This window comes from Cydia pomonella, chromosome 13 (assembly GCF_033807575.1).
Source record: "Cydia pomonella isolate Wapato2018A chromosome 13, ilCydPomo1, whole genome shotgun sequence".
Classification (NCBI taxonomy): domain Eukaryota; kingdom Metazoa; phylum Arthropoda; class Insecta; order Lepidoptera; family Tortricidae; genus Cydia; species Cydia pomonella.
The window spans coordinates 119748-328239 of NC_084715.1; the positions used below are offsets into that span (position 1 = coordinate 119748).

Sequence of the window (208492 nt, forward strand, 5' to 3'; positions counted from 1 at the left end):
CACACAGCCTTGGGGGACACCAGCATTCACAGACATGGAGTCTGAGCATTCACCGACAACTACGACCTTGATGCTTCTGTCTGCTAGAAAGCTACTGACCCATACACATAATCTCTCGAGAAGTCCATAGGATGGTAGCTTAGAAAGAAGTGCTTTATGCCAAACGCGATCGAAGGCCTCGCCAACTGTGCGTTAACCTTTCGTATGAGCCTGGCAAACATTTGGTTGAATATATATGGAGCAGATCTACTCCTAAGCATACGCACGGTTAAAACTGTTAAGAGCCCATTTATGATCAGAACCAGGTGCAGTCTCCATCAGATATATCAGAGGGGCTAAGGAGCTCATAACATCTGAACACACTTTATTATTAGTGTCTCGATAATAGAGCCTTTGTTCAGATATTTTTGTGGAATACTTATCCAAATAGAGATAAATCTCTTACAGTTCGCTGTCCAAAATATCTGTTACAGTCTAATTGTTCTACATAATAGACATATTATTGTTAGATACTTTTGACGCATAGTTTGATTACTACCCTCGTATTCACAGAATTCGTAACATACTTGGATGTAATTTGTTTTTAAAGCTGACTGACGAAGGTGAACTAGGCAAAAACTTAGGTATAATGTATTTTTTCATCAGAAAAGAAACCATACAATGAAACTTAACGCATTTAATCATCATCAAACAAATATTTAGTTCGGAAAAATACAGAACGGCGTCCCGTACTGCGGCAGACTTATTTTTACAAGTATTCTTACATGTTACAATATAGTAAATATAGATGTTACGTGTCGCCGGGGGCAGGCGTTTTCGTTATGTTCTTGACGGCGAAGCTGCGGAGGGGGTTACTTTGGCGTGCCTGGAAACAACAATTTAGGTTAATAAATGTAAGTGAATAGTTTTATAGATCCGTTTTTGAATTTTGTTCCGTACGGAAAAAAAACGTGCCGTGCTCTATCTACTATTATTCATGGTGAATAACGCTAAAAAGATGATACTGATAATTATTGTAATATTGGAAAATAACATTCATAGAATGCAAACATGTTTTAAGTCGAACGCCACAAGCGGGAAACGTTTCTGATTAGTCTGTCATCGTCAGAGTGAAAACAAATGTATTGTTTTGTGTTTTGCGAAATAAAATGTTTTCTTTTATTCAATCCCGGTAGACTTCCACCCAAAACCATAAGGCCCACTTGGACCATTCCACTAACCCGGAGGTTGACCGGTTAAACCTGAAGTCACCATGGTTACCAGTACAATTGACACCGGGTTAACTCCGGGTTAGTGTTAGTGGGATGGTGCAAGTGGGCGCTTCACTCACTTGGTGCTTGAGCCTCTTGGCGCTCCCAAAGTTGGTCCTCTTCTTCTTGGCGGGGGTGGGGGCGGGTGCGGCGGCCGGGTCGGCCGCGCCGGGCTCGGCGTCGGGCGCGGCGCGCAGCGCGGCGGGCAGCAGGTAGTCGGGCACGTGCGCCAGCTGCGGCTGCGCGCGCACCGTGTGCAGCGCGCGGTCGCGCCGCAGCGCCGCCAGCTCGCCCGGGTTGTCCGCGAAGTAGCCCTGCGGCAGCCACACGTCACTACCCGCCTCGCGCTTGCTCGCGGACGGGGAAGAGGATGGAGACTCAGAGAGAAGATTAGTCATTCATCAACTTGATTATGATGCTTTAAATGTCATCCTGTGAATTGTAGCGAAAATTATTCACTATAATTGTAAAAATCTAAACCGACGCCACGCGTCGCGCGAGCGGTAGCAGAACCTCTCCACCTCCTCCGGCGGGAACTGAACCGGCACCTCACCTGCAGCTTCTTGCAGTTGAGCAGTTCCTGCTTGATCTCCTTGAGGCGCGCCTCGCGCACGGCGATGCGCGTGACGGCGCGCCACGCGTCGCGCGAGCGGTAGCGGAACCCCTCCACCTCCTCCGGCGGGAACTGAACCGGCACCTCACCTGCAGCTTCTTGCAGTTGAGCAGTTCCTGCTTGATCTCCTTGAGGCGCGCCTCGCGCACGGCGATGCGCGTGACGGCGCGCCACGCGTCGCGCGAGCGGTAGCGGAACCCCTCCACCTCCTCCGGCGGGAACTGAACCGGCACCTCACCTGCAGCTTCTTGCAGTTGAGCAGTTCCTGCTTGATCTCCTTGAGGCGCGCCTCGCGCACGGCGATGCGCGTGACGGCGCGCCACGCGTCGCGCGAGCGGTAGCGGAACCCCTCCACCTCCTCCGGCGGGAACTGAACCGGCACCTCACCTGCAGCTTCTTGCAGTTGAGCAGTTCCTGCTTGATCTCCTTGAGGCGCGCCTCGCGCACGGCGATGCGCGTGACGGCGCGCCACGCGTCGCGCGAGCGGTAGCGGAACCCCTCCACCTCCTCCAGCGCGAACTCGTACTTCCTGCAACGTGTCTCCGGTTAGCTTACTGTCCATTCAGATAAGACCGAAAATGTATATGGACATTCTAAACGCCCTTGGAAACTGGTGTCCCTATGAACGCAACGTCTATAGTGCGCAGCGCGTTATCCTCAACCTTGTCGGAATGCACGAAGTTTCATATAAGGCTGTAGCCGCGCGCGTCAGTTGACGTCTTTAGCGATCAAAGCAAATGGTTAATATAGAATGTATTTATAATTTTGTTCGTGTAAATTGAATTTGAATTATATAAGACAGAATTATGAAATAATATGAGCGAGTTGACTCACTGTAGAACTTTCTTTCCTTTAACACCGGCAGCGAGGTGTTCCTCCACCGCCTCCATGAGCGGCTTCTCGCGGATCGACACGAAGGACAGCACTGAGCCCTGCCAATAGATTGTTTAAATGTTTCAATACCAATAGGAATCATGCTAAACTGGCTAGAGGATTTCCTCCCTCGTACGATGGCGCGAGCACTCACCTGGTGGGCGCCGCGCGCCGTGCGGCCCGCGCGGTGCACGTAGGAGGCGGCGTCCGGCGGGCAGTCGAAGTTGATGACGTTGGCCACGTGCTGGAAGTCGATGCCGCGGGACACGCCCGACTCCTTGTCGCGGCGGCGCTTGGATGCTTGCTGCAAACAAACCTTTACCTTAAATCTAGTTTCATTTAAACACCATCATTATATGGGTTTTTCATATTAAACGTATTTTACTCTGAAGCTCTGAACCGGATTTGTGTTTGCGAGCAGTGGGCCTCGCCGAGCAGCAGTCTAGGCCATGCCGTTATCGCAAACCCTCACTACCTCAGGAAGTCAGGACATGGTAACGGTACCAAAGAATCAGTCGTATGATATGACCGAGCAAACGAGAAGCGTCTCTGTTTTAGCTTGGGCAAAAATGTGTTCGTATACTTATCTGCCCGGCTGTTCTATGTTGGGATTTTTATATTGAATCATTTTTTTTTCTGTATTCAAAATGACGAAGCCTTGAGGATTTGCAACGTCTACAGCTCATAATGCCAACAGTAAGCAGAAGTGTACCTTCTTGGTTTCCTCTCTTCAAGTAGCAGTATGCCCCCATCAGGTTTCTCTAAGGCTTTTTTCGTCTGAAGCCACGATGACCTGGTTTCGGCCACGATCAAACTGGGCGACAGAGCGGCAGCGTATGGAGGTTGGCAGCTCGGAGTCCAGCACGCAGCAGCCGATCTTGAACTGCTCTAGAGCAGTATAGTTTGAGCCTAGAGAAGTGAGTAACAAAAGATCAAAGTACATGTGTACTTCTTGGTGTTCGTCTCCTCAAGTGGTAGTACCTATGCTTCGATTCGGTTTCTCTAAGCCTTCTCATCAGAGGCGACTATGTTCGGGTACCGGCCGCCGCTGAACTGGCCCACACGTGACCTACCTTCTTAGTCTTCCTCTCTTCTAGTATTGAGGATGCCATCATCGGCCTTCTTTAGCTCTTAACGTCTTTAAGGCGGGATCAACCTAACCTACCTTTTTCTTGGTCTTTCTTTCTTCAAGTGGCAGTATGCCTCCATCAGGTTTCTCCAAGGCCTTTTCGTCCGAGGCCACGATGATCTGGTACCGGCCGCGGTTGAACTGGTCCACGGACAGACAGCGCACGGCGGCCGGCAGCTCGGAGTTCAGCACGCAGGAGCCGATCTTGAACTGCTCTAGGTATAGTTTGAGCCTATAATGGTAATGTATTGTTAGACGACGTATTTTTGATGAATACCTACTATAACAAATATACAATAAAACCGGCCACGAGCGTATCAGGCCATGCTCAGTGTAGTCTGCCTGAAACGTGGGCTATTAGTAAAGTATCATGTCCAGTCAGCAAAAGGGAGTACCTTCGCGGCGCTTTGTACCTCTTTGTTTGTACTAAGAAGGAAAGACTGCGACAACTCAAAAACCTAAAATAAAATAAATAAACCTAATTTAATTCTACCATTTTGTCGGCGTGATTGATTTGTATATCCATGTCAAATAGCAGCTTTCCAGCACTAACCGACCACCGAGCAAAGTCGCGGATGGACAAATGGACGGACAGACCAAACATGGCGAAATTATATGGGTTCCTAGTTGACTACGGAACCCTAAAAACTATTTGTTCTTTAATCACGTAAAAACGGCTGAACATATTTAACCAATAGGTACTTTTGAATTAAAATAGTTTTTATCCCAGAAACGTAAAGTGGTTCAATGGCGGCATAGTTAGCACGTCACCACTTATAGAACCGAGGAGAAAGGTCTAATAAAACAATCCATTAGTTTAGCAAGTAGGCACATTAAAGCAACAAATTGTAAAAAAAAAAATACAAAATATACTTACTTATAACACCTATCCACAGTCCTCACAAAGATTATACTCTTCCCCCTAATCAAATTAAGCTTAAGCAGCGCATACAATATGGCCGCCTTGTCATCCTCCTCGGCGTGCACGTGGTAGTGCTGCAGCTTAGCCCCGGCGGCCAGCTCCGGCTCCTCCAGCTTGAGGGTCACGGGGTTGTGGAGCACGATCTTCTTGAGGCTCAGCACGTCGTCGGAGAGCGTGGCCGAGGCCAGCACGGCTTGGTAGATCTTTGGCAGGTGTCTGTGGATGATTAAGCTGCTGCTTGAATATGTAGATATTAGCGAAACAATAACAAACTGTTGCCCACCGTTTAAAAGTTAATTTCGATGTTTGAATTAAAGTTAGTATCACATTTTGTGTCCGAATGTGACGTTTTTGAGACAAATGCATTGGAATTGTCCTCTAGCGGCGGGCAATAGCGGATTACATTTATATTAATGATACCTTGTAAATAAAATAAAACAGTTAGTATGTGTTATATATGCTGTAAATCATATAAAATTCTGTTAACATGTCACATGAAATATAAACACAATGAAAAGATGATATTTACAAATAAAAATACACATAATTTCAAATAAGTAATACAAAAAAGTACATTAAAAAATGTAAAGGATTAAAACAAAGTAGGCAACACAAATTCAAATAAATATACCGTTAAAATGTACAGCAAACACAGAACATGGTGGTTAATACAATATATAAAACAAACAAAGGACACACATTTGACATTAAACAATCAAAAATTTGGATACACCCAAAATGATAATACGAAACACAAAATAGGTTAAAACATATAAACGAAAATATAATCAAGTAAAAAAATACCATGAATAAGTCATAATGATCAAGTCATACAGTACAAACTTTGTCAAAGGAATAAAGGGATATACTACAACACTAGTAGGTACACCAATACACCACACAAGGAACAGGATGTAGTACAAATTTGATGTATTATAAGGACCCATTTGCGTGCTGACAAAAACGGCTAAAAAGGCTAGGACATGTAACTTTAGTAACACCTTTTATGTAAACCCTTTTTATGTGCAAATAAATGATTATGAAGTATGAAAAATATGCAAATTTACAGGTATTCATGTAAAGAAATACTCTAATATTGTATGCACCAAAAAAGGGTCACAAGTGAAAAACGAGAATTTTAGTAAAGAATATCACGAGCCTGAAAATAAACAACAATCGGTAATAAGGTAAGAATAACAACATACACGAAACAGTGACAGTCGACAAGGATTTTGTACAAGAATTAGGACACTACTTTCGGCGTCAAAGCTCGCAAAGTGGACGACATGTATTGAAGCTCATGCGCTACTGGCGATCGTAGGAGCCATGCTTCACCCAAGTGCATTTATGGTTGTCACAATTCTTGCCCTTATAGACCCATTACGGAACGCTTTGGCACCGGAAAGTACTCATCGACTCATCGTTCTAGTATAAGAACATCAAGCAACACGAAACTGGTTCCTCCTGTAAGCTTTTGCTTGGCCGTTCCCCCAGAACTGCTCCTTAAGCCCTTATCTTTCTTCTTTCGAGCCTCCGCACCGGGGGAGAAACCATACTCCTGCGTGGATATAGACAACCGCAGGACCATGGTGCCTCCCAGTGCAGGACTCATATCGACGGCTTTACCAGCTTCATAACTACAATTCAGCGAATGTAAAAATCATGCAGTCTTACAGTGGCGCCCAGTGGTTTGTTTTGATTTCAAACGTTCCAGAATTTGTTACTCGTTCATTTTAATTCCTAAAAAGATTATAAATAACATATTGGTTACATTTCGCAGGGAGAAACCAGTCTTTCGTATACTACATTGACTAGAGGCGACATCTTAACAGCATATTAAATCAAACTAAAAAAAAAAAACATTTTGATAACATATTTACAGTTCTTATGTAAATATTGCCCGGTAAAAGGCGTTATAAGTTCGAAGGCCTGGCTTCTACCGCAGTTACAGGACTCACTCTGTGGCGAGAAACCTTTCAAATGGGAGAGAAGGATTTCGCAGCTGAAAGGTATCCCCGAGTACGAGTCCATCGCTCCCGGTGCCCCGAGCAGCTGTTCTTCAACTTGGGGATATTACGATGCACTTAGCTGCGGCGTTCGGGATATCGCAGTGGTGAGAAGCCTTTTAAGTGGGATATATATATTCTCAGTTAAAAGGTTCCCCCAATGAAATATCCATTCCATCTTTACCTGCACTCAATGATGACGGAAACCAAAATGGGGAAATAGAAGTTTATTTGAAGGACTCCCAGCAGCTTTAGTCTCCAATTTAGGCATATCACACACTTAGCACAGGGTGTTCGGGATATCGCAGGGAAGGCTTTTCACCATAGCCTTTTAAGTGGGATTTATATTATTCTCAATTAAAAGGTTCCCCGAGTGAAATATCCATTCTCCCATTTCCATCTCTACCTGCGCTGCTAGGATAACACAAACAAAAATTTGGAATTAAGTTTATTTAAAAGGTATCCCAGCAGCTTTAGTCTCCAATTTAGGCATATTAAACACTTAGCAGCGATGTTCGGGATATCGCAGTGGTGAGAAGCCTTTTAAGTGGGATATATATAAATTCCCAGTTAAAAGGTTCCCCCAATGAAATATCCACTCTTTTATCTCTACCTGCGAACTAGGATGAAGCAAACATAAATGGACAATTAGAAGTTTATTTGAAAGGGTAAAATAATCTGCTTTACCAATGTCTTTGACCAATGCAGTGCTAAAGGATATCCGCAATGGTGACAAGCCTTTTAAATGGGAAAAATCAAGTCTCAGTTAAAAAGATTGCCGCATTGAAAAATCCCTTTCCCGATGAAGAACACCAACGTAGCATTTTGGATATCGCATTGGTGAGAAGCCTTATAAATGGGAAAATAGAAATCTCAGTTATAAGGATTCCCGCAACGAAAAATCCATGTTTTTCCGATGAAGGCGACGGCAACCAACGTGGCAAAACGGAAAATCGCAGTGGCGAGAAGTCTTTTACATGGGAAAAATAGAACTCTCAGTTAAAAGATTTCCCGCGATGAAAAATCCATGTTTTTTCGATGAAGGCGACAGCAACCGACGTGGCAGAACAGGAAATCGCATTGGCGAGAAGCCTTTTAAATGGGAAAAATAGAATTCTCAGTTAAAAGATTTCCCGCAATGAAAAATCCACATTTCCAAAATGGGCCAGTCGCTTCTTCTGAACCGATGATAAACAGAATACGCTCTACGAAGAATGGATCCGTTGCTTCAAAGACACCAGCGAACACCATAGACCTGGTAGCTGCCAATAAACTATTTATAGCTGGGGTTGCCATACGTCAGGATTTCTCCTGACATGTCAGGATTTTTGGTCCTTGGTCAGGATTGTGGGGGGACTCAACTAACGCTGGAAGCTAGCTAAGAGCTTGGAGTTCGACAGAGGAAAGGGACGGTTATGTTGTAGCTCCAGCATACGGTGGCGAATTAAGGGGCTCGTAGCCCACTGGTCATTTTATTATTATTATTTAATAAGCAGGCAGGCAGTTTGACAACTGATATGACCTGTATCTAATATTCATAAAGATAGTTATCATGAACGAGTAGTAGATATAATTAACATTTATGTTGAAATGTCCAGAATTGAAAAAAAGACTTTAAAAAACTAAAAGATCGCCTCGTTAAAAAGCTTATTATTCAAAAGCTTATTATTCATTAAATGCTTTTATTAAACGACCAATCACTCACTTGCTTTTGGTAACTGTAGTTACCAGCTGTCACTCTTATTTTATTTTTTTATTTTTTAGAAGTCACTGAAAAATATGAAGCATGTGAGTGGATAATTGCAATTAACAAAGTACCTATACAATAAATAATAATTATATAATATCTTGTACAAAAAACTCGATCTCCTCTTGAATAAACTGTTTGCTGTGCCCTACAGGGAGTACAGGGTGTCATGTTGTATACAGTTCTATGTAATAGGTTAAGATACAATGTGATATGCAACAAAGATTATGAGTATGAGTTTTGTCAAGATATACCATCATATGACAACCCTGTTTATAGCTGAAATGTAAAAGATACATGTTGTTGTTGCGATTGAAGGACTAAGAATATATAAGTCACAGCAGCGTAGCATTTTGGGATGTCGCAATGGCGAGAAACCTTTTCAATGGGACTAAAGAAGTCGCATTTAAAAGGTGTCCCGCAGTGAAAAATCCAGACTTCATGACCAGTTGTTCTCTACCAGCGTGAGGGAATCCAGATGTGTCAATGGGAATGATGGCCATTGTCAAACATTTTTAGAGACGTCACCCGCATAGGTTGTCCCTGTATCTATGGAACTCGGTTTAAAAGGCTAGCATCTAGACTCTAGATGCTAGATCACACTATTAAAAAAAATACAAGAATTTGATACTATTTGAAGGATTGATAAGAGGAACCTGTGCTGGCGCCATCTGTAAAGACCTTCAGCCAACCTCAGTTGCATCTAAAATGTCTTCTAGCGAAAAATCTAATGTAGACTGCTTACCGCCATCATAGAGTTATGGGATTGCACTGTAGCGAGAAGCCTTTTAAGTGGGAAAACTGCACTCTCATTTAAAAGGTGTCCCGCGCAGAATAATCCACTTATCGAACTTTTCATGAACAGTAAGTACATGAAGTAGATGTCCTTCTAGGAAAATTTAAGTTTGCATTTTTTCGTCATCATTATAAAATATTGTTGCGTGAAATAAGTTGCAGATACAGTACCATTCAATGAGAGAATGACAAATGAAGGAAAAGTAAGCGCATGAAAGCATTTTGGGCTGATGATGAACTTTTTGCAAAAAATCCCATATCCTGGCTATTTCTTCTGGCGAATGCTTAAAGGTATCGCACTGGGGGAAAAACCATATTCATGGGAAAATAACAATCGCATGTATATGGTGTCTCCCAGTGAAATACCATAGGGCACTTCTGGCCTCTCAAGCAATCATTTAACATTCTGTTGCAGCTCATACTTAAGTAGCCATAGCCAGCACTGAAAATGAATCCCATCCAGGTTAACAGTACAGTGTGGTCATGGGCGAATAAAACAAAACCTGACAGTGTTCCTTCAATATTCAGGTTATTGTCGGATGGCATAAGGTGGCAAGTCTTAGTTTCCATTTATTTTGTTAGGCGCTTATACCTCTGGCCAACATAACTCGGCTTTCTTTTAATAGATGGCGCTAAATATTGAGAAATGCGATATTATATAATGTTGCCCTTCTTGTTTTATTCGTGCATGCACTGATTTCTAAAGTAAAATTGACAAGTTAATGATAAAAATTATAAGTAAAAAAGTCAGTACTTTAGCAGCATACCTTTGCAGAGCAGGGTGGAGACCCCGCATGTTAGGAGATACCTTATAGTTGCGAGCTGCAACCGCAAGTATAAGGTGGCCCCACATGAAAGGCTGTTCTTCTTCCTTGTGATTCATGTGGTGCCTACCCTATGTCCAAGAGAGGCCCCACACTAGCAGTATCTAGTCAACTCTACGGCTGATGTTCGACGGCACGTCGGCGCAACTGCGCAGGGACAACATTTCCCGTAGCACTGACTAGACGCATATTAGACGCTAGTGTGGAGTGTCTCTAAATAGAACACTAAATTGTTAATTTGCCTAAGGGTTTTCGAATATTCCTGCTGTATTAGTAAACATAACCATTATAAATATAAGCCAGCTGAAATTTAATGAAATAACACAAGAGCATATATTCCACGACACATAAAAATCTGAAATAACTAAACACAGATCAAACACACTAAAAATAACATGTTAGGAACACATGAGCTCAGATAAAATATGTTTTAAGTGTAAAAAAAGCTGTGTACCATATTTACCCCAACAACTCCTTAATCTCGTCTTCATAACCGAAGGAAAACACCAGGTCTGCCTCGTCCACCACCAACATCGCCAGGTCCTCCTTCAGCCGCATGTTGCCGGCCTTCAGGTGTGCCAAGGCTTTTGATGGGGTTGCTACAACTATGTCGGGCTTGTCAGAGAGCAGTGCCTTCTGTGTCTGCATGTCTCCGTTGGCTGAGATGTCTATACAGCGCACTTCTCGCGCACATTTGAGGGTCAAGTCTGCTATCACTGATGCAATCTGAAATAAAATTGTTGTTGCTGTTAAAAATTGGGAAAATTTCTGAATGACACACTGGTCTGAGGCACGTATACACTGGCCGTTTTGTGCGTGAGAAAATTGCCTCGCGCGTATGCTCGCTATGTGAGGACCTAGCTAATTATTAAAGAATGCAGCCGTTAAATATTTAAAATGAGAAATACTAGTAATTACTATTACTTTACTTTTTGTTACTTAGTGATTTGATACAACTAACATTGAACTGTATAATACTGGACACTGTGTGACTTAGGCTCATCATCTAAATAGCTGCTCGCCTATAATTACATAATAATAATCGTCGTTTGGCGTCACATCACTTTTTAGAGTTAATAATTGTCTTTTTTACAAGAGACCTCTGCATTGGCTTTGGCCCCACGCACGCCTTCCAAATGCCCGTCCCAAGATTATGTAAAGGATGAACCAAATAATAATTTACCCGTTTAACAGTAATTGAAACTTTAATATCTAAATAACTTTAAGGATATTTAAGCTCTGTTGTGTGGTTGTTTTAATCTAAAGTTAATGTTAACATTCTTAACAATGAACGCAAATAAAAGATAGAAACCTAATTAATAAAATAAATATCAAAGTTCAGACACTCACCCATGCTTATAAAATCCCCTCTGTTCATGATGTTAAGCAAGCTGAAATTAAAAATCAGCTTAATTAAATACTTTAATAATCACCATGGAGTTAAGATTGATGTTGTTAGATCACTAACAGTTGTTTTACAAATGAGAAGTGCATGTAAAATGCACCAGTATGCCAACCTACTGCACCTCCTGCCTTACCTTTATTAAGCCAATAACCAATTAATGAAATTAACAAATGCTAAATACAGATGCCCAGACGTTTTCTACATTTTATTTGCGTCCATTGAAGTAATGTAATGTTAAACCTAAACTCGATTTGGTTTAAGTCGGTGTTGCTAATTATAAAAATTGATATAAACATTGATCAAATTAGTAGTTACCCAAACAGGTTATCTTCCAATGCTGTTACATGAAGTTGAACCACATAAGTAGAATGCTGAAATTGCCTTTTAATCTTGCTTGATCCTTCTCAATTAATGAGAAATTAGGTAGCCACTGCAGTGTACAAAAGACACAATGCATTTTGTTTAACAGCTTAGGATGTAAGGCCAAAAAAACATCTGAGATAATTCATACTATATTTTACGAGGCTCTTACCTGGCTTCCTACCTGTTGGTTAAATACCTGAGTTGGTTACCGAACAATAGATTACAAAGCAATGCCACTTTAACCAATCTATTGTGTTCAAAACGAAAGTTTTAGCTAGTTCCTTAGAGATAATAACTTTACAAGTGACCAATTGTAGAAATGACCAAGCATCACACTTAAATAAATAAATAAACATTATAGGACATTATTACACAAATTGACTAAGTGCCACAGTAAGCTCAATAAGGCTTGTATTGAGGGTACTTAGACAACGATATATATAATATATAAATATTTATAAATACTTAAATACATAGAAAACACCCATGACTGAGGAACAAATATCCATGCTCATAACACGAATAAATGCCCTTACCAGGATTTGAACCCGGGACCATCGGCTTCATAGGCAGGCTCACTACCCACTAGGCCAGACCAGTCGTCAAAACACACACACGCACTTTATAAGTAACAATACCTACCAATATTATAAATGCGAAAGTAACTCTGTGTCTGTCTGTTATCCCTTCATACTTAAACCGTTGAACAAATTTAGATGAAATTTGGTATGGAGATAGTTTTAAGGCCCATAGGCTAGTTTTTTTACATGTTTTTTTTAAGTGTCTTGTAACTAAAAATCTATGGATCTGAGGAATTTGAAATTAAATAATTTTTATTTTTTATTTATTTTCATCATCATTATCGCACGCAGACGAAGTCGCGGGCAGAAACTAGTTGTTCTTATCTCCTATATCAAAATTAGTGGTTATGTAATTAAATCACCGATAATAGTGCACGAGCGCACAAAATATGTATAGGTACCATATTTTAATCAAATATAGAATAACTCACCTGCCCGCAAAGCTCCTTGCTAGGTGACAAAATCAAAGCCCGGATGCACTGATGTTTACTGGTATTATTAAGATGCAAGATCTTCTGTATAACAGGAATGGTGAAGGCTGCCGTCTTTCCAGAGCCCGTCCGAGCACGCATTAGGACGTCTTTTCCTTCCAACAACAGGGGTATCGCGGTTTCTTGAATCAAGGTCGGTTCTGACCACGCTAACTGCGCTATAGCCTAAAAGATAAGTTTGCATATTTTCAATAATCCATCTCACAAATGACTAAAATATTCAACTTCTTGTTTCTTTGTAACTTAAACAAAATAATATCGTGGTTTTACCTTAATTATTCTGTCGTCCAGCTCCATTTCATGAAACATAACCTTCTTTTCTTCACCCATGTTAATTCTTGAAAAAATGCGTTAAAATGCACGATATAATAGCTAAATTTGTAAAAATATGGCAAACTACAACTCAAAAACAACAATAATCAACCGATTGATTGAGGAATAGTAAATTTGAATCTACCGACACTGTAAAATCACGCTCCGCCATTAAAATGAGAGAGCCACGCGAACGTCGCGAACATAAAGAACGTGGAAACGTAATTGATTGAATAAAAGCACATGCGCGTGTAAGGGTAAGGAATAAGAATGACAGCACATGGCAACCTAATGGCAAGTATGGCAACATGGCAACGCGTTCCCGTGGCTAGCGCCCTCCCTCTCCAAATTGATTTACCCATAGATATACAATTTAACATTTGCCCTATGGAGTGTGGATTAAAGGAGTGAAATCTCTTATAGTAGAACTGGAGGCCTACCGCGAAAATCGAAGTTCGTCAATTGCGGGCATTTTTCTCTGTCACTCTAATGACGTCGTAGTGAGAGTAAAAGAGAAAGATCCCCGCAATTTGCGAATTTCGATTTTCTCGGTAGGCCCCCTGGGCTATTACCGCGAAAATCGAAGGCATTTTTCTCTGTCACTCTAATTAAGTACCTCGGTTCGCTCGTGCAGTGCGATGGCGATATTGACCGTGACGTGAAAAACCGGATTAGCACAGGATGGATGAAATGGCGACAGGTCACGGGAACAATTTGTGACGCCCGGATGCCCCTCCGACTGAAGGGTAAAATTTATAAAACCATTATAAGACCTGTCGTCATGTATGGATCAGAGTGTTGGGCCCTAAAAGTGACGGATGAAAAGCGATTGCATGTAGCGGAAATGAGAATGTTAAGATGGATGTGTGGTGTTACAAGAATGGATAGGATAAGGAATGAGTATATAAGAGGAAGTCTGAAAGTTGCACCCATAATAGAAAAAGTAAGAGCGAATCGCCTAGCGTGATGCGGAGGGATGAAAGTCATGTGACGAGAAAGGTATTACGAATGAATGTGGAGGGATGGAACGGCAGAGGAAAACCTAGGAAACGGTGGATGGATTGTGTGAGAGATGACATGAAACGAACGCGAGTGAACGATGAGATGACGGGTGACAGAAAGATATGGAAGGAAAAGACATGCTGCGCCGACCCCAAATGAATGGGATAAGGGCAAGCGAATGATGATAAGAGGAAAAGAGAAAGATCCCCGCAATTTGAGTAATTTCGATTTTTGCGGTAGGCCCCCTGTTGCAAAAGTGTCCACTTGTCAGCTATAAATAATAGTTCCAAATCTTTCCAGAGTAGCGCTAGAGTAGCTAAGAACCTAGGCGTTATTGACGGAGTGAATTGCGCTGTCTATGATTTGAATTTTTTGGTCGAGTACTCTATTTAAGGTTTTTTGTTGACACTTTTTGGTACATGGAGATTTCGTAGAGGTCCAGTTGTCAGCTATAAATAATAGTTCCAAATTTCTCCAGAGTTGAGCTAGAGTAGCTAAGAACCTAGACCTTACAAGGACGGAGTGAAGTGAGCTGCCTATGATTTGATTTTTTTTTCAAGTATTCTAGGTATTGTAGCGCCACCTATTTAAGGTTTTTTGATGACACTTTTTGGTATATGGAGATTCCATTCCTTACCTCCACCTTCCATAGATTTGTCACTGCTATGCTGTCAAAGTGACAGATTGAAATTCATATGTCATATGGTATTCTATTAATAAATTATTTATGAAAAAAATATACAATGGTATTATTTTTAAGAGGAAAATGAAAACAATCTCTAATTCAGTTAAGCTTTACAGATCATTTAATCATTTCACTTCAATAAGATTTATTATAAAACAATGGATTATTTATGATTATGGTAGCACAGAATCAAAATGTCAAGTATTGGTTCATTCATTATCCAGCTTACAGATTTCTTATGATATGGTATGAAAGTCAAAGTGTACAGGCCAAAGAATATAATACTCACTAGGAGGTATGGGCGCTTTTCGAGGAATGTTCTGCATGGGGGCTTCAACGGGATACCCTTCAGGCAATACTGGAAGCAGACGTTGCAAGCGATGGCCTCCTTCAGAAGAGGGAGAATGACCCTGACGCGCATCAACTCCACCGGCGACGGGTTGGAGGCAGAGCCAGGGGGCCTACCGCGAAAACCGAAATTCGCAAATTGCGGGGATCTTTCTATTTTACTGTCACTAAGACGTATGTGGGGACATATATACATACATAGACATATACATCGACCGACGTTGTGTCCGTTATAGAAACAGTGAAATTGTTCTGATAAGAACAGTTTATAGATCGATCGATTGACACTCTGCGGTTAAGCAGAGAAACGGTGACGTTTGCTCTAGCGAGAGCAGTTTTGAGTTTGCCCTGAGAAGGGCAGTTTTATGTTGCCCTGACAAGGGCAGTTTATGCATATGCGGAGCCTGCAGCATCCTCTTCGTGTCTTCTACCAGCGAGCATCAAGCAGCGGAGCGGGACACGGCGCACCGACGACACGATGTGCACCCTACGGAGGCCGGCCGAGAAAAGGACGGGAACGTTGGGTGCACATCGTCCGGACACAACGTCGGTCGATGTATATGTCTATGTATGTATATATGTACCCCCACAGGTAATTGGAGTGACAGAGAAAAATGTCCGCAATAGGGTTGTTTCCATGTACAAATCTTAGGGCAGAATTGTATCCCAATAAATTCTTTTGGATTATAAGAACATATTAAACTACTTTTAGGGGACCTGTAATGACCATATTTTTGTAAATATTGAATTTAAAATATCTTTTGGCACACGTCACGTGACCAAACTCGAAACTTATTTGAAGATTCTAATGACGTCACAACTCTCGGATCATAGACATACAATCTCGGATTGACACTGTTGACAGTTAGGCGATAAACAACAAATGACAAATGTCAGTTGACAGTTCGTATCTTCCACGTGTGTATGTAGTTATGTGTCAAACCGTAAACTGTGACGTCACATAATTTTCAAAGAGCGTTTTTGGCGCGAAAGCATTTGTCAAAATATATTTTGTTAATTTAACATATTTAAAGCCGTTTTTAGTATAAAAGTTGAATTTAGGGCAACTTTTAGTTAATATAGAACGTAATACAAGCGTTTCAAAAATTTGGAAACAACCCTATTGACGAACTTCGATTTTCGCGGTTATAGCCCAGGTGCTATGCCCACTTGCTACTTCCACCGTAGTGTGCGTGTACCTGCACCTGTGCTGAGCAGGACTCTGGCGGGAGTCTCCGCGGTTAAAGGCTCACAGGACTGGCGCCCACAATGTCTGCGGCCCATGGGCCGGCTGCTGGGGCGCACGCAGTCGAATGCTGATAGTGATCCTGCAGCGTTCCTTTACAAGGCGCGGTCAGTATTCGTTGGTGGTTGTAGGGTTATGTTATGGGGTTGTATGGAGTTGTTTTTATAGTATCGTCAACCGATACAGTCTACGATAGTATTCAATAAAAGTGACTGTATTGCATACAATGGACAATCTTATGCATTTTTGTACCCTGCTGTGTCGTGATAATAAATCGTGTCGTTACCGTAGCCCGATGCCCACGACAAAGAATAAAGAAGCGATTTTGATAGCCCAGCCTGTGCGAGTGTTAAGTAAACGTCATCATTTCATAGAAATTTGACGTTTAAAATATGCGCACTGGCTGGGCTGCCAAAATCGTTCTCAACTTATTTTGGTCTGACTAGACCAACAACTTTTATCTCAAGCTCTCATTTTCTCGTTTATTAAGAAGTTGGAGAATGAGCATAAAAAAAGCATTGCTTCCGTTTAAAGTCCGTTTAAATTCGTCTTATCGTTTACCACATTATGATAGATAGTGAATGGGACACCTTAGTTCAGTGTTATTTTTTACTACAGTCACACAATGAGAATTATTGCCATCCTTCAACAATTAAAAAAAAAAACACGAAGGATCCAGTTGTTTCTGTAATGCTTAATTTCTCTGCGAAATAAAAGTTATTTTTATCGGGATCTTATAAATTTAATTAATCATTGGATAATCGCATTCGCGAGTTTCGACGGATAGTGTTCTCCCGACGTGCGCACACGATGTTTGACCGCGGGAGCGTTACGGGCCACAGTTCATTGCCTTATGTAAAACTTGAAATGGTGTTTCTTCCGTGAGTGACCGAAATAATACGGTGGCTTATGTGTACATTGTGTGTGAGTGTATTTAAAGTGTTAAAATGTCGATTTCAACGGCACAAGTGTTGATGAAGAAGGGGAAGAGAGGTGCCGCCGCGTACATCAGCGCGGATTGCGCGAGCGGGTCCCCTCAGCACCTCGGGCCGCTGCTGGACGTGCTGCTCAACCCCAGCAAGGCCATCGACGAGTGGGAGACGATCGACTGGTGCCGCTGGCTGCTGGCTGGCGGCCGCACGCCCGACGAGTTCGCGGCCGTCGGTGAGTTCATCTAGCTAACTGTACTCCACTACTATTCATTTCTTTCTAGGTTATAGCTGCTTTATTGCGTAGATTTGTGCAATATTTGTTATATTTGTGACCCGCGAGGCTGTATGCGTGATGACTAGGTCGTTTTAGGTCCTTGGAGCATTTTGTTCAATTGGAATTAGTGTGACAGTTGGACAGGTTAACTGTTAATTGCCATGTACTCATTGTCTCATTTCTATGGAAAATCTTGCTTTTTGCTGAGTGCATGCATAATATATGCATATGCAATAATTAATTGTATAGTTAATATTTAAATCATGCTTAATATGAAGGTAAACAAATACAGTTTGACTGATATGACTAGGAAATATTAACCTATATAATCTATCAATATAACCAATTGGCATACAATAAATAACATAAAAAATAAAAAAGCCTTTTATTCTAAGCATAAATCAGTTACAAATTCTTGATATTGTGAATAATTTAAAATTTGGTTGTGGTGTATAGGTTTACATTGTTCTTTTGTGCATTAGACCCCTTCTAGGTGAAGGCCTCCTCCATCGACTTCCACTTATCTCTATCCTTAGCTATATGGAGCCAGTTTGGCATAAAACATTGAAAATATATTATCCTACAAGTATTTGGTGGATCAAAGTCTGATGAAATTTAACCAATTTGGTTGGTAATTCAGGCAGCAATTAGGCCAAGTCATAGTGGTTGTAACATATTGAGAAAACATTGCCAATCAGATCATAGTGACTGATGCTTTCTAAGACGTGATATTACTGACACTGGTGTTCATTTTAATAATTTGCAATTTAGAAATCTTTCTATTCAAATTCATCATAATAATAATATTTTTATTACAAGAAAAATTATTAGACTTGTATTAATTATTAAATTGTAAATTTTGTTGTGTGGCAATAAAGATTTATTTATTTTATTTATTGTATTGTATACGGGTGATTTTCCGCAACTCTACGACTGGCGCCTATTTTGCATGACATGTGGGGGTGGGCTACTCCTGCCAGCCCAGCTCCTTGAGGAATCCTATCAAACCTTTAATGTTGAGTAGGACCCTGAGGAGGTCTCTCGGGGATCCGAGATGGTTAGCCCTGTCCCGCCAACAACTGTACTGTACTGTGTGGTGCTGTCACTACACTGCATTCCAGCACCACGTGAGAGGCTGTTTCTTCTGTCTTCATGCATCCTCGGCATAGGGGACTATCTGTGACACCTGTTGTGAAAAGATGTTTGTTAAAAAGTCCATGACCTGTTATGACACTGGTTACCATACTCAGTCGGACCTTCCCTAGTTGCAGGAGCGCCCTTGGGAGCTTTCCGTTGATGCCAGGCATGGCTTCTTTTGCCTGTCTGCATCCAGTCTGGTTCAGCCAGTGATCTGTGTGTAGTTTCCCTGTACGTGCCAGCAGCATTGAGCGTACCTTGCTAAACGGTATTGGAAGAATCGGTTCCAGACCAATCGCCCCCGCAGTCGATCCTTGCATGGCAAGCTCGTCCGCAGCATCGTTACCCCGGGATCCACTGTGTCCCTTGATCCATCGTAGGGTGATCTTGTTATTATGACATACCTCCATTAGTCATTCCTGGCATTCATGTATAAGTTTGGATGTAACTATATGGCTATTTAGAGCCATTAAGACTGCTCTGAGACTGTCGGAGAGTATGCAGATGGAGGATCCTATTACCTTCCTTGCAGTGATGGCAGCCGCCGCGTTTATGATGCCCATGCACTCAGCTTGGAATACCGAGTTATGGGCTCCTGAGTGGTGATTGACATGTTCAGGTCTTCTGAGAAGGGTCCAGAGCCCGAACCGCTGTCTGTTTTGTACCCGTCAGTGGAGATTCTCAGCTCCCGGAGATTAGAGTCCTTCGTGATTGTCATCCTCATATAACTGTATTTTGTACCTTTTGTCGAAGATAGCTTGTTTGTGAATCTGATCCGTGCCTGACCTAAGCACTGGAAATTCGTCATACACCTTTTCCAGGCATTTTGTATGAGGAGCTCCTGTGATGTTAGACCATATCTTAAGGGTTCGCAACCTTACCGCTGAGAGACTGGCCTCTTGCTGTATGTGTAGGTCCAGCAGTGGAAGGTTTAGCATGAGCTCCATGGTTGCAGCAGAGTAGACCTCGTGCAGCCAGTGGTGGCCGTGCATGCGAGCCTTTGAAGTCTTTGTTGCCTAGGTTTGTTCTTGGCCACCAAACCAGAGCACCGACCATGATTACCTTTTGTTTTGTTTTCGAGTTCCCAGTAATCTTGGTCAATATAAGTCTAGTGAAACTAACCGTGAATCATTTAAAACTGGTCACTTTTTTTATTATCTAGGTACCATCTTATCTCATTTTATCAATGAATGTTTACAATACTGATAAGAAAGTTGACATGTTTCTTTATTATTGTTTGATGGTTGCATAACCATTAGTAACAACAAAGATTGGGTCATTTGAACAATGATTAACTAATGGTTTTATTATGTGTGCAACACCTGCTATGTAAAGTATTAGGCACTAATGAGCATCCTTTATGCAGTCTTCTGTTCCTTTTTCAAACCTAAACCCTATTCTTGGTAAGTTGGCAACATATCTTTGGGGGCGTCCATAAATTACGTGAGGCGTTTTTGAGATTTTTTTGATAATTATAATAATAAAATACTAATAAATAATAATAATTATAAAAAAAATAATGAATTGATAATAATAATAAATAAAGGTGCATTTGGGTAGAAATCATCACTGGCCAAACAAAGTGATGATTTCTACCTAGTGCCGCTAATAATTAATTAATTTAATTTATTTTTGTAATCATTTATTATGTTTGTAGCTGCTAAATTTGTTATTTAATCTATTTTTAGTATTTTTTGTAATGTGTCTTATGGGTGCCTGATATACCTGAAATAAATTATTTTTATTTTTATTTTATTTATTTTATTTATTTATTAATACGTTTAATCTGTATTTTTAGCATATCTAAATTAAAAATTTCACTTTCAGGCCTACATTTCTTTTTTTTTTGTAAAAATTTCTGGAGATGAAATTTATAAAAAACTTACACATCTATTGAAAGTGCTTGAGTTTATTTTTCTGCACCGCGATCTTGAAATGTTTTGCACATAGAATCAAATTTATAATATAAATTTATGAAGATATTAAACCTACTTTAAAGAGGAACGCCAGAGTATTTCGGGCCTTTCTTTCCTCTGCTTCTCTAAGAAGCTGATTAACATCATGTTGAACAAGTTTAACCAAATCCTCTTCATCGGGAACTTTTGTTTTGCTGTATTCCATAATTTTACCATTTCTTCTTGACAGCATATTTTTGTCTTGTAGACGTGTCTTTTAACGTAAGCATTATAATATTCTCGGAAGTTCATTCTGAATCATTAAAAACGTCTCTAGAATGGTTATTAAGTGAAATATTTACTCGGGTAAACGAAGCAGGTCAAAACTTGTACGAGCATCGCTATTACTCGGCTCTTTACGCTGCGTCGTTTGTCAGACATGTCGATACGGCTGGTCGATAACTGTTAAACAATCGAAGGGCTACTGTGCTGCTCTGCGGGGTCCCGGCAGATACGGCAAACACTATTTTGTGAAATTTGCTATTTTTTTCTAAAAAATTTTTTTATTCCGATTCAACTTTACTTCCACGCAAATTTACACTTTTTTCCACTAAGAAAAAAATTACGTGATATTTGCTAAAAACGCCTCTCCCCCCCGAGTGAGATTTGGTAAGATTAAGCTTAACCCCCTCCCCCCCTTGAACGCCTCACGTAATTTATGGACGCCCCCTTTTAAGATAAAGTGTAAACTCCATATAACATCACTTTATATAACAATTCACTCCCTAAGAGGTAAAACCTTTTGCTCTCTGTTAGTTTACTTTAGTATTAATTTCTCTCAAGAAGACTTAAATGGAAGTGCACTGGCCATATCATCCGAGGCACAGAAATGGAGCAAGCGAGTCACCCAATGGTACCCAAGAGAGGGATAGAGAGGGGTGAGAGACCTCTAATGAGATGGGATGATAACATTGCGCAGGTAGCTGGCCGGAGCAGAGTGGCAATAGATCGGAGAGAGTGGAGGAAGCCTTTGCTGAAGGGCAAGCAGACAAAGAATACAAAAGATGGGACATAGCATAATAGAGAGATAATGTGTAAACTGTTCTTTATTCTGTAAATAGAGGCAATTTTATTTTATTTCTCTTTATGAAAACTCAATAACGTCACCAAGTGTGTCCCTTGATTGTTGTTATTTAGACTTTACACTGTACATAACTTTTGGAATCGAGACTTCAACTCACATTTGTTTACCTGCCAAGGAAAGTTTTTTTAGCTTCGTGACTCCTTATAGAATCAGGACAACAAACTTGCTGTTGATTGTCTTGTTTAAAACATGCCTGCCAATTCATGGGCATAGGCAGGTACAGGCAAAAGGCTCAATCCTCTGGCGATATCAACTTGCTCCCCCTTAGTTCACTGCCTGGCTATGCCCTTGTCCGCCATATGAAACTTTAGCATATTTGCGGCAGACGGGCAAGTCTTATTAAGTCAGTTTAGTGGTGCTGGTATCCAAGGGTTGCAAATAAGAGTTGTGGCCTAGGGGTAAGAGTGTGCAACTTTAAATCCAGAAGTTGTGGTTTCAAACACTGGCTCATACCAATGAGTTTTTCAGAACTTATGTATGAGATATCATTTGATATTTACCATTCACTTTTGGTTGAAGCAAAACAGCTTAATTCTTAAGGAAACTGGAGTAATCCCAATAAAGTCTAGTTTATCCTCTGGTTTGGAAAGTCAGATGGTAATAAAAACTAGTGCCTATGCCAATTCTTGGGATTCGTTGTCAAACAGACCCCAGGATCCCATGAGCCATAGCAAAATGCCGGGTCAACATAAGGAAGATGATGATGACGGACAAAGTCACTGACAGAAGCTAGTGTGGTACAAAAACACCTTTAACTGCAGTTCACAGATGTACCGTGTACTGTAGTGACTCATTCCATGCTGTCATATGATTATTGAATATTTAAAACATGAATAATTTGGTTCTGACTTTGAGTAAACTTCTTTGTACAGTTGCTAAAAAAAGGAATTCAACTTTGATGCCTTGGAAATAGAGTTGATATTTGATAGCAACACTAAGAATTACATTTACACTGTAAAGTAGGGTTACTACTTTGTATTAAATACCTTTTCATTAAAAGGTAATTCAAATTTAATTTATCAAGCCTATATTGAGCAAACTATTTCTAATCGGCTTTCGTGTTGTTGATTTTGTATTGATGCTATCAAAAATATTTAAAAAAAACGGAATTCCAGTTTAAAAACAAAATTGCTTATTATGTAACGTCTCACCAGGGGGTAGGGGGTTGCCAAATGTGACGTGTGACAAGGAATGATGCTAACTCTACATGGCATTTGCAATGTCAAAGTGTGTCAACGTGAAAGTTTTATGAAAACGTGAAGTTGATAATGATAATGACAAATAAATATTCTCTCTCACTTTGCTCTGTTCAAGTCGATTCAAAGTTAGCTAAGACGGATTCCAGAGACTAGCATGGATTGGACTGTTGAATACGCCAGTAACCAGTGTAAACGCGCCCTAACACCTTTAAGCCTTCGCTACACCACACAACGGCCTTTTCCTCAAATGGTCAACCGCGGATGCTGCGCCTATCCGTGTCAGCGCACGGCCATGTAAGCCATGTGGGTCAAGCGCAGGGGTCAATGAGCCCGTGCCAAAACCAAACCGCGTTCTACAACGTCCACATTGTTATTGGACACCTCTTAAACTTTATTGCGAAGACTTAAGGTTCACTGATGGTCAGTAAGTGCAGTGTCCGTCTTTAAATGACTTGCGTCTTTTTGCACATGGTGATTTAGGTGTGAGCATGCCAAATTATTATGCGTCACATAATCGATTTAGATGTGATTCGGTGACGTCATTCGAGGAAGGCGGAGGATGTTTTAGGTCGTTTAGGTATATTAAATGAAAGGACAGAATGTGCTTACGACCTTACGTGTTGTTTTAAAATGCCTACTTGATTTGCAAGTCTGGGTAATTCTAACATTCAATGATTTCATAATATCATTTCATTATTCTGTGGATTTATTTTGTGATATGGTATTAATAGTAAAAACAATGTACCAAAAGGATTAAAATATGCCTAAAATGTTATGTGGGCCCTAATCCACTCGAGAAGGATCCTTTGCCGTGGCCACAGAGTAAATAATATTACACCGTGGCTTAGTACTCGTTGTAAGCTTTATCGCGAAGAAATACGGTCTTTGTTCGTCTACCGGATAATACCAGTCTTTGTTCGTCTACCGGATAATACCAGTCTTTGTTCGTCTACCGGATAATACCAGTCTTTGTTCGCCTACCGGATAAGTTGTTAATTGGTACAATAAATTTGGGATGAAAGTACCCTTATAAGTAACACTTCACTGGTCCTCTACCATGTCTTTGTTAAGGTATACGAAGGTAAAGTGGCCGAGTTCACAAACATATGTATTAACCAGCCAACGTTCCAAAAATAAGTATATTTAAACGACTTTATTGTCCGTTTCTTACAGGCATGTAAATATATTTTTGGATCGTTGGCTTGTAAAGATGTTTGACGGCTATACCTAGATTGTGATTTCAAGGAATGTCTAATTCTATCTGTTGTTAAGTATTCTAGGAAATTGCTAAGAAAAGTGTGTAGTATTAAGCTGTAAGTTTATGGTAATGGCTTTTGGCTTAAACTTGTACATTTTATAGCAGCCTTTTATTTTATTCAAGCTGCCGTATTGCATATTAGCAGATTTAATAGCATTTTAATATTCTTTGAGAAAGCCTAGGATTAGATACGCAGCTATTATCGATAGGGGCGAGTTCTATTTACGCCCTATGGCAGTACATATTACCGGAAATACGTTAGAGGCCAAAATACAACATTTTTTATTTCATAATAATATACGTTCAAAACTTCGTTCTACAGACGTTGCAACTTGCAACAAATTCCATGCAATTTTTAGATAATTGCTGGCTAAGTTAACTAAGAGCAACGAATTCAATCGATCGATCGTATGCCGCAGTGTTTTGAAAATCGCATGCGACTATCGGTGACGTTTATCTGCGTCAACTTAGATATTATATATAATGTGGACTGTGAAAATGCAACCATTAATGTTAATTTGTTATGTTAATGTTAATGGCGAGAGATTGGAACGCCCGAACAACAAAGTTGCGACAAACGAGTTGGACGTTTATGGTCATCAAGGACGCGCGCAGGCGCCGCGATCCAATATGCAGCTCAAGGAAGAATATTCAGGATTCAACTTTTTTTTTTTTTAAGCCGGAGACTAATAAAGTTGGATTAACTCTGCGTGACATTTGCAATGACAAAGTTTGGAATGTCAACATTAATGTTAATTTCCTATATGAAAATCTGACGATGATCGGCGGTCGGAACGCCCCGACAAAGTTGCGACAAACGAGTTCGACGTTTATAGTCATCAAGGACGCGCGCACGCGATGCAATGTGCAGCACAAGGAAGTATTTATAATTTATAATATAGGTACACTGGTACATATATTGGCATTCTGGATTAAACCTTGTTTTTTGATCCCGGATACTAATATGGCAGATTGATTGGCCTAATTTGTCCAACGATGTGTCATTTCGGTTTAAATTAAGATGATTATATAAGGCTGCCTTTCCACTGAGGCGGAGATGAGAGAAGACGTGCGGGAATCAACCAATAGCATTAGTTGTCTTCTTCACTCCGCTGGATTACAACGAATCCTGTTGCTAGATTCCCACGCGTCGATCGACGGGATCTCCGCCTCTGTGGAAGGCAGCCTTAAGTGGTATATTGGTCATTTTTTTATCTGGCATATAAAAGTAATCTGACGCGGGCTTGTATATCTATTAATTTAATATTACCCCGTTTTCATTACCTTGATCTACCGTCTATTTCTGTGGTTAGTTGGTTACATAATAGAGTTCTATTTTTTTTACCTCTGATGCTAAAATGAGGGGTGTTATATGTTTGACGCCAATGTCTGTCGGTGGCATCGTAGCTCTTAAACGGATGGACCGATATCGATGCAGTTTTTTTACCGTAAAAGCGAGTTCCTTGCGGTGGGTCGTATAAGCTATGTTTAATAAAAATCGACCCAGCAGTTTTTTTATGGTATACGACTCAAACGAGCAGACGAATCGCCTGATGGTAAGCGATTACCTTCACCCACGGACACCCGCAGCACCAGAGGGGTTGTAAGTGCGCTGCCGGCCTTTAAGATGGGAGTATACGCACTTTTATTAAAGGTTTGAAGAGTATCAGCTCTTTTTCAAAATGATGTACAGTCGAGGAAACTGATTCTTTAGCAGTTAACGTGTCACGTTACAATGGACAGCTCTTACCATAAGTATGTACAGCCAAATTTACTTGAACCGCAAGTTGCTAAAGAATCAATTTCCGCGACCGTACTTAGGTATTTAAGAAACTTTGAAAATAATATTGTAATAGTTATTGTGAAAATACCTAGATCGTAAACTATTATTTCAATCTGCTGCATGCCATTTTACTCTTTATTATTCATATTCATATTTATTATTAATAAAGTAAATGTAAAATTACAATTAGTGAAATGATCATTAAGCGGATTTTAGTTAATACCAAAATCTAGATAATAATATAAAAAATATTCACATAATGTATTCAATAAAGTTACAAATTAAAAACTATAATATTTTACTATGTTCTACATTTGCAATATTTCATCATTGTCATAAATTCTGAAGAATCTGAATATGGTTTTATTAAAGCCCCTTCGGCTGAATAATTGGGTATGCATCGAGCATTGATCATCATGATCTTTACGTCAAGTCACACTGTTAATTGATAATGGGCACTATTTTTTTTTTTTATAAAACAAACAGCCTTTTACAAATATGTCTAAAGTAAATATCAAATCAAATATCAAACATTTATTCAGCAAATAGGCCACAGGGGCACTTTTACATGTCCATTTTTACAAACAATAAATAAAATAAAAAAAACAATTACAAATATCGAATCTATGAAATAATAATTACTTTATTAGAGATGTATACTGTCTCTAAATGTCAAATTACACAAAAAAAAACTATGATAAAAAAATAAAACCATAAAATACTAAAATTCTTTAGAGATGTATAAGTCTCTAAGTGTCAGAGATAAAATATAAAAAATATATTAAATTATCCTTAGAGATGTAGAGGGTCGCCAAGGCTTGAATTCTTATATAAATAATTAAAAGACAAAAAAAATAAAACAGACAAGAACCGAATGAAGTGTCTCACGTTAATGTCACTCAAAAGTAAAGTTATATACTTTAACATAACCTGTACCCCGTGTAAGCTTAAACAGACCGGTCTCCACAAACAGCACCCGTTCACGAGTATGACGTGTATCTCAGCCATCGCCTCCCTCAACCTTCATTCGGGAAAGTGGCGACCCGATCAACGACGCCACCGTAAGTAAAGACTTTTTAGCGAGCATGACATGTTCAAGCTGCCGGGTTGTATTAATAAAAATATAATAAAAAATTGTGAGATACTACATTTGTGCTTGTAAGTTACATTAAAGACGGCATAGCGCCACATAAACGCGACTACATATTATTCATAAGGAGTGCCTACCTATAAAACTAAATTATAAATTTAAATTGACTTAGAGATGTACAGGTCTCTAAGTGTCCAAATCATTAAAATAGGTATTAAAATAAAATTGAATTTAAAATAAAATAAAATCTTAGAGGTGTATAAGGTCTCTAAGTGTCCAAAACTAAAATAATACAATCAAACGAGAACATGATGTTCTCTTGTGTCAGTTCTACTGGACGCTAGTATGGTTATTTCACAGAAAGAAAACGAAAACACTATTACTTACATTTTTATCATATTATCAAGATCAAGCTACTGGCTTAAAGGCATCCTTATCATCTATGAAATCATTCACAGCATAATACGCCTTACTTAACAAAGAGCTCTTAACGTGTGACTTAAATTTGTTAAGAGGCAAATTCACTATATCAGTGGGAACTTTGTTATAAAAACGTGTACAGTTCCCGACGAAAGACGTACTAACCTTACGGAGGCGGTGGGCGGGCACAGCAAGTTTATGCTTGTTTCTAGTGTTATGTTAAATGAACTAAAAATAGGCCTAAAGTTTCCTACATTACTAAGAAAACTATTACATATAAATGTAAATTACGCAATTATTTACCGGTTTAGTTGTGTACTTCATGCAAGTAAGTTAAGAAAACATACAAAAGTATGAAAAATATGACTGGAACCAAATTGATCAATTTCTAGAAAACAAAATTTGCCGAACTTTGTTCTTGAACACGGACAAACTATGAACAAAAATATCTATATCGTTAAGAGATTCATTATACAAATAACAAGTGCGCCTAAAGAAAGAGTTTTTAGCATACTGTGTGCCACAGGAGGAAATAGAAAATGTGGGTTTAGTTAGAACGTGAGTGGAAACGAGAGATTTTGAAGGAAACGCTATCTAATAAAAGGTTAGAATCTATGTGATTTCTAATAATTTTAATAAAAATAAAACATCTAGATATGCTCTTCTTTTCTCCAATGGAGGGAGACTATGTCTAGCTGCTGACGAAAAATAATCACAGTTATAGCGGCCGGTTCTGTAATCAAGGGACTTACAGAAAACTATTTAAACGACATGCAAAAAATACTCACCTAAACCAACCTAAAAATTAATTTTACAGAAAAAACTATTTGCACAGCAAAACAACATTGTGCAAAATTTTTGAAGGACGTATTTTTTTTAAGGGACGTATTCTTTTTTGAGGGGTGATTAAAAATGTTTCCCATAAACCATCTTGCAGCACCCAAACCGTGGCTATTTTGGCCCACATCTGTGAGTGCATGCGGCAGACATGCATGCGGCAGGAGCTGGCCGGCCCAGGCGGAGATAGCGGGGTGACCTGGACGCATATCAAGCCGAGATTAACCAAGATGGAAGGAGATCGAGAGGGGAGGCCTTTGCCCGGCAGTGGGACACCAAACACCATATAGGCAATTAAAGAGGGCCACTGATTACCAGTTCGCCGGACGATATCGGCCTGTCAGTTATTTCGCAAAAACCGACAATAGCGAATAACTTACAGGCCGATATCGTCCGGTGAACTGGTAATCAATGGGCCCCTTAATAATAATACTAATCCATAAACCTCATTGCGGAGAAAGAACATAGTCCTTTGATGGTCAGTTAAGAGTGTTGCTGTTACTACATCAGATTGATCAGATATTTATGGTTACCTTGGACGCTCCGTTATGCCTGATGGCGTGATGGCTGGCCTTAAGTGGCAAGACGTGCTTCCATTGATCGGTGGGAAGTAGTGGGAACTCAGAACGGTCGGGAAATAGGATGACTTAGCTAGCTCATTTGCGGTATCTGCGTTTCTGGAGTCACACGATCCTCGGTTTTAGTTTAATATATATATCCTACCTCGCTAGTCTAGTTAACGGATAAGAGCTAATTCTAACAAATTGGCAATAAAGACGCGTTCAGATATTTGTAAGCGCCTTGGCAACTTGTACTGACGAAACTTGTAAGGGCCTGTTTCACAATGTCAATGTAAAGGCCTGAATAAGCTACTTGCCACTTATCTGACGAATAAAGTCAACGTTCGCGTTCCACAATCTTCAAATAAGCTTAACTGTTAATTTAAAGTAAGTAAAAGTTTAATTTAATTGATAATTTGCTATCCAATACTTTACTCAGACTTTGTGAAACAGGCCCTAAGTAGCAATACAGTGGTATGAGCACAGTTTATCATCAACAACTGCCTTGTGTTAACTTTACTGTGTAAACAGCAGCACGAAAACCAAAGCTGTCAGCAATAAAACAATAGCAGCACGCGCAAATTACAAAACTTTGCGCTCGCGGTGAGCGCGTCACGTGCTTGTTTTTTCGCGTACTATGTTTGATTAGTCCACCATAGTGCACGCTCGGTGCGTGCTGACGAAGGGCTGCTGAGGTTAGGTCATTCCCATTTGCCCTACAGAACTGTGACGTCATTAAGCAGCCCATTATATTCCATGGTTGATCTCCTTAGGCCCAATTATAAAACCCGCACATATTGCGCTCCGCGATTAGGTCCGTGCTAGTTTTTCGCGCATTATGCTTCACTAATCCGCCATAGTACACGCTCGGAGCGTGACGCGGCCTAACATAGGGCTACTGAGGTTGAATGTCCGAGGTCCAGAATCGTAAACATAAGTATTGATATCAATAGCACTAAAAATTTCCAACTAAGTAATCAATTCATCGTTCACAATGTTAACTGACAAAAATCGTTAACTTTATTACAACGACATGTAATGTAATATCCACCGAAGGTCAGTTAAGAGGACACTGTAACTTAAATAATGTGGGTATGGAAATCGCCACTTTTCGTTTAGCGTTTGTCGTTGTGTGATTGTCATCTTGGCTAGGCTCCCAGGTCAGTTTACACGTTGATTAGTGTTCAGTACGAATTCATACAACTGCTACTTGCGATTAGTAGCAAAAGTATAAACTCTCAGAAAATACTAACCAATGTAAATCGATCCTTATTAAAAACCAATAGAATATCTCGCGCCGAATGTAATGGTGTGATGTCAATGAGTTTCTCCGAGCGTTGCTCCCGCGGGCGTCGACCCGCCCAGCTGATCCGCACGTGCCGTGCAGGCGTGCACCCTCGCAACACGCAGGTTATCTACCCGCCATGACAACAGTAAGGGTCTGTCTAACGCCTAGAACCGGAGTGCTTACCGCGCTACTAAAAATCTAAATTTCGTTATGTACGTCACATTCGCCTAAATATTTCAAGTATACGATATAGAGGGGCAGACAACTTAAGTACGAATCAGGAGGATATACATATTTATTTTTAGGGTTCCGTAGCCAAATGGCTAAAAACGGAACCCTTATAGATTCGTCATGTCCGTCTGTCTGTCCGTTTATGTCACAGCCACCGAAACTATAAGAACTATACTGTTCAAACTTGATAAGTAGATGTATTCTATGAACCGCATTAAGATTTTCACACAAAAATAGAAAAAAAAAACAATAAATTTTGGGGGCAATACTTAGAACTGAAACTCAAAAATATTTTATCAAATCCATACGTGTGGGGTATCTATGGATAGGTCTTCAAAAATGATATTGAGGTTTCTATAATATCATTTTTTTTCTAAATTGAATAGTTTGCGCGAGAGACACTTCCAAAGTGGTAAAATGTGTCCCCCCCCCTGTAACTTCTAAAATAAGAGAATGATAAACCTAAAAAAAATATATGATGTATATTACCATGCAAACTTCCACCGAAAATTGGTTTGAACGAGATCTAGTAAGTAGTTTTTTTTAATACGTCATAAATGGTACAGAACCCTTCATGGGCGAGTCCGACTCGCACCTGGCCGCTTTTTTCTTTAGCACAACACATACTGGGCGACTAAGCGTTCAAGCTTTCTTTAAAACTTTCAAAGTGCCTATGATCTTTATTCAGTTAAGATTTATTCGTTTTTAAAATTAAGGATAACATATACACACATTTACGATCATTATACGGATAGTAATGTAAGCTGAATGAAATTGATATTTTAACTATGTGACATTTGTGTAAATGTGATGAATAAAACTAAACTATAAGACCACTTGACGTAGAACTTGGCATGAAAGCCGACGCGGTTTCTGACCTCATATAATCTTAATAAGATCATAATAAGATATACTAATGGTCAGTTACACAACGTGTCGATGTAATGAGATATAACGCACTTATTCAAGTCAATACATCGACACGTTTAAAAAATGTTTTAAGTTATTACTTATAGTATTGTATTGACTTTAATAAGGCTATAATTATGTTATTAACAAAGCTGAATGAATTATTTTCTTGCTTGGACCGCAAATAATAGACACTATATCACTTATGGACGGGCCATTTACCATATAATTATTTGCAATTATTTGTTCTTCACTAGAAAACGGTCTGTGGCATATACTTAGTAAATATCTAAATAAACCAAGACATGCGATACAAATAATTTATGAATACCTATTACTGAAACACCTGCCTAAGTCCTAACATATATATTTAACCTGTTTGCCACATACCAGAGATGACTCCATTCAAGCTTACGTAAGACTCCAGTGAGTCAATACATCTATTTTGGACATGAGTAGTTCCATCACCGCGTTGGCAAACATTTATATCACATACACCTACGGGTGCTGATTATTTATAGAAATATGAATGGCAGGTCCCGTACTCCTAGAAAATGAAATCATTGCGCCTGTTCAGAGAACACCCGGGCGAAAGACTTGTATACAGGTGTTACAAAAATAGTGGGGATCCGCTTAACCGTAAGGCAGGGATCGGAACCGGTTTTTTGGAAAAACTTTGTAATAAACATATATTTCGGTTTATTTTATACTCCAAATATAGGACTCGGTTGTGTTTTTAGATAACGACTTCGTATTATTAGATTGCCCAATTAGAAATGAAATAATTAACAAAGAACGAAAAAATACCGTTTTCGTTCCCATACAAAAAATACCGGTTTCCGATCCCCGCCTTAAGGGCATATCCGATATAGATTTTTGACGCGAAACATTTTTGGCTTTTGTATCGAGGGTTGGCCGACTTGGACGACCTGCCCCATAGAAAAAAATATATTTTCGCTTCAAAAATTATTTTTTTTCTATTATGTAATAGGACTTTTAGTGGTTCATATTAAGTATATTTCACTGAACGTTATTATGCCAGGTAGCTTTTTTCTGCTGTTACAGTTATGGCTTTATGGCTAAACTGTATAATCCTTACCTTAACCATCTTTTATGACATTCATGGAGCATGTCGCTACAACCGGCACCCATGCGGGCGAGACAGGCCTACTCTCTAGTAATACCGACCAGATTATTAACTTATAATTCGCAAAAACCTTATGGCCAAGACACAAGGTCCACCGAAGGTCAGAAGGTTGCTGTTACTTCCATAATATTTGGCTTAGGCCAGGTTTTACCCGACTGAAATAAAGATTTAATCTCTGAATAACGCTTAAAAATTGTTCGTCTAATCTAGGATTAAAATATGTAGTTGTTGTTTTACGTGATTGATGATTCGTAGTAATTTTAACTTCTCATAGTAGTTCTCGTAGTAGTTTGTTATCTTTTTGGCTCATGGATTATTACAGGTATTTAAAATTGCGAAAAAATGCGACAAATAGGTGATAATGATAGGTGACAGCATACTATCTCAAAATCTTGTGAAAACTGACAACCTAACATTATGTTTACCCAACTGGAGCGGCATCTTTAACTAAGTAAATCGGCAACCAGTTTTCGTCTCTTCCTTTTTACAGCTTGTCCTACGACAGGCCTCCTCTAAATCTTTCCAACTTTCAGGTACGAATAACAGTGTGGACGGTGGGACTATACCTCAAACAATACTTGTCCATCCAATTACAGTCAAATTACCCGTTCATCAAGTTTCCATTACTCAATTTATTCTCGTAACCAAATAAGAGATTTGATATGTTTAGAAGTTTAATGTGACTTCCCGTATACATAGTACATACCGTGGGATGGCTTTACGACCTCGTCAAGAGTCTAACGGGTGGCTGTCGCCGGATTTGAACCCGTTAAACCGTCCACCTAATTTATAGGTTCACTGATGGATAGATGGATAGATTCCTTTGGATGGAGTGCACAAGACATTATAAGGTCCAAAAAGGTCTACCGTACGGGTACCGTAAAGGTCTTTCACGCGCCGTACCGTAGCGTAGTTGTCTCTCTCTATCACTGTTCTATATTAGTGCGACAGAGACAGTTGCGTTTCGTTCGCTACGGAGCGTTAACGATTGGTATCTGGTCTACGCCCCCAGATCCTAAAAAGACAGAATATTTACTGAGTTTAAAAGTCATAATTATGGTAGTCGCTTTCGAAGAAATCCTGCACATATTTATGGGATTCAAGTGAACTGGACGTCAGGTTTCTTTAATGAGCCTGGGTAAATAACTGAAGCAATGCATGAAAGAATACATTAATTTCTTATATATTCCTGCTGTATAAAAAGATAATGCATGGGGTAATGATTACACTAGTTTTCCACGGAGGTCAACCAATTATCATTCCTTCCTCAACATCGACAGGAGAGGACAGCTATTATATCCCGGCCACCTAGCGTCCCAATTAACCTTTATTGTCAAGAGTCGCCTGTTCTGTACACAAGTAAGCTTATACCGAGCTGAAGAAGGTTCAAATTTAATCGCACGCTTCACCATTACCCTACTTTTCGTAACATCATATAACGTAGAATTATGCAATTCAAAATTAAAAGTTTCGGAATGGGAACAAGGTTTAGTTTACATAAAATTTAAACAGCTCAGTAGTAAGATCGGTGAGTTGTGTGGAAATGTCAACACGCTCGCTGCCGTGACGGCTGGGGCATTAACCACCGGTCGTTTACTATTGTCGACCACTCGTTCACACATTATCCACTTGTAAACCTTATTGGTACGACATAAGGACCATCAATGGTTAGTTGAGTGTTGGTGTTAGTACGATGAACGGCCACAATAGGCTCGTACGTCTGCCTGCACATGCGTTGTCAATGTCGTGATAATTAACCTCTTCCTAATAACATGGCGATATACTCGTACTGTCGATCTATAACCTTAGGACTTAATAGTTGTTTCCATATACTCGTTTGTCTATTAATTACACACTTTTAATTGACAAATCCTAAACCTCATTGTAAACATTTAAGAATTATAAGAGTCCATGGAGGATCGAAGTGTTCCTGTTAAAGTACTGTCACGTCTGAAAATATCAATACGGACAAAGTGCCAAAAATATGTATACATTACCATAATATATGGGCCATAAAGTCATATACATATCTTTGGACCCAGTGGCGAGGCAAGACCAAAAGTGTATGTGGGCCAGGATACATTTTGCGAGGCCCTCTGGTGGCGCAAGAAATAACGATAATTTTTATGTTGTGTCCGAGATATAGGTACTTATTTGAGGCGCGAGGCCCCTGAGGACCGCGAGGCCATAGGCGGTGGCCCACGTCGCCCACGCCTAACGCCGCCTCTGTTTGGCACTTCGATCGTGTCGATATTTTCAGACGTGACTGTACATAAATATAAGGACAGAGGACAGTTATGTGATAATAAGAAGAATTTCATGTTATGTATTACTGCGGACAGAAGTAGACCAAGGAGTAGCGGATATAATTATAAGAGCCCTTTCCCATGGTAACATCCCGTTTTTTAAAGGTACGGGTTTCTGAAGGATCCCGTTTAGTGGTTTACGTGTTGACACAGTGTAACACGAGAAACCCGAAAGATTTGAACAACGCACTTCGGAGGCCAAAAGTAGGAAAAAAATTTATATGACTAAGTAAATTTTCCCCAAGAATAATTTTTTTTTTTGCCCTGCCACTTCAAGGGTTAGATACTTATATAAGTAAGTTTATGGAGTTTAAGAATAAATAGTTGAAGTCCTATATAAGTATTTTTTTACACACAAAATAATACACCTCTTATTACACAGCAGATAGGTTGTGGTTGTGTCAGATATTATCAAACAATTATTGCAGGTGTCTTTATTTATACACAATGTGGTAATAATGTGAAGTGCGCGCGTGCGATGCGCCTCGCTAATTGTCGCTGTTGCAGTCGGTTAATGTTGCGTAATGCGTTCGTAATGGCGTGACTCTTATTGTGGTGGATTTATACTTTCGGTTTTTAAATCGTTGATCTTCGCGATTTAACTTGACGTCCATTTTAGAGTCAAAAGTTTCTATAGAAAACACTTACTGCTTTACAGGTCACGGGCTCTAGGATAGGAAAATTGTTATGAAATGCTTCGGTACAAAAGCTGGCATAGTCAGCGAAAAGCTCAGGACTTACGGATATTATTTCTAGACAAGACTTCAGTTCGTTTACCTACAAGAAGGGAGCAAAATGGCTTCTATCTTGTTGCAGCGTTGCAAGTCTTGCAATCGAAACATCCAAATTCGCGGAGAAAAAATAAAATAAAAAGCTTGTGAATATGACTCGCGAACGGAAACGTTGTGTAGAGACTGGAATAATATATGAACGATAATGTTTGTCACTGGAACGACCAGACCGCGCTCGTAATTCTTGCCAAAATTAATGGCCGAGCTCCGGATCCGATACGTCTTTTTAAATTAAACACCAACACGGCTGCCATCGTCCACACTTAACTGACATTACATAGACCTTGTTGCAAAAACATAAGGTCCACCGAAGTCAGTTACGTGACCTTATCTGTTAGTGAAATATGTATGTATTTGATACGACAGTACAGGCGATATGGCCAAGTCTGGATTTCGTGGCTTTGCATTCAATAACGGCAAATTCGTGAGAAATCAGCATTTGGTCTGATGTTTTCGTGATCGATTTCCGCAGTAACGATAACCGTCCTAACGATAAGAAATGCTACTACTAAAAATAAAAATAGAAATGTTACTAGTGGCTCTGTGAGCTGTAGACCTCGCGAAGTCGCGATAAACTTAAAAATTGTAAAAATACTTAATGAGTCATTATCACAGGATACTTAAAATGGTGTTAAGCACCATATTAGATCATACTGTTCCTTAAGCTTTACCTTTATGCCAATTCCCGCTATTTAGAACATTTTTCAAAAAGCGAAACGATAGAAATATTCTATCTAACTATTGAACCTACTCACCGAATTTCACGAGAACCAGTTGAGAAATGTGACCTGCAGCCTGCAGAGGAGAACATCCGGACATACGGAAGGACCTTTGCTAATGCGCGGTCAATAAATTTTATAAGACTGGACTGTGCTTCTGTATGACTTACCTACTCACATCTACACTCTTGACTGACCATCGGTAGATGTACGTTTTACGAATTATCAGTTAACTTAAAACTGTGTGGACAATTGCAAATTCAAATCTAGTCATCAAGCTAGGAAAATCCAGAATATATTGAATAGCGATCGATGAAAATTAAAGCTTGCCAGATAACGTAGATAAGACTAGATTCTACTATCTTCTTTATTTACGTTTTGATCCTATGCCAAATGCGTGCTCGCGGCTAATTTTAGAGTTATTTTGTTCTCTAAAACTCTGCTGATTGATTGTTTTGTTTGCTTGATCTGAAGTGAACTTGTAACGATTTTCGAAGAGTCATGGTCACTCTGTCTTATAACTTTCACCGATAATCGTATTAAAACAAACGGAACAATATTGCTGAACGTTTTGGTTTGTTGCAATCTACTTAAACTAAAATTCTCCTCATAGGCTAGAAAAGGACTACAGCCCAACGTTATGAGCGAGGTCTGTGTCCAGCAGTGGAATGCATAGGAAACAACACGCCTAAAGCAACTATCTCCCACCCTCAAATACTTTTTCTTTTAAATAAAGATAAATCTCGACAGTCGGCGTACAGTTTAATTGTTCTATATACATTCACATGTATGAGACATATCTCTTTTTGAGTTATTACTTTGTAAGAAAGATACTTTTGATGCTGACTGTATATGTAACTTTTCACACGACCATCTTTCAGACTCGATGCGCGTGGTCGGACAAGTGATCTCTCAATTAAGTCTCTGATTGACATTGACACCGAACGTATCCAGCGGCACTGGACGAATATATTAATTATATACGATGACGCGGCGGTTTTGTGGTCATCGCCTCCGCGAATCTGGCGCATTCGTGCAATACAAGTAATGTACGGCCGGGTTTTGAAATATGTATGCGGAAAACGCGATCAAAAACGTTTATCCACAGTTTTTTTCTCACTGTTTTTCTCTTTGGTAATGTACCGAGACTGATATATCTTCGATTCCATTTTTTATCACAGTGTTAAGGGGCCCACTGATTACCACTACCAGTTCGCCGGACGATATCGGCCTGTCAGTTATACGCGATTGTCAGCTTTTGTGAATAACTGACAGGCTGATATCGTCCGGCGAACTTGTAATCAGTGGCAGTGGGCCTCTTTACTCATGTAAAAAAATCATAACGGTATCAATAGTTTAGTAACGCACTATAGCACTAAACACGATTTCACGATTACTATAGTTCGCTCTGTAATTTATCAGAAAATTTAACATTTGGGCCTTGACCCTCCTCACCTTATTGACACGTAACTCAATCTAACTAGTAATCTGACTGACGAAAAATAAACTAACTTTGTATGCTAATCTAAGTGCTCAGGGGGCCTAGCCAAGATGACAATGGTTGATAGAAAACGCCAAACGAAATAATGTATGTAAATAGTCACGTGACTTTTCGTAGCATCTGTCATCCCGATAAGTTTTTCTTTTGGCTTGACGGTTATCTATGTACGATTGTCATCTTGGCTAGGTCCCCAGGCAATGTGTAGGAAATCAAATACATATTTTGATAGCTTTAGGAACTCAGTTTTCTTCGGAAAAAGGACGTAGGTGTGACACAATGAAGGGCCCAGCTGCAACTAATTGCAGCGGACACAATTAACTCGCAACGCATTTCTCGCTTTCTACCAGCCGTGCATTTCCGTGTTGCACAGTTGTTAACATGGCCGAATCATTTCCGCAAATTAGCGATCAAAGAATGCCACTGATGAGCACGTTTCATTGATTTATTGTTTATTAATGGATATATACCGACTCGCATCAAAACATAAATGCCCTATACAGTCGCCATCAGGTATGTCAGAGTGGCGGAGGTGCTCAAAAATATCTGAACACGCACTCTAGCACCTTGACAATAGAGGCGTGTTATTCAGATATTTGTGAGCGCCTTGGTCGCTCCGATATATCTAATGGCGACTGTACCCTGTAAACTGACAATTCGTAAACCTTATTAGAAAGATATAAGGTACACCGAAGGTTAGTTTGAACGCGTGAAATAATGCTGTTAAATTATGAAGGTTGCTTGGTGTCCAATGAGTCATCGTCAGTTTATGAGTTTAGTCAACTCTATAGTAACTGATGCAGATTCAGTCCGAGTGTACAATCATTTCGCTGTTAACACGGACAGTGTCGACGAGGATGTCGATGATGCTACATTCGTGATCTTGTGAAATCACTGATCTAACTAAAGAAAAATCGAAATTATGATCTTTCTTTGAAGTCACTTGACTGTATCAAATAAAAAGCTGCTGCTTTGGGTAGATATTGTAAAGGCCCGCCAGACGCCTATTATTAGGACGCTGGAACATTGTGCAGAATACAGAGCTTTGGTGCATAAAATAAGGACCACATGTGGTTGTGACCCTCAGTCGTGACTCATGAGGAAACGAGGAAGAAAAAGAAGAGACTTTGTATTAGGTGGTACATTTTTAACCCCAGTCCCAACTGGGGCTCAATCTAACTTAATAATGGTTCATCGTATAGCTGCAATTTTCGTGAAGATTATTATGTGTACTGCATCTCTAGATATCTTTCATCACGGCCATGTCACGTTTATAGTACAGTTGAATTTCGAATTGCGCTTAGACAGTTTGACCGCTCGGGCGTCGAACCGAAGTACCATCACACTGCCACTTGGTAAACCTTATTGCCAATACATAAGGGATATTATTGACCAGTTAAGCCGTTGTTAGTAATTACTATCAATCACCGCTCGTATTAGTTTTGATCAATTGTCTGTGGTACGTGATCGATCGGTACTTGTGAATCTAATGGAGCATGCCGCTAATAGAGTAGATTATCAAGATCTCACTAATGTACAGTCGGATCTATTGAACCTACACCTTATTTTATAATGGACTGCTGCTGAAAGACTGTTGGTACCATCTTTACAATGTTAACTGGCAATTCATGAAACTTGTTGAAATGAAATTAAGTCCACCGATAAAGTCCATTCAGTCATTGGTGCGAAGCATTGTTTTTATTTTTAGATTTAAGCCACTAGATGGCAAATCCCACCACGCGCAATGCGTGCGTGAACTGTGCTGGTTTTTCGATTTGGCTTACGAAGTGGCAGACCCTTCAACACGCACGGATCTATAGTCAGATCTGTCACTACCAAAATCATCTGATTTGATGATCCTGTAAAGATCCGAAAGAGAGTCCACCAGATGAGCGTGGAACTGATAAATATCCATCTTTGTGCAACGCCTGTGTCAGGCGTCCACGGCCGCGCATTTAAATAACAAATTGTGAACCTTTTAGGTACACCACTAGTAGAGTTGTTTCTGTCATGCTGTTTGCGCAGGATAGAGACTAATGGCTATAGGGAGCGTGCATGAACTGTAGAAGGCAGCACAGGAGCCGTCAGATTTTTGGCGCGAGGCGTAAATGTGATGTTTATTGTTCCGATGTTGCCCACAAGATGGCAGAACCTACTATGCATAAGAAAACACTTGACGTGTAAATGTACATGTTTTTGGTTCCGATTCAGGCCACAAGATGGCAGACCCTCCAACGCGCACGGTCCCTATAAACTTCTTTCAACTCTAACAAACTGTAGATGTTCGTTTGTTTCTATCTGTCATTTTGACATAGATCTTTTGGCTTAGATCAAATTGAATACGACTGTACAAAAACACCGCGTTCACTATTACACGTTGGTTCTCGCCCCGTCATTCAGGTTGAATGTATTACTTACTATTGTTTCGTTTCTTGTACATAAACATGACGAGGTTTAACTAAAGTCAGATTAACGAAGAGCGATAAAGAATATAAATAAACAGTTTGTAAATAAGAGCATTTACACACTATATTTTTTCACGTATCATTGTAAAAACTCAATGAAAAGTGAATAAAAACAATGTAAAATTGGTAGTTTAATATTATGTTTAATGAACTTTAGTGTCTAGTAAAATTTTAATTTTGTTTACTATTTTCACCAATATTGCCAACGTCCTTTGGCGCTTAGCACACTGATAGCGCACTTGGCATGTCATTTCGATGTGCGAGCGGGATGTCGCTATAATACGTGCATAGCATTGTCGCGCTCAAACATTGGAGCGACGTGCGAATCCAGTGTGCTAAGCGCCTTCGACGCACGATTATTGGTCACTACCTTCTCTCTGCTTAATTTGTTATTGTAACCTAATTTAACCAAATTTTTGTTTGTCTACAGTGCGAAGCTACGACAAGCACGACAAATGCGGCCTGGTGTGGATCCCCCGCGTTGTCGCGTACCGCTGCCGCACGTGCGGCATCTCTCCCTGCATGTCCATCTGCCGCGAGTGCTTCCACCGCGGCGACCACTCCACGCATGACTTCAACATGTTCCTGTCGCAGGCCGGCGGCGCGTGCGACTGCGGTGACAACTCCGTCATGAAGGAGGACGGGTGGGTAACAGTAGACAAGTGCATCTGCCCCTGCATGCTCATTTGCCGCGAGTGCTTCCACCGCGGCGACCACTCCACGCATGACTTCAACATGTTCCTGTCGCAGGCCGGCGGCGCGTGCGACTGCGGTGACAACTCCGTCATGAAGGAGGACGGGTGGGTAACAGTAGACAAGTGCATCTGCCCCTGCATGCTCATTTGCCGCGAGTGCTTCCACCGCGGCGACCACTCCACGCATGACTTCAACATGTTCCTGTCGCAGGCCGGCGGCGCGTGCGACTGCGGTGACAACTCCGTCATGAAGGAGGACGGGTGGGTAACAGTAGACAAGTGCATCTGCCCCTGCATGCTCATTTGCCGCGAGTGCTTCCACCGCGGCGACCACTCCACGCATGACTTCAACATGTTCCTGTCGCAGGCCGGCGGCGCGTGCGACTGCGGTGACAACTCCGTCATGAAGGAGGACGGGTGGGTAACAGTAGACAAGTGCATCTGCCCCTGCATGCTCATTTGCCGCGAGTGCTTCCACCGCGGCGACCACTCCACGCATGACTTCAACATGTTCCTGTCGCAGGCCGGCGGCGCGTGCGACTGCGGCGACAACTCCGTCATGAAGGAGGACGGGTGGGTAACAGTAGACAAGTGCATCTGCCCCTGCATGCTCATTTGCCGCGAGTGCTTCCACCGCGGCGACCACTCCACGCATGACTTCAACATGTTCCTGTCGCAGGCCGGCGGCGCGTGCGACTGCGGTGACAACTCCGTCATGAAGGAGGACGGGTGGGTAACAGTAGACAAGTGCATCTGCCCCTGCATGCTCATTTGCCGCGAGTGCTTCCACCGCGGCGACCACTCCACGCATGACTTCAACATGTTCCTGTCGCAGGCCGGCGGCGCGTGCGACTGCGGTGACAACTCCGTCATGAAGGAGGACGGGTGGGTAACAGTAGACAAGTGCATCTGCCCCTGCATGGTCATTTGCCGCGAGTGCTTCCACCGCGGCGACCACTCCACGCATGACTTCAACATGTTCCTGTCGCAGGCCGGCGGCGCGTGCGACTGCGGCGACAACTCCGTCATGAAGGAGGACGGGTGGGTAACAGTAGACACGTGCATCTCGCCCTGCATGTCCATCTGCCGCGAGTGGCTCATCTGACAAACTTAGAAATCGTCTATCTCCATCTCTATCAACTTTAGCAATGCTATATTGGAGTATCAATTTTCTTGGTTCCCAACAGGGCCCTTGCCACCCATAGAAGCGCACGACTACGAGTATGAAACGCTAACTGTTTTGCTCTAAGCTCCTCCATAATTATCATTAGGTACATAGAAGGCCTTACAACGACAATGGCATTTTATTCAATTATCGATAACTGGTGGGAGATGGCACAGGATCGAGACAACTGGCGTGTATTTGTGTCGGAGGCCAAGACTCATTTTGGGTCGCTGCGCCATTAAGTAAGTAAGTATTTAGCTAGTTATGTCAACTAGTTAATTAATAAAATAATGAGCGAGAATAACAAGGCGTCATGCGAATCGAATCATGAGGTCGAGATGAACAACGTGACTCCTGTCAAACATTCATGTTATTCAGTCAGTGAAAAATATTTATTATGAATTCTATTATATTACCGTAGAAAACTCTACCTTCTTCTTCCTCGCGTTGTCCCGGCATTTTGCCACGGCTCATGGGAGCCTGGGGTCCGCTTGACAACTAATCCCAAGATTTGGCGTAGGCACTAGTTTTTACGAAAGCGACTGCCATCTGACCTTCCAACCCAGAGGGTAAACTAGGCCTTGTTGGGATTAGTCCGGTTTCCTCACGATGTTTTCCTTCACCGAAAAGCAACTGGTAAATATCGAATGATATTTCGTACATAAGTTCCGAAAAACTCATTGGTACGAGCCGGGGTTTGAACCCGCGACCTCCGGATTGCAAGTCGCACGCTCTTACCGCTAGGCCACCAGCGCTTATCTAGGCCACCAGCGCACCGTAGAAAACTCTACCGCAGGCCTTAATATTTTTCACCAAACATTTGGTAGTAAACATTCTCCCGTGGTCGCAAAAATGGCTGCCTGCCAGTTGACCAGATAGTCTAATCCAATACTAGTTTATGCTCGGGTGACTTCATCACGGCAAATATCTGCGCAATGCGGTCTGTCGATGCCACAATGCGCAGTGAATATTTAATATGACTGGTCATTTACTAAAATTATTGTATGAATGTGTCTTCACAAGAATGTGTGTTCCTGATCTGACATTAACACTATTGACCAAAGTGGATCTTAATTATTGGCAATATTGGTTTACGAATGATTGGACGATATTACAGTCTCCTCACCTGATGCCCATATAATAAATAAACCTTCGAAAATCCAGTCACTTTCGCTGTTAGTCATAAGATGACAAAAAGCTGATTCATATATAGAAATTGCATCAAAACTATAATTTTCTTTGAAATATTGTAATTTATCAAACTGCAGATGAATTGAGAAATGTCATTTTATAATATCAATAAAATAAAATTATATTCAGTCATTTCAGTAATCCCGTGGGCAGATTGGCGTCACAAGGCTAAGAGTGGTCTACTTGTTCAATATGTTGGCCCAATGTGCATTGCGTCTCACTCTCTCATGAAGCAAAATGTGAGACGCAAATACACAGTGGACCAAGATATAGGACAGATGGAATACCACCCTAAGACAACCACCATTCAATCAAAAAAAGGATCTTAAATATGACGTTGAGTTGTCTCTTGCATACCTATTCGAGCGATGCCGAAAATTCGATTTATGTTCGCGGATATATTACTGATCGCGGTAGGCCTTGAAAGTATATGTGACTTATTTCTTGAATATCGCTTTATCATTGGTTCGCCGTGACCCACTCCACGGGCACAAACAGGATCGCCTACACGATATTAATATGGCGTTGACTCTATGGTCATCGGAATTGGTTATTGATGTGCTTCCATATTGGTCACAGTTCCTACCTTGCTGGTACGAGTAAGCACAAGACGAAGGTGCCTTGTATGACTCATAAGAGATATATGGGTATGTGTCTTTAGCATAGCTTCATTTATGATACAATAAAATTATTTAACCAGGTGGATTATTTCCCATTTGAAGTTTATTGCACAAGAAAATTCGTATGTGTATGTATCAATACAATCTTTGCCAGAAAACCATAAGATAAGGCAAAATTGATGCTAAAGTGAATACAGTGCGAAAAAATTCAGATAAGTAAATTATTTTTAGTTTATGAAAAGATTCCTTTCATCCATACTAATATTATAAATGCTACGAGTAAAGTAACTCTATCTGTCTGACACCTTTGCACCTTTGAACCGATTGAGACAACATTTCGTATAGAGATACTTTGAAGCCTGCGGAAGAACATAAGATAGTTTATATCAATCATCATCATCATCATCATTCCACACAGACGAAGTCGCAGGCAGAAGCTAGTTGTTTATGTTTAGGCGATGATAAAGCGTTGTTACTTGCTAGTGGAAAGACATAATCTCAGTCTAGTGTAAACACTGTAATAAGCAGTCGTTATTGTTATTACGTTGTGCCATTGCGCTGCTACGTAGCTACATTGTTAGCATTGTTACTAAGAGCAACTCAACTGACTTGATAGAATTTATGTCTTTGATATATAAGGTTTATAACTATACTGCCAGTTAATTAACTGTGTCGTTGAGGGTACCTATTTACCTCCTCGGTAACACAGGCGTTTATGTATTTATGGAGCTCAAATATACGTCAATAATAATTAGCGAACCATTGCTGTTGCTAGTCAACCTGATGAATGTAAGTTAAATCGCTACTCCGCCTCTTTGAATTAAAAGTCTAATGAGTTTCGGCACTGCAATCAGCATAAAATTAAACTAGTAATCTGTAATATATATGAGTAAAAAAGTGTTGGACTATCCTTCTGGAAACAGTGGAAACTGATAATGGTCCCTGGATGATCCCCCGGTGGTCAAGAGTTTTGCTTTTAGAAGATAAGTCATTTTAGAACTAGCGTGTTTAGATTAGGCTAACCTCTGCCTTGGTCCAGTGCGCCGGCCTTGCTTTGCACACGACTCATTCCAAATGCTTGGTAAAGAGGCTAGTCAAAGATCAAAATTTGCCTTCACACACAGTTGTTAGAGATCTTCAACGAAATTTGAAGCCCTTCGGCCGCGTACGCAACCAGAGCTTCGTAACCAGATGCGATCGAAAACTATTTCTGCTTTGTACGAAACCGGTTGCGATCAAAAACTAATTCCGTCTTACTAGTTATCAGTTACGATCGAAAACTTTTCTTTGTTGTACGAAACCTTTCGACCGTTGATAAAGTCAGCTAAGATTATATTTATACACCTTGTTATACAGTATAAGTACTGTACACGTTATATCATCAGTCAAAAATCAGAACACAAAAATGTACCAGTTGATAATATTCAAATACTTTGTTGGCAAATACAATGTAACATTGTTCCTTAAAAGACACTGGCTTAAGAGACATGGAGCACTGACATTCAGGATAAGAAATTATCATGAGTATCATGACAAAATATTTGAAAAAGAAACCTATAGCTAGATGGCCTAGACATTGGTTTCGTATAAGAACGAGAAGTGTTGGATCGTAACTGGTTACGGGTAAGACGAAATTAGTTTTTGACCGCAACCGGTTTCGTACAAGGCAGAAATAGTTTTCGATCGCATCTGGTTACGAAGCTCTGGTTGCGTACGCGGCCGAAGGGAACGAAATAGAATAAGTTTAGAAATTTGACTAGAGCTAAAAAAAACAAGTCAAGTGCGAGTTCGTTTTACTCGCGCACTGAGGGTTCCGTACAAACTTTGAATTATCTCGTGTAACTATAAAGGCGAAAGACTTTGGATCAGAAGTACCTATAATAAGTATAATTGTGTACAGCGCCATCTCTCGGCAAAAATGCACGTATGTTGGTTTTTCGAGGATAATTCTCCATCATGTGAACCGATTTCAAAAATTGTTCTTTGTTCTTCGCTGAACATCTTGTAGTCACGTTACATTGGCGGGCGTGAACAGCATAGCAGAGAGAATACAGCTAGGCATCAGACACACCTCTTAATCGGTTCACGAATACTCGGTCGTTACCACGAGCGACACGACACCTAAAACGAACTTTATCTACCTGATGCTGTAGTCTATATTGGGAGGCAGTCGCGTTTTGCACCTTCAATGAGTGAGCAGGCGTATGTTATCACGTGATCACCATTTGTTGGTGAAAGATAAAACATCCCTTTGAACACCGCTCGATAAGAAAGAAAGCGATGTTTTATCCATTATCATTACAGTTTTAACGAACCATTACCGCGACAATCACAAATCGCCCAAAATGAACTATACATTTTTCTACTCTTTGGGTGTCGAACTTATATTATATGTCATTGCATTGCACTTTCATTGACGATTAAAATTGACGGTTTAAAAGTATAGGTAAAAACTCAAACAAACTGAACCAAATAAACCATGATGCTGGTGTAAAATGCTTAGTTTAGCTCTCCGCTTCATGCAGTTCGAAATCCCTATAAATAACATGTGTGGGCGTTATGCATTAGTAAGTAAATAAAGCATTGTGTCGCCTACGTTTCGTTCATACCAGCCACGTCGACCGTTCTTATTTGCACCCTAAAATTAACACTATAAGGTAGATATTCGTATGGTAGTCATTGTTTACAATTCCCATCGCTTACCAACTAAAAGGGACACCTATACTGGTTCATCATAACATCGTCCATAGTTAAGTGACGATTGCAAACCTTAATGTATAGATATAAGGTCTAAGGTCAGTTGAGTGTTGTTGACTAGCTCGTGTTAATGGAAGTCGAACTTGAACTCGGGACCTTGACCTTGAGCGACGCTGCGATAAGGGCGGTAGATTTAACGCTTATATGGAGAACATTATACTATCTATGACGTCATGAGATACAGTCCTCAAGGGTTAGATTAGAAATAGTTTTCTCTTGTTGCTTAATAGGTCAATAAAATTGGAACTGAGAATAGACCGTATATTAAATAAATAAATAAATATTATAGGACATTATTACACAAATTGACTAAGTCCCACAGTAAGCTCAATAAGGCTTGTGTTCCAAGATAATTCAAAACATTTTGGAATTGTCGTGGGGTTTGGTCAAATTGGAATTTATATTAACCCTTTTAGACTTGTAAGTACAGTCGCCATCAGTTATATCGGTGCGTCCAAGGTGTTCATAAAGATCTGAACACGCACACTGACGGCCTGCCAATAGACGCGTGTTAACCACCTTGAGCACCTTGGCCGCTCACCTATATATATCTGATGGCGACAACGTACAAGAACTAAGTTCAGAGGTTTGGTTACTGATCGAGATCACCAAACACCTCATACCTATAATGATGTACCTACCTGCATATACAAGACCTTATATTTCAACGATTTTTTCAGGTTAGAAGTCATGCCAATGAAAGTCATGACGTCTACTGTTCGAAATGCATATACCTACCTACGTATATGTATTTCGTACAGTAGAGACGGATTTAAAAACTTTAACTTAAGTCTGCATTACAATAAATTATAATAATGTAATCTACTTATGTTAGAATCAATATTAAAATGTCCCAACTCAGAACATGAAAGGTCGAATACATTTGGTTAGTAATTAGTGTATGAAACTGATAGCGTATTGTTTATTATGGACTTATTAATAAGTCATATTCATAATCAATCTACTAATTAAAATTAATGACCGTGTCCACTTTAATAGAAAGTTACTTGACTTCAATTTATTAAGACTATGTAACTGACTATGTTAATTTATTTTATTAAGAATAACTGAGATTACTAATACGCTGTGTAGATATATTTCGTACGAAATAAATAAGTACTAGGTTGTTCTACAAAATTGTATTTGACTTGTACCAGTAAGCTACCAATAAAGATTATGAATTAATGAAAATCTTTATTTTCAGGAAACTATGGGCCCATAGATAAATACCTTAAAACGCATACATATCATGAAATATATCTTAAAAACTAAAACACACACTATGGCAGCGATGCATTTCGCAACCCGGCTGTGTCAGGGAGCCGGCAACGGAACCGCCGAAACTTGACACCCTTATTATCTTATCTTCTCTTAATTTAACAGGCTATATGCATTAATGCAATCGTATTTACAATTTTAATGTCAATGTTACTGATACGCTGATAAAGTAAAGCATGCAAAGCCTGTGTCAACTACATTAGTTATTCTTAGTTGTCAGAGATGTGCAAAATACTTTATAAAAAGTATTTAAATACAAAATACAAATACTTCCTTGATATACTATTTCAAATGCAAAATACAAAATAGTTTTCAAATTTGTATTTAAAATACTAAATACAAAATAGGTATTTTCAAAATGCTTTTTTAAAATACAAATACTTTGCGATAAAAGATACTCTTAAATCGTGAATACCTAGTCTGAATTAAAAAGTTAGTATTGCTCGGAATTTACAAGTTGGAAAGGCTTTCTTTATTCTTTAAAAATAGTGTGTAAGTATATCAGTCCTCTAGAGTACAAATTTTGTGTCTCCTCATGTTTACGGGTTGAATGGACTTTTACGTGATGGTTTTTAACGGTCAATTATTAAAAGCATTAATTTAGATTTGTAATGTTTTACAGCTAGTATATACCTCTCGTTGGTTGGTGAAAACGTCTCGTTTGTGTTTCACCAGGGCAGAAAAGTTTGTTTACCTCTCGTGCCTTGAAACCCTTGCAACGCTTAAGATTCAACATTTTTTAATCTCTCGCTACGCTTGTGGTCATTTGCGGCGTTACTAAACAGATTCACCAGTTCCATGTTAAAATAATAAATAAATATTATAGGACATTACTACACAAATTGACTAAGTCCCACAGTAATAAGCTCATTAAGGCTTGTGTTGTGGGTACTAGACAATGATAAATATTTATAAATACTTAAGTACATATACATAAGGTCGATATTTAAACGATAGATACAATAACAGCTTCGACAGGAAAACATAACTAAGTATGTAATAATAGTATTAAGTAAACGCGGATCGGTCCGCGCGATCTCGCCAACTATTACATAAACCCTAGAGGTTTTCAATAGTGGCTTATTGTGTTAAACCCTGTTTCAAAAAATTCATAGTGAATAAATACACAAAAAAAAAAACAGAAAACACCCATGACTCAGGAATAAATATCTGTGTTCATTACACAAATAAATGCCCTTACCAGGATTTGAATCCGGGACCATCGGCTTCATAGGCAGGGTCACTACCCACTAGGCCAGACCGGTCGCCATAAAAGAATGAGAGAGTTGCAAGGATTGTAACGTCAGAAGAGATTGTAACTCCTACTTACTTCACCTAAGCGCTGGTGGCCTAGCGGTAAGAGCGTGCGACTTGCAATCCGGAGGTTGCGGGTTCAAACCCCGGCTCGTATCAATGAGTTTTCGGAACTTATGTACGAAATATCATTTGATATTTACCAGTCGCTTTTCGGTGAAGGAAAACATCGTGAGGAAACCGGACTAATCCCAACAAGGCCTAGTTTACCCTCTGGGTTGGAGTTGGAAGGTCAGATGGCAGTCGCTTTCGTAAAAACTAGTGTCCGCCAAATCTTGGGATTAGTTGTCAAGCGGACCCCAGGCTCCCATGAGCCGTGGCAAAATGCCGGGACAACGCGAGGAAAAAGACTTACTTCACCTAATAAAAAGTATTTTGTATTTTGAAAATAGAAAATAGGTCCCAAAAACTATTTGAAATAAAATACAAAATAGTTTTCTTTAAAAGGTATTTAAATACAAAATACAAAATAGGTATTTTGCATTTTGTATTTGCATTTGAAATACAAGTATTTCAAATAAGTCACATCTCTGTTAGTTGTTGCGTTTTGCGTTGTGCAATATACATTCGCTTTTGCACACAGCTTTCTTAAAAAATAAAAGTTATGCAATTTCATTATGATTGAGAATTTAATAACGGATGGAAGGGGATTTATTCTATATCATTTAATAATACTTCTATAAAAAAATGTGCTTGGATTACCAAGTACATTTTTTTATAGAAGTATTCTTACGATTACGTAAGATATAGATATTTCCACATTATGAGATTTTGTGATCAACCAAGTTACGGGCTCAAAATGTCTATTGATGCATGTCCGTTAGAAGATAGCGGAGCCGAAATGTAGAAAATCGAAATTTCCTTATCCGTGTCTGTCGGAGACACACGATCAATAGAGAGGCAGATAACGAATTTTCTATTTTAGATGTCCGCGGTAGGCCCTCTGAATCGAACCCCCAAGGTTAATCGTTGCGACCTAGAATAACTGTAGGTCGCGACCTTTGCCTCGAACTCGATCTAATTTGGTGGAACTTGAAATTGCATTGTCTCTCGTCGAGGCTCGTCTAAAAGTTAAATAATTATTAGTATTGAGCGATTCCATTGGTACCTTGTATTGTACATTTAGGTACAGATATTGTGCAGGTGTGGATAGATATAAGTAGATACCGATTTGCGTAACTATCTGCGACAAGATCCGTCGCCCGAAATACGTCTCCATTGCTCCCAGGACTTCATTTGGCGGTTTGGCGCTACTCTAACTCTATACAAATGTAATCGTATCAAATATCAAGTACTCCATGCAGAAAACTTGTCATTTTACTTGCTATTCAGTATATGGGACTAAAAGTTAGAGAGCGAAGAGTATTGCAGCAGTGATTCGTATCTTTAAAAAGATCTGGGAACCTATGCTGCCAGCATTACCTGCAGCACCTTTACCACCAGACGTGGTAAAGGTGCTAAAACTATCGAATATCGGCCGGCCTAGCTATGGCTTCGACAACGAAACGCGTCGTCTCCCTGTCACTCTTCCATATTAGTGCAACAGTGACAGTTGACTGAAATAAAACTGAAATTAGTTCCGTGACAACAACATTTATTTACATAAATTAGCAAATAAGCCGACTACATATCTTTAGCAGACGGCGAGAAATGCTCAAGGCCGCCGCGAAGGTCTAATGTCAAGTCAAGTTCAACCGGCGGCTGTCTCTGTCTAGCGCCTTCGGTATCGTTTGCCCTCTCGCTCGGACACACGTGCCTTCGAGGTCCATATAGGACAGGACGGATATTCGTATATTGTCATAATAAAAAGAAGAGTTTCGTCTCATGTTTATATTTAGAACTGTATATGACCCGCGAATTTTAATTTTATTGGTAGGTCGTCAAAAGTAAAGTACTGTTTTGTAAATAAAAATGTTTCAGGGTTTCTTATAGGATAGGTATTGATTACAGGTTTCCGAAAATTGTATTAACCTCAATAGAAGATTACCTCAAAGTTGCCTACCAAAAGTCTTTTACAGAAAGAAAACAAGCGTTTTCATGTTATTAATCAGCTAGACAACTTCTCCTTATGTAGTGATTTTTAGTTAATGATTTAGTAATTTAATTTGATGGGACGTACACATGAACAGTACAGCTCCCCAAGTCCCGATTATTGTAGCCGAAGAAGCCTACCTCGCGTGCTAATCTGTTACAAACGGTCTTAGAGTTAAATCTGTTTTGGCTACGAAAAAACACTCCGAGCGAATTCTTAAAGTATACAATGTGATAAGCGACAGTAGTGTCAGCACCTAAGTTGATTTGCTTAAAATGTTATGCGTGTTCGTTACTAATGTCATTTTTTTGGTGTTACAGATTCTGCAGCAACCATGGAAACAAGTGTCCCAGGCCGGGCACAGCGCCCGCCGAACTCATGTGTGTTGCTGAAGCCATGATGCCGCGCCTCATACTGCGGCTACTGCAGCACTTTAGAGAGAACAGGTAATTTTCTGAGACTGCAGCAGCCATGGAAACAAATGCCCGCCATCCGGCACGGCGCCCGCCGAGCTCATGTGCGTGGCTGAAGCTCTGATGCCGCGGCTACTGCAGAACTTTAGAGAGAACAGGTAATTCGTATTAGTATACTAACAGCCACGTTCCACCGGACGGTAAAGTCAGTATCAATAGAAACTTTTTAGTGAGGGCCAGTGGCCAAATATGTATATTGCATCACATTTTCCTTAGATACCATAATTAGGAACATGCGTTGTGATATTATTAGCCCTTTTGCTATAACTACCTATTTATGCTGACTGTACAGTGTACGTGTAACGTGAAATACGCAGCCAGGCAAGGCCTCAAGGAAAATATACCAATAACCTAAGCAAGAAAATATTTCGATGAGGGCAGTTTCATATGACTTTCCTAATTGTCTCTGTTGGCAGTTTCGGCGGCGATCGTTTCCTTCAACAAGGATTCGTTTCTCATACTGTTTTTTATGTAAAATTTAATAGACTCATGAAGTCTACCGTGACAATAAAATGGCTGCTGCATTTAAAAACAACCATTAAAAGTTCGATGTGCTATTTTTATGTCACTTGGAATTTTTGTATCAAAATTGATACATTATTTGAATAAAAACGTCTCTGTTGCTCCCAGGACATCATGCATGCGACGGTTTTGCACCACTCTAACTACAAATGTAATCGTATCAAATATCAAGTACTCCATGCAGAAAACTTATCATTTTACTTGCTATTCAGTATATGGGACTACAAGTTAGAGAGCGAAGAGTATTGCAGCTATTACCATCAGAACCGTTAGGAAATCCTAAGTGATTCGTTCTGTGGGCATTACATTACGGTTTCTAAACGGAATCTATTGTAATCACGTGTTTTGCGCAACGCATCTGAACCATTTTTAACACACTGATACAGTCTCAGCTGGAAACTGATTCCATAGTGATAGCTATTCGTTCTCGAACCGAAACACGTGCGCTGTTAGATACATTATGTATAAGGTTAGCACGGGTCAGGTAAACAGCTTATCTCTGCTTTGCTCTTTCACACCACGTTTCTTTCATTTCAAGTCACGTTTGTCACACATCCGAACAAAAATATGACAAGTAAAACGTTTGAAAAACTATAACCTGGTACGGATTTTACTCGTATAGCACTTCTTTGATGAGAAGACTCAAACAACAGTAGAAATAATTAGTTTTAGGAATTTCAAAAAAGGCATAAAAGTTAATTTGTACTAATCTATGTCGCTGAAGTGTTCATCGTGTGGGTGCGGGTGCCGAGTGTCTCGGTCGCAATTAACATGTAACATAACGCCTTAAGGTGCAGTAGGTTCAGCCAGCAGAGTTTAAAAAAAATCGTACCTGTTTTTTAAATCACAAAATACGGTTGGCAACATTTTTGCCTTGAGAAAATCTTGAGACCTTTCTCTGATAACTTCCTCGATTCAAAACCAGTTTTTTTTTTACTTTCGGTCGATACAAAAAAAATCACAAACATACGGGCACGCACAAACATCTCGCTCACGCTTTCGCTCAGTAAAAGACCTTAAGTATGACATTACTTATACCCATATGACACATACTGTCGATCCTCATCGATCGTTGTCGGCGCAGCGTGACCACGATTTGTTCTCGTCATGCCGTAATGCATCTTGTAAAAGACAAATTGCAGTATTGTTCTCTTGTCAGCGACGACGTAAAATGTACGCGTTGTTTACATGAGACTTTATAGCGAGATGTAGTTTCAAGAATTTAATTAACACATGTTTTAAAAGTTTACTTTGTTGGTGGACTTAGATAATAATTATTCCGAAAATGATCCTAGTTTAGTGGCTACCATTTAATAAACGAGGGAAATTAAATCTTGTTATTGCCCAGGAGAGTTGCTTGACAAACAAACCAGTGGAAACAAGAAATGGTTTCGTTAAAATAAATCCCAGCTCCCAAGAACTCATGTGCAGATAGCAATACTATTAGCTAAGCACCTTTGCATACATGTTTCTATGCAGGGGTTACCTAACGTAACCTAAACCTCTGGGTTGAATATATGTATGCATGAACATTTGTCATTAGAAAAGTTTTAGTTCCTTTATTTTTGATTTTTACATAGGGCTTACATTTCTCTCCAGTTGAAATGTCTCTGATTTTTATTGCAATGCAGCGGCATGTATGTAAATATTGAGGTCGTCATGGCATTACCATAACGTTACGTGATACGTTTACAGTTACATGAACCAGTAATCCCGTCACTTCTCCGGACTTTTCAGGCATGTAATATGCGTTGTAATATACAGATCCTCATGATAGACGGCGCGTCAAACTAATCTGTTGAGCAAGTTTATCACACTGTGAAAGGCTTAACCCCGATAAGAAGAAGTTTAAGTCACTTTACGAAGAAGCCCTGAAAGTGAGCTTAAGGATTCCACGTTCAAGTGTTTTTACCCCGGCCGCTCGCGTGCATCACTTTATTTTATGGTGCCGGGTCATATGAGTAAACTTGTAGTTTCTCGTTCCTCGTGTATTTTACTTTAAATTTTACTACGGAATTTGTAGAAGTGTCCCCAATGGAGTTCTAGAACGAGCATCTAAGTCTTTGCAAGCTTAAGTAGCATTTACTTAACAACAATTGTTAAATGGAATCTTTAAACAAATTCCACCACGACATTTTCGAATGATTACCCTTTTTGTTCCAGCGACCAACCCTCGGGCCAAGCACAACCTACATCGAACAGCTACCGCATAGCAGTCCAAGAGTGCGAGGGCTACGTGCAGATGTTGATGGAATTTAACAACATGGGCGACTTGATGCGCTCCGCCATGACCAAGGCGCTCATCAACCCTCAGGTATACCGTCACCAGCAGCACAAGAACAGCACCGCATATCAGTCCCAGAGTACGAGAGCTACTTGCAGGAGTTCAACAATCTGGGCGACCTGTTGCGCTCCGCCATGACCAAGGCGCTCATCAACCCTCAGGTATACCGTCACCAGCAGCACAAGAACAGCACCGCATATCAGTCCCAGAGTACGAGAGCTACTTGCAGGAGTTCACCAACCTGGGCGACCTGTTCCGCTCCGCCATGACCAAGGCGCTCATCAACCCTCAGGTATACCGTCACCAGCAGCACATGAACCATATAGCAGTAACCCTCAAGTCTGTAACATCATTTATCATTACAGACTAACATAATATACAAAACCTCACATCACGTGTTCATAATTAAGCTCCGTATCACATGGCGACCCTGCCAGAATATATATTTTTAGTAGTACATTTGATGTTACTGTTTCGTAGAGAGTATATACAGACTGGAAGTTAAGTAGTCAAAGCCCGTAATAACTTTGATTATAATAACTGAGTGGTGCGGAAGAATGAGGAAAACCATAGGTTTATTATATACGAATCAGGTTGCGGTCTCGCCTGATACAAACAAACACTAAGCTGGTTGGGCTGACAGATGGTTAGGTGTACTAAAACATCCTTAACTTCCAATTGGAGGACCTTAAGTATTTGCATTAAGGTTTATTGTCAGTTAACAGTGTACGTAAATGAGGAATGAATATAACTCTGGCGGAGGACAAAGCTAATGTCCTAAGTAAAAAAATTATAAGTTGGAGAAACCCGTAAGAAATTAGCCTTGTCTTAATGCTTTAATTCTGTTTCGTGCAGCTGGAGATGGGAAATGGCTTGGCTTATGCCTGCACCTTTGTTGTATTGGGTGGTTTTATTAAAGCGATCCGACAAGACTCGAACCAAACTAACTCTGCATGGCATTTGTATTGACAAACTGTGACAATGTATCGATTGTCAAATTTCTATGAAAATAAGACGTTGTAAATGACACCCAATGACTCTAGATGCTGTAAAATCAGATCAAAAAATCTCATACACGAATTTTTTACAGTATAACGAGCGAGATGGTGCTACCAGGCTGCTGTTGTACAACTAGGGAATAAATCAAATTGTTTTTGTGAAATGTGTTTGATTTATTTATTATTTATTTTATTTTATTCCTGATCAATTGATCATATTTAAAGACTAAAATATCCTATAAACCTTCCTGTAATTCGTCTCGTTTCAGAGTTAATACCAATTGAAAAAAAAACATCGTTTATTGTTACTTAGGCCAGAATAAATATATGCAAAATATACCGATAAAACCGCCTCAAAATCCGTGTTTGCATAGGTGTTATATACTAAAGAAACTTTATTTCTAATTCAACAAGACAATCCTAAACTGTCGAATGTTGTTTACAGATGTACAGAAACTTGGTGGAGCCGCCGTTCCCGGAGACGGAGTACGGATGCTACATGGCGGAGTCTAACCGCACCTACGAGAAGGCACTAGATTCTTTCCCGGCGCCTGAGTATTTTCCCGATGAGTACGTTATTTTATGCGCATTTTTTTATTTCAGTAAATGGCAGAGACCTTGTCACCTGTTTCATTCCCGAACCCAAGAGCTGCTAGGGCCCCTAGGGGATCTGGCAGGGTGGAAGAAAAAAGCTCATGATTCTTCTCCTACAATACACAAGGGCCTTAATCGCGTTGCAGTCTGTGTAATGTCCCTGCAAGCTTTCCAAAATACAGCGGCAAGCGAATTTGCGGTCAGCATCGGCATCCCATGCACCAAGGCGAGGTCACCCTGACTTTTATGAGTTTCAATGAAATTTGGTGTAAACCATTTTCACCACGGTTAGAAAACAGCAAGGTCATCCCTTAAAGCCATATTATTTGAACACCTGAAAGATCAATCAGATAATTTAATTTTGATGTTATGAAAAAGACTATTTGATTAATATGAGTTGGGTGTTGCAGATATCGCCACCTACCCGCGCTCGCACCGCGGCTGTCTCACAACACGTTACTAGACGAGTTCATCTTCTGGACGTTCAAGTACGAGTTCCCGCAGAACGTGGTCTGCTTCCTGCTCAACATGCTGCCCGATCAGGATTATAAAGTGAGTTGATTTTGGTTTAGACACTAAAAAGGAAATTTGAGAAAATCTTGCGAAGATTAATCTCACAATTTGCAACGGCCCTTTGTCAGAAACCCCTTGATAATTTCAGACTTCCAGTTTCGGATGGATTCATAGCTTTTTTTGGGATACCTATATCCAAATCGGAAGAATTCTAGTCCATAAGTACTTGCTTTGCAAGGTTGTACGTACTGAAACTCCAACTGCACCTTGCAGTTCTATATCCAGTAGGCGAATTAACGTGCTGTTAATGACATGTCAATAAGCCGTCTTAAATCGCGTCACCGATTGCTCAACCGCCGCGGTTACTAAGACTGTGTGTATGAACTTTGAAACGATAGTGCATAACTTCGGTTAGCCTCTGCGACTAGAAAGAGAAGATCGCAATGATGAACCAGCCGTATTTGTTCCAGGAGCACCTCACCCGCACATTCGTGATGCACTACGCGCGCATCCCCCTCGTGCTGGAAGCCGCCGGCGACCCCGACATGCTCTCCAACCGCGTCGTCCACATGTCCGTCCAACTCTTCTCTAATGAAGCCTTAGCACTCCGCTGCGTCCAACAACTGCATCTACTACACGTCATGGTGTTGTCTTTGAAACTAATGATGGGAAAGATTCTTGTACAAAATACCCTTCATGACCCAGAGAAGAACACGCATAAAGTGATAGACTGCACGCGCCGAGTGATGAAGGAGCACTGCTACTGGCCTCTCGTGTCGGACTTCAACAACGTGCTCTCGCACAAGAGCGTGGCGCTGGTGTTCCTGCAGGACGACGCTCTCGTCGAGATGTGGTTCCAGTTCCTGTCTATGTTGCAGGGTGAGTAATGTACAGAATACCCTCCTCGCAGGATGTAGTAACTGATGTGAGTCAGCACTGCTACTGGCCCCTCTAGCTTACATAGCATATTCCCTAAGCTACAAATGAGAATCGCAATTCACTGAATTCACTCCGTAGCATCCCCGACTCACTAGGGGGACTCTGAATCGCAACCAACATCACGGCCTTATCTCTCAAGCTCATGATCGGCAATATACTCGTACACAATACCCTCTACGATCTGGAATAGAATGTGAATAAATTGTTAAACAGTATTAGTGACCGCAGAAAGGTCGAAGTGAATGATTACACTCACAGGTACACAGAGTACTAATCGCAAAAATGTTAGTGAATGGATATAACTTAAGTCCCATGTGTTTAAACCAAATATTTTGATCGATCTTGCAAGTCTGTTGAACTTGCTGTTTATACAAAAAAAATCGTATGATCCAGTAACTAATAAGGTTTTTTCCCCAGGAATGAATGTAAACGTCCGCGAAACAGACGGGCACATCGAGTTCGAGCCGTCCTCCTACTACGCCGCGTTCTCCTGCGAGCTAGAGGCGGCCGCATATCCCATGTGGTCCGTCCTGTCGCACCTGACGAGTCCGCAGCACGCCCCTCTAGCCAAGAGGATAGTCGCCGCCGCGGCTAATTGCTTGCAAGAGTGGCTCGACGAGATGCAGTGCACCACTCCGCGGGCACTCCAGGTCAGTACTCCTCTTGTATACCGAAGGCGAAGGGGACAACAGAATTATTGAAGCAGTTTCTTTACGCGTCCTCCTATGTGAGTGATCTGGACGTGAATGTAAAGCGATGCGATGCAGTGAACCATTGACTGCGATGTGGCGCGGCGGCCGTGTCCTCGCCAGCGGGTCGCCGCGACGCAACAGACGCGCTCGCACGCTGCGTGCTGTTCGGTGCCTGCGTCACTTCCATGGGTATCGAGGGTTTGTTTATTCTGCAGCACATTGTTTCACGTCAAGATCTCTCACCTAGAAAACTGCATTAGTTTCTTTGCATACATTTGAATACTGAATGTTTACCCCCAGGCCGGCACCATGCACGCGTCGTTCCACTTCCCGCTGCACCGCTACCTGGCCGCGTTCCTGTGCAGCTGCGTGCGCACCCTCGGCGTGTCGGCGGCGGACGTGCTGCCCCCGCCCAGAGTGCTGGCCTTACTTGCTCACCACCCGCTCCGGGTCCAGGTCAGTGTCTGCACCGCTACCTGGCCGCGTTCCTGTGCAGCTGCGTGCGCACCCTCGGCGTGTCGGCGGCGGACGTGCTGCCCCCGCCCAGAGTGCTGGCCTTACTTGCTCACCACCCGCTCCGGGTCCAGGTCAGTGTCTGCACCGCTACCTGGCCGCGTTCCTGTGCAGCTGCGTGCGCACCCTCGGCGTGTCGGCGGCGGACGTGCTGCCCCCGCCCAGAGTGCTGGCCTTACTTGCTCACCACCCGCTCCGGGTCCAGGTCAGTGTCTGCACCGCTACCTGGCCGCGTTCCTGTGCAGCTGCGTGCGCACCCTCGGCGTGTCGGCGGCGGACGTGCTGCCCCCGCCCAGAGTGCTGGCCTTACTTGCTCACCACCCGCTCCGGGTCCAGGTCAGTGTCTGCACCGCTACCTGGCCGCGTTCCTGTGCAGCTGCGTGCGCACCCTCGGCGTGTCGGCGGCGGACGTGCTGCCCCCGCCCAGAGTGCTGGCCTTACTTGCTCACCACCCGCTCCGGGTCCAGGTCAGTGTCTGCACCGCTACCTGGCCGCGTTCCTGTGCAGCTGCGTGCGCACCCTCGGCGTGTCGGCGGCGGACGTGCTGCCCCCGCCCAGAGTGCTGGCCTTACTTGCTCACCACCCGCTCCGGGTCCAGGTCAGTGTCTGCACCGCTACCTGGCCGCGTTCCTGTGCAGCTGCGTGCGCACCCTCGGCGTGTCGGCGGCGGACGTGCTGCCCCCGCCCAGAGTGCTGGCCTTACTTGCTCACCACCCGCTCCGGGTCCAGGTCAGTGTCTGCACCGCTACCTGGCCGCGTTCCTGTGCAGCTGCGTGCGCACCCTCGGCGTGTCGGCGGCGGACGTGCTGCCCCCGCCCAGAGTGCTGGCCTTACTTGCTCACCACCCGCTCCGGGTCCAGGTCAGTGTCTGCACCGCTACCTGGCCGCGTTCCTGTGCAGCTGCGTGCGCACCCTCGGCGTGTCGGCGGCGGACGTGCTGCCCCCGCCCAGAGTGCTGGCCTTACTTGCTCACCACCCGCTCCGGGTCCAGGTCAGTATCTTCAGAAGTCTCCAAACTACGGCTCTCAAAGAGCCAAGTAACGTACAATCCAGCCCGCGGAGGGCGACCGGATGCCGTAGCCCGCGGGTCGAAAATATGGAGACCCCTGTTTTACAAAATCATTCCAGACAACTGATACTATTTACTTACTAGATGAATAAGTCTCGAACTGCTTTTGTGGATCGGCCTTATATTAGTTCTATTCGCGAAATCGAGAGAGGTCGCTGTGTCAAGAATTTTAGTTATTACATATATACTAGATAAAAAAGTAACAGTTAACAAAGTATTCAAAACGGAACACATCGATACTGTATGTGGCGAAAACTTGCGAGAGTTTTATACATCTTCATTTTTTTTTTTCATTCATATTAAAGCTTGCATAAACACGGTCACATTAAATGGAAAATTATTAACCCCTCGGGCGACAAAGCAATATTAAGTATAAATTTAAATAAACCGAGGGATTGAATTACTTCAAATGAAAACAATAGCGGGTAATTTTCTATAAATCTACTCTGTATTGTTTGAGTCAAATGAAACGAACCTTAAACTTTAATTAAGAAGTCTTTATTACTATCAAAAGCTTACATTACAATCATGAGTACAGTTCCCACGGCAGAAGCTCTCGGTAGATAACTTGATGCTTCATTTAGTGCACTTATAAAAAACGTCTTCGTTACATTTTGGTGCCGTAAACATGATTTTTACTAAGCGTTTATTTTTTACTATCCTATGATTATATTATCCCGTTATCGCCTTTACACATCCATATGTAACATTCTAAACGTACATTTAACCCCTCGAGTGCTCTGACCAAAATGAGCTTACTGAAAGTGATGAAGACCTTGAAAACGCAGCATGACCTTGAAAACTTTGAGATTTAAATCTGATAACCCCAGAGATTAAGTTACTAAGCGACCAAGTATCTCCCGTGGCTTCTGGCCGCACTCGTCCTAATTACTGATATTAAAAACTAAATTCTCACACCAGAGGACGCTTAAGTGCATTCAGCTAGAGATTAGACATAAAAATAGATTCATCACATATTTTTGCCTGAAATGGCGCTTTGGGGAAATAGGGTAAAATCGTAAAAAATTCTGACGTCATGTAAATCTGGGTGTTATCGTACGGCCTCACTGCAGCCTGCTTATTGCACACTTATGCGTTCTCTGTAATGAGCAATTAGATGAATCAACTTTTTTTGTTGTTTTTCTGTCCCGTCAGCCAGGCGACAATAATAGCATAGTTTGTGAGAAGAGCGACTCAAGTGATCGTAACCATGGCAACGAGTGACAAAAAAGTTGATTCACCCAGTGACGTGAACCCCATCTAATTGACTACGGGTAGTGGCACCAAGTCGGGTTCGTGCGTGGGCGGCGGGTCGGCGCGCACGTGCGGGCTGTAGTCGTACGTGAACAGCTTCACGGTGATGAAGCCGCCCGAGCCGCGCGAGCCGCGGTGCACGACGCCCGCTCCGCTCGCTAGCGACGCCCCTGAACACACAATACATGTTTACTTATATTTCGTACCGGCTTGAATCTTCGCAATTCAGTTAACTATTCAGTTAATCCTTGAACGTGATGATTTGATGAAAGTAAGACAGCTCTGACTATAGTGAAATAGATTCATTGTGATCTCACCCTTCATGGGCTCGACGGGCTGCACGTCCAGGAATGGTACCGTGGTCTGAGCGGCATCCGCCTCAAAGTCCGAGTTGACGAACTCGACGTACTGGTCGTGCGTCGAGTCCACCGGCATGGGCGCCGCGCTGCGCGTCGGCACGTCTGGTTTGTACAGCTCTAGCCGTTTCCTGGAATTTATGCGTTAGGATTTTGAGTTGTAATTTAAATGTCACGGGGATGTCTTGATTGTTATTCGGAAATAGAACTGAGCAGAGTTTCTGTAACTGAGTATGTTCTGGAGTCTTAAACTTTGTGTTAGTTACCATTTTGCAGCAGCAGCTTCAATCGTTTTGTGGAATTTCTCAGTTTGTTCATCAGACCTTAGAGTAATTAATTCAAGCTGAAGTTGATATTTTGATCCATGTTATACTATAATCGCAATATACATTATTTTCTATATATAAAGTGCCTAACTAACTACGCGGGATGGAGTATGTAATGCCAGCTAGTCGTGACCATAAAAAAATAATTAGTACAATCATCGTGTTCACGCGGCTAACGATCGAATACATAATAATAATTTCAGAAGAGTGACATGGGCTTTACGTATACGATGTAAAAACAAAGATCAATGTGACTGACCTTGGTTGTTCAGCGCCCTCTGTGTTGTCATTACTGATCCATTGGCTGCGGTCGGGCGCGAGGCGCCCTGTCGTGTAGTTGAAGGGTGTTGATCGGATCTCAAAGTGTAGATGCGCGCCGATCATTCGCCACCTGGAATATTTTTATTAATAGATAGATTTTTGATATTTTTTCTGCTAAAGTAGATAAGCCCGTGAAAGATAGACTTGTAATTAAATCGCGAAAATAATGTTTAGAAAAGCTTACAAAACCCTAATAACACTATCTGTATGACTTGACTAGTATACTCTCGTATTGCACCGCGCTTTTCTTACCATTGCAAGCGTTTTCCTGCCAATCCTTCTTAAGAAAATTGGCCTCTAATTGTTCTTGTCTCAACTGTAACCCAAACTCCTCACATGGTGTGGTAGTCGAAATGTCTTGTCATGTCACTTTCATAGGATGTCAAACTGTTTCAATTTTGGTACTGACCTGACTCCAGTCAGCACGTGTCCCTTGGGCGAGTCCAGTTCGTCCAAATCGATGGCCCTCTGCTCGTAGGTCAGCGTGTGATAGTCCGTCTCCGCCACTCCGACATCCGCCGGGTCAAACTTGACCACCGGCACCCATCCGCTTGGAGTTACCGCTCCTCGCTCTCCCAACACGCCTTCGCTGATTTGTAGGTGGAATACTCTGCCGATCTTCACGATACGCAGCCCTGTTACTACCCTGGAACATTTCCCATAAATCACGATTAATTCTGCAAATAAAACAAGGGCTATATTCAACTTTGATCTGGGAATTACGTATGATTGCTTATTTGTATTTATCCCGTTGTTAAACTATTTTAGTCAGTGATTGGTAATCATTAGATGTAGCTATTAACCTTGGCTTTAACAACGAATTTCGACTGTGCTTTTGCCTCCTTATCGCTCGAATATACCAGAGCGATAGAAAGGCAAATAACGAAGTTTCAACTTTTGTTGTTTGTGGTAGGCCCGTAAGCTCACGGTATTAACTACTCGGTTCGAGTTTAAGACGTAATATTTGAATCTCTTTACCACTAAAGTTATACTTATGTTACCCAACTTATATCTAACTTAATTGTATCTAAATTACTTGAAGACACCCGCACATCTCATGCCATTAGTAAAGAACATTAGACCCAAAGCTGACCCCAAAGCAACAAGGAGCTGCCCAATCTAGCGATAGACCCTCGGCTGGTGCGCTGGAAGCCGTGTGCTGCCCGTTAAAGTCTGGCTTCTGCCACTTGGTCCTCGTCGTATTCAAGTATTACATAACTTTTTACTAAACGTGATTCAACCTTCTTAGACTCGGACCAAGCTATCTCCTCCCCGATTTGTCATGCGACTAAAGTGTGGGAGTTCTGCCATAAACGTCAAATTACTATGGAAATCTGACGTTCATAGCACACACTTTGTCACGGCAAAATCTGGGAAAAGTTAGTTCAGATGGACTCTTATTACAGTTATAAATTTATCTTAATAAGAAGCTCACATCTACATATGATTATTCATGTCTTGTGGCGTTTTCTGATGTATGAGTAACTTTCCCATAGTTAGTTTCGTATTGTGTCTACTTTGTGTGATGTGTCAAAAATGGAACTTTACAATGAAATACACTATTGTAAGTTATCTAAATAATGAGATCAACACAACTAAAATGGATCTTGTAAGTAATACTTGAATACTGGCAACCCATAAAAGCGTCACAGAGCCGTTTAGTCGACTGACTTGTTCTTCTGTAAGTCCGTCACGGCCTCCCTTAAGCTGAAGACGCGCTCGGCCTCCGACGCCGGCTCCTCGCATAGACACATGCAGTACGAGCAGTGCTGGAGGTTCCAGCGCCACCAAGAGTCCACCTTCAAGAAAAATTACAGTTAGAACCTTCCTTTTGATTTAATGAGACCTTCAAAGGTGTCTAGAAACTAACCAGGCATAAGGACTTCGTTATTTTTGGCATAAGGACTTCGTTCGACGGACACTGTTTGCTTCTGCCTAGCTTTTCCTCAGACAATATCTCCTGCAACTGAATTCTGATCCTTAAAGATCTGATCTGATGCCCAATCATGCCCCTATTAGATCTAGACAATTGTCACTTGACACTGACACAGCGAATTTCTGGGTGAAAAGCGGGACCATTGCTTACACTGTTACTTTAGGGCACAGTAAACCTACCTAAAAATGGAAGTGAGAGAGATTCGGGATACTCTTTGATAGGTGTCCTCGCCTACACGGTCATTTTGGACATTTCACCCGCTTAGCTACTGCTGCTGAGATTATAACGAATCCGCAGTGTCAACAATGTCAAGTGACAAGTGAGAACGACACGCCTAAAACAATCTTTAGGACATAATATCTTATGGACGCAACATGCGAGCGCAATCAAGCCAGTTATCAACTTTGGGTGTAAGAGATGTGCGGGCGTCCCATCGGGGACTAACTTGTTATTCTTCACGTCGGACGTGGCGTCGATGAGGCTGAAGTAACGGTCCGACTCGTGGGTCTTCTCGTCGCACAGGCACATGCAGTACGAGCAGTGCCAGAACAGCCAGCGCCACCACGAGTCCACCTGGAAGGCTGCGCTGTCAAAACTAGACTCTGATGCGACGCGTTAAAGTTGCAATTCGCTTAATAAAATTTTGTGAAACTAGATTTATATTCTCGGAAATATCGTACCTGTTTGAGAAAATACTTCCGTTATTAATCTAATTAACTGCGCATAAAGCACAATCGTTGAATAATACACACACTTCAGATTTACTCGACAAAACAGTATGTTTTGTAATCTGTTGACCCCGTTTTACACCCGGGTCAAACAGATAAGCAAAACAAATAAACTCCCTTGACCAACATTTGCTCCAATAACCTTTATTCGCCTTTTTCCTATTTGAGCAAACATTCGTGCCAATAAGCGAGGCATTTGGCCAATTACCGCGTGTCAATTACTTATAGGCACGTCTAACCAACCTCAAAGATATATTCGCAGATTCGTGTCTTATTTGCATTGAAATAAGGCGATAAATGTATAGATATATTTGACCCGTCTAAATCGGTCTAACCTTGGTGGTTCCCAGCGTGCACCTGCCGGCTCTGCCGAGGGTCCGCCCGTTTTCGTACTCGATCCACTCGTACCGCCGGTTGCTGTTCCGACCCTGAAATCATTAATCGACCGCTCACTGCTGCATCTTTACGATTATAGAAATGTTTTTTCATGAGCGTTCTTCTAGTGAAGTTGTGCATTGCAATTGTTAAGTTACGTAAATAAGAAGTCTTATCGTTGTTGTTATGACTCTCAGATGAGTTGTTTTGCCATTCTTATTTCTTACATAAAACAATTCCTTCGTCATCTATTTTGATAAAAACAATGGATATTAGCTAAAAAGACCCAGATAAATATTTTATGGATTGATGCAATTGAGGAATGGCGACGAGTGACACCTGAGATGTATGCAAAGAGAGAACATGTGACTTACCGCAGGACAGACCCACATATCCGAGTCGATATACTGGCAGTTAAGTATCCTTCCATTGCACGGCCTCTGCTTCGCGCAGTACAGCTCTTTAAAGCAGCCGTGGCGCTCAGCTAACGAATAGTACGCGCAGTTGTCCCGACACGTGCCGTCAGTGTTCATGTCAACTTCGTTCTCGATGTAGCCCTGGAGTAGGCGAGTTACTTGCGCGAACGTTTCCCCTGGAATGTTCAAACATTTGATAACTTTAGTAGTCATTGGGGTTATTTGTCTTTCTTCGAATGTTGTTGGATTTTAGGAGGTTGATTGAACTCTCGTCAAGTCTTCGTTGATAAATTAGACTTTCAAAATAGCATCTTAAAGTAGAAGATAGCTTGTCGTTTTGGGAAGCCTTTATAAAATATACTTGTACCTTCTTTATGCTGAGCTGGATCGCACCGATAGACCCCTCGTTTGGACATAGCGAGTGCTGCTTTGGCGGCGGCTGCTGTCTTCTCCGTCCGTTCGGCGTAGCGTTGTCGCGTCAGGCTGGCTTCCTCGGTGTAGTTGCCTGTAACGTTTGTAATTTACTTCGTTAGTTTTGACTTGAACTCAATATGCATCGTAGTCAGCGCCTCGCTTTCCTTTACCATACTGCACATAATCAGGGCAACATAATTCACAATGCGGTAGGTTCAGTGCACTACCCGTCCCCCTCTTCCGCTGCGCGTGCGAGCGTGATGTAGTTAGCTGTCAGAGGACGTGTCGCAACATTTAGCACGGGAAGCGCGAGGTTCAAGGTTGATGCGTTCTTTACGAGTCACTTGAGTCGCTCCTCAGTTGTATATCGAGTTTAATATGTAACTGGAATCAACGACTTGATTCTACAAAGTGACAGTTGGTTATTACACTTGCACACGCGTATAGGCAGCAGATAAACGGAAGGACATAATTATGACCCCGTTCCAGTAATGCTTTAGTCAGAATATAACACGACAGACAACGATGTGTTATCTCAGCACTTCACTTATGACATTAGCGCGTTTAGATAGATAAAGAGGGAGAGACCAAGCCATACTCTAGCTCAAATTGTCTTCTGCCTTTATTACCTTTCCCGTAGATCTTGAGCAGGATCCAGGAGAACTGCATCATGGCATAGCCCTTGATCTCCGTGAGGGCGATGGTGTTGTACATGTCGTAGATGAGCTGGTGCGGCGACATCTGCAGCTCGCACAGGTCCTGGCTCTGTTCCTGTGGACATGTTTCATGACATCTTGAACTATAATTCTAAAGGATCATAAAGCTCGCGTACATCCTCGGACGTGCATACGATTATCGTTACATAGCGGTATTTGATCGATCGAATTGGGTGTTTCAGTAGCCAGCAATGTAACCAAACTAGCATATGAGTTCTCATTCTCGTACCGTCTCTGAGCCTTAATCGCAGGAACCAGCGGGTGGAGAGTATCTTGTAAGGAAGAAAATATGTTTTTCCATAAAGAGAATATTTCACTTCCTATAAGTAGGAACAGAGCGAAAGATAACTTGACAGTAAATATTAATATCTTAACTGAACCACCATTCCTTCATTCAGACTGAGTGCGTCGTGATTTGTTTATTAACAACTTCGATAAAATGCTGTGCTATTGCTTTGATGCACTGCGTTGTGATTCATTCTTATGGACTTTCTACGTGCGCCCCAATTGTTAGATTTAGTTGAATGACCTGTTCCTATTATGGAGGAAGGTATACTTTAGAATTCATTATATTTTCCTGTTTTCCAATAGGAGATAAAAAAGAAGTTTAGCAAAAATATATCTCACAGTTAGCAGTAGGTATCGCATATATTATGTAAATGTGTCGCGTAATCCTACTGTTTAGCCTGTCGCGTTAGTTTGTACAGTAACCGACCTTTTTATAAGGCGTTAGGAGCCATTTTAGGAAAGTTGTTAATGCGAATATGTAGAAAAGTTCTCAGTAAAGGTTAGTGACATGATTCGTTTGTTTCCGTGAGTAATGCTAAGTTGCTGACCGAGTGGCTTTGTCTCTACGTGTTGTTTCCACATCTAACAATAATAACATAAAGGCAAATTATTATGATTAAAACACAATAACGGTTTCTAAAAGTAGGTTTCAATAATCAGGTTTAATTTAAATTGAAGTTGTGTTCAATTCAACCAAATAAGAAACAGTTTAGACCCTTTAAAGTTTACATGATTAAACAACACAATTTGGAAGTAAGATTATTCTTTAAAACAGAACATAGTTTCGGAAACGATAGTTTGTCCAGCATTTTTAGATGCCGTGACCACATTTAACGTATTTTTCAGTAAAATGTTAATCAGTTTATTGTTCTCCTGTCCTCGGCAAATCCTTTGTCCGCCGCGCGGATCAGAATGACCAACTTGTACAGATTGTGGAAATACAGTAACTAGTCTACATCCTTATTACAAGGCGTTAAGGTCTTCTTGTGGGCACTTTTCCGTTTCGTTCTTTGTACCATCGTTTACACAGTTAACTGATAATTCGTAAACCTTAACGCTAAGACAAGGCCTCCCAATGCCTTTAGTGTTAGTACAGTTTAAACAAATACCGCGCGGGATGTCATCTGATGTTTCTTTGTTCATTACACATATTTATGGAAAGGAATGGCTAGATTTATTTTCCTGTGGTGTTTTTCCTATAGGGTTGTGTCATTTGTTTCATGACCGAACAATAATATCGGGTACAAGCTAGCCTGGCCTCATGTTTTTTTTATTCAAAACATAATACTAACATTCTAAGAAGATAATACAAATAAATAATGAGAGTTGACTAATGAGTTATACCGTGTGAAATTGTGAGTAAGACCTTGATAAAGGAGGTTTTCTTGAAAGTAATAAATTGCCTTTGTTTTGGGATTATCAACAGAAAGTACTGCTTTGCTAATACCTAATAATGGTAATAACTATGAGGCTTCACCAAGAGAGTCTTTAAACGCGTTCTTAATTGAGACAATTAACGCCATTTACGCTCTCAGACCAAGAATCAGCCACTCGCATTGTAATAACAATCCCACAGCTTATTTATCAATGTTTACGAACGAGGAGCCCAAAATCGCAGCGACAATCGTAAACACGATTGTATAAGTTGGTCGTGTCAGTGGTTTAATGGTTTCAGATTCCGTCGCTAATGTTATTGCCAACGTGAGCTCGGCTTACGTCTTCCTGTGCAGATTATATCAATTATCGAATGGAATTTGCACGTACAGTCGCCATCGGATATATCTGAGCGGCCGAGTTGCTCACAAATATCTGAACACGGCTCTATTGTCAAGGTGTTAGTGTGCTTGTTCAGATATTTTTCAGCACCTCGGCCGCTCCGATATATCTGATGGCGACTGTACATTTTTTTTTGTAACCGATAATGCTTTGACGTTGAAAATGTTTTATAGTGGTTTTTCGCGTTAGGTGGCAAAATAGTATCGTCAAATAGGAATTTAGGATTGCTATCAGTTTAGAACGTTTAAAATAGCTACTTTGTCCTTCAGTTTAATTAACACGTTTCTGGAAAAATCACAGGTTTTAAATCCCTGCTGCATTTGTACCTGCAAGGTAGACCGGAACATATCCCCATGCTCGATGAGCTCGTCCATTCGCTGGACAGCATCAGCCACTGACAACTTGGGGTCCCGCAGTATCACCTCCGCCAAGTCCAACCACTCACGGACCGGCGACGGCACCGCCCCCGGCACCGCCTGCCGCTTCACAAACTCCATGAAGTTCTTATAAAGATTGTCGACTACTCCCAGCTTCTCTGTGGCTTTCACCCACGGCCAGGAGTCCACTTGCGGCCGCGGCGGCATCGGCACAGCCGAGAATCGATCGTGGAACGACGAGAACGCCTTTGTCACTTCTATATCTGCTCCTAAACCCGCGTTTATCCAGTCAGGATTCGTCGCGTTCGTCCATAGCTCCTTTTCAAGCTTGTAGAAATTGTCTCGGATGTGGTCTACGGGGGACAGATCACCCAGCGCGAGGGCTACGAGTAACGATAGAGTCAGGAGCCGCATGGTCGACCGTCGCCGCCGAGAGACCGGCGAGCACTGGCGAGGGGACCGCGCGAGCGAGTGGGGACCGCCGGTAGGGACGGGACGTTTACTTATCGACTTTATACCGGTTATAATTGTGCACGTGCGAATTTACACTGAAGCGACAACTTCATGTTCTACTTCAAAATCGGAGTTGATACGTTAATTGCAGCAACATAATATTTTATTGCGCATTCAACTTTAAGATTAAAGTCAGTCACGTTAGTTATCGGGCTTTTAGAGTACAGTCGGACATACTTTCAAATAGTATTTAGATAAGTTGGATATCGTCTGTTTGAATGGAATAATGGGACTTATTTAATGTCTTCTAGTAAATTTTATATTAAATAAATTCATGTTTGGTTGAGGGGCTGAGTGATGCTGATGAGTCCACGAGGATGCTTTTAAATATGCATGTTAGAATTTTACGAATTAAATGGCGAAATTAGCTATATAAAGGTGATGAATACGAATAATTATGTAAATGTGCAGTTAATATAATATAATAATAGAATTATCGAAGATCAAAAATTACATCAATTTGGTGTTAGCTTGTTATATTAAAACACAACTACCTCAAATATGCGATCATTGCAACATTTCGATATCAGATCCACCCGTCCGTATCGACATCAACATCGACACGCTCGACACAACACCACTGGCCCGCATAATGCTGTTAACGCACCAATCTCATCTGGCACCCTCCTTGATTTTTATCCCAATAACAATACTGCTTTTATTGCAATGCACCGATTACACCCATAAAGCGACGCCGGCCTGTTCAGGTATTCCCAAACGCTATCGAGTCAAACGCTCAGGTCAACCAGTGAAGCTAAAAACTCAGTATAATACGCTGCATTCCGCATTTATAATGGTTGTCCTGTGAGTTGGACTCTGTAAGCGATTTCAATAGCACCCGTGTTATTGTTAGTGCTTCATTATTTCACGTACACTCTCTACATCATTTTTTAACTGTAATAAGGATGGGTTTCGTTTGTACTAGCTGTATGTACATGTTTGTAATATAAACGAACTCGTCAGCTGACGGTGGGCACGCTCCCGCGCAATAATATTTATTATTGTTTCTGTTTAATTGAAGTTCTGGGAACAGCGAATGGGCATTCACAGTTTTTTTATTGTTCCTGACCCTGCTATTTAACCTTATATTATATAACTAGCTTCTGCCTGCAACTTCTTCTTCGCCCTCAAGAGATGGCAGTGATGGGTTGGCAGTATATTTTAAAGAGTCCTTCTATCCAATCCAGTAATCCCTATTAATATTATTATTGCGAAAGTAACACTCAGGCGTGTTCTAATTTTAACAACAGGGCATGAATTATATCTGGAATTAATTATGGATCTGATCTGTCAATGTCACAATGTTTAACACTGACAGATCCGATCCATATATAATCCAGAACTAATTCATAACCTGTTATTTAAATCAGAATACGCCTGTCTGTCTGTCTGTTCCTTCATAACGCTTTAGATGACAATCCTTAATCTCATTTCAGTTTTAGTTGCTTTTATATATATATATATATATATACTACGTCGGTGGCAAACAAGCATACGGCCAGCCTGATGGTAAGCAGTCTCCGTAGCCTATGCACGCCTGCAACTCCAGAGGAGTTAAATGCGCGTTGCCGACCCTAGCATCCCCCCCCCCCCCCCCCCTCGTTGAGCTCTGGCAACCTTACTCACCGGCAGGAACACAACACTATATCTATTCTGATCTTGTGTTAACGTTATTTTTGTTGTGGCATTTTTTCTGAATGTCAAAGTTACCACATGTTGAACAGCTGTTCAAATAATCCCTTTGGTATCCATGTGTGTACTCAATGTAAAATGTACCGTTGCAAACTAGTTTATATGTATTTATAATAACTTTTGAAACGCTTATTAAATAATGTAAACGGGAAAGACCGAACACATGGCGAACAGACAGCGAAGTGCAAAAATTTCCATACAATAAAAAGCGAACGTTTTAACGGTGACGTTATGGTGCATCAGGCTTCGCATTCTGTACAAAGATCTGTGGTCTGTGCATCATATGCCATTTGTATCACAAGAATGTAGGCCACAGTCATGCTTGTAATGAACTGACACGTGGGTATTCAAGAAAAAATATCGTCCCGTCTCCTCGTTTAACCATAATTATAATCATCTTTATTAACTTTACGTGGCTAACCGATACACCATCAATGGCAATGCTGGCTGACTATTCGTAGGCCTTATTGCAAAGAGGTAAGGTATATTAATGGGGAATATTGAACATGTGTTACAGTTAGAATAACACAAATATCTAAAAAAAATTAGTGTAGTACGTGCGGATGGTGACTTCAGCCCGTTGATATCACTTCACTTATCAAGCTTCCTGGGATTGAGCGTGTTGTTTTTCCTAGTTAACCGACTACGGTAAAAGGAAAGGTTGTGTATGCATGTGGTTTGTGTTTTGCACTCCATTTTTTAAATTATTATTGGTAAATACAACTAAAACATATTAATGTTTACATAAAAGAAGGCCAATGACAGTCATCCATTCAATTGCATTATACATAATGTTTTAATTGTTACATGTAACGATTAAAAATATCAAAAAATTTAAAAACAACGGGAATGTGCAATATTACACACAAATGCCTTAAACCTTAAAAGGTTTACATACACAGACCGATCGTAAAATATGTATTTAATTATTAATATTCATATCAGGCACCAACAAAACTTTCACAAAATATATCCAAATAAATACCTTAACATAGTATTCGAACTAAAGCTGTACCCTCAAAACTACGATTTGTTATTATAGAGCGGTTTAAAAAAAGTAGATTGTATCCGAAAAAATGCACCCTTTGACTATATTTTGTCAAGTTTTACTGGTTGTTTCTTGCAAGTTCGATTATCTTTATAAAAACTTCACAAACTTAACCTTCTCATACAAATTTTCCTTTAAATTTGTATATCTGATTTTATTTTTCGATTAGTACCACGAATTTCAATGCTCTCTCTCAGTGACTAACATAATTTTTTCGAGTAACTTTTTGTGAAGGCTAAGTTTTTGCAGGCTTTATACTTATATTGTATATAAAAAGTGTTAGCCTTCATATGAGTCAGTATCTGCCGACTAGGAGCAGTTCTGCTCAGAACAGGTTTCAACTTTTATGCCTTATGCGTTGCACGTAATAGGTAGCGATTTATGCACCAATAAATACTTGTTTTATTAAACATCCATTTTATTAGTTGGCCTTGTACAGTCTTGTTCATAAATATGTATGCATTTTTTCACTTTATTGCAATGGATTAAAGTGAAGAAATGTATACATATTTATCAACTCGACTGTACGCTAGAAAATGTCAAGACATAAGTCATTTTTCTACCGAAACGACACAATTTAAGAATAAAAACACAGGCCCTGATGCTTGAAAACTAGAAAAAAAGATTTCCACTTTTTCTCATCCGTAATGCGACATGCTTCTCTTTTCCAAAAAATTTTGTCGACTGATCGGAGTTTGGTCTATAAGCTGAGATTACTTCTATGGGTAACCAAGTAGTCTCAGCTTATATGTAGGTATGATGAATTAAATTCCTATAAAGTCGTTCATAAGTACCTAGTCCTGTAAAAAACACCTACCTACCTTAGGTTTTTGTCGCTTACTAAGCACGTGTCTCTTAAATTTGCACTCTGATAGCACAGATAGCGTACAGACGGACACGGCGGACACCTATTTTGCTCATTTCCGTTGTAACCATTGAATTCGGAGAATCGTACCCGCTCTATACAATGTCTACTAATATGGCCTTCACACGCAAAATATACAATACAACGCGTGGACTTGACTGAACGTTAGTCACAGACTTCAAGACAGTAGAGTACGAGTTCAGGGCCTGACGGGTATTGACAATAACACTTAGCCATTTGATCGCTAAAGACGTCAACAGCCGCGGCTGCATCCCGATATCAATTTTCGTGCATTCCGACAAGGTTCACTATAACGTACCAGCCGCGACAGGCGGAGCGTTCAAAGGGTTAAATGACAATTCGTAGGTTATCTTTTCTCGTTATAATAAAGTTGGGGGCTTGTTAAGTAAACGATGGTACAGTCGCCATCAGATATATCGGAGCGGCCAAGGCGCTCAGAAATATCTGAACACGCCTCTATTGTTAAGGCGTTAGAGTGCGTGTTCATATATCTGATGACTTGAAGTACAGATTTGTTGGAGAACTAAATGCTAAAGGTTGATACAAATACAGAATTGTACATATTTTATTAATTTGACTCTGATTTTTACTCCGGTTTGTGAAGTATAATTTTTCACAACGCAGCATATTCGCGACTAACAACAATCCCAAAGTAAACAAGTAGTACACTTTGTCGCGATCTAAATTTTAAAATATTTATATAATGTTTTGATCAGTATAAAACAAGCTTTCAAATCATGACCAACTTTTTTTATTAAAAGCTTTGTAGTACATTCTATCAGCCAAAACCTTTATGACAGAACTTATGACCTAAGTATAATTACCGAGTTAAACAGTTAAGGTACCTACCAGTGGCGGCGCGTCACAAATATTCGTAGGGAACCCGGTGCTAATTTTGCTTTCCTTTTCTCCATGAACTAATCGTGAAAGTACTGAACGGGCTGATATCAGACAAGCCGGTGGGAATCGAGTTCTTGGAACGATCCGCCACTGGTACCTACACTCTGTTATTTATAAAACTATCCAAATGAAACTAAGCAGTGTCAGTCGACATTTCAGTAACGATTTGAGACAAAGTGTTCAATAATTACTGCTGTCGATAAGAACGAAATCTGATCGCCTGAAAGCGTCACAAACAGTCCGTTATCACCGGCAGTGCGTGACACCCTGGCTTCCGCCACATGTTGCCCATTGATCTGTCATTGACGGTGACAGCTTACTGTACCCTTGTACAGTTATAATATTGACAGGTCACTGCCACTGGATCGATTTTTCACGCAAACAATCATTTGGGACCCTTTTTAAGATGTAGGCGTGACATCTCAATGGTATCTAGAAATACATTGCAATATTATAAATGAGAAAATCATACCGCTTGATGGTTACGTGCTCACGGCTAAACGAATGAACAGATTTTAATAAAAATTATAAAAAATATTTAAGTTTAAGTTATGGTTAGCTGGAAGAGATACCTTTTAGGGATAAGTTCGCCTTTGTACATAACTTTTTTTTGTCTATTTTATGTTAACCTGTTTATGTGCAATAAAGTGGGTAGGGTGGCACATAGGGTACTTCATATTGTAGAATCCATTCCCAAAACTACGTCGGAGGCGGGTTTTGCGTATACAAATCAAAATCACATAGCGCCTTCTAACATTCATTGATGATAATTATAACCCCTTATGCATTCTCAGTAGCAATAGTGTCGGACTACATGTAAAGGGGAAACTGTACGTTGTTTATCAAAAGCGATGAGTCATGACGCGTGGCTTGGAATGGACGTAAGGCTTAAGTGGGTGATAGACGGGCGAGTAAGTTTGCGAACTTATGGCTTGACGACTTTTTTTGCTTGTAAAGTACACGTACTTAGGCTGACACACGAGCGAAAAAGGTCGTCGAGCCGTAAGTTCGCGAACTTACTCGCACGTCTATCCGGGACTTTACCGTTCCTAAACTGTGCTACGAGTAGTTACAGTATAAGTTCTGTCAAATGTCAGCCGGAACAAAGTAGCCTGAATTATTTGACTTTAATGAAATTTGCTCATTATCTTTAGTGTAGGGGTCTCCAATGTTTTTGAACCGAGCCAGAATCCATTCGAGGGCTGGGTTTATATAGATTTTTCCTATCTTGTTGGCCAAAATTAGGGGCTCACGGGCCTGGATTTTAATCCACCGATATCTATGTACAATTCTCACCAGGTTTTCACAAACGCCTGACCAGCTTGTAGCGCCTGCAGAGGTTTTGAAAATGAGAATAGAATTATAAAAGTGATTGGCACTTTCAATCCCATTGGCTTTACGGCTATAACCTCCCCTCCTACCTTTATAAGTACCAGAGTCATTTTTGCAGTTTTGAATTTGGAATCTTCTTTTACTCCATTATAGTTCAAAATTCGATTGGATTTTGTCCTTTTAAAAGAACTTCGGGACTTTGGAGGATTCTGCTTGAGCGCCGCGCCGCAGGGCAGGGCGCAGCATCCAATCAATAAAGCAAGTTGTTTGACCCGTGACTCACACGCACAGTTACACGCATTGACTCATTGATCCCGTTCGCGCTCATGTCTGCTAATGTCGCCATACAGGGTAAACAAAGGAAGAAATTTAGACCATACTCCTTCGGACAAAGAGTCTCGTTTTACGTGAAGAGTAGTCGATTTTAAAGGAAGTAACTTTTGTCACCTTACAATTTAAAAACAAAGAAATTTAAACCATATTGCGTTAAGTTAAGAGTACGAATTGAAGTGAAGGTCGTTTTTTAAGGAAGTGATTTTTTACGTGTTAATTGCAAAACACTGAGATAGCGGGAAAATAGGGTAATGTTGATAACTCCCTTGTCATTGTTAAAATTCTTTAAATATCCTTTAGAGCATTTAACTGTATATTTTCAGTAAACCAATATCTAAGTCTAACGGTAATATTAGATATCAGTAAAGTATACAAGATAAGTTTGTAACATAAAATCATACAGTCCTTTTAGCTTCATTGCTTATAAATAGAACAGAATGGTTTTCGATCATTAGTCCCGTAATAGCACTATCCTGTAGATATAAAAAACATAAAACACATGTCTGAGAAAGTTTTTATGTTTGGGCTGAGTCACTAAAGGTACAAATTGAAAGGTCGCGACGACAAGACTGGTTTCTATGTAATATCATTCGAAGTCAGCGACACGTAGTCAGCGACGCGTCGCCGAACCGCAGACGACGTGTCGCCCGACCGCAGGTCGGATGTCGCGGCGACATCGTCTGCAGTCAAGACACGTCGCCTAGTTTCAATTTGTACCTTAACACAATCTGAAGCTTAACTTGTGAGATTATAAGAGTCGTGTTTGAACTTTACAAATCTCAATTTGATATCGTTTTGATACAACTCGCAGTGCATCACACTCGTTATATTTTACATCAAATGGACTGCGAATAATATCAAAACAATTTGATTGTTTAAGTTCGAATGCTACTCAAGGTCTTGAACAAGTTTTTGGTTTCGTTTGCGACACCTTATTATGTAATTTGGTGTCATGCAGCCAACCGCCGCAGTGAGAGTAAATACTAAGTATTCGGTTAAATTTTTCTTGCCATTTCAAACATATTCCTACCATATAGCCAGAAATAAAGTTTGTTATAGATAAAATCGTATATCAAACACAAACCTTTTGTAATGTTTAGAAGAAAGACGTATTATGATAACTTGATAGTCTCGATACGTTGCACATTGTAAGCAAAAAAGAGCAATATGTATTTATTTCCAAGAACCCTGACAGTTATAACATGAGCATTGTGCGCCTACAGTGTGAAGTGTATGAGTGTAGGCGTATCGATCCCTCTCACAATTATTCAACTCTTTAATAAATTAATGTGTTAATGTCTGTGGTAAAAAACACTAATATGTAGAATGTGAACAGATCTTGGAACAAATTTTGGATACGAGGGTGGTAATTTCCGACAGCCGGAGGCTGGAGGGCATTAAAGACCCGAGTTTACAATATTCTTACCCCCGGAGTTACACACAATGTTTTTCATCACACTTGGGAAGAAAAAACTAAATTTTTAGCGAAATAATTCTTAAATACGGTGACATATCAAACATTCGTCCGCCATTTTGTAGTTCTTTTCTTGGCAGGTGAGACATCGAAGACACAGACCTATTCGGCATTCAGCCACGATTGAAAATAATGGCAAAATATTTTAAACAGCTGTTAAATTTATAAAATTAAATAATTTTTAACGTAAACAAAAATATTAAATTATAAACGTCAGTATTTTAAAAGTAAAACTCATTTATGCTACTTGGTTTGTATGTATAAGTGACATAAATAAATAAAAAAATAAAATAGCCTTTATTTGCGACCCCTTTTTTCTGTGTTGCATGCTAAACACTTACAAGGAATTTTCAATTATAAAAACAGTTAATAAAATATTATTGTGCATGAGATTTATTCATTTTTTTTATTTCGGGATCCCCTTGTGGGTATAGGCCTCCTCCAGTTTTTGCCATGCCTCTCGATCTTGGGCTAGATAATGCCACCCCATGCCGGCAGTTTTCTTTATGTCATCAGCCCAACGCTTGAGTGGGCGTCCTGAATGTCTGTCACCACTCCCTGGTCCTCTCCATTCCGTCACTCTTTTCGCCCATCTTGAGCTATCGTAACGTGCAATATGTCCTGCCCATCTCCACTTCATTTTCTTGACATATTGTAATGCATCAATTACTTTGGTTGTTTCCCGAATGTCTTTGTTTCTAATCTTGTCTTTTATCTTGACATTGAGTAGGCTCCTCTCCATTGCTCTCTGACAAACCGAAATCTTTTGGGCATTTTTTTCTGTTAAGCTCCACGTCTGGCAGGCGTATGTCAGTGTTGGTAGGATGCAGGAGTCCATAAGTTTCTTTTTAAGTGGTACGGGCATTTTTGATTTAAACAAATGTTTAAGTGACCAGTAGCGTTTCCAGCTTGATGTTATGCGTCTCTCTATTTCTGCTGTGTCTGTATCTAAGAATGATATTAGTTTGCCTAAGTATATGTATTCATTTACATATTCAATGCTCCTTCCTTTTATGTGACATACTTAATTTAAGTGACATACTTAATTTTAAAAAAAAGGCTATAACGCCCTAGGGAGTTATAGCTTTTTTTTCACAATGCATAACTCCCGCGGAAACTAAATAGGTCTTTGTCCTTCAGCACACCTGCATGAAAGACCTTTTTCGAACAAGTGTGATGAAAAATACTTTAATGAACAAGCTCTTATTTCCACACTTAATTCTCATTCGGTGAAGGCTAAGGTCGATTTGTAGTTCATATTGTAATTTAAAAAGTTAAACTTTGGTAAGCTACATTCATAGAAAAGAAAACGGGTCACTCTGTAGAACAAAGTTACCATTGCTCTGGAGTGCAAAGGAATGCAAGTAAAACCTTGCATTGTCTTCGCAAAGATTTTGTTTGTTTACCCTACAGTTGGAAGTTTGTCGCGCGCCATCCGGCGTCGCACCACAATGCTCGGAATGTCGTGTTTGTAAAACTTTGCAAAAACTCCCGCTTGCGTGATTGTAGTGTCCAGTTTATTGAAACATATTAAATAATATATGACTTGCAGATTGTGGGCAGGAATGAAGAGCAGTGAAACGTCATAGTTAAGTCCAAAATCCACGAACCTTATGTCATAATAAAAATTTCAAATATGTAACGCCTATGTGAACTTTATTCATATTTCATATTCATATTTTTTTGATAAAATTAATTACACGTCAAGATTACATAAAAAGAGAATTACATATAAGTTAATGTAAATAAAAACGGGAAATCAAACTAAAACATGAAATAAAAAATACACATCAATCGTAATTATAAGTCAACATTTTAGTTACCATGAAATATCCGCTATTAATCCATATAATAAAAAATATTAAAAATAAAATTTCACAGTAATGATAATGTCCCAGGAAATAACTTTTTTTTTTATACCTTGTGTGTGTGGATCGATGACACATTGTCCAAAAACTCGTCGATGGTGTAGCAGGCCATTATACTACTACCTACAAACTACAAACGATCGCTATGTCAACATGGGCAATTTATGTAAACTCAGTTATAAATAAATAGCTCGAAGCACTCCGATATCATTATCAGCCGTTAATTTGAATTTATTATACGTTATTCTTATCACTGTCACCTACCTACCGGTTTCTATTGTCTCCTATCTATTTCACCACTTAATTTAACGCTATTTTAAACGTCGTCTTGATTACGAACTAGGCGCCTAGCCAAGCGACAATTGTTGATAGAAAACGCCAAACTAAACTTAATAAGTATGGACATTATTACGTCATATTTGGAAGCATCTATCAACCCAAATACGTTTTTACTTATCGATTGACGTTTTTACCGGTCTCCTGTTTAGTTTTCTACTTACCGGTCCCTATTGTAAAGACAAAGTTTGACAAACCTGTATATCATCTAAGACGAGCTGCAGGATCCCCCGGCCGAGCAGATGCGTATGCGGCGGCACGACCAGCGAATGCACTCGCTCGAGCAACCCCGGCAGCGCGCCAGGGTCGTGCGACACGCACCACTCCGCGAAGTCCTGCAGCGTACTCGGCTCCAACTCCTGCTGGATGCTCACGTATTCCCTCATCTGTCTATTAGCTGATGATACCCTACTAAGCAGATCTGCCATCTCATGTAGACGCAGTTCCAATCGTGCCCCCCTACCACCGCTTTTCGCTAACAGCTCAGCGACAGCAGCCGTTTTCTCCACCCCCAATTCCAACCTCTGTATCGCGCGCGAAACCTGAGCCAATTTCGATAAGATAACCCTCTCCTTCCTCTTAATTATCGGCAACTCGACACCCCCTGACGCGTTAAACGACTTCCCAACTATATCCCATGAGTTTAACACTTCTTCGCCGATCTCTTTTCCTAAACGTATGACGTCCAGCGCGTCGTCTATGAGCGCGGCGCACGCGCCGAGCGCGAGCAACGCTATAAGCGTGCGCGAGAGTGTGGCCATAGCGGAGGACGCGAGCGCACTGGCCCGAGACGATCGAGGCCGTGGGGTGGCCAGCGCGAACACCGAAAATACAATTATCACTTTTCTATCTTTCGCTAGTGGAGTTCAATGGACGTTGTGATCCGTAAAACTGTGCACTAGCACTATAGTGGCACGCGTGCGCAAACAATAAAATACAATTATCACACTTTTCTATCTTTCGCTAGTGGAGTTCGACCGGTTACGTTATGATTCCGTATAACTGTGCGGACGGTTAGTGCGGCACTTGTAGGTCGTTCTGTCTGGTTCTTGTTTGACGAGAACGGATTAAATGCTTGTTTCACTTCTAAATACGTTACGCGTCATAGTTTCTCTGGATAGCATCCAATAGTAGCATCCTTCAGATTGCGTTTGTACTCATGTTTGGAAATAAAATTAAGGAAGAAGTATTTATACCCAAAAATTGTTTACGCTTTTGTAAACGTCAAAAGTCTGTAAAAAGTAGATGCTAGCAACACAGAGTAAAATCCCTCCCGCCACTTATGTCAACAAAGACATTGTATCTGAACCGCACCCGTTTTTTTTTTTTGCTGCTTTTTTTCTTAACGTAAAATTATGTGGGATATGCTAATGTGGTTCTACCTGCCTTGACAGAAATACAATGGATCAGATAGATCGGGATATGTGTACGTTTACGTAATAATAGGTTTTATTGGGTCTGTGCAATGTTCCGTGTGCACGTGTATTGTTGAAGTTGTCTGACATGCACGCCGGAGCATTTTTTTTTACATAATTGTTTTTATTATTACGTACGTCTCTTTACGTAATAGCTTACCGATAAAGAATAAAAATAAGAGTAAAAAATAGTTAAACACTGCTTACAAAATTAGCTGCGCTTACGATAAAGCTACTATTTTATGTTGCTCCAGATTCAGGAATAGTGGGAGTCCCCGAAAAATATTTTTGAAACAAATTAAGACGTAAAATTACCTACGTGATAACAAGAGTCATTAGTTACAATAGCTGGTGGAATTCATATGAGTGATATTTGAAATAAAATTGTTATAAATCCAGTTTCTTTCGATTGAAATGACCAGAAGAAACATCTCATGCTTTGTTCCATTAGATGACTAATAAATTGTAAATAATAAAGCAAATTGATTATATTCATACTACACGTAATGTTACTCGTATTTATGAGAAATTAATTACTCAATATTGTTCTTTCCTTAAGGCCCCGTATGGTCTTGTTCTTCTCTCTTTCTCACTGAGAGTAACTGTGAGCGAGATGGATGTGCGTGCAATCATGTTATTGAATTTTAATTTGTTGTAAGTTTTAACAAAAAAAAAAGAGAATTCGATGAGTTGTCCTCAAAAATAAAACTGCATTTTTAGAAGCAATTTTCATATTTTTAGCTTCCCTGCATAAATTGTTACAAATTTTTAAAGTGCGTTTTAGACCCATGATCGTGATTTTTTTCCATCAAGCGAACGTCATAAAAATCAGAATTCGGATCGATGAAATCCCTAGAGAAAATCCTCAAGATTGCTAATTAAATTTGTAAAAGCCGTATTGTGTTCCAAAAAAGCGGTAGCGGTAGCGGCGATTTTGCAGAAACTCCGCTCTCTGGATCTACGGCACCTTAAGCTAATGGATCTTGCAAATTGTGCATTAAATACAATCATGTAAATGAAACTTTATGTATAGGTAGGTATTTGTTGCTTTTACTTGACGTAAGTCTGACGAGTAAGAATATAAATTAGACCGTATATTACGAGTAATACGAGTATTATTTACGCGTCGTTATGACTTTAATCACATTTGCTCGTAAAAGGTGGTTATTACAAGTAGGCGATGCGGTCCGTAAATCCTAAATTACGACCTAGGGCTATAATATACGTCCGAAATTAGGCAGAAGTTTTATTTTTTCCCCTTTTTTTCCTCACAAATGAAAAACATTACACGCACACACGCATACACGGGCGGTACAGGAATATTACGAACTCATGTTAATTAAGTCGTCGCCTTCGGTTTCGGGCTTCAATTCATACTCGTTCGTAATTTATTGTTTACCGCCCTTAATACACAATGTACAAATAATTACGTTATGGCGGACTTTTACAGAGTAATAATTACTATGTAGCAATATTTAGAGTTTAAAAAAAATCAGTTGTGTTAATTTAAGAAACGTCTGTCTATCTAAAGTCATTCCTTTCTTACAATAGTGCGAAATAAAGACCTGAGATTTATTGTTAGGCTGTATTGTAAATTCAATAGTTCAATTCTGGGAAAGAAAAAATAAAATAAAAATAAAACGTTTATTCACGTTTCATGCCTTATAAATATTTACAATATACTTCTGCCAAACCACAGAGTGGTTTGTTGGCAGACGAAGCTCCTATAATGTGCAAGCTAGGTAGTCTATATGTTACTTATATTTTTATCTATTTAACCCCTTACCGTATGCGCAGCCCTATATGGCCTATAATAGGTAAGTATACACTTTATGAAAATATGAGCCGTACTTTAGTTACAAAGGCTCTTAAACACTGTGCCGGCGCATGGCCGTCGGGCATGCGTGTGTGCTTTAAGATGCGCTAGGCAACAGAAAACTACCTCCAAAGTGTAGATATTAGTGGTGAAACTCCTAGTTTGAAACATAAGCGTAAAGTTTATCTTAAGTTTAAATGTACCTACTACATATTCTACATAACTTTAAATTTGTAATTGACACATGTAAACCTTTAACAGAAACAAGATCGGTCTTTCATTTTGAAGATAAATAGAAACATTTTGTCTTCACTCAGGTACATACTTATACAGCCGAGAGGCTATATTTATATTTATATAGGGTGAGAACCCTTTATAAATGTATGCCGTCTCCTCTCCAACGTGAATTTAAATCATAACAACAAGTGATAAATTCGGCGTATGACGGCGTATTCGGCGCAGACGGCAATCAAATTATATTAAGCGAAGAGGAAACATCAGTTACCCTCACAGCACGCACGAACGATCGTGACAATGCAAGATGCACGTACATGTCCCCTTCGTGCGAGGGGTCCGAGCTTCCGACCCCTATCGGGAAATAACCGGCTCGTGTAATCAAGCGTAGAACCTAAAATGTTAGCATAGCAATTATTATGCCTATGTCTATTCTACCCTATCTTTACCGCAGGCGTATTTGGGGAAGCGTCTACATATAATTATTATCACTTTTGCCAAAGTGTTTTAGTATCTGCTTTGAATATGATAGTAATTAACTGTCAAGTACCTAATGTAGTATGGAATGGAGATGATAAACCGATTTATCCCTTTGTTTATCGTATTGGACAAAGCGCTAAGATGATTAAAAATAACATATGGAAGACGCATATGAATCATACAGAGTTTTACGAAATGAGACTAAAATATTGACATATCTCAATTACGATTGTTTTTCGTCGATTATATAATAGGTATGCAATTTGAACCCAACTTTATACTTATATGAAATATTTATATGTATAACCCACTTACTTTGTTGTAAGTAGGGCATCAAGGCATAGGCACAAACAATTCCTTCAGCTATAACTCTCGCAAAATTGTCACCAATATCGTTTGTGAAGAAGTTCGATTGGTTGTATCCTGACCTAAAACTACTTATGTATATAAATATCAATAATTATTCTGCCGAATGTGACCAGCGAAACCACAGAATCTACAGTTTATGTAATTTGTGATCTGAACTAAGATTTCATGAAAGCCCAAACCTCAAAAGCACATTTTTTCCACAGAGTTTGTTCTACGAGATCCTGGCCGGCATCTGGGTACGCAACGGGCTGCAGATCAAGGGGCAGGCCATGACGTACATCCAGGCCAACTTTTGCAATTCCATGGTGGACATGGACATTTACTGGCTGCAGATCTGCGCCGCGCACCTCCCCGCCGACCAGTTCCTCGACATGTGCATCGACATGTAAGTCCATAGCCGTGCAAAATCTTTGCCTGCTTATTGCTTAAGCCAGAGTTCTTCTTCATTGCCGTACGCTCATGCATGACTGAACAGTGACAACACACGTCACTCAGCGCACACATAAACAGAAACACTTCACCAGCGCGCTTGAAACCCCAAACTGATCGACCCGAAGAATTATGTCTGTCCAATGTGTAGACGTAAGCCTCTTTCTTGTCTTTTTTGTCATCCGTCTAGAGATGAGACTTACTTAAGATTCTTAAGACTTCGGCGGTCCTTTGTAAATGTTGACCAGGGAGACCAGAAACGTTGGGTAATTTTGAGAAGAAGAGTAGCTGGATGGACTTTATTTGATGATAGTTAAAACTGTGTGAATATTTGCAGGTTTGGCGTCCGAGAGTGGCTGAGCATGGTGCCAATGCCACCGGTCCAGGCCGCCGAGCAAGACGCAATGGTGGAGGGTCTACTCACTTTCCTAGCCATCCTAGTTTCTTCGCGAACTAACCTTGGTAAACAACCAACCTAAACTGGGATTTCATATTCAGTTGATATTAAATTTCCACCAAAGGTCAAAATCTTCCGACTACTCCATGAAAGCCATGCATTTCGTATGCGAGCTTTTATATAGACTTAAAATCGGACCTCCGATTGGTTCTAGGAGTACCCGCATTTAGGAGGGACAGGGCATGACTCAATGTAACGTCACGAATATTGACGATGACGAACTACTTTCTCTACAGTCGCAAAAGCACTCTGACTCTTTGGATAGTATGGCTTGCATCCATCGACACCTATTCGTAGCCATCTGTTCTGCATAACCCTATAAATCTTGTTGTTTTTTTAATAACCCTTGAGCATTTCTCTTGCGTTTACCAGAGTTTTATCGTCCAGGTAACGACGAGCTAACGCAGTCGCGGCTGGAAGTTAGCACACTGCTAGCTGCTGGCGACAAAACTCACTCGCAACTCCTAGAACTAATGCCTGAGCGCTCCGGCAACGCACACACAAGGAACTTCGAAGTTGTCCTCAAAGAGGTAAGACCTGCAAGCCATTGTTCTTTATGCGATGTATTTACAGTCAGTCTCGATGGGAAATGAGCACGCTGCTGGCTGCCATCGACAAAACATACTCACAACTTCTAGAACTGACTGAGCGCTCCGGCAACGCACCCACTAGTTCTGTTTGTGTCTTAAGGTTGGCAGATACTACACTACAAAAACTGGACTTGTCATTAGCAGAGACATTTCGAACAAAAAGTTGGACCCATGGAAATACACTATTTTTAGCCTTTGCCTATATATCCTTAGCTAAATTGAAGCAGCTTTTGTTGTCATTTATAAATCTACTCACCAAAATAAGTAGTATATGAACTTCAGACTTCTGATCCTTATTAAATAACGAATGGTATACCTATTGTAAAGCGAAGTTCTGTCATCAACATGGAGCATCTTAAAGATGTACAGTCAGCAAACATACCTACAAACATGTAAGCAGGGGTGCAATAGTTTAGCTGATTGTACATGTACATGGTGCGGAGGTGTTCTTCTCGTTCTCACTTGAGTTTTGTTTCAGCTATCAACATACCGGCCGCCTCCGCGCGGCTCCGAGAACCTCGAGCAAGGTCTCTTCGTGCCCACCCCGCTCGTGTGGCAGAAGTACTACGACCCCCTGCACGTGCTGCGTCGTGCAGTCCACAGGAGGGACTTCCACGCCTCCATGGAGCGCTTCACCGCCTAGTAAGTTTCTTTATTGTCAACATATGGGCCAGATCTTGAAACAGAGATTTTACGAACCGACCGAGATCGTTGTCATCTCTCTCTCTGGTCGTTCCCTCATGACTGAGGATCGTGGTCATCACCATCTGACCTACATCTGGAGTGTATGATTTGCATCCTTCACTATAGAGCAAAATTTAGAAGATCGTTGTCATACCCCGAGGTAAGGTTCTTAAGTGGCAATCCCGGATGGAAGGAATCAGACATAGAATGCTTTGAATAAGTTGATGGTTTGGTCAAGATCGTGGAAGTTTTTAGGGTCGACTTGATGCTTTTGATGAAGTTCTTTTAGTATTTTATCATTCATGTTGAATTTACTGTGGAATATTATGATGAAGCCTCTAGATTCGAAAGGAGGAAGCATCTTAATTAATCGATTGTTTGTTTCAGTGTGCGCGAAAAACAAAAAGCATCAGGGCAGGCCAGCACGAGCAAGCCAGGCGAGGGAGCGGCGTTGTGGCCTCCGTTACGACCCGCGGCCGCGCCTCCTCCTGAAGCCGGGGACCCCCGAGCCATCTGCGCGTCAGGTACTTTTCGAACGATCTTTGTAACTTTCTTTCTAATTGAGTCTTCTTCTTTCAGTGTCATCTCGTATCAGAGGAAGGTTATCATAAGGGCCATATGGATAATATTTGATAGAGCTGCGCAAAATTATGATCGCGTTTGCTATTAATAGTACATTGTGCTGGCTGGAGGGCATTAACGACCCAAGTTTGCAATATTCTTACCGCCGGGAGTTACACACAATGTTTTTCATCACACTAACTAAATTTTAATTGAGATAATTTTCAAATACGTAGACATTTGAAACATTCGACATTCATATTAATATTGTTTGATATCATATAATTTGAATAGCATCGAAGGCACAACCTTATCTGGCATTTAGTTACCATTGAAAATTGTGTAAAAATATATAATGTGCGTTACACAGTGTTTTATATGTGGAGGCGAAATAAAAACAAAATTGTTGCTCTGAAAAGAGAATAGGTTTTTTTTTATTAACAATTACTTATTCCTAGCTTAACACATTGATTACAGTGGAACTTAAGTAAATATCTTAGGTACTCACCTGAAAAGAGAAACAACGTTAAAGCTATTATTCCACCAAGTATTTATTTCTAATTTTCTATTGAATTATAAATCCTATATGCGATCGTTACAATGCACTTTTTATTATGGAGTGTGGAATTAAGAGGAGTGACATCTCTTATAGTAGAACTGTTGTAAAAGTGTCCAGCTGTCAGCTATAAATAATAGTTCCAAATATCTCCAGAGTAGCGCTAGAGTAACTAAGAACCTAGGCGCTATTGACGGAGTGAAGTGCGCTGTCTATGATTTGATTTTTTTGTTCAAATATTCTAGGTCTTGTAGCGCCACCTATTTAAGGTGTTTTGATGACACTTTTTGGTACAAGTAGATTTATTTCCTTACCTTCCGTACTTTTTATGAACTTCGTCTGACATTCTGACGTTTAACCTGTCAACTGTCATCTGTCATTGACTGCCACAGATTAAGTACAAACTGAGGAAAGATGAATGAAGGTAACAATACTCCATTTACAAATATTTTAAACGGCAATTAAATTAATGAAATTAAATCTTTGTCTTCTCAAGGTGTCGGGCGAGCGCCTCGGCTGCCCGGTTATAACGTTTTGGGTGGAGGTGGCAATTGGGAGAGCGAAATAGAGCATGGCAACCTGCGCCCCTCCTCTCCTAATGGCCATACATTTTAATTTTTAGTCATAAGTTCTTATTTTTTTTTTTTTTCTCTTAGTACCTAAGTAACATAGTTTTAATTTTATACTAATAGTCGTTATGGATCAGTGATTCGAAATAAACGGTTTTTATTTTTATTTTTTTTAACATGAACAAAAATATTAAATAAGAAACGCCAGTATTTTAAAAGGAAACCTACATGGTTCGTAGGAATTAGTGACAGAATTAAAAAAAAGCTGTAACTCTTTAGGGAGTTAAGGCTTTTTTTTTCACAATCCATAACATTCGCGGGAACAATATAGATCATTGTCCTTTAGTACACCTGCATGAAATAAGATCTTTATCGAGCAAGTGGGATGAAAATCGTTTTGAACATTTTAGAATCATGGGCTACACCTGCATGTTTTTTTGTAAATCTTTCTCTCAATAATTAGTTAAAGTATTTCATATTTTTTGTTTCGTTTTTGTGTTCGGAGGGTACGGCCGGGCCGGCTCCGTTTGTTTTGCTCCCTCAGTCCGAGTCAGAGAGAGAGAGAGAGAGAGAGAAGGGAAGACCGTGTAGTGATGGCGTGGTGTGTGCGCAGGGGTGCTGCACGGCGCGCTGCTGGCCGTGCTGCACCGCGGCGTGCACCGGCGCGCGCCCGACGCCAGCGCGCCGCACGCGCCGCCCGACCACGTGCTGGCGCTGGCCGTGTACCTGCTGGACGTGGCCGCGCAGCTGGCCGCCGAGCGCGCCTCCGACCACGACGTGAGCCTCTAACATTATACCGAATATGCCCTCAAACGCATCCCCACTATTTTTGTTACATCCTGTATTTTTCTTTCATTATAAATTTTTGATGTCATATTGAAAAAAAAAAAAAACAATTGGGTACTTTTTTGTACTCAAAATTTGTTTCTTTAAGTTTTGACACCTGATCAAATTTAGCAAATGGAAATCGGGTGGCACGAAAAATATGATTTGACGCATTCCCTGGCAACGTTCTCGAAGCGAGCGACAGCGAGGAACTGTGTAAAGGAAAGCGACTACGAGCAGGGAACCCGTCCAGCGGGTGCCCGATACTTAACGTGTTAAAGTGTAATAAACGTCGTATATGTAGCACAGGGGATTAAACCGGAGTCGTGCCGTTGTTCCAGCTGGACGTGATGGTGGCGGGCGGCGAGGGCGGCTCGCGCGGCGCGGCGGTGTCGGGGCGGCCGCTGCTGGGCGCGCTGGGCGGCGCGCTGCCCGACAACGCGCGCACCGTGGTGGCGCGCCTGCCGCCGCCGCGCGCGCCCGCGCCCCGGCCCGGGCCCGTCTACCCGCACCACTGCCACTCCGACAGTCAGTACCGCTCCCCTCCTCCTGTCCGTCTACCCCGCTCCTGCCATCCGGAAATGCCCCGCGATCGAATGTCCACAGATTATCGGATCATGCCCACGTCTACAAATTCCCATTCGACGAACTAACCGACGCCAGAAGTCCTGCCGCAAATGATGAAGTTCGCAAATTTCAAGCGTCTTTCTCTATTACTCGAATTAAAACGTAATGTCTCATGACAGAGATAATTTCTCGAAATTAACAATTACGAAATCCGATTTCCACGATTGTAGCCCAGGCTCTCTCTTATCAGTCTCCCGGACATGTCCCGACTCCCGCTTTAGTATCATTATGATGTATTGATAGTCTTGTTCCTTGGTGCGGCGTCGGATCTCAACATTATGTACTCGGTTTTGAAATTTAACACCGAGCATGGAACGCTTCACAACTCTATACTACTCAGGTTTTATTATGCACAGCTTACCGCGAAGCCATTAAATCTCGCAACAGTCGGTTACAATTTGATTGTAAAACCAATTTAATCCTCCCCTTTGACTTGCTAACATCAAAACAATTACAACCACGCGCATACCTATAAGTTCTATGTATAGTATAAAATTGCGGCGGGCCGCGATTTTAACTATAAATACATATAACTGTGCCTAAAGCTTTTTACTTTTCGTGGCAGGTGACACGGAGTGGGAGCCGACAGAAACGGAATCAGCTCGAATATCACCGATGAAGTCAGCGCTGCTGTCCGCGATGAGCACCGCGCTGGCTGTGCCACCGAATTTAGATGTGAGTGTAGTAAGAGAAAGCCTCACCTACCTCTGTATGAACGTAATATATGTACTACAATATAACAGAACATATTTACAAGATATTGTGGTCGCAGATGGTGCCGAACTCGGCGGAGCCGGTGGACGCCGACGACCAGTCCGACGGCGGCGGCGACGCCACGCCAATCAGAGCTTTAGAGGTAACCACTCGCCGCTCCAGCTGTTGGCAGGCTGTCGCCGTCGGTACTCGAAAACCTTGCCTCGACAGCCATCGAACTATTGGTGCGGTATGACAGTTGAAGCGTGGAAAGGCCACGGTGAATCCTCGATTTGCGGCTGGGCGTAAACTTGTAATAGCTTTTTTGTGTTCAAAATTTTGAGTTTTTGTGAAAAGGACTTCTGATGAATACCGACGATTGTGGCGATCTATAGCGACGTGGAAAAATCTTTGTGTTGCGGAACAGCATATAACTATGAATGGTCTGTGAATGTACGAAATTCTTTGCGCCGAGCGTGCTTACTTTATTGACTTGATAAACCATACTTATTTTATTTTTATTTTATCATTGGAATCAGACTAACAATTTCGACGTTATTAAAAATTTAATATAAAGTCACTTCAAGATCACTTACCTTCTTTTTAATGCTAAAAAAACGAAGTATAGTGCTAACATTGCTAACTTATGGTGTGTTCTACAGAGTGGCAGTATCAGCTCAGCTGCGGAAGGCAGCCGAGCCCTCGCCCTGCCAATGCCAATGTCGGGCACTGACACTGACATGGCCGACGACATGTCGTTGGCACTCAACGAGCGGGAATCATCACCTCCTGCCTCGATACCTATCGAATACGGTAAATCAGTTTCCTTCACTAATTATTTAAAAAAAAAGTAGTTTAAAGTTTTCAATGTAATGCAATAAGCTCAATTTATATGTTAGGTAAAATAGAGGTAATCTAAATAACTTGTTAATTTCCCAGACGTGTCCACCCCCGAGTGGAGCGTGAGCCTGCGCGAGCCCTCGCCGCCGCCCGCGCTGCCCTGCGCCGCCCCCCGGCCCTCCGCCAACACACAGGTAACACTAGTCTTATTACTATTATTTATTCATTAACAATATTACAATTGTGTCTGAATATTTACTTTTATTTTATTTATACCACGACGGTGGCAAACAAGCATACGGCCCGCCTGATGGTAAGCAGTCACCGCAGCCTATGGACGCCTGCAACTCCAGAGGTGTTACATGCGCGTTGCCGACCCTTTAAAAACCTGTACACTCCTTTTTAAAGAACCCCATACTGTAGACCCTCGGGAAAACCTCGGAAGGGAGCTCATTCCACAGCCGGAGCGTCCGCGGGAGGAAATTCCTCTAATACTTAATCTAACATGCGTCAATTCTATAAACTATAATAAAAGATGAATTACAAAATGTCATACCAAATATCAAAACATCAATACGAAATAATTATTATTGAGTTATTTAAAAATGACAACTGTCAGTAAAATATTTAATAAATTCATCAATGGAATAAAAGCACTCCCGCAACAACAGCGCTCTTAATCTGCTTTTAAAAATATTCAGGCCAGTAATGTTCTTCCACTCACCAGGAAGTTTGTTGTACAGTTGTACACCCTGGCGGTGTGCGCAATGACGCCCTACTTTTAAGTTCGGCTGCAATTTACAATGTAGGTATTTCCGTCTTGTATTCTCCCGCACTCGTCTATCTTCAGTAGTCTCGTATTCGCCTAGACGTTTAACCAGGTCAGTAAGGAGCAACAGGCTGTACAAACACGGAACAGTTAGTATTCCCATCTTTTTGAAATGCTCTTTGCATGGCTCAGGTTGTGAAATTCGGACTATGGTCCTCCACTACAGTCACTGAACTATCGGCTTGTTTCCTGTCGATTCTTCTCTTTCTTTGCGCCTCTTCTCATTTCATTTGGGGCTGGTCCCGCCACTTTGCTTCGTCCCAGTAGGTTGCTGATATTTTTAACGACTGTTTCTCTAGGTTTCTTCACCGGGTGGCTTTTGGGCGTCCTGATGATTGTTCGCCTATGTCAATTTCAAGAATAATTTTTACTGGGAGATAATTTTCTCGATGCATTACATGCCCATTGCCCATATAAGTACCGGTTGTTTCCTATAGATTTTATGCAAGTCACATAACTCCCAGGATTTTGAAACCTAGTTCTGTAATGTTGCATACAATACTTTATGTACAACAGCAGATTAATTAACACGTGAAAATGCTGAACTGGAAAATTATATTTTTACAGGTTGTTTTTCAAATTAAATTAACAAAGATACAGAATTACAGACCAAACCTAGTATTTGTTTGTGTGAAGAAACAATAGGGACCGTGCGCGTTGGAGGGTCTGCCATCTTGTGGCCTGAGTCGGAACCATAAACATCTACATTTACACGTCACGTGTTTTCTTGTGCATAGTAGGTTCTGCCATCTTGTGGGCTACATCGGAACAATAAACATCATATTTACGCCTCGCGCCAAAAATCTGACGGCTCCTGTGCTGCCTCCTACAGTTCATGCACGCTCCCTATCGTTTGTTACCGTATAAAATAAAAAGATAAGATGATTTGAACGCTTAATAATTGTATAATTTGCAGGTGCAACTACATACGGGCACAGACGATTCGATCCCCGTCAACGAGTCCATCATCTCCCTGCTGCTGAAGCTGCACTCGCAGCTGTCCGGGCGGCTCGACTCGTTCTCTCTGGAGGAACCTGAGCCAGCGGCTGACGAGCCTATTGGTAAGCTTATTATTATAGTTATTACTTCAGTTTTTAAATTGTAACTCTGATGTTTCGAGAACGACCTTGTCCCCGTGGTCTCGGAGAAGACTGGCTAAAGTTGCCATGAAGATCTTCTAGCCGCGCGAGTTTTTCGAACTATCCGTATTAGTCTTGTTGTCGGTCTTCGTGTTGTTAATGATGTGTAAAAATCGAGAAAGTGTAAATCAGTATAATGAGTTGTTCTACGTGATTTTATCGGCGTATATTTATATTTTCACTCTCTGGCCTAAATGTTTAAATATCAAACTTTCTTTCACAGCGGAGGTCTGGATATTACCTTCGTCTGCCTTGTCTTTCTTTTACCCGTGCATCGAAACTGTTATGTATTCATGAAAATGAATGTGAAAACGTACATATGTATAACGTCGGTGTTCGTTAAAGGTGACGGTCCACATTTCATCGGCCAAGTGCTGCGAAAGCTAGCACGACTGGACGCGCGCTGCGCGGGCGCCATCGCCCACGTGCGGCACTCGCTGTGGCCGCACCAGCGCGAGCGGCAGGCGGAGCAGCGGGCCAGGTACGGACCTCTCTCAAACAAGTTCGCCAACACAGACTGATTCCCGACCGCGGACTCGGCGGGAGCAGCTAATCCAGGCCATCCATACATTGCGCTCGACCACATGTATCCATGGCCCTGGTGTGCCGCGTGCCGCGCCGCTGCGGCCAGTCGTCCTCCACGCTGGCGTCTAGCCAACCCGATGGCTGCTGCTCCACTGGCTAGGCGCCGACGCTCAAGAGACGCTCGGGGGTCTCTTTAAATCGTGTGTGCTATTCTTATGATTGTCTTTCTCCAGGGAACGCCGCGAAAAAGAAGAACGCTCCCGCCGCGCCCGTGAACGCCAACAGCAGATGATGAAGGAATTCCAGCGACGTCAGCAGCAGTTCCTCAGCGCCATGCAGCGGATGGACCCCGAGCCCATGGACCTGGACGCCGACGCCGACTACGACTGCGTCATCTGCAACACCAGCTCCGTCTCCACCCCGCAGCACCCCATCGGCAGGGTGGTGCTGCTGCAGTCCACCTCCGTGCTGGGCCACCGCCGCCGCCAGGACAGGTATGTGCCACGTGAAATACAGGACCGTAGACCAGCGACCATCAGACTATCACCCGAGGCCAAACAGTAAATGCAAACCTTTGAGGTATTAAGGCCACATCAATAGAAAACATACATTGATATTTACACTTCACGCCAATAAATTTTCAGCTCATTCTGTGGCGCCATTATTTACGCTATTTTTATTGCATAAAAAAATAAAATTATTTCCTAACCCAGTGTGTATTCGATACAGTTCGCTAGCCAACCAGGCGCGAAATTAAAACTTTACACTCACAAACTAATTTTTTTTTTTCAAAGATGTAATGAAACGTTGCTGTTATGTTCCTTATAGTAGGCTGCGAAGTATGACGTTTCAGGTGCGGCTAGGACAAGAGGTCGTTAATGGAATTTCATACAAATCTTGCAGGCCTAGGCCGGCAAAGTCCTCTTTTTTATTTTTTGGTGTTTTTATTTTATTTTTGTGTTTTTTTCTGTTTTGTTTTTCATTATTATTATTTTAGGGTTTCCTAAAGGGGAACGAAAATTTGATTATTTTTGCCAACGACGTACGGTTTAGGACATACAGTCCTATAAAGATTTCTGCATGACTGAAAAAAAAAATTATAGGGTATCTCCTAAACCGTGCGACGTAGCGCAAAAATATTAAAATTTTTGTTCCCCTTCGGGGCACCCCAAAGTAATAATAAAAAAACACAAAGGGAAAAAGCGTGCGTCGTAGCGACAAAATAATCACATTTTTGTTCCCCTTCAATACCCCACGCACTGAATAACCTATCACATTAGGACATGAAACAATCATCATCATCTTATTTTTATTATTATTTCATTGCAAGTTTGACAAAAGTACTATACATACCTCGGCGGAAGACGCGAGGTTGCCCGCCTCAGTTCTATCCGGCCTCGCTTCGCTCGGCCATCTATATGTCTTCGGCCGGCAACCCCTTTCGTCCCGGCCTCTGCAGTAATGTACTATTTCCTCCGAACAGTGGAGGCGCGCGCCTGGCACTGTCGGAGCGCGAGCGGGCGCGGCTCGCGGAGCAGCGCGACACGACGGCCGCGGCGCACCACTACCGCCTGCACGACGAGCTGCAGCAACACTTCGACCAGGAAGGTACCCTCATCCTGCCACTGTTCTCCACACTCTTGACTGCCGCGTTAACTTCTATGCGATCTTTCTTCATTCGTTGTAAATTATTATTAATATTAAAGGAAACGATCGACGATGTCTCTTCCCATCCAAGGACTTGACATCCAAAATGGATTGAATGAACTTAGTTGAGTCGCAAAATGCCGGCACGCAGTGTAAATAGGCCGCTATATAGTCCCCCGGGCGTGCGTGTTGCAGCGTGGCTGCTGTCGGTGTCGGTGGGGCTGGAGGGCGGCGTGCACGTGGCGTCGTGCGGGCACCACCTGCACGTGCGCTGCCTGGCCGCCTACCTGCGCTCGCTGGCCGCGCCCGCGCGCCCGCACAACCTGCACGTGGCCGGCGGCGAGTTCCTGTGCCCCGTGTGCCGCCAGCTGGCCAACAGGTACCTCACACGTGTTGCAGCGTGGCTGCTGTCGGTGTCGGTGGGGCTGGAGGGCGGCGTGCACGTGGCGTCGTGCGGGCACCACCTGCACGTGCGCTGCCTGGCCGCCTACCTGCGCTCGCTGGCCGCGCCCGCGCGCCCGCACAACCTGCACGTGGCCGGCGGCGAGTTCCTGTGCCCCGTGTGCCGCCAGCTGGCCAACAGGTACCTCACACGTGTTGCAGCGTGGCTGCTGTCGGTGTCGGTGGGGCTGGAGGGCGGCGTGCACGTGGCGTCGTGCGGGCACCACCTGCACGTGCGCTGCCTGGCCGCCTACCTGCGCTCGCTGGCCGCGCCCGCGCGCCCGCACAACCTGCACGTGGCCGGCGGCGAGTTCCTGTGCCCCGTGTGCCGCCAGCTGGCCAACAGGTACCTCACACGTGTTGCAGCGTGGCTGCTGTCGGTGTCGGTGGGGCTGGAGGGCGGCGTGCACGTGGCGTCGTGCGGGCACCACCTGCACGTGCGCTGCCTGGCCGCCTACCTGCGCTCGCTGGCCGCGCCCGCGCGCCCGCACAACCTGCACGTGGCCGGCGGCGAGTTCCTGTGCCCCGTGTGCCGCCAGCTGGCCAACAGGTACCTCACACGTGTTGCAGCGTGGCTGCTGTCGGTGTCGGTGGGGCTGGAGGGCGGCGTGCACGTGGCGTCGTGCGGGCACCACCTGCACGTGCGCTGCCTGGCCGCCTACCTGCGCTCGCTGGCCGCGCCCGCGCGCCCCGCACAACCTGCACGTGGCCGGCGGCGAGTTCCTGTGCCCCGTGTGCCGCCAGCTGGCCAACAGGTACCTCACACGTGTTGCAGCGTGGCTGCTGTCGGTGTCGGTGGGGCTGGAGGGCGGCGTGCACGTGGCGTCGTGCGGGCACCACCTGCACGTGCGCTGCCTGGCCGCCTACCTGCGCTCGCTGGCCGCGCCCGCGCGCCCGCACAACCTGCACGTGGCCGGCGGCGAGTTCCTGTGCCCCGTGTGCCGCCAGCTGGCCAACAGGTACCTCACACGTGTTGCAGCGTGGCTGCTGTCGGTGTCGGTGGGGCTGGAGGGCGGCGTGCACGTGGCGTCGTGCGGGCACCACCTGCACGTGCGCTGCCTGGCCGCCTACCTGCGCTCGCTGGCCGCGCCCGCGCGCCCGCACAACCTGCACGTGGCCGGCGGCGAGTTCCTGTGCCCCGTGTGCCGCCAGCTGGCCAACAGGTACCTCACACGTGTTGCAGCGTGGCTGCTGTCGGTGTCGGTGGGGCTGGAGGGCGGCGTGCACGTGGCGTCGTGCGGGCACCACCTGCACGTGCGCTGCCTGGCCGCCTACCTGCGCTCGCTGGCCGCGCCCGCGCGCCCGCACAACCTGCACGTGGCCGGCGGCGAGTTCCTGTGCCCCGTGTGCCGCCAGCTGGCCAACAGGTACCTCACACGTGTTGCAGCGTGGCTGCTGTCGGTGTCGGTGGGGCTGGAGGGCGGCGTGCACGTGGCGTCGTGCGGGCACCACCTGCACGTGCGCTGCCTGGCCGCCTACCTGCGCTCGCTGGCCGCGCCCGCGCGCCCGCACAACCTGCACGTGGCCGGCGGCGAGTTCCTGTGCCCCGTGTGCCGCCAGCTGGCCAACAGGTACCTCACACGTGTTGCAGCGTGGCCGCTGTCGGTGTCGGTGGGGCTGGAGGGCGGCGTGCACGTGGCGTCGTGCGGGCACCACCTGCACGTGCGCTGCCTGGCCGCCTACCTGCGCTCGCTGGCCGCGCCCGCGCGCCCGCACAACCTGCACGTGGCCGGCGGCGAGTTCCTGTGCCCCGTGTGCCGCCAGCTGGCCAACAGGTACCTCACACGTGTTGCAGCGTGGCTGCTGTCGGTGTCGGTGGGGCTGGAGGGCGGCGTGCACATATTTTAAAGAAAAAATCATGTCCGCCATCTTGGATTTCAAAATGAATGTCATCTTTGTCATCGGCACCCCGAGGAGTCTCAAAAATAATTAAAACATCAAATACTACATGATGCATATACTAACAGAAGCATGAAAAAAATTCTTGCATTTTAAATAAAGTCTTATACTAATCGTAATTTCTTTGAATAAGCTATAAATCATGTCCGCCATAATGAATTTAAAAATTTGATATCATATGATATATTTTTGTTTACACTGAAACAAACAATTAGCACATGTCGTATGCAATATTTTAATTGTGCACAAATTGATTGATAATTACAAGACACGCGTCAGCCCTCAAAATCATATCCCTGAATACTGACAATGGCGTGTATGAAACTCAGGGACCGCTCCTCCCGCCCCCTATCCCCTCGCACCCCGCACGGTTGCCCCGTTTAGACGCCTTCGTCGACCGACTGTATTATTTTTATTTTATTTATTTGGAGATCCAACAGCTGTGACATTAACATAGAAAAATATAGTAGATACAGGAAGCCAATTATAGGAACTCACAGGTAGTGACATAATATTAAACTAAGATTACGCACTATTGCAACCACATATGTGAACAAAGCGAATACAAATGATACTTAATAAGGATAATGTGGGAGTTCAAAATACTAATTAACTTAGTAACATAATGAGGTCTAAGGTAAAAGTATAAATAACAAATAAGTAATTAATAGGTATCCAAGAAGGCCACAACACGCTCACTCAAAAGACTCAAAGTATTTCTGCACTAAATTACGTCTCACGCTAGGAATGCCACAGTTGAATATATCCATATCCAATTCTTTAGATAGCTCATTTAGGTTACGACTGGCGCGTGGGAAACAACTATTCTGTCTATTTGGCTTAGACTGTGCTTGTGTTATGGGTCCGTTTGTAGCGAAGTATTAATAAAGTGTTGTCACGTCAGCGTGCTGCCGCTGCCGCCGCGCGGCGCCGCCCCGCCCGCCCCGCCCGCCCCGGCCGCCCCGCCCGCCCCGCCCGCCCCGCCCGCCCCGGGCGCCCCGCCCGCCCCGCCCGCCCCGGGCGCCCCGCCCGCCCCGGGCGCCCCGCCCGCCCCGCCCGTGCCGCCGCACGAGGCCGTGCGCGACATGCTGCTGCGCACGTACCCGCCGCCGGTAAGTGTCTACACTACACACTTCCTGAACACGATCCTGATTATAACATTACAATTTCGCTTAGGTAACTTAAGCATACACATTTTTGGTATTTATGTATGTCATTTTGTTATAATCATATCTGGAGCTTTATTTTTTCAGTGACGTATTATTAACTCATTAACGGTTGCTTGACTTGTTCTCTCGTATTGCTTTCTTAGATAGCAACCGTGTCAATTGTATCGTATATTCTTAAATTATCTGTACAGCTATACGTGTTAAGTAATATCAAATCGGCTATATTGTTGTGTATGCAGGCTCCTAGCGCGCTGACGGACGCCATGAACAAAGCGATGGAAGACATGACCGCGACGGCCAGCACGAAGCTGCGGCAACGCTACGGCTCCTCGCCGGCCGCCATCTTCACCTTTGTCACCTCGCTGGGTAAGCTTATACTTCGAAGGTTTGACAATATTGAGAACATTTATAGAATAGTCTAGAAATGTTATATGCATATCGCAAGTGAGAAATTGAATACGGAAGTATAAAAAATAAATTTTAAAATAGCTGCCATTACTAGGAGTATGAGTAGTATGACAGTAGTTATACTTTTTTGAGGTAGATCAATTATATTTATAACTTTTTATTAATTAATTAATTTGTTATATTGTTGGCAGTGCGCACGAACCTAGAATGCGAGTTGGTGCAGCGAGGGGGTTCTTTGGTGACGCCGGAACCCGAACCGGCTTCCTCCTCGACTGCTGAACCCAGGCCGCGCTACAAACCACGTAACGATTGCATAGGTAAGTTTACTATAATTGTTAGCCACATCCATGAACTTTCAATTCAATTAAATATTGATTACCAACAACTAAATTTGCAACAATACGAGACCAGAATTGTCTCTGTAGATCGAGTTTTAATATAAATCTGTAATTCAGTCTTTGAAAATTTGCAATTTTTTTGAACTTGAATTCGTAGGCTATGTGAGTGCAGGGAGTGTCCACTTTTCGTCTCGGGCGATGTCGCTTGACACGATTGCTCCTAAGGTCGAATTTAGTTCATTAGAATTCTTTGAGAAAGATACTCAATTTAAGCTCAGGGATGCATCCTTGAAATTAATGAAAAAAAAAAACATGGTGTATATTTTGCGTTTAAAATAGTAGTCTAATGCTATTAAATCGTTAGTCGTATGACGGAAAGAAATGTACGTATCGTGTGCACTCTTTCCGAGTAATATGTTATTTTCGCCATGAGCTTGCATGCACGGGCAGAGCATGGGTTCCCCGCTCACCGCCTCGCCGCCACCGGCGTACTGTGATAACGTCTTGTGGTGTCGGTAGTGCCGCTGATGGTGGTGGCGGGCGCGCACGCGCGGCTGCTGCGCGCGGGCGGCGGGCTGGGCGCGGCGGCCGCGTGGCAGGAGCTGTGGCCGCCCGCCCCGCCCGCCCCCGCCGCCGACACCGCCCCGCCCGCCCCGCCCGTGCCCGCGCCCGCGCCGCCGCAGCGCCCCGTGCCGCTGCTGCTGCGCGACCCGCTGGCGCTGCTCATGCACTTCCTGCTGCTGGCGCCGCAGGACCCGCCCTACATGCCTCCTCGTGAGTACCACGACTCTAAACGTCCTATAATTATCTTGATCAAGCCGGAGCTTTGGGCTTCTTGAACCCCTTTCAAATAGTAACGTTATACATTGACGCCCAACGTGGGGCGACCAGCCGGTGTCACCCGAGACGGCCGGATGCTGAGTGGAGGCGCGCATGCCCGGCCACGCGCCGCAAAGAAAAGGACAGAATGCGCAGAAAATGATATGTGCCAAAAACTTCGAATAAACATCAAAAATAAAATTCTAAATCTTTAAATTCATTAAATTCTTCCCGGCTCATGTAAAGCGACAAATTAGATTTAGAGTTGTTCTAGATTGACGACAAAAATACCTACAGTTTGAATTATGCAGGTAAGCATCAAAAAGCGCATCGCAATGTAACAGAATATGCACAGAAATGCAGTTCGGGACATCTTTAAAATCATTGAAACGAGAAAAGGGTATTTTATTTTTCATTTGTGAATTATCTCAAAAATATTAATTACGACGTAAAAAAAACTACGTTACAAGGTACAGCATTATAGTACAGGTATAAGCATTATAGGTACCTGATGTACGGGTCAGGTACATCATTTCACCATAAAATTGGCGATGCCGCTGCAGTAGCATACTAACTTTTTAGTATCATAAACCGCTAGTTGGTGATCACTCAATTCACTTCTCCTAAAACCAAAATCAAAGATAAGGTTATCTTAAATTAATTTAAATATGATATTGGCAGAAAAATGATTCCAATTTTTTTTTTTAGATTAACGTCACTAGAATATGTTCAGTAAAATAGTTATTGTTATATTAAAAACTACGATTTTATGTCAGTAATCGTACATGCTACAGCGACATTGAAATTCCCAGAGCACTTCACGTGCATAGTGCAGGCGCTATACGCGCTCAGCTACTACCAGATCGTGTGCCAGTTCCTGGCGTGCGCGTCGGCCGCCGGGCGCGCGGCGCTGGGCGGGGCCGGGGCGGCGCAGGGGGCGGGGCCGGCGCGGGCGGCGCGCCTGCTGCTGCGCGCGCTGGCCGGCTCCGAGCTGTTCACCGAGGACGAGCCCGGCGCCAGCGAGGACGTCGACGTGGCGCACATGGAGCGGCAGGTACCTGCCTGTCGAGTGTCGCTTCAAATAATGTATATGTGGGACTGCGTCCGGCATAAGGACGAGATTTGCTTGTATCTTTATACGAATAACCTGTCACGGCGTCCTTATGGCAAGTGACAAAGCAGGACGCTTTGCTGGCCGCGGTCAAATGTAAAGAACTTTTACAGTACATATGGGGCTACTTTATAGCACTAGTGCGAGAAGTAGCATATTATGTTACTATGTCGAACATTTAAAGGGCCATATGTACTGTAAAACGTTGTACGATACATGTGCGAATAGGTAATTCGCAACTCGTGTCGATTTAAAACACTCCCTTCGGTCGTGTTTTAATTTATCGCCACTCGTTTCGAATTTCCTATTTTTCGCACTTGTATCGTAATGTACTATTATGCCTGTTTTTTGACTACATGTTATTTGAGTTTTTGAACGCGGTGTGATGGGACTGTTTTTCTAAAATCTTTTTTGTTTAAAAGAGGGGTATAATGTCTTAATTGGTTCTTTTGTATCTGATGATGGGATCTTCTGGGATCGAAGATTTCCTTTATCACTTTAAATATAATAAGTAGTAATAGATTTATATCCGTGTATTTTGGGTAGTGGCATGATCATTTGCCTTTTTCACCATTGGAATTGCTTCCGAAGATGAAAATATCTTAAACTTGTATTTTTTTTTTGTAAAATCGGATGTTTTAATTGTTATCACTTTGAATGCACGCATTAATATGTGACAAAATGTATGATATATGGTTTAACCTGTACGTGTTGATAGCTCCAAGAGCTCCTGCTCCCGTTCCTGCGCGTGTCGGCCCTGCTGCGGCACCACCTGTACGGCGGCTCGCTGCCCGCCATCCCGGCCGCCGAGGCCGAGTTCCCGGCGCTGGTGCACTACCTGGAGCTGTGCACCGAGGCCGTGGAGGACGTCGCCGCCGCCGCCCTGCCGCCCCACGCGCCCGTGCTGGCCCGAGCGGCCGCCAGGAGGTACCCCCGCCTTTACTGTAGTTCCCGGCGCTGGTGCACTACCTGGAGCTGTGCACCGAGGCCGTGGAGGACGTCGCCGCCGCCGCCCTGCCGCCCCACGCGCCCGTGCTGGCCCGAGCGGCCGCCAGGAGGTACCCCCGCCTTTACTGTAGTTCCCGGCGCTGGTGCACTACCTGGAGCTGTGCACCGAGGCCGTGGAGGACGTCGCCGCCGCCGCCCTGCCGCCCCACGCGCCCGTGCTGGCCCGAGCGGCCGCCAGGAGGTACCCCCGCCTTTACTGTAGTTCCCGGCGCTGGTGCACTACCTGGAGCTGTGCACCGAGGCCGTGGAGGACGTCGCCGCCGCCGCCCTGCCGCCCCACGCGCCCGTGCTGGCCCGAGCGGCCGCCAGGAGGTACCCCCGCCTTTACTGTAGTTCCCGGCGCTGGTGCACTACCTGGAGCTGTGCACCGAGGCCGTGGAGGACGTCGCCGCCGCCGCCCTGCCGCCCCACGCGCCCGTGCTGGCCCGAGCGGCCGCCAGGAGGTACCCCCGCCTTTACTGTAGTTCCCGGCGCTGGTGCACTACCTGGAGCTGTGCACCGAGGCCGTGGAGGACGTCGCCGCCGCCGCCCTGCCGCCCCACGCGCCCGTGCTGGCCCGAGCGGCCGCCAGGAGGTACCCCCGCCTTTACTGTAGTTCCCGGCGCTGGTGCACTACCTGGAGCTGTGCACCGAGGCCGTGGAGGACGTCGCCGCCGCCGCCCTGCCGCCCCACGCGCCCGTGCTGGCCCGAGCGGCCGCCAGGAGGTACCCCCGCCTTTACTGTAGTTCCCGGCGCTGGTGCACTACCTGGAGCTGTGCACCGAGGCCGTGGAGGACGTCGCCGCCGCCGCCCTGCCGCCCCACGCGCCCGTGCTGGCCCGAGCGGCCGCCAGGAGGTACCCCCGCCTTTACTGTAGTTCCCGGCGCTGGTGCACTACCTGGAGCTGTGCACCGAGGCCGTGGAGGACGTCGCCGCCGCCGCCCTGCCGCCCCACGCGCCCGTGCTGGCCCGAGCGGCCGCCAGGAGGTACCCCCGCCTTTACTGTAGTTCCCGGCGCTGGTGCACTACCTGGAGCTGTGCACCGAGGCCGTGGAGGACGTCGCCGCCGCCGCCCTGCCGCCCCACGCGCCCGTGCTGGCCCGAGCGGCCGCCAGGAGGTACCCCCGCCTTTACTGTAGTTCCCGGCGCTGGTGCACTACCTGGAGCTGTGCACCGAGGCCGTGGAGGACGTCGCCGCCGCCGCCCTGCCGCCCCACGCGCCCGTGCTGGCCCGAGCGGCCGCCAGGAGGTACCCCCGCCTTTACTGTAGTTCCCGGCGCTGGTGCACTACCTGGAGCTGTGCACCGAGGCCGTGGAGGACGTCGCCGCCGCCGCCCTGCCGCCCCACGCGCCCGTGCTGGCCCGAGCGGCCGCCAGGAGGTACCCCCGCCTTTACTGTAGTTCCCGGCGCTGGTGCACTACCTGGAGCTGTGCACCGAGGCCGTGGAGGACGTCGCCGCCGCCGCCCTGCCGCCCCACGCGCCCGTGCTGGCCCGAGCGGCCGCCAGGAGGTACCCCCGCCTTTACTGTAGTTCCCGGCGCTGGTGCACTACCTGGAGCTGTGCACCGAGGCCGTGGAGGACGTCGCCGCCGCCGCCCTGCCGCCCCACGCGCCCGTGCTGGCCCGAGCGGCCGCCAGGAGGTACCCCCGCCTTTACTGTAGTTCCCGGCGCTGGTGCACTACCTGGAGCTGTGCACCGAGGCCGTGGAGGACGTCGCCGCCGCCGCCCTGCCGCCCCACGCGCCCGTGCTGGCCCGAGCGGCCGCCAGGAGGTACCCCCGCCTTTACTGTAGTTCCCGGCGCTGGGGCACTACCTGGAGCTGTGCACCGAGGCCGTGGAGGACGTCGCCGCCGCCGCCCTGCCGCCCCACGCGCCCGTGCTGGCCCGAGCGGCCGCCAGGAGGTACCCCCGCCTTTACTGTAGTTCCCGGCGCTGGTGCACTACCTGGAGCTGTGCACCGAGGCCGTGGAGGACGTCGCCGCCGCCGCCCTGCCGCCCCACGCGCCCGTGCTGGCCCGAGCGGCCGCCAGGAGGTACCCCCGCCTTTACTGTAGTTCCCGGCGCTGGTGCACTACCTGGAGCTGTGCACCGAGGCCGTGGAGGACGTCGCCGCCGCCGCCCTGCCGCCCCACGCGCCCGTGCTGGCCCGAGCGGCCGCCAGGAGGTACCCCCGCCTTTACTGTAGTTCCCGGCGCTGGTGCACTACCTGGAGCTGTGCACCGAGGCCGTGGAGGACGTCGCCGCCGCCGCCCTGCCGCCCCACGCGCCCGTGCTGGCCCGAGCGGCCGCCAGGAGGTACCCCCGCCTTTACTGTAGTTCCCGGCGCTGGTGCACTACCTGGAGCTGTGCACCGAGGCCGTGGAGGACGTCGCCGCCGCCGCCCTGCCGCCCCACGCGCCCGTGCTGGCCCGAGCGGCCGCCAGGAGGTACCCCCGCTTTTACTTTATACTTGCACTCACAATAAAATAAAATGCATAAGGACCGAAATCGGAAGGGATTGATTTAACTTTAAAATAAAATTAAGTGCAGGCACGTCGTATCGGCCATGATCGGTTCTTGTCAAGTAGCATTTCTTTCAATCTAGAAAATGACTGAATGCAGTTTCGAATGGTGGATATCCGGTAGAATGACAGAACGTAAATTTGACGTATAATGTTGCTAAATGAAAGATATATTCGTAAGCAATTGTAATGTGACAGGCTCAGCCAAGCGGCCCGCGGCGGGCGGCTGGCCGTGCGGCGTATCCTGCGCGCGCTGCACGTGGCGTGGCTGCCGCCGGCGCTGCTGGCGCTGCCGCGGGACTACGACCGCCTGTTCTCCTACTACCACGAGCGCGTCTGCCTGCAGTGCGGCGCCGTGCCCAAGGAGGCCTCCGTGTGCCTGCTGTGCGGCACGCTCGTCTGCCTCAAGCAGCCCTGCTGCCGCCAGCACCAGGTGGCCGAGGCCGTGCAGGTGAGCCGGCCGGCCACACGAGGCTACCGAGACACCACTACCGTTTGCCCTAACATAAGAATCTATTTTTCTATACAGTCGTAATTGCGTTGTGGGTACATAAATAGGAATTACCGATCGCATAATTGGCGCAGTCGGTAGGATTACTGTTATACGTCCTGTTATATTTACCCAGTACTGTCGTAAAATCCAACGCGGCTCTTGCTAATGTCAACTGTACGGTGCGTCGAAGTAAGCTAAATGATTATTATATTTCAGCACGCCATGGAATGCGGAGGCGGCACGGGCATCTTCCTGGTGGTGACGTCCACCTACATCATCGTGATCCGCGGCCGGCGCGCCTGCCTGTGGGGCTCGCTGTACCTGGACGACTACGACGAGGAGGACCGCGACCTCAAGTGAGAACAGACACCATTCCTAATATTTCTAATAACCGGTGAACCTTACGTCTTCCCAATAACATTTGCAAAATCCCGCAACATACTCTTAATTGCCCTATTTCATTGTAAGCCGCACGTCTTGCAATAAATTGTCCGAATCGTCAGGTAATAGTGCGAGTGATATATTTTCATTTAGGTTTTGAAAAATATATATGTAATTAATTGCCTTCCTGGTATACGGGAAAAATAACTAAATGTAATGTTTCCAGACGCGGCAAGCCCCTATACCTATCCAACGACCGCGCCGAACTACTTCAGGCACAGTGGCTGGCGCACCGCTTCGACCACACCAAGCGCACCTGGGTGTGGCACCGCGACTCGCTGTGAGGTACGTGTCGAGTACACACTACAGTACAGGGGCCGGCTCTAGGTCTCAGATTTTAACCATTTTGTTACTTTACCCTTGCACTCGTATGATTCAGTAGGATAAATGCCTAGATATTGGTTGAAATTCGTTTAAAAAATTGACGTGACGGCGACGTCACAACGCAACGGCGACCGGCGCGCCCCCCGCCCCGCAGCGAGCAGCGGCGGCCAGTCGACGTGGCGAGCCCGGTGTGGCGGCGCGGGCTCGCGGGCGCCCCGGGCTCCCCGGGCTCCCCGGGCTCCCCGGGCTCCCCGGGCTCCCCGGGCTCCCCGTGGGGCCGAGGCCTGCACAGGCCGCGCGTGCCCGAGCGTACACAGCCGGAGGTTTATTCCTGACCCCGTTCCCCGGGGAACGCTCCGTTATCCCGCCGTATCCGTTAAGTGTGAGATTCTTGGTAATAATAAAAAGCGCGAAAAACGCCATTTAGCTAAGTTAACTTGTGTTTTCTATCAGCTCATCCTCCATATCCTGAGTTAGCCTGCGAACCTTCCCTGAGCCCCTCGGGCTGAAGAATATGTATGGTCGCCCTCAATGACAACCGTCACAAAAAATATATTTAAAAGTTCCGTTTTGAAAGAAACTCCCAAAATAAGGTCAAATGGTACGTTGTTTAATCTACGTTGTATAATTAGAGTTTAATCTTTGTATCTTTCATGAAGCTAGAATATTAAAAATGAAACGTTTTGTTTCCAGTGCCGACCTGAAGCTGCCGGCGACGACGACCCGATCTCTCCCGCGCCACGCGTCGGCGACCACACGAACCTGCAGGACTGGGACAGCCGAGGAATTTGATTTCTGTGTCACTTCCTATTAAGTTCTATAATATTATTGTCACTAGGACAGGCTAGCGGATTTTATATTGATTGCCATCGTGACTAGGTATAAAGTGCCACACTAATCAAATGCCACTGTTTTTACTGCAAACTACGCCAATACTAACGAAACTGATCTGAATATCGGTCATATTTAACATAAAATATTTATATAGATAGACAAATGGCATATTGTATAATTGTTAGAACCACGCCGCTCGCTATACATTGAGTATTGCTTCAACGACATCTTTCTTAGATTACTGTTTATTTTTAGATATAGCTAGGGTGTATATATATTAGTTAGCCTACTGTCAACCTCCGATGGAGTTGATTTGTGATTTTTATATTATATTTTACCTTTTACCTGCTTCGACGAACGACATAGATTATGTCAGATTGAGCTGTTTTTTTCTTTGACCGCTTATATTGACGGCCATTCTAAACTCGAGAAAATCGAGTAAACGAAACTGAGAGTCGTAGACTCTATAAAAGTTTTTGTTTTTAAATGTGATCTTTGCCCTTTTGTTGTCTCACCCGGGCATCCATTTTTATCTATAGGACTGTTATGTCACATACTTTACAGTACATATGGGGCTACTTTATAGCACTAGTGCGAGAAGTAGCATATTATGTTACTGTGTCGAACATTTAAAGGACCATATGTACTGTAAAACGTTGTACGATACATGTGCGAATAGGTAATTTGCAACTCGTGTCGATTTAAAACACTCCCTTCGGTCGTGTTTTAATTTATCGCCACTCGTTTCGAATTTCCTATTTTTCGCACTTGTATCGTAATGTACTATTTTAATCATCTAGATCAAAAGTTGCAGTTTCTCCTTAAAATGATATCAATCTAGTTTTATCCCGGCCACAACGGAGCACCGCAAGTGTTGGCTCCGGCGACGATATGTTGCGAACAAAATGGCGACCTGCAGCAATTGTTTGTTGTACATACGCCGTCAATTCGCTGGCTGTGAATGTAATTACTGTTGACTCGGTTGCCGACAACTTAGATGTAACATATTAAATTATTATTCTTTATTATATCAAATATCAAATATCAAACATTTATTCAGCAAATAGGCCACAGGGGCACTTTTACATGTCCATTTTTACAAACAATAAATTAAAAAAAAAACAATTACAAATATCGAATCTATGAAATAATAAATACTTTATTAGAGATGTATACTGTCTCTAAATGTCAAATTACACAAAAAAAACTATGATAAAAAAATAAAACCATAAAATACTAAAATTCTTTAGAGATGTATAAGTCTCTAAGTGTCGGAGATAAAATATAAAAATATATATTAAATTATCCTTAGAGATGTAGAGGGTCGCCAAGGCTTGAATTCTTATATAAATAATTAAAAGACAAAAAAATTAAAACAGACAAGAACCGAATGAAGTGTCTCACGTTAATGTCACTCAAAAGTAAAGTTACATACTTTAACATAACCATATATTCTTACTGGGTATCATATGTCCACTCCAGCGTGTGATCTTGTTGTGGTATGACCACATCTCACTAATTGTTTTGTGCAATTTTTGATTAAAAATGCTTGCTGTAGCGTTCGTTGAATATCTCAAACTGGTCACATAATTACGTAACCCGCTGGAGTGGACACGTTTCCTTATAATATAATCCATTCGTACCATTATTTATATTCAACGGCAGTTTGACAAAAGTACCGAGTGTATTATTATGATCGCTTCTAACTTTCTAATCATGTTGGTGTTCATTAAGTTTGTATAATAGTTTTACACACAGAGTTCATGCAAATTGTGTAACCATTGCTCCGTCTGGAACTAGTTATGTTTTGTGATTGCAAAGATCGGTTGGTGGGTAACATTTATAACTGGGTAACTATTTGAATTTAATGGTCAATATAGGCATTTAAAAGTCGTTTTCGCATGTCTATTTAGACACTAGTGCCTTTGATCGATCGATGCAACATATAATAATGAACGCTGGATTCGCAGCGTGATTGTGTTATCTTAATATTTGTTACTGTATTCTGTATTCAATAGTGTTTAGGATCTGATATATCTCGTGCAATCCGGATTTTGGCATTATTATAGGTTACGATCAGTTTGGAGTCAAAACGTTATGTTGTTGCTGAGACGTGTTTATGCGATAAATAATTTAAAAATTTTAATTAATGTTTTAATTATGTAGAAATTTAATGTATTTTTTTAATCAACGAATTGCTGATCCTGTGAACTTTGAATAGATTTTAGTGAAGCTGGCGTGCATCTAAAAAAGGACGTAGGCAGTCAAGACTGCGTTAGTGTTAAACTGTATGGGGTGTAGTCAAAATTATTTTCAATTATTTTACGTTTTATATCTTATTCTTGACTGCCTATGTCCCTCCAGTTTCTGTATGAAAAAAGTATCCTTAATATACGCCTACTTGAAGTGACTTAGCCTTAGGACACTGTTAGAACACTTGCTAAGTTAAATCAAACCCTACGTGTATAGCGACAAAGTCTGTTTTCGTTTCACCCGAGTGCTAGCACCAGCGACTAAATCAATGATTGTTAACTCTTGTATGTATATTGTTCATGTATATATTCAATAATTAAAGTTGTTGATATTTCACTACTGTTTTATTTGGCCGCATTGTATCCTGGGCACGGTAGAGCGTGAGAGTCAGAATGGCGGGTGTACCTAAATTAAATTAAATGAAAAGCATACCATATTTTTGTACCTAATTTGTACTATTTAGTACCTCCTTTAAAAAATAAATAATAATAATAATAAAATGCTTTATTGCACACTACAAAAAAAAATGGTACAAAGTATGTAAAGGTATAAATATGTAGGTAACAACAGGCGGACTTATCGCTAAACAGAAAAAAAAAAATACCTCGCAGTACTTAGTTATCACCAAAAAACAGTACACCCGCCATCCTGACAGTTTGACTGGCGGGTGTACTTTATTACGCTATATTCCCGTGGTTATTGGTAAATTCTACAAAAGCCAAATTTTTGTACCTTCATATTCAATTATAATATGAGCCATTTTATTTGTGGTTTCCAAGTTTTACTCATTTATATTTTGCTTGCTATTACTTTCATTCCTAAAAAAAACCGATTTCGTAACTGACTCACTCACTGATGATCATCAAAACTCTGAGGGTCTTTCTGAAGTTCTAGGAAGCAAAAATTTGGTATGTAGATAGTTTTTGTTATGGGAAATAGAATAGTTTTCAACTCCAAAATCACCCCGTAAGGTTGAAAAGGGGAGTGGAAAAGGGCGTTAGTGGGGAAAATGGGGTTGTAGTTGTATGGGGAATCAGTAATTTTTTTTTAAAGGTGCTCCTAGATACGTATTTCAGGGTTTTTAATAGTAAATCAACCCCAACCCTTTAAATTACGGGATGGAAGACTGTCATAAGCAACTTACAAAAATAAGTGAAATAACAGCTCATTCGGAGAACAATTAGACAGATAGAATACTCTTTATTGGCACACCTCAGTAAAAGATACAGCTTAAAGAAAAACTATTGATTACTGATAGAGGCAGACAACAGGCGGTCTTATCGCTAAAGAGCGATCTTTTCCAGACAACCTTTGGGTAGCGGAAACAAAAATAATCAAAAAGAGTAGATGTTGCAAAAAAAACGTTATGAAGCGTACTTTCATACACACAATTTAGGTCAACAAACATACACTTATAAGAAAATGAAATAAACATACATAATAAATATAACAGACACAAACCAACATATAACAGCAACATTTGTTGATACTGCGTTTTGCTTTTATACAGATGATGGGACATTGACAGCATCAATATGTTTCTCGAATATAGGGAGCGTGCATGAACTGTAGGAGGCAGCACAGGAGCCGTCAGATTTTTGACGCGAGGCGTAAATGTGATGTTTTTTGTTCCGATGTAGCCCACAAGATGGCAGAACCTACTATGCACAAGAAAACACGTGACGTGTACATGTGCATGTTTATGGTTCCGATTCAGGCCACAAGATGGCAGACCCTCCAACGCGCACGGTCCCTATACTTTATAATATAACCTGACATACTTAATGCTAAAATCAAAAAATATTACGAAATTACCTACAAAACTAAAATTAAAACCTAAAAAAAAAGGGTATCATGAGTGACCTAGCCCAATATGTTTATATTAAGCTAGATAACCCAGGTCAGAACCCTGTGGAAGGGTTCCCATAAGGCTGGCTGCATTCCCCCTTTGGATCGCTATGCCGATCCGTTGGGCGAGGAAGGAGCCAGCCCTACGGTCCCCCGTGACATCAATAATTTTTTTTGAAAGTTGCCGAATTAATTTATGAGCGCTTGGGCACCACGGTCCTAGAGTTTCGACTGCAAAAGCCACAAATATATGCCGGTCAGTGAGAGCTATATATTTGCGGCATTTTGCAGCCTCGGCAGCTATGGCCGCCCCGCCCGCTCTCAATGATGTTGAGCCGAGGTGAGACGGTGCCAGGGTGTCCACGAAATGATTTCTCAAATTAAATCTCGGCTCCCTCGATAAAAAAGAAGTTAAAATCTTATCTAACTGTATTCAGACCCTGCACCAACTAGATCTCTCAACCACAGAGTAAAAAATAAATATGTAGACGAAAATGAGAAACATGATCATACTTGCGTAACCCAAATATGAACCGAATCGAATGCCAATTACCTAGTCACCGGCATGCCGATAACATTTTATGTAGAGAACAAAATAGGCTGTTTCATTAATTTGAACCATATAAATAGAATGGTAAAAATGCTTTTTCAACGAGCCTGTAATAGGCCAGGCCGCCTTGGCCTATTTTTCCCGTTCACTGGGTTATTATATAGCAGCAGCAGAGGTAAAGGAAACGATACCTTTTGTTTAACAAATTAGATGTTTGAGCTCAATAAACCACCTCAGAAAATGCAGGGACTATTGGCTTCCGGGAAGGGTGTTTGAAAAAGAAACGCATAATTGTTAAAAGTTTATATTATATTGTACATCAACTATGATTTGTTTAGAGGTAGAACATCCTACGCTTAAAGTAACGGCTACGGGTGCGGCAGGAACGCCGCGTCGCACAGGCGGAGTTGATCGGCAACTATCGGTACTCCAAACTAGAATTATCGACATGCACGAGCCTACACTGCGAGTGACCTTGGCGGGGTCTGTCTGACAAGGAAGGGTACCCAACTGTCCGACTCAGATTTGATTCATTTTGATATATGTTATAGAGTAGTCTAAAATAACGGACAAGTATTTTTGCTGCTTTCAGCAAAGCAGTAACTTTTTAGTACTTTGGAGGACAATTTCTCCCAATAGGTTGAGTTTGGGCAGCTAAAAAAAATACGTTGGGTACCCTTCCTTGTGAGCTTTCCTGCACCAAACATACATTGATTGAGTAACATGTAACACAATTTCGTGCTTCGAATTAGCCACGTAAACGAGATGGCGCTGTACGGCTCCATACATTTTGCGGTAACTCTGATTGGGACTACTAAAGTTACTTGAAGACCCAAATAAGTATATTAAAACATTACAACATTTCGATATGAGTGAAATTAAACTAAACCTATAAATATTTATCTTTTTTCCCTCATGAGTCATGAGTATAGAGTATATCACTCGTAATATAGAATCGTGATGTTTATATCAAATATTTTTCTTCACAGAACCATATTTTGTTTTTCAAAAAAAAAGTTTTATCACAGAAAATAATTAATACTATCAAACAATAGATGGCAACTCAAATATATGCACCAAACAAATACTCAGCTCCACGTGATTACAATCAGTCACTAATCTAAATAATATAGATAAATATAATGTTCTGTACGGAGAGTAAAAAAATTATATTAAAATATTTAATATTTAAAATATAATTGATAAATACGGAATGTAATTTCAAAGTAAAAACCAATAAGTTTTAGCTTAGAGCGACATTACACTTAAAGTAACATGTTCGCTAACGCGGTACAGTCGAGTTCACAAACATCTCCACAAAGCAACGTTCCAAAAATATATTTTCATCACACGAGCACGTACATCATGTTATCACACGTAGGTGATGCGGTCCGCGAATCCTAAATTTTGTAGGGCTGTAATGTACGTAAGAAATGAGGCAGAAGTTTTATTTATTTCCCTTGTTTTCCTCACAAGTGTGATGTGTCAACATTGTTAGCCACGGGCGATACCTGAATTGCGAATTCGTGTTGATTAAGCCCTACTTCGTAAATTCTTGTTTACCGCCCTTAACAATGTTCACGACTCTAGACACTGACAATAAGTTCGTGTAAATATATTTTTGAAACGTTGGCCTGTAAAGATGTCCGTGAACTCGACCGTACAGCCAGCACAGAACAGCCAACCTACTTAACACTGGATACACTGGCTCTTATATTTGTGATCGTTATTATATATAAAATAATTTATAAACCAATTCTATCTTTTTAACCGCGGCAAAAATATGCTTCTCGTTTATGTATTTTTGAAATATAAGTCAAGATACGAAAGTTACAATAACAATGTGTACAACGGTCAAAAAGATGGAATTGCACCTCAATCAGCGACTCCTCAGTTCGCGAGACGCGCGCTTACAGCGGCGCTACCAAATACAACAGTAAGAACACCAAGTTATGTTTTCAATTCCATTCTTCGACGTGTCGTTCTCAGCCATAAAGTATGTCTGTTGTCAATAAGCTTTAATATGATATATGACCTTTATTGACAAACGTGTTACTTTTGTCTGAAATCGTCACATATTTTCTCGCGAACTGCACTAGCGAAATGACAAAATATACAGATTTGTCGTCCCGGCCTAGAGCGACATTAATATTACCTTAACTAACACAAATAATCCCGCGTTAAATAACTATGTACACACAACTATGTTTATGATTGTATAGTATCTAAAAAATTCTGAACACATTTTCAATAAGATATGGGACGCCGAGTGCCGCCGCGGCGTATGGCACGAACGATACTAATCGTTAACTGTTGAACATACAATTTCAATACATCTAAACACAATGTCGAAAACTTTATCTAACACATATTTCTATGTGAACAACCCGAAATACGGAAAGTTAAATTTTTGTTTCATTACCTACGGCTGATTGTACTTTTATATTTTATATGGAAAGTAAATAAGTAAGTTGTGACCTACACATTCAACTAGCTCTGTATGGTACTTTAAAAAAGAACTAGTATGAATGTGTACCATACATTTTTAGACATTGTGTTACAATGTTTTGAAATTATATTTTTCAGCAGCTAACTGTACTAATACATAATTTACAAATCCAAAATAAACTCGGACAAGCGGGTACTGAGCTATATTTATATATATCATATATTTACCAATAGGCCCCATTTACGCGATTATCTACTAAGCATTTACGTATATAAGTGCGACATGAATATTACATACATTTTTACTTTATCCATATTTTATTTATTATTAAATAATAAATTCGTACCAACTAATTCATATTTTTATGTACTACCTCGTGGGTACTTGTCTCGACAAGTAAATCTGAGCCGGTTAGTATTATGCATAAATAATGATTACTCGTGTATATAATATTAAAATAACTAATATATCTATTACAATATACTGGTCACTCTGAGATCTGATCGCAGCACTCTGGCTCCAATACTGTTGCTCGCCTCCACAGTATCGACAAACAGTTATTCATTGTAGAAGAGGTGTAAAATCTTAGAAAAGTACGTGCCTCGAATTGTAGATGGCGCTGCACAGGCCCGTATAGTGATGCAATAACGCTGCTTGTCAAAAGTTGACGTGTGACAATTCAGTTACCATATGGCGCCGTATGGGGATCTAGTACAGCTGTCCTCGGGGCACCATTTTTCCTTAGACTGTATACCTTTTGTTCAATCAACACTGCTTGGTATCGTGTAGATTCTGACAACACATTTAACTGACCAATAGTAAATCTTATCGTTCGAATAAGTTCTACGTTGATGAGTTAGCTGTGCACACGGTACACGACTACTGACAACAATACGCCACGCGTTGCACCGTCTCCTACACGCGGGTCTGTAGACACAAGCTTTCATACAAGTGTCTTAACACGTGTACAATTGTTGACCAAACCTAGAGTTATTCATAATAGAATAGGTTATAGCCTAAGAAAAAAGAAATCGTGCCCCCGTGACAGCTGAATTAGATGGCGTCATAACCCTTAGCCGCCTAGAGGCATATAAAAAGGTCTCCTGTTCCATTTAATTTCGAATCTTTAATTAGTAAGTAGTAGTATAAAGTTCTGTAGTGACCGAATTGCCAAACGTTAACTTTAGACAACCAGATACCTCATAATTTAAGAAGCATTTTATAGCGACACTTGTCAAATTCTAGAAACATTTTTTTCTTAGACTTCACCTTTTCTTCCAATAATAACTCTTTGGTAGGCTATCTAATATACTGCTCATGACACTGATATCGTGACACGAGTATTTCTATCCTGCTCTATGGTCCATTGGCATGTCATACAATAAGTACAACAGTCTGTACAGCTAGGGAGGTAACTACACTACAGTACAACTAGCATATCAATAATTGGCAGATATGTTGGTGATGTCGATACATTATTATGTGGCATATATTATATTTAAAATAATTTGTAAATTACTGAAAAATATCTTTGCTACGGGCGCGGTTCATAGATGAGTGAACGATTAATGAATGTTAATATTGAACCCCCAAACATATGCAGTCAGTGCGTGCAGTTAGCGACTCCAGTAAACAGGGTGCCTAGCCAAGGTGGCAAGCGCTTGCGTTACGACAGCGAAACGCTTTGCGTCTATCACTCTTCCATGTCAGTGCGACAGTGACAGTATCTTTTTGTTCACTACGGAGCGTAAATGATTGACATGTTGGCACCCTGATTTTTTTCAAATTATGAGCCAAAATCTTCCTTTTATTCAATGACAAAGTATATGTAAATGTATGTATCCCCTAAGTATGTATAGAGGACACAGGGTTATATAACATTGGAACTCATCCGGACCGCGCCCTGATATTATTCCTTTACAAAATTATCATCGAACACTATTTGTTAAGATTACCATCATATAACAATATCATCGCGTATCAAAAGGTATATATTGTTAAGTAAAATAATATCCAAAAATTCAAATGTATACTTTACACAAATGATTATTTTTCTTGAGAGATTTAGAAATATTGTATAAGCTAACTTAAAGATTCTTTTGTAGTTAAATAGTTTATTTTACTTAATAATATATATAGTGCACAACACGACGATATAAAGAGTTACTTATAACTCTAGCAACAAGTGTCTGGAACACACTCTTGACCACGCTCCGTGGCGCCGCTCTCGGCTGACCACCGCTGACTCGTATGCACTTCACAATAAGGCCTACGATGCGTCAGTCAACAGCTTCATTCCTATACTACTGGCAATCGCGTTAATGTCGACATGTATTAACGCTAACATCTTTAAATCGAGTAAAATACATTCCAAATGTTATTGGCATATATTTGATCAACAAATATTTTAATTAAGTCAATAGCTCAAGCAGGTTTATCTCAAATATAGGTGGCTCCTTTTTTACGAGAGAACATTCCATTATAAACCATATATTTATAAGGTTTATATTTTTACAATCAGTGGGGTAAAATGTCGAGGATTGAGGTTGAAACTTAAACCCTCGAAAATGTCAGTAAAATATAGAAAAACATCATATTTTAGTATAAATTATACTTATCTTTTAATTTAAGTAGAATAGTAATAGTTAAGTAGAATGTAAGATGATTGTAGACAGGGGGCCAAAACGAATATTTGAGGTAAACTTACTTTCTCAACTCTTGTGCTAAAACACATTGAGAATTACAACAGGAAAAATACAGTGTATATTAGTAATTATTTACTGTCCGTTACACCGCCATTGCGGTCGATATAAAACATCGCCTCGATAATTAGTATTGTAATGTTGGCAGTACTTGCATTTTTACAAGTATTTCAGTTACATAGCGCTATCCCATCATTATTAATTTAGACTGTTAAGTCTGTTTCATTTGTTTCTTTGATTTAATTTTTTTTATATTAAAATGTTAAAACAGTTCGTTTGCCTCAATCTGTCCGACCAATTACCGATTTGTAAATTTAGAACAAAGTCGGTACAACAACACGATCGAACTGTTTGAACAAAGATTAGTTAAAAACGGTTTCAGGGACGAAAGTACCCTTTTACAAACACATCAAAACAAACAGACTGACATATTGAAGTCCTCGCGCCACAAACTCACGTCCAATAGAAATAGCGATAGCGCCGAGTCTCCCGCGAGCGTCGAACTACGTCACAATAAAGGATCGCTTCCCACCTGAGCGGGTCCAGGTTCAGCACACGGAGTGTTATAAGTCTGTGGGCCAGTAGAGCGGGCTGTGGGGCGCGTGGGGCGTGTGGGGCGCGTGGGGGGCGGCGGGCAGCGGGTCGTCGGGCGGGCAGTCGCAGTGGCGCGGCAGCACGAAGTTGCCGTAGTCGTCCGTGAGCGCGGTGAGCTGCGTCGCGCACACGTGCCGCCGCCCGCCCGCGCACCACGACCGCTCTGACAATTACGAATACAACTATTATAACACGTACATTCAAATCTAAATCAATATTCCACCTTGATATCGGGAAATATCCCATGAGCTCAAAGAAGCGTATTTTTTGTGTATAAGCAAACAGTAGGCGAGTCCACACAGAATGAGCATACGCGCAAGGAAATTTCCTCGCGCACGAAACGGCCAGTGTAGACGTGCCTCGGCCGAGGGAAAACGCGCGCCGCCTCCCCGAGACAAGTCTACCCTAGCCCTTTTGTGTGCAAAAAAATTGCCTCGCACGTAAGCTCGCTCTGTGTGGACCCGCCCAATGAGCAGACGTATCAATAATATACAATGTAACCTGTTCAAAGCTCACGTGAAAAAATCTATATAAGATAAGCATTAAATATCTAATAAAATGAAATAATAACATAGGAACCAATAAAAGAAAATTGCATATTTAGCATAATTTGTCATGAAATATTGTATGTTTTTATAATATTACCTTCACTAATGTCCACGTCTGATATTAGCTCCTCATTCATGAGCGCCGTCAGCGCGTCGTCTGTGTGACTCGATTCTGTAAATAACAAATTGAGACTTGTTATTTTGTAAAAGCATAACTGAATTAATAAAACTGAATTTTAAAGATCTGAGCAATAATTTAAATTTCCCATTGAATTTTTAAACTTTGTGTGAGTGCAGGCCGCATTTGCATGTAGCATCCAGCTGACTTAGCTACAAATAAATTAATCTCAATTATCTTGTATATTATTATTATGTATAAAGTCTGCTCAATTTGACACTACAAAAAATGTAATCCCAGAATATAACTCTATAAATTAGCACCTCACGTTTTACCCATTATAATTGACTGCATAGGAAGTTAATACGAAATTATGATTCCGTAAAGTATTTTTATATCCATTTCAAATTGCGGGTTCAGTTCCCGCGAAGATTACGGGCGGCTGGAACCGTGGTGGTATTTTTTGTAGCTCCGAATGATGTTGCATTATGATTACTGATGATGATGGTGATGAATGTGAAGATGTTTTAGAGAATGAGCAGTACATATGAGTCATAAGTATTGTAAAAGTTGGTTGGATGTAACCTGTGGCGTGCAGGTCCGGCGCGGCGCCCAGCTTGGCGGGGTCGGGCGCGGCGTCGGTGGGCGTGGCGGGGGGCGTGGGCGCCGCGTCGGGCGCCAGCGGCCCCCCCCCCCCGCCCCCCCCCCCCCCCGCGCCCGCGCCCGCCGCCGCCTCGCCGCTGCTGTTGCTGCTGCACTCCGGGCTGTACGGCGCCATCTGACAAACCATTCTTCACTTGCTAAACCTTCCTATTGCTACAGCAGCTCGGTCGGTGGCAATGCGGCCGAGACACGGCCACACAGGCCGAGATGCTTTGCGTGGCAATTTTCGCAGCAATGATACCAATGAAACAGTACATGAATTCCGAGCCTGGCGGTCAGACAGGTACAGGTACATCCACAATCAAAGATAACGAGTTCGAGTCTAAAATAATTATACAATCTGTCTAAATATCTAAATCCTCATGCTACCCACGAAGCTTAGAAAATCATTTTTTAGTTTATTTTCTTTCCTTTGTTTCGGCACAGCACAGCCCACCGGCCACGTGCGCATGCGCTAAAATATTTGAGTCGCGCACGCCCACGTCACGCCAGCGGTGTGCCATCTCACATAAATATTTGTATATTACAACGCGCACGTACGCGTCTACGCACATGCACCCGGTGTGCACAGGCATTGAATGAGAGCAGCATTTGATCAAAGTGGAATTGCTTGATGGAAGCCTGTGCAACAACGTCTTGTGTTCAAAATAAATATACAAGTTTACCAAAAAACTTACCCGTAGCGACCTCCGTCGCCGTGGAGTCACTTCAGATAACTTGTAACTACTATCCATAGCCCAATATGACCCTTTGCCCGGGTCATCCTTGCTGCGGGCCACTTTCATGAAACATTTATTCAGGGACAAATTGTGCCTGATGGAGTTCTGAAATTAAAACAATTTATGTATAAAGAATATTTTATGATGACACTATAATGAAATGTGGAATAAGGTTGAGTGAGTTGACTGTTTCATGTGCATACACGACATGTGTGTGTGTTGGCCTCTACACACAGCGCAACAGCTACACATTAAGTAAGTCTTACCATCCATCCTTTACCAGCTTCCCTGTAGTACGGGAAGGCGTTGCAGATGTATGTGTAAATCTCGTTGAGGGTCATCTTGCCATTGGGCGAGCTGCTGATTGCTAGGCGGATCATACTGGCATAGCTGGAAGCGATGAAGAGTGGATTACCTTCATAAGTCTTAAATTAGAAGCATCTAGGAAAGTTAAAGGAGTTAAAGTCAGGGTTTGAAAGGGTAGTTTTTTTTTATCAATGGAGATTATCCTGACAATAAACAATTTGACAGACTCTTTAATATTTTAATTCATCCATGATTCTCAAGGAGTATTACAGTGTAAACTCTACATAGCAACACTCAAGGGACTGGTGGTTTTGTGACGCTATACAGTTTTCATTACACATATAGAGAAAAATTAATACTAAAGTAAACTAGTTGATAGCCAACACATATTGACATTATAGGGAGTGAATTTTTATATTGAGTGATGATATTATATTGAGTGATGTTATATTGAGTGGTGTTATATGAAGTTTACACTGTATTTTGATACATTAGATTCGTATGTAAAGCAGTTTAATACAATAGATACGACCGGTTTGGCCTAGTGGGTAGTGACCCTGCCTACGAAGCTGATAGTCCCGGGTTCAAATCCTGGTAAGGGCATTTTATTCATGTGATGAGCATGGATATTTGCTCCTGAGTCATGGGTGTTTTCTATGTATTTAAGTATTTATAAATATTTATATATTATGTATATCGTTGTCTAGGTACCCTCAACACAAGCCTTATTGAGCTTACTGTGGGACTTAGTCAATTTGTGTAATAATGTCATATAATATTTATTTAATTTAAGATATACAGAAAAACGAACAAACAATATTTAGTTGTAATTGATTAAGAAATTTAGTGACATACACAAATCAAAATTACAGGTGTCTTGGCAAGGGTGGGCAACTGGAAGTTAGAGCAATTATGTGTTGTACAGTATAGGATTATGTAACAACCATTTCAAAGATCAATTAAGTATCAGTCTCACACATCGGTTGTGTATATTATATTTATATACTTACATATATATATATATATTTATTTATTTATGTAACTTATGTATGTATCTTTATATATTTAAGTAGTTTATAATTAATTTATATGAATTAGGACTCTAATTCTTTCAATAAAAATTTATTTTAGTTTTAAATGCACCACCTACAATCTTTTCTACTTTGCCCTAAGGTTGACTGGTAGAGAATGCCTCATGGCATTAAGTTCGCCTTTTGTACATTAAGATTTTCTTTTGTGCAATAAAGTTTAAATAAATAAATAAATGTTAGTAAAATGTAGTGTTGAAGGATTTAATTAGTCATAAACTGTAGTTCTAGGAACTGCTTTAGATTAGATGTCTGAAGGAAAACAACTTAAATAACCAACTCAGGCACATGATGTAATGCAACACCTACCCATTACTTGTGGGTCTTATGACTAATTATTATGGAATTAATACCATTATACCTATAAGGAAGGTCTCTATGTCTACCGTTCGAAGAAACCGGGAAATTATGAAGTTTAATTTAAGTAAAGAAAATATATTTTCTTTACTTCAAACTTACATATGAAATATGTAATGAAAATAAACAGATTTATAATACATTGTTGCAAAACTGAAAAGATTCTGAAGCAAAACCTTAACCTTCCTGGACTTCCTGGCTCCATGGGGAACCAGGAAATCGAGAAAGACTTTGGTTTTAATTGGGAAAATTAAATTAAATTTAGAAGCTGCCCAGAGTTCCAGTGGATTTCAAAAAGTTAAAAAAGCATTTAAATGTACTAGCATTTATCAGCTGCTTGATAGTTAGCAAGAAACTAAGAGGAATAAACGTTTAAGGGTAGAAGTGGCCAATTTATGAACCTGTAGGCGGGTTTGGCGTGCTTGATCTTGTTCGCATTCTCCTTCTGGTCTGCCTCTTTGTTGTTGTTCTCCTGCAGCCCCAGCGGCTGCACGCCCTCGAACAGGAAACGCGGGATGGGCCCCAGCGGACTGTGCCGCGGCGGGCCCGGGCTGTACGCCGGCAACCATTCCACTCCTGGCGAGTCACTCATTGTCCATTCACCGCACTCCACTACACTTCACTACCCATTCCTAACAAAGAAAACTAGACCGTTTAGGTCGCACTACACCCAACAAGTCTCTCCGTGGGCGTAACTCACGCTTGCTACCTTTTATGAAGAGGATCCCCACATTTCATTGTAGAACACCAAGATCGCGGATCCTTGAAATTACGATGTTACAGAATACTTTGACGGTGAACTCCGAGAAGGCGAGCAGCTCATGGAAAACGCAACGACGCTAAAATATAGTTGAAGACGTTAATTAACCATGGAAAATAACATAAAAAATGAAATAAAATTAATTTTCTGAAATTATTATGACATTTGAGGCGCCTACAACAAGGAAAATGGCGGCGGCGGTCATCATTCTTCCTTTTTTTTTTATCTGTCTGCCTATGAATTGTAGAATTTTTATCCTTATTCATAAATGAACGAAAAATAATATGTTATTTATTAAAACGAACCAAATAAATATTATGTAATATGCTATAAACTCAACATAATAGTTTATAGAAGTTGCAGAACTTTAATACTGGTAACATTGCAAAGTTGCCAGCGTCAATAAAATATTTAAAAAACTGTCAGTTTGAATGAAATGTCGAAGGTGGAAGGTCGCCTCTCGGTCCGTTTAATTTTAACGGTTTGTTGACAAATTATACGCAAAGAAAGCAACTTTTCTATGAACATTATTATTAACTTTTTGAGTGGATTATAAAGTGTTTTGTGACCATGGCGAGTCAACCCGAAGTCGGCGTGTCCGACTTCGTGCTCTTGGACAATTTGACTGCTGACAAGTTTATTGAGAATTTGCATTTGAGGTAAGTGTGACTTTTTCACGTTTCGGCGCCGTGCGTGGGATTTCTCGGTCGAGTCCTCCGCAATAAAAGAAACATAACCCGCATGGAATAATACAGAGTACGGTGTAATTTATAAAACTGTGTATGGTGTTCCACTTTAGCGCACGTTCTTGTGTTTAGTTAGCTGTTGTTTGACCTTCGTGTCATGAATTATCGGAGGAAAAAGCCTTTGGTGCAGCTTTATTCCTCTTAGGTAAATCAATATGAAAAATCAAAAGAACAGCTGATATCACCACTTCAATAGCGCGTAATCATTTCTTTAGTTTATAAATACAAACTAGAAAAATAGTAATTTATGTAAACATACTTTAATGTAATAAAACTTGAAATATAATTTTATACCTGCATTAAAAAGTTTTCACGTAGCCAGGTTACTCACAGTGTCATGAGTGTTAATAAAATTATTCATTCAAGGAACATACAAACTGTATGTTGTTGTTTCAATAGTTTTCCTTGTGTTGCCCTTGTGCTGTTTTTTAAGTGCCTGTATTAGGAATACATACAGCTTTACTAATGTTTGTAATTGGATTGATATTTTTGTTTGAATGATAATCTCTGGTCATGGCCATTCACATCCACTGTCCAAACTAAATTTGTGTGTTGACCTGAGTAATAAGTACAGTCACGTCTAAAAATATCGATACGAAAAAGTGCTAAAAATATGTATACACTACCTTAGTATACGGGCAATAAAGTCGTGTATACATATTTTTGGGACTTTTTTCGTAACGATATTTTCAGACGTGACCGTATATTACTTGTAAATGAAATAATTACCCAAACTAATCTACCTTTTTTTAAATTTTGTAACCTGCCTTATAAAAATATAAGAAAATTTTAATTTTCCATAACTTTTTAACTGACTTTAATTTCATAATTACCTCTGACATTCCTTTTGTATTATTAGCCCTTACAATAATGTATATTATGTGTCATGTCACCATCTATTATGTCATAAAAACTAAGTGTAAATTAAAGTAACACATTTATTGCCATTAGTGTGTGGCATTTTGTCAGCAGCGGAAGTGCGGCCAAGGTGCTCAGAAATATCTGAACATGCCTTTTTTGCCACGGCATTAGAGTGCATGTTCAGATATTTCTGAGCACCTTGGCAAATGAGAAATAATCTGATGGAGTGGAGGCTATAGGTTAACTGAAAGAGGTCCCTGAAAGGGATCAGTTCACCTTTGTACAAATGATCTATGTTCTGTCCTGTTTTATGTTTCTTTCTGTACAATAAAGTGTTTTACTACTTACTACTACTATATATGGTGGACATGTTTGTCAATGCACAATATTTGTCCGAATAGACAGATTAGTCCCTCCAAGCTTTCTACATCTTTATGTACATATATTCCTAGCTTCTCCGTATTAGTCAGTATGCTCTACTTAGGTTTAAAAGCTGCTTGAGGCCACATGTTGTTCTCATTTGAATTGTCATGATGTGAGATGATCCAATAACCTTGCCACGGCCACTTGAATAAACTCGACATTAATATATATGTTATTCATGCACAACTTTTGTTTGATTGCGGGGTGAGTGACTAACAATATTATTATTATTCTATGTTGTCTGTTAATGTGATACATGTAAAGGGAAGTAGGGTATGTATGATGTATTTATTGAAATTTTGAAGGTAGGGTCAAGGAGGAAACAGTGGCTCAGTAGAAAATAGATGGGTACAGTGACTCAATCCATATACCTGTGTAACACAAACTGATAATTTGTAAACCTTAATTCAATGCAGTAAGTTATGTAATTGGGCATGTCTTCATTTATGTTTGTTTACAAAACAGTCACTAACTTTAGTGTAGAACTAGAGTTAGACCAAGCTAAGTTAGCAGCAATTTTGATAGCCTAGATGGTGTTATTTTAAACATCTAAACGTCTTCATAGAAGTTAGCAATCTCATGATTTTGATGTTTAAATATCACTTGCACCATCTGGGACTCTGGGCTATCAAAATCGCTGCCAACTCAGCTTGGCTCAACTCTATCCAACATACTCACTTATGCAACTGTACTAATTCCTTTCTTATAGAAATACTTCCTAACATGAAGCTGCAGAACAGATTATATCAGCTAATTGTTAGCAACGTTAAGTCACGAGTGAATCACTTGGCTTAGAGCCGCAGATCTCTTGCTCATTACTAATAGATGCAGCATCTAACTCGCGGTCACTACTCATTGTCGCCTTTCTTATACACCGTGTTTTTTTTTTATTTGCGTTAATTTCGAGGGTGCATTCCTGAGCTTAAATTAAGTAACTTCCTCAAAGACACCGATATTCTAATTAACTCTATTTCGGAGATAATCAATCATTAATTGTTATCTTATAAGGCCCTTACGAGCGTGTACACTTGCCTTAGGGCCTGTTTACTTATTGATTAGTGTTTAGTGCGAGTTCATACATTTGCTACTAAACGTAAGTACTATCTCGGACGATCGACGTTCGAAATGACATTGATATGTCACAGTTTTCAATTGATTGGTTGAGTTAAATGGAATGCCCGTGTTACAACAACGCTATATGCAACATTTAGTAACTTTTTATAAAAATAAAAATAGTAAAAAAAAAAACAAAAAAAAAAAAATTTTTTTTGGAAATTAACTATGCCATTTTTCCTTAAACGTACTTACCGATACCCCGAAGTTAACTAAATTCAATAAAAACACGGTGTAGAAATACTTCCTAACATGAAGCTGCAGAACAGATTATATCAGCTAATTGTTAGCAACGTTAAGTCACGAGTGAATCACTTGGCTTAGAGCCACAGATCTCTTGCACATTTACTGTATTCTCTCTGTATTATATACTTGTTTTGTGCAATAAAGTGTTACTTAATTACTATTACTGCTACTGTCATTTGGGATGCAAAAACGAAGGTTTAACTTTATATGTGGTTCGGATTCTAATGTGAGGTAGTCTGTTCGGAGCCCGTTTAATGTTTTAAATGGTATCTATGTCATGGCGCGACTAGTTAGTTTCATATTTATTGCTTGTACGTGTGTTTTGTAGGCTAATACAGTGCAGGTACCTGTAGGTATTGATTGCTGTGCATAGAGAGAAAGTTACCATAAAAATACCTTAGGTGATGTCTAATTGATATGAATTTTGATTTTCATTGGAATTTTGCGGATGTGGCTGTCGGTTTATTAGAACTTGGGAAAATACGAGAGCTTAAGCAACGTTGTGAGATTTTTCAATGCACGAATGGCATGCTAGGTATAATATATGCAAGTATACAAATGGTGGACCATATGTATTTGACTAGACTTAGGTATATCGACCGGGATATTGACCGTGATTATATACCTGATACACCAGGTAATCACGGTCACATTTCACATGTGTCAATATAAGTCTAGTGAAACTAACCGTGAATCATTCAAAACTGTCATTTGTAATATTTGCTTTGCAATAAGGTGGTAACAGTGTGGACGATGGTATGTCATATTATTACTGTTCCATGTATACATACATGTAACATGAATTAGCGAAATGCACAAGGCATACCTTTCGCATTACGTCCATCGTTATCACACTTTATTTGGATTGTGCCGCCGACTCAACGTAAAGAAATTAATTGATAGCACCAATATTTCCTATAGATATATAGGATGCTGATGGGGCTGCCTCGACACTGTAGCGCCTCTGGGATGTTTGCGGAGGCGCAAGTCGACGGCTTTGCGGCTATCATGCGGAAACGCTGCGCCTCTTTACTTAGCCGCTGGCGGGGCAGCGCTAACAGTATCATGATAGCGTTGTTGGACAGGTGGGACTGCCCTCTGCTGCAGCGGTGGACAAAACTCCACTCTGTAGCAAAATAACAATGTATTTAGGTTAAAATTATTTTGTTATTCCCCTAACACTATTTTATAAGTTAAATGAAAATGTAAAAATGTAACTAACAACTATGGATTTTTTATCCGAAATAAAATCATTTTATTTATTTATTTATTATATAGATAAGTGTAGAATGTAGAATCAACGACAAGTCAGTAGAGAAAGTGTTTGTATGGATAGAGTTTGATTTATATCTGATTCTGAAATATCATGGTTTTGGGCATACTGCAGTCGTGATTAAACTAATAAAGATACACCGCGGTGAAAATATAATACATTTACGTAATATCTCGATTTGTCTAATCCTAAGTTCAGACACGGAATAAAGATGAACATTACGGTTTCGGACGAAATGCTGCAACCATAAATAGCAAAATGATGAAACGCTGTGATGAAACACATCCACTGATGAAAATCGAACACATCATGCGTTTACGTATCTCTATTCTCATATCTCAACAACAGTTGGCTAATCTCAACTCAAAGTACCATCGTAAGTTACAAAATTAAATTGTTGGTGTTGGTACAGTTAGCATTGTGATAAGAAATAAGAAATACATTGAAATTTTTTTTCTCCACTTTCCTTTGTTCTTAGCATTGTGTTATCGCTTACAGACGTTTCTACTTAGTATTTAAACAAAAACTCGAAATTAAGAGAATGATTACATATTAATATATGTGACTAAAAATTGCCCTGAAAGTGTTTACCTCCGTTTTATAGTTAAACTAAGAAGAGAAGTGTCGCTAGAGTTTGCGCTCAAATATATATCCGCCACACTCGAATTATTATTAAATATCTTTTTTGTGAAGCTATTGAAGAACGAAGATTCAAATTCAAATGTAGGTACGTGTGAAGTGATACAATGCTGATAGTATTACGGTTTCCGAAATACTGCAGTTATTAATTGCAAAATGACGACGCGTCTCAATGAAAAGTTACCTATAGGGACCGTGCGCGTTGGAGGGTCTGCCATCTTGTGGCCTGAATCGGAACCATAAACATGCACATTTACACGTCACGTGTTTTCTTGTGCATAGTAGGTTCTGCCATCTTGTGGCCTGAATCGGTACCATAAACATACACATTTACACGTCACGTGTTTTCTTGTGCATAGTAGGTTCTGCCATCTTGTGGGCTACACCGGAACAATAAACATCACATTTACGCCTCGCGCCAAAAATCTGACGGCTCCTGTGCTGCCTCCTACAGTTCATGCACGCTCCCTATACATGAAAATCGAATACATCTACGTAGTATATCGATATCGCTCTATCCCTCACCTCGCGTTGGCTAATCTCAAGTACAGACGCTGACACAAAGATGCGTTCGTAACAATGGCTCGCTGTCGCGCTGACATCACCTTCATTATCCTCGACGCTACTTATAATGCTGTTCGATAATTAGTATTGAGATAAAATGTCCAAGTAGCCGTTTCATTGTTGGTCCTGTGAGGTCTGAAGGTATTGATCGCGATGATAGATAACTTATCGCTTTCCCAAGTGGTTGTCTTTCTCATTCGGGGAGAGGATAATGCCAAAGACAACCAAGCTTAATGTCTTGGAAAAGTATAGTTGTTGCAAATAAAACTAAACGAGACAGTGAGCGAAAATCATATTAATACGTAGCCTTTCTTCTTAATATGCCGTAATTTTTTTTCAACATGGCCATGCCAATCATTGCCTAACTTCACTGAAAAAAAAACAGTGATTCTATACCAAACAGCTGTCTATGTCTAATTCCTAAAAATAGGCAAAAGGCGACCATTATAAAGGATTCATATCCTTTACATTTTCTCTTGCCGTCATCGGCAAGAGAAAATGTGGTAAACAGTACTTGAGGTCTTCATCATGTTCGTGTCGAAATTAATTTTGTATGAACAGATTCGTGTCTTTTTGAACAGATTCGTCACTTTTCCTTTACTTCTAAGCATGTCTATTTTTTAACGCGCGACGCAAAAAGAGGGGTGTTATCAATTTATAGCGTTTCTCTTTACTAGCAGAGGTGTTTTGAAAATAGCACAACGTTGAATATTGATACTTGACTGCACAATCAAGTCAACACATTGGTTGTATTGTACGAGGGAGGTATTTGCGGTTACATCGCACAATCCGCACATAAGTATCATGTTCGCATTCACGGGAGTAAAGGCTTTTCAACCGGATCTTTGGTTTGAACACAATATAGAATTTAGCGGAAGAAAAATAAATAAGAAAACCATCAACTGGAATAAAACAAACAGGTATGTTTGTATAAGAAAACTCTTCACTACGCACTAGATCTCTAGATACTTATTATTAAGATATTAAGTGACATATTTCCATACATTTAGCTCTTATAGCTAATTTAGTTACAATCATCATAAAATCAACATTTGTGACACTTTAAGGTTCCTGACACTGCTTGCTTGTACAGCTTATTGTACTGTGGTTATCTCTTCTCACAAGCATTCCGAACTGCAGTAAGGAAATATCACTCTTTGTCCTCCATTCATTGAAACATCATACCGTATTAGTACTGCCACAATGTAGGATTTATAGGTTTAACCGGTACGGTACTAACAGCAACACAAGTGACCATATTTGAACCTTATCTCCTTGCAGTAAGGTTTATGAAATGTCAAACAGGGTGGTACCGCAATATAGTCTCCACAAAACCAGCAATTTCAGCTCCGAGCGTATTTAGAACTTTCAGGAGTTAATCGAAAAAAGCTTTTAAATGCCAAGCAATAAGGTCGTAATGTATTTTTGGAGTGCAGTCGTAAAGTTCGGTGTTTTCAAAGGAGGCAAATTGTTTCACCATAATACGGCTATTCGCGTAGTGTTATGGGTTAATTCTTGAATAGGACAGTAACGGCTTTCTTTAGGCATGTGGAATAACTGGGGGCCAAGACGACAACCGATGATAGTAACACTAATCAAAACTTCAATAGTGTATGGAAATAGCTACGCAGGTTTTCGTAGCACCTATCATCTATTTTATTAGCCATTCCTGCGGACAGAAAACAGCGCTCTGCGATGGCTTTTGGTGTATTTCGATACTATGTATACTCGCAACTCGACTGGACAACTCCACTGTGCCTCGTGTGACCGCACCTTCAAAACAAAGTTCGGGTTCGCGAGTTACATTAGTGTTTCATAATCCGGACAAGAACTGTTGTTGGAGTCGCCATTGCCGGACGCGGCAAGGAAGATTGATGAATGGACGTGGGGTAAGACTGCACAATGGCACATTTCTGCGGCTGGCATTGCTGACAATATTATTATCGATACTTTGAAAAGCCGTAAAATCGGAATCACGAATATGGTTTTACAATACGTGTTATTATTGCCTTGGCGAACGCTGTGGCTGTAAAATTTGTGCTGCATTTTATTTGAAGTGTGGGATTATTCGAAAAGGAGTATATTTGCCCGTTGGAAATGCGGATGTACGTACGAAAATTCCCTTGATCATTTATAGGTAGATTATTTAAGCTACGAATAGCATTTTGTATCAACAATTATCTCTTGACTAAGCCTCCCAGAGCTGCAAACGTCCAGAGCCTACTGTATTTGCTTACCGGCTGGCTGTTCTTTGTTATTAACATGGCTCTAAATATAGTCGTTTGATGCTTCTACTAATATGCTGTTATGTTTTACGAAAACACCTATTACCTGATTGACAGGCAAGTATCGCACCTCATAAAGAGTAGATAAGCCTTCCCTACCTGCTAACGACCACTTATCACTGCCATTAGAGGAATGCACACGTGACTGACGCGTCAACCTACATAATAGACATTACCACACTTTGTTATAGAGTCATGTCATGGCATAGTTATTTAGTTAATCTGGGCTTTTCTGTGTGAAAAAGGGAGCAGCGCTACTCTACTCTCGCCTTAGCCCCTGTTACGCAGCCCAGCGTGACCAGCACTCTAAAGGGGCCTACTGATTAACAGTCCGACAGACCAGTGGGCCCCCGAAGGATAAAATATAGGTACTTCTCTAAATTCCTAAAATCCACAGAAAAAAACAATAAGGGATAGTAGGTTTATGGTAGATGGTAGTTTTACCAACTTAGGCGAAGACTGTCAGCATAAGTTATAATTATTCCGCAATCTAAAATACAAACGACATCATTTTTGATTCAGTAGTGAGACGCGTAGAGTCAGGCCAAGATAAGTTGGCAACGATTTTCAACTTATCTCGGTTTGACTCTAGCCTTTCCACTGAGAGGGACATGAGAGTAATCAGCCAATATCATTGGTTGGAATCCAGCGGAGCGGAGAAGAGACATATCTCTTGTAATCCATTATTACAACGTATACAAACAATGTTATTGTTTGGTTCTTCTCATCAGAGCTGGTTCTCTCTTATTTATTTTTTTGTATTTTTACCTGTGGTCTGACAAATTGACAATAAATAATTCCTATCCTCGTAAGGCCCAAGGTCCTACCTATGGGACTTATTCAGTTCGATGAAATTTAAATCATATTTAATTAGGACAGAGTTGCATTTGTTTTGTTTCGTGCAATTTTCAAACAAAATAAAATCTACTGTATTCCGTGCACTATAGGTTCAAATTCCAGTGGCAAATTTTGGATTTTTCATTTCTATGGCTGGGCCTTAAGAGGCTATTCTATTCTCATCTCATCTCCACCTCAGTGGAATGGCAGCCTATGGGATGATTGTGGGTCAACTGAAATTGTATACTTCCATAGGGAACTTCCATTTTACGTTACTTCCATAGGGAAGTAACGTAAAATTGGACGAGTACGAACTGTAACAGTTACAGTTATCGGTACACACTAGCTGAGTACATCAACTTTTATCAGTTGGTTGGCATAGGGGCGTCAAAATTGACAGACAGCCATCATTTCGTTGAAAGTAAAACGTAAGTCATGTTGTATGTTAAATATGGGTTTAAGTGTCGGGCAAGTTGTAACGGAATAGAACCGACATCTACTTTTCAACGAGTTCTACTATTGATGCTCGCTTAGCCCGATGTATTAATTATACTAGATGGTTATAGTAGATAACAACTGCCAGTATATAAATAGTGAAGTTGAAAATGCAAGTTTTATGTATGTATATTGTTGTTAGTGTTGGATCTTTTCGCATTTTCTCAAAGGTTAGCTGTAAAAAGTCCCTTTTAGGGATAAGTTCGCCTTTGTACATAACATTTCGTTTTTGTTTTGTTTTGTCTGTTTTATGTTAACCTGTTTATGTGCAATAAAGTGACATACATATTTACATATACTTGTATGTTTGTGGCCGTCCAGTCCGGACAACCACAGGGGTCTACATATGTAACCGACTAAAAACAGAAGGAAGAACAGTTAAATAATACTTAGTTGTGTTGTGGTTCAGACTTGTGAATAAATTTTATCCACTATGCTATGCTAAGGGTGCCTTTCGACCAGAGATGTGCTATGCTATGTTTTCATACATTTGAAACGTAGTTGTAGCTGGAGCTGCGTTTTAAATGTATGAAAACATAGCATAGCAAGCATAGCACATCTCTGGTCGAAAGGCACCATAATGCTGTTCTAAGTAGTTAGTCATAACGTGTATCAAAGCGAAAATCGTGACCTATCTTTGAGGGCTATTGTGTGGAGTTTTTCATGTTGGCAGCGTTTTTGTGCTCTGATTCTCCAAAGGTCAACCGACGACGCCGCAGTCGGCCTTGACGAACTCCAGTGACATTCCGAATACATTATATATATACACATGTATATAATAGAACATTACGATACGAGTGCGAAAAATTGGAAATTCGCAACGTGTGGCGATAAATTAAAACACGACCGAAGGGAGTGTTAAATCGACACGAGTTGCGAATTACCTATTCGCACATGTATCGTACAACGTTTTACAGTACATATGGCCATGGGCGCCGTCAGGATTACTTTCAGGGAGGTGCATTATAAATGGAATAGAAGAATCGATGCACTCATTTATTTTTCTTGTGTTAAATAGTTCCGAGTTATGCTATCAAAATCATTGCAGACTCTGTATCTCTTACAAACTCTAATGCTGGTGCAGACGCAGACGCATAAAAAACATGTATTTTTTTTTATATTTCTTTCCTGCCAGGAGGGTGCAAGTGCACCCCCTTGCACCCCGCTGCCGGCGCCTATGCATATGGCCCTTTAAGTTTTCGACATAGTTACGTAATGTGCTAATTATCGCACTAGTGCGGTAAAGTAGCACCATATGTACTGTAATGATATATTCCAGTTTGTGACTAAATTTGTTTCAGAAGACCTCATGCAGCTTAATCTGTCCACAAGCTGTAATTTTGAGTACGTGGCGTCTTTTTCATGGAATACGAACTTCATGCACTTGTTCTCTACCTGGCCAGTTAAGCGTATTATACCAATTAATAAGTTCACTTACCCTTTTTAACTTTCCACTGCATAGCTTATTGCAAAAATAATTATGTGTCTCTAGTCGCCGAAGAAGAGTTTAAAAAAACTAATTGAACACCTCAGCATGTAAAGAATGCCAAACAAAACAAATACTCGGGTAGTGCGAGGCAGGGGCGCGAGGCGACACCAAAACAAACACACGTGGCTTTGTTGATAGTAATGTAATGATGGGATCGTGTAGCGTAGCGTAGAGTATATTGCATTTGCAAATATTTGAGTAGGATACGATCTGCCGGGCTAACAGCAGATGGAGTAATTACAATGGAAAACTCATGCAATTGTTTATCTTGTTCTCTTAATAAGGCAAGTTTTCATGCAAGTACTTCATATGCGATAAGCAGGGCAGAATATAGGACATTCTTTTAATTAAGTTCGGTTAAGTAAGTTGTAGTTGGTCCTGTTAGAACGTGTCGAAGCTATGATGACAGTCATGTATCAGAGGATCGTGTTACGGATACCGGAGTTGCAAATATATCAATAGACTAAAAACAGAAGATTATAAATACTAATAAAGTGGTTAAGTTATGATTGGTTTGTTAGCCAAAAAGGTCAAATATGGTCAGGTCGGCGCGAGGCAGACGCGTACGCGGTGTTGAGACCAAATAAATACACACAGATGAACGATTATTTTGATAAATTGATCTACTATGAAGGTTTTTGAAAAGAGTTTTCATAACTAAATTATATCTTATTTTTTCGTTGCTAAAATCCGATAATATGACCGAGTAGTTCGTAATTATCTTGTAACTACATTTCAAGAAGCTGTATTGACTTGAGCTACCTAGCCATAGCCAGGCGATGACGGCATACCGCATAATAGCCCGTGTAATTGTCGTGCCGAAGCGTTTATATTCGCCCCTTACAAATTTGAATAGAATCTCAATACTTTGAATAAGTAAAAACTCAGTCCTCTAAAACGATTTTATTTCTTTATCATTAGGAGGAAGGAGATTTCATTACTTTAGATAAGAATGTAAATTTAACGTTTGAAAGTTTATTGGACGATTACAGCCTTATAAATTTTATTGAAGATGGACTACTGATAATAAATTTGTCTCACTTAAATCATTTGCTATACCTACGTGAAAGTCCTCATAGTCTTAAACAATCTTAATAAGTAAACAAAATAATAAATACTTTAGAGCTCATAAACATTCCGTTATTCCCGTGTGTACGCACGACGCACGTACAGTCAAGTGCAAAAATATGTATCGAAAGAATCGTCTCATAAATATGGTACTACGCTCACTGGAACAAGATGCTATGGGACATATTTTTGAGTAAGATGTGTACACCCATATTTTTACACTTGGCTGTACGCAAAATTACCTGTTAAACTTTTTTTTGTTTTTCGCATATGAAACATAAACGCTCATAAAATTCGCATGTCAGACCCCATATGGTGTAAGTACTGGTGTCATCTTTGGGCAGGAGTATCTGGATACCAAATATGCGCTGTACTAATTATCGACGATCCCAAACTCACAAGCAACCTTGAACCCTTAAGTCTAAGTAGAGCCTTTGTCTCCTCGAGTGTGTTCTGCCGCAATGGGCTGTGCTCTGAAGGTTTCACATAGTGCCGGCCACTTTCTATCATCGTACCGGTCGCCGTCGGTAAGGTGTTCATCCTCACACCGTAGAACGTAAATGATCGCGCAATGTGCGGTTTAAGAGGAATTTCTTCCCGCGGACGCTCCGACTGTGAATGAGCTCCCTGCCGAGGTTTTACCGAGGGGCTACAGTATGGGGTTCTTCAAAAAAGGAGTGTACAGGTTTTTAAAGGGTCGGCTAATAACATCTCTGGAGTTGCAGGCATCCATAGGCTACGGTGACTGCTTACTATCGTTATTATGACGTGGTATTAAAAAGAATATTAATTTTTAACCATTATTAAAGTGCCTCTCAGAGCACCCTAGATCTACATCTAAACTAGGTAATCTTATTGACCCACACGAATACCGAACACAGCAAAAGCACCGATTTAAAACTTATTTTAATTTGAACTTCTAAATAATCAAATGAGTTGACGTTACGATGGTCCATCAGGCACGTGCTTTAGTTCGTGCGAGATAATATAGCAATATCAAATCGAATTGGGAGTAACCTCTTACTGACGCAAAACGAACATCTTTACATACGACAGCAGAACGTCGTATTTGTTCTTACTCAGACGTGCATAAACAGGTGTGTCATGCACTATCACTGTCTTTGTAGCTATTTAATGGGCATAGTTCTGCCGTCATCGGTGACTCACAAGTGTTTACATCATTTAAGTGTGTGTGGAGGCAAGGATCACCATATTTATCATAAGCAGGAGCTCGCAGACTTCTTTTAACTGTGGCCACAACATCATCTGCGGTATTTTCGGACCTATAAGATCTTCAAACCTTCAAGAAATGAGTGTACTCCCATATTAACGGCCGGAAACTTGAAAACCCTCTAGTGGGACCATGGGCGACGGTAATAGCTTACCACGAGGCGTCGTCTGGTTTGCATCCTATGTCATAAATAATGAAGGTTGGAAGGTGGACGTAAGCTACTTTTTGAAGTCCACTTGGAAGGAGGAAAAACTACACGCTGAATTCCTTGCGGCAGAGCTAGTTGTATTTAAGGTGTTTTTCAACTTTTAGCAATTTTGCGAGTTGCATATATAAGTATATCTATAAGCCATTATGACCAACTTTTACAATGAAAATTACATCTTACCAGCCAAAATCTGACCAGCTTTTATTTTTACGTGATTTAGGGGTTGGTTCCGTTCTAAAAGTATGACATTGCCCTCGTAAAATATGGCAAATGGATGAAAAAATATGTTAATGTTTTTATGATATGTTACGGAGTACTGCAAAGAGTTTAGCCGTCGTGTGACCCCCGAAGCGCGGTCGCCGACCCCACTTGCGCTCATTACAGTTCGCGAGACGGATGCTGCTGCGATGCTGTCTTAAGATCTTATCTGTCGACGTACTGATATTTACACTCGCTGCTATTTACAATCACCTCATTAACAACAGCTATTTTGCTTGTAGACAAAGAGAATTCCCGCAAAGTCCATCCCATTTGGACCTTAAAAGTTTGTAATACTTGTAAATAAATAATACCACGTGAATCAGCCATTCTGAGAATGAGGCACCTAATGTTTGTTTTTCCAGATACTAAAAAACAGTTCTAATCTGCAAATCGGGATGTTTGTAGAATGTCCTGTATCTATAATTATTTCATTGGATGAACTGCGAGTCATATGGCGTGGTGTATTTATATCCTTTTAAAAATTGTATCATTGTAGTAACTGTACATGCTGTCTTTGCTGCAAAAACAACTAGTTTAAGGGCCCATCTTTATGTTGCCGATTATTTGTTGTCAGATTTCCATAAAATTTGGTGGATTTGTTGGCGGCCGACAGATATATAGAGTTCCCTATTCTTGACGATGTAATCGCCGATTCACCGTATGTCCTAAAAAAACTTAACAGAAAATTACAATAAATTACGTCGTATTTATTCTGCCCAGAATAAGGAGCTCTTAAAACTAGTCAAATGTTATCCAAATATAACGAACAAAAAGTCGGCCCTTACACGAAATACTTTTTGGGCGGAATGTTCGTAGTTATATGGGTACATTCTCACGCCGACATTCTGTCACTTTGTGAAACACTACGATTCTCAATAATTCGGGCATCGTACAGATAGCAATAGCACGTTAGATTTCAAACATATATATTAGGGCTATTGTCAAAGAAATAAGAGTCATGATTGCATGTGTTTAGACGACAGCGTGTGGGTGTCGGCCCACATACAATTTAAATTTATAAGAGCATAATTGTTACAACATATACGTAAAGTGTTTTTATCATGTCTGAAGTATTACACTTGTTTCCAAGTATCCATATCTAAAGATAAATGAACTTGAAATATTTATTGACATGGATTGTTATCATTTGTCACTTATCGCGGAGAATTGATAAGATTGCATTCTATTGAATTTAATCCATAGGACTTAACCTAGACTGCCGAGAGTGTCTTGTAAAATGAGGATACATTAACAAGTCTTGTAACTAACGGATAAAACTGCGAGTCTTTGAACCTGCACGATAATAACTTGAATATTCAACTACAATTAAAAATGTTTAATACTAGGTATTGCAAACGGCAAAGTAAAAGTTTAAAGATGACTACAAGTTTTTACAACTTATGAGTTTGTCAGTGATCTGTTGCTCTTTTTTATATGATCCAAAAATAACACAGCATAAATACAAATGCACTGTAAAATTCATTAAACCTATACCAAAATATTATTACTTTGTTATCAAAGTACCACTAGAACAAAATACAAATAATAACAAACTTAATAGATAACAGAAGACTCCCGTTTATCCACCACCTCACAGAACAGATCCTCATTTATTCATACACTCTTAAGATAGTGACACCGTACAATTTTCCGTCTACTTATACATATATTTACCACTATAGCAAGGTCAGAATAAAAGTAGTGTTTCGTCTCCAGTTTTGGCAGTGCAGCGTCGCCGTAATGTATGTCAACTACACGAAATACTCTGCATGCCTGCCTACCTACAATCACGAATAACTGCAGCCTTCAAAAACAAGCGGAATACGACCTTAAGCCGGGGCAGTAAGGTCGTATTTGTTGCCGTTACCTACTTGATGCTGACGAGGCCTTTATGTGAAGCGTCATTTTCTTTTGATAGAGGATTGACCTCATACCTACGCTATTAGGCATTAGGGCTGTCAAACACTCCACTTTTGTTTTTGTATTATTTCTCATAATATAGGCAATCACCCAATAATAATAACTTTATATGTTAGGCTATCAAAAGAAAGCTTCACGAATGTTACGTGAAGAATTCGCGAGTAGAGGCTAGTACGATATAGCAACTGTGCCCACTTAAATGTAAAGATAAGTGTACAATATTATTTACAATTTAATAAAACTATTGACTTATAGAGCCGTTCTAAAACTTACTTGTTGACACTCCTGTTTACAGCAAGTCAAGTTCGTAAATGTTTCAATCCACCAATCAGAATAAATAGTTGCTTCGTCATTTTATTAAGACCGTGCACGACGACAGCGCCACGCAACGGTTGCAACTATGGGCGTATTTATTACAACTATTTAGCAAGAAGTAAGTAAACATCGTCATAAGTTCAATGAAAACTAACACCCAGCTAAGAGAACAATATATTTACATACATAGAGTCAGAACAAGATAAGTTCGCAGCGATTTTGATAGCCCAGCCCGTGAAAGTGTTAAGTAAACGTCATAATTTCATAGAAGTTTGACGTTTAAAATAACGCACGGTTGGGGCTGTCAAAATCGCTGCCAACTTATCTTGGTCTGACTATATATTTTTTTTCCCCACTTAGTGTCTTGTGTCAACTTTAGGTCCTTAAGGCGCAATATTTTCCTGGGGTCACGGTCACGGCACATATGCAAGTCATGTAATTGCCAAAGCGTTCCTTGCGGAACGGAAATAGAAATATACTTGACGCAAAAGAGGAGTGCGTAAACGATATGACATATTTTATTTAGTTTTTTGCCTGCTTAGTGTCTTGTGTCAACCCTATTAGATGTCCTTAAGGCGCCCTATTTTCCTGGGGTCACGGCACATATGCAAGTCATGTAATCGCTCCTTGCGGAACGGAAATAGATAATTTTAATTTAGTTGGACCGCATAGCCAAACAAACCAACTTGACGCAACTGCAGAGTGCGTAAACGATATGACGCATTTTATTTTAATTTTTTTCGCGTTTAGTGTCTAGTGTCAACCCTAGGTGTCCTTAAGGTGCTCTATTTTCCTGGGGACACGGCACATATGCAAGTCATGTCATCGCCAAGGCGCTTACGGAACGGAAATAGAAACAAACTTTACGCAACTGAATGCGTAAGCCATTGACGTACTCGATAAATCAGTATATTTAATGAATGTCTCAATTAGGTGTAAGTCTCGCTCGTTATCTCGAACTATATTCGTAGCGGATAGGGAATATAGGGATACGCGGCCGGCATCCCCGTTTCTCGCTGAGATTTGTATAGTGCTTTTCACAAACTTTGAAAAAAAAAATGTAGCTTATTTGTTTTATTTGTAGGTTTACAGCTAAAAACAAATTAAGAATCTACTACTAAATATTTGATGATTGAATGCCAAGACGTGTCACAATTTGACGTTTAATAACAAGAGAAGGTTGATTTACAGGCCTAGATGTGTAAGGCTGTATGGAATTCCATCATCATCACTCGCCGGATACGTAGTATTTTCGGACTTAATTTGAAGTAAGTCATGTCAACATTTCATTGCGTTTGAGAAATACATATTTTTGCTTGCCTTTTTTACAGTATTTAAATTGCATTTCGCTCGTGTTTAGGTACTAGTACGCAAATATTTAACAAATTTGTAGTAATGATATCCTTGACTGTGAGATTGCTGATTTACCAGTCATGTAAAATTGCAACGCCCGCCCTACGAGTATGAGGCTAGTATAACATGGGTGCAATTGATTATAGGACGAGTTGGTTTGTGTGTTTACACCTGCCGCCCCTCATCGTCTGCCTTTACCCTTCGCGAGAGGTCTTAAAGGTCTAATAGTTATGTTTGTTGTTGTTGGTATAGATAGAAAACATGTTCGTCCAACGTGTACAGGTGTGTCATCGGGGCTGAGTCATGAGTTAACTACACTAACTTGTATTTATGGGTTTATATTTGTAAACAAAAGTATTGATGTTGGATGGTTTAGTAACTGTCGGTTGTTTGTATTTTTTTTAATATAGTAATTTTTTTGAGTATTTCGACATTAAGAGACTATACATATCTAATAAATTATCTAATATTTAATTGATTCCATATTTGTAATTGTATATTGTAATTTTTGGTTAAATTGCTTATATAAAGACTCGTAAAAGAGCCCCTGTGGCCTATTTGCAGACTAAATGTTTGTATATTGAGTTTTTTTATTTATTTTGATGGTGACTGTAAAGGGGTCCACTGATTAACAGTTCGCCGGACGGTATAGGCCTGTCAGTTCGGAACTCATCAACTTTTTGTTTTAATTGACAGGCCGATACCGTCCGGCGCACTGTTCAGTGGGCCCCTTTAGACTGGTTAAACATGCCTGACACGATCAGTCGCGATATTTGATCAATATATTTATTTTATTAATTTAATCTTAATCATCGACTTCAGACAATCGAGACACGACAATCAGGATTGTAAACACCCAATCGCCCTATATAAATTTTGCAGTGTAATTTGTCTGACAATTTGATTTTACCATTACAGAAACATAATGATTATTCTCAAACACAGACCAACAACCAATAAACAAGATAACAATGAAACTAGTGTTATAACAGTTTTGGTTTGTAATACACCTTTTTTACGGAGCTACACTGTTAACCGTAAAAGCTCACAAGAAAGCTTCCTCGCGGCGCCGGCGCGGCCACTACGCGCTGCAAATTGCTGTAATTTCCGATTCCTGCTACACCTATTTATTACTATACTCGGTGCATTTATAATACACGCGAATGCGATCCTTTTCCAATATTTATTCATTAAGCAGTAATATTAGCTATTAATCAACTCATCGGCGGATGGATTGTTAAATCTGTGTTGCCTTGCGCATGCTCCTTCGTCTGTCATCAGATTGGTAGTTAATAGTTATATTGGAGGAACTAGGTACTCAGAAGATGTCTGAACACGCCCCTGTGTCACTTCCTTATGACTGAGAACGATTATATCACCAACGGTCTTCACATTCATCTGAATGTTCCGAATGAAGAGCGAAATGAAATTCTGCCGTTCCGTACATCAATAACTGCCGTCGCGATATTATTTTAGTTTTTAACGCCTAATAAAAATATATTTAACGAGTTGAAATATTTAAACTAAATATTTAACAGCCACAGGCAAAGAAACAAAGCGAAGTTTACAATGATCCGTAATTGTTAGCCCTTCCTGACTGAGCAATAAAAAAGAACTAAATAATTAAGAGCCGCAAGCCGAAGTTTCCTATAATTTTATTCTTAGCCTCTTATGAATGGGAACACCGATGAAAAGTACTAAATATTTTACAGCCACAGGCCAATAAAATAAAGTGAAAATTTCTGTAATCCGTTATTCTTAGCCCTTCCTGAATGGAGCAGCAACAAAAAAGGACTAAATTAACACCCACGGGGCAATAAGGCCGCGATTTCTATAAGCCGCTATTCTTAGCCCAATAAAAAGGGACTAAAGAAATTAACAGTCGCAAGGCAATAAGGCGACATTCCTTTAATCCGGTATTCTTAGCCCTTTTTAAATGGGCCAGAAATGAAAAAGGACTAAATAATTAACAGCCGCAGGCGAAGTTTTCTATAATCTGATATTCTTAGCCCTTCCTGAATGGGGGGCAGCACGTGGGCGCGGCTATTTCGGGAGTTTCCCTGCGCCTTATGCGCCGGATTCCACGATCACAGCAAATTATACTTGTTCATTGCACTCTGGTGTTGGGCAAGGACAGGTTATGGGCTACGGGTTTTGTACTTGGCCCGAAAATGTGGCTACGTGATAAGAAGTCCAGCTATAGGGATAGAGTCTTATTCCCAAGAGCAGGATCCTGGTATAATACCGCAGGCTTTCCGAAGTGAACTCGATCTGAAGAGGATTTGAGTCTTTGGATATCTAGTCAGAAGGATAAAAAGACATGTTGAGATTGTTTGCCTTTTTTTTTCTAATGCTAAAAAACGAACTATCGGAGTGGTAATTACTTATCGACGCATTAAATTTGGCTACCCAATACGTTGTTGGTATTCTATCTATTCTGTGTTATTTCCGTTGGTAACGCCAATCCTTCGGTACATATTGCAGAAAATGTGCGTCATATATGCGCTAATAAAATGTATGTGTTATTTGTAACTTCCTACTCTTCCTACCGATTTTATTTAATACGTATGTTCATTTGGCAGCAAGCCATTGGTTGACCCAGGCAAAAAGCGTGAGCCTTCACATGGCCTTCACCCATGTTATTATATTCCTTCTATTGTCGCTTATCATGACAATATAGTATTATCATTGATGTAATCTGTGTCAATCAATACTACAGAAAAAAATCAACTTACAAAACTTTACAGGTATATAGCCAATGGCGTATAAGCTCATAAAGGCGGCATTTATTGACTAGTACTTTGACCTCCATCTAGGTCGCCTGCACCCTGCACGAACCACCTCGAAGATAACCATTAACCATTTCTTTTAAATAATGTCTGTGTAATTTTAATTCATTATGATGACATTACATAGTTAAGTTTATATTATGTAATAAGTGAATTAATGTACTATCTGTATAAATACTTAGACAGTTATAAATATTTGCACGCCCTCTTAAGGCTGACTATCTTACTGTACACTATTTTATGCAAATAAATTACTTACATGCACTTTAATTTGTTTGTTGCATATCTACAAGCTTAGCAAGAGCACTTAGGTGCGGCGTGCGGCTTAGGTGTCGTTAAGTTACGTTTGTGAAATTATCATTGCCCGTGGATTTGTGGAATGAAACATCTTAAAGCCGGCAACGCACTTGTAATGTAACCCACCTAATGTTGCAGGTGTCTATTGGCGACAATAATTGCATACCATCAGGCGATTCGTCTGCTCGTTTGCCTCATATATCATGAAAACGTGCTTTTTGTAGGATACGATGGAGAATCCTTCCAGAATAATAAATTAATATAGATGCCAATAATACCTAGACCGAACGTATCATATTTGTTACCAAGCCTCGCATATACGAGTAATATGTCTCTACGTATAGAAGAAAGCACAGAATGCCCTACTCGTACAAAAATAGTCGTTTGTCCATGCTTTTAAAGAATACATCGTAACGAAACCATTACGACTGCACGTGAATCAGAGGAATACAAATCGTTTATCAATGTCGTGAAAACCGTGGCTTTCTTTTGGCTGTCTGGCTGTCTGGAAGGGCTATGATCAAATAGATAGTATAGCTAGTAATTCCTTCCCTACTTAGGAGGTGCCTTGACATATCTGAGTAGAGATCTTTTCAATGATGCTGTTAGTTCTGTAAAGTATTAAGTTTCTTAAACAAAGTTTCTTCTATTTTTTGTACAATTATGTCGTCATTTTGCATGAAAAGTAAAGCTTCAAATTGTCTCAATACAGACAAGCCTAGGGAAATAGAATATGGGCGCCTCCCCAAGTCCCAACCCCCGCTGTCCCGTTAAGAAATGTTAAACTTTATATATTATATAAGCCAAAATTGGCGACAACTAGTCTTCACAGGACATCGTCACGCTGAGAAAAGACGTATCTGCCTGTAACCCGCAATTTTCGCTGTTATTCAACCTATTAGCGACGGCTTTGGCTCTTGTGAGCTACTCTGAAATCGCCATCGGTGGACCTTATGCCTTTGCAATACGGTTTACGAATTCTCAGTCAACAAAGTAGACAATGGAGTATCGAAAATCCCAGATCATCTGCGTCTCTTTCGCTTGAATAATGCAAAAGCGATGGAGATGAAGATAGACGATTAAATTTCGATGTTTACAGTAGCCGAGGACTGCCTTTGACGGAAACGCTTCGGGTACAGAATAGGCGACTTGCATACCAAGTAGTTGCAGCTAGTAGAAAGTGTGCCGAAGGCGAAGGATGGGTATGTGATCGGTGCAATTGTCTTGGTGCATTCTTGTGTGACGTACGTTATGAAAGGGCATTAGGGATTGCATGGCGGTGGTGTGAACATTTGCAAAATGTTTGTAGTTATGCATCATTCTTCAATGGTATTTTACTTTTTTGTTTCTTTTATTTGTTTGTGATGGTAAATATAATTATGTTTCCTGAAGATCCGTTGGTTGATTTGTGCAGTCAGATATCGTCATTTAGTTAATACTTCCGTTACATAAATAAATAAATACAAAACGTTTTATAAATATACACAAAGTCAGCAACCGAAGTATAGTTAAGCAGGTGTGGTGTTCAAAAATGATATGTACAGGCTTTCTTAACAATAAAGTAATGTTTAGATTATTTTGAACGCCTCACTACTTATTTATGTAACAAAAAAATACCATGAGATATTTGAGAGTTCCGCTAAAATTTCTTGAAATAACTCCATATCAAATCGAAGATAGCTTTATACAAAGATAACAGCTGTGAAACGATACCAAATAAATGTTTTTATGTCTTGACTCAGGTAATATTACCTTGATGCTTACTTTTTATTGCATATTTAATTCAGTTTGGAGAATCGTAAAAATACAAGCAAAATAATAAAGGGTTAGTCCAAGCTTTGGTCTACATATATTTGTATATTGCTATACGAGTATTATATTCAATCTGAAAAACTGGCCAACGAACTGTCAACACCATTGAACACAAAAATAGATCGTTTTCCGCGTTGACCAATGACCACTAATTCAGATGAACGTAAGCATGTTGAAATGGAAAATATATTAGACGTAGACGGACACATGACGTCAGGAGGGCCCTGCCGATGACTCATACTCGGAGTCACACGAGCCAAAACGATAGTGACTCATTATCTTGTCTCGTATCGTATGAGATATCATTTACTAGCATAGTATAGTGTGTGACTTCGGAGAAAACACTTGAAGGTGTACTAGCTTCTACCCGCGACTTCCTCTGCGTTAAATGATGCTTTCCGTGATAAAACTCTTGTACTTATATGTTCTTCACCGGGTTCAGCGGTTTAAGCGTGAAGCAGTAACAAACACAAACATACTTAAGTTTAAAAGATAAAGCTCATCTGCATCCTCTTCATACTTTTATGTTTGTCTGTATTTATGAGTAAAACCGACTGGTTTGGGCTAGTCGGTAGTGACCTGCCTATGAAGCCGATGATCCTGGGTTACCATTCAGGCCATGGTAGGGCCATTCATTTGTGTGATGAACACAGATATTCTATGTATATAAGTATTTGTATATTCTATATAGAAAGAGGATTTGTATTGTATTGTATATCGTTGTCTGACTACCCACAACGTAAGCTTAGTCAATAAGTGTAAGGTTTTCCTATAATATTATTTATTATTTAATGAACCTACATTTCAGATTTATTATGATCGTATAGTTTTTCGCTAAATATCTAGAAGATCTTACTTATTGACCCGCATTAGTTAGTGGAAAACTAAATATTATATTATTATTATTATTGTATTTGTTGTAAATTTTTCCAAACAGCTCTACCACATCTCCATTCAATAACTGTCCGTTTTATATTATAACTAATATAAGCTACTAATATTACATACAACAAGAAAGCAATAAGTTATTTTGGTTCGTCAATACTATAAATAACACCAAATCTTATGTTTTTGTTCAAAACATGCAAGAACATCGTAAATATAAGAACGAAGTTTTTATAGACTGCGCGTGTGGTCGAATCTGTGATAATCGATTAAATACAGTTAGGAAGACAATCTGGGTCAAAATCATTTAAATCAGTATACCTGTCAGTGTCTTACATATTGAAAAACACTAAATTAAAAAGTATAGTAGTACTTATTGGAACATTTCATTGTTTTTTTTTATACCACGACGGTGGCAAACATCCATTTCATTGTGGATATTGTGTTACTATAAATAAAACACAACTGGCCAAATAACACGTAACCTTGGTAGACTCCGTCTAAGCTAACCCTGCACACAATTTGAAGGAAATGCCAGACTTTATATTTGGGTAGTACATATTTTAATGATTAGCAAATAATTGTTTAACTCGATTTAACCCTAAAAGCTATTTGCAAAGCAAAACAGCATTCTGCTCTGTGCAAATCAGAATCTTCAGAACGTACGTTTTTTGAAGTGAAGACTTCTTTAGCGGCGCTGTAGTGCGCTTTTTGTGATGGGGAAAAAATGTTAAACTCGCGACAGGTCACATGACCGACAGATTCGTCAGATTGAAAATTCGTAAGACGGACACGTGACCTGATCGAAAAACTCCATGATGGTTCTAGTAGTAATGATGGTGTAAGAGTCGTTGAAATTATGGATGGAAGTTGATTTTTCTGAGAGATAAACTTTTCAAGAACTTCACTGAAGTAAGCTTGAGGTTCCGCACATCAAGCACTTTTTGCGGTAGCATTTTGAAGTAATATATGCCACACCATGCCACCATAGACAATTCCATTATTATTAATAATTAAAGAGCCTGATAAAACCTACTTATTACTTCTGTCTAGTTCTTTCTAATGCTGAAAATAACGAAGTATAAAAAATAACTAAACATAACTTTTATTAGTTTTTCTACTTTTGCCAAGAACTTGGAGCCAGATTCAGAATTTTTTTATAAACCATTTTAAGTAAGTACATATTTTTTATTGCTCCATATACAGAACAATATAAGTAAAGGTAGCAACACGTGGTCTATTTTTGGAAGTTTATTTAATGCATTTTAGTTTCTAAATTAATTCGTAACTCTTAAAATAATTCGGGTTCCTCGTGGGCACGTCTTATGGTTACTAGTCTCGGGGTCAAACTATATTGGCAACGATAGGCGAATTCATGAATTGTAAACATAAACAGCCTCTTGATCTTGAACTCGAAGCTTCGTCTACGCTGTTACAAAATGGCGTATTTTATACGACGCTCCTGTCGGTTACGTCATTTAGGTATTGAGGGGATGACGTCATGGCATCGCTCATCGAAGGCAATTAGCATAGTATAAAGGAGAGCGAGATTAAAGTTTATGCGAGGACTGTTAGTACGTCCAAGGCGGGATTCTACCCATGTTTGTACTGAATATTATGCTTGTGCTGAATCCCGCCTTTACATTCTTAATTTTAACCCCTGGCGCAAGAGAAGCTGAGTTAACTTATGTGTCTATCTGTACCACAGCACCCGGATGAATAAAAACAATTTCAATGGGGTTTTAGTTAATCAAATGTTTTGTCATACATATGTATAATATTATGTATTAGTCACTATGTTACATTTTTTAGAGATTATTAAGAGAGTTTTATATTTTATGATAGGTATCTATTGAAAACTTTCCGTGCTACCTTTGTCCATTAAGCTTACTTGTAAAGGCGACATACATAAATCTTCGATTATAAGGTCTTCATATTTTCCCCCTACGTCCCAGTCATAAGCATTAATACACATTCCCGCCTTATTGCAACGACATAACGTGAAAAAGTGTATATGTTACATACCTTAAAATAGCGTACCATCGTTCACACGTTAACTAACATATCTTATTGCGAAGACATAAGGTCTATTGATGGTCATTTAATTGTTGATGTTTAAATCTTGGCCGCAAACCTGTTCGGTCGGTGACGTCATCCCTAATGAGTTATAAAAAATATGCGAGTCGACTCGAATGGAGTGTTGAAGTCATATTAGATCATCACGTGTGGCTTTGAATGGTTCGCGGGTAATAGTAGACGAGAAGCTTATGTTTTGGTGCAATTGAGTCCGAATTCAAAAATGTATTTTACAATTCAATACAACATATAAGTTGCGGGGAGGCGAAGTGCGCCCTGGCCTCTAAGGGAGCATACCTTTAAAACATCGAAAACTGCTCACAGAATACTAGTAACAGTATTATTGGGCACCATACATTCCACGACTCTTCTCTTTCCGCACAGACTAGTAGCCTTCCGTTTTATTAGTACTTAGTAGTCGTAATACTAGTAAGAAGGCATGGCGCACTCCCCCTCACCTTGGTCGCATGACAAATACATATTTAGTTCGTTTTTTAGCATTAGAAAAAAAGGTAAACAATCTTTGACATATCTTTTTTTATTAAAAAACGCTTTTTAAAATTAGTAACCATTAAGTACTTATAAAAGCAAAAGATTGTAAATGATCATAAATGATTTATAATTGTTACATATTTGCCGTAATTTATTTTTCAAAAGTGTTTTTCAGTAAAAAGACACGTCAAAATCGTTTACCTTTTATAGGGATAAATACCTCGGTAAACCTTACATTATAATAATCTTAAAATAAAAAAAAAAATATTTATACCATGTCGGTGGCCAAAAAGCATACGGCCCGCCTGATGGCCTCCGTAGTCTATGGACGGCTGGGACTCCAGAGATTTTACATATATAGTTTAGGCTTCATAATACATTAAATGTGGAGTTGTAAAACTTGTAAAAGGTCCCCAAAGTTAGAGAAAATAAAAACTTTAGAATTACGACGTCGACAATCTTCAACGTCTATATTCAATAGTACCTACCTATTAATTTTGAGAATTATAAGATTTATTCATTATTTACAATGGGCATTTTATATGAGGTTTTTTAGTTGTATTTCAATTTGAAACGGTACAAACGAATAACAAATAAAACAGTAAATTATCCGAATAAAATTCGAAGGTTGTGACTAATTGTTACGATTAAGATTAGTTACGGTTTAAATTAGGATTTGGTGTTATTAGGTCTTCATGATCTAATTCTAGTGATTGCGTAAGTTATATCAACTGTTGTTATCGCATGATTTTATTTTGAAGTGCCTAATAAAATACATAGCCTTTATTCATTCTCTACAATATCACACACAAAAAATAGTAAGTTAAAAAAGATAAAAAATAAAAGTATATTGTAGACCCCTCGAGATTTAGCCAGTTTTGCCTATCCTTGGCCTTCTGTGGCTAATCCTGACCGGCTGTAGCCGCTGTAGCCACGATTTAGTCGAGCCGTTTTTCTTTCACCTTTCCTTTACTCTAATGTCCCCGAAGGGCCCCTCCATAGGGACCACCCCACCCTATGTTTGCCCACGTGTCTTTATGCATTTAAAGTGCCTGCCTCGATTTAATGTGAGAGAAAATAAAATTTTCCCATAATATCCGGTCGAGGAAATTCCAAACATTTTTTCATATGTATCTCCGTTTCAGCTAGAACAAACATGCTTTCGTATGTCTGTCCGGTCGTCCTTCTTAATGGGTTGCATTTCTCAATCGATTCTCGTATTTCTCGTGAAATTTTGTGGGCATTTCGATAATTATGTAGATTTTTTGAAGATTCTCTTTTAAGAAATATTAAATTACTATCAAGCCACTTGTTTTACAATACAATACAAACTATTTTTTGCACACCTTGATACAGAAAACAATACACTTTTTCTTTCTTTGGTTTTAGTAGGTGTACATGGGGCAGATTGATTACAACTTTTCTTTCATGCTTACTTGTAAGCCCACCCAGCATGTTATAATAGAATAGCTATTGGCTTACTTCCAAAAAGGTGTCACTGCCGGTGACAGAGACCAAGGCACCATAACCAACTGGTGACACTTGACAGTCCCGGTCTGTTCGGGGGTCGACGCCCGCTACACGCGAGCTGTCATGATATGCTCAAAGGTAAATTGGAAGAGATTCCTTATAGGGATAAATTTGCCTTTGTACATTGTATTTATTTTTATATGATTGGATTGATATGATGAACACACTTTTGTTACCATGTTACATGTTACAAAATAGATTCACTGTGACAGTGACGGATACCAAGGCACCATAAATTGACAGCCTTCGGTCCGCGGGTCAGCGCCCTCTTCGCCTGCTCCATGCTTATTGCTTGATACACGCGAGCTGTTATGATATCGATTATTTTGATTTATATGTACACTGGTTCCGCTAAAATTACGTTTTTTAACAATCCGTTGCATAACTAGATTAACAAGTTAGGTATGCAGCGAGATATCTATTGGCGATGGCGACATATTTAACGCACGGGAATTTCAAAGCAAATATGAATTTATTGACTATCAAAAGGTCGTAAAAGTTACCGAAACTCTTTAGCAAAAATGTGATTCCAGTACGATCTGCAGCAGTTGCGAAGCGAGGAGTTCAAAATAAGTTAAAAGGTTTCATTTTTGATACAAGCTTTTATCGTTGACTACTTTTCTTCAAGAGGCAAGTAATACTCACCGAGGCGATTCTAACAAACCCAAACAGAATTAGTTAATTTTGTCATAGCGTTTCTATGGCCACCTCTTGTGATCCACCAAATAATTTGAACATAGCTTATTTAGGGGGAAGAGCGTGCAAATCCATTTCGCCACTCCGCCATCTTGGGTTTTCTTTGCTACTGTTAAGCTGGCTCTTCGGTTCCGATTGCTGCAATATAAAATGAACAATCACTAACAAATGCTCAGTCCGACATGGTCATTTATCTTATCGCAGGCTTACACTAATTGTATAAATTTAAACATGCTTGTTGGCACTACAACTCCACCCTGTCAACTAATCTTTCGTGGCCCTTATTGCAAGGACTTAAGGTCTAATAATGGTCAAAAGTGATTAGAACAAAAGCCGGATTGTTTAATTAATGACCACTCTCGTCGAAGTCATAATCGCGTAGGTAATTATTTAAATTGGATCAAGAGTAAAAACTTACATGACTACATTATGTAAGCTACGTACACTATTCTACTCACTGTCAGGTTGATGGAATTTCCTATTAATTGACATCGTATGTTTGCTCTTTGTAAAAAAACAATAACCACTCTTCTTATGTGATGTTCATGCAGTGGCGGCTTTAACCATCGCGAGGCCCCGGGCGGCCCTTGTAAAAATCTGCTCTGCGAGGCCCTTGTATGTGATCGGGTTAATGCGAGGCCCGCGCTAGCACGAGGCCCCGGGCGACTGCCCTGCTCGCCACCCCCTAAGGCCGCCACTAGTGATGTTTATTATACATTAACAAATAGGTACAAATATAGGTTTACAACTTTTGGCATATTTGCTTATCAATAGGAAAACGTGCGATAAATTCAAAGTTGTATGTTACATGGAATCACCAATTCTTAAGTTAAATTATAAACTTAGGTACCTGTAGGTACATAACTTTTAAAGTATTAACCATAGCAATACAAATTATATAGTACACTTACTTGCAATAATATCTTATGCGACGAAGCGCACAAACTATATAACACTCGTATAACTCCTTAAAAGTAAGGAGTTATACCTAATCCAAAAACGACTCGGTAATATAGATATATATAACTGAGTGCAAAGAATGAAGTGTCATTCTGTCTATATGTATTATTATTTAATAATTCTACATGATTTCGTAACGTGGCCATCTTTTGGAAGTCTTTTTTTTTTTTCGATATTCTGCACAAGTCTGAATGGTCAATCAAGCCGTAGGCCTTACAACTTACAAGGAATGCTTTGTTTTGCGCCGCCATAAGAAGGTGCAGCACAATGAAGTGATGTGTCATTCTATCGTCACGTCTTATGAAAGCTATTTCAAACCATGAAAGTTATTGTCTGCATCAGTACCCCTAGTGTAAATAAATTCGATTTTGAAACGTGACGTACGCGTTTGCGTTTAGTCTCATTTTGTATTGGATTTAGAACGAGCGCGCCAAGCGGGACGTTTTGGAAACTCAAAATCCTATACAAAATGAGACTTAACGCAAACGCGTTCGTCACGTTATGATGTCGATAAAATTTACACTAGGGGTACAGATCATAATCTCAGATACTGAGAAAATTTCTCTTGAAACGCATTTAATCATTATTTGAAAAGAAGAAGAATCATTATTTATCATTAAGAAAAAAAAAAAAGAAGAAAAAAGAAGAAGAAAATAGTGTAAAGGTGCGTCCAGATCACCGCGAGTGTGCGCGCACACTTTGGATCATTTTGCGCGTCTAATTAGCACAAATCATTCAAGCCTCTTATTATGTGCGTAATCTACAACAAACAAGTGCACCAAACGTAATGAAACGTGAAGAAAGCGCACAAAAGCCATTACCATTATATATTTTTCCAGTACTTGTTTTAATATAAAGTTTATATAAAAATCCATACAAAGTGTCATGCGTCGTTTCTTTATCACAACACGAGCCTTCTTGAGCTTACTGTAGGACTTAGTCTATTTGTGTAATAATGTATTTTAATATTGGAACGAAGTTCCTTATGGGACGGTTGGCGGATGGGGGCTAGGCGAAAAAAAGTGTAAGATTTCTCCGACACGGTCCTCTTTTTAAATTCATCGACTTACTCGTACAAATATCCTACAGTGACGCAGTTGGCAAATAGCCGCTTAGAAACAGGTGGTAACACCGCCGATCCGAGTTTGATGCCCGGACATGTATTCAGATATTACTTTTTGTATTTTTCGAGCCAAGAGTACCAGTTTCAGCTTGTACAAAAATGTTTTCTTATTCTGTCGTCTGCTAACGTCGCAAACCTCGCAACTCCTCGGAGGAGTTAAGAGGAATTCCTAGTTGCGATTTTTCCATACAAACGCTCTCGACTGATTCCTCCCTGGATTTTTAACCTAGAGCAGTGATTTTTTCAAATTAGATCAATATCATCAATATCTGTGCCGCTATGTTTTGCTTTTTTGGATTATTTTATTTTGAAGAAAGATACAGCGCCTCGAAAATCGCAAAAACGGCTCAATTGAATTGGCTGTAAAAAAGGGCACAGTATACGAATATGACAAAAAATATCCAAAAAATCAAAACATAGCGGCATAGATTATTTCTTCCTCTTGCAGTTTCCAAAATTTCATAAAGATTGATTGCGTTTTGGAGGAGGAAACAGTCGAGAGCGAAACCTCGATTTTTGAGTTTCTTGCGTGTGAATTTCAGTCCGAGCTGCAGTTGTCCTTATCGCAGGAATTGGAGGCGGAGACAGTTTCTAAATATACGTACACAGAAGGAATAGTGAGTGAGTGAGAGGGCATAACATGTTAATGGTTAAAATGAGAAAAAATACACCAACAACCAACAGTCGATCGCCGTAATATAACCAAAATACCACGTAGTTCTAAGAAAAGGGTGCCATGTGTTTTCACACTCTTTAATGTAACTACTATTATGTACCATGGTTTCGCAATAAAGATTGATATTCTATTCTATTCTAAAATGTACCCGTAATGGCCTGTCACTTCAAACTGTTTTTTTGTATTTTTTACATTGCAGGTCATGTAATGCTTATGTTTAGTAATGTTTACTATTAAAGGCCTGTAAATAAAGCTAAGTAGGATAATAGGTACAACCTGCTTATTTTGATTAAAACATCATAAATACCCATTAACAATTTGATTGTCTTGCATTGGTCACACTTGTGCGTCACAAGTAAACCACTAGATCAGGCGCGGATACAAGATTTGGCTTAGGGGGGGGCCATTTTGAGAAAATCATATATTTTTGCACAGAAAATAAGGTAAAAAAAAATTTACTCAATTTAGTAATGTGAGAGCCAGGGTTTTAGGGGGGGGCCATTGCCCCTATGCCCCCCCCCCCTTGTATCCGCGCCTGCACTAGATAGCAAATTTACATTACAGCTAGCCGATATCAAAATAAGGGCCATTTTGAAATGCGGCGGTTCAACGATTAAGGTATGTTGGGGTAATACCGGATGTGGGTGAAGAACGTAGCAAATTCATTTCTCCCTAATTTGGCTTTATTTTTTAATGTTGGCAATATTGTGTAAGACGCCATTTCATTGCCTCGACTGCTAGTGTCCCCGCGCCGCTCAGGGATGTCGGGCTTGTGCTATGCGCAATCACATAGAGCAAGGTAAATTTCGTGTATCCGATCTTCGCCCTGTAATTTATTTTGTGTATTGTGATGAAAATGTGTTTGTTTTTGTAATTATGTTAATGTATAATTTCGTTTTAGATTTATTTATAAAAAATCCATTCAAAAACAGACCAAGGCAATGCAGAGAGGTTTAGATATTTTCGAAGATAAGAAGAAAATACCATCATCATCATCAGATGAAAACAAGCGGCGATTATTTTAATTTTGTTTACGACAAACATGTCCGATTAAACTCTGAAAGGTTTGTGCAATTTGATTCCGCTAAGTAAGACGAGATAGAGTGCATCTATGGAAGTACGTGTGTAGACAAGACATACGTTCTGTGCCTGAAATTCATTAGTACAAGAAGAAACCGAATAACGACATCATTACTCATGTGTTTATTTTAAAGAATATCTGGAGCAAATTGTTTACGGAGCTAGAGAGCGAGACGAAATTACCAGGAATTATCCTAATATACACTATACCTGTCCTTACTTTACCTCCAGAGTATCTTGAATTCACGTCCAATTGGATATTGAACTCAAAGAAGAAACGCTCAGTTGAGAACTAGGCAAGTCAGTTATGAGCACATGAAAGAGTTCTAGGTCAGACTGAGACACAAGTCACAAAAAACGAAGCTAATGTAGCTTTGTACACAAAGATGAACATAGGTAAAAAAAAAGAACAATTCCAAACAAAATCAGAAGCTGAAGTACTTACAATACCTAGTCTATTACTATCTTGTATACCAAATTGAAAGCAATAAACATATTCTTGCATTACTATACAGTATGTTTTTTTTATTCCATTCTTTTTAAAACTTTTCTACATAATATTAGGTCTACTTGGGCTGCTTACAACTTAGTATTTTGTTTAATATCTTGTAAACAGAAAAACTAAGAAAGTTACAAGAAATCAAACAAAAAAATAACATGTACATCGCCGAAGTAGACCTAATATTATGTATTACGAAAGTACCTACACATACGGATGCATATGTAGATGTGAACGCACACATATATAGTTAGTTTCGGATACAAAATAGAGATAGCACTTCGAAATTTGTTTCCTTAAAATGCTTCAAGAGGGCTCTCTTTTCCTATATATTTACTTTACTCTTTGCATACGATCCTTACATTTTATCCAAAAAAATATTGTATATCAACTATATATATAATTGCAATATTTTACCGTCAAAATCGCAATTGTTAGCACATTGTTATTTATCAAATTGCCTTATGACATAGGTATTAAAGTTTGAGAGCCACAATTTCACCAAATTTTTGTATCAGGGTTAAGATCGGATACAAAAATACGAAAAATAAAACATTTGATGACAACTTTTAAGTTTGTATTGTTGGCTGCAATTTATATACGTAGGAGAAGGCTAAACACCGGACCTATTTCTTTGTGATACTTTATTCTCTTTCAATTAAAAGCAATTTTTATTAACCATCCGATTTTTCCCCCGTGATGGCAAAACACTCGTTACCCTAAAAAAAGTACGTCTCATCTTTACACATGTACAAAACTAAAACCTTTATATATTGAAGATTACCGAATCTACGGTTATTATTTAAGAGGAATTCCTAGTGGTGATTTTTCCATACAAACGCTCTCGACTATTTCCTCCCTGGATTTTGAACCTAGAGCAATGATTTTTTCAAATAAGATCAATATCATCAATATCTGTGCCGCTATGTTTTGCTTTTTTGGATTATTTTATTTTGAAGAAACTTACAGCGCCTCAAAAATCGCAAAAACGGCTCAATTGAATTGGCTGTAAAAAAAGGCACAGTATACAAATATGACAATAAATATCCAAAAAATCAAAACATAGCGGCATAGATTATTTCTTCCTCTTGCAATTTCCAAAATTTCATAATGATTGGTTGCGTTTTGGAGGAGGAAACAGTCGAGAGCGAAACCTCGATTTTTGAGTTTTTTGCGAGTGAATTTTAGTCCGAGCTGCAGTTGTCCTTATCGCACGAATTGGAGGCGGAGACAGTTTATAAATATACGTACACAGAAGGATTAGTGATGGGCATAACATCCTTATTAGGGATTGCAGAACCGGTACTGTTTTAAAGAACCGGGATTTTCGGTACTGGTGGAAATAGGAACAGGGATTTCCCGGTACTTTCGGAACTGGTCTAATTATTTCATTATTTTAAATAAAACGACAGCATTTTGCGAATTTAATAATCAATTAATCACAATAAACAAGGCAATTTTTTTTAGAAATACTTATAGTATTTTACATTGCTCACACTTGTGCGTCACAAGTAAAAGATAACTACTTTCATGTTTGCCACTAGATAGCAAAAATGAAATTACATTAACGAGGGGATTTATATATAAGTATCGCAGTCGTATTGTATAATCCACCGTATTACAATACGGCTAGCCGATATCAAAATAAGGGCCATTTTGAAATGCGGCGGTTCAACGATTAAGGTAGGTATGTTGGGTAAATACCGGATGCGGGTGAAGAACGTAGGACATTCATGTCTCCCTAATTTGGCTTTATTTTTTTAATGTTGGCAACATTGTGTAAGATGCCATTTCATTGCGCCTCGACTGCCAGTGTCCCCGCGTCGCTCAGGGCGTCGGGCTTGTGCTATGCGCAATCACAGGGAGCAAGATATTTTCGCAATTTTTTTCTTCTATCCGATCTTCGCCCTGTAATTTATTTTGCGTATTGTGACGAAACTGTTCTTGTTTTAATGTATAATTTCTTTTTCGATATTTTTTATGTAACTATCCAATCAAAACAGACCTAGGACTGCTGCAGACCGATATCCGATCTTGACCCTTCCAGGTAAAGATCCGAGAGAAACAACCCGATCTTTACCTATTTAAAAAACAGCAGTGATTGTCAAACTTTACATTTTCTTCAATTTACCTACTGAGCTACTTAATTATCACATTTATTGTTTTCTTGATCACACTTTTGTACCATTATTTTTATCCAGTACCACTACCAACGCGACGGTAAATCAAAAGGAAGAGATTTTGGGAGTCTATTTTGTATGTATGTATATTGTATGTGTATGTACACCTACTTACGGACAATGTCATTTTTTTAATTTCCGTAACTCAAAGGTAGCCTGGAAGAGATCGCTTTTTAGCGATAAGACCGCATGTTGTTTACCTGTGCTTATGTTCCTGTTTTCTTTTGTATTGTTTTCTTTTATTGAGGTGTGCAATAAAGAGTATTTATATTGTATAGAGATGATGATACATGTTGAATTTTATAACAAAATCGAGTAAAATAGATAGCATATGAGCAATTTTTTGCAATAAAGTACCTACACATACAGATGCATATGTAGATGTGCACGCATACATACATAGCTAGTTTCGGATACAAAATAGAGATAGGGCTTCGAAATTAGTTTCCTTAAAATGCTTCAAGAGGGCTCCCTTTTCCTATATATTTACTTTACTCTTTACATACGATCCTTACATTTTATAAAAAAAAAGATTGTATATCAACTATATATATAATTTCAAAATTATACCAATAAAATCGCAATTTTACTTATTTTCCATACTTCAAGATGGGCTCTCAATGACTTTGACCTTTTTAAAGAACTACTTAGTCTTTTTGATTTCTAAGTTTGATTCTTATTTTTTTGGCGACCTTCATTAAAAATGACTGGGCACGATTATTTTTTTATTTCGATTTTTGTCCCTCCTACTTAAGCACGTAATATCTTCCAGTACATTCCTTTCAATAAACAATACATTTACACTTTCACTAAACCTGTACAGTTCACGAGATCTTAAATTGTCAAAACTTCGAAACCTATCTATTATTTTAGTCGTTTTTCTTATTTTATTACTTCGGGTAAACCTTACAATAAGAGGTTTCTTAGCACATTGCTTACATATCAAATTGCCTTATATTAGGTATCAAAGTTTGAGAGCCACAATTTCCTTCTGACATAGGTATCAAAGTTTGAGAGCCACAATTTTACCAATTTTTGTATCAGGGTTAAGATCGGATTCAAAAATACGAATTAAAAACTTTCGATGACAACTTTTAAGTTTGTAATTATTGGTGGCTGCAATTTATATACATTCGAGAAGGGTAGAAACCGGACCTATTTTTTTGTGATATCTTATTCTCTTTCCATTAGAAGCAACTTTTTTTCACCATCCTATGTTCTCCCTTGATGGCAAAACACTCGTTACCCTAAAAAAAGTATGTCTCATCTTTACACAGGTACAAAACTGAAACCGTTCTATATTGAAAATTACCAAAATTCAGGCCGAATCTACGGTTATTATTTAACGATTTGCTCCGTACTTCAAGAATCTATCATGTGCTGAGATCTTGAAAAAACGTTTTTTCACGAGTTCTCTCAATTGGTCCCAAAATTGTCCGGCATTACCCCAACATACTTTACTCAGATTGTCATTGCGATACGTTCTTCAATAAGGCTACCCAAGTTTAGCCCCATCGTACTACAAGTAAAATAGATTGTAGTTTAACCATATATTTATACCTACTTACAAAATTTCACAACACACCGTGATCACACCCAACTTACTGTCACGGATAGGTACAGTCAAGTGTAAAAATATGGGTGTACACATCTTACTCAAAAATATGTCTCATAGCATCTTATACCAGTGTAATAAGAGCGTAGTACCATATTTATGAGAAGATTCTTTCGATACATATTTTTGCACTTGACTGTACGACGACGACCGAAGCAGGGACATCATTCTTTTTTGCAGTTTTTACCTATATGGTAATTAATAGATACAGTATAATATAAAAATGAAAAACAATATTATGTGATCAAAATATGAGATCTGTGATATGAGACCAAAAACAACTTGCTTCGGGCAGCGCAGGATGAATTCCGTCCGGCTCGCGGGCGACGTCGACATGTCGACGCAACGGCGCGCAATGAGTGAGCGCTCACGTCTCGCGTCTGTGTGTGCGCACTCACACTTAGATAGCTCCCGCTCCCGCCCACCGCAGCGCGACAGAAACATAGCTTCAAAAATTCGAGATTTGAAAAGTTGCTCAGCTAGGAATTGCTCTTAACGGTTTGCTCCGTACTTCAAGAATCTGACACGATCTAGGCGTCGGGCAGCGCAGGATGAATTCCGGCCGGCTCGCCGGCAATGTCAACGGAACGGCGCGCAATGAGCGAGCGCTCGCGTCTCGCATCTGTGTGCGCGCACTCACACTTAGATAGCTCCCGCTCCCGCCCACCGCAGCGCGACAGAAACATAGCTTCAAAAATTCGAGATTTGAAAAGTTGCTCAGCTAGGAATTGCTCTTAAGAGGTTTGCAACATTAGGTATTATTGACTAAAGTAGCAAATCCATAATTTCTTTTAATGTAGTTACGAGGTTTAAGACTTTAGCCGCCGATTTTAAGTTCTCTGATTTTTGAAACTATGTGAGCAGTTTCGATAAGTATTATTTTGCCGATTAAGATTTTTTTTTGTATTTGCTAATCAATAATATACTAAGTTTATCAATAATAATATACTTCGTTCCAACTGAGTCCGAGTCCCACGACACTCGAGCATTTATTTATTTACCGCTAGGGTGACGTGGTTGAATAACGCGTATTTATTCTGATTATATTTTTTCTGACTTGTTTCACGTTACGCAGATATAACATGTTTAACCTTACGTCTATTGTGTCGCCAGCAATAACTATTGCATTCATGAGAACACTGTGAACTGGAAATGGTAACAATGCGCGATTATTAAATCATAGTTCGTTTTTGTTTGATTGCTGTTAACTCCACTACGTGTATGTTGTTCATCTGTGCTGTGATTGTCTTATGGTATATGTGTAAACTATGGAATATGAACAAAGGGGTAACTTGAAACAGCGGCAACCTACTTCAGATTATAGAGTTAATAAGGAAAAATACAGTTTTCATAAAATCCCATTCAATTCCTGCCCGTAAAAAAGTATTACCTACTTGAATGCATAATATTTTGTAGGTAAATACTCCAAAACAGCGATAAGTAATGGTATGAACATTTACCCGACAGCACGAGTTTTCTCCAACTGTACAACTATTAGGTACAAACATCTATAAGTATTATTTTGATTACGATAAACGAAACATACTTTTTTCCTTATAGCGGATATTCCTAAAAGTGCGATTTAAGCGCGAGGTGGTATCTTTGGCTCGAGTTTAACACAAAACATTGATTGTATAAAATGTGTTGTGTACCTATGAACATTTATAAAAACTAAGAAAAATTCGGGGACCTGAGTTTGACAGCTGAAAAAATAGATGTAGGGTGTCATGTTTCGTGGTAGGCAACTTCATTGGTAAAAATGATAAATTTTATACGAGTGTCATGTCAACTTTTGACGACCAAAGTTACCGCATAGTATACGGAGCCATACAGAGTCATCTATATCAATAGGTCATTGATTTTGATAAAACTTTGTCACATAAAAACATATGACACATTTCTAAACTAATTTCCCTCTTTACAGATTCCAACATAACAAGATTTACACATACATCGGCGAGGTCCTCGTGTCAGTCAACCCATACAAGACCTTAGACATCTACAATGCCCAGCACATGGCTCAATACAGAGGCAGAGAGATGTTCGAGGTGCCCCCTCATGTGTACGCCGTCGCGGACGCGTGTCAGCGCGTGCTTAGACAACAGGTCAGTTATACAACCTGTACAAGACGCTGGACATCTACAATGCCCAGCACATGGCTCATTACAGAGGGAGAGAGATGTTCGAGGTGCCTCCTCATGTGTATACCGTTCCGGACGCGTGTCAGCGTGTCTTTAGACAGCAGGTGCGTAAAAAGATTCACCTTTATGCCGCAGATCCGTAATTTCAATGATTGGTAGGAATGATCCTGAGCGCTTCGAATACACCATGAAGATCCTTGTCGGACCACCATGCAAAGTAACCGCATTAACCGAACGCCCAAGAAAATGAGCTTGGCCTATTTAACAGTGCTGATGATTTGATGAAGTATTTTAAGGCCTACTAAATAATGTGTATGCGTGTAAAAGCTCATTTAAACGCTGCCGTAATTATTAGCAGAGTTTTCTTAAACATGGTAGTCTCGGTATTTATAATATAACGATTCTAATTGCGTGAAGCAAGACTCGGAAACTGGTTAAATTTCTAAACCGTTATCATGTACTTGGCGCAGAATCTTTTAATTTCGGTTTCGCTCAAAAAAAACCGTTATTTTAGAACCGGTTTTAATGAGAACAGTTATTGTCAAATTAACCGGTAAACCGGCAAGCCGGCGGCCGGAGCAATAAAAACCGGTTACTTCCTATGTCGGTGTCTATGTTTACGTGGGACAACAATAGCCCGGCTGGCCGTTTCGTCGCTCGTCGAATAAACAGGTAAGGTCTTATAAAAGTACGGAGGAAAACCGAAATAAACCGGTATTTATCGGTATTTCATAAACCAGTTCCGAGCCTTGGCGTGAAGAAAGGTGGCACGCGTCGTTTAAAAATATGGTTCATAAATGTAAGCGAATTCGAAGGGTGACCGTGTAAAGGATAATTAATTAGCTAAAGTCCGAATGGGGTGTGTTTTAAAGGGTGGGCTTGTGCCAGTTACGGTATAGTGATGACGCGATTAATTCCTAAACATAATTAAAAGTGAAAGATTATAATCGTCGTCTTCTTAGCGATGTTCCACGTTTTCCCACTCCTCACAAAAAGAGCCTGTGGTCCGGTCGGCCCCCTAATTCCCAAAAAGTGGAATCTTTCATTATAAATAAATATTTACAATATGTGAGTGCATCCCTCTGCAAAGGTCCTTTAAAGGTCGTCAGGACGAAGCGCTCGCCCTGCAAGCCCTTTGTCATGTAAGCGATACTTTATAAAGCGTTTTTATCGTCCCTCTTGTGTATTTAGTTTCAAATGCAATATAAAAGTAACATTAGGAGATAACTATAGTTGTGTGTAGTGTACTATAATGTATTTAGTCTAGATTCAGTGATTTCAGGTAAGTGTTCAAAAACTGAAGAGAGTAATTTAGTAAGTAAGTACGTTCTGCCACTATAAGTTTTTTTCTCGTACCTACTCAAAGTGTAAACTTTTTGTAGTGAATTTTAAGAGACCATACATTTTATTATTATGTTAGATGTATAGAATGTTTCTCATATCGAGTGACAGATAAAAACAGTATATCAGTAGTAGTAGTATGAAAGATACGAAAACCAGCTTAGTTTTGCATTATAGAAAGTTTTTCCTTTATCGAGTTTCGTTAAAGAGAGTTTACACAACATTTCCAACAAAGTTTTTGAGAAACCTATCTCCTATATATTTCTAAAACATAGACCCTACAACTCTCAGTGATAGTATATTTAAACATGGTTCCTGTTATTCCAAAATATGTTTTCCAAATGCATCCGCCAATCTTCTAAAGAGCACATAAGCATGTCAATGTATCCAGCGGTATCGTCTGTGCGTTTCCCCGAGCAGTTAAATAAGTCACGGCACTGTTTCGTGCCAATCTCCATTGTCCTCCGCCGTAAATGCACATTGCTGGCCGGCGTGCCGACAAAGTCGTAAACTCGAGGGCCCTAAAGGATTTTACGGTTAGCGAATGTTAACGCCTATATTGCTTACAATGTGGTTTATGGAAATGTAAATGCTGCATTGTACAAGAGTAAAAGATGAAAGAGTTATTAAGTTTTCCATACTCTATCTACCTACTTTGCTATGATATACCTCAACGATAACGGCCTACATTTTAGGCCGTCAGCCATTCCAGACGATTATTCAATATAGTCCATTGAATAAAAAGTTCTAGAGTGCGTGAGTTAGTAACGTAAGATGTTTCTTCGGAAACATGTCAAGAGTCCCTAGGTAATAAACATACTAAAACCCCGGGACACTAGGAGGAGCCCCGGAGTGGGGGGAGGGGGGGAAAGGGTCCATTTTTTCATTTTTCGCTTAAATCTCAAAAACGGTACATGTTAGAGAAAAACTTTCAAGGAAAAGTTGAAAGGCCATAAAATTATCTACAAGTTGTACCTAAATCATTTTTTTCTATTCCCAGCCGTTTCGGAGTTACACGCAGTAAAAAATGATTTTGGCTCAAACAATTTCCCCATACTACATACCCATGTTTATCACATCAATCGATCAAAAAATATTTCTTTCTTCCAAAAAACTCAAATGTGCAACTTGTGACCGGTACTGATAGATTGCTCTTAATTAGGTCTATAATTGGTAAAATAAACACATTCCTCCATGGAAGCCTTTAGGAGGAATCGATTGTCAAAATATTATATTAGGGTAGTTTGAGTTACTGAACTTGATCTTTTATTTTTTTCTTCCAAAAAACTCAAAAGTGCAATTTGTGACCGGTACAGATAGATTGCTCATAATTAGATCTATCATTGATAAAAATACCAGATTCCACCACGGAGGCGTTTACGGGGAATTGAATTTTATTAGGGTAGTTACGATACTTGAACTTTTTATTTTTTTTCTTCCAAAAAGCTCAAAAGTGCAACTTGTGACCAGTACTGATAGATTGCTCTTAATTAGGTCTATCATTGGTAAAAAAAACACATTCCTCCATGGAAGCCTTTAGGAGGAATCGATTGTCAAAATATTGTATTAGGGTAGTTACGCAACTTGACCTTTTTATTTTTTTTCTTCCAAAAAGCTCAAAAGTGCAACTTGTGACCGGTACCGATAGATTGCTCATAATTAGGTCTATCATTGATAAAAAAACCAGATTCCACCATGGAGGCGTTTAGGAGGAATTGAATTTTATTAGGGTAGTTACGATACTTGAACTTTTTTTTTCCTCTAGTGCCTCTCATATGACATCAATGTCCCAACATTATCCGTGTGGGGATAATGTTGGGACATTGATGGGGGGATGGCAGTCTGTAGGAAACACCCTGGAGCCCATAAAAACCGAAGATCCACCAGCACCAGAGGCCTTACTACAGACCATATTTTGCCGTTGCACTAAAGATTGTGCTAGCGGCAAATGTGGATGCCGAAAAGCAATGCAAGCAAGCAAATGTTCAGCGGCATGCCTTCATTGCCAAGGGAAATGCCTTAACAGCGTATTCATTCAGGAAGATGATGATGATGGTTATGGTGATGACGAAGAGCTTCACCACGAATCACCTACATCTGAGGATGAACAAATAATAGAAGAAGAACTCTTAACAGAACCGTCCCAACCCAAAAGGATGAAAAAGTAGTCATCATCATCATCATCATCATCATTATCATCGTCATTTCTTACAATCCACAACAAAAACGGAGAAAAAAACGGTCGTCTGCGGGCACCCTAAGTTTGGTAAAATAAAAAGTTTTCGAATTTTTCACCTTTCATGGGATGTAGCTCGAAAACGGCTGGGAATAGAAAAAAATGATTTAGGTACAACTTGTAGATAATTTTATGGCCTTTCAACTTTTCCTTGAAAGTTTTTCTCTAACATGTACCGTTTTTGAGATTTAAGCGAAAAATGAAAAAATGGACCCTTTCCCCCCCTCCCCCCACTCCGGGGCTCCTCCTAGTGTCCCGGGGTTTTAGTATGTTTATTACCTAGGGACTCTTGACATGTTTCCGAAGAAACATCTTACGTTACTAACTCACGCACTCTAGACCCCCCTTGGAGGGACTCATTCAATGGACTAATAGATAAGTTCTTAAGTTTAAATAAGTTGTTATGCAGCATTTATTAACATCGGACATGGGAGCCAATGCGTTGGTTCGACCGGATTTCGTCGAAAAGGGTTATAATGATATGCGTCGGAATCTAGGTATTTATATTCCAACCTACAAAGGTCTACAGATATCACACGAGTGACGACACTAAGAAAAAACGCAGTAACGGTTGTTTACTCAGTTACAACTACATAACCTCCTGAAACCCAGAAGCAGTTGTTTTGCTTTTGAATTTGTAACCCTTAATTACTCAATAAAAGCTCAGAATATATTATGGAAATATCAGCATAAAATTACCGTAAAAATAAAATATTTCTAGACGGTGTTATTAATAATATTATTGTTTCAGGGCAAAGACACATGCGTACTCATATCCGGCGAGTCGGGAGCGGGCAAAACAGAGGCATCGAAGTTTATCATGAAGTATATCGCTGCCAACACCACACAGGTCCACAGGGATTATATAGACAGGTATATATATTCATCAGAAACTGCTTAAAGACACATGCGTACTCATATCTGGCGAGTCAGGAGCGGGCAAAACAGAGGCATCGAAGTTTATCATGAAACACAGGTCCACAGGGATTACAAAGACAAGTATATTGTTCTTCAGAAACTGCTCAATTTGGGTACACCACATAAAAAACCAAGAAATCAAATCGCATGCGAGTTCGCGCACCGTTACGTATAGACCAATAGTGGGACCGGATTTTTGCCCTATAAGTTTCGATAATTCTAAAGAGTGAAAAGTGATGTTTATCTGGTATGGGACATATTTTTAAGCATATTTGTAATATATGAAGAAAATTTAGAACGAGCGTTAGATATAAATAAGGTATTTATGTATTTTTATTGATGAATTTTGAATATTGAATTAAAGTACAAAATTTAAGCATCGTCTTTTATAATATGTATGAGGCTTTATGCTATCAAATTTTTAGAAAAAAAATCAACGTGCTACTTTGTCAAACTCAAATTAGCTTATTATTTTGTCAATATTGAATTAAAGTTTGAAAAATCCACAATATCATATCTAAATTCTTAAGTTAATAGGCAAGGCAAAAAATTAGAAAAATAGGATATGTGCTTTACAATTAATATGCGTTTTTTGTCCTGTAAGATCTAATATTGAATTAAAGTCCGTAGAGATAAGTCTATTACTATAAAATAATATATGCAGCCATTTTATGGAAAGGTAGAAATATCTGTGTGTAGCTTGCATTGTAATAGTAAAATCAACTTAAAAAGGCGCGAAATTCATAACCACGCCGCGCTGGTCCGTCAACATGTCGGCTCGGCGCGCGGGAGCCTATCGTAGCCGACCTAGTGAGCGATAGATACCTCGCCCCGCCCGCGCCCCCCGCTCAGCTTCGCAAGCGCTGTTTGTCTTTTCTTTCAAATCATTCATTTGTTTATTTATCGTGCACATAAATTAAATGCGGACATTACATGAATTTAATTATAGAATAAAAGTTATTATGACTTCAAAATGAGTGAAAAATGTTTGATATGTGTACTGTACTGACTTAGTAACAGAGAAAAAACGAGGAATTGAGCAGTTAATAACTGCGAGCAAATAATCTTTCTTGGTGATGGGGAAGTTAAATATTTCTACGGGAAAGAGGAACTACGTTTCCATATAAAAAGTGTAGATTATACATTGAGTCGAAGGCTATACCGGCGTACAAAAGACTAATGGAGGTGGCATCAGAGGGTTTACCGCGAACCACGTTCGACGTGTTGCCTCCCTGTCATACTTACGTACGAATTTACAAGTGCGACAGAGAGGTAACACGTCGAACGTGGTTCGCGATAGGCCCTCAAATGTACAGCCAAGTGACGATGATGAAAATTACATTTTCAAAACTTTTGTCTTTTGTTACCATTGTGTTAGCCGCCTGTACTTACTTTCAACATATATTAGTAGTTTATGTTACTGCTACATAATAAAAGGCATTAAAATGCACGAGTGTGGGCTTAGGAAACGAACGAAGTGAGTTTCTGAAAAAATCACACGAGTGTTTTAATGCCTAATTATCTTATACCTTTAAACGAGCAATTCTTGTATATATATATTTCCGGGATCTCGGAAACGGCTCGATACGAACGAACGATTTTGCTGAAATTTGGTATATGGGGGTTTTTGGGGGTAAACAATCGATCTAGATTAGTCTTATGTTTGGGAAAACGCGTGTTTTCGAGTTTTCATGCGTTTTTCTTTCGACGCAGAATATGGTCGCTAATTTCGTGTTGCCGGCCACTGTCCGTCTGGTCCAGCGGGTTAAGACGCGGACTGCTAAACGAGTGTTACGGGTTCGAATCCCGCCTGGTGACTAACTTTTGTTTTTTTTTATATGTTCAATTTTATTTATAATTTTTTAATTTTTATTGTTTTAGACAAGTTTAATTTAGTAAAAGAATGTAGTTAAGATTATCACCTATACACCACCATATTACAATAAATAGTTAGTTATAACCGAGCAAAGCTCGGTCGCCCAGGTACTGTATAGTTATTGCAGATAGTTCGCAATCACATTTTTAGCACAGGCATTATAAGAGAGGTATGGGCATTGTAAATGTCATCTGGCTCTGTGTGGTAGGGCACAGCACAGCGGATGTCATTCCAGATCTAGAGCAGAACCCAACTGGGGATGTACCTCCACCTTACAGAAAATCGCAGCCAAATAACACTAGACCCTACTCATAGTGTTGTGTTCCTGCCGGTGAGTAAGGTTGCCAGAGCTCAACGAGGGGTGGGAGGGTGTTAGGGTCGGCAACGCGCATGTAACTCCTCTGGAGTTGCAGGCGTACATAGGCTACGGATACTGCTTACCACCAGGCAGGCCGTATGCTTGTTTGCCACCGACGTAGTATAAAAAAAAAACACACACATTTATAATATTTCATACGACATGTGCTAATTATTTGTCTCAGTGTAAACAAAAATATATCATAATTATGATATCAATTTTCAAATTCAAAATGGCGGACATGTTTTATAACTTATTTTAAGAAATTATGAGTAGTTTAAGACTTTAAAAAGCAAGAAATTGTTTCTTGCTTCTGTTTGTATATGTATCATGTAGTATTTGATGTTTTCATTATTTTTGAAAGTCCTCAGGGTGCCGATTACGAAAATGACATCCATTATGGAACCCAAGATGGCGGACATTCATTTTTCTTAAAAATCGGTATGGGTGTCATCTCCGAGGTTCTTCGAGGTTCCGATTACGAAAATGACGTCCATTTTGCAATCCAAGATGGCGAACATTATTTTCTCTTAAAAATCGATATGGGTGTCATCTCCGAGGTTCCTCGGGGATCCGATTACGAAAATGACGTTCATTTTGAAATCCAAGATGGCGGAAATTATTTTTTCTTAAGTCGATATGGGTGTCATATCCGAGGTTCCTCGGGGTTCCGATTACGAAAATGACGTTCATTTTGAAATCCAAGATGGCGGACATTAATTTTTCTTAAAAATCGATATGGGTGTCATCTCCGAGGTTCCTCGGGGATCCGATTACGAAAATGACGTTCATTTTGAAATCCAAGATGGCGGAAATTATTTTTTCTTAAAAGTCGATATGGGTGTCATATCCGAGGTTCCTCGGGATTCCGATTACGAAAATGACGTCTATTTTGAAATCCAAGATGGCGGACATTAATTTTTCTTAAAAATCGATATGGGTGTCATCTCCAAGGTTCCTCGGGGTTCCAATTACAAAAATGACGTCAATTTTGGCGGTTCTTGTTGGTGCAGATTTCAAAAATAGAGACCATTTTAGAATTAAAGGTGGTTGATATCACGGCTACACACATCGACACCCATTTCAAAAAGTAGCGTCCGTCATATTTATTTTCAAAATAGATGCCATTTTTGAAATCCACACCCATAAAAACCCAGAAAACAACACCCATGACGACTTTTTCAAAAAAGTGACGTCCGCCCTCTTTATTTCCAAAATGGACGTCATTTGTAAAATTAGTACACATACATCATACAACATGAAAACTAAAAACATTTCCATCCTCTTTTGGGCAGTTGTGTAAGTCTGTGATAACCCTAGGTAGGTACGGAGACCTTGAGCGGTGTCGGCATTTACGCAAACATCAAAGGCGTCGGCCCACTGTTACTTTTTACACTGTGCTTTTAGTATGTAAACGAAAACGTCACATGATATATCAAAAGAAAAGTTATTTTATCTTATACCTTTAAACGAGCAATTCTTGTATATATATATATAATTATATTTCTGTGATCTCGGAAACGGCTCTAACGATTTCGCAGAAATTTGGTATATAGGGGTTTTTGGGGGTATACAATCTATCTAGATTAGTCTTATGTTTGGGAAAACGCGTGTTTTCGAGTTTTCATGCGTTTTTCTTTCGACGCAGAATATGGTCACTAATTTCGTGTTGCCGGCCACTGTCCGTCTGGTCCAGCGGGTTAAGACGAGGACTGCTAAACGAGTGTTACGGGTTCGAATCTCGCCCGGTGACTCACTTTTGTTTTTTTTATATGTTCAAGTTTATATATAATTTTTTAATTTTTATTGTTTTACACAAGTTTAATTTAGTAAAAAAAAATGACCTATGTAATAAGAGAAATCGACAATAGATGGCGTTACTCTGTGACAAGTGCTGTAAGGTTAAAATCGATTGTAAATAATAATAATTGTCAATTCACATTTTACTTTTTAAGTTTATGTAGATTATCACCACCATATTACAATAAATAGTTATAACCGAGCAAAGCTCGGTCTCCCAGGTACTATATTACTAACTGTACTAGGTTGCCTTTTTAACAAGTTGGTCCAGTCCATGGTTGCCTACATTTTATTTAAAAATCGGTTAATCTAGGCGACCATTAACTGGACCAACTTTTTTAATACGGCAACTTTCAAATAAGCTTTCATTTGATATACTTATCATACGATGAAATAACAAACAAAAAAACTATCCGTACGCAATCTTACAAGGCAACCTACTTGAAATGTATCACTGTGAATTTTGTCTTACATTTATTTCTTATCAGAAATAAATAACATGAGGGTGCATATACCTTATAACGTATCTCTATATAACTATCGGTTATCAATATTAGCATTAGCGGTTAACAACAACATTCCCCTTAAAACAAATAACTATCGCGAGGAAAATACCAAGTCCAAACATCTGAAAAAAATCGGGAAAGAAAAGCTGCAACTGGCTTTTAAAATGGTACAAGGAAGGGTGGTCATCTGTATGAGAATGTGTTTTTTTTGTCTCTATTTGACCCAATGGTTGACTGGTAGAGAATGCCTTTTGGCATTAAGTCCGCCATTTGTGTTTTTTTTTTTGTTTGTGCAATAAAGTTTAAATAAATAAATAATATTCATGTAACGCGATAACGAATTCTACGTGAACGAAACCGCGGGCAATACCTATTATAGTAACAACAAAATAACAATTTTCTATTGCTATTAATTTAAAACACGCTTTAGGAATTTTTTTGATGGACCGTAGACGCAGTCAAGGGCACCCCGCTCCCCACTACCGTTGTTCGCTGCCTCCTGCCACAGCCCGCGGCGCGCGCAAACTTGCCGCGCGTTTGAAACGTAACGTATTTATATAAGCAAGGAATGCATACATATCAGTAATGAGTGTCGCCGTGATTTTATATTTCTAAATTTTTGTTTAGTAACTGAGATCATTGTTGATGATCGATTATTATTAACTCTACAAACTTTAATTCAATATTAGCTATACTGCTTAACCTGAAATCAATATCTAGACAAGCACATTGTCTACATGTCTAACTTTTTACTAGAATACTAAGTTGATCGATAATATCGTAATTTTGCAATATCAGCAACTCTAATTCTATATTTACAAAATAACTCGTGTTTTTACGTTTACCAGAAAGCAGCTGTTCCAGATTTCTAAAAACTGAAAATTGTACATAAATTGAAGTGTTATTCGATATGCTAAAGTTTTCTGTAACTTTAATTCTATATTTACTTAGTTATTAGCAAAAATTAAAATATTTAAATATAACCGAAAGCTCAACCTTAAAATTTCTAACTTTTTACCAAAGTATTATTTAACATACTCCCAATGACATATCAAAAAAGAAAAAACTTTAATATTATCGAAACCCATTTTTGTTCAACCGCTGGTCTAGTATGAGCCGCCTTAAAAATGAGGCAATAACTCGAAAACATATTCCAATTAATTACTTTCATTAACAAAATATTTTTTCCAGAGTAAAGAATGTCCTCATCCAGTCCAACTCCATCCTGGAGACATTTGGCAACGCGAAGACCAATCGCAACGACAACTCGTCCCGGTTCGGAAAATACATGGACATCCACTTCGACTACAAGGGTGACCCGGTCGGCGGCCACATCAGCAACTACTTGTTAGAGAAAAGCAGAGTTGTGAGCCTGCAGCAGGGCGAGAGGAACTTCCACGCCTTCTATCAGGTAAATATGGACGTCTAGAGCCCGATGTTGCTACGGTTTCATGCCAACTGCTACGTCAAGTATGGCACTCTTGTAGGGTATGGTAAGTTACGCGTAGTCTAGCTAGCTTCCGTCTAGGTCGTAGCTTGACTTGTCAGAATGTAGTGGCAATGTGCAAGACCTATGGGACGACGATGCTTGCCTTGACTCGTATTGTCATTTTATTAAAGTTTAGATGTGATAAATCTGCGTGTCAACATGGATGACACGAAGTACTAATTAAATAAATAGGCTAAGCAGCTACTTTTATCTTCATTTGTGTAGGCACGAGTATTGGTGTATAATTAAATATTTATCTATTTGTTTTGGACTAGTCAGTGTATAAATCACGTCCGGTACTGCAGCGCAGCAATAAAAAATGCTGAGACACGTACACAACAATTTAACGAAACAAACGTATATAATGTTTGACTATAATATACATTTGTAACATAAAAACATTACACAGGTGACTCAGTTCGATAGTACTATCTCTGATAGCGATAACTTTAATCTCTATACACTTAGCAGTGAGTTCATATCCTGGAAAATGAGAATAATACAGTTTAGCTAACACACCTAACGTCGAAACTAAACTTGTCATCCCATATGTTTTACTATTTAAATCCTTAACACTTCATAAATTCTAGGGGCTTCGTGAACTCTAGACCTCACCAGTCCCAATCTGCTATAAAAAACTGAATCGGCAAAAATCTCCATATAATTTATTAATTATCGAATCTGCTCACTAAATTCACGAGAATGGTTGAGAAATGCGGCCGGTACAGCTGGATAACCGGTCTGATATACAAAAGCATTTTTGCCTAAGCTGACATTTATTTTTATTGGGAAGATGTAAGCATTTGACCACAATCTCGCCTGATGGTAAGTGCCAATGCGATCTAGAATGAAGCATAATTAACTAAGAGCTGTATATTCACTCTCGATTTGAAAATATCCAAGTTATAGTGGGCCGGGAATAGATTAGCGATTAGCAGATTATCTATACGCTGCAGAATTTGGTGAGAAGAATATTGTACGCATAAATTAATTTTCTGAAAGTATTTTTTGTTTTTATTTTCTATTTTAACAATACGTCATAATAATAAGTCAATATATTTATCAGTGATATTTGCCTAGATTTGTGTCCAAACATTTCAATAGAAAGCTCACTTGAATCTGATTGGTGCAATTGTCGAATTGTGTCAGCATTGATGCGTGCACGCTGCCATGTTTACTAGCCGATGTCATTGTTATACTGACATCTAATCTCTGACCAATTGTAGGCCTCATGTCGTTGGCGTAAGGTTGGAGAATGGTCAGTTAACAGTATCGATTGTACGTAGCACTTGTTATGTAAATTATTTCGTTGTATAGATTATGTGGGTTATTTAACTTTCATTGTAATCTATAAACATAAGCGAATCTTATCCTAAAACTCATAAAACTGAGGTATGAGTATAGTCTGCTTTTTAAAGTATGAAGTTAGTGCCCATAGGAAATAGTATGGAACGCTCTTTTATTTCTTAGAAAATGTATGGCGTAGTACCCCGATAGTTAAAAAAAACAGACTATAGATTCGTCTTAATAAGCATTGCACTGACTTTGCAGTGACAAAATGTGAAAATGGCACAAAATGTGACATTTTCATAGGGACCGTGCACGTTGGAGGTCCTGCCATCGTGTGAACTAAATCGGAAACTTAAACATGACATTGACACTTCACGCCAAAGCAGGTGCTGCCCCCTAACAGCGCACACACGCTCCCTTGCGCGTTGTAGGTTCTGCCATCTTTTGGCCATACTTAGAGCGGTGACTATTTAGGTAACATATTTACCCTACAGTCCTCTCAAAGGTATCTATCACACTTTATTATGTTTGTTTGTAAAGGTGTTATAAAGCTATTATATAATGGTAGATTCGTTTGACGCATAGTCCTATCCGATACTTTTGATGATGACTGTACCGGAAGACAGGGATCTCACATTGACGAGGCACGAACTGGTACTGAAATCAAATTCACTGTACATTAAGTTGAAGATGAAAACATAGTCATGATTACGAATACCAGCCGCGCGTGCGACACAATGCAGTCGCCGCGGCAGTTATGCACAAATAGCTGCAGTCCGCTAACTGCAGTTTCTGTGCTACACGATGAAACAATGTAGAGCCAGGATGCGTGCGAATTCTTTATAAATTATAACAGCAGAGCAAAGAATTAAAAACACTTATATGAAAGTACAACTTGAAATAAAGACAAATATACAAATCCACCGCCTCGGGTGGAGTTCGAGCTGACAGCTCTCTATTATACTATGACGCCGATCCACAGCTGTACTGAGCTACCCGAATCTTATCCAGTACCGGCCAATATCCCTAATTAATTTAGTGTTACAAACATGTGTTACATTAGAAATAAATAAAAAAAACATAGTTCGTCGTCACCCAACCGTCCAATTTTAAAATACTACAAAAACTTAGGTATCGTCAAACTTTACATATTCAATTATCAAACCCTGATGACGATTGTGTGTTACTCTTTTGACCATATATTTCTGTGCAAATTTCATACAAAATATTTCAGCTTATCGGTTTATTTATCGGTTTTGAGTTGTTAATAATATATTATGTTGTCTTCCAGTTACTGAGCACAAACAACCCGCACTCGAAGAAGTTCGGTCTAACGACGAACGCGCAATACAAGATCTTGGGCACCGAGCGAGCAACATCACAAGATTCTAAGCTATTTTCCCTAACGAATAGCGCCTTCAATGCCTTGGGCTTCGTGCAGTCTGTGCTTGACGACATTTGGAGCATCGTCGCTGGAGTTATCTTGCTGGTAAGTGCATTTTGAACCTTAACCGTATTAAGTTTAAGTTTAGTTTGCTCTGACGAGAGTATGTGAGGGGATAGCAGTACAGGGGTCCAAGATCTTGGGCTGCGAACGAGCAACTTAAGACTCCAAACTCTATTCCTAAATGAACAGCGATAGCGGCTTTTAATGCATTGGGCTTCGCATAATCCGTGCCGAGTGTAGCTGGAAAGTGCATTATGATCTTTATTTATACGAGTATCATGTCTTAGTGTAGTTTGCACTGACGAAAGTAGTGCGAGGTAAAAGGCGAGTAATATCATAGGGCATTAATCTTTATTCCCTAACGAATTGAGCTTTAGCTGTGGCTTCGCGCAGTCAGTTCGCGACGATATTTGGAACGCATGCTGTAAGGTATGACACGGCATGTATGTCTTCTTTGTTTTCCAGGGCGAGCTAACATTTACCGAAACGCAAGACGGCCAGTTAAATATTGGGGGCCCAGTCAAACAGTGCGTGGCCGCTCTAGGGGTCACAGAAGAAGGCCTCCGTGGGGCCATGGTGGGCCGCGTGTTATCTGCCGGCGGCGACCTTGTGTCCAAGGAGCATTCACTCAGCGACGCCAATTATACGAGATTGGCGCTCGCTAAGGCGGCTTATGATCGTCTTTTCACATGGATTGTCCAGCAGGTGGGTCACGGTGGGCATCAACCACTGTAGGTATTATTTCAGTTCCAACCAAATTTTCATATAGTCCTTACCTTTGAATATATAGTCTAGCCCTTCGAAAACTCTTCTTAGAGAAATGCAGCAATGTACAGATTGCTTAGACAGATTGTATGCAGGGGAAGTCACGTCTCTCTGCAGCTGACTACCTTTACTTTACATAGAGTCCGTCTAAGTCTGCAGCGCCTTTTTTTTTCTTCCTCGCGTTGTCCCGGCATTTTGCCACGGCTCATGGGAGCCTGGGGTCCGCTTGACAACTAATCCCAAGATTTGGCGTAGGCACTAATTTTTACGAAAGCGACTGCCATCTGCCCTTCCAACCCAGAGGGTAAACTAGGCCTTGTTGGGATTAGTCCGGTTTCCTCACGATGTTTTCCTTCACCGAAAAGCGACTGGTAAATATCAAATGATATCAAATGAGACGACAAATTTTCATGGGACGTTTGACGTTAATAGAGGTGCCGACACATTTTTGCCAATCGATGGCACCAATTTCAAGTGATCGTAGCTTTAGAATTAGAATAAATTAGTACAAAGATCTTTTCTAATACCCAACAACCTATCGTTGTATCTGTTTTTGTAGCCTTACTTCTTCAAAAGTTCTTGAACTGAATAACAATTATTAATAATCTAATAAATTATAGACAGTGTTCAACCACACAATTAAGCATATGCTTAGTTCTCTAACTTTATGTGTAATCGTTGATAGATAAACCGTGCGATCGAGGTCCCAGCCGGCACATACAAGAACACCCTGATCGGGGTACTCGACATCTACGGCTTCGAGATCTTCGACACCAACAGTTTCGAGCAGTTCTGCATTAATTACTGCAATGAGAAGCTGCAACAACTCTTCATTGGTTAGTTCATTTTACTGGAAAGATTCTAGTTAATAAGGTCGCTTGTTCCCTACGTAACAAGGTCTCAAAAGCGTTGCCTGGCGTTACAAAGCGTCTATAAGTAGTCTTTGGGAGTCATACTGCACCATAGACAAATTCAGTTGAACCAAGGTGTAGTTTTTATGGTTACACGACTGTGACAGGTCATTCGGTCTTACGCTTTCTTTCCGAGAGTCGGACTGGAAAAACCTGCGGATCTGTTCTAGCATGCAGGCCGCCGTTTGTGGGCATCTGGTCAAACACGTCTAGTTTCTCATTCTGGTACCTGTAGGGCTTATTGTTTGATTTGATACTTTACAGAACTGGTGCTAAAACAGGAGCAGGAAGAATACGCCCGCGAGGGCATCCAATGGACTCCGGTCCAGTACTTCAACAACAGAGTCATCTGTGAGCTGGTGGACGCGCCGCACCAGGGCATCATCTCCGTCATGGATGAGGCGTGCCTTAACCCGACTAAGGTTAGTTGATTTCTTTTCAACTATTAGATATGTTTGATGGACTGGAAATTGGAGGAGGATTTGGGTAATGATTATTGATATTTACAGATTTTGAAAAAAAAAAATGTATGTTTGAAGCCAATATCTCATTTCTATCTACGATCAAAAAGTTATTCGAGACCAAGTTAGGCTATATACTGTATTTTAATTAATTGTAACTATTATAACTTAAGATACGCTATAGGCAATAACTATTTTTATAGCATTTTCAATTATGTTGTTATATAATATGCGTTTTTCTTTTATCGTGTATTTTTATTTTTATTACATTTTTAACACGATTTTATTAGGTCGACCTGTATGTAACTATGTAATGGAATCTAAGGTAATTAATTTAATCATCTTCCAAGGATCGTAGCGTCATGAAAATTGGCAGCTGTATGTAGTTCTGATGACAATACAATAATATGGTACCGTCGAACTGGTCTGATGATGGAGCCGGAAGATATGAACTGGAACTTCATGGTGGAACATCGTATCATAGCTGTGTTTGGATTTGTTAAAAAAGTCTTGTAATGAACTTTGACCACGATTAGGTTTCAAGGTCTGATGATGAAGCCGGAAGATAGGCACTGGCATTCCATGATGGAATATCGTATTATAGTCGTGTTTGCACTTGTGAGAAAGGTCACGTAATGGACTTTGAATACGATCGGGTTTCATGGTTAAAAAGCGTGTTTTTCTAGTGTTTTTTAAAGTATTAATTTATTAATATTTTGTATGCAGATATCCGACAGCCAGCTCCTGGAAGCGCTGGACAAGCGGCTGGGCGCGCACCGCCACTACACGTCGCGCCAGCTCGCGCCCGCCGACAAGAAGCTCCAGCACGGTGTCCACTTCAGGATCACGTGAGGCTCCTCCCCTCTGCTCCTGCTCTCCTCCTCTCCTCCGGCCACTCCCGACCCGATGTTCTATTATACTACTAGCAACACTCTTAGGTGACCGTCGGTGAACTTTAGGTCTTTGCAGGAAGGTTGACGAGTTGCCAGTTAACACTATGGACGAAAGTACGAGATTGATTGAAATTTCTTTGGCAATTTTTCTTGTATATCTTTTTAACCTTCGATCCCGGGCATAGATAATATCAAAAACGTGATATAATTTATATGAAAGGTCGTGTGACATTTAGTGGTAACTTATTTGTCGATATGACATCGCGTCCACGGGCCTCCAAGGATCACACCGTTTATTTATATTCTAGACATTACGCCGGTGACGTGACGTACGCCATCACAGGTTTCATGGACAAGAACAAGGACTCCCTGTGGCAAGACCTCAAGCGGCTGCTACATTCTTCTTCGAATGCGTCGCTGGCCGACATGTGGCCTGAAGGCGGCGCGCACATACAGAAGGTTGGTTCATGCTGTCACTTGGATGGTGGATATCTGACTGAGGAAACAACCTAAATATGAAGCCTGATATAAGTACATTACTACAAAGGCTCGGAAAGAAAGTGTGAGCGAACCGAGGCCGTTTATTTCTACGAAGCAGGCAAACTCTTTTTCTTGCTGAAGAATTATATAGAAACTAGTAGAAACAAATAGTGTGGTTCAATAGTAGAATGTTATCCCGTTGTTTTACTTCTATCTGAAGATAGTAACTTGTAAGCACTGTGTTTCAATGATATTCGAAGTAGCCCAATCGTGCTTTACTATACACGACGAGAAACGAAGGTTTGGAGGCCCCGTAAATATAGACGGCCGAGCGTAGCGAGGTCGGTTAGGGTTACGCGGCCGGCAACCCCGTTTCTCGCTGAGATTTGTATAGTGCTTTTCTCAAACTTGCAATGAAATAATAATAATGAAATAGGTTGATGATGATAATTGTTTCATGTCCTAATGGGATAAGTAATAATAATGTAATAAAGAAAAAAACGCAAAAAATAGAAAAAAAGCATAATGGCAGAATTTTGATTATAGGTTTTTTATGGTTGAATGCCACGACGTGCCATAATTTGACGTTTAAAAAAATAGTACATTGTAGGAGGGGCCGGAAAACCGCTCAAAGATGGACGAGTGAGTTTGAGGGCCGACACGTTAATGGAGGCCTCAAATACTTCGAGTCCATCTTTGCGTTTCCGGCCGAGGCATTACATAGTGCTTTTCACGACTACTGCGAGGAAATAAGAAAACATTTGCATACTAGTTAAGTATAAATATTAATTTATATTAAAGTACTTATACTTATAAGTACTTTAATATAAATTAATATTTATATTGGCGTGAGGACAATTATTGAAAGAAAACGATGTATTTTTGCCAGGAACATTTATATGTTCTTCACTAGAACAATTAATTTTTATAGCGTAGATACGTGTATCTTATATTTTCAGTCAAACACAATTTGCACTATTTTCCAATCCAATTTAGTAGACAGTGCCCCCACCAAATTGAGCAAAAAAACACGGCCGTACCATCCTTTTCTCGAAGCAATTCAGACCATTTTCGACCCCCTGTAACTTCGTTGTGGATAAAACTAGAAGACTGAATTTTCAGTAACCATGCAGGCATTGTAAAGACACGGTATATTTCAAATTTCATTCAATTTGAACCAGTATTTTAAGAATTATAACGGGTCAAATTTCTTAATTTTGTCACTCACTGACTCACCGATCATCAAAATTCTAAAGCACTTCTAGCAGACCTAGAAGCTTCAAATTTGGAATATAAGTAGTGTTTGGTGTATGAATCAAGGAAAAACTAAAAAATCTAGAAAATACCGCAAAGAAAATTAAGCCCATACAGCCAAGTCTTCAGTTAAATTTTTCAATATTGGCTTTATTCGTAACGATGTTTTATGTTTTATTTATACATATATACAAAAAGTAGAAGGTACCGAAAAGGAAAAAAGTAGAACTGTCTACAAAATACAAAAAGAAATGAGATCCCATCAAAAACAATACTTGTCAAAAAAACCAAGTCTTGCAACTCAGTTGTTCTGCGGTAAAAAGTTGTGAGATCCATGTAATAACAAGTCGGTTATTAATTTATTCAGTCTCTACTTAAGCGACTTTCTGTCTTAATACGTCCAGTCTCTAAGACCACGATCGTGGTCCATAACAATTGAAAATCAATTGTGTCTGGAATCTCCGTACTCGAAGCATTAAGTTGTTACGTAATAATTAACAGCATCTTATAGTGACGCATATCAATATTAAAATTCTTTAATGTTTTATATAAATATATTGAGACTTGGCCATCGCACTAAATAATTGAATTTACATGTGTTTTCAGGCCATTGAATTTACACGTGTTTTCAGGCGATGGCCAAGTCTCAATATATTTGAGAAAAAAGTATTTAATTATGTTATGTTATGTATTTTCGTGCATATTGAGTAAGTATACAATTTGTTTTCAGACTTCAAAGCGGCCTCCGTCGGCGGCGACGCTGTTCCGCAACTCCATGGCGGCGCTGGTGGCCGGCCTGCAGAGCAAGGAGCCGTTCTACGTGCGCTGCGTCAAGCCCAACCCCGTGCAGTCGCCCAACGCCTGGGACGACCAGCTGGTACGTAGTAACAGGTCTACCGAGCCTCTCATCAACTCCATGGCGGCGCTGGTGGCCGGCCTGCAGAGCAAGGAGCCGTTCTACGTGCGCTGCGTCAAGCCCAACCCCGTGCAGTCGCCCAACGCCTGGGACGACCAGCTGGTACGTAGTAACAGGTCTACCGAGCCTCTCATCAACTCCATGGCGGCGCTGGTGGCCGGCCTGCAGAGCAAGGAGCCGTTCTACGTGCGCTGCGTCAAGCCCAACCCCGTGCAGTCGCCCAACGCCTGGGACGACCAGCTGGTACGTAGTAACAGGTCTACCGAGCCTCTCATCAACTCCATGGCGGCGCTGGTGGCCGGCCTGCAGAGCAAGGAGCCGTTCTACGTGCGCTGCGTCAAGCCCAACCCCGTGCAGTCGCCCAACGCCTGGGACGACCAGCTGGTACGTAGTAACAGGTCTACCGAGCCTCTCATCAACTCCATGGCGGCGCTGGTGGCCGGCCTGCAGAGCAAGGAGCCGTTCTACGTGCGCTGCGTCAAGCCCAACCCCGTGCAGTCGCCCAACGCCTGGGACGACCAGCTGGTACGTAGTAACAGGTCTACCGAGCCTCTCATCAACTCCATGGCGGCGCTGGTGGCCGGCCTGCAGAGCAAGGAGCCGTTCTACGTGCGCTGCGTCAAGCCCAACCCCGTGCAGTCGCCCAACGCCTGGGACGACCAGCTGGTACGTAGTAACAGGTCTACCGAGCCTCTCATCAACTCCATGGCGGCGCTGGTGGCCGGCCTGCAGAGCAAGGAGCCGTTCTACGTGCGCTGCGTCAAGCCCAACCCCGTGCAGTCGCCCAACGCCTGGGACGACCAGCTGGTACGTAGTAACAGGTCTACCGAGCCTCTCATCAACTCCATGGCGGCGCTGGTGGCCGGCCTGCAGAGCAAGGAGCCGTTCTACGTGCGCTGCGTCAAGCCCAACCCCGTGCAGTCGCCCAACGCCTGGGACGACCAGCTGGTACGTAGTAACAGGTCTACCGAGCCTCTCATCAACTCCATGGCGGCGCTGGTGGCCGGCCTGCAGAGCAAGGAGCCGTTCTACGTGCGCTGCGTCAAGCCCAACCCCGTGCAGTCGCCCAACGCCTGGGACGACCAGCTGGTACGTAGTAACAGGTCTACCGAGCCTCTCATCAACTCCATGGCGGCGCTGGTGGCCGGCCTGCAGAGCAAGGAGCCGTTCTACGTGCGCTGCGTCAAGCCCAACCCCGTGCAGTCGCCCAACGCCTGGGACGACCAGCTGGTACGTAGTAACAGGTCTACCGAGCCTCTCATCAACTCCATGGCGGCGCTGGTGGCCGGCCTGCAGAGCAAGGAGCCGTTCTACGTGCGCTGCGTCAAGCCCAACCCCGTGCAGTCGCCCAACGCCTGGGACGACCAGCTGGTACGTAGTAACAGGTCTACCGAGCCTCTCATCAACTCCATGGCGGCGCTGGTGGCCGGCCTGCAGAGCAAGGAGCCGTTCTACGTGCGCTGCGTCAAGCCCAACCCCGTGCAGTCGCCCAACGCCTGGGACGACCAGCTGGTACGTAGTAACAGGTCTACCGAGCCTCTCATCAACTCCATGGCGGCGCTGGTGGCCGGCCTGCAGAGCAAGGAGCCGTTCTACGTGCGCTGCGTCAAGCCCAACCCCGTGCAGTCGCCCAACGCCTGGGACGACCAGCTGGTACGTAGTAACAGGTCTACCGAGCCTCTCATCAACTCCATGGCGGCGCTGGTGGCCGGCCTGCAGAGCAAGGAGCCGTTCTACGTGCGCTGCGTCAAGCCCAACCCCGTGCAGTCGCCCAACGCCTGGGACGACCAGCTGGTACGTAGTAACAGGTCTACCGAGCCTCTCATCAACTCCATGGCGGCGCTGGTGGCCGGCCTGCAGAGCAAGGAGCCGTTCTACGTGCGCTGCGTCAAGCCCAACCCCGTGCAGTCGCCCAACGCCTGGGACGACCAGCTGGTACGTAGTAACAGGTCTACCGAGCCTCTCATCAACTCCATGGCGGCGCTGGTGGCCGGCCTGCAGAGCAAGGAGCCGTTCTACGTGCGCTGCGTCAAGCCCAACCCCGTGCAGTCGCCCAACGCCTGGGACGACCAGCTGGTACGTAGTAACAGGTCTACCGAGCCTCTCATCAACTCCATGGCGGCGCTGGTGGCCGGCCTGCAGAGCAAGGAGCCGTTCTACGTGCGCTGCGTCAAGCCCAACCCCGTGCAGTCGCCCAACGCCTGGGACGACCAGCTGGTACGTTATGTTATTAATAGTAACAGGTCTGCCGTGCCCCTCATCGACCTCGACCGCTTCGCTGGGTAAAAAAGAAGCAGAAAAAACCTCGCGTCATTTGTGCACAAGCTCTAAGCGCCGAGAATTTTTTACGGCGCTTACGACGTTTTCGTCGCGTGGTACAGGTTGTGATTAAAACAGGAAATATTACTTTGCTAATCCGCGAGAAAATAATGTGCTAGTCAATCAGTGCTAACCCGTTATACTTACTTGCGTATTTTTACATGCAATGAATGTTCCCGCCCTCCCACCGCAGAAATAATTACGCAAATAAATATAACAACCCACCACCAAAAGTACAAAACTCGATGCGTGTTTCGCCTCTACGTGGCATCCTCAGGAGATGCGGCAGAAGTTGACGGTCTGACACCCGACAACTGAAAGAGCCGTCTAGCTAGAATGGTCGGCCATATTTATACCTTGACCAGTCTCCCTACTGTGCATGCGTGAGTGAGATGGAAAAATTCGTAATAATGGTGATATGTTTATACACTGATTGACTAGCACGTTATTTTCTCGCGGATTAGCAAAGTAATATTTCTTGTTTTAATTAGCATGGATTTCCGCAAAGTAACGCCTGATTCTATTTATTACAGGTTGCGATTGCGACAATTTCATTGTTTGGTATGATTCGTCTATCGCAATAAATTGTCAATGGTTCGAATTGATATCCAATGAAACATCAGATCAGTCTAAACGGAGATCGTGTTCAAGTGAAATGTTATAGGATGGTGATAGTGAAGTTTGTGTCGGCAGGTGCGCCACCAGGTGGCGTACCTGGGGCTGGTGGAGAACGTGCGCGTGCGCCGCGCCGGCTTCGCGTCGCGCCAGCGCTACGACCGCTTCCTCAAGCGCTACAAGATGCTGTCGCAGTACACGTGGCCCAACTTCCGTGGCTCCACAGACAAGGACGCCGTCATGGTGCTGCTCAAGGATCTGCAGGTCAGCGATGTGCAGTACGGACATACGAAGCTCTTCATAAGGTCAGTACACATATATTCGGCCTCTGTCGTCTGTAAAGCAACAATTATATATTCTGTTACGAAGACCGAAGTGTGAGAGTGCTTGAGAATGCTGCAAGAAATTTAAATTTTAGATATTAAAGGATACATTTGAATCTAGCTCTTAAATATAAGCTAATTCCGTAAATGGTCTTGCTGTTATTTACGGAATATCAATATATAATATCATGATCTTACTATAATTTGTCGTACTATAATTTTGTGACAGTGTTGTCAGTATAACAGAAACCATAAAATAGCACGGCGTCAAGTCCTACGACTCTTCTCCTTGCGCACAGACTACTAGATAGGATGGTTTATTACTGTTACGATAAGTACGATGTTTACTTTGATTGGCAGGAGCGCGAGAACCCTCCACGGGCTGGAGGCCGCGCGCGCCGCGCTCATCCCCTCCATCGTGGTGCTGCTGCAGAAGCTGTGGCGCGGCACCCTGGCGCGCATGCGCTACAAGAAGATGAAGGCGGCGCTCACCATATACAACGCCTGGAAGTTAGTATACTCTATTTATATTCAAATATATTCATCGTTAAATGTTTTTGTTCCTACTCGGGAGAGAAGTACGTTGCTCGCGATAGGTGGAGCGGTGTCATCGTGAGGCACATGACAACACCTGCTTCCAAAACATGAAGATTGTTGACCTGGTACATGCCACAAAATTGCTTGTATTGATAAGTTGTATGGGGAATATTTATGTGATATGTCGCCACATATCAATACTATTTGAATTGTTTATCAAAATAATTTCAAGGGTTGGTACATTTTTTTGACCACCTTTGACAACACTCATTCAACAATATTGAAGTTCAAGAATTCAAATAAGCTACCAAGTTTTTGACTCTGTCCGAATATCTACTTATTTATGTATGCTAATGAAAGTAATGGAATCCAATATTTTCCAGACGCTACTGCTACCGGCGCTACATCGCGGCCGTGCAGCGCGAGCTGCAGCGCCACCGCCGCGTCGTCAGCGCCTGGCCGCCGGCGCCGCGGCGGGTCAACACCACCCTCATACAGGTATTTCGAAAACTTCTCTTTCTTCAAACATTCACCATGGGAAAGTCACATATTTGATCTCCATCACGTTAGGTATTCCAATTTATGAGTCTGCTTTCAGTTTGAATTTGAACTGCCATTCGACTCTTGAGTTTTTTTTCATTTTATTCGTTCCGTGCATGACTGTGGCGCCATCCCGACAAGTATGGGAAACATTAGTTATCTGACAGTTTACAGGTGTCATCCTATGAAAGATTGCATTTTTTCAATCGCGTGTTAAGTTGTTGTTTCAATCAATACACGTTTCGCGTCGGCAATACACGTTTTAAATTGTGACAACTATTGCATGCTGAAGTAATATATAATTCCAGGCCGCCTATCGCCGCTGGAGGGCCTACCTGACCCTCAAGCCGATCCCGCGGGCACAGTGGCCGCAGCTCAAGATGAAGATCTGCGCCGCCAGCGCTCTGCGGAGCCGGCGGAGAGACTGGGGCGCTGGGCGGCAGTGGCTAGGGGATTACCTGGCTGATGACAAGTACAACCCTAAAGCTGGTGAGTCTACTTGATCCTCAATACCGAGGGCACAGCTCGAGATGAAGATCTGCGCCGCCAGCGCTCTGCGGAGCCGGCGGAGAGACTGGGGCGCTGGGCGGCAGTGGCTAGGGGATTACCTGGCTGATGACAAGTACAACCCTAAAGCTGGTGAGTCTACTTGATCCTCAATACCGAGGGCACAGCTCGAGATGAAGATCTGCGCCGCCAGCGCTCTGCGGAGCCGGCGGAGAGACTGGGGCGCTGGGCGGCAGTGGCTAGGGGATTACCTAGCTGATGACAAGTACAACCCTAAAGCTGGTGAGTCTACTTGATCCTCAATACCGAGGGCACAGCTCGAGATGAAGATCTGCGCCGCCAGCGCTCTGCGGAGCCGGCGGAGAGACTGGGGCGCTGGGCGGCAGTGGCTAGGGGATTACCTGGCTGATGACAAGTACAACCCTAAAGCTGGTGAGTCTACTTGATCCTCAATACCGAGGGCACAGCTCGAGATGAAGATCTGCGCCGCCAGCGCTCTGCGGAGCCGGCGGAGAGACTGGGGCGCTGGGCGGCAGTGGCTAGGGGATTACCTGGCTGATGACAAGTACAACCCTAAAGCTGGTGAGTCTACTTGATCCTCAATACCGAGGGCACAGCTCGAGATGAAGATCTGCGCCGCCAGCGCTCTGCGGAGCCGGCGGAGAGAGAGAGAGAGAGAGAGAAAAAATGTGTCCACTAAAATGAAGCAGTTAAGACGTCCTATTTATATACCTAAAACTCGTTAATATGGTGTGGTGCAAGAGTAACAAAAAGTTATATTTTAAAGCAAGAAATACTATCAATCTTATATGCCAAATGTTTACGCTAACATTTTCATACTTTGGTTACCTAACGCAAAAGTCTTTAATTTTGTATTTGAAACATTTTCACCTTTCTAGGACTTTTAACCAATTTTTCAATAGCTATTAAAGCAAATTTGTTTCGTTATCCAGCCGTGTACCGGTCAGCCCTGGCGGCCCTGCAGAAGGCGCAGCAGGCCGGCGCGGCGCTGTTCTCGTGCCGCGTGCACAAGTTCAACCGCCACAACAAGCTGGCCGACCGGTGCCTGCTCGTCACGGACCATAGCATTTACAAACTCGATGCCAACACCTTCAAAGTGTTGAAGAAACCTACGCCTATCACTGAGGTAACTCAACATTTAAGAGTAGTGTTTTGGACCGCGTTGAAGAAACCTAATCCTATCACTAAGGTAAGGTAAGATTTAATAGTACCCCGAGGCAGTGTTTTTGGACCGCATGTATTAAATTCTTGTATGTATGTAATTCATGTATAAAGCTTCCTAAGAGATGCTTACTCATCACGGACCACAGCGGTTACAAATTAGATGCTCAAAGTGTTGAAGAAACCTTCGCCCATTACTGAGGTAAGACAAGACTCTTCAGTTAATTAAGGTGTACCTCAAAGAAATTATTTATTTACCACATGTGCCTATACCTAAATGGCTCATTGTTTGTGATCGCAGCTCATGCGATATCGTTTACTATTCAGGTGGGAGCAGTCCGCGTGATGAGCTCGGACGCGCAGCTGGTGGTGATCAGCGTGCCCCACGCGAAGAACGACCTCGTCATCGGCCTGGCCTCCGACTTCGAGCTTGTTGGCGAGCTAGTTGGAGTGCTCGCCAACCGGTATCACATGTGAGTTTTCTTTTATACCGTTGCTAGTTATACTGTAGTATTTTATACAATCGTGATATAATAGAGAACTATTCAGTCGAGCACCGTATTTAGGCAACGCAGCTTGCTGAGTTGCCTAAGGAAGGTACGAGATAGAAAATCTTGATTATATCACTATTGTATGAGATGTGTAACGTAAACACACGTTATTGTCTGTATGATGTTTATTATAATACTACTTAATTAAGTCTGCTACATGCTTATATAGTAAATAACGCGAGAGGGGAACACACTCCACATTACATCTCCGCAATTAATAGAAAAAAAAATTACAGTAATACTTTTTTTTTTCGAAAATAAAGGATTATTTAACCTTAAATAGGTAGGTACTAATTACTAACTAAATATAAGTAACCAAACATACAACAAGTTGTCAGTTTGTCAATGAATGCTCGTGACACAATGTAAACAAGCACGTAAGTTAATCGTATGACTAAGCCTTAGGTACGTAACTCAATTATAGCTATGCATTTGGAAATCTAATTTAGGTTTTAAACAATTTTGTACGGTTTTTGTGAACAATTTCATCCTTCGTATTTATTTTTATCTTTACATTTGCGCCTAGATCACTTAAAACAGGATAAGGACCTAAGTATACACTTTGTGTCTTGTCGTTTAACGGATTTCTTAACAAAACGAAATCACCCGTGCAATAAGATGCAGGGTTAATTTGCCTATCGTAATATTGTTTCCTAATTAGCTTACTTTTATCTAGATTATCTTTAGCATCTCGCCGACTCAATTGTAAGCGATACCTCAACTCTAACGGGTAGCTATCGTAATTATACAATGGTTCAATAGAGGTTGTAAGATTTGTAGGTATGTTACACAGCTTACTAAATACCAGCTCGTGCGGTGTGCACTTAGTCTCCGAGTGTACACTGCAATAGGGTTGTTTCCATCTACAAATCTTAGGGCAGAATTGTATCCCAATAAATTCTTTTGGATTATAAGAACATGTTAAACTACTTTTAGGGGACCTGTAATGACCATATTTTTGTAAATATTGAATTTAAAATATCTTTTGGCACACGTCACGTGACCAAACTCGAAACGTCATTGAAGATTCTGATGACGTCACAACTCTCGGATTGACACTGTTGACAGTTAGGCGATAAACAACAAATGACAAATGTCAGTTGACAGTTTGTATCTTCTACGTGTGTATGTAGTTATGTGTCAAACCGTAAACTGTGACGTCACACAATTTTCAAAGTGCGTTTTGGGCGCGAAAGCATCTGTCAAGATATATTTTGTTAATTTAACATATTTAAAGCCGTTTTTAGTATAAAAGTTGAATTTCAGGGCAACTTTTAGTTAATATAGAACGTAATACAAGCGTTTCAAAAAATTGGAAACAACCATATTGTACGCAAAGCACCAGTATGGTAACCACGTGCTCCATGAGGATGTATGATTTTCGGTATGTATTCTAAGATACGCACCCATAGTTTTGTGTGAATTTTCAAGCGCTCCGATGCTCTCGTGGTGGCAAAACAGACAGCCCCATGTGCAGAGCGTGCATGGAAGAAGAGGAAACAACAAAACACATTCTTCTAGACTGCAAACAGGTAGAAGTATACAAGAGCAAATACCTAGGGACTCCGTGCACACTAAAGGAGGCAGTTAGCAACCTGAAAACACTGCTAGGCTTCGTGGAGGAGCTGGGGTGGTTAGAGTAGCGCTACCTCGTTTTCACGCAAAATAGGCAGAATGGTTTGTCGAGTTGCGGAAAATGCCCAGAAGCACTAACTAACTGCTCTCGTGGTGGTAGGCGGTGAATGTTATGTGATTAATTTGAAACAATTTACATACCTCCGTCATGGTGCTCGCAATGAACTCGCTGGCGCGGTCCGTCGCTATCCCCCGGGGAATACCATACCTTAGCACAAAGTTTTCGACGAACGCCTTCGCGATCGTGACTGCGTCCTTGGACCGTAATGGGTATACTTCTGTGTTTTGGTAAGGTCACACTGAAGAGTGAATTTGTACGTAAAGTTATCGTCATCTTTATTTATTGGACCTACAATGTCGAGGTATATTTTTTCAAAAGGGTCGCCATGTGATGTGGGAAATACACGTTGTTGTCTGTATGATGTTAATTATAATATAATACTACTTAATTAAGTCGGTTACATGCTTATATATAGTGAGTAACGTGAGAGGGGAACATACTCCACACTACATGTATACAATACTTTTTCTACGAGTCATCTTAAATAATACTTTTTTACTATAAAACCTAAATAATTTATGAAAATTGGTAATTATCTCAGTAGACAAAAAAAGTAGTACAATAGTTACGAGGGGGGTAAGTGAAATTTTGGATACGAGGGTGGTAATTCCCGACAGCCGCAAGCTGGAGGGAATTAAAGACCCGAGTTTGCAATATTTTTACCCCCGGAGATACACACAATGTTTTTAATCACACTTGCGAAGAAAAAACAAAATTTTAAGCGAAATAATTCTTAAATACGGTGACATCAAACATTCGTCCGCCATTTTGTAATTTCTTGGCAGGTGAGGTATCGAAGGCACAGACCTATTCGGCATTCAACCACGATTGAAAATTATGTAAAAATAGTTTAAACGGCTGTTAAATTAATCAAATTAAATAATTTTAAACATAAACAAAAATATTACATTTGAAACGCCAGTATTTTAAAAGTAAAACTCATTTATGCTACTTGGTTTGTATGAATAAGTGACATAATTAAAGAAAAAAGCTATAACTCCCTAGGGAAACTTCTGAGGAAATAAAATAGGCCTTTGTCCTTCAGCACACCTGCATGAAATAAGATCTTTTTCGAGCAAGTGTGATGAAAAGGACATAAACGCGCGGCGTTCCCACGCCCCGCGCCCGTTTAGTGTTTTCTAAGAGGCGTGGCGGCACGTGATTAGGCGGGTCCACATCCACACAGAGCGAGCAACCTCGCGAGAAAATCTAATCGCGCGGCAAACGATGGGCCCCGCGCGGCCGCGTGCTCGTGTAACTTTTGCCTCAGCCGAGCTAATTTGCTCGGAAAAATGGCGTCCCTCAGTCAGCTGGTCAGAATGGTGCTGCACATATTCACTGCCGTGGCTCGTGTATGATTTATTTTTCTTTTCAAAGCAATCCAAAAGACAAAACGAAAACTAACTAACTTGCAGGAGATTTTGGGTGCAATAAATCTATAATCAATCACGATACGCAAATCGGCTCTTTAGAGGTTAGAAAATGGAGTAAGACGAATTTTGAACGCATTTTAAAAAAGGACAATTGCACGTAAAACTTAAATGGCAAACACAAATTGAAGAAAGGTATCACTTTCAGGGAGATGGCGCTTCCCAAGCAGCGATATTTAACGATGGAAGACTTGTACACCAGTCTCCGTCTATTTATTAAATTTACAATCAAATGAAACATCAATCCTCTCTTATTCCCCTTTTCATATAGTTGGGATCTCTAGCATACCATATCATGTATGTAAATGAAGCATTGTTACCTTCATTCCTCAGTTTGGACTTAATCTGTGGCAGTCAATGACAGATGACAGTTGACAGAGTAAACGTCAGAATGTCAGACGAAGTTTATAAAGAGTGCATTGTAACGATCGCATATAAGAATTATAATTTAATAGAAAATTAGAAATAAATACTTGGTGGAATAATAGCTTTAATGTTTTTTCTCTTTTCAGGTGAGTACCTAAGATATTTAGTCAAGTTCCACTGTAATCAATGTGTTAAGCTAGGTATAAGTGATTGTTAATATAAAAACCTATTCTCTTTTCAGAGCAACACAATTTTGTTTTTATTTCGCCTCCACATATCAAACACTGTGTGTAACGCACATTATATGTATTTGCTACGTAAAAGTATATTAATTTGCAACATTGGTCTTTATTCATATTCACCAAATAAACACGTCCCGACCAGCGCGCAAACGACTGAGGCGCCTTTGAGCATGCCGACAAACAGACACCGAGCGGCTCGGCCAAGGTCGCGCTCGCCCGAGGAAAACGTGCGTTTTGCCTCGGCCGAGGCAACGCTATATTGGCAGTCTTGTGCACGAGGAAAATGCCTCGGGCGTATACTCGCTCTGTGTGGACCCGCCTATTGGTCAATCACGTGCCGCCATACTCTATATAATTTATAGTTGACTACAGCGTATCGAAATTAATCTTATAGTTGAGTACGAGCCCATACTGAAAACGCAATTATAGTCGGTATACGAAATGTGTGACGTGTATGCCATGAAATGTCGTTTATAGTTAACATGTGAAGTCGATTTGACGTAAGTAATGTAGTTTATTCATATAAACTTCATAAAAAAACCGAAACGGTAATTAAGTTTCAAAATAATGATAAAAATTTCATTTGTATCGTAATTAGCAATCTTTCTCAGGTCAGTATTTTTATTAATTAAAAAAAAGTTAATGTTTATTTGTTTTTCAAAAAAATATTGAAGTTTGAAGTGAGTAGGTTTTCCATTTTTGGAAGTTGTCTTACAGTTTTAGGTTTTAAAAGGAAAAACGGGAACTCAAATGAAAACTGTGTTGTATTGTGTAATAAGAGACTTTTAATTTATTATATTAAAAGGCCGTTGATTACTACCTAAGGAGATAGCAGAGATTGTTAACAATTCGCCTGAATAAGTTTTCAAAATATTGCCCCGGTATTTGTTAAAAAAAAGCTATGTGCATATCGGCTGCAACTTATCAATGCGCCGTCGTATAGGGCAGAATTTTGATTATATGATGAAATTATATGATGATCATGATCAATGGACGGTGGTCCGAGTTCTGAAACGTTGAAAAAATTGAAATAATTTATTTTCAGGCTCACCGGGTCTGAATTACCCGTGGAGGTGGAGAGCGGCGCGACGACCCGCTGCACGCTGGGCGGCAAGTCGCGCGCGCTGCAGCTGCCCGCCTCCCCCGCCGCGCCCGCGCCGCCCTTCACGCACGCGCACAACGTCATCACCTACCATCCCGCGTCCGCCAGGGCGTAGACACAGGTCCGCGCTGCCCGTGCAGGTGGAGAGCGGCGCGACGACCCGCTGCACGCTGGGCGGCAAGTCGCGCTGCGTCCGCCAGGGCGTACATTTCGCTCAGACAGTCAATAGGCGCTCCTTCTGCTCTACCGACCCTTTGTAAGCGGAATATATGTACAAACGCAAAAGTTACAAAACGACGAAAAAGCTTTTAGACGGTCCCGGATCTCGTGGAAACAGTCTTACTGAAAAATACGTCTGGTCGAAACCATTTCCTACCTGCGGGCCAAATAATAAAAATCACCATCAATAAAGAGTAATGAAATCTAAAATCGAACCCAATTTTCTGTGAGATGACATTTAATTTAAGAATAATTTAAGAAGGCTGAAGAAATATCACCCAATGAATCTTGCACCACTCTTGGGGATAATGACGAAAATAAAATATCCATATTCCTATACAGAACAAAAATATTTTAACACAAATATGTCTGAAACAAATAATTTTCTTTTTTCAAACTGCTGTTAGTATTCTATTTCAATTCTAGATATCATTCGATCTATTTTATTTCCGTGATGCCCTTATGTGCATAACAAAATGAACGATGACTGTATTTTAAGCCATAGTGATACGAATTGTAAAGTAATTTATAAGTACCAATAATTTATTCGAGTGATAAAAATAATATTTACAGTACATATGGGGCTACTTTATAGCACTAGTGCGAGAAGTAGCATATTACGTTACTGTGTCGAACATTTAAAGGGCCATATGTACTGTAAAACGTTGTACGATACATGTGCGAATAGGTAATTCGCAACTCGTGTCGATTTAAAACACTCCCTTCGGTCGTGTTTTAATTTATCGCCACTCGTTTCGAATTTCCTATTTTTCGCACTTGTATCGTAATGTACTATAGTCTGCTACCTTCCTTTTTAGTCGGTTTATTAATTTAAGCCGTCCTGGGGCTATTTCATGTGTTAAGTAATAACTCGTAACATGACAACCGAGAAATTAATTTTATACATTATGTTATAATTATAAAATTACAAAATGTATTTCAAAACACGGCCCCTTGAAGCTAGCACAACTAATACTTCTGAAAGGTAAGGCCGAGTCGCGCAAATGGTTATGCTAGCTACTTATAAATGTTTTTATTATGAATTTAATTATGATTTTACCATTAAAAGCTTTTATGAGGACAATGATTTCCGATGAGTTAATCGAGGGCAATTATATTTTTGGATGTTTTTTATTGATTTAATTGTAATTAATTATTTTCTTTATAATTAAGTCATTGCTTAGTTATATTTAATATTATGTAAATAGCTTATTTACTGTTTTGAACGCAATAGCGTCTACTTAAAGGAAACGCACAAAATACCACGAATATTTATTTTTCCCTTTGGCCGCCACAGAAAGGAGTATAAAATGAACCTTAACACTTTGTTATAAAGTTTACTACTGCGTGTTATAAAAAATAGAAGTGGCGGTTGAAAGGTTTACAACGATATCCTAGTCTTATATTACTTAATGATTGTTTCGATCCAGAATTTTCAGATTGTGAAATTTAAGAGGAAAGAAAAAGGATCGCCTGTAAATTTCCATACAGAGTGAATCGTTTAAACTGATTTTGAGTGTAAGCCTTTGCAGCTTGTCAAATGTTAACAAACACTAAAGGAGTTTTATTGTTAAAATTGGTAGTATATTCCAGATACTGAAATAACAGTTCGATTGGCCAACTCTCCACCAAATACATACATCGGAGCGGCCAGAGTGTTCACTAATATCTAAACGAAACCTTTATCATAATGCTCAGATAATTTTGAGCATCTAGGCAGCTCCGGTATACCTGATGGCGACTGTACATGTGTATATACAGTAGGTTTGAACGTATTTCAACATCTGGGATATAAAACAAGGTTCAACACATGGCGGTGTGGGGTCGCCGCGACATATATGTATATACGAGAACAATTCGGATGTGCCTTCATGTGGTGCCATGAGTTAATGTATTCAATACAATCTTTTACCTGATGCGTGTTTGTTTGTTCAACCTCTTCCTATACCATTTTACCTTTTATAAACTTCCTAAAGGCTGCCTTTCCACCAGAGATTTGCGAGGATGCGTACCAAGATATGTGTATGAAATATAGACAGTATAATATTAGTTATATCTCAATATAAGCCAAGTCTCAATATATTTATATAAAACATTAAAGAATTTTAATATTGATATGCGTCACTATAAGATGCTGTTAATTATTACGTAACAACTTAATGCTTCGAGTACGGAGATTCCAGACACAATTGATTTTCAATTGTTATGGACCACGATCGTGGTCTTAGAGACTGGACGTATTAAGACAGAAAGTCGCTTAAGTAGAGACTGAATAAATTAATAACCGACTTGGTATTACATGGATCTCACAACTTTTTACCGCAGAACTGAGTTGCGAGACTTGGTTTTGGTTTTTTTGACAAGTATTGTTTTTGATGGGATTATATTGTCCACTAGAGCTGCGCTGAGCGAGGATATTCGTATTCATATTTATTAATAATGTACACATACATTACATGTCAAAATTACAATCAGTGAAATGATCATTAAGCGGATTTTGATTAATACCAACATCTAAATAATAATATAAAAATTATTCACGTGTTCAATAAAATCACAAATTAAAAACTAATATTTTACTATTTTCTAAATTTCCAATACTTCATTAATGTTATAGGGAGCGTGCATGAACTGTAGGAAGCAGCACAGGAGCCGTCAGATTTTTGGCGCGAGGCGTATATGTGATGTTTATTGTTCCGGTGTAGCCCAAAAGATGGCAGAACCTACTACGCACAAGAAAACACGTGACGTGTAAATGTACATGTTTATGGTTCCGATTCAGGCCACAAGATGGCAGACCCTCCAACCTCCAACGCGCACGGTTCCGTTAAAAGACGTCAATTAGCCATTTTTTTTACTCATTATAAAATGAATTATCATTTTATATAGTGGATATTTGTTCACGAATAGCATTGTAGATTTTAGGGCCTCGTATGTAATAGGGCATAGTATGGGTCGTTATGGTAGTTTTTGATTTGGTTTGGTTAGTCTGAATCTGGATGTTTTAAATAATTTTTAGGCTTGCGCAGAGACGAGAAACACTCTGTTTAGCATAAAACCGAAGGTGCAGAGTGTCTCAAAACTTTTGTGCATGGCTAAGCTGCAGGAAACAGCAGAGCTCGGAAACGGACAAAAGAAGATACTGTGTTAAAAAAACATATTAGTGAAAAGCAAGGAAGGATGATTTATTTATTTATTATTACAAATAACAAATTGCACCTTACAGCTAATGCCTAATGATGATCAGCTTTGAACCCGTAGTAGGCCAAAGGACGCGCTCCTCTACGGCTGGCCGGGCGCCCGAAATATGCCAAGTTGCTGCAAAGCCCTTATAAAAAGACAGCGGGGTCCCTATGCAGGGCTTTGCATTCGTGTAGGCCGGATGTATCCCAGCAAGTCGTAGTTTCGAGCAAGAACTAAGGCCGAGCAGCAGGCGAGCCGAAATCTAAAAATTCGCAAACTAGGGAAAAATCGGTAATGTACCTATTACATGTTATAAACTAATCGAGAACTAGTCAAAAGAAATTAAGACATCATAAAAATGTTGTTATGGTACTGAATCCTCGGGGTGCGAGTTCAACTCGCACTTAATCTTTTTTTTTCAAACCAGGGGGCCCCGCGAGTTATTGTGCTAAGGACCCCGCGCCTTCTTAATCCGCCCATAGTTGCTTGGAATAATAAGGAAATAATGTTGCCATCGGGAACCGCAACAAGCAACCAGTTGTTGAACATCGAATTGTTATTATACCTATATATATTATCTTACAGCGTTTTGCTAAATTGGTATAAATTATTTCCCTATTAAATTAAAATGTATTCTAAACTGTACCTAATTTATCATTATTGTTTATTGATTCAATTTTTTTTTATACTACGTCGGTGGCAAACAAGCATACGGCCCGCCTGATGGTAAGCAGTATCCGTAGCCTATGTTCGCCTGCAACTCCAGAGGAGTTACATGCGCGTTGCCGACCCTAACCCCCTCCCGCCCCTCGTTGAGCTCTGGCAACTCAAAATCAAAAAAATCAAAATAAAATAGACTAGAATAATAATTACGATGTCAAAATTTACATTTTTATTCATATTCCCATAAATAATGATTTCATGTCAAAAGACCAATAGGTACAAGTATAAAAATGTCGTAACACTAGGACACTAGGTTGCGTGACAGTCGTGCACGCTCCCACTATTCAATGCGTAAGTATAGATTTATTTATATAAGAAGTACATACATGTTATCATCTAATAACCATGAAAATATTTTATAAAGGATAACATTAGAATAATATTAATGTAACATGTGTACAATATTATAACATAACTAAATAGTGCATTAGTCCGAACTCTGGCTGTAACCAAGCTGTCTTTGGCTTAGCAGTTAAGAAATATGAAACTCTGCGATTAATTTAATGTTTAGAACTTTAATTAATAAAAAAATTAAAAAATAAAGAGACAGATAGGCTTCCGACTCGATTAGCGAAGGACAAATTATTGTTTAACCATTACACGACCATTTTATCAATTATGGGGATGATAACGAGCTGAATTTAGAAGTTAATAGATACGTATTGGATATGCGCTGAAGTAGAAAACCAAAGAACAATTAACCCGACTCACACAAACTGAAAGGGTTACTGGAAAATATTCCTCAATAGATAAGTTCACCTTTGTACTTACCTTACCGAATGTTAACGACATTTAATTGATGTTTTCTAGAATAATTAGTTTAATACTTCTACTACTACTACAATCTAAGTACTTGATCATGTTCAACTAGGGTAAAGGCACCAGTGCTCAGCCATGCACCAGTGGTCAGCCTTTCTTGCTTATTTTTGCTTGTAAATATCAAAGTTTTTCAGATTTTCATGCCAAAAGTAGGCGTTATTATAGATTAATAAAGTATGAATTGAAAAGTAACTTAATTTTTAAAAGAATTGTCTAGCATAAACCACAACACTACTTCAAAGAAGTGCTGTCTTCTGACATAAAGGGATATGTGATATGCGCCATTTTTTTTTGGAACGTCACATGGTATTTTGATCAGACGTTAGCAGCCGATATGTGATATTTTTTTTAAAGAATGTGCACTATTTCACATAATTAATACTTAATTTATCTGGAAAAAGTAAAAATATAATATAAATCCATATTAAAATAACATTTTTAAGGGGGCTGCCTATTGGGAACTACTTTTTTGTACAAAATCCAATAGTCAGCCACCTCTGGCCGACTACTGGGTTTAGGGCAGTAATTTTAAAAAGGTCGTAAACCCAGAAGTCAGCCGAGGGAGGCTGACCATAGGTTTCAAGATTTTTTATTATTTTCAAATGCAATGTAAGTCGTTAATTCAAGCACATTTAAATATTTACATTATTATGATTTTATTTGATTGAAATACATCTAATACCCAGTAGTCATCTTGTGGCTGACCACTGGACACTGGGTACTTAAAGGCTGTGTATTGGTAGACAAGGGGCTGATTACTGGCAAAAATGCCCTTTCATTATATTTAATGAAATATTTCCAAAAGCTTAATTTAATTACGTTTTATTCTTTATAATAATTAAACTTTATTAAATTATTGAAAAGTAAAAACATTCATAATTCTTATTGGTCAATTAGTGGGCAAATGAGACGTTCTTGAACATAGAAATTTCGTAAAAAGGCTGACTACTGGTGCCTTTACCCTACCTCAATGGTTGGCCCTCGAAAGTACAACGATATTTATTTACCCTTAGTTTTGTAGAAAAGATATCTCTGCTGCCATGGATTAAGACTGAAGGGGCCAATCATCGTGAGCCATTAGTGTGGTTATTATATGATAATTGATAAAAATGATACATTAATAAATATCCTTAGGTATATAATATGTTCTCGAGTGGCGACCACGTACCAAACGACGCAGCGTGGGAAGGCCCCCGCCCCGACTAGATGGCTAAAGTCGCGGGAAACCGTTGGTTGAGGGCAGCGAATAACCGTTCGTTGTGGAGATTCTTGGGGGAGGCCTTTGTCCAGCAGTGGACGTCTTTCGGCTGAGATGATAATGATGATGATATAATTTGTTGACTGCTAATAAGTAATAACTATGTACTGCCAGGTTAATTCAAATTATACAGAATAAACGCTCATCTTATCTTTTATTATTTGCGTTGGATCCATTGCTCGAGACGATTGTGATAATTTTGCTTTATAGTCATAGCCTGATTGATAATTAAATTCCATCAAATCTACCACTGTGTTTCCAGTAAAATGAAACGGTCCATAAATAGTAAATATTATATTATTGGCGAAAGAATGCACGTAAATAAATAATTAGACTTATTAAAAAAAGCGGCCAAGTGCAAGTCGGACTCGCCCATAAAGGGTTCCGTACCATTTAATATACGTTTCTAAATTAAATCCATATCCGTTTGCGCGATATATTATAAATAAGAGTTTATTATGACTAATTAGTTGTTAAGTAACAACGAAGACTGCGAAGTGCTTATCGAACGCAATGGCAAATTGATATCGCCAGGGTAATGAAACTTAGGAAGGAATTCGTATTAATCGGCACTTCAGAGAGAGAGCGCTCAACCTCTCTTCGATATAACTATACAATAAAAATTATAGAAATCCTACGCTAATCATAAGATTCTAAGCCATTTTATGGCATTTTTCATTATTTCGGGAAAGAGCTGACACTTTTCAAACCATGGTTATAATTATTAACACTCGTCCCAAAAAGAGGGTTGTTATATGTTTGACATCAATTTTTGTCCATCTGCCTGTCTGTCTATCTGTGACAGATGACTCAATTTCGAAGCGAAATTATTACCTGGAAGCACGTAAATAAATCGCATCCCTGCGGTGGTTCTTAGCTAATATGTTTGATAGAAATCGATCCAGCAGTTTGAACAGTATCAGCTCTTTTTCAAAATGATGTAAGGCATTTTTGGCATAAATGGATTTTTTAAGCATAACGCGTAGAGGTTTAAGTTTTTTTGAATTTAATAGTTATTGTTGTATCTAAGTATTACTCCATAATTTTCTAAATATCCATAATAAAAGACGATACTAGCTTAACAAAATACTTTTCTCAAACTTGCTATGAAATGATGACATGACTTATGTCAAATTAGGTCCGGAAATACTACATATCAGGTGCGATGAGTGAAGATGATATGTAAAGGAATTTCATACTGCCTTACACACCTAGGACCACCTTCAACCAACCTTAAAGCAACCTTCTTTTGTTTTTTAACGTCAAATTGTCATACAACGTCTTGGCATTCAACCATCAACAAATATAGGTACGCTACCGTTGCTTAGCAACGAATATGCACAACAACGGTGATTTGTTGTGCATATTCGTTGCTAAGCAACGGCGGTGGCGCAACGAGCAGTGCACCGCTGGTAGAGTGGCGAGCCGAGTAGGTCGCCACAAAAAAAATTGACTAAATTTTTTGTTTTAATTGCAAGTTTGAGCCGCGTATCTCTTTCCGGTTTGCTACGCTCAGTCGTCTATATCTACTTGGCCTGCAACCCCACGTTTTCCGGCCTCTATAGTAATGTACTATTACTAACATTTAGTTTCATAAGCACATTGTATTACTAACATAATATGGGCTTGAAGCCTGAAATAAAACATTAAATTGAATTGAATTTTATTGCTTATAGGATTGATCACTATGGTAGGTACCATCAAACGTGACAACCTTATCACAAATTTGCTCAAAAACTGAAATATGATTTAGACAAAAGCAAATATCTATAAGGTAGTAAATTTTATACGTTAAGCATATACCGAGGACTTGATTTTTGTAATAACTTATCAAAAAAACTTGCAAAATAATATTTTATTAAAGGAAAACGAACACAGGTAAAATTGACACATGTTCGTCATCGTTACCTACTGATCAGTTTTCATAGAATTATTCATGCTATTCGGAAGCAAGGTAAAGCATCTACAGACTTTTCGTATATACTACATCTATTTGTTAGCAACAACGTACGTAGGAACAAAATCTGGCAATACCGTCTAGTAGGTAAGGTTGCCGCAGGATTCCTCATGATTTTTATACAAGTGATTTGTTTAGGTATAGACAAAACTCATAATTATTTACTAAGAAAACGTGTTTATCAAAATTTTACTTAAAGTAGCCCAGTTAATGCTTCAACTCAGGTATTAATTTTCATTTGACTTAGCTTTCGCTTGCGCTATATATGATAAAGAAACGCTTTGTGTCTCTATTACTCTTCCATGTTAGTGCGACCGACAGTATGGTTTGCTAACGTACACGCGTACATATTCTTGCACTATATACGCGGCTAGCAACGTTTCATGATAATCTTTTTAAAAGTTTTATAATATATTATTTTTATTTTTCCTTCAAAACTCGTATTATTTCATAAAAAAATACACTTCCATTGTATCTGGGTTATCATTGTTTATTACTATTCCAAGTTTCAAATCGATATTAGCTAAAGTAGTTCTCGAGATATTTAGCAATGTGATAGACACACGGACGGACAGAGTCACACCATCCTTTTGACCTTTTAGGTACGGTACCCTAAAAATGGATGTGGTTTACCAAAAATAATATAATCATTTTTTTGTTATTAAAATCGAAGTTCATGCAGCACACTTTCTTATTCCGATTTGTTGAAATCATATGGAATCGCCCAGGTGTGTAATAGGATCGTGGCCAATATTACCTGGCGTTTCGTACCAACCAATTAACCAATTAACCAACCAACCATCCAACCAAACCAAACCAACCCAGCCAACCAACGTCTTTAAATCCTTTACTCTCGTTTCAATTATAGATGATTAACCTGCATCGAGGTACCATCTACCTGTGCGTAATATGCTTTTAAGTTTGTTTTTGTCACGAGAACGCCATTCAGGCCGCAGGGGAAGTTCTTTCATAGCTGTAAACATGCGCCACGCGAAGTACCAGTGCTTGTAATAAAGTATTAATGAATATTACGTAAATCCATTACGAGAAATGAATTGCTAGTTGTAAAGATGAAACGAACGTAGAAATTACAGTGGTTAGGCAAATAAAACCAAACCCGCAAGCTAGCAGGTAAACTTTGACTTACCTCTATACCAAATATTAATTAGCCATACTAAGTAAACAACTATCTGTGCTTAACTATTTCATCAAAACTGTTACATAAACACAATCAGGCTACACGAAAGATGAAAAATATCTGAAACAAAATTATTGAACATGTTAGCAATTTAGTGTCACTAAAAAAATGTTACTTGATAGCGACAACGTCACGGAAAATGTATGGAGAAAGTGTATAGTGCCTCAAACGGTTACATATAGTACTAAAATTTCAAGCTATACAGCAACATAAGCTATATAGCAGATATACCTAGGTAGATGAAGATAATATTACATGGAAACAATCTAACCTACTCGTAGCTATAATGGTACCTATTTTATATAATGTATTATCATATATCACTCCATTGGTCTTGATAACTATGTCCCTGTAGATTAGATCCGCAATCAGTTTAAGGGCCTGTTTCACAATGTCCAAGTAAAGTCCTGAATAAGCTACTTGCCACTTATCTGACGAATAAAGTCAACGTTGGCGTTTCACAATTCACAATCTTCAAATAATCTTAACTGGTAGATAAAGTGCTAAGAAATGGAAGTTTTATCTGGCAGTATTTTTTTTTTGTTAATTAGGTATCCAATACTTTACTTGAATATTGTGAATCAGGCCCTAAGAGGCACATGAAAAGCCGCTAAAAAGACGCTCTCATTTAAAAACAACTTGGTATACATTTTTACGTAACATACAATACAATATAAATCCTCTTTATTGCACAACCTCTGAAAAAAAAATGTATATGGAAACACATAAAAAACATGAAGATAGAGGTAAACAACAGGCGGCCTTATCGCTACAGAGCGATCTCTTCCAGACAACCTTAACCGTAACATATAATATATCTTTTTTTTTTTTTCATTTATTTTTCAAAGGCACATATACATAATCAATTTTAAAGTTACTCGCCAAACTGCTTATGCGGTTCTGTGACTAGTTTTCTTTGCTAAAAGTTGTTATACCGAGAAAGAAAATAAAGCGAGTAAAAATGTTTTATGTAAAACTTATGCATATATCGTCGGGTGAGTATACGTTTGCAGGACCGTGAAAAGAAGCAAAGAAAACTTTTTTCGTGTTAGTTTTTTAATGTTAGTTCTAAAATTATTTTTAAATGATTTTTTTTCTGTTAACAGAGTGTGAATTATCCTAGTAAAATGCGGATATGGCACAACATTTTTGAAATAGTACATTTCGATGCTAGTGCGGAAAGTATGTCATTACTTCATGAGTACCGAGATATCTTGCCACGAGCCGTAAGCTCCGACATGACATTTCCGCACATGTATCGAACGAAGTTTTTTAATACGTTTAATAATAGTTTATGACAAGGACAAACAATGATGGTGCTTTCTCTGCTACTCCTACTGAAAATTCCGTAAGAGCATTTCGTTCGGTCATCTTCCCCCTCCCCCACTTTATCTCTATATTATTGTACGTCTATGGTTTATGCCACAATTCATGTTATTTCGTATGAGAACGTAACTACAATTGTATGATGGGCGCCCGATCTCAAGCCCCCTTGTTATACCTCCAGTAAACACCATGGAATGCCAAATTGCCCCCTATAAACACAAACACGAAGACTAATCGAATACGGATTCTTAGACGCTACAATTCTGTCTTAAGTAACTGTTTTTGTCTATAAATAGCTACCCATTTAATAATTTAGATAATCTTTTGGTCAGACCTATGAATAAGGGGTGGTATTTTTAGTGTTTCGTACAAAACTTTGTTCACGGAAAACGAATGGGATCACTTTGGTTTTGCAAATCGGTTAAATGCAGTTTTCTCAGAGACTGACGTAGATAGCAAAAAATTGGAACAGTTATTTTTCCGGGTGAATGCATGTAAGACGAAATACTGTGTTATTTCTTTCTTTCAAAATGAAATGATATCATGAGACAGAAATATAACTAAAATAACGAGGGGAAAACGAAAGTTTTTAAATTTGACTAGACTGAAGTAATTATGGAGTCAATCTTTGTTTGAATTCGTGTTTAAATTCTTTGTGACCACACCTATCTATACTTCCTTTTATACAATGGAATCATTCCGAAACGCAAACGGATCATTCATACATTCATTTCATTCTCGTATTATTGTATGGCGATTTTGGGTCCTCAGAGAGATATGCAACTTTTCCGTCAATGTGTATTTGACTTAGCATTTTTGTTTTCTTTTTGTTTGACTTATGTAGGTATTATTATTTCTAATCTCTGTGTTGTTGTGATCTCTGTGTTTTAAAAATTGTATACATGCAGCAACTCTATGTGTTTTTTGTGCAAAAATGATTGAAATGAAATTAATCTTTTGTATCATTATTAAGTGTCACATTTAGTGCAGAGATCAGATCGGGCCCTACATACAAATTTGTTTGCAGGAAATCTCAATGGAACTATCTCTGCAGCTGAATGTACGCCTGTTGTATTATTCTGACATCACAATCAGCATGTGTCTCAGAACTCTGAGAGCATTATCTGTCCACAATGAAAAGCGGCTTTACTATCAGACATTGACTGCGCTATAAACCAAGTCCAGCCACTCAGCTGAATGTCAAGTCGCAAGTCCAAGGCCACAGACTACCGTAGCTACTAGACGGAGCATGTAATGCTGATCCAGACATCGGATTTTTGGGGGCAAAGTTGAATGACTTTCGATAAAATATAGGTAAGCCTATTGATATTTTTTTTATTGTAATGTAAAATAGGGGTACCAACAGCTGTTGTATTTATGTAATTTTTACGTCACTAAGTATATGATGTCACTGTAAATGTTGTATAAATGCAATAGTAACTTTGTCTGACTGTTACCTCTTCACGCTACCCCTGAACCGATTTAGATACAATTTGGTAAAGATATAGTGAAAGTCCCAGGAAACGACACAGGCTAAAGGGTTCATAACAGTTGGTAGAATTTATTTTGGAAGTAGGATATTGAAATACTTAAGGATGACCCACGCTAGAGTGGTCCAGGTCCGGGCCGAGACGTCCGACTGCGACGCCTTGTTTTCTATGACGGGGTGACGCGGAGCTTTCTATAGGAAACTGACGTGTCGGACCCAGTGCCTCACCCGGGACCCGTTCTAACGTTATCCTTTGCTCCACGCAGACGAAGTTACGGGCAGAAGTTCGCGCTTCATATGCGGTGTCTGAGTAGTCTATGGCCAAGGCTGAGCTATTTTATGGTGATAGTCGGTAAAAGCCAGTTAACCGTGAGAGAAAAACGACCAAGGATCAAACCGCTTAGTGCTACTATTTTGGTCTTTAACTACTTTTCTTAAGCCTGTCCAGGTTCCATTTTACTTAGATTTACAAGCCGAAATATGAGAAAAAATAAAAATATGTCTTAACTAAAGTGAATTTAAATGATACAGACAAAATTTTTTTAGGAATATTTTTCTTCTACTTACATGTTATTTATTAAATTTATTTAAAATAAAAACTACATTAATTTAACTGAAACAAAACGTATTAAACGTATACCTTCAAAATATTCTTCTTTGGCTTTGATACACATATGCTAACATTTGTGAAAATGATCAAAAATACGCACACCAAAAAATCTTTGTCTACGTATTTTTAATTTAACAAACCTTTACCCAAAGAACAATTAGCTTTGTGTCTTAATTACACCGCGCAATTAATATTATATGTATCTAAAGTCATCATAAATATTTTAAATTCTAGATATGTAAGTAGAAATTAACACTAGTTAATACCTACATGAACCGGCAAAGCAAAGGCTAATTTTATTTAGTTAATATGCTACTGCTTGGCGGTTTTGTCGCGTCGGTTGTAACACGCGGTTTTGGCGGTTACTTGGTAGGTATTTTATATAATGTATTTATGTATTTTTAACCCCCGAAACAGAAGTGTAACAACTGAGAGAGTGCGCCTGTCTGTGGCCCCGTAGGTCTCAAACGGGTAAACCGATTTGGATATTCATATTCATATTCAAATTATTCATAAAATTATAATTTTACATGTCATTGGTGTAATATTAATAAGTATGTCAGTTAAATCACAATTCATTAAAATAATTATCATCAAAAAAAGAGTAAAATAAAAACAATAAATAACACGTAATAAATAATCAATACAATTTACATAGTCAAAATTAAAACATTACATTAAAATTAAATTAATTGATACGTTTTATTTATTTGAAAGCAGGTTTTCTAGTGCTGGTTCTTAGGTCTGTTTTATCAAAATCGGTTCATCTGTTTCCTTACGGTGGACGGTTTTAATTTATTTAATATATATTTGACGACCGGTGTGGCCTAGTGGGTAGTGACCCTGCCTACGAAGCTGATGGTCCCGGGTTCAAATCCTGTTAAGGGCATGTATTTGTGTGATGAACATGGATATTTGTTCCTGAGTCATGGGTGTTTTCTATGTATTTAAGTATTTATTAATAATTATATATTATATATATCGTTGTCTAAGTACCCTCAACACAAGCCTTATTGAGCTTACTGTGGGACTTAGTCAATTTGTGTAATAATGTCCTATAATATTTATTTATTTATTTATTTATTTATATATGAAATTGTTTAGTTATTAAATTAATAAACTACTGTTTGGCGGTTGATTGGTAGGTATTTTATATATAGTTCGTGCCATCCATGATGACGCGCAGATTTGTCAAATCTGACCTTTAATTACTTGAAAATACGAGTCAAGGCAGGTCTTCGTGAATGACACGATCTTTGTATATTTCGTAGTTTTAGAAGTTTCGAGGAGCCAAAGAACAACTCATCCGATCAAACGTAAAAACCGTATTGCTATATGGTTCCGAGACGTGGAAGGTTACAAAAGACATATTGCGCCAGCTACAAGTCTGTGTTAACCGCTGCCTCCGCCGCATTTTCGGTATATACTAGCCCGAGAAAATCTCTAATGCCAGCCTCTGGAGATGCTGCAATGAAACCCGGATCGACCAGCAGATCAAGCGCCGGAAATGGAGTTGGATTGGGCATACACTCCGAGGGGATCCTAAACACATACCGAGGCAAGCCCTAGACTGGAATCCCCAAGGAAAAAGGAAACGTTGCCGTCCAAAGCAGACCTGGCGCCGGACTATAATTGCAGAGGCGAAGGCTATTGGGAAGACTTGGAGCGAACTCAAGCACGAAGCTCAAGACCGATCCAGATGGCGGCGCACTCTGGACGCCCTCTGCCCCATCTAGGGGACATAGGACAATAAGTCAAGTAAGTCAAAGAACAACTACATAGACAGACAGACGCGTCAAAAGCTTAACAGAATTTAATGGGTACGACAATTCAAACTGAAGACGTATTCTGATTGTAATAACAGGTTATGAATGTGGTCTAGATTTGTTATGGCTATTATCTATCAATGTCGTAACTTTTGACGATGACAAATGATATCCATAACAAATTCATAACCTATTATTACAATCAGAATACGGCTCCTAGTCATGTTTTGGGGTTTTCAGTTTTATACTTTATTTGTAGCAGCCAAACAGCTGAAAAAGACAACATAAAATTGGATCGTAAATATAATAATATTGTACACAAGAGTTCAAAGCACACAGCAGTTAATTACAACCGTTTGTTCTTTCGCCTTTTGACGCTATTAGCATTAACGATGTGGAAATATTTCTCCGGATGGCAATATTACTTATTGCCAGGAGGCAATAATTCTGACAATATTCTTGCCAAAATTATTTTCACCTCATTTTCAAGCGTTTCAGCGTAGGTAAAATAAAATTGGGCCACACTAATTTTATAGTATGGTTACATCATTCACGCCTTTCCTGTAGACATCGCAAAGAGAATGAAAAAAACCGGCCAAGAGCATGTCGGGCCACGCTCAGTGTAGGGTTCCGTAGTTACTTTTTCGTCACAATAAGCTAAACTGGAACTTAAAGTATAGTAAATTGTGAACCAATGGATGAAACGGTACCTTTCACCCGAGTTAAACAAATAGGCAAATTTGCATAATCAGTACCTAATTAAAGTAAGTCTTTTTACTATGAAGGGAAAACTTTTTGCGATAACTCAAAAACAGCTAAACTGATCATATCCGCTATAGTTTTCATTTAATGTCTTTCTTAAGCTCTACTTCCACGATTTTTTTCATATTTTTTGGACCTATGGTTCAAAAGTTAGAGGGGGTGGGACACATTTTTTTTTTCTTTCGGAGCGATTATCTCCGAATATATTCACTTTATCAAAAAATGTTTCCTGAAAACCCCTATTAGTTTTGAAAGACCTTTCCAACGATACCCCACACTCTAGGGTTGAAGCGAAAAAAAAATTTCACCCCCACTTTACGTGTAAGGGAGGTACCTTAAAAAAAAAAAATTTTTTAGATTTTATTGTACGACTTTGTCGACTTTATTGATTTATATATCCATGCCGAATTTCAGCTTTCTAGCACTAACGACCACGGAGCAAAGCCTCGGACAGACAGACAGACAGACAGACAGACGGACATGGCGAAACTATAAGGGTTCCTAGTTGACTACGGAACCCTAAAAACCACTTATTACGCTACACCCTTACAGGCGGGATACTCTTTTTCAGTAGTTGAGACTCAAATAACAAAAACGTGGTACATACATAGAGTTAGACCAAGATAAGTTGGCAGCGGTTTTGACAGCCCGGACTGTACGAACTTCTATGAAAATGTGACGTTTAAATAACACTTGCACAGTCAGTATGTACTTGAGTCGTTAACTTTGTTGTTTTGTCCACAGAAGGGACCTTTTCAGGGTTCCGTACTCAAAGGGTTAGCGGGACCCTATTACTAAGATTCCGCTGTCCGTCTGTCACCAGGCCGTATCTCATGAACTGTGATAGTTATATAGTTGAATTTTTCACAGGGGATGTATTTCTGTTGCCGCTATAACATCAAATACTAAAAAGTACGGAACCCTCGGTGGGCGAGTCCGACTCGCACTTGACCGGTTTTTCTAAAATGTGTTTGACCCAAATCGTCCAAATGCTTTCGTAAATCTGTATTATCTTCTACAAGATCATCCCGGTCGCGTTTTTCAACCGGTTCTTGTGACGGTCTTAACTTTTTGTGAGCAAACTCGATTATTATAAGTATTATTTTTTGGTCGATCCTGTTTTTTTTAATGAGTCATTGACTTCACAAGGTCTACTTACAGAGCTTTTAGAAAGGCCTAATTTATAAATACAAGGTGCCCGTGAGCATTGCGAGACATTTTAACTAAGCATTCCTGGTAATATTTAGAAACTAAAAAGTCATATAAAATTTTCTGGATTAGGCCTAGTTTCAGAGATAATTAAATGTTTTTCGAAATCATTCTTTCGCCATAAGTCGGTACAAAACACATTTTTGACTGCAGTATTACCACTTTGAGGTCTAGTCTGGACATACCTATTGATTGACATCGAAAAATTAAAAAAATCTATTCGACAGGCTACCCCCAAATTAAAAAATATACTTTTTATTTAATTTAGATTATGTGTTTATCAATATAAAAATTACGTTTTATGTACAGGAGTGTTCAAAAAAAGGAGAAAAAAAAAACAAAACGAAAAATTTTTTTTGGCGAATTTCACAAAAAGTCATATAACATTTTTTGCTTCTGTTGCCATCACGAATGCACCATTAAAATCTCTCGCAATGCTCACGGGCACCTTGTATAACGCAATTATCGTGTTCTATGTACATATTTTGCTTTTTACTCCTGGTATGCAAGACACACACACACACACATTTACACCTCGGGCCGGGTGGGGCTGGCAAAGATGCAAATTCAGAATTTAATAATTTAGTACCTGGGCGACCGAGCTTTGCTCGGTTCTAACTATTTATTGTAATATGGTGGTGTATAGGTGATAATCTTAAATAATTTTTTTTACTAAATTAAACTTGTCTAAAACAATAAAAATTAAAAATATATATATATAAACTTGAACATATAAAAAAAAAAACAAAAGTTAGTCACCGGGCGAGATTCGAACCCGTAAAGTGGCTGATAGACGGGCGAGTAAGTACGCGAACTTATGGCTCGACGACTTTTTTCGCTTGTAAAGTACGCGTACTTAGGCTCACACTGCCAGAATTGTTGATGAAGTCGCCATTGCCGGATACGGCAAGGAAGGAGATGATGATGAGAATAAATATATTTAAACCTAACCTAAGAAACACAAAATTTTTCACCACACCAACGCGAGGAAAATACTAACTGTACGCATTATAAATCAAATCCAAATGAACGTTATTAAATATTTATCATTCAAAATCATCACTAAGGTTTCCACCTGCCAAAACTTTGCCACTCTTGTGGGAAAAATGCAACTTTCTCATCTGTTTTTGAAGTATCAGGGGGGGGGGGGGGTCGTTACGAGCTGGTGCAGTGAAAACTAACAAAGATCTGAATATACATCCCTGATTAAGGTTGATGCATGCGTCATAATCAACTCGTTTGTTGTTGTTTACTGTGAAATACTCGCCGCGGCGTAGGCGTGCTACGACAAACGTAGCCCGTCTACGAGGCTACGAGCACTCGTCAATTGAGTTATCGACGACGAAGTGCAAGCAATTTCTCGAATTTTCGAAAGTTTTTAAGCCTTTATCGTAACATATTTTAAAAATAAGTAATATATTTTTTTGTAGACGTAGTTGAAGATTCGAAGTTTAACATTCGCCAACAAATTGTCTTCAGTTTAGCGAAGCTTTTGTATTTATATAGTCATAAGTATTTTTTTGAAAAAAAAAAAATATACATTTTTCAATGTAACCTTCAACTATGTAGGGTGTCATTTGAGTCTCGAGGCCTTCCTTACTTTGATTTTATTACAGAAATCATGACGTCTACGTAGACGAAGCCGCG

The 208492-nt window shown here is 40.6% G+C and overlaps 6 protein-coding genes and 1 long non-coding RNA gene across 10 annotated transcripts; 3 read left to right on the forward strand and 4 right to left on the reverse strand.

Moving 5' to 3' along the window:
* Positions 1 to 661: 661 nt before the first annotated feature.
* On the reverse strand, positions 662 to 13523 carry LOC133523942 (probable ATP-dependent RNA helicase DDX56). 2 transcript variants are annotated; one of them, XM_061859661.1, is made up of 10 exons: positions 13270 to 13523; positions 12940 to 13164; positions 10623 to 10885; positions 4743 to 5003; positions 3902 to 4097; positions 2891 to 3040; positions 2698 to 2795; positions 2251 to 2392; positions 1331 to 1564; positions 662 to 865 (listed from the first exon to the last, which is right to left on the reverse strand). In XM_061859661.1, exons 1-10 carry the CDS (start codon positions 13327 to 13329, stop codon positions 791 to 793), a joined length of 1704 nt encoding a protein of 567 aa, XP_061715645.1. In that variant the 5' UTR covers positions 13330 to 13523; the 3' UTR covers positions 662 to 790. The 2 variants fall into 2 exon arrangements, 1 of the variants encoding a protein (XP_061715645.1); XR_009800300.1 differs by lacking the exon at positions 662 to 865 and having other exon boundaries at positions 1428 to 1564; positions 1804 to 2392.
* A 3445-nt stretch (positions 13524 to 16968) lies between these two features.
* On the forward strand, positions 16969 to 96204 carry LOC133524537 (E3 ubiquitin-protein ligase Ubr3-like; the record flags this gene model as incomplete). Its single annotated transcript, XM_061860622.1, has 26 exons — positions 16969 to 17756; positions 40906 to 42055; positions 51848 to 51973; positions 54686 to 54836; positions 56250 to 56374; positions 56809 to 56950; positions 57382 to 57790; positions 58268 to 58500; positions 58843 to 59129; positions 59170 to 60046; positions 84307 to 84488; positions 84870 to 84994; positions 85377 to 85519; positions 86058 to 86221; positions 86651 to 86787; positions 88563 to 88726; positions 89116 to 89302; positions 89967 to 90076; positions 90174 to 90257; positions 90757 to 90907; positions 91034 to 91128; positions 92680 to 92824; positions 93248 to 93383; positions 93661 to 93921; positions 94911 to 95035; positions 95270 to 96204. Coding segments are annotated over exons 1-26 (6861 nt in total), but the record flags the coding sequence as incomplete, so codon positions are not given.
* LOC133523945 (uncharacterized) lies at positions 60601 to 80574 on the reverse strand. 3 transcript variants are annotated; one of them, XM_061859668.1, is made up of 10 exons: positions 79987 to 80574; positions 66880 to 67021; positions 66204 to 66341; positions 65795 to 66012; positions 65381 to 65473; positions 64053 to 64180; positions 62791 to 63027; positions 62320 to 62451; positions 61696 to 61865; positions 60601 to 61548 (listed from the first exon to the last, which is right to left on the reverse strand). In XM_061859668.1, exons 1-10 carry the CDS (start codon positions 80548 to 80550, stop codon positions 61385 to 61387), a joined length of 1986 nt encoding a protein of 661 aa, XP_061715652.1. In that variant the 5' UTR covers positions 80551 to 80574; the 3' UTR covers positions 60601 to 61384. The 3 variants fall into 3 exon arrangements, with proteins under 3 accessions (XP_061715652.1, XP_061715651.1, XP_061715653.1); XM_061859667.1 differs by lacking the exon at positions 64053 to 64180 and adding an exon at positions 64763 to 64890 and having other exon boundaries at positions 79987 to 80573; XM_061859669.1 differs by lacking the exons at positions 64053 to 64180; positions 79987 to 80574 and adding exons at positions 64763 to 64890; positions 69357 to 69873.
* On the reverse strand, positions 73927 to 77444 carry LOC133523946 (uncharacterized). Its single transcript, XR_009800301.1, has 3 exons — positions 75486 to 77444; positions 74544 to 75333; positions 73927 to 74391 (listed from the first exon to the last, which is right to left on the reverse strand). It is a non-coding gene; the product is annotated as an uncharacterized LOC133523946 (long non-coding RNA).
* Position 96205: 1 nt separating the features above from the next.
* LOC133524538 (proline-rich protein 36-like) lies at positions 96206 to 109431 on the forward strand (the record flags this gene model as incomplete). The annotated part of the gene is made up of 16 exons (XM_061860623.1): positions 96206 to 97290; positions 98319 to 98526; positions 98823 to 98949; positions 99183 to 99308; positions 99849 to 100103; positions 100961 to 101202; positions 101978 to 102465; positions 102509 to 102710; positions 102863 to 103234; positions 103387 to 103758; positions 103911 to 104282; positions 104566 to 104675; positions 104949 to 105201; positions 105460 to 105599; positions 105851 to 105969; positions 106702 to 109431. Coding segments are annotated over 15 exons (4470 nt in total), but the record flags the coding sequence as incomplete, so codon positions are not given.
* Positions 109432 to 111783: 2352 nt separating this feature from the next.
* On the reverse strand, positions 111784 to 122035 carry LOC133523960 (forkhead box protein J2-like). Its single transcript, XM_061859692.1, has 6 exons — positions 121439 to 122035; positions 119553 to 119676; positions 119245 to 119391; positions 118490 to 118682; positions 117884 to 117958; positions 111784 to 117401 (listed from the first exon to the last, which is right to left on the reverse strand). Exons 1-6 carry the CDS (start codon positions 121627 to 121629, stop codon positions 117208 to 117210), a joined length of 924 nt encoding a protein of 307 aa, XP_061715676.1. The 5' UTR covers positions 121630 to 122035; the 3' UTR covers positions 111784 to 117207.
* Positions 122036 to 122210: 175 nt separating this feature from the next.
* Positions 122211 to 192461, forward strand: LOC133523963 (unconventional myosin ID-like). The gene is made up of 18 exons (XM_061859695.1): positions 122211 to 122456; positions 159759 to 159939; positions 164304 to 164425; positions 170202 to 170421; positions 173081 to 173278; positions 173702 to 173941; positions 174687 to 174837; positions 175177 to 175334; positions 176100 to 176221; positions 176575 to 176725; positions 178731 to 181133; positions 181929 to 182155; positions 182534 to 182683; positions 183094 to 183208; positions 183559 to 183739; positions 184711 to 184904; positions 185267 to 185412; positions 190270 to 192461. Exons 1-18 carry the CDS (start codon positions 122368 to 122370, stop codon positions 190439 to 190441), a joined length of 5220 nt encoding a protein of 1739 aa, XP_061715679.1. The 5' UTR covers positions 122211 to 122367; the 3' UTR covers positions 190442 to 192461.
* Positions 192462 to 208492: the final 16031 nt, after the last annotated feature.

Excerpts from the sequence above, each read along its gene's own strand:
- LOC133523942 (XM_061859661.1), bottom strand. The coding sequence starts at position 13,329 with ATGGGTGAAGAAAAGAAGGTTATGTTTCATGAAATGGAGCTGGACGAC. Across the intron at positions 10,886-12,939 it reads GCAAGGAGCTTTGCGGGCAG|ATTGCATCAGTGATAGCAGA; the intron begins GTGAGTTATTCT and ends ATTTTATTTCAG. Across the intron at positions 3,041-3,901 it reads AAAGAAAGACCAAGAAAAAG|CAAGCATCCAAGCGCCGCCG; the intron begins GTAGGTTAGGTT and ends GTTTGTTTGCAG.
- LOC133523945 (XM_061859668.1), bottom strand. The coding sequence starts at position 80,550 with ATGGCCACACTCTCGCGCACGCTTATAGCGTTGCTCGCGCTCGGCGCG. Across the intron at positions 67,022-79,986 it reads TCGTCTTAGATGATATACAG|GAACAGAGCCAGGACCTGTG; the intron begins GTTTGTCAAACT and ends ACATGTCCACAG. Across the intron at positions 61,549-61,695 it reads GCCCGTCGAGCCCATGAAGG|GGGCGTCGCTAGCGAGCGGA; the intron begins GTGAGATCACAA and ends TTGTGTGTTCAG.
- LOC133523960 (XM_061859692.1), bottom strand. The coding sequence starts at position 121,629 with ATGAGTGACTCGCCAGGAGTGGAATGGTTGCCGGCGTACAGCCCGGGC. Across the intron at positions 119,677-121,438 it reads CACGCCAAACCCGCCTACAG|CTATGCCAGTATGATCCGCC; the intron begins GTTCATAAATTG and ends CATCGCTTCCAG. Across the intron at positions 118,683-119,244 it reads GGCGACGGAGGTCGCTACGG|ATGGCGCCGTACAGCCCGGA; the intron begins GTAAGTTTTTTG and ends ATGGTTTGTCAG.
- LOC133523963 (XM_061859695.1), top strand. The coding sequence starts at position 122,368 with ATGGCGAGTCAACCCGAAGTCGGCGTGTCCGACTTCGTGCTCTTGGAC. Across the intron at positions 159,940-164,303 it reads AGCGCGTGCTTAGACAACAG|GGCAAAGACACATGCGTACT; the intron begins GTCAGTTATACA and ends TTATTGTTTCAG. Across the intron at positions 174,838-175,176 it reads GCTGCAACAACTCTTCATTG|AACTGGTGCTAAAACAGGAG; the intron begins GTTAGTTCATTT and ends GATACTTTACAG.